Source organism: Bufo gargarizans, chromosome 1 (assembly GCF_014858855.1).
Source record: "Bufo gargarizans isolate SCDJY-AF-19 chromosome 1, ASM1485885v1, whole genome shotgun sequence".
Taxonomy (NCBI): Eukaryota; Metazoa; Chordata; class Amphibia; order Anura; family Bufonidae; genus Bufo; species Bufo gargarizans.
Genome location: NC_058080.1, coordinates 604,192,006 through 604,415,378, shown reverse-complemented (window position 1 = coordinate 604,415,378; position 223,373 = coordinate 604,192,006). Strand labels below are relative to the sequence as shown.

General features: G+C 44.7%; 2 protein-coding genes across 2 annotated transcripts; one reads left to right on the top strand and one right to left on the bottom strand.

Annotated features, from left to right (window-relative positions):
• Positions 1 to 18,578: 18,578 nt before the first annotated feature.
• SNX24 (sorting nexin 24) lies at positions 18,579 to 125,894 on the top strand. The gene is made up of 7 exons (XM_044275885.1): positions 18,579 to 18,781; positions 82,618 to 82,701; positions 84,929 to 85,033; positions 114,433 to 114,527; positions 119,273 to 119,305; positions 121,487 to 121,551; positions 122,717 to 125,894. The coding sequence occupies exons 1-7, from the start codon at positions 18,722 to 18,724 to the stop codon at positions 122,785 to 122,787; spliced, it is 513 nt and encodes a 170-aa protein (XP_044131820.1). The 5' UTR covers positions 18,579 to 18,721; the 3' UTR covers positions 122,788 to 125,894.
• Positions 125,895 to 132,345: 6,451 nt separating this feature from the next.
• PPIC (peptidylprolyl isomerase C) lies at positions 132,346 to 156,364 on the bottom strand. Its single transcript, XM_044275884.1, has 5 exons — positions 156,107 to 156,364; positions 148,619 to 148,732; positions 139,744 to 139,837; positions 134,718 to 134,902; positions 132,346 to 132,561 (listed from the first exon to the last, which is right to left on the bottom strand). The coding sequence occupies exons 1-5, from the start codon at positions 156,221 to 156,223 to the stop codon at positions 132,427 to 132,429; spliced, it is 645 nt and encodes a 214-aa protein (XP_044131819.1). The 5' UTR covers positions 156,224 to 156,364; the 3' UTR covers positions 132,346 to 132,426.
• Positions 156,365 to 223,373: the final 67,009 nt, after the last annotated feature.

Here is a 223,373-nt window from a genome sequence, read left to right as displayed (position 1 = left end):
CGGACTAACATTCATTGCAGTGCGATCTATAAATACATGGAGACCATCAACTGACTGTATGTAATATTAGCTCTGGATATCTTTATACAGCTAAATGGCATTTCTAGATCACAGTATTTAAAAGGACGCTAAAATAAAATAACAAACCAATTTTATTGTGTTATTTACTGAAAAAGGCGAAAACTTGCACACGGATAATTCAGATCCAATACTATACCATGGAGCTATCACAGTGCAATCACCCTGTTAAGCTGAATACATGTGTCTGTGCAGAGACACCTGCACTCCTATAGCTGTTGCTGGGCGTAACCCCCAACAACAGCTCAGACCGCACTATGTATCAGCAATGTGTACTCCAGTATAGTATCACTGAGGATCAATGGTAGCAGGGTAGGGTATACCTACCGGTATTTAGTACATAATCCAGCAGGTCCCTAATACACCAGCTCCCCTGCTCTCTTGCACCACTGACCTCATTACTAACTAGTATTAAAAACTGACTGACGCTGTCTATTGTAGCTCTATTATGTCTATTGGCACGGGCTGTAGCTCCCCACTGGCTCGACGTGTTTCTAGTGTCCTAACCTCCTCAGGAGCCTCATTTACTACTGATGCCAGTATTATTAGAACGGACAAACAGACATATAATGAGCGTGCCACCTCTCACATGTGGCAGCGCTCCCAGCACTAGTCCAGCATTTCTCCCAGAAAATCATAAGGTTCTTGACTTATCCTCTTCGGACAAGTTGTTTAATAATCCCCTCTCTCTCTAAACACTATTGATTATGCAGCTTTATCCAGAGACAGATATATTTATAGTAAAAAAATAAATAAATCATAATCATTGTTTGAATTCATAAATTCAGCGAGACCCTGAGGGGCTGGTACTAAGGATGAGAGAGGCAGTGGCCCCATGAGATGCTGTGTCACGGTGTACACTCTCAGGCTGTCGCTCCCTGGGGTCGGTGCAGTCAAGGAAGGGGCACACTATGTACCCCTAGGGCACTCCCTATAATTGTGGGCTTCCTGCCTGATGGTTGTTTGGATGTGCCATTGATGTTAAATGTCTGTCTGGGTGCAAGGCAGGGCTTGAAAATTATGCAAGGGCCAGGGTGAGGTGGCAGGAAAGTTGGTAACCAGGCTAGATTAACTTTACCAGAGTCTCTATTTACTGTGCACCAAATAACAGTTGGAGTACATCAAGCAATTATCTGTACACAGTGCAAAATCCACTCAGCAATCCAAGCATGAGATAAGCAAGTAGAAACAATAGCCCTCAGATTACTGTCTCTTGCTGCAGTCTGTAGTACTGTGACTTCTGAATAAGAACTGCAATTTGTCACAATTTCCACAATTCACATGGCACTGTGCAGTTCCTATAATCCTATAATGCGACTGGCCAAAATAGTATCTGAAGTGTATAGGGCGTTTGAACTTGTTATCCCTCCACCGCAGCCAGGTCTAAGAAAGCTGTACACTGATCACCTGTTGCCCTTGAGTCCATGAATCTGAGGTGCATCAGGTGTCTTAACTTGATTCCCTGTTGCAACAGCAAAAAATCCAGTGAGGGCTGGGCCACAATAGTTAACTCTGGCCATACCTGACTTATCCTGGAACATACTGTGTAATATTACATAACAGCATATAACATAACATTAAATGCAGAACATTGCCAAACAATTGCAGATACCCTATCTGGGGTACTGCATAAACAACTTGTGAGAAGAATTTCCCTAAATATTGGGCCAGATCCTTGGTGGTCATGATGCTAACAGGAAGTGGTCACTTAGCTGCTGCTATTAAAAGATGTATAGGTATTAATTAACCACTTCCTGATTGGGCTCTTTGAAAGCAGTACATTTTCTTTCCATTTTGGTTATGTAAATAATTTTTGCACATATTTTTGGTGGCACATGGGGCTTTATTTTTAGGTCATTTTTATTTTATTTTTTTATAAAAAGGAAAATGCAAAAAGGGGGGGATACTGCATATTTTTGTCCAACTAAAACATTTTTTCCTTTTTTTTCCTTTTCAAACCAGTCTTTTAAATACAGTATATGGGATGGATTATGAGATATGGTCATTGGAGGCGGGGCTAGAATCTGCATTGCGTTGTAGTGTCCTTTTATTATTTTTTAATTTTTTTAATTTACACTTTGTGTCCCCCCCCCCCCCAAAAAAAAAAAAGTCATACAAAACCTTTGGGTGACATTTAACTTTACATTTCTTTTTCAATAGCTGATTTCTCCTGTATAACCAAGCCAGCTCCGCAGACTCTGGGCAGTCACATGACCGCTGGAACCGGAGAAGGAAGCAGCTCTCTATACACAGCAGTTGTTCAGCACTATTTATAGGGCGGTGGGGAAGACAGGGATGGTGAAAAACAAACAATTTCTCTCTTCTCTAAGACCCCTTGCAGACGAGCGAACTCCCAGGGTCACATAACATTATATTGATTTATAATGCTATGTAACCCTTAGGCCCCTTTCACTCGAGCGAGTGCAATGTGTGATGCGAACGCATTGCGCCCACACTAAATCCGGACCCATTCATTTGGGGCTGTGTACATGTGCGTTGGTTTTCACGCATCACTTGTGCGTTGCATGAAAATCGCAGCAAGCTCTTTATTCAGCGATTTTCACACAACGCTGGCCCCATAGAAGTGAGTGGAGCTGTAAGGGTTATATAGCATCATAAATCAATATAATGCTATGTGACCCTGGGAGTTCAGGCCGGGTGCCTCGCTGCAAGCCCGCAGCGAGACACTCGCTCGTCTGCAAGGCACCTAAGGCTTTATTCACACATCAGTAGATCAGTGACTGTAAGCCGAAATTGGGAAGATTTGCATCTCTTCTGTGTTTAGACCCGCACCTGGTTTTGACTCTCAATAAGGTCTCATGCACATGACCACACCCTGTTTTGCAGATCATGAAATCTGAAGATTAGCAAAACATTGCAATGTAGGGCTCAGTGTCAGAAAACTGGATTTGTGTCCGAGGTCATGGGTCTTCCAGCAGGAAAATGACCCCAAAAATACTTCAAGAACCACCTAGAAATGGATGGGAGCAAAGCGCTGGAGAGTTCTTAAGTGGCCAGCAATAAGGCTGGGTCTAAATCCCATTGAACACCTGTGGAGAGATCTTAAAATTTCTGTTGGGAGAAGGCACCCTTCAAATATGAGACCCGGAGTAGTCTGCAAAGAGTGGTCCAAAATTCCAGTTGAGAGGTGTAAGAGGCTTGTTGATGGTTATAGGAAGCGACTGATTTCAGTTATTTCTTCCAAGGGGTGTGCAACCAAATATTAAGTTGAGGTTGCCAGTAAATTTGCCTGGCCCATTTTTGGAGTTTTGTGTGAAATTATTTCCTTTTCTCTCATTTTCTCTGTTGTTCCAATACACACAAAGGAAATAAACATATGTAATTGCAATAATTTTCTGGGAGAGATATATGTAATTTTCTGGAAAAATTTCAGGGGTGCTAACACTTACAGCCATGACTGTACATCATGTTTCGTCTGAGAAAGAGGTCCTACCAAACATACAAGGTGCATAGTAACTGAGCTGGGTTTGTGCCTGTTGGGCACTCCTTCATGTATTATCAGATGTGAATCACCCTTCTATGTTCTATAAGCTGCCAAGTGTTGTTCAGTCACCTAATATTACTGTCAGGATACAGCGTGGGTTGGTAAGACATGAGGAGCTGTATAAGAAGAGTTGACGTCTCATCCGACTCCCTATTTCTTTAATGAATAATCCAGGTAAGATAAAGCTACATCCTGCAAGAAGTCTGACTGGAAACAGAACATTTTTTAATTTTAAGACTTTATTTTATAATTACTCGAGAAGAACATTTGTCTGCCCTCAAACTTTCGAGTATGTTTTTTCATCTGTCTTCACCAGGGATGCAGGCTGAACTGATGGAGAGTAATTTTCTCAGCATCAATAGGGGGAATGGACATTTATCCACAGGCTATGTCTGATTACTGGAGGCCTCACGATCCACAGCCCCACTTCTGCTCACTGTGGCCATGCTAACTGCAGAGCTAGAATTATGTAGCAGTAGGGCAGGTGCCTCCCATGATCTCAAGCCCCCGCCCCATTTCTGCTCTTCGCTCAGTCTCGACAATGTAACAGTCGAGCATGCACCTTGCTTCTGTATTGAATGGTGGTCCTTTACTAACGTCCTTACGCCAGTTTTTGTATTAAAGTTGCAATAACACTTTTTGTGTCTGTCCGACAATATTTTGGTCTGGAGGCTACCAAGAGGCCTACAGCAACATTAAAGGAGCTGCAGGAATATCTGGCAAGTACTGACTGTGTGGTACATGTGACAACAATCTCCCATATTCTTCATATGTCTGGGCTATGGGGTAGAGTGGCAAGACAAAAGCCTTTTCTGACGAAGAAAAACATCCAAGCCAGGCTACATTTTGCAAAAACACATATGAAGTCTCTCAAAAGCATGTGAGAAAAGGTGTTATAGTCTGATGAAACCAAGGTTGAACTTTTTGGCCATAATTCCAAAAATATGTTTGCCGCAAAAACAACACTGCACATCAACAAAAGAACACCATACCCACAGTGAAGCATGGTGGTGGCAGAATCATGAGGTTTTTTTTCAGCTGGAACTGGGGCCTTAGTTAAGCTAGAGGGAATATGAACAGTTCCAAATACCAGTCAATATTGGCACAAAACCTTCAGGCTTCTGCTAGAATGCTGAACATAGAATGTGTCGGCAGATAAGAACCATTTGGCCCATCTAGTCTGCCCAATATACTGAATACTATGACTAGCCCTTGGCCCTAGCCCTGAGGTACCCCACTGGTAACAAGACCATGGTCTGAATATACTCCATTGACTACAACCCTCTGTTGTCTGTCCCTCAGCCAGTGCCTAATCCATTCAACAATATGGGAGTCCACGCACAAAGACTGCAATTTATTGATAAGCCTTCTATGTGGGACAGTATCAAAATCCTTACTAAGGTCCAGATAAGCTATGTCTACTGCACCTCCGCCATCTATTAATTTAGTCACCCAATCAAAAAAATCAATAAGATTAGTTTGACATGATCTCCCTGAAGTAAACCCATGCTGTTTTTCATCTTTCAATCTATGGGATTTAAGATGTTCCACAATCTTCTCCTTAAGTATGGTTTCCATTAATTTCCCCACTATTGATGCCAGGCTTACTGGCCTATAGTTGCCCGATTCCTCCCTACTACCTTTCTTGTGAATGGGCACAACATTTGCAATCTGTTAATGGTTTTGCTAGCATTAAGAGGAACTTCATCTTTCAGCATGACAACGACCCAAACCATACATCCAAGCCAGAGCCCAGACCTGAATCTGTTTGAAAATATGTGGGGTGATCTGAAGAGGGCTGTGCACATGAAATGCCCTCGCAATCTGACAGATTTGGAGTTTTTTTGCAAAGAAGAGTGGGCAAATCTTGGCAAGTCAAAATGTACCATGCTGATAGACTCTTACCCAAAAAGACTGAGTGCTGTAATAAAATCAAAAGGTGCGTCAACAAAGTATTAGTTTAAGGGTGTGCACACTTATGCAATCATATTATTTTATTTTTATAATTTTTCTTCCCTTTACCTAAAAGATTTCAGTTTGTTTTTCAATTGAGTTGTACAGTTTTTAGGGCACATTAAAGGTGGAAACAGTTCTGAAATGATTTATATTTGTCTCATTTTTTTACAGCACAGAAACATGACATTTTAACAGGGGTGTGTAGACTTTTTATATCCACTGTATATTAAACTTCATATATATAACTACGAAAACTTATAGTATTACATGATAAGTTTTCTTCTTGCATATATATACTTTTGTTTTGGGTTGGGATATATAAACAGTGCTGTCATGGAGGTTTCGTAAAAAGAGAATTACCGGTAAGACTAATTCAGTTTTTCCCCTCACCTCCATGATGGCACTTTACAATGAGAACTACCAGATAATAACTTAGGGTGGGACAACCGCCTGAAGAACCTTTCTCCCATATGAGAGGTCCATCTTAGCATCAATATCCACTCTGTAGTGTTTGACAAAAGTATGGGGATTAGACCAGGTTGCAGCTTTACATATTTGATCTAGTGAGGCGGAAACCTTTTCCGCCCAGGATGTCGATACTGCCCTGGTAGAATGTGCTTTTAAACCAGGGGGAGATTCCTTTCCCATTACTCTGTAGGCTTCACAAATGGTTGATTTTAACAAACGCTCAATGCTTGCTTTAGAAGCTTTTAGATTTTTCCTACCCCCTAGTTTCAGAATAAAGAGGTTATTGGATTTTTTCCTAGTTTTAGTCTCAGATAAATATTTCAAGACACATCTTTTTACGTCCAAAGTGTGGAAAGTTCTTTCCATTTAAGACTTTCACAAAATGAAGGAAGGATAACTTCCTGCCTCCTGTGAAAGTCAGAGACTACTTTGGGTAAAAAGGAGTTATCAAGTCGCAAGATAATTCTGTCATCTCTAATAGTTAAGAAGGGTTCTTTAACAGAAAAAGCTTTTATTTCATTAACCCTGCGAGCTGAGGTAATTGCGACAAGAAATACTGTCTTGAGGGTCAAGTGCTTAATGTTCACCATCTCCAAGGGTTCAAATGGGGGATTAGTGAGCCCTGAAAGAACTAGGTTCAAATCCCAAGGGATGACTAAAGGTCTTATTCTGGGTCTAAGTCTGTCAGCACCTTTCATGAATCGTATGATCCATGGGATAGAGGCTAGCCTTTCCTCTAAAGCAGCACTCAAGGCCGAAATTTGCACTCTGGAGGTACTGGGTTTTAATCCCTTGTTAAATCCTTCTTGTAAAAAAATCTAGAATTGATGGAATGTTGCCCACTGTGACGGAAGGATTTTGAGAACACCAAGAAATGTATTTTTTCCAGATTTTTTGGTATATCCTATTCACTCTTTTCTTAAAGGCTAGCATGGTATTGACTACAGTGTCAGATAGGCCCTTGGATTTTAAAATTAACCTTTCAGGATCCAGGCTGACAGGTGTAAACTTACTGCTTTGGGATGGAATATCGGGCCTTGTGTTAGAAGATCCTCGGAAGTTTGGAGGGACGCCAAATTGAGACAATACCAGGATTGGGCTGACACCATACCTCTATGGGATAACCCATTATTCCCCCACTTACAAGGCATAGAGGGAACACATGTTTGGGCAGCATCCGGGATTGTTACGCTGCGAGATTTATATAATGAAGGTATCTTACGATCCTTCTCTCAAATCCAGAAGCAATTTGGGATAGCACGCCCTTCAGGAACAATTTCGGGACGGAAATAAGGCCATCTCCTCTTATCCCCTCATTGGAGTCATTAAATCACAGGGACCTAGAGGCATAGTATCTGTACTTTGCACTCACCTTCTGGAGAATCACATGTCAGCGCAACCTATACTAGCTGAGGTCAGGTGGAGAGGGAACATACCAAATCTCTAAGTGGAGGACTGGACAGAAGCGTTGGAAGCAGTCACTAATGTATCTCCCTCGATTAATAACAGGTTAATCCAGCTGTTTATGTTACACCGCAGCTATCTAACCCCCACTAGATTACACAGGATGGGGAGGATTCCCCAACCCATCTGTCTAAGATGTTCTCAAGATAATGCAGATTTTTGGCATATGATGTGGGACTGTACACACATTAAATCATATTGGCAGGCGATACTCGGGATACTTTCATGACTGGGCCTAGGTCCTATTCCATTATGACCTAAGATATGTGTATTAGGCATCCTGGATAATGATGGATGGTCCCACTATAACAACATATTTCTAAGCGAAGCTTTATTTCTAGCCCGCAAGGTAATCGCTCTTAAGTGGATAGCGGAAGATCTGCCAACATTGGGGATCTGGAAAAGGCTGGTTAACCAGGTAATTCCCTTTGAAAATGGTGATCTATGCGAATAGAAAATGTCCTGATAAATTTCAGAAAGTGTGGGGTTTATGGTGCGATTCTCATTTGACGACTTCAGTGGGATCAGCAGTTTCTATTGGATCTTAATAGTGCTGGAACATCTAAAGTCTCATGCAATGCTTTCTTTTACAACTCAGTTTATTGTACTTCCACTGTATATGCAATGAAAATGATGTGCCCTCTCTGTACCGAATTACTTGAGTATGTATGTTATTCTTATTCTGCATGATCTGCTCTGTCGTATAACATCGTATCATGTTTACATGACTGTACCACAAAAATGCCTTGTTACTCTTTTTCAATAAAACGAGTAAAAAAAAAAAAAAGAAGATCCTCGGACCACGGTAGAACCCAGGGTTCCTCCTTGGTCATTCTTGACAGAAGTGGATACCATGATTTCCTCTGCCAGTTTGGTACTATCAGGATTACTTTCGCTCTGTCCTCTCTTATTTTCTGGAAGTGTGCCAAACTAGGGGGACTGGTGGGTAGTGGTACCATGCCAGTCTTTCCTGTTCTTGGATAAACCCTTTTTAGTGCCAATAGTGGTAGGTCAGTGTCAAGCTACTCAGGTATATAGTAGGTCTTACATCAACATAACATTTGTAAAAGAGTATAATAAAAGATGTGTGGATATATATAGAGATGAAAATAATAATTATAATATATAGGATAAAAATTATATATATATAAAAGATTTCTATAAAAGATTATACACACAGATAGGAACACTACATAACGTCTCAAGTGCCTAAGAGACTGTATTTTGCAGTGTCATACACGATATAGTGTGGCATAGTGGGGGCGAATTGGTTATATCTAATAGGTAAAATCAGTTTAAAAGGATATGAGTACATATAATAAAATAACGTGGTATCGTATGTTCATTTACTCACTTCACGAGGGGGGCGGTTTACCAGGATAAGCATAAAAAAAAACCTGTAAACCAAACACCCCCCCCCCCCCCCCCCCCGGCCTGGATCGCTGCTAGAATTTTAACGGATGAAGGCAGCCAGGCAGCCAATCACACGGGTGCTTCTCTTCAAAGGTCTGTATTGCATTACATGTAAAAATACGGCTCAACATCAATATTGCTCCTGATAAAGGGACGTGCCTGTCCCGAAACGCGTTGAGCCGGATTTTTAGAGGCAGTGGTGGGAAGCAATAAGCTAAATGAAAGCTCCACCGGATCACAAGAGCATCTGTTCCCGCACTCTTTTTATCCGTTGGATCCAGCGAGAAGTAAACTGGCAACTTTGCGTTGTTTTTGTTTGCCAGTAAATCTATTTGTGGAGTACCCCATCTTTTGACAAGAGAGTCGAATATCTCCTTTTTTAGACTCCACTCCCCTAGATCCAATTTTTTTAAACTTAGATAATCCGCCCTGGCATTTTGTGTCCCTTTTAGAAAGACTGCTGATAGAGAGATGACATTCTTTTCCGCCCAGAAATAAAATCCTGCTGGTTAGGGAGTGTAAGATTTTGCTTTTTGTTCCCCCCTGATGGTTTAAGTATGCCACTACTGTTTTGTTGTCTGATCTGATCTGTAGGTTGTAACCCTTCAACTTCGCCGAGAAATACGATAGAGCTTCCCAAACTGCTCGTAGCTCCCGGTAGTTTGAATACTGTCTCCTGTGGACTTGAGACCATTTCCTTTGGGCCGACATACTTTTCAGATGAGCCCCCCAAACCCAGAAGCTGGCATCCGTAGTGAGAATTAGCTGATTCCTCACAACCCAAGGAACTTCTATTTTTAAGTTGTGCTTTTTTCCCACCATTTTAGAGATAAGATATCCTCTGGGATAAGAATCAACTTGTTGAATGATTCTTGAGTTCGATCCCAATTTTGTAACATGTATCTGAAGAGGTCGGGAATGGAATTGGGCCCATTTCACTGCAGGTATGCATGATGTTAGGGAACCGATGAGGTTCATAGTTTGACGGATAGTATGGGATTTTTCCCCCCCTGAAAACTCTTATTTGTGATTGAATCTTTTGCATTTTGTCCTCCGGCAAAAAACACATCTGATTGACTTAATCCAACAGTATGCCCAGGGACACTATCTTTTGCGTGGGAAGAATCTGGGATTTCTCCCAATTTATGATCCATCCCAGGTCCTTGAATCGGTCTCTGGTTTTCAAAAGATTGTTTTCTAGGTCTATTTTGGTATCGCCCACTAGTAAAAGATTGTCTAAATATGGTATTATTAAGACGTTTTCTTTTCTCAGAGGTGTTAATGTTTTAATTTTTGTGAAAAGTCTGGACGCTGTCGTTATACCGAAGGGAAGAGCCTGAAATTGGAAGTGTTTTATCAGGCCCTGAATCCACACTGATATTCTTAAGTATTGTTGGGAATCTTGGTGAATGGGTATAGGGAAATATGCATATTTTAGATCTATTGACGCTAAAAATACACCTTCCTGTAGAACACTGATTGTAGATTTGATCAATTCCATTTTGAACCTTTTGTATTCTAATGACTTGTTTAATTTTTAGAGATTTATGATTAAACACATTTTCCAGCTGGGTTTGGGTACCATGAATACTGTGGAGTAGTAACCCATACCGACTTGATTTGTCGGTACTGGTACCAGAACTTCCATCTGGACTAAGTCAAGAATCCCCTGCTCCAGACAAAGTTGAAGAGATCCTGAGCTTTGGACTGGAGTGCTCACAAATATTGTGGGGGGAACGTTGAGAAAGGGACTCCTGTAACCCTGCAAAGAATCTCTATCAACCAAGGGTTTGGAGAAAATGTTTTCCAGGATTCTACAAACTTTCTCAACCTTCCTCCCACTGGCTCTCTGGCATCATTTCTTGGATGAGTCGTTATCACAAGAGTTAAATAAAAATCCCTTTCCTTTATTTTGTTTGGTAGATTTCCAACTGTCTATTTTCCACATTTTTATTTTGAAACCTGTTTTTTTTAAACAAAAAAAATGGACATTTTCTTTTCTTTTTATCTTCTGGGAAACTTTTCTTTGAATCAGAAGCCTCCTCTGGAATTTTTTCTAAATCTTTCCCAAAAAAGAAACTCTCTGTAGAAGGGAATATTACATAATCTGGCTTTGGAGCTAATATCCCCCGACCATGATTTTACCAAACACTCTCCTAGAGCTATTGGCCAGAGCCGTTGTCCTTGCAGTATGCCTGACCGAGTCCGCCGTTGTGTCAGATAAGAAATCCACTGCCTTTAACAGTAGTGGAAAGGAATCTGCAAACTGTTCATATAGTGTATTTTTAATAAGTCTTCTAATTGGACCAATCAGCTTTTCAAGGATCTAGCTACCGAAGTGGCCGCAATATTAGGTTTGAAAAGTGATGCAGCCGCATACAAAGTTTTTTTGAGGTTTGCATCCACTTTTTTATCCATGGGATCGCGTAGAGATCCTCTATCCTTAAATGGTAATGATGTACCTTTTGCCAATTTCGAAAGGGAAACATCAATTTTGGGACAGGTTAAGATTGTACTTAAATCCTCATCGTCAAAGGGCAGTCTTTTTTTAATGGTTCTAGGTAAGAAGCCCTTCCTATCCGGGTTTTTCCATTCTCTTAAAATTAAAGAATGAAGGTTTTTTTATGTACCGGGAATACCCTCTTTTTCTTTTCCTCTAAACCTGAAAACATTTTGTCCAGAGCAGACCTCTGAACTTTTTCTTCTTTAATTTCCATTGTGACTCTGACAGCTTTTAACAATTCATTAATGTCTTTAGAGGAAAATAGATACTTTAAAATCGCAATCGCTATCAGAATCACTAGTTTCTTCTTTATCCTTATCCAGAAAATCTTCAGATGATGAGGCTGAAAAAGAAGGTGATCTTTTCCTAGACCTATGCTTAGAGGTAGATGGGTGACTGTAAGCTGGTATAAAAATAAGCCAAGGCAGAACTTAGTTCCTGCTTTATCATGCCCTTCATTTCATCTCTTAAAGTACTTCCTCTCTAACTATGTCATCAGTACATTTTTTACATAGCTTTTTGGAGTATTTATCGGGAAGCCTGGCTGCACACACACCACATCTAAGAGACTTAGATTTTTGTTTTATTTTGGCTTTCACAGACATATCCTTGTCACTCTTATCATACCAGGGAAAGAGAGAAAAGGCATATTAAAGAAAAACTGTGCAGTCTAATACTCACGACCTCTACCATTCTGAAGACTCACTGTCAAACTGAGTCAAACAGGTTGCTCAGCACACTCCTCCTGTAAGGAGTCGATGGCTCAGAGGACTACAGTAGATTCTGCTGGTCAGGGGATCACATTCATCTTGACCAGCGCGCCAGATTTTAAAGCCTATCGCAGGAAGTACAGCCCCATTAGGACCCCGGATGACGTCACCCGCCGGAGCCGAGAGTCTCGGGCAGCGGGTGGCCAATAGAATCCGGAGGAACTCCTCTTGGGTGTCCGGAAGCTGCGGCTGCGTCCCCTTACTGGCGCACAAGCAGGGAATAATGACAGCGGCAGGCACACAGAGATAAAGCTTACTTGTCCAAGGTAAGCTCCCAGCACCCACAAATGCGGCCGCAGTTTTATGCTTCGTTCCTTCTTCTTATCACCCCTGAACTGAGGCACAAGGACTCCTCCTGCTCAATGACCTGAACAGAGCTGGGACCACAGTCTCAAAGATTACAGTTAGTAATACACTACACAGTCATGGATTAAAGTCCTGTAGGGAACGCAAGGTCCCCCTGCTCACGCCAGCACATGTCCAGGCTTGTTTGAAGTTTGCCAATGACCATCTGGCTGATCCAGAGGAAGCATGGGAGAAGGTCATGTGGTCAGATGAGACCAAAACTTTTTGGCATCTACTCCACTCGCCTTGTTTGGAGAAAGAAGGATGAGTACAACCCCAAGAACACCATACCAACTGTAAAGCATGGGGTAGAAACATCATACTTTGGGGGAAGGGGGTTATTTTCTGCAAAGGGGATAAGATGACTGCACCGTATTGAAGGGAGGATGGATGGAGACATGTATCGTGAGATTTAGGCCCAAAACCTCCTTCCCTCAGTAACAGCATTGAAGATGGGTTGTGGCTGGGTCTTCCAGCATGACAATGACCCGAGGCACACAGCCAGGGAAACCAAGGAGTGGCTCCGTGAAAAGCATTTCAAGGTCCTGGAGTGGCCTAGCCAGTCGCCAGACCTGAACCCAATCTAAAATCTTTGAAGGGAGCAGAAACTTAATGTAGCCCAGCGACAGCCCCGAAACCTGAAAGATATGTATGTAGGAGTGGGCTAAAATCCCTGCTGTAGTATGTGCAAACTTGGTCAACAACTACAGGAAACGTTTGACCTCTGTAATTACAAACAAAAGCTTCTGTACCAAATATTAAGTTCTGTTTTTCTATTGTATCAAATACTTATTTCATGCAATAAAATAGTAATTATTTAAAAATCATACAATGTGATTTTCTGGATTTTTTTTAGATTCTGTCTCATAGTTGAGGTGTAACTACGATACTACAAATGACCTCTCCATTCTTTGTAGGGGGGAAAACTTGCAAAATCGCCAGTGTATCAAATACTTATTTTCCCCATCGTATGTGCCAAACTTGGTGTCCAATGGTTCAGGCGTTTGGATGCCTATAGCGAAGGCGAAAATGAAAGCCAAACAGTCCTAGCGATATAAAATGGAGGCGCTGCCGGACAGTCCTAGCGGTATAAACCGAAGGCACTGCAGGACAGTCTTACTAATACAGAGCGTTACAAGACAGTCTCAGTGGTATAAATTGAGGGAGCAGCAGGACAGTCCTAGTGCCACGGCCTTTGCTGTGTGCGCCGTGACACTTGTGTCATGCTTGCGGTTGCCAGTGGCAACGTGTTGCTGTTATGGCATGTGGTGGCAGTGTCTTGGCTTTGGCTGTGTGCGCCGTGACATGGTTGCCACGCATGCTGTTGCCGGTGGCAACTGGTGTGTGCACTTCCCCTTTAAGTTGTAGCCTTCCCCTGTCTGGTGCTGTAACGGTTAACCCCCTGATTGGGTGTGATCACTAGGTGCTTCTTATACCTGTGGCCTTTGGCCAGGAGTCAGTTGTACTCCGGCCTTCGTGTGTGCTGGAATTATGCTCCTTGTCTGGATGTTCCATCTTGAAGTGTGAGGGCCACCTAGTGGGACATCGATGTCTTCCTTTGTCTTCTCCATTTTCTCCACCTTACCTGTGGTTGTTTGGTGTCTCGTCTTGTTGTTGTTACATGTCTGGTCAGTTGGTGTTTTATGTCCGGCATGTATGCAAGTCGTACCCTGTTTGTTGTGCCTCCGGAATGGGGCTCCATGGTTTCCCGGAGGGGTGAACCAGAAGCCAAGTCTGTGAGCTGTTGCTGGAGTGCTGGTTCCTGTGTGTCAGTACGTACTGCATCCGCTTGGTGTTTGGATTGCAGTACATTTGTATGGATTCCAGTTTTCCTTGGTGTGGTGTTCTGTTGTGCTGTCCAGCAGCTGCGACAGGTAAGTTACCATGCTGTTCTTGGTTCAGTGGTTATCCCTGCCACTGGATATTTACCTGCCATTCCACTTGGCTTCCTTTCCTTGCTGTTAGGCCGGCAGAGACTCCTGCTCTTACGTGTCTTAGAAGAACGGGTTGTCTCTCCCCTGCTCCTATGTGAGGGATTATCAGGGCGACTCAGGGTCCTAGGTATCCTGGGTATGAGCTGTCTTACCATCCAGGTCCGCTCATACGGTGAGGAGTTAGGGCAAGGATCAGGGACGCTTTAGGAGGTGACCTGCTCCCTGATTCCGGTATCCTGGCCTAGCTGCTTTCCCTTTATATCTCTGACATTGTACGGTGGGGGGTTTCCCCCACTCCCCACTGTGACACCTAGAGGCATAAACTGAGGGCGCAGCAGGACAGTCCTAGAGGCATAAACTGAGGGCGCAGCAGGACAGCCCTAAAGGTATAAACTGAGGGCGCAGCAGGACAAAAAGTCATGTGAAATATGTGCATTCATTACAAAATGGCCTGAAAAGTGTCACGTCTAACAGAACAAGAATCTGTCTACTCATCAACTACTACAGACCAATGGAGACGGATAGGTGTAACAGACAGAAGCAGGTTTCTTACCCTGACTCTGCTCTCCCTGCCCCAGCCTCCCTATACAGGATGTACTGTATATTAGATGTTATTAAAATACTATTTTACCAAATTCCTTTCCTCTTTGTCATGCTATCAGCACTGTCCTCTATCTGCCTGGCACACCCCTGCTTAGTGAGCACTGGGCAGATTGAGGAGAGCAGCGCCACAGTGACAACATAACAGATAATCAGGGGACTTCGTCATATTAGGTTTGTAGTAACTTTTCAATATACAATACATGTGAGGAGGCAGAGGCAGGCTGTTAGTTGTCGTCAAAGGGTTGGTAGGAGAACACTTTACAGGCAGTTTTCTAATAAAAGCACACTTATTCCCCTAAGGCCTCATGCACACAACCGGGAGACCTTATCGCCAGCATTAAAATACAAATGACGGGCACAAAAAGTGTGATTACATTTTTTTTATTATGAATTCAGGCCAGTGATCTCACACTGCAAACATACAGAAGGCATCAGATACAGTTGAGTTCAACCTGGCCCGAACAGGTTCTGGGCATAAAAACTTGCATCAAAGTGGGCAGACAGACACTAACTGGTGTTTTTAAAGAGGGTTTTCCCATCTCAGACATTGGGGGCAAATTGCTAGGATATGCCTCCAATGTCTGATAGGTGTGAGACCCACCTCCAGGAACCGCACCTATACTTAGAACAGAGTCTGAAAATGTATGCTGTGCCCTCCGGGACTTTACGGGCTCCATTCTAAGTATAGTTTTGGGTCCCAGTGGCATATCCTAGCAATACTCCCCCAATGTTTGAGATGAGAATACCCATTTAAATGATCTCACACTGCCAACATACGGAGATCACTGGCTCAAATTCATTTAATCTATTAAAAACACCAGTTACTTTTTCAAATCAGTGAAAAGTGCACATTTGCCCACTTTGACGCCAGTTTTCATGCCAAGAACCCGTCTGGGTCAGGCTGAACTCCGCTGTGTCTAAAGCCAGACATCGCCCTCTGTATGTTTGCTGTGAGATCAACGGCCCAATTTACCATATTTTTCGCCCCATAAGACGCATCCCCCCCCCCAAGTGGGGAAAAAATGTCTCAGCTGTGACCTCACTCTGTGCGCCGTGGTTGCAATGCACCATACATTCGAGACATTTTAAATAGTTCCTTTTCCAGCGGCCAGGTGTCGGCTATTCTGAAGCAGGCAGTGGTAACACCTCTGCCTAAGAAACCGGCGCTATTTGTGACCGATCTGAGTAACCTTAGACCGATTTCGGGACTGGCGTTCGTTGCAAAGATAGGCGAGAGGGAGGTTGTTGCACAACTGCAGGGATATCTGGAGGCCAAATCACATTCTTGACGACTTCCAGTCAGGATTCCGATCCGGAAGGGGTACTGAGACCGCTCTGGTCAATGTCCAGGATGATCTACTGATGGCATTAGACCAGAACGACTCCAGGTTCTTGTCCTTCTGGACCCATCATCCGCTTTTGACACTATTGACCATCAAGTGTTATTGAACCGGATGAAAGTGGTACCTGGATTAGATGGAAAGACCTTGGCATGGATGGTCTCATTTCTCCAGGACAGGGTACAACGAGTGAAGCTGGGGGTATTTCACTCAACCGATCTCTCACTGTCCTGTGATGCCCAGTCTTGTTCAACATCTATCTAAGACCATTGGCTGACATCATCAGGAGCCACAATCTTCAGTGTCATGTTTATGCGGATGATACACAACTGTACTTTAGGCTTGCCAAAGGAACAGTTGATCAAGTCGATCTGGCCGGATGTCTCTTGGAGTTCGATCACTGGATGAGTGCCAATTATATAAAGCTTAATGGCACCAAAACTGAATGTATTACATTCAGTGACCAGAAAATTACACCCTCAGCACCCCAGTGGCCATTGTCTTTTGGACCTGTCCCTGAGACAGCCACCCAGGTCAGGGACTTGGGAGTGGTCTTGGACTCTAGATTAACCCTGGCCCCTCAGATAAATCAGGTGGTTAGTACCTGCCACTATCAGCTGAAACTTCTGGGGAGGATTTTAAAATACATTGAATCCCCGCTCAGGAAAGCCTTGGTCGGAGCAGCGATCAGCAGTCGGTTGGACTATTGTAATGCCTTGTACATGGGACTCCCTAAGAAGAACTTGCATAGACTTCAACTTGTGCAGAATGCCGCAGCAAGGCTCCTAACAGGTGTTGCCCGCTGAGAGCATATCACTTCCTCTCTTAATGCCTTGCACTGGCTCCCTGTCCAACAACGGGTGATGTTCAAGATTGGATGCTTCATGCATAGGGTACGTGCACATACAGATGGCACTCGGATGACCTTTTTTTTGCAGACCCATAGAAATGAATGGATCCATGCGCGATCACAAAAAAAAAAAATGCTTCCAAGATGGATATAAAATCCGATTGTGTGCATGAGCCTTTCTGTCCTCGCACACTAACCTAAAAAAGCGAAAGGCCAGTACCACCTTAAATCTCTAGATTAAGGCTACTTTCACACTTGTGGCAGAGTGATCCGACAAGCAGTTCCGTCGCTGTAACTGCCTGCCGGATCAGGCAATCTGCAAACAGATGGCATTTGTAGACGGATCCGTTTCTCTGGAGAAACTGATCGGTTATATATATTTTTTTCACATTTTTACCGGTCTGTGCAAGAAGGACGGATCCGGCATTGCAGTATTTTTAATGCCGAATCCGGCACTAGTACATTTCAATATAAATTAGATCCGGAATTTTGGATGGAGATAATACCGTTATTTCCTCTGTCCAAAATAACGTTCAGTGACTGGACTGAAGACATCCTGATTACTCTCCATTCACAATGCTTTAGGGTAAAACTGATCAGTTATTTTCCGGTATTGAGCCCCGAGGACAGAACTCAATGCAGGAAAAGAATAACGCTAGTGTGAAAGTACCCTTATTATTCCTCTTGGAATTATATCAATACATTGAAAACTAGTTGTTCCCAGTGTCAGACACTCTATTGATAAGGGGAATAGGAGCACCCAGTTTATTCCTACATTTCTAGGAGGAATAACAAACTGCAGATCTCTAAGAAAAGCTTCTCCAGTATCGCCATATTCCATATATATATATATATATATATATATACACATACACACACACATTTACTGGAGCAGAGCCAGGTCCGGTCACACAGGGCTCCTCATGGTACAGTAGCCTGTCAGCAGTCCTGAGGAGCAGAGCCAGGTCCGGTCACACAGGGCTCCTCATGGTACAGTAGCCTGTCAGCAGTCCTGAGGAGCGGAGCCAGGTCCGGTCACACAGGGCTCCTCACGCACCACACGGCACAGTAGTCTGTCAGCAGTCCTGAGGAGCAGAGCCAGGTCCGGTCACACAGGGCTCCTCATGGTACAGTAGCCTGTCAGCAGTCCTGAGGAGCGGAGCCAGGTCCGGTCACACAGGGCTCCTCACGCACCACACGGCACAGTAGTCTGTCAGCCGTCCTGAGGATTTCCCGCGCCACTCAGCGCACTTTCTCCTACATTCTCCCCACAGCTGACAGCTCCACTCTCTGGAGCAAGCCCCGCCCCTTCCTGTCTTGTCACGTGCTCTCGGCGCTAGCATCTTCCTTCCATAGACCTGCATTAGGAATACCCTGCTCGGTCATGTGATCTCCCTTAACCCTCTCTGCTCCAGAATCTATGGAGTCAGCTCCCCGGTGACGTCACGAACAGACATTCCATTGGCCGCCCCCGGGTTCGGAGCTGGGCGCGATGGAGGTTTACATTCCGTCGTTTCGCTATGAGGAGAGCGACCTGGAGAGGGGATACACGGTAGGGAGGCCGCCGGGCTGTGGAGGGAGGTGACGGCTCCTCCTGGAGATAATGAGGGAATAAAACGCTGTGAGGTCAAGTATGAATAATGTCCGATAGAGTCCAGTCACCGGCAGCCCTGTGTAGCCTGTATGCACACAGCAGTGTCCCTGTACTCCCTTCTGTGGTGCAGAGCCTCACACACAGTACCTCTGCTTGCTGTCTCCAGTGCAAGGGCTTATGCACATGAACGTATTTTCTTTCCGTGTCCATTCCTTTTTTTTTTTGCGGACTGTATGCGTAACTATTCATTTCAACGGGTCCGCAAAAAACCTGAAGTTACTCCGTGTGTATTCTGTTTCTGTATGTCCGTTCCACAAAAAAAAAATAGAACGTGTCCTATTATTGTCCGCGTTACGGACAAGGATAGGCTGTTCTAGTAAGGGCCAGCTGTCCCGGTCCGTAAAACATAGAATGCACACGGATGTCATTCGTATGGGGATCCGTTTTTTTGCAGACCGCAAGCTACATACGTTTGTGGGCATGAGCCCAAAGTCGTTTATGCAGATTTGTTGATTTTTTTTTTTGGTGCATTTTGCCCCAGATCTGATCTTTTGCATTGTAATCTGCCCTGACAATCCGCACAGACCGCTCCGCTTTCTTCTACTCTTTGCTGGTCCTGAAATATGCAGCATTTCCTACGCTGTAATCCACGTAGAAAACTATACGTAATCTCGCTCTTTACAGTGCAATCAGCATCTCATGTGCACCAGGCAGAGGGGATGTTGAGATCTGCAGCCTGTCAGCTGTTTCTGTGGATTTTTCTGTGGAAAAACGTACCTCCCCTTCCCCTCCAGGCTGTGATATATTGCTATCCGCGACCCCTCGCACACCGCTATAGCCAGTCACTAGTGAACGATCCATGCAGAGAGAATCCCATAATGTTCTCTCCTTGTTTACGTCAAATTAATGTTAAAAACGGACTGCGCACGGACTTTATCTGTATTGGGTCTGTTTAAAAACCCGTCCGTGTTTCCAGCTGGACGCAGACAATTGGCCATCAAGAGGCCTAAGTGTAACGACCTATAAAGACAGCAAGCAGAGATCTTGGAAATGCTGAAAAATTGAAACACAAAGTATATGGACAGGTGTGGTCCTGGTGGATCAGCCCCTTTATAAAGGGGCGCCACCTCCTCTTCAAACCTCCCTGGCTGTGATGCTCTGCGCTGCGATTGGACAGCGCTACAGCCAGGGGAGAAGGAGACGCCCACAGAGAAAGACTGCGCCTCCTCCCCCTTGCTCCGATGCTCAGTATAAGGCCTCTTTCACACTACCGTTTTTTTTTTCCGTTTTGCGGTCCGTTTTTTGCGTTCCGTATACGGTCCGTATACGGAACCATTCATTTCAATGGTTCCGCAAAAAAACGGAATGTGTTCCGTATGCATTCCGTTTCCGTATTTCCGTTTTTCCGTTCCGTTGAAAAGATAGAACATGTCCTATATTTGGCCGCAAATCACAGTCCGTGGCTCCATTCAAGTCAATGGGTCCGCAAAAAAAACGGAACACATACGGAAATGCATCCGTATGTCTTCCGTATCCGTTCCGTTTTTTGCGGAACCATCAATTGAAAATGTTATGCCCAGCCCAATTTTTTCTATGTAATTACTGTATACTGTATATGCCATACGGAAAAACGGAACGGAACAACGGAACGGAAACGGAACCACAACGGAAGCAAAAAACGGAACAACGGATCCGTGAAAAACGGAACGCAAAACACTGAATTCAACATACTGTAGTGTGAAAGAGGCCTTAGGGTCCATTCACACGTCTGTAGAATGGGTCTGCATTGGGTGCGGACCCATTCATTCTCTATAGGGCAGGAATGGATGTGGACAGCACACAGTGTGCAGTCCGCATCCGCATTTCTGGAGCGTGCCCCGATCTTCCTGTCCGCGGCTCCGTAAAAAATAGAACATGTCCTATTCTTGTCTGCAATTGCATACAAGAATAGGCAGTTCTATGGGGGTGCCGGCTGGGTGTATTATGGATCCGCAATACACTACAGACGTGTGAATGGACCCTTAGAATACTGAGCGCGAAAATTGCGGGGGGCCATAACGGGGCGCAGGAGTGCTATTCAAAAAAACAGGCAGGGTGGCAGCACCAGCGGGGGTACCCCGCAGCTACAGATATTTATCTAATTTACTACAAACCCATGAAAGGTCCTCTTTAAAAAAGAGAGAGGGACAGCAAAGAGGACATTAGCCCATGGTCAGTTTGACCTGAGCAGGAAGCAGCAGGACAGCCGGCTACGTGAAGGAGTTTAGTAGACTCTACAACAGCAAAATTGTCTACTATTTAGAAAGTTGCTTAATTTAACATTTTGGGCAAAAAAACTCAAGTGCCAAGGTGTCTATAGCGTTTAAGGCTATAGACTATTCTAGGATACTCTTACTGCTGCTGTGATTGCAGTACCATATGTAAGGAGTGCGTTCTACCAGCAGTTTTCAGGGTAAATTAATGACTGGTCTGTTTTAACCACTTCAGCCCCGCTAGGTGAAACCCCCTTCATGACCAGGCCACTTTTTACACTTCGGCACTACACTCCTTTCACCGTTTATCGCTCGGTCATGCAACTTACCACCCAAATGAATTTTACCTCCTTTTCTTCTCACTAATGGAGCTTTCATTTGGTGGTATTTTATTGCTGCTGACATTTTTACTTTTTTTGTTATTAATCAAAATATAACGATTTTTTTGCAAAAAAATGACATTTTTCACTTTCAGCTGTGAAATTTTGCAAAAAAAACGACATCCATATATAAATTTTTCGCTAAATTTATAGTTCTACATGTCTTTGATAAAAAAAAAATGTTTGGGCAAAAAAAAAATGGTTTGGGTAAAAGTTATAGCATTTACAAACTATGGTACAAAAATGTGAATTTCCGCTTTTTGAAACGGCTCTGATTTTCTGAGCACCTGTCATGTTTCCTGAGGTTCTACAATGCCCAGACAGTAGAAAACCCCCACAAATGACCCCATTTCGGAAAGTAGACACCCTAAGGTATTCGCTGATGGGCATAGTGAGTTCATAGAACTTTTTATTTTTTGTCACAAGTTAGCGGAAAATGATGATGATTTTTTTATTTTTTCTTTTTTCTTACAAAGTCTCATTTTCCACTAACTTGCGACAAAAAATAAAAAATTCTAGGAACTCGCCATGCCCCTCACAGAATACCTTGGGGTGTCTTCTTTCCAAAATGGGGTCACTTGTGGGGTAGTTATACTGCCCTGGCAATTTAGGGGCCCAAATGTGTGAGAAGAACTTTGCAATCAAAATGTGTAAAAAATGACCGGTGAAATCCGAAAGGTGCACTTTGGAATATGCGCCCCTTTGCCCACCTTGGCAGCAAAAAAGTGTCACACATGTGGTATCGCCGTACTCAGGAGAAGTTGGGCAATGTGTTTTGGGGTGTCATTTTACATATACCCATGCTGGGTGAGAGAAATATCTTGGCAAAAGACAACTTTTCCCATTTTTTTATACAAAGTTGGCATTTGACCAAGATATTTTTCTCACCCAGCATGGGTATATGTAAAATGACACCCCAAAACACATTCCCCAACTTCTCCTGAGTACGGCGATACCAGATGTGTCACACTTTTTTGCTGCCAAGGTGGGCAAAGGGGCACATATTCCAAAGTGCACCTTTCGGATTTTGCAGGGCATTTTTTACACATTTTGATTGCAAGGTACTTCTCATACATTTGGGCCCCTAAATTGCCAGGGCAGTATAACTACGCCACAAGTGACCCCATTTTGGAAAGAAGACACCCCAAGGTATTCCGTGAGGGGCACGGCGAGTTCCTAGAATTTTTTATTTTTTGTCACAAGTTAGCGGAAAATGATGATTTTTTTTTTTTCTCTTTTTTCCTTACAAAGTCTCATATTCCACTAACTTGCGACAAAAAATAAAAAATTCTAGGAACTCGCCATGCCCCTCACGGAATACTTTGGGGTGTCTTCTTTCCAAAATGGGGTCACTTGTGGCGTAGTTATACTGCCCTGGCAATTTAGGGGCCCATATGTGTGAGAAGTACTTTGCAATCAAAATCTGTAAAAAATGACCGGTGAAATACGAAAGGTGCACTTTGGAATATGCGCCCCTTTGCCCACCTTGGCATCAAAAAAGTGTCACACATCTGGTATCGCCGTACTCAGGAGAAGTTGGGGAATGTGTTTTGGGGTGTCATTTTACATATACCCATGCTGGGTGAGAGAAATATCTTGGCAAACGACAACTTTTCCCATTTTTTTATACAAAGTTGGCATTTGACCAAGATATTTTTCTCACCCAGCATGGGTATATGTAAAATGACACCCCAAAACACATTCCCCAACTTCTCCTGAGTACGGCGATACCAGATGTGTCACACTTTTTTGCTGCCAAGGTGGGCAAAGGGGCACATATTCCAAAGTGCACCTTTCGGATTTTGCAGGGCATTTTTTACACATTTTGATTGCAAGGTACTTCTCACACATTTGGGCCCCTAAATTGCCAGGGCAGTATAACTACGCCACAAGTGACCCCATTTTGGAAAGAAGACACCCCAAGGTATTCCGTGAGGGGCATGGCGAGTTCCTAGAATTTTTTATTTTTTGCCGCAAGTTAGTGGAATATGAGACTTTGTAATGAAAAAAGAGAAAAAAAAAAAAATCATCATTTTCCGCTAACTTGTGACAAAAAATAAAAAATTCTAGGAACTCGCCGTGCCCCTCACGGAATACCTTGGGGTGTCTTCTTTCCAAAATGGGGTCACTTGTGGCGTAGTTATACTGCCCTGGCAATTTAGGGGCCCAAATGTGTGAGAAGTACCTTGCAATCAAAATGTGTAAAAAATGCCCTGCAAAATCCGAAAGGTGCACTTTGGAATATGTGCCCCTTTGCCCACCTTGGCAGCAAAAAAGTGTGACACATCTGGTATCGCCGTACTCAGGAGAAGTTGGGGAATGTGTTTTGGGGTGTCATTTTACATATACCCATGCTGGGTGAGAAAAATATCTTGGTCAAATGCCAACTTTGTATAAAAAAATGGGAAAAGTTTGCCAAGATATTTCTCTCACCCAGCATGGGTATATGTAAAATGACACCCCAAAACACATTCCCCAACTTCTCCTGAGTACGGCGATACCAGATGTGTCACACTTTTTTGCAGCCTAGATGCGCAAAGGGGCCCAAATTCCTTTTAGGAGGGCATTTTTAGACATTTGGATCCCAGACTTCTTCTCACGCTTTAGGGCCCCTAAAAAGCCAGGGCAGTATAAATACCCCACATGTGACCCCACTTTGGAAAGAAGACACCCCAAGGTATCCAATGAGGGGCCTGGCAAGTTCCTAGAATTTTTTTTTTTTCGCATAAGTTAGCGGAAATTGATTTTTTTTTGTTTTTTCTCACAAAGTCTCACTTTCCGCTAACTTAGGACAAAAATTTCAATCTTTCATGGACTCAATATGCCCCTCAGCAAATACCTTGGGGTGTCTTCTTTCCAAAATGGGGTCAGTTGTGGGGTGTTTGTACTGCCCTGGCATTTGAGGGTCTCCGCAATCATTACATGTATGGCCAGCATTAGGAGTTTCTGCTATTCTCCTTATATTGAGCATACAGGTAATGAGATTTTTTTTTCCGTTCAGCTTCTGGGCTGAAAGAAAAAAAATGAACGGCACAGATTTCTTCATTCGCATCGATCAATGTGGATGAAAAAATCTCTGCCAAAAAAAAAAAATGGAGGGGAAAGGCGTCTGCCAGGACATAGGAGCTCCGCCCTACATCCATACCCACTTAGCTCGTATGCCCTGGCAAACCAGATTTCTCCATTCGCATCAATCGATGTGGATGAATAAATCATTGCCGGGATTTTTTTTTTTATATATATATATATATATACAAAATGCTTGCCAAAGCATAGGAACGCCGCCTCCTCCTCAGCTCGTATGCTTCGGCAAACGTATCTGTCACTGCAGAGGAGAAAATCCCGTCTTGCAGCGCCGCATACACCGACTTGCGTGTAATCTGACAGCAGCGCAATGCTTCTGTCAGAATGCACATCGGTGCTGCAGCTAGTTCATCGGTTGGTCCACCTGGAAGGTAAAAAGACAAAAAAAAAAAAAAAGAAAAAACCAGGCCACAACGCAATAATTTTATTAACTTTGGAACAGAACATGTAACTTTAACTTTTGGAACTAAACATTAACCTGTTTGCTTACCTGTTTTTTTTTTTTTTTTTTTTTTATTTTGTTTTTTTACCTTTATAGAACAAACCTCTCCTCCCCCATGGGTCAATGTGCAAAGCGCAAATCGCCCAAAGATGTGGCGAAGTGCGTTATGCACTTTGTCCCATGTGAAAGGAGACGTTTGCAGCAGCTGTGTGAGTGAATGGGCCCTAATAGCCCTGTGTGCCTATCCTGGTGAGATGTGATCCCTATGCTAGGTGTACCTGTGTGTGGTACTTTCGGAAACAATCCCCTAAGCATAGGGCAGGGTGGTCAGGACAGTCAGGACAGAAATACCGGGTGTCACGCCTTATTCCACTCCTGCTACAGACACGACATCTTTTTCGGGGTGACGGTTGGGTTGAGGTACCAGCAACGACATTGGGGAAATGTCGCTCGTGTAGACGGCTAACTACACTGGTGGATGGGGCCACGGAACCTTCTGGATACAGGAGGTTCTCAATGATCTCTTCCTGAAATTTGAGGAAGGATCCAGTTCTCCCAGCCTTACTGTAGAGAACAAAACTATTATACAGCGCCAATTGAATCAAATATACAGACACCTTCTTATACCAGCGTCTGGTTCTGCGGGAAACTAAATACGGAGACAACATCTGGTCATTGAAGTCGACCCCTCCCATGTGGAGGTTATAGTCGTGGACTGAGAGGGGCTTTTCAATGACACGGGTTGCTCGCTCAATTTGTATTGTCGTGTCTGCGTGAATGGAGGAGAGCATGTAAACGTCACGCTTGTCTCTCCATTTCACCGCGAGCAGTTCTTCGTTACACAGTGCGGCCCTCTGCCCCCTTGCAAGACGGGTGCTAACGAGCCGTTGGGGGAAGCCCGCGCGACTAGTTCGCGCGGTACCACAGGCGCCAATCCGTTCTAGAAACAAATGCCTAAAGAGGGCCACACTTGTGTAAAAATTGTCCACATAAAGATGGTACCCCTTGCCGAATAAGGGTGACACCAAGTCCCAAACTATCTTCCCACTGCTCCCCAGGTAGTCAGGGCAACCGACCGGCTCCAGGGTCTGATCTTTTCCCTCATAGACACGAAATTTGTGGGTATAGCCTGTGGCCCTTTCACAGAGCTTATACAATTTGACCCCATACCGGGTGCGCTTGCTTGGGATGTATTGCTTGAAGCCAAGGCGCCCGGTAAAATGTATTAGGGACTCGTCTACGCAGATGTTTTGCTCAGGGGTATACAAATCTGCAAATTTCTGGTTGAAATGGTCTATGAGGGGCCGAATTTTGTGGAGCCGGTCAAAAGCAGGGTGGCCTCTGGGACGGGAGGCGGTGTTGTCACTAAAGTGCAAGAAACGCAGGATGGTCTCAAATCGTGTCCTGGACATTGCACCAGAGAACATGGGCATGTGATGAATTGGGTTCGTGGACCAATATGACCGCAATTCATGTTTTTTTGTCAGGCCCATGTTGAGGAGGAGGCCCAGAAAAGTTTTAAATTCGGAAACTTGGACTGGTTTCCACCGGAAAGGCTGGGCATAAAAGCTTCCCGGGTTAGCGGTTATAAATTGTGTGGCATACCGGTTTGTCTCTGCCACGACTATGTCTAAGAGCTCCGCAGTCAAGAACAGCTCAAAAAATCCCAGGGCCGAACCGATCTGAGCCGTCTCAACCCGAACTCCAGACTGGGCGGTGAAAGGGGGAACTACAGGTGCGGCTGAAGTTGGGGGCTGCCAATCAGGGTTTGCCAGCACCTCTGGGATTCTAGGGGCTCTACGGGCACGTCTTTGCGGTGGCTGCGACGGGGTCACTACTGCTCGTGCCACCGTACCAGCTTCAACTGCCCTTCTGGTGCTCGCTACTTCACCAGGTTGTACGGCAGTGCTGGTACTAGGTCCAGGATGGGCTGGTCTGCTGGTGTATGCCTCACCACGTAATCCGGCAGCACCAGCCCCACTCTGATGCTCTTGAAGCGGATCCTGCGCAACCTGCGGTCTAGCAACACGGGGCCGGATACGCCTGGTTCTATCAGGGACCTCAGCCTCCTCGTCCGAACTTTGGGTCAGAGAGCCGCTGCTTTCTACAGGTTCGTATTCTGACCCGCTGGATTCATCAGATGAGGGTTCCCACTCCTCATCCGACTGGGTCAGAAGCCTGTAGGCCTCTTCAGAGGAATACCCCCTGTTTGACATGTGGGCAACTAAATTTAGGGGTATTCCCTGAGACTACCCAGGTAAAAAAAGCAAGCCTGTCTTACAAAGGGGAGGCTAGCGAAGTACCGGAGGCCGCTGCGGTTGATAAAAAATATCAAAAGTGATTTTTTTATCGCCGCAGTGCGTGTAAAGTGGATGTGCAGCGATCAAAAAAAAATTTTTTTTTGTCACTGCGGTGGGGCGGGTGTGGGCGAACGCACGTGTGGGCGACCGATCAGGCCTGATCGGGCAAACACTGCGTTTTGGGTGGAGGGCGAACTAAAGTGACACTAATACCATTATAGATCTGACCGTGATCAGTTTTGATCACTTCCAGATACTATAAAAGTACAAATGCTGATTAGCGATACGCTAATCAGCGAATAACGGACTGCGGTGCGGTGGGCTGGGCGCTAACTGATCCCTAACTACCTAACCAAGGGACCTAAACTATACCTAAAACCTAACGGTCAATAACAGTGAAAAAAAAAAGTGACAGTTTGCACTGATCACTTTTTTTCCTTTCACTAGTGATTGACAGGGGCTAGAAGGGGTGATCAAAGGGTTAATAGGGGTTCAGGGGGGTGATCTGGGGCTAAGTATGTACTGTTGGTGTACTCACTGTGAAGCCTGCTCCTCTGCTGGATCCAACCGACGAAAAGAACCAGCAGAGGAGCAGGCAGCCATATAACAGATCATATTTACAAATATGATCTGCTATACGGCTCTGTGATTGGCTTTTTTGAAAATCAGCAACCTGCCAGCCAATGATCGCTGGCTGGCAGGTCCTGACGAAATACTCCTCTATGAAATGCCGGCCCGCGATGCGCATGTGCGGGCCGGCTGCGGCGAAATCTCGCGTCTCGCGAGATGACGCGCCGATGCGTCCAGGAGGAGAAAAGCAACCACCTTCCGGACGCATCGGCGCGTTAGGCGGTCCGGAGGTGGTTAAAAAGGAATGTAAAAGTGAAACCTTAACATTGTGGTATAATACGGGTACGGATGCATGAAGAAAACAGAAGTATTGAGCAGCTCTCACCTGCCAGGGATTCCACTGGTATAGCACGGAACAGCGCCTTCACCCGAATCAGGAGAAATACGGAAGTATAGAGGAAAAGAGATTTTGTCCAGCTTGTACTTGTGGTAATCCAAGGCTTCTTTATTGAAAATTCAGTATAAAATCCAGGTACAGAAAGCAGAGTCTACATGTTTCGGGCACAATGCAATCTTAGCCCTTACTCATGACTCGGATGCATGTTTCTAACACATCTATAGAACGGGTCCTGGAATATAAAACATACGGGCGATGTTTCTGGTAGGTATAGCTGAATGTCCCAGCTTCTGGTTGTGTAGGGCAGATTCACACCAGTGTATCCAGTCTAGGAGCCCATATAACGGTCAAAAACCTCGATTTCAGTCTGACCAATGAATAGACCCCTCCCATTTACAATGGGGTCCAGCGCTCTGTACCTAGTGCACGGGCAGCTGTCAGATGGAAACATATACGCCAAGGGTCCTCTCACAAGGTGGATTTCAGCGTGTAATGATCTAATGGCCACATGAATGACTGTTCACTAGTTCTGATCGTTCTGCTGCCATACCGTTCCATTATTGTCGCAGGCACACCTCCTGTTGGAGCAATATGCTGCAGGCAGACGAGATGGGATCTTCCGACATACGAGGCTGGCTAAGCACTTGATAGAGAGGGAAAGGCATCATCTTGGTGCTCTTGCCTGGCCCTGTAATCTCACATCTGCATATTGATTCTATAATCAGCACATGCGCAGTAAGCATCTTGGCAGCGGAGAAGCCTGAACAAGGCATTGGGTGGCTGTGGTTATGTTATCCGATGGCCTTACCCTCGACCAGTGGCTCACATGCTGGAGTAGTAGTTCGGTCAGGGGTTGCTGCTCTTGAGTATTTTCATATTTTGTACAGTTCCGGGAATCCTATGAAATAGAAAATGAACTTTTGCTTATGATGAGTTGTTCTTGATGAAGCACCGCACTTCTGCTTTTAGTGTTCGGAGAGCTTCTGTAGGAACCTACCGCATACTGTGTATTACATGGAGGGCCTTCTCTAGCTGCAGTTCAGGTCATTGGTAGATGCTTAGCAAATCGAAGCTCACAGGTCCTTCAGTTATATCCTTCCATACATACGGTCACATGATCCTTATTAGCCAATAGAAGCTCACACGTCCTTCAATCTTGATATACACACAGTTTTACATCATAAGGGGTTGGGGCACTATGGACTTCAGTTAATTGGCGGGTCGCTATAGACAGTTAAGGGGGTAGGTTGCCTTGGAGGTCACTGTTAAGAGGACGGGGTACTGTGGAGGTCACTGTTAAAAGGCTGTGGTGCTGTGGAGGTCATATTTTAAGGGTGCAGGGCAATGACTGCTGTGGAAGTTACAGTTAATGGGGCAGGCTGCTGTGGAGGTCACTGTTATTTGGGGGGCACTGTGCAGGTCACTTTTAAGGGGTCGGGGCACTGTAGAGGTCACAGTTAATGGGGCAGGCTGCTGTGGAGGTCACTGTTAAGTGAGTTGGGCCTCTGTGGAAGTCACTGTTAAGTCAGAGCTGTTTCAAAAAGCGGAAATTCACATTTTTGTACCATAGTTTGTAAATGCTATAACTTTTACCCAAACCATTTTTTTTTTTTTGCCCAAACATTTTTTTTTTATCAAAGACATGTAGAACAATAAATTTGGTCGTTTTTTTTGCAAAATTTTACAGCTGAAAGTGAAAAATGTCATTTTTTTGCAAAAAAATCGTTACATTTTGATTAATAACAAAAAAAGTAAAAATGTCAGCAGCAATAAAATACCACCAAATGAAAGCTCCATTAGTGAGAAGAAAAGGAGGTAAAATTCATTTGGGTGGTAAGTTGCATGACCGAGCGATAAACGGTGAAAGGAGGGTAGTGCCGAAGTGTAAAAAGTGCTCTGGTCATGAAGGGGGTTTCACCTAGCGGGGCTGAAGTGGTTAAAGCAGTGGCCCCGGAGCAGCTATTACTCCTGACGTGTGTGATGGTACACATTAGACTTTTAGGGAGTAAAATGGCCCGAACTGGCGCCTGACACTTGCACAGGCATTTTTGCGTTCTCTGCTCTGTCCTTGTGCTGATGTGCATTATTTATTTCCCAGATCATTATATAGCAGTGATGGAGAACCATTTACAGATAGAGTGCCCAAACTGTGACGCAAAACCCACTTATTCACAAAGTGCTAACATGGAAATTTAACCTGAATACTACAGTCCATCTTCCATGTACTTTATTATTTAGCTATAATAGCCTGCCCCTACATTCATTGCGCTCATGAATAGCAGGAAAAGTCTAAGGCCTCATGCACACGACAGTGTTTTTTCACTGTCAGTGATTTGGCTTCAGTGGTCCGTGTCCTTTTTTTTTTTTATCTGACAGGCGAAAAAAAAGGAAGGTTAATGAAAAGTGTAATTTTTTTGCACCAAGGTTGTGCATCCGTTTTTTTTTTGGAGGAACCCATTGATTTGAATGGGTCCGTCTTCCGTTTTTGACGGCCTGGAATCACGGATCATGGACGCGGAGAAAAAACGGAGGACTATGATTTTTTTTTCACAGCTTCATAGAAATGAATAGGACCTCCGCTAAACTGTGAAAAATGACGGAATGGACGCGGATGCACACAACGGTCGTTTGCATGAGGCCTAAGGCATATTGTTACACCATAGACTTGTCCAGGGTGCAGGGGCCCACAGGGAGGGCTCTGAGTGCCACCTCTGGCACCCGTGCCATAGGTTTGCCATCACTGTTATATAGTCTCGTCATACTCCTCCGACTAGAAGGGGACTCTAGTAGATTATCAGGACTGCAGCTTACTTTGGGCCATTTAGATACTTTATTTCTCTAGTAGATCCCCCCCCCCCCCCCTTTCAATTGGATTTGAAGACCATTTATGTATAGATATAAAAAGCTAAGTAGCTCTGTAAATATCGAAGAGAAGATTTATCTATGGATTGGTGCCAACTGGCATATTTATGAAGCTTCTGCACCTTTTTTCCGACACGTACAAAAGTGTCTGAAAAAATCGCACTGTTTTTGTTTTAAAAGGGGTTGTCCCGTGAAAATATTCTATACTCTTGAAAGCAGTACTCGAATCTGGATTCTTTTTTAGTTGCATATGATTAAACACTTGGGTATTCAGTGAAGTGTATCTGTATAGCGCCACCTGCTGTTTGTTCTTTTCCTTTTCTCTCTGTCCATCTTGCTGAGGTGGACGCATGTGCTCAGTTCATCCCATCAAATGCCACCAGCTGTTAGAAACTGTGACAGGTAAAGGGACACATGCAGCAGAAAAGATACACCCCCTGAAATGTGATAGGAAGAGAGCTACAGCAGAAAGGACACATCCCCCTGAACTGTGATAGGAAGAGAGCTACAGCAGAAAGGACACATCCCCCTGAACTGTGATAGGAAGAGAGCTACAGCAGAAAGGACACATCCCCCTGAACTGTGATAGGAAGAGAGCTACAGCAGAAAGGACACATCCCCCTGAACTGTGATAGGAAGAGAGCTATAGCAGAAAGGACACATCCCTCTAAACTGTGATAGGAGGAGAGCTACAGCAGAAAGGACACATCCCCCTGAACTGTGATAGGAGGAGAGCTACAGCAGAAAGGACACACACCCCTGAACTGTGATAGGAAGAGAGCTACAGCAGAAAGGACACATCCCTCTAAACTGTGATAGGAGGAGAGCTACAGCAGAAAGGACACACACCCCTGAACTGTGATAGGAAGAGAGCTACAGCAGAAAGGACACATCCCTCTAAACTGTGATAGGAGGAGAGCTACAGCAGAAAGGACACACACCCCTGAACTGTGATAGGAGGAGAGCTACAGCAGAAAGGACACATCGCCCCTGAACTGTGATAGGAGGAGAGCTACAGCAGAAATGACACATCCCCCCTGAACTGTGATAGGAGGAGAGCTACAGCAGAAAGGACCCCCCCCCCCCCCTGAACTGTGATAGGAGGAGAGCTACAGCAGAAAGGACACATCCCCTGCACTGCCAGCCTGAAATAAATAAAGCAGAACAATGGGGAGATCTCTGGATCCATGTGAGGTACAGGGCTGGTTGCCATGTACTATGTCATGTTTGATTTTCAGTTTTGCGTTAACCACTTCAACCCCGCTAGCTAAAACCCCCTTAATGACCAGAGCACTTTTTACACTTCGGCACTACACTACTTTCACCGTTTATTGCTCGGTCATGCAACTTACCACCCAAATGAATTTTACCTCCTTTTCTTCTCACTAATAGAGCTTTCATTTGGTGGTATTTCATTGCTGCTGACATTTTTACCTTTTTTGTTATTAATCAAAATTTTATGATTTTTTTGCAAAAAATGACATTTTTCACTTTCAGCTGTAAAATTTTGCAAAAAAAACGACATCCATATATAAATTTTTCGCTAAATTTATTGTTCTACATGTCTTTGATAAAAAAAAAAAAATGGTTTGGGTAAAAGTTATAGCGTTTACAAACTATGGTACAAAAATGTGAATTTCCGCATTTTGAAGCAGCTCTGACTTTCTGAGCACTTGTCATGTTTCCTGAGGTTCTACAATGCCCAGACAGTAGAAACACCACACAAATGACCCCATTTCGGAAAGTAGACACCCTAAGGTATTCGCTGATGGGCATAGTGAGTTCATAGAACTTTTTATTTTTTGTCACAAGTTAGCGGAAAATGATGATTTTTTTTTTTTTTTCTCTTACAAAGTCTCATATTCCACTAACTTGTGACAAAAAATAAAAACTTCCATGAACTCACTATGCCCATCACAAAATACCTTGGGGTGTCTTCTTTCCAAAATGGGGTCACTTGTGGCGTAGTTATACTGCCCTGGCAATTTAGGGGCCCATATGTGTGAGAAGTAGTTTGCAATCAAAATCTGTAAAAAATGACCGGTGAAATATGAAAGGTGCACTTTGGAATATGTGCACCTTTGCCCACCTAGGCTGCAAAAAAAGTGTCACACATCTGGTATCGCCGTACTCAGGAGAAGTTGGGGAATGTGTTTTGGGGTGCCATTTTACATATAACCATGCTGGGTGAGAGAAATATCTTGGCAAAAGACAACTTTTCCAATTTTTTTATACAAAGTTGGCATTTGACCAAGATATTTATCTCACCCAGCATGGGTATATGTAAAATGACACCCCAAAACACATTCCCCAACTTCTCCTGAGTACGGCGATACCACATGTGTGACACTTTTTTGCAGCCTAGATGCGCAAAGGTGCCCAAATTCCTTTTAGGAGGGCATTTTTAGACATTTGGATCCCAGACTTCTTCTCACGCTTTAGGGCCCCTAAAAAGCCAGGGCAGTATGAATACCCCACATGTGACCCCACTTTGGAAAGAAGACACCCCAAGGTTTTTTTTGGCATAAGTTACCGTATTTTTCGCCCTATAAGATGCACCGGCCCATAAGACGCACCTAGGTTTTTGGGGAGGAAAATAAGAAAAAAATATTTTTTAACCAAAAGGTGTGCTGTGTGTTTGGTGGGTTTGGAACGAATGGTGTTCTCTGGATGGCACTATTACTGGGGATCTGTGGATAACTGACACTGTTATGTGGGGGATCTGTGGATGACGGACACTGTTATGGGGGATCTGTGGATGACGGACACTGTTATGGGGGATCTGTGGATGACGGACACTGTTATGGGGGATCTGTGGATGACTGACACTGTTATGGGGGATCTGTGGATGACTGACACTGTTATGGGGGATCTGTGGATGACGGACACTGTTATGGGGGATCTGTGGATGACGGACACTGTTATGGGGGATCTGTGGATGACGGACACTGTTATGGGGGATCTGTGGATGACGGACACTGTTATGGGGGATCTGTGGATGACGGACACTGTTATGGGGGATCTGGATGACGGACACTATTATGGGGGGATCTGTGGATGACTGACACTGTTATGTGGGGGATCTGTGGATGACTGACACTGTTATGGGGGGGATCTGTGGATGACTGACACTGTTATGGGGGGATCTGTGGATGGCGGACACTGTTATGGGGGGCATCTGTGGCTTGCACTATTACAGGGGGATCTGTGGGTGGCATTGTTACAGGGGGGGGGGAAATCTGTGGATGGCACTGTTATATATGTGCCATCCACAGACCCCCCCCCCAGCCCATAACAGTGCCATCCACAGACCCCCCCCCCCAGCCCATAACTGTGCCATCCACAGACCTCCCCCCAGCCCATAACTGTGCCATCCACAGATCGCCCCCGCCGCTAGTATACTAAAATAAGATGTTATATTCAATTTATACTTATTAAACATGCCCCCTCAGTCCTATTTCTACCTTACATCCGAATCGCTGCTGTAGAATGCAGGCAGGACGGGCGGCCGGCGCGTCTCTTACTGGCGTCACTTGCCTGCGCCGCCTGCTTCATTCATAAAGTAGGCGGCGCAGGCACGTGACAAGAGTTACGCTGCCGCCTGCCCGCCCGCCCGGCCTGAATTCTACTGCCGCGATTAGGATGTAAGTTAGTAATAGGACTAAGGGGGCAAGTTTAATAACTATTATTTGAAAATTACATCTAAGGGTGCTTTCACACTAGCGTTTTTCTTTTCCGGCATAGAGTTCCGTCACAGGGGCTCTATACCGGAAAAGAACTGATCAGTTTTATCCCCATGCATTCTGAATGGAGAGTAAGGGCCCTTTCACACTTGCGTTGGCCGGTTCCGGCATAGAGTTCCGTCGTCGGGGCTCTATGCTGGAACAATCCTGATCAGGATTATCCTAATGCATTCTGAATGGAGAGAAATCCGTTCAGGATGCATCAGGATGTCTTCCGTTCCGGAACGGAACTTTTTTGGCCGGAGAAAATACCGTAGCATGCAGTACTTTTTGCTCCGGCCAAAAATCCTGAAGACTTGCCGCAAGGCCGGATCCGGAATGAATGCCCATTGAAAGGCATTGATCCGGATCCGGCCTTAAGCTAAACGTCGTTTCGGCGCATTGCCGGATCCGACGTTTAGCTTTTTCTGAATGGTTACCATGGCTGCCGGGACGCTAAAGTCCTGGCAGCCATGGTAAAGTGTAGCGGGGGAGCAGCATACTTACCGTCCGTGCGGCTCCCGGGGCGCTCCAGAGTGACGTCAGGGCGCCCCAGGCGCATGGATGACGTGATCGCATGTACACGTCATCCATGCGCCTGGGGCGCTCTGACGTCATTCTGGAGCGCCCCGGGAGACGCACGGACTGTAAGTATGCCGCTCCCCGCTCCTACTATGGCAACCAGGACTTTAATAGCGTCCTGGCTGCCATAGTAACACTGAAAGCATTTTGAAGACGGATCCGTCTTCAAATGCTTTCCGTACACTTGCATTTTTCCGGATCCGGCGTGTACCTCCGGCAAGTGGAGGACACGCCGGATCCGGACAACGCAAGTGTGAAAGGGCCCTAATCCGTTCAGTTTGCATCAGGATGTCTTCAGTTCAGTCATTTTGACTGATCAGGCAAAAGAGAAAACCGTAGCATGCTACGGTTTTCTCTCCGGCGAAAAAAACTGAAGACATGCCTGAACGCCGGATCCGGCATTCAGAATACCGGAATGCCGGATCCGTCGTTCCGGCGTGCGCATGCGCAGATCGGTAAAAATGAGAAAAATGTACAAGACGGATCCGTCGGTCCGCATGACAAGCGGAGAGACGGATCCGTCCTTGCAATGCATTTGTGAGACGGATCCGCATCTGCATCCGTCTCACAAATGCTTTCAGTCAGCAGCAGATCGGTGGATCCGGCGAACTGCCCGCCGGATCACACTGCCGCAAGTGTGAAAGTAGCCTTATATTAGTATACTGGAGCGGCGGGGCGGTGCTATACTACACTGACTGCACCGCCCCGCCGCTATTGCCAGCCCCCAGTCCCTCCCCGAGTCCCCGCTCACTGATACATCGCTGCCAGCGATGTAAAACTGCACGCATTCGCCCCATAAGACGCAGGGGCATTTCTCCCCCATTTTGGGGGAAGAAAAAGTGCGTCTTATGGGGCGAAAAATACGGTAGCGGAAATTGATTTTTTTTTGGTTTTTTTTTTCTCACAAAGTCTCACTTTCCGCTAACTTGGGACAAAAATTTAAATCTTTCATGGACTCAATATGCCCCTCAGCGAATACCTTGGGGTGTCTTCTTTCCAAAATGGGGTCAGTTGTGGGGTGTTTGTACTGCCCTGGCATTTGAGGGTCTCCGCAATCATTACATGTATGGCCAGCATTAGGAGTTTCTGCTAGTCTCCTTATATTGAGCATACAGGTAATGAGATTTTTTTTTTCCGTTCAGCCTCTGGGCTGAAAGAAAAAAAATGAACGGCACAGATTTCTTCATTCGCATCGATCAATGTGGATGAAAAAATCTCTGCCCAAAAAAAAAAAAGGAGGGGGAATGGCGTCTGCCAGGACATAGGAGCTCCGCCCAACATCCATACCCACTTAGCTCGTATGCCCTGGCAAACCAGATTTCTCCATTCACATCAATCGATGTGGATGAATAAATCATTGCCGGGATATTTTTTTTTTTTTTTTTTTATATATACAAAGTGTTTGCCAAAGCATAGGAACGCCGCCTCCTCCTCAGCTCGTATGCCTTGGCAAACGTATCTTTTACTGCAGAGGAGAAAACTCATCTTGCAGCGCCGCATACACCGACTTGCATGTAATCTGACAGCAGCCCAATGCTTCTGTCAGAATGCACATCAGTGCTGCAGCTAGTCGATCGGTTGGTCCACCTGGAAGGTAAAAAAAAAAGAAGAAAAAACCAGGCCACAACGCAATAATTTTATTAACTTTGGAACAGAACATATAAACTTTAACTTTTTGAACTGAACATTAACCTTTTTGCTTACTGGTGTTTTTTTTTTTTTTTTTTTTTTTTTTTTTTACCTTTTGTAGAACAAACCTCTCCTTCCCCATGGGTCAATGTGCAAAGCGCAAATCGCCCAAAGATGTGGCGAAGTGCGTTATGCACTTTGTCCCAGGTGAAAGGAGACTCTTGCAGCAGCTGTGAGTGAATGGGCCCTAATAGCCCTGTGTGCCTGTCCTGGTGAGATGTGATCCCTATGCTAAGTGTACCTGTGTGTGGTACTTCTGGAAACACTACCCTAAGCATAGGGCAGGGTGGTCAGGACAGTCAGGACAGAAATAGCCTTATTCCACTCCTGCTACAGACACGACTTCTTTTTCGGGGTGACGGTTGGGTTGAGGTACCGGCAACGACATTGGGGAAATGTCGCTCGTGTAGATGGCTAACTATACTGGTGGATGGGGCCACGGAACCTCCTGGGTACAGGAGGTTCTCGTTGATCTCTTCCTGAAATTTGAGGAAGGATCGTGTTCTCCCAGCCTTACTGTAGAGAACAAAACTATTATACAGAGCCAATTGAATCAAATATACAGACACCTTCTTATACCAGCGTCTGGTTCTGCGGGACACTAAATACGAACATCTGGTCATTGAAGTCCACCCCTCCCATGTGAAGGTTATAGTCATGGACTGAGAGGGGCTTTTCAATGACACGGGTTGTTCGCTCAATTTGGATTGTCGTGTCTGCGTGAATGGAGGAGAGCATGTAAACGTCACGCTTGTCTCTCCATTTCACCGCGAGCAGTTCTTCGTTACACAAGGAAGCCCTCTCCCCCCCTTGCAAGACGGGTGGTAACGAGCCGTTGGGGGAAGCCCGCGCGACTAGTTGCCACAGGCGCCAATCTGTTCTAGAAACAAATGCCTAAAGAGGGCCTCACTTGTGTAGAAATTGTCCACATAAAGATGGTACCCCTTGCCGAGAAAGGGTGACACCAAGTCCCAAACTGTCTTCCCACTGCTCCCCAGGTAGTCAGGGCAACCGACCGTCTCCAGGGTCTGATCTTTTCCCTCATAGACACGAAATTTGTGGGTATAGCCTGTGGCCCTTTCACAGAGCTTATACAATTTGACCCCATACCGGGCGCGCTTGCTTGGGATGTATTGTTTGAAGCCAAGGCGCCCGGTAAAATGTATTAGGGACCCGTCTATGCAGATGTTTTGCTCTGGAGTATACAAATCTGCAAATTTCTGGTTGAAATGGTCTATGAGGGGCCGAATTTTGTGGAGCCGGTCAAAAGCTGGGTGGCCTCTGGGACGGGAGGTGGTGTTATCGCTAAAGTGCAGGAAACGCAGGATGGTCTCAAATCGTGTCCTGGACATAGCAGCAGAGAACATGGGCATGTGATGAATTGGGTTTGTGGACCAATATGACCGCAATTCATGCTTTTTAGTTAGACCCATGTTGAGGAGAAGGCCCAGAAAAAAAATTATTTCGGAAACTTGGACTGGTTTCCACCGGAAAGGCTGGGCATAAAAGCTTCCCGAGTTGGCGGTTATAAATTGTGTGGCATACCGATTTGTTTCTGCCACAACTAATTCTAAGAGCTCCGCAGTCAAGAACAGCTCAAAAAATCCCAGGGCCGAACCGATCTGAGCTGTCTCAACCCGAACTCCAGACTGGGCGGTGAAAGGGGGAACTACAGGTGCGGCTGAAGTTGGGGACTGCCAATCAGGGTTTGCCAGCTCCTCAGGGATTCTAGGGGCTCTACGGGCCCGTCTTTGCGGTGGCTGCGACGGGGTAACTACTGCACGTGCCACCGTACCAGCTTCAACTGCCCTTCTGGTGCTCGCTACTTCACCATGTTGTACGGCAGTGCTGGTACTAGGTCCAGGAAGGGCTGCGCTGCTGGTGTATGCCTCACCACGTAATCCGACAGCGCCAGCCCCACTCTGCTGCTCTTGAAGCGGATCCTGCGCAACCTGTGGTCGAGCGACACGGGGCCGGGTACGCCTGGTGCTATCAGGGACCTCAGCCTCCTCGTCCGAACTTTGGGTCAGAGAGCCACTGCTTTCTACAGGTTCATATTCTGACCCGCTAGATTCATCAGATGAGGGTTCCCATTCCTCATCCGACTGGGTCAGAAGCATGTAGGCCTCTTCAGAAGAATACCCCCTGTTTGACATTTGGGCAACTAAATTTAGGGGTATTCCCTGAGACTACCCAAGAAAAAAAAGCAAGCCTGTCTTACAAATGGGAGGCTAGCGAAGTACCGGAGGCCGCTGCGGTTGATAAAAAATATCAAAACTGATTTTTTTTTATCGCCGCACGCGTGTAAAGGGAATGTGCAGTGATCCCCCCCCCCCCAAAAAAAAATTTTGTCACTGCGGTGGGGCGGGCGTGGGTGAACGCACGTGTGGGCGACCGATCAGGCCTGATCGGGCAAACACTGCGTTTTGGGTGGAGGGCGAACTAAAGTGACACTAATACTATTATAGATCTGACTGTGATCAGTTTTGATCACTTACAGGTACTATAAAAGTACAAATGCTGATTAACGATACGCTAATCAGCGAATAAGTTACTGCGGTGCGGTGGGCTGGGCGCTAACTGATCCCTAAACTACCTAACCAAGGGGCCTAAACTATCCCTAAAACCTAACAGTCAATACCAGTGAAAAAAAAAAGTGACAGTTTACACTGATCACTTTTTTCCTTTCACTAGTGATTGACAGGGGCGATCAAAGGGGTGATCAAAGGGTTAATTGGGGTGCAGGGGGTGATCTGGGGCTAAAGTGTAGTGTTGATGCTACTCACTGTGTAGCCTGCTCCTCTGCTGGACCCAACCGACGAAAAGGACCAGCAGAGGAGCAGGGCAGCCATATAACAGATCATATTTACTAATATGATCTGTTATCTGGCTTCTGATTCGATTTTTTAAAAATCAGCAACCTGCCAGCGACTATCATTGGCTGGCAGGTTGCTGACAAAATACTCCTTTAACTTTTGCCGGCCAGCGATGCGCATGCGCGGGCCGGCTCTGACCGAAATCTCGCGTCTCGCGAGATGACGCACGGATGCGTCCAGGAGGAATGAATCAACCACCTTCCGGACGCATCCGTGCGTTAGGCGGTCCGGAGGTGGTTAATCATGGTATACCCCCTTTAAGACAGCGGCAGATGTGCCCATGTTCCTCTTACTCTGTCAGACTGAGAAGAATGCACTGTTTATATTGTTTGTTGGTGTTGCCACATGTCCCCCATTTCTTTACTATGTCGTACTGTCATCCACCGCTGCATTCATGCTTCTTCCGGCATTGGTCTGGTTAAACCTTGTTCTGGTGAGAAGCACGCTTTACATTCGGTAATGCATAGTAATCTTGTTCTTCAAATACTTGAAGATCAATGCAAGATAAGAAGGGTGAAGTATTTGCAAGGTTACTGACTGAAATGGTGCTCAGAGGTGAGCATGCCTCATACTATGGAGGTTTGTTGACCAAGGCTGGGACATCAGGGCTCTGTTAGATTCTTGCATTTTTAACCCCTTAAGGACTCGGGACGTACTGGTACGTCCTAACTTTAAAAGTACATTGCGCCGCGGCGGGGGGTTAATAGGGACAGGATGCCCGCTGATATCATTCAGCGGGCATCCTGTCACAACGCCCGCTGATTGCGGCAACGCCCTGCTGTTTGCGGCTTTTACCTGCGGTTGCGGCGGGCAATGCCATCGGGTCCCCATGCGGCTGTAGAGGGGACCCGATGGCATGGAGGGCAGCGCAATGTCTAAGAAAGAGCCCCCTGGATCTCACAGGCCGGAAGCTGTATGAGTAATACACACAGTATTTATTACTCATACAGCCAATGCATTCAAATACAGAAGTATTGGAATGCATTGTAAAGGATTAGACCCCCTAAAGTTCAAGTCCCAAAGTGGGACAAAAATAAAGTCTCCCCCCCCCCCCCCCCAAAAAAAAATAAGTTTCAAGTAAAAATAAACAAAAACGTCATTTTCCCCAAATAAAGTAAAAAAAAAAATTTGTAAAAAAAATTGACATATTAGGTATCGCTGCGATAGCCGGGCCCCTGCTGCATGCGCCGGCATCGGTGAAATCACCGTTGCTGGCACACTAACCCTTCATGTACCGCACTTAGTGCTGACCGCGGCACGTGCGATGTTGGGCGGGGATCAGTGCTGCCATCGGGTCCCCGTGCAGCTGTGACGGGGACCCAATGGCATGGAAGGCAGCTCGATGCCTTCCTTAGGCATCGGGGCTGCTTTCCGGTGGAGAGCCTGTGAGATCCAGCCCCCTGGATCTCACAGGCAGGAAGCTGTATGAGTATTGGAATGCATTGTAAAGGGGATCAGACCCCCAGTTGAAGTCCCAAAGTGGGAAAAAAATAAAAAAAAATAAAAAAAGTTTTAAAAATTAAGTTTCCCCCAAAAAATAAAAATTTTCAAGTAAAAAAAATATACGGAATTTTCCCCCAAATAAAGTAAAACTTTTTTTTTTTTAAGTAGACATATTAGGTATTGCCGGCGTCCGTATCGAACCTAACCCCTCAGATGAACACCGTAAAAAATAAAAACTGTGCTAAATAAACCAATTTTTTTGTCACCTTACATCACAAAAAGTGTAATGGCAAGCGATCAAAAAGTCACACGCACCCCAAAATAGTGCCAATAAAATCGTAATTTCATCCCGCAAAAATCATACCCTACCCAAGGTAATTGCCCAAAAACAGAAATTATGGCTCTCAGACTATGGAAACACTAAAACATGATTTTTTATTTTTTTGCTTCAAAAAAGAAATTGTGTAAAACTTGCATAAATAAAAAAAAGTATACATATTAGGTATCGCCGTAACCTGTCAGATGAATGTTGTAAATAACAAAAAAAAAACGGTGCCAAAACAGGTATTTCTTGTTATCTTGCCTCACAAAAAGTGTAATATAGAGCAACCAAAAATCATATGTACCCTAAACTAGTACCAACAATACTGCCACCCTATCCCGTAGTTTCTAAAATGGGGCCACTTTTTTGTGAGTTTCTACACTAGGGGTGCATCAGGGGGGCTTCAAATGGACATGGTGTAAAAAAAAAAACAGTCCAACAAAATCTGCCTTCCAAAAACCGTATGGCATTCCAACTACAGAATCAGGGCCATAAATATTGAGTTTTGTTTGGCTGTTAACCCTTGCTTTGTTACTGGGAAAAAATTATTAAAATGGAAAATCTGCCAAAAAAGTGAAATTTTGAAATTGCATCTCTGTTTTCCATTAATTCTTGTGGAACACCTAAAGCGTTAACAAAGTTTTTAAAAATCTGTTTTGAATACCTTGAGGGGTGTAGGGGTGTAGTTTCTAGAATGGGGTCATTTTTGGGTGGTTTCTATTATGTAAGCCTCGCAAAGTGACTTCAGACCTGAACTGGTCCCTAAACATTGGGTTTTTGAAAATTTCTGAAAAATGTCAAGATTTGCTTCTAAACAATCTAAGCCTTGTAACATCCCCAAAAAATAAAATATCATTCCCAAAATGATCCAAACATGAAGTAGACATATGGGGAATGTAAAGTAATAACTATTTTTGGAGGTATTACTATGTATTATAGAAGTAGAGAAATTGAAACTTGGAAATTTGCAATTTTTTCTTTACTAGTTTTTGGTAAATTTGGTATTTTTTTATAAATAAAAATTATTTATTTTTACTTCATTTTACCAGTGTCATGAAGTACAATATGTGATGAAAAAACAATCTCAGAATGGCCTGGATAAGTCAAAGCGTTTTAAAGTTATCAGCACTTAAACTGACACTGGTCAGTTTTGCAAAAAATGGCCAAGTCCTTAAGGTGAAATAGGGCTGAGTCCCTAAGGGGTTAAGCTGATTTATACTTTGGATATTATCGGCAAGTAATGGTTTTACGTAACAGTAAAGCAGATCTGAAAGTGTCTGTTCAGTTGGAGGAGCTTTGTTCTCAGAGGGCCCAGCCTGCTCCAAGGAACTGAATGTGAAGCTGTTAATTCATTGACCAGACAGGTGGAAAACCAGTTACATTTGTCCTTGGGGCAAGTGTAATGTCTTGAAAATAATTCAACAATGTATAAGACATCAGTTTGTTCACTTGGAAGACTGGCACGCTCATCATAGTATTTGTAATTTTTTACAGCTGTTTATAGCAAGAAAAAGTTATTTCTGCGGCAAAGCGTGACGTCTGTGCTAGTTTACTGGTCTAATTAAAGGGCTTGTCCAGGATAAGAAAAGTATGCTTTCTCCTTAGTATTGCAGTTCAGCTCCGTTGGAGTCCATCATACAGAGCTGAAATACTGCACACAACCTGTGGACAGGGGCGGACTGGAAACTAAAAATGGCTCTGAAAAAAAACCCATAAAAGTGGCCCAATGTAGCAGATGGGTCCAGATTGACAGAAGAGAACATAATTAGGCAGGGACAATAGAAGTAGGAAGGGCTGGTAGCACCATAGGGTCGATCAATATACCCCCCCCAACTGATCCAAATACCTGGTTTTCAACTGTATTGCTGTCCTGAGGACATTAATACAGTTGAATTCAGGAGGGCAGCTGCTGGCCAGATGCGTAGGAGAAAATCAGATTATGTACCCGGCTGGTCGCCCTCCTAGGCATCGGCCCACCAGAAAATTCCCCTGTAGGGTCTATGGCCCCTCCGCCCCTTCCTGTGGACAGGGGTGGTGCTGTTTTTGAAAGAAGTGTACCGAGAATTATGAAGAAAGTGTGAAGAATAAGTTATTATAGTTGCACACTGATCTGTCTCCTAGGCTTCTATATCCAGTAGGGTAGCAAAAGTCATTGTGTTGGAAGCAGGAAAAATGTAAGGATCTGAGAGACCTTCATAAAGGCCAGATTGTGATGGCTAGACAACAGGGGGGAACACCATCTCCAAAATGGCAGGTAGGCTATTCCTGGTGTGCAGAGTTAAGTACCTAATTAACATGGTCTATAGAAGGACACATGCTGAACTGACGACAGGGTAATGTATACTGAAGACTCACTGATGTAATTGGGGAGCAAAGCCTGTCCGACTCGGGTCCAAACCAACTAAAGAGCTGCTATAGTATACATTTCTGAAAAGGTTATTGTTTTCTGACACCTATGCATCATAGAACACACAGTGCATCACAGTTGGCTGCATAGCCGCAGACTGGTCAGAGCCCCAATGTTTGAGCCTTGTCCAGAAATGAAATTGACCACAATTGGCAAATGAGGATCAGAACCGAACCATAGAGGTGCTCTGATATGATGAGTAACGTTTTCTCTTATGCCTTTTGGATGACTGGGTACATGTGCAATGCTTCCCTGGAGAAGAGATTGTACCAGGATGCTCTATGGGGAGAAGGCAAGCTGGTGGAGGTATTGCGACGCTCGGGGCAATGTTCTGCTACAAATATACCATCTACCTAAACATTGTTTCAGACCAAGGTCACCCTTTATGGCAATGGCATTTCCTAATGGCAGTGGCAAACATTGTTCTTGAATGTTTTGAGGAACTTGACAAAAAAATTCAAGGTGTTGACTTGGCCTGTAAATTCCCCAGGTCTCATTCCGATTGAACATCTGAGGGATGTGCTGCAAAAACAAGTCCTATCCATTCAGGGCCTGTGCAAGGATTTTTGCAACACAAGCGAAGCTACATTTTGGGATCTGCAAATAACGTCTTGGTGTCAGATACTTCAGGACACCATTACCCTGGGTTCACACCTGAGCGTTCCTCACGTTTTTGTCGCGCGTTATTATGCGCGTTTTTTGTAATAGTAAACGCGCGTTTGACGCGCGTTTGTGTCATTGACTGCAGTGTCCTATGGCCACAAACGTGCGTCAAAACGCCCCAAAGAAGCTCAAGTACTTGTTTGAGCGTCGGGCGTTTTACAGCGCGTTCGTACGCGCTGTAAAACGCCCAGGTGTGAACCCTTCCCATAGGGAAGCATTGGTTTTCATGTCTTAAGCGTTTTACAGCGCGTTTGAACGCGCTGTAAAACGCTCAGGTGTGAACCCAGGGTTAGAGGTCTTCTGGAGTCCATGCTGTGATGGGTCAGAGCTGTTTTGGCAAAACACTTTACAATGTTAGGATTTAATGTTATGGCTGTGATGTCTGGTATATTCTACAAATTATAGCATGAAATGAATTATTAAAATAGTTTAACACACAGTAAGGCCTCATGCACACGGATGTTTTTTTTTGCGGTCCGCAAAAACGTTTTTCGTTGTTCCGTGATCGGTTTCCGTTTTTTCTTCCGTGGGTCTTCCTTGATTTTTGGAGGATCCACAGACATGAAAAATGAAAAAAAAATCTAAGTCAAGTTTGCCTTTGAAATGATAGGAAAAAACGGACACAGATCACAGACGCGGATGACAATCTTGTGTGCATCCGTGATTTTTCACTGACCCATTGACTTGAATGGGTCTGTGAACCGTTGGCCGTGAAAAAAATAGGACAGGTCCTATTTTTTTTCACGGACTGGAAACACGGATCATGGACGCGGATGCCAAATGGTGCATTTTCCGTTTTTTTTTTTTTTTTTTTTTTTTTTTTTTTTTTTCCACGGACCCATTGAAAGTCATTGGGTCCGCGGAAAAAAACGGAACAACGGCCGTGGATGCACACAACGGTCGTGTGCATGAGGCCTTCTAATGTAGAATTAAAATATTACTAAAAAGTTGGGAGTTAGGGTTGTTAAAAATGTGGCCAGAGGCAGTAAGGGTGCCTTCACAGGCAGCAGATTTTGTGGCAGAGGCTCGGGGACGCAGGCAGGGTGTGTACGCAGGCGCGATCTAACCACGGCGGGGCGCAGGCGCAGAAGATTACACACGAACGATGCCAGGAGGATTCGATTGCCCATGCGCAGGATCGAGACCTGGAGAGTTGTAGCCGCCGCCCAGCCACGTGAATATTGATTAGCTGGGCGGGGCTTCAGAACGGCAGTTGGGAGCGGCTGGCTGGGCGGATTTTCAGATGAAACGCCGCCCCTTGGGCAGATTGGAGAGGAGACAAGCAGGTTATAAAACTTTATATTTCCGTATTTATAAGGTGGGCAGGGGGGATACTTACATGATTCTAATACACTTTATATGACCTGTACTGTGATATATATAACTCAATATGCTAATTGGGCCTGTCAGTGTCCCTTTAAGGCAGTCCGCTAGCCCTTTATTCTCTTCTACATACCTTCCGTTCTTTGTTTTTAATTTAGTTATTCCTTGTTTTAATTTCCTTTTTTCATTTATACATCTGAAGAATGTCTTTTCCCCTTTTTTCATAGACTGAGCTAGTTTTTCTTCTGCCTGAGCTTTAGAAGTTCTTATAACTTGCTTGGCCTCTTTCTGCCTAATCTTGTAGATTTCCTTATCTTAATTGCTCTGTTTTTTTTTTATAATTACAAAATGCTAGCTTTTTATTTTTAATGATTTGGGCCACTTCTGCTGAGTACCACAGTGGTCTCTTCCTTTTTTTGCTTTTACTGACAAGTCTAATGCAATTTTCTGTTGCCTTCAATAATGCACCTTTTAAGTAGTCCCATTTCTCCTGGACTCCATGTAATCCGTTCCAGTCTGATGAGGACTCATTTATGACTAATTTCATTTTTGAAAAGTCTGTTTTTCTAAAATCTAAAACTTTTGTTTTTGTGTGGTGGGACTCTTTCACAGTTCTTATATTAAACCACACTGACTGGTGATCACTAGATCCCAAGGTTTCGCCTACAATGACATCATATACCGAATCCCCATTTGTGAATACCAAATCCAAAATGGCCTCCCTCCGGGTTGGCTCCTCTACCATTTGTTGTAGGGATAAATTTTCAGTCGCAAAATTTTCTGCCACGTGTGAACGCACCCTAAATGGCATAAAAATAATAGAACCAATGCTCTCTTAAATCCCTGCTGCTCTGGTGGGCCAAACTGGCCTTTTTTCTTCACTCTGCTGTAGCAATAACATCCCCAACTAGCCATGTGAGCTCTGCAGTCAAACACTGGCTTCAGTGGTCACTTGCTCTACACTGAGGGCAGTAATTGGCTGCAGTAGTCACGTGGGTATATGGACATGAACATGCTGGTACAAAGTAATTTAAAGGGGTTATCCAAGCCCTGTAATCCGCCCCCCCTTCCCCAAATGCTCGGGCCCCACATACAGATTGATCAAAACATACAGGGGGGGGGGGGGGGGTAGCCAATAGCAGGCCGCGATGGGAACAAGCCTCCCTAGCATGGCGGATAACACTAGAGAGGCTCATCCCGTCGCAGCCTGCTATTGGCTGATTAATCCTCCTAGTGGAATTTAACATGCGATTGCCTGATCGCTTCTCCCACAGACTGCAATGATTTAACATTGCATCCTATGAGAGATTCATTATGCTCCTGTGGAGCCCTGCCACAGGGACAGCCACAGCCTATGGAAACATTGCCTATGTTCCTATGGAGCCCTGCTATAGGAACTTCGCTCTGGCAGGCTTCAGGGCCTTCAGAATGTCCAAAGCTGCCATAACAATGAAACGGCTCCCTCACTCTCAGCGTGGGGTATGCCATTTGCTGCCTAGAGCCCAGCTCCCTGGATAATCACTTCTCAGATGCCAAGGTCACTATTGACCACAGCATCTGAGGTTAAAAGTCAGTGATCAGCATTTTTGCCGATCTTGGACGCTGCCGCCGGATGATAGCTGTGTAAAACAGCAGGCACCTGGCAGTTTCTGGGCAGGCATTATTTTTAAAGTTCTGATGGTAGAAGTCAGGAAGGAGCTAAATGGTGCCATTAGAGACGAGCCTTCATGTGGCCACGTCAAAATAAAAAAGTTACGGCTTCTAGAAGGCTGAGAGTAAAAAAAAGAAAATGTAAATTTCCTGCTTCGGGTGGGGATAATAACTGTATCGAGGTTTGTACAATATCATTTAATGGTGTGGTTTGCCTTATTGGAGAAAGTCCACAAAAGATTTATTTTTTATTTGCATCTGGGAATAATGTTTATATGTAGTTTGTGAATGACATTTCTTCTAGTCTCTTTCACACTAGCTGTGCCAGAAAATCAGTCTAAAGACTGCGGTGAAACTGTAGGTGTGAACTTGACTTTAAACCTCCTTCTTCATACATGTACAAGTCAGTCAGTATCATAGAGTCGGCGGTGAAAGTGGGAAAGGTTTCTACCAGGAGCAGTAAACCTATAGCCTGACCCCTTTTGAACATTCCCAAAATGCAAACAATCTGAGGCACTGCTTCTTGGTCCATCACATTGTGCATAGACTTTCTGTCATTGATCACACACAGGTTAGAATGATGATTCCTGACCTATCTGATCTGTCCACTTACCTCATACAATCAGCAGTTGTCCAGCCTACGCTAATAATTGCAACAGTTGCCCATGGTTGACCTTTTAATATGAGCCGTCCTTGCAATTGACCATTGGGAGCAATTCCACTTCAGAGTGACCCCAGTGAGCGCTGGTCATCACGTCGATGGCAGAATTATAAATCCCTCCCTGATTTCTGCTGTTGATGGAGTCCCGAATAAATTATTTCTCATTTGATTTCTATTGACCCATTTGTCATCCATTGGTTTTAGGGGTCAAGGCGACATACATTTAACATATAAAGGTCATTTGTGACATATAATGTTCCATTAGCAATTCTAATTATGTTCAGCATGTCTGACTATTAAGTATCGGGACGTTCTGTTATTTTTATGTGTTTCCTATAATGTCCAATTTAAAATATTATCACAAATTTTATTGCAAGCTGGTACTTTTCTGTGCCATAAAACTGGCGTAGAGCCATGACCACTATGACAGAATGCATATGCTCCATCCTAGCACCCCGTTATTTTGGTAGCACTGTATTAGGCAGCTGTTAGTTAATTCAAAGCTTCACTTAAAATGGCTATCCTATAGTGAATGTAGAAAATGAAAATCAGACATCATGTAGTACAGCCCTGTACCTCACATGGATCCAGAGATCTCCCCATACATTGCTCTGCTGGATTTATATCAAGCTGGCAGCTCAAGGGGAGTGTCTTCTCTGCTGCAGCTAAGGGGGCGTGTCCATGCGCTCCCTATCACAGGTCAGGGGCGTGTCTTCTCTGCTGCAGCTAAGGGGCTGTGTCCATGCTCTCCCTATCACAGCTCAGGGGGCAGTTGTAGAATAAAACTGAGCATGTGCGGCCATCTCCGGGAGCAGGACAAGGAAATGATAAAAAAAAGAACAAACAGCAGGTGGCGGTATACAGATATATTTTCTTGAATAACTCAGGGGCTATGCTATGCTATGCAAAATTTTAAATTATATGCAACTACAAAAGAATTCAGATCAAGGTTCTGGTTTGAAAACTAGAGTATATTTTTTCATGGGACAACCCCTTTAATGTCATAAAATAATTAGTCTATGCTCATCTGCGTCTTCCTTGCCGGTTCCAGCACCACAGCTCCAGTCCATCTGCCAATGTTTGTTTGCAACGTCGCAGCAGTGACAGAGGTAAAGGCATGTGACTGCTTCAGCAAATCGCTTGCCTCAGTGGTCTCCACCGTATTTCACTGGGGTCTGTCACCTCTGAAACGCCGCCTGAACAACAGCGATCAGTAAAAAGCTTAAAAGACGTTTACTCCAAATTTTTTTTTTAAATCTTTCTACTCGCTTGCATTCCAGTGCTGTGTACCCACAAAGGGGCCACGCCCTGTACACGGAAATACGGCACCAGAACTACTGCAGAACAGCTTGATCGGCGGGATGTCTGGCCCCCACCAATCGGATAATGATGGCCTATCCTAAGCAGGGTGGATTTGATTTAAATCACTAGTCAGTAAGGCTTGATTGAAATCATAGTTTTCTACATAAAGACTAATTCTTGCTGGTATAACTTATAATATGTAGATGAAGATTTTTAGATGAACAACTTTTCATATTAGATTGATTCTGTATTCATAGGTTGTAGAAGTTAGGATTAAGGTCTTTTTCTCAACTCTGTTCATGTTATAACATTTGTGCTGTAAAGAGGCATGTGATCTCTGCTGAGTCAAATTTAGTTTTGAGAACTGCAAAAGTAAACCAAGCATCTGTGATAATATCTTGTAGGCAGAGAAACTGCCCAATAATCTTCCAAAAACCTCTGGAAGAGCCTGACATTGTGAATGGATTAATGGAATTTATTTATCAAAACAATTAAACATATACAATGGTCCCTCAAGTTACAATATTAATTGGTTCCAGGATGACCATTGTATGTTGAAACCATTGTAAGTTGAGTAATCAGTTCCACAGCCCCAAAATGTCATCCAAGATAAGAGAAAATGAAGATTTAAGAAAAATAAGCAGATAACTAAGACAGATTAAAACAAGTCTTTACATATAACTGTTTGGAATAGCTGCTAACTAGCAACTAATACAGCCATTTTACCAGAGAAGTGGACAAGATTAGTTGGGTCTTAGTCTGAGACATTGTACTGTATGTTGAGTCTGATTTCAACTTAAGATGGGTCAGAAAAGACCATTGTGTGTTGACAATATTGTATCCTGAGGCCATTGTATCTTGAGGGATCACTGTACAGCCTTATTCTACATAATTAAAAAACAAATCTTTATTTCATGATGGAATAACCTTTGGATGGTAATATATTTGACTCAAAAAGCATTTTATATAAAAAATTTTTTTTTTTAATCAAAGACTTTTAGCCACCCTGATCCTAGGACATGCGTCCCGTTGGTCTGCCTTCTGCTTTGTAATTCCCTTCATTGCTACGTAAACGCAGGTACATTTGCAATCACCGTGTGATTCTCATCTTATACAATGAGCTATTTTAAAGTCAGCTTGATGAGCAGAAGACGTGCTGGAAAGTAAAACAAATTGCTGCCAAGAGGAAGTAAAAATACCTCTAAGGAAGCCAAAAAAACTAATGGAAGATTAAAGCAAGCATTGTAAATGTTCAGAATTGCTGATCTCTAATGTGGCTTGTGCCTGTTCTCATTAACTGCCATTGAAGAGGTGTCCGTCTAGAGCTTTAGCAAAAGCAAGGTCAGCCATGGAGCCGTGGAAGATCACAATGTGTCAATATCTGTCCCAAGTCCACTTGCTTAATCACCAACATTAACATGTCTTCTTGTTAGTTTGAATTAAAGGGGATATTGACCCCTGACCCGCTTGTCTCAACAGAAAAGATTTCATTTTGCAAATAACATTGGTCATCTGTTTAGCTTGCATTTATTTTCTAATGAGCAATCCAAGGGTATTCAGCCTGCGCTCCGTCATGGATCTGCGTACAGGAGGAGAATGTCTGGGAGGAATAACATTTCTGAAAGGAGAGGGAAAACGTTATCTTCCCGCCTTCCCCCAAGGTAAAAAATGCTGTTTGTTCCTCTTTACCCGATTCCGGAAGCAGCCAAACCGCAACAAGTCACATATCAAGGGACATTTATCAAACTTTTTACACCATTATAGTGGCAGATGATGGTGCATGCCATATTTTGCAACTTTTTGAGCTAATTGCCACTTTTCTAAGGCTACTTTCACACTAGTGGCAGGACGGATCCGACAGGCTGTTCACCCTGTCGGATCCATCCTGCCGCTATTTCGCCGGACCGCCGCTCCGTCCCCATTGACTATTATGGGGACGGGGGGAGCTCCGGCGCAGCACGGCGATGGGCCGCCGGACTAAAAGTACTGCATGTCCAACTTTTTAGTCCGGCGGCCTCTCACCGCGAACTGCCGTGCTGCGCCGGAGCTCCGCCCCCCGTCCCCATTATAGTCAATGGGGACGGATCCGACAGGGTAAACAGCCTGTCGGATCCGTCCTGCCACTAATGTGAAAGTAGCCTTAAGTAGCAGAAGGCAGGCATGGCTCAGATGGAGGGTGCGGGGCCTGGTGCAGGATTTACTATAATGCGCTAGAAAATGCCATCCGTTACAGCTCAAGTCTAAGGCTACTTTCATACTTGCGTTCGGGGCTCCGCTTGTGAGTTCCGTTCAAAGGCTCTCACAAGCGGCCCCGAACGCTTCCGTCCAGTCCTAATGCATTCTGAGTGGATGCGGGTCCGCTCAGAAAGCATCAGTCTGGAAGCGTTCAGCCTCCGCTCCGCTCAGCAGGCGCACACCTAAACGCTGCTTGCAGCATTCGGGTGTCCGCCTGGCCGTGCGGAGGCAAACGGATCCGTCCAGACTTACAATGTAAGGCTACTTTCACACTTGCGTTCAGATCCGCTCATATAATGCAGACGGTGGATCCGCTCAGAACGGATCCGTCTGCATTATATTGTAAAATAAATTCTAAGTGTGAAAGTAGCCGCAGATCCGCTCTGAACGCAAGTGTGAAAGTAGCCTAAATCGAAATTCTTTTTTTTTTGGTGTGTTGCTACTAGGGCTGCAGCTAACGATTATTTGAATAATCGATTAGTTGCCGATTAATTTCTACGATTAATCGATTAATCGGGAAAAACGACAAAATTACAAAACAGAGGTTTATATGATCTTACTTGAAAAATTATGTTCAAAGGCCATATTAAAACAAATTGTGGACGACACTTATGGGGGATCTGTGGACGACACTTATGGGGGATCTGTGGACGACACTTATGGGGGATCTGTGGACGACACTTATGGGGGATCTGTGGACGACACTTATGGGGGATCTGTGGACGACACTTATGGGGGATCTGTGGACGACACTTATGGGGGATCTGTGGACGACACTTATGGGGGATCTGTGGACGACACTTATGGGGGATCTGTGGACGACACTTATGGGGGATCTGTGGACGACACTATTATGGGGGATCTGTGGACGACACTTATGGGGGATCTGTGGACGACACTTATGGGGGATCTGTGGACGACACTTATGGGGGATCTGTGGACGACATTATGGGGGGATCTGTGGACGACATTTATGGGGGGATCTGTGGACGACATTTATGGGGGGATCTGTGGACGACACTTATGGGGGGATCTGTGGACGACACTTATGGGGGGATCTGTGGACGACACTTATGGGGGGGGATCTGTGGACGACACTTATGGGGGGGATCTGTGGACGACACTTATGGGGGGATCTGTGGACGACACTTATGGGGGGATCTGTGGACGACACTTATGGGGGGATCTGTGGACGACACTTATGGGGGATCTGTGGACGACACTTATGGGGATCTGTGGACGACACTTATGGGGGATCTGTGGACGACACTTATGGGGGATCTGTGGACGACACTTATGGGGGGATCTGTGGACGACACTTATGGGGGATCTGTGGACGACACTTATGGGGGGATCTGTGGACGACCTTTATGGGGGATCTGTGGACGGCGTTTATGGGGGATCTGTGGACGACACTTATGGGGGATCTGTGGACGGCGTTTATGGGGGATCTGTGGACGGCGTTTATGGGGGATCTGTGGACGGCGTTTATGGGGGATCTGTGGACGGCGTTTATGGGGGATCTGTGGACGGCGTTTATGGGGGATCTGTGGACGACACTTATGGGGGATCTGTGGACGACACTATTATGGGGGATCTGTGGACGGCGTAGTTATGGAGAGGGGGATATGTGCACTGTTATGGGCATAACAGTGCACAGATCCCTTTCCTCATAACAGTGCACAGACCCCCCTTCCCATAGCAGTGCCATACACAGACCCCCCCTCCTCCCCATAGCAGTGCTATACACAGATCCTCCCCCCTCCCCATAGCAGTGCTATACACAGACCCCCCTTCCCCCTAACAGCCCCGGCGCTTGCATCTTTATTTTACCTTTTTACAATGACGCTCCCGCTCCTGTAACAGCCAGGCAGAGCGGACGGCGGCGTAACGTCACTCAATCACGTGACGCGCCTGCTCCGCCCACTTCATGAATGAAGGAGGCGGAGCAGGCGCGTCACGTGATTGAGTGATGCTACATCCAAATATCCATCGATGGAACTATACGAGGGTCTGTGTTTTGTGGGACAGTTGATAGTTTTATTTGGTGCCATTTTGGAGTACATACTGCTTTTAGATTTTTTTTGTTGTTGTTTTTTGGGGAGCTGGAATAACCAAAAACTGCAGTGTTGGCATTTTTTAAAAATGTTTTACGCTGTTCAGTGTACAGGATAAAACATATTATTGATTGGGTTATTACGGATGCAGCAATATATAGTTTTTTTTATTGGTTTATATTTTCACGTAGCTAAATACTGTTGAAAAAAGCATTTATTTATTTTTCTTAAAGGGACACTGACAGGCCCAATAACCATAATTAGCTGTACATATCCATGCACAGGTCTTCTAATGTGCATTTAAAACATATAAGTATCCCCCCTGTCCACATTATGAATACTGCAAACTCGTGTTTTATAACCTGAACTAATCCCTGTTCTTTCTGCCCAAGGGGCGGGGTTTCAGCTTCTCTGGGCACAAGAGAAGCTGATACCCCGCCCCTTGGGCAGAAAGAACAGGGATTACTTCAGGTTATAAAACACGAGTTTGCAGTATTCATAATGTGGACAGGGGGGATACTTATATGTTTTAAATGCACATTAGAAGACCTGTGCATGGATATGTACAGCTAATTATGGTTATTGGGCCTGTCAGTGTCCCTTTAATTTTGTTTTATATATTTTATTTTTATTTTTTCCAAAACTCTTTTAACATTTTCCCCCCACTGTATCTCTCACGATCGGACTTGAATACGCAGTCTTCTTCGGGAGCTTGTGATTGCATTGTGGCTTGGTTGAAAGAGTGAGCCCCCTCACTGTCTCTAACCACTTACATGCCACATTCAGCACTGACCATGGTATCTAAGGGGTGGAAGGTAGTCTGTCTGGAAATTGACCATTAAACGGGCACAATGCCTTGTGGGCTAGGTCAGATGACTGTAATAATACATTTCACTTAGTGATCTGTTGCTTCATTTTGGAGGAAAACTATTTGAAATCAATATGCAAATGAGCAGTTAAGTGCACCGAGGGTGGGCCCAAGCCACTCCGCATCCTTACTTGTCCTGCTCTTTCTGCCAGCCCCTCCCTTTCCTTGATTGACAGGGCCAGGTTCCTGCAGCCCAATGGTAGTTTCGCCTTCAGCAGCTGCAGGTAACAGCTGATTGGTGGGGATGTTGGGTGTAGGACCCTCACCAATCTGATACTGATGACTTGGGGTACTTTCACACTAGTATTTTTCTTTTTCAGCATAGAGTTCCGTCATAGGGGCTCAATATCGGAAAATAACTGATCTCTTTTATCCTAATGCATTCTGAATGGAGAGTAATCCGGATGCATCAGGATGTCTTCAGTTCAGTCTTTTTGACTGATCAGGAAAGAGAATACCGCAGCATGCTACGGTTTTATCTCCGGCCCAAAAAATGGAAGACTTGCCTGAATGCCGGATCCAGCATTTTTTTTTACATAGGAATGTATTGGTGCTGGATCCAGCATTCAAAATGCCGTAATGACAAACTGACAGACGGATCCGTTCTTTCAATGCATTTGTAAGACAGATCAGGATCCGGATCAGTCTTAAGCTGCAATCAGTTGGCATACGTTTTGCCTGCCGGATTCCTCTGCTGCAAGTGTGAAAGTAGCCTATCATGAGGTTCGGAGTGGAATAGAAGCTGGAGACACATGGCATTTAAAAGATGAGTAAAGTTTTTGGGTTATTTTAAACAGCCCCCATCCCTGTTTAATTTGTGAGAACATCTTGGAAAACTCCTTTAAGTTGGCCATACACATTAGATCTATGTCTGCCAAATACATCTGAAGGGTTTAATCATCTAATGTGTGCCGTATGTTTAATGTGTGTGGGGCTCTCCCCAGAAGTAGATGTTGGAGAAGAGAAGGGTTGGGCCTGTTGGATTTCAACATGTCCAATCCTTTTGTTCTTGGAAGGACAAGCCACCACCAGACCTGCATGTCTATGGGTGGGATAGGAAGAGATGGCTGTCACACCGTTAACTAATGCGTGTGTTCGGCGTTAACCCCTGACATTGTCCAGCAGATGTTTCATATGTTTGCAGTGAATATTTCAGATGATTGCAAGAACTAGAAAAGTTTTGAGCACCATTTTTCAAATGAGTTTTTGCAGTAATTCCAGGGCTTTACTGTAGGACTAGGAGAGACCATGAACTCGCCCTTTTAATTTTTTCATCATGAAAATCCACAGGGTTCAATGTTTAGATCTCGCTTCCCGCTCTCTTGTTCATACAGAGTGAACTCCTGTACTCCAGATAAAATAATTCTGTCTGCGGGGCCTCCTTTTATTTATGATATCAGGAGAAGAGCGATGTTTTGTTGCTGCTGTGGTCAGAACAGAAGAGACCCTGCTTGTTCACAAGTGCCCAAAGCCTACAGATAAGAGGTGCAAAATAATGGAGTACAATAGAAAGAGTGTGCAGTAATTATTTGTGGCTTGTCAAATGCAGACCTTTCAAGCCCCCAGTGATTCAAATCTTGGGAGTCTGCACAATCCGGAACATTTACCCAAGCTACCATCAGAGGAATCTAACCAGGTTCCTTCGACATCGCTGAAATTGCTTCAGTTTGTCATGCACTGGGCATGCCAGGTCCACCACAATATCATTTACTTGCAAATGGGCCTGGCTCCTGAGCCCTCTGGTATCTGACTCCTGGCCTGCAATTTGTCATGCCGGTGGCATTATCAGTGGACGGTTATTTTAATACACCCTGATTGTTTGGGGAAACAAAGGATGTCTGACACGCGGAGATTGAGCAAAATAGACTTGAAAGGACCACGCCATGACCAGTCATGAATAAGGCAGCAGGTAAGCACCACAGAGGCATGAGGAGGGGTACAAGCTGCGTGGTAGGGGGTTCTCGCCTGAATATTCAGTTATTTTTATTCTATTTTGATTACATTTAATACTCTTCATAATCAACACATATAAGAAAGCCAGCAAAGTCCATGTAAAGGTATATTCTAGACCAATGATGAGCCGTCCACATCATATTTTATAATCTGTTCATATCATTACGTCCCACAATGCCTTTGGGACAGGATTATGCTATTTTAATGCATCATTTAGGGGATTTGAATATTCAATTTTTTTGTCCCAGTACTTAAATATTGATGACCAGTCCACAAGATAGGACATCAGTATCTAATCAGTGCCGAATCCTGTCATCCCCGCCAATCAGCTGTTTGAAAGGGCCACAGTGCTCGGGTGAGAGGTGCAGCCTCTTCCTCAGCCAGTGACCATTGGTCGCATGGCCTTTGTGCATCTCGGTCCTGTTCAAGCAGAGGCGGACTGGCCATACACCCTATAGGGAAATTGCCTGGTGGGCTGATACCCAGGGGGCTGCCGGAGCCCTCCTTACGGCCGCCAGCTGGGTACATACCAGTCTGCATTAATTAATGCAAGGAGCATCATGTACTTATGCACTTGAATACTGTGACAATGGTGGCAGTATTTTGTGCTGCAGGGGTGATATATTGTGCTGCACTTCCCTACTTCTGTTATCCCCACCTTCTTGTGTTGACCTGCCTTCAGTCAATTGGAACCCATCTACAACATGGGGCTATTTTTCCAGGGCCACTTTAAGTTCCCAATCTGTACCTGTGTTGAAGTGACTGGTATTCAACTGCAATGCCAAGCTGCTTTACAGTGTATGGTGCCGCTTTTATACTGTGAAGCTGCCAGAGCGCACGTTCAAGGACTGCAGCCCCTTCAAACACCTGGTCAACGGGGGTGCTGAGAGCTGGACCCCAACTGATTAGATATTGATAATTTATCTTGGGCATAGATCACATCATTATTTGAATTCTGGAAAAACCCCTAAAGGTGATCCCCACCCTGGATCCAATATGTCGGGCTCCTGGGCCAGCTCCCACGTGCGCCGAGGACAACATCCATCGACTACTTGTGATGCAGGAGGAGCAGGTCACTGCTGCAGCCTGTGGTTGGCTGCAGCGGTCACGTATGCCCCCGTAGACAGATGTCTTTGGCGCATTTGGGGGCAGAACTGCAGGCCCAAGAGCCCAACAGACTGGATCCAGCAGCGGAGATCAGGTGGGCATCGCTCCCACCCTGGGTCGGGCTGGTGAGGGCCACTCTTTAAATATCGGATAACCCCCTTAATCCAGATAAACCACCTTTAATATCAGAGCTCTTAAAATTTTACAGTTGACAAAACCTGATCTGTGTAATTTTTTTCCCCCCTCCCAAAATCTAGAATTGATTGCTGGTATGAAGTAGCTAAGTGTCTAGTACAGCTTCCAGGATCCTGCTGACATCAATCGATCAGTGCGGAGGTGTTAATGTTAGTGATTTCATCCAGAGAACATTTAAAATGTCAGTAATCTGTTGCTAAAATCTGTCAGATCATGGGTTCTTGTTATATTGTACATGCTGTCTCTGATTAACAAGCTATTCTCAGTGGATTTAGTGCAAACCTTTTCACGCTTGCAGTCATGTGAAGGATGAGGAGTAGCTTGCCGTCAGCGCCCTGTGCAGTAATGTGGAAGAAATGGGGAGCTTTTAATATTTTATTTTTGTTTTTCTGTTTGTCCAGCCCCTGTGGAATTTTCCTAGTCCCGCCACACCAAAGATTTAACTCCCCCTGATGTCACCGTGTACCATAAAGATGGCAGCTAAGTGACCAGAAGGTCCCCTGAAGCTAGCTAAATAATTTTCATGTCAATGTCATTCTCTTTTTTTTTTTTTTTTTTTTTTTTTTTCCATAGGAGCTCTCAGGAATTGTATTTTGCCAAATAAAAATATATATTTTACAGCATCCTAATTATCTTCCAGGAGATTGCTTACCGTATATCCTTACACCTCTATTAAATGGGTTGTGCCGCAAATAATACTTATCGTCTTTCCACAGGCTAGAGGATAAGTGTTTGATCGCTATGGGTGGAACCCTCAGCAATCAGGAGTGGAGCTCTGCAGGCTGCCCCATGAGAATGGAGTTGTGGTGCACATGCGTGTCACCCGCTCCATGCACTTCTGTGAGACTGCTGAGTACAGTGCCTTCAGCAGTGGACATGCATGTGCACCACCGCTCCATTCTAGTGATAGTGCTAGGTTACCCTGCGTTCAGACCACCAGATGATAAACACTTATCCTCTATCCTGTGGATGGGGAATACGTGTTATTAGCGGCACAACCGTTTTAATACTTATGGAATCTGTAACCCTGATTCTGGACTATTATCTGCAGTAATACAGTAGATGAGTATAACTTCAGATAAAAAAAAATGCCGATCTGGACTCCTTAATTTATTTTCCTACTGCCTGTTTCCCCGCTGTTAGCTCTCAAAGCTGCGCTGAAATACACAGTCTGGACTAATATAATGAGAGGACTCCTATGTACATGCACAATGTATTTCAGTGTAGCTTTAAATGCTGGCAGTAGGAAAATAAAAAGTAGTGATCTAGACTACTCCTCATTTAAAAGTATTTCTGACAGTTCTGGCTGTGATGCTAACAATTATATGCTGAAAGAATATAAATCTGTGCTGTTAGAGTGGTTCCCCTTTAAATTTGTAGATGAAAACTGCAGTTTTGGTGTTTTAAATTCAAAAAAGCAAGCAGTGATCACCGTATGGAGAGAAGCCGGACCCAACACAGATATGGGTCTCCACCAGACGGCTTGTGACCCATTTATTTTATGAAAACGTTATACAAGAAGTAGCCAATCATCGTTATACACATAATTTGCCAGTCATTATAAAACCGTTATTTGTACATGTACATATTTTAGCTATGTGTAAATATTTTAACTACGTGGGAAAGCTGGAAGGTACTCCCTAGTATGGCGTATTTTCTGGACTATTTTGTTTCTGTGTCCGTTCTGTTTATTTTATTTTTGCGGATAGGATGTGGACCCAATGTCTGTTCCGTGGCCCCGCAGAAATATATGTCCTATTCTAGTCCATTTTACAGAGAAGGATAGGCATTGTTATAATGGGTCAGCAAAAAAAAACTGATGCAGCACAGATGCCACAAAGAAGAAGAGAATCTACACAACACCTTGGGTACCAAACATGCCGATACTTCTCATGCGCGTGCAAAACACATTAAAATCTTTTGCACGCGCGCTGAAAAATTGCGCATTTTCTTGCCACGCACCCGCATCTTATCCGGCCCAAATCCATGACGCCCGTGTGAAAGAGGCCTAAGATAATCATTAAAGTGGCTGTCAGGGGTTACTTCAGTGGACCCGGGTTGCAGTACCAAACTCAACCCATTAACAGGTGTTGCACTGTTTCTGAAAGAAAGCGGCCATGTTTTCTTAGATCAACCCCTTTAAAAGATACCTATCATTTTAATAAAGTTTTAAGCACTTCTGCCTTTTTTGTTTTAGTGAGCAGTGGAGTTCCCAGAATCCGATGTCTCACCGATCAGTACAATGTGACAAGTTACTCTGAAATATATCAGTATGTGATTATTGTCATTACTGGCATATCATTATAATAGGGTATAAAGGTGTAATCTTCGAGAGCCCGACCTACGTTATGAAACTCTTAGAAAGAAGGGGCTGTGGTGATTGATCAGGTGGGGATGGGTTCCAATGCCAAACAATGTGCCCGCAGCGGCCATCACACCCCCATAATTGACCTCTATAAATCTGTATTTGGCATATGTTATGTAATGTAATCCAGGTTAATGCCATGTTATTAGCATGCAGAATTAATGTGCTTGCAAGAACAGTGGACTTTGACAGAAATGACATAGTGTTAATATAGAAATGGCCAGAATAAAACTTGTGGTAGGGAGGCAGTCTTCAGTGATGTAGTCATAGTGCTACAGGCATGCTTGGAGCTAGCGCGCAGGCTTCCCCCCGGTCCCTGGGTCCCTGTCACTTCCATTCTGTCTCCAGTGATGTGGGCTTTACATATGGCAAATCAGATTTGATCTTTTTAGAGAAAATCTGATTAGAAAGAAATGTTTGAAAAATAAGTTATAGGTTACTAAGATATTAAAAACCCAGCAGCATAGCTGTAAAAACTTGGGAGCATTTTTACTTTGAAGGGGCCAGGCTTTACATTAGAATATTTCGGACAGGTCTTCCACTGGAGCTAGACGTATTGCAGATTAATTCACTGCTGTGTGACTGGACAGGGAAGGGTCATGGGAAACTCCTCATCATAAAGGGTCTCGTTTCAAGGAGCCACGACTGACTTGGAAACCAAAATGCTGCATGTTTAAAGGGGTTTTCTGAGTGTCCTCAGGATAGGTCATCGGTATCTGAACAGTGGGTGTCTGACCCCCTGCCGATCAAGAGGACAGTGACATCAGGTTCATTAGTCACATAGCCTAGGCACAATTCAGTCCTATTCAAGTGAATGGGGCTGAGCTTCAATACCAGGCAATGGACTGCGCTGTGCTTGATGAGCTGCGAGGAAGACTTTGGCGCACTGCTAATCCAGGCATGTCCAACCTGCGGCTCTCCGGCTGTTGTAAAACTACAACTCCCACCATGCCCTGCTGTAGGCTGATAGCTGTACACTGTCCGGGCATGATCGGAGTTGTAGTTTTGCAACAGCTGGAGGGCCGCAGATTGGCTAATCATTGGGGTGCCAGGTGTGAACCTCCACTGATCAGATATTGATGCAGTACCAGTCACAAGCAAATATTTTTCTGATCTCAACCAACCTCATGAAAGTGGTGTTCTCATCTGGGACGTTAATGGCATATCATATCCATATATAGGATACATGAGTGTCCTGCCTCTAGGACCACTATATATATATATATATATATATATATATATATATATATATATATATATATATATATATATATATATAGTAACATGGTACATAAGGCCGAAAAAAGATATTTGTCCATCCAGTTCGGCCTGTCATCCTGCAAGTTGATCCATGTACTCCTATGAGAGTCACGAAAACAACTGCATGCTTAGCTAACTCCTATAGAAATGAATGGAGAGAGCGGCACAAATGCAGCACCTCTTCTCCACTCACTTTCCTCTGCATCACCAGATAGGAAGGGAGCCAGCAGACCAACTTTGGGGCATAAGTATGGGTCCCAGAGGTGTATGAAACCTTCAGTTAACATCTGGAACTAGCGTTTTCACTGCTAAAAACTCAAAAGTGCAGAAAAACACCACTAAAAACCTACATGATAGCAACCAAGAGAAGTGATCTAATCAGTGCTCTACATCTGATTAACTTGTTGACCCCTGACTGAGGCACCCACAGCCTCTTTCATACAGTCAGTGTTTGATCAGTGGTTTCCATCAGTGACTGTGAACCAAAAGCAGGAGTGGGCCCTACCCCGAGATAAGATACAATGGAAAGTGTCCTAAGTGGTTTTTGTAGAAATATTCACTTTTCTCCCATATACAATGTTTTATAATTGGCAAAATAACGATATTAAAAGACGCACCCGTTGCAACCCGCACTATAAAGGTAATTATACAATATTTATTAGTGATGGCAAACTTAGTTTTTATCGTGCAAGTAGCAAAAACATAACAGAAAGTAACTAAATAAATTTGGTATTACAGGATCTTAATCGTACTGACCCTCAGAATGAAGTTATGTTATTCATGCCAAACTGTGAATGCTGTAAAAAATAAATTCCAGAAAACAATGTTGAAACTGATGTTTTTGTTTTCCCCCAAAAATGATAAAATGTATTTGTACCGAAATATTTTTATCAAAAAAGTAATCACTGCTGGAACACAGCAGGAGAAACCATGTTATTTGGTCCTTAAAGGGGTTGTCTAACACTGACACGTTAACATGCCACCCCCACCACATCAGACCTGTGAATGCAAGCATACTCCCTGCCACTAGGTTTTGGCTCAGTGGGACCACCACTGTCTTCAATCCGGCATGGACAGGGTCGCATCTTGTCACTGAATGAACTTTTGAACATTTATCTTCAGTGGCACAGCAGCCTGTGTTCAGGACATGCTAGTAAAGTCTAAGCAGGCCATGCATTTCCAATTTGCTGTCCTTTTACAGACGCTATTAGAGTGAGCTGGTGAGATTAAGTTCTCAGAGCCTTTTGGTAAATTTTTCTCGACAAGTCGCCAACTAGTTTGCAAGAATCCTTGATATAATCACATTGATAATTAATCTCTGTGCAGATCATGTGTCTTCATTGTCCTACTGATCTAGAGGGATTTGTGATATGTTAAGTGGTTTTGGCATGACCTAATGAGGTTGTGTGGCATCTAACGTGAGTGTGAAGGAGCACAAAATGTCTTCACCTTATAGCACCTGCAGTCCTCGAAGCAGTCTCATCTATTCGTCAAATTGTTTTGTACTGATCAATAAGCAGTTTTGGGTAGCCTTTCTCTACTGTCAGATGTCATCGAGTGATGTAAGTACACGTCAGAAGCAAGAAGCTTGATAGCTCGCCGGGGCTGTCATTGGAAGCTAAAAGAGCTGACTGGCAGCTGATCCCATCCAGAACACTTTGAAACACACATGTGGGTCTGGGTCGCATATACTGTGCCTCGAAAGTAGCAAGTATGTGCGAAGTGAAAAGAAAATGATGCATGGTTTCAGCATTTTAATAAATAAAAATTTGAACAGTGTGGCCTGCATTTGTATCTAGCCGCCCTGAGTCAGTACTTTGTAGGACCACCTTTCCCTATAGATACAGCTGTGCGTCTTTTGGGGTATGTCTCTACTAGCTTTGCACATTTTAAAGGCTGAAATGTTTTCCCATTCTTCATTGCAAAATAGCTCAAGCTCAGTCAGATTGGATGGAGAGTGTCTGTGAATAGCAATTTTCAAGTCTTGCCATAGATTCTCAACAGGATTTAGGTCTGAACTATGACTGGGCCATTCTAATGCATGAATATACTTTGATCTAAACTATTCCATTGGCTGTATGTTTAGGGTCATTGTCCTGAAAGGTGAACTCCCCCCTTCCCCAGTCTCTAGTCTTTTGCAGCCTCTACCAGGTTTTCCTACTGAATTGTCCTGCATTTAGCTCCATCCATCTTCCCATCAACTCTGACTAGCTTCCCTGTTGCTGCTAAAGAAAAACATCCCCACAGCATGCTACCATCACCATGTTCCATAATGGGGATGTGTGTTCAGGGTGATGTGCAGCGTTAGTTTTCCACCACACATAGCGTTTTGCATTTAGACCAAAAAGTTTAACTTTGGTCTCATCTAAGAGGAGCAGCTTCTTCCACATATTTCCTTTTGTCCCCTTCATGACTCGTGCCAAATTGCAATCTGGACTTTTAGGGCTCGCTTCCAAAAATAGCTTTCTTCTTGCCAATCTTTCTTAAAGGCCAGATTTGTGGAGTACACATCTAATAGTTGTGCCGTGGACAGATTCTCCCACCTGAACTGTGGATCTCCTCAACTACTCCAGAGTGACAATCAGCCTCTTGGCTGCTTCTCTAATTAGTGCTCTCGCCTGTCAGTTTAGGTGGATGGCCATGTCTTGGTAGGTTTGCAATTGTGCCATTCTCCTTTCATTTTCGGATGATGAATTGAACAGTGCTCTTTAGATGTTCAGAGCTTGGGATATTTATCCTTCATTTTAACCTAACCCTTCTTTACACTTCTCCATAACTTTATTCCTGACCTGGATGGTGTGTTCCTTGGTTTTCATGATGCTATTTGATCACGTAAACAAAACTAACAAAACTCTCAGTCCTTCACAGAACAGCTGTAGGTATACTGAGAATAAATTACACACAGGTGGACTTTCTACTAATTAGGTCACTTAAAAAAAAAATTTTTTTATAGGGTTAGCAGTATACAGAGGGCTAAATACAAATGCACACCACACTTTAAGATTTTTTATTTAGTGTTTGGGGCTCTGTTTTTCTGTCTCCTACATAGTTATAGAATTAAATGATAATATTCTGCCAACATTGAACTAAACAATACAGCACCACACAGTTTGCTCCGTCCTAAGCTCTTCCTACTGGTGGCAATTGTTTTTTTTTATTTCATTAGTTTCTCCAACTGTTGATAAATGTGTGAAGCTGCTAAGAGCACTGTTCAAAAAATGAAAACATTCCTGTACCAGTGTTGCATGGTTCTCCACCTCTTTCTATGCCTGTAGGTCCCGTGATATTTTCCAAACACAGGGGTATGTAACTGCTGCAGCCATTAGACAATGGTGGCCTATTCTTCACATGAATGGGGTTGAGTTGCAGATACAGCCATGTGACTGTACATACAGTTGTGCTTGAAGGCTAGTGGCATAACCAACTAAGGACCTTAGTGTCTTTTCCAGGAAAACTCTGTGACGTAAATATGCTTACTGACTTATTGGTGTTAACACAGGCAAATTGCTTTCTGTTGACAGCTTTAGTTCAGTTTTGGGGGGGTCTGGATACAGCTCTGGTTATTTGCAGTGATTATGGACTTGGAGTACCCCTGTGTAATGGCAGTTTCCTTGTGGATGTGCTGATATGGGGGTGGCAATGTGGTTATTGTCTAGCGGAGTTCTGGTTGTAAAATCTGTGTGCAGCTTTAAAACTTTTGATGAGCATTTCTGAAGGTTGACACGTAAGGTTAGCCTCAGACGTTCAGGTTTTGTGGCTGTTGATGTTGGATCACAACAGCCAGTGAGAACTTTGGGACTACTAGTCTTGTCTTTCCCCCTTTCTACCCATTGCTGTGAGTTCATTTCTGTTTATCTGCTGGTCACTGATATCAAATCCATTATGACACCACAGACTTTCCTCTATCTAAGGTATTTCCTTGTGCTGCAGGTTCCAATTAGTTCAACTTTTTCACGCTGACCAAGGTAGGAGAAATGGACAAGTTATGTGACCACACGTCTGCTTAATTTACCCTCTGTAGTCTCTTCACTGAAATGCAAGTCCCATATCTATACTATCTGTACAGCATTAGGCTACATGCACATGACCGTATGTGTTTTGGCATCCGTATGCCATCTGTTGTGTTTTTTTTTTTTTTTTTGCGGATCCATTGTAACAATGCCTAAAACGAACAAGAATAGGACATGTTCTAATTTTCTTGCGGGGCTATGAAATGGACATACTGATACGATGCGGTCATCACACGGTGTGCTGTCCGCGTTTTTTGCAGACACATTGAAATTAATGGGTCCGCATCCTATCTGCAAAAAAAACGGAACGGACATGGAAACAAACAACGTTTGTGTGCATGTAGCCTTACATTTTTAGCCTACTAAAGGCAGGACCATTTTCTTCCCTTCATGAGTTCTTCACGATGTAATACATTGTTTTTCGTTTTTTTTTCGGTTAGTTTTTTAGTACATGCGGATTCAGAACTTTCTTTGTTGATTGTTTGGTCATTTAAATAATTTAGCTTTTTTTTTCTGTGATACACGGGTCGTTTGTCATTTTCATTTTAGTACATTTCATTTTATTTGTTGTATGCCAGGAAATATAAAATAAAGGGAAAAATGGTCATTTTATTTAATTTTAAAAAAAAATTCTAAATAGTACAAAGTGCAACTACCTCGCAACATCTTCAGGGAGGCGTTTTAACATTACATTATTTTTGATCGTTGATTTCTCCTATAACTGGCCCTGGTATTAACCCCAGTTACCGGGAATATGCCGCCTCCTGCCTCACTACAGAGCTAATCTGGGTTTGTTAAAGGGGTTGTCCCGCTACTGATCCCCGGTATAGGGAATACATTTCTGCTTTGTGACAGCGGGGCCCATTTGTTCTCCTGTTTGAATGGAGCGGTGGTCACACATGCACACTGTTATTCCATTCCACTCTATAGGACTGCCAGTACAGTACAAGTACACAGTTCTCCAACAATCCCTTAGGCTAATTTCACACAATCCTACTCGGCCCGGAAACCCATTCCGTTTCCTCATTTCTCTGACCAAACACTGCTCCTCTGACTCAAACAGCATCATAATAACTTATGATGCTGTGAGTTCTTGCCTGACCGCGGGTCCCCTCTAAAGTGTTGAAGGCATTATGAGTAAAGTACAGTAGATCTACGGTTAGGAAGAAACTCTCAGTATCATAATGACTTAAGGTCATGTTGGGTCAGAAGAGCAGTGTTCATTTCGAAAAATGTGTCCGTCACACGGAGCATGTGAATGGGTCCGCATCCGTGATGCGGAATGCACACAGCCGGTGTCCCATGTATTGCAGATCCGCCGTATGAGTGCCACAATACAGCCACAGGGGACACATTGTCATGTGCAAGAGGCCTAAGGCCCAGTCCTAGTTTCACTTGAGTGGGAGCTGAAACTCAGAAAATCCCTTTTAATGTGAACCTGCTGGACGTTGGAACTGGTTAAATTAATTTTCTCACTTTTTCCCTATGGCCCTGTTCAGGGTATCGAGGTGGACATCCCATTTCACCATACAGAATTTGTCTATCTCCTCCTGTGGACACATTTAAACTCCTCTCTATGTATTAAGACTTTGAAGATACAAACTAGTGGCTCAGTAATTGCTTTCTTGAATCTGCCCTTAATAATCACATTTCGTAAGGCCGTATTGAAAATTAGAAAGGCAGAGACTAATAGAAAACTAGATTTTTCACTGAATTAGAAAGCAAGACAATCCATATATTGACAAGACTTCAGGTTGAGAGGGATCAAGAAAACTGTTTTGGACTGTCTGTGCGCAGTCAGGTGCCGTCCTGATGCACAGTGGCATCTGCATTTTATCAAGGTAAAGATGTCTGGATGTGATCCCATGTAAATAGGTGTCAGGGCTGGAGCCCCGCTGATGTCGGGAGAAGTCCTGCTGTAATTCTGTGCAGATTGAGGAAGAAATCTCTTCTTGTTGCTTGTTAATTTCTTGTAGGAACCTGCATTTTTCTAATGAGTGCGGAAAAACTATTTTAGATGATGCTCTAAATGGAAATACTTTTTCATGGATATTGAATTCTTCATTTCAGTGTTCTTTGGTATTCATAGCGATTGGGAAGTTGTTAAAGGGGTTCTTCACTTTGTCCTCCCAAGTTTAATGTTCTCCACTGATGAGGTGATTTTGGGTGGGAAGAAGGTGGTCATCTGTTGGAACCCTGCAATCGGATCTTATTATGAATGGAAATGGCTACTTTCATCTGTAGTGTTTCTACGTAGGAAGTTTTACGCAGTGCCTATTCATATCTGTGGCATGCACCGCGCAGAGCTGCTCTTTGTAGTGCCTCCCCAGAATTTGTGGGTCTCTTTATTACCTCTGTAGGCTCTGATATGGCATTGGGAAAAGTGTTGTGTCAACTAGAAAGCCCTTAAGGGTGCGAATGATGAATGGGTGAATAATTTGGTGTGAATTATGGTACGAATTCTGTTGCAGATTTTATCGCAGCGTTTTCCATTGCAGAATCAAGTTCCCATTGAATTGAATGGAGAGATTCTTATACATAAAATCTGCAACACAAGGTTATTTACGCCGCAGAATTTAGATTTCGCAGTGGAACACAACTCGGGGTAGACAATTGTCAGCCCCATAGCATAACATAGGGAAGTCTTGATATTGCAGGTTTTCCGCCTTGAGTGGTGAAGGCACCGTAAAGGCACCAAGCAATCTGTCCTACAATGTGAGCAGGATTGGTTGCCTCCACCTGCAGAGCTGTCGAGGGGTGAGGAGCGGGGCCACACTACACTGCTCTACAATAGATAATTATGATGTGATCCTGTGTACAATATGCTATCATGGCTGAGCAGCCTGACAGGAACACTCACCAGTGTGTAGTAGGGTTGTCACTAGGGATGAGCGAATCGACTTAGGATGTTTTATCCGAAGTCTATTTGCATAAAACTTTGTTCCGATACTGTACGGTACCTTGGTGTTACCTTGGAACTGAACCAGAGTTCGGGAACAGTTTTTCTTACAGTACAAATTTAATTTATGAAGTTATTATGCGAAGTCTTGCGAGACTTCGCAAAGCAATAACTTCGGCTCATCTAAATCAATACATTCTAATACTGTACGGAGCTCCTCCTCTGTACAGTATTGGAACAAAGTTTTCCAATACTGTTTTCCAATACCAAAATTTTTATTCGATTTCAACACCATAAAAAAGTATTGAGATACTCTATACCATTCGATACCAAAAAAGCTGTGTGCAATCCATATTTTATGTAACGTCCAGCCCATAATACAGTAGAACAGTCCTAACCTATTTTTGGGGGGAGACGAGGTGACAAAAAAAATTGAAATCATGCATTTGCTTTTTTTTTTTTTTTCTCTCTGTTACGCCGTTCATCTCATAGGAGATATTTTTTAATAGTTCTGACTTTTTTGGATAAGGCGATACCCAATATGATTATATTTTTATTCTTTATATATTTTTATATGTAAAATTGGAAAGGTGCGTGAATAATTTTTTTTATATTTTGGTGGTATTTAAAAAACCTGGGATCTTTTAATCCCTTGTCCTATTCACCCTAATAGGGTGAATAGGACTTTACACTGTCCCTGCCGCCCTGGCTTTGTGCACATGGCAGCAGGGAGCTTACCATGGCAGCCATGGAAGGCTTCAGTAGCATCCTGGGTGCCCTGCTGCACCTGAAGGGCTAATTGACGGGGATCGCCGTGCCCTGTCAGAGGCCGGGTGCTGGATATGTGATACTGCCGCCACCTACAGCCTACATCTGTATTTAAGGGTTAATCATATGCATCGGTGACACAGTGGCCTCCCCCTCAGTATTATAATCATGGTAATTATCTTCATTGGTGGCATTGGCAGCTTCACAGCCCCTCTCTTTTCATGGGTGGCAGAGGCAGCCGCGTCACAGTGGGGAGGGACTTCCTCCTTCTGCACTGTGCCAGCTGAGGAGAACATCCCCCCTCAGGCAGCTCTTCAAGTGGTGGCAACCAGTCCCCATTCTCAGACAGGATGCTGGCAGCCATTTGAAATAATTCTCACAGAACTCCTTTAAATTAATTTCCTCCAATATTATATATATATATAGTTAGCAATCAGAATATTACTATTTTCTTACTCTGTCTTTCACTCTCCTCCCCCTTGACTCTCTCCTTTTTCTTGCTGTCACTCCTTCCTCTTTTCTCTCTCTCGCTCTGTCTCTTCTCTCTTTGACCTCTCTTGTTGTCCTTTGAAATGCGGAGGCACAGTGAGAAGAGTCCGCTGTGTGACTTCTCCATATAAAGGCAGTATGTTACATGATTTGCCGGCAGGAGGAGCTGCGCAGATTTATAGATCGTTTTGTGGAAAAGGATTCAGAACAACTTGTAAAGTATCCAATGAAATTTCTGCTCATTCTGGGTTTAGAAGTTTGTCTTATCAGTGACTGACAAATGTCCTTACGCAGACTAAGCGCAGACTGAGCTGGGATTTTACCGAATAAAATGCGAGTTAGGCCTCAGGCACACGACCGTTGCGTGTTTTGAGGTTCGCAGATTGCTGATCCGCGAAACATGGATGGCATCTGTGTGCATTCTGCAATTTGTAAAACAGCACGGACAACCATTAATATAACTGTCTATTCTTATCCTCAAAACGGACAAGAACAGGACAGGTTAGATTTTTTTTGCGGGCGACGGAACGGAGCAACGGATGCGGACAGCACACGGAGTGCTGTCCGCATCTTTTGCATCCCTATTGAAGTGAATTGGTCCGCATCCGAGCCACAAATACTGTAGATTGCACTGCATTTCCAAGTTAGACGGTGACTTTAAGAAATGTGTGATCTGATTGCAGCGTCCCAACAGATGACCGCCTTCCTCCCACCTAAAATCACCTCATCAGTGGTGAAAGAGAACATTAAAGTTGGGATGACAAAGTGAAGAACCCCTTTAATAACTTCCTAATCGCTATGAAATACCAAAGCACACTGAAATGAAGAATTAAATATCCATGAAAAGTATTTCAATTTAGAGCATCATCTAAAATTGCACAGGGCTTCCAGCCTGGGCAAGAACAGGTGACGCTAGCCTGTAAGAGTCATGATACACTGGTATGGGCAGATGTGTGAATGGTTTTCAAGGTGCTGTCAGTAGGCCTTCACCTGATGTATATCCTGAAGTACAGCTATGGCCAGACGACCTTCCTTGTACTGGTTAATGTCCGTTACTTTGCCTGTATGAGAATCAAAGCGGACTGCTTTTAGTTTGAATGTTAGACGGATCTCCCTGGTGCCATGAGGTCATCTAACCCAGGAGACAGCGATCCCCTGTGCTAATTCTCCAAAAGTCAACCAAAAACAGGGTGCTGTTTTTTTCGTAGACTTTTATACTTAACCACTTCAGCCCCGCTAGCTAAAACCCCCTTCATGACCAGGCCACTTTTTACACTTCTGCACTACACTACTTTCACCGTTTATCGCTCGGTCATGCAACTTACCACCCAAATGAATTTTACCTCCTTTTCTTCTCACTAATAGAGCTTTCATTTGGTGGTATTTCATTGCTGCTGACATTTTTACTTTTTTTGTTATTAATCAAAATGTAACGATTTTTTTGCAAAAAAATGACATTTTTCACTTTCAGCTGTAAAGTTTTGCAAAAAAAACTACATCCATATATAAATTTTTTGCTAAATTTATTGTTCTACATGTCTTTGATAAAAAAAAATGTTTGGGCAAAAAAAAAAAAAATGGTTTTGGTAAAAGTTATAGCTTTTACAAACTATGGTACAAAAATGTGAATTTCCGCTTTTTGAAGCAGCTCTGACTTTCTGAGCACCTGTCATGTTTCCTGAGGTTCTACAATGCCCAGACAGTAGAAAAACCCCACAAATGACCCCATTTCGAAAAGTAGACACCCTAAGGTATTCGCTGATGGGCATAGTGAGTTCATAGAACTATTTATTTTTTGTCACAAGTTAGCGGAAAATGATGATTTTATTTTAATATTTTCTTTTCTTACAAAGTCTCATATTCCACTAACTTGCGACAAAAAATAAAAATTCTAGGAACTCGCCGTGCCCCTCACGGAATACCTTGGGGTGTCTTCTTTCCAAAATGGGGTCACTTGTAGCGTAGTTATACTGCCCTGGCAATTTAGGGGCCCAAATGTGTGAGAAGAACTTTGCAATCAAAATGTGTAAAAAATGGCCTGCGAAATCCGAAAGGTGCACTTTGGAATGTGTGCCCCTTTGCCCACCTAGGCTGCAAAAAAGTGTCACACATCTGGTATCGCCGTACTCAGGAGAAGTTGGGGAATGTGTTTTGGGGTGTCATTTTACATATACCCATGCTGGGTGAGAGAAATATCTTGGCAAAAGACAACTTTTCCCATTTTTTTTATACAAAGTTGGCATTTGACCAAGATATTTTTCTCACCCAGCATGGGAATATGTAAAATGACACCCCAAAACACATTCCCCAACTTCTCCTGAGTACGGCGATACCAGATGTGTAACACTTTTTTGCAGCCTAGATGCGCAAAGGTGCCCAAATTCCTTTTAGGAGGGTATTTTTAGACATTTGGATCCCAGACTTCTTCTCACACTTTCGGGCCCCTAAAAAGCCAGGGCAGTATAAATACCCCACATGTGACCCCACTTTGGAAAGAAGACACCCCAAGGTATTCAATGAGGGGCCTGGCGAGTTCATAGAATTATATTTTTTTGCATAAGCTGGCGGAAATTGATTTTTATTTTAATTTTTTCTCACAAAGTCTCACTTTCCGCTAACCTAGGACAAAAATTTCAATCTTTCATGGACTCAATATGCCCCTCACGGAATACCTTGGGGTGTCTTCTTTCCGAAATGGGGTCACATGCGGGGTATTTATACTGCCCTGGCTTTTTAGGGGCCCTAAAGCGTGAGAAGAAGTCTGGAATATAAATGTCTAAAAATGTTTACGCATTTGGATTCCGTGAGGGGTATGGTGAGTTCATGTGAGATTTTATTTTTTGACACAAGTTAGTGGAATATGAGACTTTGTAAGAAAAAACAAACAAAAAAATATATATATTTCCGCTAACTTGGGCCAAAAAAATGTCTGAATGGAGCCTTACAGGGGGTGATCAATGACAGGGGGGTGATCACCCATATACACTCCCTGATCACCCCCCTGTCATTGATCACCCCCCCTGTAAGGCTCCATTCAGACGTCCGTATGATTTTTACGGATCCATGGATCGGATCGGCAAAACACATGCGGACGTCTGAATGGAGCCTTACAGGGGGGTGATCAATGACAGGGGGTGATCAGGGAGTGTATATGGGTGATCACCCCCCTGTAAGGCTCCATTCAGACGTCTGTAGGATTTTTACGGATCCATGGATACATGGATCGGATCCGCAAAACACATGCGGACGTCTGAATGGAGCCTTACAGGGGGGTGATCAATGACAGGGGGTGATCAGGGAGTGTATATGGGTGATCACCCCTCTGTCATTGATCACCCCCCTGTAAGGCTCCATTCAGACGTCCGAATGATTTTTACGGATACATGGATACATGGATCGGATCCGCAAAACACATGTGGACGTCTGAATGGAGCCTTACAGGGGGGTGATCAATGACAGGGGGTGATCAGGGAGTGTATATGGGTGATCACCCCCCTATCATTGATCACCCCCCTGTAAGGCTCCATTCAGACGTCCGTATGATTTTTACGGATCCGTGGATACATGGATCGGATCCACAAAACACATGCGGATGTCTGAATGGAGCCTTACAGGGGGGTGATCAATGACAGGGGGTGATCAGGGAGTGTATATGGGTGATCACCCCTCTGTCATTGATCACCCCCCTGTAAGGCTCCATTCAGACGTCCGAATGATTTTTACGGATCCATGGATACATGGATCGGATCCGCAAAACACATGCGGACGTCTGAATGGAGCCTTACAGGGGGGTGATCAATGACAGTGGGGTGATCAATGACAGGGGGTGATCAGGGAGTGTATATGGGTGATCACCCGCCTGTCATTGATCACCCCCCTGTAAGGCTCCATTCAGACGTCCGCATGTGTTTTGCGGATCCGATCCATGTATCCATGGATCCGTAAAAATCAAACGGACGTCTGAATGGAGCCTTACAGGGGGGTGATCAATGACAGAGGGGTGATCACCCATATACACTCCCTGATCACCCCCTGTCATTGATCACCCCCCTGTAAGGCTCCATTCAGACATCCGCATGTGTTTTGTGGATCCGATCCATGTTTCCATGGATCCGTAAAAATCATACGGACGTCTGAATGGAGCCTTACAGGGGGGTGATCAATGACAGGGGGTGATCAGGGAATTTATATGGGTGATCACCCGCCTGTCATTGATCACCCCCCTGTAAGGCTCCATTCAGACGTCCGCATGTGTTTTGCGGATCCGATCCATGTATCCATGGATCCGTAAAAATCATACGGACGTCTGAATGGAGCCTTACAGGGGGGTGATCAATGACAGGGGGTGATCAGGGAATCTATATGGGTGATCACCCGCCTGTCATTGATCACCCCCCTGTAAGGCTCCATTCAGACGTCCGTATGCGTTTTGCGGATCCGATCCATGTATCCGTGGATCCGTAAAAATCATACGGACGTCTGAACGGAGCCTGACAGGGGGGTGATCAATGACAGGGGGGTGATCAGGGAGTTTATATGGGGTGATCATGGTTAATAAGTGACGGCGGGAGGTGTGTAGTGTAGTGTGGTGTTTGGTGCGACTTTACTGAGCTACCTGTGTCCTCTGGTGGTCGATCCAAGCAAAAGGGACCACCAGAGGACCAGGTAGCAGGTATATTAGACGCTGTTATCAAAACAGCGTCTAATATACCTGTTAGGGGTTAAAAAAAAATCACATCTCCAGCCTGCCAGCGAGCGATCGCCGCTGGCAGGCTGGAGATCCACTCGCTTACCTTCCGTTCCTGTGAGCGCGCGCGCGCGTTCACAGGAAATCTCGGGTATCGCGAGATGACGCGCCGATGCGTCCAGGAGGAGTAAATCAACCACCTCCCGGACGCATCGGTGCGTTAGGCGGTCGGGAGGTGGTTAATTGACCTAATTTCCTAATATGTTTTTTTTTTTTTTATCTGTGCCTACGTTGGATTCTCTGCAGGGCAAAATGTTAAAGGGGTATTCCCATCTCAGACAATGAGGGCATATCGCTAGGATATGCCCCCATTGTCTGATAGGTGCGGGTTCCACCGATGGGTCCTGCACCTACAACGAGAACGAATCACGGAGAGCTGTGGCTGGAGGACCCCGGATTTCCAGGGGTCCGTCCACCACCAAGCTCTGTTCCCATAGAAGTGAATTGGAGCACACTGCGCATGCGCGGCCCATGCTCCCATTCATATTTATGGGGCAGACGGCAATAGCCGAACCAGCGCTCGGCTATTTTTGGTGGCCCCATAGAGATGAATGAAGGGCGGCTGCACATGCGCAGTGCACCCTCCGTTCTTTTCCCGACTCCGTTCTCATTGTTGGTGTGGGTCCAACAGCTATCAGACAATGGGGGCATATCCTAGCGATATGCCACCATTGTCTGACATGGGAAAACCCCTTTAAGACCCCTATACAAATTTGTGTATTGCCGTCTGGACCAGAACACAGTGGTGGGTTTGGCTGACGTGTACGAATAGATGATATTGGACTAAATTTATATTTTCTCCTGATCCTTTTGTTCTCCCAGGAGACAAGCTGCCACCAGGAGGGTCTGGCAGCGTCTTTCTCCCCTCTCCCCATTAAATACATATACATGTTCTGAATGTGTATGAAGGAGTTGTGAGGGAGTCGGGAGAGATGGCTGTCGACCAACAGCCATTGAATGTGTATGGCCTTTAAAATCCAAAATGTTACTCTTGCATACAGTTGCAGAAAAAAGTAAGTGAACCCTTTAGAAGAACCTTGATTTTTTTTTTTTTTACACTGATTACTAAGAAAATATGCAAGGATAAAAGGAAAAAGCCAGCTCCCCAACGTCTCTTAAGGGTGCCACGCTCAGAATCCTCTGTCTGCTCATATACTTGTAACAGGAGTGATAGAAATGATCCAGCGTCAATTAAAAATTCATATGATGTGAGGTCTGATGAAGATTGGGGGGTCTGATGTGAGGTCTGATGAAGATTGGGGGGTCTGATGTGAGGTCTGATGAAGATTGGGGGTCTGATGTGAGGTCTGATGAAGATTGGGGGGTCTGATGTGAGGTCTGATGAAGATTGGGGGGTCTGATGTGAGGTCTGATGAAAAAAATATACTTTTTTCTTATTTTCCTCCTCTAAAACCTAGGTGCCTCACATGATCCGATGTGCCTTATGGTCAGGTGTGTCTTATAAAACGAAAGATATGGAATTCTCCCTAGTATTGCCATACATGTTTTATTATTAGACGTAGGCAGAGGGAACATGAGTTAACACACAACCCAATGGCTGCTGTAGGCTTTACTTTGTGAAGATAGCTGATATTGCAGTATGGTAGCAATGACTCCACTCAGATGGATATGATAATATGGAATCTGTGAGTGAAGCAGGAGGCGCAAGAATTCTAGCAAATGGTGATCAGCGCCATTGTTTATCTGCTCTCACCGATATCACACCAAATTGCTAAAAGCTGCATGTGCCTTTTCTGTTGAAGAAAATATACAGTATCATGTTAAATGATAAGCCTCTCATTTGGGTTTATCCTTCTGCAAATATATTCTCCCAGAATACATTTTTAGTTTTTTCAGCGGTTACATGTGACTGGAAGGAACAGCTGGTAGCACACACAAAATATGTCGACTTGCAAAAGCAGTCATTGAGTCATTGTTCCAAAAGTAAAGCCAAGGTACAAATTGTCTGATTATGATAGATCATGTAACGAGTAATGGTCTTTGTTTGGGGGTGAAAAATCAATGCCAAATCTCCTGGAACTGGTTCTCTTCTTTATCACACACAATGAATTGAGCACTGGAAAGAATTATGCTGATTCCAGATGTTGGCTGACAGAGATACATAGGAAAGAGCATGCTCAGATTAGTTTTCCTTTGGTGTATTTTATCATTTTTGTTTTGTTTATTGTATTTTTCAGCGTTTTCTATATAAATGTCATTTAGGTATTGTTCCGTTTTTTACATCAATATTCTTTAGTTTTGTTGTTGGTGGCACAGGCCTAGAGCTTCAGAACCTCCATGATCTGCTATTTGCAATCTGTTGATATAATTTTTTTTTTTTAGCATACCTGAGTTTTCAAAAAAGTTTGCATAATGGCTTTGTACAATCATAACTGTGAAGGAAAATATATTTTTCGGGCTCGCTCTTTGAACCATATTATTCCCTGTTTCAGCTGCACAGCTAGATGCATTTTACTCAGAAGCAGAGGGCAGATCCCTTCTGTGGAATGTGCCAACACTGTACTGCTGTTCTATCCCTCACTACCCACTGTTTGTTTTCAGCTCTGGAGCTCACAGAACAGATAAGGAGGGGGAGATAGGACTTAAAGATGCACAGGAGGCTCCTGTAATCTTCAGAAGTAGTTCATTTATCAGGCTCATTATCTCAGCTAACTCTGACATGTGCCATCTTCTGTGTCTCTTTTACTAGGGGCGGATCTTACCGGACAACAGGCAGTGGACTGCAAATTAGGTGGAAGTGAGACCCCTAGTGGTCATCACTTTACAGCTTCTTTTCAGGTGGAAGCAGGCATATATTTTGAATGAAGTGATTTAGAAATTTACTAGCCACAGCATTCTGTATTAAATTAAATTGTGCGAAAGTACCGTGACTCTTTAAAGTTATACCAATTTGGGAAGGAAGTTCATAGGTAGACGATGATCATTGAGGTGCTACCTAATGTCAGTGCAAGAACTAAGTTTCTTATAAAGACGTCAGATTAAAACTGGTGAGAGAACTAATCTGGTTGTCTCCCATGGGGTAAGTTTGTGTACGGTGACATCCGTTTTCAGTTGACATCATTTGTGTCTGGCCCCAGCTGCTATATGTGAATGAACCCTAAGATCTCACCCTGTAGGAGATCTTGCTAGTTATGTGGTTGCACATTCTGAAGACTGATGTTACAGCAGAAGTCTTATCTTCACATGTATTGGAAGCTGCATTAGGAGCTTCTGTTCCAGGTTCTGTCATTTTTGAATGCAGCCCTATTTTTTTTTTAATTTGTCGTCAAAACGAAGGACACCCGGCGGCAGAACTCAAGGGAACCCCATCAGGCTCTGCTGCTTTCTGTCATGCAAAGAATCATGCAGAGCAAATGGAAGACACAACACAGATGTGGACAGAACCTAACGACGGTACATGTTTGTCCATGTGACACTTGCACATTATCTGGCAGTCGGTTCTTAATGCCCACTGGTATATTCTTAATGATTTAGCAGGAGATAGAATTGTTACAACGCAGTGCCGTTTCCTCATTCCAGTGTTTGCTTTTCAGCGTGAAATTTCGCATTCTTTACTTTGGCTCTTTACTTTTTGTGAACCAATTTCCTCACATTGTTAAGCAGACATCGTCTGCACTTCTTCAGCTTTAATAGATTAAAATCCATCTATGATCCTGAAAGAATGAATGGAAATGCATCTCATACAGTATAAAAGAAAAATGTTATCCCTGGGAGACTTTAGCCATTTAAAGAGAAAATTGTAATACACCTTGTGAATACCGGTCCTTCTCAACCTGCGGTATACATACTGTAAGGGGTACGTGCATGTTTCATTGCTGGCGGGTAGGCCCTCCCGATGGCAGTATAGTTGAATGCTGCGGCTGGGTACGGGAGCTGATGTCTACAGGCCATAATGATCGCATGCCCAGAGGCTGTAGCAGCCAGAAATGAAACATTGGAAGAGGCCTGTGTCTTGCACCGCATTGCTGACAGCGGCATGGAGATGAGTGTTTTGGTTTATTTTCATTTGTCACACTGGGGCAGCACTATTGGTGTCATTAGTAAAACTGGGGCAGCACTTTTGGGGCTGTTAGGAGGGGTTAACAAGAGATGACTGTGGTGCACTCCTGGGAGATGCAGGTGCTTGTCTCATGGGTGGAGCTGCTGTCCACCCATAAAAAGGAAGTCAGGTCTTCCATATGTGCGTAAAACATAGGATAGAGATTGATATAGTTAAAATAACAGTGTGCATCACTCCAGATATATATTTTTTTTAACTCGTGGGATAACCCCTTAAAGTTAACAAAATAAGAATTTGTCATTGATTTTCCTAGGTAGCGTAATGCTACAGCCACATGGTGCAGTTGTGGATACTGATCTGACTCAGTGGACGTTCTCCTTTAATAGGGAAATTTAGGCTAGCTCCCTGTGGATAAGGTCACAGACAGCTGGCAGGAAATTCTTTGAAGAATGCTATATTAGTTGTCATTTCAGATGGGGTTATAACGCGTGCTTCCAATTTTCTTGTGTCCCTTTCCATTTTTTAGGAGACCCCATCTGTGTAGCTTGTCACCTGTTCTGCACTGTGACCCTGTGACCCGAGTGTCACCAGCATGTCATATTGCTGGCTACTAATTAGCGAGTCTGGAGATCCCACTTTCCTCGCCCTGTAACCTTCCATTAGTTGCCTATATCAGCAAGTTCTGTCATGGATGTCACATGCCGAAAACGTGTGTTCGCATTGTTTTTGGACATTATAAATGCTATGAGGGGGGAGAGGACTATGTAGTTCACAGAGAAATTAACCTGTCATGTCATGGGCGCATGCATTCTTTTGATGCTAATGGCTGTTTTGTTTTTTGTTTTTTTGGGTGAGCATTTGCTTATAGGATAGGGAATTGTATCATTAGTAATTTCCTATTATTCCTCTATCATGTGGTGTGCTGCCTTTACGAGCTGGTTGGGTTGCAGGGTAGCGCAGTTGTGGAAAACCAATATATGTGCAGCTCCAATGGCCGCTAACACACCAGTGACCATGCCCCATCCATTGGTTGAATTCTGGTGCCATAAACAGTGAAACTGATCCTAATCTCTGTTAAAGGCAGTAATTCAGAAAATGAAAATATATTACCGGTAGTTATTTTGTGCCCTTGCTAACCTTAAAGGGATTGACCACCTAATGTAAACAGCACTGTTAAGGCCCTCATACACATTAGTCTTTTGCCGGCCAAACCCACTGAAAACCCTAATGTGTGTGGGGAGCTCCCGACTCTCCACCAACAGATTCATTTTGCCCGATCCTTTTGTTCTCCCTGGAGATAAGCCACCGCCAGAAGTGTCTAGCAATGGCTGTCTTCTCTCTGCCCGTACTTTTTCGGACGAATCAAAAGTGTATGTGTATGGGAGGCCAGGAGAGAGTTAGGAGAGATAGCTATTGAATGTATATGGGCAGCTGCATATACCTAAATATTTCTTTATTATAAATACATTCCCAAATAGAATATATTATTTATAATGGCTTGTTTTCTCGAAGGGGCAATCATCAAGGGAAAAAAAATGGCCGCTGCCCTATAAACACACACAAAACCAGCCCTAAGGGCTCATGCACACGGACATATTTTCTTTCCGCTTCTGTTCTGTTTTTTTGGCGGACCGTATGCGGAACCACTCACTTCAATGGGTCCGCAAAAACAACGGAAGGTACTCCATGTGCATTCCGTTTCCGTATTTCTGTTCCGCCAAAAACGACTGCATGTCCTATTATTGTCCGCAAATCACGGTCCGAGGCCCCATTCAAGTCAACGGGTCCGTAAAAAATACGTAACGCGCACGAAACACATCCGTAATTTGCGGATCCATACTGTAAAAATGCTATGCCCAGCCCATATCGTTCATGTGTTTGGTGATTAATAAGTTACTGTTTCCGATCCGCAAAAAACGGATCACATACGGAAACCATACGGATATGTTTTGTGGAGTAACAGAACGGAAGTGGAATTAAATCTGAGAAATAAAAACCTCAGATACAGAACAACGGATCTGTTAAAAACGGACCGCAAAACAACAACGGTCATGTGCATGAGCCCTAACTCACAGCTGGACAGGTTAATACAAATGAGGGAGCTCAAGAGCTGTCAGCTCTCCTCTGTGCTCTGGCGGTCATGAATTATGAAGTGAGCACAGAGAGGACGGACTGGTGCACTCTGCTGTATCACCAGAGTGCACCAGCAGCTTGTGACCAGATCTGTCCATCAGCCACCTCCGTTAATGGCACGTCACTGCTAATTTATTAAGCTCATTGCTGGTGGACAACACTTTTGCTCAATAGGGGCCGCTTATCAAAACTGTTGCAAAGGAAAACTGGCTTAGATACCCATAGCAACCAATCAGATTGATCCTTTAATTCTCCAAAGTAGCTCTGAAAATTGAAAAGTGGAATCTGACTGGTTGCTATGGGCAATTAAGCCACTTTTCCTTTGCACCAATTTTGATAAATCTCCCCCACTATTTTTGAAGAGAACCACAAAATCCAGTGTAATCTGCAGGCAGCATGTTATATAGCAGAAGGAAATAAGCAGATTGATATATTGTTTTGTGGGAAAAGATTCAGTAAAACTTGTAATTTATATATTTATATCTCTTTTTATGATCTCAGTTGTACACAGGGGAGGTGTGATCAGGGATTTATACCATTGTGTGTGTAAGTGTGGATATGGAGATAGCTGTCAGTCCCTTATAATTGTGCACGGTTGTGGTCTCAAAGGGAACCGGTCACCATGAAAATGCTAATTACTTTGCAGGTAGGATGTTCTAGAGCAGGACGAGCTGAGCAGATTGATGTATAGTTTTGTGGGAAATTATTCAGTAAAACTTGTATTTTATTGATTTATATTCCTTCTCATTCTGGGGTTTGAAGTCCAGGAGACGGTCTCATCAGTGATGACAGCTATCTGTGTATACATAGTCATAGAGGGAAGGCTGTCAGTCACTGACAGGACCATCTCCTGGACTTGAAAGCTTAGAATGAAAAAGCAGGGATATAAATGGAAAGTTTTACTGAATCTTTTCCCACAAATCTATTTGACAATCTGCTCAGCTCGTCCTGCTCTATAACATGCAGCCTGCAGCTCAAACACCATGGTCATTGTGACAGGTTCCCTTTTAAGTATGAAAAGAGCAGAGATCTAAATGTCTAAATTACACATTTTACTGAATCTTTTCCCACAAAATTACAGTATATATCAATCTGCTCTGCTCCTCCTTCTCTATTACATGCTGCTTGTTGATTGCACTGCATTTTGTGGGGAGAGGTTCTCTTTAAGACAACCTGGTCCTTCTAGACTACAACTATCTGTGGTGGAAAATCTAATAAATTAGGCTACTTTCACATTAGCGTTCGATCGGATCCGTTCTGAACGGATCCGATCATATTAATGCAGACGGAGGCTCCATTCAGAACGGATCCGTCTGCATTATTTTGGCATATAAAAGCTAAGTGTGAAAATAGCCTCGGACGGATCCGTCCAGACTTTCAATGTAAAGTCAATGGGGGACGGATCCGCTTGAAGATTGAGCCATATTGTGGCATCTTCAAACGGATCCGTCCCCATTGACTTACATTGTAAGTCTGGACGGATCCGCACGCCTCCGCACGGCCAGGCGGACACCCGAACGCTGCAAGCAGCGTTCAGCTGTCCGCCTGTCCGTGCGGAGGCGAGCGGAGCGGAGGCTGAACGCCGCCAGACTGATGCAGTCTGAGCGGATCCGCATTCGGGTCCGCTCGTGAGCCCCTTCAAACGGAGCTCACGAGCGGACCGACGAATGCTAGTGTGAAAGTAGACTTAGGGGGAATATACATCTTCCTATACATAATCATATCAAAATGGTAAATTGTTTTATTTTTATTTTTTTCAGGTTTTTAGGATAGAAGTATTGGTAAATGGAAGAAAGCATTTTGTTGAGAAGAGATATAGTGAATTCCATGCACTCCATAAAAAGGTAAGTGGTATGGGATGCCTGAAGACGTACTGAATGTATACAGTGTGTGTGTGTGTATATGTATGTGTGTATGTATGTATGTATATATATATATATATATATATCTTACAAGACAACATATTCATTTGTAAGCAAGAACCATCAGGGCAATGGCTGGAACTTTCCTCCCAGTGCTGTCTTATAATGGAGTAAGAGTACAGAACGGCATCCGAGCCGCACTATTGTCCAGGCTGTACATAAAACTGGTCCTTGTTACCTTTGTGATAAATTTACTGAACCCATTAAAATGATGTTAAAATGTGACACAGAAAGAGTTGAGTGTTGGTGCAATTGTAATGTCGCATCTGTAAATCACTAATAAATCATCCGTACAGTAAATCTCCGTCCCGTCATCCTGCAGGACATCTGTATTGTTTCACGTTTGTCGTTCTTCATCCAGTCTAATTCATCACTCACCCACTTGGTCTGTCATGGACTCCAACAGCTGTGATGATGGCCGCCTGAAAGCTTGACACATTCATAAAGTGAAGGAAAAGGATTGAGAGTTTTTTGCCTTGACACTGATAAGTAATGATAAAGGCTGTAAATTCCATAGAGGCAAGAAGCTGACGTGTGAAGTCAGGCCGAAATGGAGATTTCTAAATGATTGTTATAAAGGTGGAGCCCTAAACATTTCCTTCATTTATATTTAGAGCTGAGCAGCGCAAATACAGTGAGATATGGAGTAGAAAGGATCAGACAGAAGCTGTAGGTGCCTATATAAACATGGCATACAATGTAAAAGACATAGCAAAGGCCCATTTAGTCTTCCAAAACTCCAGCAATTGCTCTCCTCACTTCCCAGACTACCAGAAGAGGGGATGCTCCACAATGGTGGACATGGCCCTTTCCAAATTATTTTGAGATGTAATTTCAATCACGGCTAGTGATTCAATAAAAAAATTATATAATAGGGAATTGCCATTTTTTACATAAATACCTTAAAGTTATTAACTGGATATAATGATTTTTAAGCGAGTGTCCGCAGCAGGTCTGCTGAAACAGAAGATTCATTCTTACCTGCTCCACAATCCTCCGCTGTCGCTATCTTCTGCTCCCCGCACTGTTTACATCCAGTGGTGCATGGCCAACCAATGACTGGCTTCATTGGTAACATGCAGCTTGTGTCCACATCACCGCTAAAGTCAATTATTGGCTGGAACGGTGCATGTGACCATGCCCATGTGCCACCGGTTGTAAACAGTGCAGGGATCGGAAGAAGGAGGCATCTTGGAGGACCACAGCAGCATGGAGCAGGTAAGTATGAATCTTCTGTTTCAACGCAGACCCCCTGCTTAAAAATCTTTGTAACCGGAAAACCCCTTTAAAATATTATGTAAAGTGTAACTATTCTTTCAAAAACCTTTTGATATGTCATTGTGACAAGTGCTGCGGCCCTCACCGATTTGCTAGAACAAGTGCTCACCGCTGAAGACAGACTGGAGATGGCCCTCATAGACATTCCAGTGAGCCCGTCTTCAGTATGAGAAGAGGCAGCGATCTGTCTAAGCACTTCCATCTCCTCATTTTACCAATCATCAGGGGACTTAGCACTCGGACCATTTGATATGTTAAAATGACATATCAGAGGTTTTTTGAAAGCACATGTATACTTTAAAGGGGTTATGCAGGCCAAACATATTGACGACTTATTGTCAGGATAGGTCATCAATATCTGACTGGTTGGGGTCCGACACCCAGCACCCCTGCCGATTAGCTGTTTGAAGTGGAGGCAGCACCCCATGCAATCGCTGCTTCCTATGCCTGTCATCTTAGAAGTTTAATGTAATGACGAGTACTTGCTCCACTCACTTGAAGTACTTGTAATTACCCTACGTCACCGATCCAGAGGAGACGATGCATAGTGTAATGAATAGGAGGCAGCACTCGCATGGAGCGCCACCTCATCTTTAAGCAGCTGATCGACGGGGGTGCCAGGTGTCAGACCCCCTAATTTAGGTGTATTTCTATTTAATAAATGACCCCCTAAGTCAGGCATGTCCAAAGTGCGGCCCTCCAGCTGTTGCAAAACTACAACTCCCAGCATGCCTGGATAGCTTACAGCTATTAGGGCATGCTGGGAGTTGTAGTTTTGCAACAGCTGGAGGGCCGCACTTTGGACATGCCAGCCCTAAGTTCTAGGGGGTATAGATGACTGACTTATTAACTTGTTTAATCCTTTCTACAGCTAAAGAAAAATATTAAAACTCCAGAGATGCCCTCAAAGCATGTAAGGAACTGGATCCCTAAGGTACTGGAGCAAAGGCGGCAAGGACTTGAGTCATACTTGCAGGTAGGAAGAGTTTTTTTTCTGTGCAGAGAATATATCTTGTGCAAAGTGTCACAAACCTCTCTAAAATATGTTCTTACTTCTTTACTTTATTAACTTTTTTTTTTCTGTCTATTAAAACGGATCTCGGACGGAGATGGCTCAAACGGATGCCAAATGTGCATAACTGATGCACAGGATCCTTTTTTTTTTTTTTTTTTTTTAAGGACCTTTTTTTTCTGTTCTTCTAATGTAGTAGAAAAACCAAAAAATAACGGTGATGTGAACTCTCCCTACCTTGAATGTGCTGCTCCATACTACTTTATGAGAGTTACAGGAAAACGGCCCTGTGATAACTTAAAACTATTTCGGAAACGTCCATAGAGTTGACTGAGTGGCAGGGCACATGCTTGCCTGTTGCCCAATACAAGTTCCTCATCTCAATCACGCTGGAGAGGCGATAGCGGGACCTCAGGACCGGTGGCTGTGGGCTTCCTGACTCGGTTCTAACACTCTTCAGCTGTCTACTATGAACATACATTTCCATGGCATGAGACCCATCAAATGCTAGTCACCATGTGAGGCTTCAGAGAGAAAAGATCACTTCTGGTTGGCATTGACGGGGTTAGTAGAGCATCCCAGGTTACATATAATATCTGAAAATAATTAGTTCAGCCTCCGCGGTAAATGTATTGCAGAGGTGGGTGTTGCTCACAGCCTTGATTACAAAAATTCCATAGTCCTTTCAGTTCTTTTCTGTGATAAATCTGAAAAATTGCCCGATACACTTTTTCTTGCAATTATCTGCATTGATTTCCTTTGTAACGCTGTTTAAATAGAAAAATAGAAGACAACATTGGAATGGGTTCTCCCGGCGGAGCAACCTTTTGTTTTTCTGTGATAATGGAGGCTAAAAGCACATCTCATTGAAGAGGAAACATCGGAGCTGAAATGTTTCTATACTGTGGTATCTGATCGGGCAGAAAATACTAGCTTCTCCTTGACTCTTATTAAAAACTTTGGACGTTGTGTTAAATAATATTAATGGCCCTGGTTGTAAGTACTTAACAGTCCTTTTCCCGTACAAGTGAATGTATTGATTGATTTGGGCTCAGCGCGGCGGTTCAGATTATACGGCTGATTCTATCGGAACCTTAACTGCTCTTGTTAAGTGCATGGCCTATCTTTAAATGAATCAAGATGATGATGTAGATTAGTAGGAGCAGACGACCATCCATCTCTTCGTGATTAGTTAATAACTGGAATCCATCATCGCGTATATCAGCCAGATAGAGTTCATAGGATGAATTCATGTCTTCAGGAGCTGCGAAAAAACCCACCTCCCGAGTTCAGATGAGATAGGGTCTAATAAAAACACGCGCTGTATCTCACAGGTGCCATATTGTTACTGTCTGCCCGAGAGCGGCTTGAAATTTGGATGGCACATTGTAGGGCGGCATGTGTGCCACTTTTCAGGTTTTGTCTTTATTGAGCTTTGAAATCTTTGAACACAACTAATAAAAATAAAAAAATCCTTTATTAGAAGTATGATGTGCAGTTTGGAGGCTATTTGGTCATTTATCAAACTGGTGTAAAGTAGAACTGGCTTAGTTTCCCATCGCAACCAATCAGATTCCACCTTTTATTCTTGACAGCTCCTTTGGAAAATGAAAGGTGGAATCTGATTGGTTGCTATGGGCAACTAAGCCAGTTCTACTTTACACCAGTTTGATAAAGGACCCCATACATTTACACCTATATTACATTTCCATCAGGTATATAGGGTTCTTAGGGCCAATACCTTTACTACTATGGCACAGCATTGATTTTGGGAGAAAAGTAGATGCTGCATATGGTACGGACTAATACAGACCCATGGGGACTCCAGATGCTTTTATTCTTAAAGGGGTTGTCCGCTTTTTACTATTGATGAGCTATCCTCAGGACAGGTCATCAATATCAGATCAGCGAAGATCTGACACCCGACACCCCTTCCGATCAGCTGTTTGAAGAGAATGCAGCACTCGTATGAGCACTGCCCCCTCTGCTCTGTTTGCCAGCTCGCCGCAGCAATTGCAGGGGTTAGTAAGTGCATTTACAAGTATGGCGTCCCCTTTTACTTATATGGGACAGCTCTGTAGTATTCACTTGAACAGACAGCGCTGTGAGATTTCAAGCTGGATTGAAATAAAGTACATGTAATGGCTGCTTTCTTCCAAAAACAGCACCACGCCTATCCTTGGGAATGCACTTGTTTTTACCACAATGCTCCCAGACAAAACCTATGAGCAGGGTTTGTGCAGTTTTTCTATTCCTGGGCAACCCTTTTAGCAAGTGTCATATAATGCGCGAACTTAAAGGGGTATTCCAGTTATTACAAGTTATCCTATATCCACAGGAGCAGCTATCTCCAGGCGCTCCAGCCATTTCAGGGGGCGCTCCACAGGGTACATGGTTCCCGTTTTCTTGTTCATTGGGTGAGTTATCCGCTATCCTGTGGATAGGGAATAACTTGTTTAACCGGAATACCCCATTAAGGGCACATTTCCATTTCAGGTTCCAATTTTATTTTCACCACTTTTTTTTTTTAGCTAAAATAGATTTTTTGCCATCAAACTGACAAAGGCTTCTTTCACACTCGCGTTTGGTGCGGATCTGTCATGGATCTGCACAGACGGATCCGTTCAGATAATACAACCGTCTGCATCCGTTCAAAACGGATCCGTTTGTATTATCTTTAACATAGCCAAGACGGATCCGTCTTGATCACCATTGAAAGTCAATAGAGGACGGATCCGTTTTCTATTGTGCCAGATTGTGTCATAGAAAACGGATCCGTCCCACATTGTGTGTCAGAACAGATCCTTTTGGCTGTTTCGTCAGAAGGACACCAAAACGCTGCAGGCAGCGTTTTGGTGTCTGCCTCCAGAGCGGAATGGAGACGGAATGGAGGCAAACTGATGCAACTGATCGGATCCTTATCCATTCAGAATGCGTTAGGGCAAAACTGATCCATTTTGGACCGCTTGTGAGAGCCCTGAATGGAACTCACAAACGGAAAGCCAAAACGCCAGTGTGAAAGTAGACAAAGCTTGCCTAAACCTTGACTTTCAGAACAGTCCACTTGCAGTTATGATTTAGGTTTTAAACTGAAGCCATCATGTTAAGGGGCAGACTGGCCATAGACTCTACCAGGATGATTCCTGGTTGACCGATGCTCAGTGGGCTGCCCATGCCTCCCTCATGGCCACTGGCCAGGTACACAACTATCGGACACCCCTAGTGTTAATTAATGCTGGGAGAGCCAAGAACTCATGTACTTGGCCAGTGGCCATAGGTGCCCTCCTGAATTCAACTGTATCTCTCTCCTTAGGATGGTGACACAGCTGAATGCTGCATCGGGATTACAGGAGCAGATGGAGCCTAATGCAGACATTTAGTGTTTCTAGAGGTTTTGGCTACTGGCAGAAATGCAGTGGCTAATGCAGTACCTCAGATGAGGGTTACTGCAAAGGGTTAACTGATTTAATATTTATTGATGAGTGAAGCAAGCTTCGGATGTTACATCCGAAATCGCGTTGTTCAAAACTTTGGATTAATACTGTACGGAGATCCGTCTCTGTACAGTATTAGAATGTATGGGCTCCGATGAGCGGAAGTTATGTATCGCAGAGTTGCTCGTAACTTCGTTGAATAACTTCAGTAGTTGATTTTTAAAGTGGAAAACCACTTGAAACCGAACTCTGTTTCAGTTCCGAGGTACCAGTCAGAACCGAAGCAGAGTTCGGTTTCAAGGTTTTGCTTTGCTTCGCTTATCTCTAGTATTATTATATTGCTAAGTAAAATGTGGTGATTAGTTATATTTGTTTAGTTAATAGCATTGTATGGACATTTAAGGGTTAACATCTTGGCTCATCCTGTTAGGTTGCCAGGAGATAGACCTGGGTCCACCCCATGTTAGTCAGTCAAAGTCTAGTTCTGCCTCAGGAACTTGTGCAAGCTCCTCTGAACTAGACCCGAGCTCAGAGAACCATCATTTCTGAGACATCTGTAGCCAAGGAAGCTACCTTATGATCAAAAGTGCCCCAGAGAGAAGGAAAAATCTGGTCAAAATCTAGAATTTACAAGGCTGTGTATTGGAGTCAGTCAGCAAGGTATTGTGCACGTTTATGGCAGAAAGACCATACTGCTGTTAGAGGAAACATTGGTAACGCACCTTTCCACATTTGGAGATGGTTTGGCCAGCTGTATCTCAAATCAGCACCTCTCAGCAAGGGAACTCCAGAAACAGTTAGTAACTAGAGATGAGCGAACTTCTGTTTTAAGTTCGGCGTCTAAAGTTCGGGGGCGGGTTAGCGGAGAATCCCGATCTGGAACCGGATATGGATTCCGACTTCCGTTGTGGTCCGTGGTAGCGGAATCAATAATCGGCCATTATTGATTCCGCTACCACGGACCACAACGGAAGTCGGAATCCATATCCGGTTCCAGATCGGGATTCTCCGCTAACCCGCCCCCGAACTTTAGACGCCGAACTTAAAACAGAAGTTCGCTCATCTCTATTAGTAACCTCTCTGTATGTCTAAGGTTCTGAGAGACTTTAGAGACACAGAGAGAAGGAGTGCTACAACCTACATCATTCTTCTGTCCATACATTGCTTACTGGGGACGGATTGCACTGTGTTATATGCCTTAGAACTGTGCCTTGTTAATTGTCAGATGTACTACTACTCTGCCCTTTAATAAAGAGAGACTTATTAATTGATACCAGCTGGTCTGGTTACTGACCTCACCATTCGCCAACTATTGCACCTGACCTCCTGCCTTGCACCCAGAACAACACCTAACATCAGGGGCCCCCCAACTACCTCCAAGCTGGAGCCCCAATAACAGGATGCGCTCCAAGGGAAGAAAAGGTGCACCCTTCAGTCACTGCATGGCCCCAGGGAGGGATTAACTATGAGTACTACTACTATCTTCAGGGTCACAACAGGCACTCTCATTCTCTTCACTTAGGGTACTTTCACACTAGCGGTTTTCTTTTCCGGTATTGAGTTCCGTCACAGCGGCTGTATACCGGAAAAGAACTTATCAGTTTTATCCTAATGCATTCTAAATGGAGAGCATTCCGTTCAGGCTGCATCAGTTCAGTTCAGTTCCTCTTACAGTATTTGGCCGGAGAAAATACCGCAGCATGCAGCAGTTTTCTCTCTGGCCAAAAATCCTCAATCCTTGCCAGATCCGGCATTCATTTCTATTGAAATGTATTAATGCTGGATCCGGTACTAAGTGTTCTGGAAAGCCCGATCCGGTTTCCCGATCTGCGCATGCGCAGACTTTTAAAAATGAGAAAAAATATATGCTGGATCAGTTTTTCTGGATGACAACCGGAAAGACGGATCCGGTATTGCAATGCATTTGTCAGACGGATGTGCATTCGGATCCGTCTCACAAATGCGTCCGGATTGCCTGCCGGAATCCTCTGCCGCAAGTGTGAAAGTACCCTTAGAAGGTAAATTATAGAATAATTTTTATTTGTGTAAGCTCGTCTGTGTACCTTCTGTCTTTTTCTTATAATGTATATTTGGACACCACCATCCTACAGGTGAAAAGTTTTCTAGAGTGAAACTCAAGACTAAGCAAAACCACAGCTCGTTTTCATTAATGTAACTAGTAAAGATTAATGTATATTTCTCTTGCTAATTCTTTCCAATTACTTAGCTGATATTAATTCCCCAGCTTTGTTAATTATTCCAAAGCATGGTGGGTAATTTTTAGCTATATTTCCACAGCAGGGGATTTGAACTATATAACCTTGGCCTCTGGAAAGAACTCTCTGCAGACCAGGCGCTCTGACTTAAGTGCATTCATTTCCAGATCAAGCCTAATTGCAGCAGACTGGCTGCCACAGGTACATTGGCTATCCTGCGTACACAGCATGTACGTCCTTCTCCAAGCAAATAAGAAAAGATTAATTGTTCGTTTTCTTTCCATCCCTGGAGAAATGCAGCTGCCTAATCGAGAAAAATATATATTTTGCAGTTGCTTTTCTTATAACAAGTAGCAATCCAAGGCAGATGGACTTACTCACTGAGAAATATTTCTACTTTTCTATAACTGCAGAGAAATAAATGTATAGCGGCAGCAGGATTAATTGGTGGCGTTCACATTCCTCACAGTAAGTAATTTAGCAAGTGGGGATTTTTATTCAGAGTAATACTCTTGGATTGTATCCCCATTTGTATAGTCTGTATCTAGAGAAATCCAATCAAGCAGACAATAGTGATGAATAAAAAAAATAAAAAAACACGGCGCGCACATAGTTTTTGCAAATTGCCCTTAATTGCTTAAGCACAACATGGTTTCCAATTATAGGACTTGCTGTAAGCAAGCACCATTAATTCTGTCTTCCCCAACCTGATAAATAAGCTATCAAAGTGGAACCGAATCATTGGAAGTAATTAGTTCCATACATTGCTTTACAACTAGGACACTGCGCTGGCTAATGTACATAACTCATGTGAAAAAAAACTTGAGTTGTCTGAAAAAAAAAAAAGACCCGTCGCCTCCCCTGACATGTCTGTTGTAGTATTTCCCCATTAAATAACTATTATATGGGAGCATTTTCTTAATAACTCAAGATTGTTCTATTCCTCTGTTATTCCTCCTATTAAAGGGATAGTATAGTTATATAAAGTCATCCCCTAGCCACAGATTAGGAGATAACAATTAACTTGGTGGTTGTCCTTCTTGGACCCCCAGCCCATCACGAGAACAGGGACATTGTGTCCTGTGGAGCCCTCCGAAATGAATGGAATATTCTCAGGATAGGTCATCAATATCAGATCTGCGAGGTCCGACAACCGGCATCCCCACAGATCAGTGTAAGAAGGGAAGGTGCACACAGTGCATGCACGCCGTCTCCCTTCTCTCTTCCTGATGATTTGCCATAGACATAGCAGCAGCAAGCAGGAAGGGAGACGGCACGTGCACACGCCTTCCCTTCATACAGCCGGGTGTCGGACCCCCGCCGATCTGATATTGATGATCTATCCTGAGGATAGGTCATCAATATTAAAAGCCCCAAGAACCCCTTTAAGGTGTAACATACAGATATATTTCTGCTGATAGCTTTTATAAATCAATAAAAATCTACAGTATTATATATTTGGTTAATACGGATGACAAATTCAGAGATTTTTTAGTATCCTCAGGCAATATTGGGGAATACTTTTGTCTGACCCCGATTTTAAATGATCTCATCCCCCCACAGCCGCTTGTGACTTACAGAAGAGGTAGATCAATTAGGGACAGACTGGTACATAGCCACTACAGTACACCACAAAAAAAAAGACACCTGGCTGGATCGTAAACCACCTGGGACCTTTAAATGTGGCAATGACTGTATCTGCTGTCCTCTGATTCTCAAATCAACCACCTTTTAGAAGTGTATCGACAAATAGGACCTATCAAACGCGTGACTTCGCGAATTGCAAGACCCAGGGAGTGATCTATCTCTGTACCTGTGAATGCCCTCTGAATTATGTTGGAAAGACTAAGGCCCCTTTCACATGGGCGAGTATTCCACGCGGATGCGATGCGTGAGGTGAACGCATTGCACCCGCACTGAATCCCGACCCATTTATTTCTATGGGGCTGTTCACATGAGCGGTGATTTTCACGCATCACTTGTGCGTTGCGTGAAAATCGCAGCATGCTCTATTTTCTGCGTTTTTCACGTAACGCAGGCCCCATAGAAGTGAATAGGGTTGCGTGAAAATGGCAAGCATCTGCAAGCAAGTGCGGATGCAGTGCGATTTTCACGCACGGTTGCTAGGAGATGATCGGGATGGAGACCCGATCATTATTATTTTCCCTTATAACATGGTTATAAGGGAAAATAATAGCATTCTGAATACAGAATGCATAGTAAAATAACGCTGGAGGGGTTAAATTTTTTTTTTTTTTATAATTTAACTCGCCTTAATCCACTTGCTCGCCTAGCCGGCATCTCCTTCTGTCTTCATCTTAGCTTTGTGTACCAACAAGGACCTTTGGTGATGTCACAGTCATCACATGATCTTTTACCATGGAGATGGATCATGTGATGACCAGAGTGAAGTCACCACAGGTCCTATTGCTACACAAAGCTAAGATGAAGACAGAAGGAGATGCCGGCTACGCGATCAAGTGGATTAAGGTGAGTTAAAAATTATTATTTTTTTTAACCCCTCCAGCGCTATTATACTCTGCATTCTGTATTCAGAATGCTATTATTTTCCCTTATAACCATGTTATGTCATGTGTAATACAATCTACAGAACACCGATCCCAGACCCGAACTTCTGTGAAGAAGTTCAGGTTTGGGTACCAAACATACGCGATTTTTCTCACGCGCGTGCAAAACGCATGACAATGTTTTGCACTCGCGCAGAAAAATTGCGGGTGTTCCCGCAACGCACCCGCACATGTTTCCGCAATGGCCGTCTGAAAGAGGCCTAAGCGAAAGCTGAGGCAGAGGGTGAGAGATCATATTGGGGATATCAACCACCAGCATGACAAACCCATCTCACGCCGTGTCTTGGAACATCATGATGGAGACTATAAGACCTTGAAATTTCACGTAATTGAAGTAATTCCTAAGTCTTCTAGAGGTGGTGATCGGGATAAAAGGATTCTCTGTAAGGAGGCGCAGTGGATTCACCGTCTTAAAACGGTGGGTCCACTGAGCCTCAATGAACACATTTTTTTTCTGTCATTTGTGTTAATTGTATGTCCTTTCACTCCATTTAAGTACATTTGATAACCTGTCACCTGATAACCTGAGACCATATCTCCAGAAGGATATTGATACTTTGGAGAGAGTTCAGAGAAGAGCTACTAAACTGGTACATGGATTGCAGGATAAAACTTACCAGGAAAGATTAAAGGACCTTAACATGTATAGCGTGGAAGAAAGACGAGACAGAGGGGATATGATAGAAACTTTTAAATACATAAAGAGAATCAACAAGGTAAAAGAGGAGAGAATATTTAAGAAGAAAAACTGCTACAAGAGGACACAGTTTTAAACCTTTGCCCCTCTAATTTAAAACTAATATCAGGAAGTATTACTTTCCTGAGAGAGTAGTGGATGCATGGAATAGCCTTCCTGCAGAAGTGGTAGCGGCAAATACAGTGAAGGAGTTTAAGCATGCATGGGATAGGCATAAGGCTATCCTTCATAAAAGATAGGGCCAGGGGCTATCCATAGTACTTAGTATATTGGGCAGACTAGATGGGCCAAATGGTTCTTATCTGCCGACACATTCTATGTTTCTATGTCACTCTATCGGACCATAATTGGTCATCTATGTACAACTCAACTGTACAAACAGGAACCAAGAGTAATTGTATTATTTTCCTTACCTTACAGGCACTTAGTATCTCTTCCCCCCTGTCCCCATTCATATCTGAGCAAGATCCGGCAATCACATGTGGAACACAAGTAATATAATATCTATTTTTAGCTTGTGTTTCACCGACCAGATATGCGCTTCACCTGGTAGTGTTATCCCCGGCAGCAGTGCTTCATTCAATGCGCTGAAAGAGACAGCCCATACCTTCTCTTCCATTATATTTTTAGCGGTAATCGTGAGGCATCATTTGGGTATCTAGTTATACCACTTTGTATCAATTTTAACTTATGTACACTAGGATATTATGTGTACCTATGGAACGCATATGCATTCTATTAAACCGGAAGTGAGGTGGCGTTACAAGCCCCGCCCAGTAGAACACGCCCCCATGAGCGGGAGCACCATTTCAGGTATAAATGGGGCCAGAGCTGGACGTGTTGTTGCGCCTACTTCATCTTGGTTGCCATCATCCTTACTCTATCTGCTGTAATTTGTCCCCTGATGAACCGATGACTATCTTCAATGGGGAAACGCGTCAGGACCAATGATTTCAAGTTCTTTAGGGCATTTACAGGGTCACTGAGGGTTTAGGCACCGATAAGTGGGGTCACCCCTTTTCGAGGCAGGTGCTTTGCTTTTAGGCAGGGTTAGCTTAAAAGGGACACCTAGGGACAGTTCATCTCCCGACATTAACAACTATTGCGGTGACTTTCACCAGTGGGCTAATTGATTATCCCTTTCCTAGACACGCTTTCTGTGAGTATAATACAGATGTAGCAGAGCTGATTTTGTTGTACAACTGTTTACTTATTCTCCTTTGGAAAGTCCCAAAGAACTCTTTATGATCTCAAGTTTAGTTACACTCATCTTGGCTGCACTGTCACACTCTGTGTACTGATAAGGATATATTATATATTAGGCTTTGTTAGCATTTGCTTTGAAGGCTCCATGCAACTTTTTTTTTTTTCTAGTTAAAATTATAGAAACCATGACTGAACTCTGACAGATCCCATTATAACTGAGCGTATAGCCCCAGTGGAGTCCATTGTACAAGGGATCCAACACAGCGACCTGCCATCTGTTATGAGCAAAAGCAAATGTGAACAGAGCCTTATACTTTCTTGTGCTGTTTTGCAAGCATCAACTTACTGAGCAAGGCTCATCTGTCGGGTTTCTACATACCATAGTCTACCTGTCTTCCTTCACAGTTATACATTGATCTCTGCACATCTGCCAGTGACAAATATCCATGCCACCATCACTCAAAAGTAGTTATTTAGTTTCATTTTTATAATCTTGCTTAGCTCTGTATAGCACCTTTGTTTAAATGATACTAGGGATTTCTGCTGGTTGGATTACCAGTGTAAAGGACTAGAGTTATGATGATTCTTCTCTGTATTTACAGCTGCTTGCATGATACTTTATGACAATTTGTATAGTAGTATAATTACTCCATGGCTGCTCTGCTGTTTGGTTGCTCCCTGTATCTGCAATATTTTCTGCCCAGCATGTGAAACATTATCCCTTCAGAGGCGAAGGGCGAGGGGGGGGGGGGGGGCAAGGAGCAGTAGAGAAAAGGGGCATGTGATTCCCTATACTACACAGTGGAGGAGAGGGTAGATTCAGTGCCCATGTATTCACTGTACGAGAGATGGGGAGAAACACCATTGGACTGCATGTGATACTAGCTTACAGAGACATCTTAACCGTTGGCCCCTGCCTCTTATCTCCATGTAATAGGATTGGTTTTCTTTGGAATTGCACGGCTGTATGTTTTTATTTTGCCCTCCCAATCCCCGAAGAGCTGTGCAAGGAACAAATGTCAAAAAGTAAAAAATGAAGAATCCTTCTGACAAAGCCTTGGTTACATTTACCAAGTTCATTTTGAGAAAATGTGTCAAGTTTGTCCGCCAAAATAAATGCCTTGAATGTGTAAAACAGGGAGAGTTGTGACCCCTGAAGAGGAAAATCAATGGTGATTCATATTTCATATGTCTGTAATTGCTTGTGAGAGCACTGGAGATGCTTAGAAGAGGGACACTCTTGAAAGCATTATTTTCAGCAATCACCTCTTCCAGTCTATCATAGTCTCCACAAAAGAAAATAAAGCTGCAGTCACTTCATCCCCATACCGTTACTGGAGTTGACCAAAAGCTATATGTGATGCCACCAGCAACTAAGAGTGTGTTCTGCAATCGCAATTCTCCACAGTGATTGACATTTCTTTTCCATTGCAAAAGGTCCCCATATGTGCGGTGATGGGGACCCAATGGCTGGGAAGGCAGCCTGATGCCTTCTATGTAATCCTGTGAGACCCAGTCCCCTGGGTTTCACAGGCAAGCAGGCTGAAAGTATATTACACTGTGTTATACACTTACAGCCAATGCATTACAATACATTTACAAAATGATGCCAAAATCAAATGTAAAGTAGCAACTATTTTGTGAGGTATCGCTATCTGCCATAATAGCAAAGAAAGTAATATTCAGAAAATAGTGAATTTTTCCAACTGTCTTCAAATTTTAGAATTTTGTAATAAAGGTAAGGCATATTGACTCAAATTACTAACATATGAAGTACAATGTGTCACGAGAAAACAATCTCAGAATGGCTTGGATAAGAAAAAACGTTCCAAAGTTACACGTCAGATTTGCAAAAAGTGGCTTGCTACTGAAGGGGTTAAAGTTAAGGGGCAGGCATTCAGGTACTGTCCGGCAATGCCGGATCCAGATAGCTCTGGCAGGATATTTCCTTCTGGAACACTCTGCCGCATCTCTTACCGCTAGTGTGAAACTAGTTTTAAAGGGGTTATTCAAGTTATGGAAACAAAAAAATAAAAAACTTATAAAACTCATCAGGACTTACATATACATTAGTTAAGCTTGATTTCTTAAGAGAAAACCCCTACCTTTGCCAAGGGGATGAGTGACGGTCATTGAGGGTGGGTGTTAGCTGTATTAATCAGCCACCACCCAGAGTGTATGGCTCGGGTTCACGAGGTATGTCTAAAAACTGAAGCTCATGTGATTATCAAATGAAAGTTATATCACAAGTTATTGGTACAAGAGTGATGAGGAAACCTCAGGAAATTCCCATTTTGGAGTTCTTAAAGGAGTATGCCAAAATTTTTATATTGATGTCCTAGCCTCAGGATAGGCTGTCGATATCAGACCCCCAGGTCAGCTGTTTCTGAGTAGCGTCGTTGCCTGGACTATCGAAGTGCAGGGCCAATTAAACCTCAAGGTGCAGAGAGTTCTGACAAGTGTTACGGCGCCTTTGTGGTTTCAGCAAATGTTTAGGTCTCCTTTTAAATGGTGCTATTAACGTAAACAACTTGGTCCACGACCAACAAGCCCACGTATGTCTCTGTAAATGGAAAAAACTGTTATAGTTTATGGCTCTTAGATGGCAGGGAAGATAAAATTATAGCAAAAAAGAAAAAATTGGCCTGGTCCTGAAGAGATTGATATGGAAACCAATGGCTGGGTGCCGGGTATGGGATATGTCAGTCACCCGCAGCCTGCGTTTGTATTAAAGAGGACCTTTCATTACAATAAAAAAAATCTAAACTCAGTATGCTGACATAGAGAGCGGCGCCCAGGGATCTCCCTGCACTTACTATTATCCCTGGGCGCCGCTCCGTTCTCCTGTTTATAGGCTCCGTTATCTTCAGATTTTCGGTTCAACTGGGAGGAGCCTGCTCTTGTTCTCCTGGGCGTCTATTTCTCAGGCTATGAGCTGAGCGCTGCGATTGGCCAGCGCTACAGCCTGGGAGAAGGAGACGCCCAGGAGAACAAGAGCAGGCTCCTCCCAGTTGAGCCGAAAATTTGAAGATACCGGAGCCTATACCGGGAGAACAGAGTGGCGCCCAGGGATAATAGTAAGTGCAGGGAGATCCCTGGGCGCCGCTCTCCATGTCAGCATACTTAGTTTAGATTTTTTATTGTAATGAAAGGTCCTCATTGGTGGCACAGTGGCCATAGCCCCTCCATCTCCCTGCTATCAGCCCACTGGTGGCAGCGCCAGCAGCAGTACAGGGGGGAGGGACTGCCTCCTTCTCCCCTGTGCTGTTGAGAAGAACATGGCACGCGTCAGTAATGTGAAAGCGGCAGAGCAGCGGCGGGTCTTGGCGCAAATGGCGACAAGACTACAAAGTCTTGTCTCCATTTTGCAATTCTAGGTCGCCATCTGGAGCCCTGACAGCCCCTGTACAATGTACGGCGCTGTGCTTGGTAAGAAAACGAGAGAAAAAATAAAATAAAAAATGCAGCACATCAGAAGTGGATCCTTCACTGGTGATGCCCGTGGTGTCAGGCGCCAGTCCGTAGCACCCCTTTCTTGGTAAATGCAAAAAGAGTAAACCGCGGCACTCTCATGTCTTCATTATTCCAACGTTTAATCACCAAATCACAGCGACGTTTCGACCAGTGTGGTCTTTCTCAAGCAGACTGCGCTTTACTCTTTTTGTATGCACCTCCACAAGAAGCATTGCACAATTTTTTATTGTAATCAGGGAGTCATCCAGAACGACTGGTCAGGTTAGCCACTCTTAAAGGGGGTGTCTGACCGATCATTTTTTTTAAAGCCTTGGAATGGCATAAGTAAAACAAAAGAATTTCTACTCAATCAAATCATAAATGGATTCACCTCCTCCCATACTGACACTTTCCGGGTCCCTGACGGTCTCTGATTCCTGGTGCCTCTCAGCGCACAGGAAGTATCTGCTCAGCCGAAATGATTGACCAGGCAACTCCTTTTATTCTTTATTGGGGTATTTCAATATTTTTTGATGCCTGACCTACTAACAGTATCCCCAGTGCAGAAAATCCACCCTTGTATTCGGGGCTCTCAGCACAAGTTCATGTCTTGTGTATGGAATAAAAGCCTGTGCCGTTACCTTGTTGAAGGCTGAGTCCAGATTTGGGAAAAACTGTGAAGACATTTAAATCACTAAGAATAATGTAAGTGCAACTTAATAAGCGAGATAATTGCAGTAAAGTAAATGTAAGTTCAATAACCGAATCTTTATTTGCTGATGCCATTTATCACTGTACGCTCAGCACACAGTCCGGAAAGAAGGGAACAGCTGCCACATGCAGAACATCTAGTAAAACCTGCAGGAAAATCCAGTGCCAATTCCCAGCGGCATAGCATTCAATATATAACTAGATCTATTATGCCCCTGCATTATAATACCTTGAATACCTGGATTAGAGTTGAATCGGGCAAGTTTTTTTTGTTTAATAAAGTGTTATCTGTAAATAGACCCTGATCGGAGATCCTTAGATGCAGTAACCCCACGATTTGCCCTACTGAACAAGCCTGCTATTGATTACCTTTCACCCTGGCATCACAACTACTCTTAGGATTCAATTTTTTTTGTTGTTTTGCATATTTTATTGATCAGAAGTGGTAAATGAGCATCAAGCGTGCAAGGAGACGATGAATTGTTTACTTGCATAAAAATAACCTTTCAATAAAGGAAGATGCATGGGTTCCACTTTTGGTGTTGTTTTGCTGGCCAAAGCAGATGGCATTCAGCTGCTATTGATCCGTCCCCCTCTCCCCGAACAGCATGCAATATGCCGGCTCATCCTGTCTGGAAGCACCTAAGTTTAGAGAGCCGAGCTGTGACTGTATCGAATCTCGGTATAAAAAAAAAAAGATGTTGCAAGACAAAGCCTGTTCCTTTACCTTGGCATTTGTAGTATTTTTGACTTCTTGTGGTCGTGATTCAAAATAATTTGTCTTTATGTCCATTTAGATTAGTTATCGGAATACATGCAGTGTGTGCCTCTGTAAGACTGATTGAGGTTGGCCATAGGCATTAAGATTTGGCATTTACATGACTGGAATGTGAAAAGTTCATTTAATATAGTTGCTGGAGATATCGCACATCTCAGGTAGTCAGTGGCCTAGAAATGTATTCCTCGAGTCATTTTTCTTTCTTTTTTGTATTGAGCTCTATGAAGGTTTTTACTTTTTGACTGTAGATGTGTTCAGTATTTTGTGTAGTACTGAACGAAGTGAGCTGGGTCTCATATCTAATGGAATTTGATTAGGGAGGAATTTTTGTTGCATATATGGTATACTACAATTTCACAAATATCACGTGTGGACTGTGAAAGAACAGTCTCTAGGCCACAGACGACTATACTGGTTATACCGTTTTGTTTGTTTTCAATACAATCCGTGACAAAAATTATGCACCAAGAAGGAGTTGTTGGAATCAAATCTTGTTCACCAAACCACTGCAAACAAAAGCAATGATGGGTAACTATCAATGGCAGGACACATAATAGATGTGACGCCAAATTCCCTTCTGCTAAGCTCCTGGAAACAGTCTGGGCAGAGACAGCAGCGTGTAATGAAGGTGCCACCTGGTGGGCAACAAACCTGTGGAAGCTGCTCATGCGTGTCTGGGCCGTCCATAACCTGTTCAGTGTGTGCGTGCCATCACATAACCACTGCTCCTTCCTAACAGCTCGGTTAGAACAGACTAAATGGCGGGCAATTTGTTGAATCAACCATCTTCCTTTTCTCAATCCGATGACGCGCTCTCTGTCAAAGTCTGCCAGCTGGGCAAAATGCCTTAACGTGTGCCGTAGAGGCATATACAACAGTCTGCTATCTCTAACCAAGAGGTACGCTACCCAAAAGTAGCCCCTGAGAGTCTCCTTATCGGGTAGCTCAGGAAGCACTTTTACTCCCTCTTGTGCCAAGATCCAGTGTCTAATCCGACCACAACTGTAATAATTTACATATCTACCTGAGACATAACGGCATGCCGAATTTTTCAGCAATCCGACATTTCTGTGTCCGTAATTTTATTTATTTGTCAGTGAGTGTACATTCCCTGGTTTCATCCAATTAAACATCCTGGGACTTGCACAGTATTATCACCACAAGTATTTGTGCCTCTGTTGCAATACTTGCGTAACTCACAGTGCCAAAGCATTTATAGCAATGCCATGTCACATGGCAGTATCATCCAGTTTCTTCCTTGTGACAGGCACAGCCTGCTACCATTTGAGTGGCACTGCCATACTGCAGCTGTACATGTTGCGGAATTGCGGCAGAGTTTATCCACAGCAATTCTGTAAAAATCCACAGGGTGAGGTCTGAGGAACAAATTGAATATTCACCTTCTGCCGTGGTTCCCTGGCACGCTTGTATGCTCCCATGCCAGCCACTGTACTAACCAGCTACTAGGTGGTATGATGTCATCTCAGGAGGCATGTTTGTAGAGCATAGCACGGGGCATGCAAGGGAGATCGCAGGTACAAAGAGGCAGAGTATTCCTCCTAATAAATTAGGCACATGTCTGTCATGCCATACACCAGATACTGTAAACTTCATTATAGTAAATTTGGTGCACCGCCCCTCCCACTGTACCCCACCCCTATTTCTTGGCTCTGATAAACGTAAAAAGTTAGCAAATTTTGAGGCTTTTTTTTGCACCACAATAATGGCGTAAAGACATTGGTAAATGTGTGCAGGTAACCTAATAATCACACCAGAGTGCTGGGACGGGGGAAAGTTTTGACAGACCACTTCACACTTCGCACCACCAGTATTTGGTTAGGTGTTTTTTTTTTTTCACAGTATTTGTAAGCCAAACCCAGAAGAGGCACAAGTCTTGCAAATACTGACCATGTAAAAGTGGCCTAACTATGAGGGTACGTGGAGCTGATGAGGCATAGTTCTGGTGCTTTGCTGATCTGACACAGTTTCCAGCACGACAGCATTTCTTTTTTCTTTTAGTATTTTTGTAGTTTTTTGTTTTCTAGTTTAATATATCTGACTATTACTCTGCAGGTCCATTTAAATTTTACCCCAAAATTTCCACCGTTTAGGCTCACTTGTAAGATAGGCCCACAAATTATAAAAAAAAAAATAATGAAATTTAGTACCTGGTTTCATGCGGAAGCAATGAGAAAAACCACCATGAAGACATGGAGCAAAGTGTTGTGTGTTTGCTCTGTTGACCCTTCTTGATGTCCTTCGAGCCCAGCAGTGACATCTCAGGGTAGTAGAAGCTAATGAACAAGGAGAGTGACATACTAATGTGGCGTGTTAAAAATTAGTCCTAGATGGGCCGCAGTTCTCTTTCCTGTATGGAACATGACCTGGAACTGAAAACAATTGGCAAACTATGGAAGTTAATGTTGATTTTATACCTCGTACAAGAACTGAATGACAATTGGCTGTGTTTTATTTTTACTTTTATTAGTGTAACATGGATTTTAATACTTTGCTTATATAACAATGTATTAGATTGCTATGCACACCACAATAAACCCTTGCATGGCCTCTTAATGTTGGATAATGTTGGATCACATATGCGTTTATACTCTGCTCCATTAACGGGGTCGACCACACTGCTTTTTTGCCTCATTGTGCAGTGAACAGCTGCTTTGTCCTGTTATTGGGATGTTTAAATGATCCCGGCGGTGCTTGAAAGACGGATGCTGAAAGAAGCAGCAATTCATACCAGTTAGCCTTTATCAGAGACTAGCCCTGTTAACAGCATTCAGGGGGACTCTAAAGAAAGAGATCCATCATACTGAGGACAGTGTGCCATGCTCATTTAGAGTGAAAAGTGCATTTTGGAGAGCTATCCATTTAACATAGAGAGAGCATGTTATAATGGTGACAAATTACTACAATTGTAAAGGGCAGACGCTGATGTAAATATCTAGGGGTGCCCATTGTTATGCTGCACTACGGTATAAACCTTGACTACATATTTCATGAGGTTTGCTGCATTGTCCGAGGTAGGCTGTGGTCTTTTAGATCTACTTGTGTGTTTGAGGAACGAGCACTTGTATCTGGAGATAATTTTTCCTAGCTGCTGAAGTTCGGTCACTAGTGGAATTGTGAATACTAATGGTGAAAGAGACTTTCACTTTGTGTTTACGAAGAGCCTAAGGACAAGAACACAAGGTACCGGTTAAAGGGGTTGACCTGGATTTAAAAAAATTGCCCAATTTCTTCCAAAAACAGTGCCATACCTGTCTCCAAGTTGTGTCTGGTATTGAAGCTCTGCTCTTTTCACTTCAGCGGGCCTATTTGCAGTTTGACGCACAGCCCGTGGACATGTGTGGCACTGTTTCCAGAAGAAAGCAGTTATGTTTTCTATGGATGACCACACAGCTACTGTACAAACAGTGTCCATCTGCATTGACAAAGATCCATGAAGGTTGCCCTGCATGGTTAGGTCGCTCAAAGCAAATGGCAACGATGACAGTCTCTTATGTCTTGATAGGACATGTTATCATTCATTTTATGATTCCGAAAATGATAAAGCACTGGTGAATGTGATTGGGTGGTTCACATTAAGGCATGCTACCTATTAGCATTTATTACAAAAAAAAAATTCTGGTGTTTATTGAAAGTCCGGACCCATTCACTTCTATAGGACAGCTTGTTCTTATACACTTGAATAGGAAGGAGCCGTCCCATTGAAGTGGATGAGACGGCTTCTTGTAATTACACCTGCTCACCTCTGCTATGTCGATGGCGAGCTGATAAACAATGAAGGGAAGGCTGCGCTCACTCAAAGCATAGCCTTCTCTTCAAACAGCTGACACCAGGCACCCCCTCCGATCTGATATTGATGACCTATCCTGAGGATAGGTCATCAATATTATAATGCTGGAAAACCCCTTTAACATTTTCTGCCTCCTATTCTCGGACCCCAAAAAACGATTAGATGCAAGGTACATTTATGTATGAATGTGTATCACTAAGCCTTATAAACACAATGGAACTTCCATAACTAAAGGTAATACTCGTAACATAGCTGTTGACCGAGTGACAGCTATCCACCCCACTCCTTTACAAGCTTGTCTCCTGTGAGAATATGCACAGTCCCAGTTTCCCCTGACACCTTCCATTTAGTAAAATTGGTAGATCCATATTTGGCACCCACATTAGAATGTCGTCTGGTCCCATCAAAATCAGTGGGTTGACAGCTAAGGAATATGAACATTTAAAATGTTTCACTTTTTGTTGATCAGCTCCTTGTTCCCGTGGTACAAATTATTAATGATAAAATAGTGTTTGAGTAGAAAAATGTATAACATGCATCATTATGAATATGAACCAATGGCTCCCAATCAAAAATTCTATTATACGGTACTAAAAAACAATAATTATTATGGTGTACATGTGATTATGTACAATGCAATTACATCTTCATCTAAGCTCTGCTGAAATCTTTATAGAGGCAGTAAAAACAAAAAGGTTCAACTAATTGCTGGTAGTAACTTTTAATTTCCACCATATTACCAGAACTGCAGCCACTTTGTGCTGGTGCATATTTCCAGAATAAGCCCTGTGCCTATGTCTGCTTGGTTCTACACATGGTTGCATACATAGCACCAACACTCTCCAAAGTGATGTTCAGTTAAAGGGAACCTGTCACCAGAATTTTATGTATAGAGCTGAGGACATGGGTTGCTAGATGGCCGCTAGCACATCCGCAATACCCAGTCCCCATAGCTCTGTGTACTTTTATTGTGGAAAAAAAATATTTGATCCATATGCAAATTACCCTGAGATGTGTCCTGTACGTGAGAGGAGTCCAGCGTGAAGGAGTGCAGCACCGCCCCGCATCTTTAGAATCTCCTCCTTGCTCCCCGACGTCAGACAGCCAGAGCGCCGTAATCCCGCGATGCGCGAGATAGCTCATGTGCAGTGTCCTTATAGTGTTCCTTCCCTGCGCTGGCATCAGCCTCAGGGAAGGAACAGCACATGCGCTAGATCGCGCATCGCGAGATTACGGCGCTCTTGCTGTCTGACGTCAGGGGAGCAAGGAGGGGATTCTGAGGATGCGAGGCGGTGCTGGGCTCCTTCATACTGGACTCATCTCAGGGACAGGACACATCTCTGGGTAATTTGCATATGGATTAAATTGTTTTTTTTTCCACAATAAAAGCACACAGAGCTATGGGGACTGGGTATTGCGGATGTGCTAGCGGACCATCTAGCAACCCATGTCCTCAGCTCTATACATCAAATCCCAGTGACCGGTTTCCTTTAAAGGGGTATTCCCATCTGATACAGTGGGGGCATATCGCTAGGATATGCCTCCATTTTCTGATAGGTGCGGGTCCCACATATAGTCCGTCCACCACCAAGCGCTGCTCCCACAGAAGTGAATGGGAGCGCACCGTGCGCGCGCGCGGCCCCTGCTCCCACTCATTTCTATGGGGCAGATGGAAATAGTCGAGCCAGCGCGCCGCCATTTTCAGCCGCCCCACAGAAATTTATTTTCTGCGGCTGTGCATGCGCAGTGCGCCCTTTGTTCATTTCCCTGCTCCGTTCTCATTTCCCACCTGTGGGACCCGCACCTATCAGACAATGGGGGCATATCCTAGCGATATGCCCCCATTGTCTCAGATGGCAAAACCCCTTAAAGCAAAGTCCCAATTCAAAGTAGGTCTCGATCTAATTTACATTTATTGAACACACTAGAGACAATTTAAAGTGTTTTAAAATGTGTTTTTAAATGTAGGAGGAAACCTCTGAGCACCAGGGAGAACTTACTTACAATATTCTGTAATGCATGTACCCCCAGAGATTCCTATTCCATTGGCGTTTCATAGTCTCACATACCTATCTTTATCTTCTTATCAAAAATAGCCATTCGGAAAGTCTTCAGACCCTTTCACTTTTTTCACATTTCGTTATGTTGCAGCCTTGTGCTAAAGTAAAAAACATTTATGTTTTTCCTCATTATTCTGCACTCAGTACCCCATAATGACAGAGTGAAAACTTGAATGTTTGGAATCTTTGATAATTTATTGAAAATGAAAAGCTAAAATCTTGCAGTGACATAAATCTTCAGACCCTTTACTCAGCACTTAGTTGAAGCACCTTTGGCAGCAATTACAGCCTCTAGTCTTCTTGGGTATGATGCATTGGGGTAACTACCATAGCGGCAGACCATGCGACTGCTATGGGGCCCAGGGCAAGAGGGGGCCCAGTTGGGATCATCTCTTCTACTAGAAGTGAAAACTTGGTCAGGACTCTACCCCCTAAATAAACAACTTTTAGCAAATGAAGTAGTGGAAAAAATGGACAAGGGTCATTGAAAGGGGGCCTTGCTATGGGTTTGATCCTTGCTATGGGGCCCTTACTTCTCTATGTATGCCACTGGTATGATGCCACAAGGTTTGGACACCTGGATTTGGGGATATTCTGCTATTCTTCTCTGCAGATCCTCTCAAACTCTGTAAGGTTTGACGGGGACAGCCATTTTCAGGTCTCACCAAGGATGTTCGATTGGGTTCAAGTCATGGCTCTGGCTGGGCCACTCAGACATTCACAGAATTGTCTCTAAGCCACTCCGGTGTTGTCTTGGCTGTGTGGTTAGGGTCATTGTCTTGCTTTCCCTTAACCCTGACCAGTCTGTCCCATCTGCTGAAAAACACCCCCACAATATGATGCTGCCGTTCTGGAAGTTTCTTCCATCTGAATACTGGATGTTTGGAGCTCAGCCAGTGACCATTGGGGTCTTGGTCACCTCTCTTACACAGGCATTGTTCGCTGTGGAATCTTGTATAGCTAGCTAGGGTTGTGTCTCTCCAAGTCATGTCCAATCAACTGAATTTACCACAAGTGTACTCCAATGAAGGTGATCAAGAGAAATAGGAGGCCCCAGAGCTAAATTACAAGGGGGCTGAATACTTATATCCATAGGAAATTTTAGTTGTTTCTTTTTAATAAATTAGCAAACATTTCTGAAAAGGTCTGAAGACTTTCCAGCTGCATTGTAAATCCATCCATGTGTTGTCTCCACAGTATTGCAGTCTCCTTCTGGATTTAATAGTCACATGTATTTCTTTCTAACAATATAGTACCACAGATGGCATATAGACCTGAGTCTTTGCCCCCTGTGGTAACGTACACTACACTTATAAGATTATACTTCAAGAATGACTTTAAAAAGACTAAGTGGAAGGAAATGTGTTATCTTGATCAGCTGTTACTCTGTGCTCTGCAGGAACCTTGCTCAGAAATCTCAAAAGGTTAGCAAAGTGGTCTTGTTGAAGTTTTCAGCAGGATGCTCCGTTGCAGATATAATTGGCTGATGAGTAGGCTTGGCCCCTAACTAGAATGCCATTGTTCGATTTCCCAGCATTCCCTCTGAAGACTTGTCACAGTTTCTACTGGCTCCGTTGACGATTTTCTAAAAAGCAAACTCAGGGGAAATCATTACGCTCTTTACACGTCTTCTTCTGCAGTACAGAGTGATCCTGTGATATTTTAACGCTGTTTTCCACTGCGTGATGGCAGCTAGCTAAGGTTAAAGCAGAACAAGTCCCTCTGTTACTTTGTGACTGTATTTCAGCCACTGAAGAAGAATAAGAGATAACTGACAATTAAATGCCTGGGTTGTCAAAGCTGAAACATATGCAGCCAATCAATTGTGTCTATTGGGAGCACAGTTTTGTGAGAATGATACGGCAGATAAAAAAAAAGCGGGCACGGAGGAATTTGTGTGGTACGAGTAGAATGGATATCTTCTTTGAAGAAATGATGCCCGGAATACAAAATTATGATTTTGTTTCCTGTTTTTTTTCATGTGCAAAGAAGAAAATGTTGAAGAGAATTGAATGAAATGATGTTCCACATGTGCATCCCATTTATTTAATCCGCCATTAACAGCACCTTGGGAGCATTATCAAACATTGTTGGGGCAGAGGAGGTCCCCCTGCAGCCACCTTCACACGAGCCGGTAACGCAGAGGCTTCTGGCAATGCCTGATCTCACAACGCTAGTGTGAAACTAGCCTATCTTTGTAGTAATCGAGTACTGTACTCTAAGGGTACAGCCACACATTCCGTTTTTTTTATGCCGTTTTTGAAGCCAGAATCGGGAGCAGATCATGAAAGGAGAGTGAGAATAAAGGATAGATACTACCATTTCTCTATTTTTTTTAATTTTTTTATTTTCATTCACTTGGCTTCATATACTGCATTAAAAAAACTGACCATGTGGCAGTACAATCAGAAGTGTCTTCTAATTTGTTGTCTCTACGGAATTATCTTCTATCAATATTAAGGTGATCTTCCATTACATAAGACATATCTGATGGAAATGGCTCACAAGTAACTGGACTTGGCATATTGAAGACGTTGTTTCATCTCGTCTTTTGTCTTCTTTAGCTCTAGTGAGTGACTGGAGACAAGACTTCTCTTTCCTTAACAGCTGTGAATCTGTGGAATAGTCTACCAATTGATGGTTTAAAAAATATTAGATAAATTCTTAGACATAAATAGCATTAATACTTATGAAAATGGGTAAAATTCTGGTTTCTTACTCCCCTCCGCTTTCCATCCCCTGGTTGAACTTCATAGACCTGTCTTTTTTTTCAGCCATACGAAAGGTGCATTCACCCGACCGTAGTTTTGGTCCACATCCAATTTTGCGTTTCAGATGCTGACCCATTCATTAAAAAAATATAGAACTTGTCCTATTCTTGTCCATTTTGTGGACAAGAATAGGCATTTCTAAGAGAGGACAGGACGCACATGGCCGGTGTCCATGTTTTGTGGATGCGTGCTTTGCAGACAGTAAAAAGGATACAGTCCTGTGAATGCCCCCTTGCTATGTAAATATTTATGTAGCTTTATAACCGAATACAACAGATTCTGTCCCAAGGCTGTGGAGTCGTTTTCAGGCGGCAGATAGTGGTATCTAATAACTATCTTCCTCCGGCAAACCTCTATACAGCATAGGTACAAGCGATGGCATAACGATCGCTCCTCCCCATGCTGCGGAGATTGCTGCATGTAAGAGGAGAATGCCTACCTCCTGACAATCATCTTCCACATTGGGCTATGTAATACAGCCTTAGAGGCTATGTCCACCTTTGGAGGCAATTTTTGTTTGATTACATTTTACTCGTTTTTGGCTAAAAATTATATTTCCAGTTGTTTTTTTCTAACTGTGTGAATGGTACATTCACTTTGTGCCAGTCATCTAATAACCTTTATCTCTAAACTACTGAGAGGTCATAAACACTTATTTAAGCCACATTCTTATCAGTAAGATAAGAACTGAGCAATAATGAGTATTTATAAGGTCCAAGAGCAGAGATAAGGAGCCTGTCAGCTCCCCAAAAAAGAAATTCCATAATTTTAATAAAGACCATTTGAAAAAAAAAAATGATTTACCGTAGCTCAAAATAAGTACAATGCAATAATTAAAAATATTGCCCCCAAAGGTGTACATAGCCTTTAACTCTGCACATGTATAACAATTAGTAATAACCAAAATACTGTAGAGCATATTACAGATTTTAGATAAATAGGGGCCTTAGACTGATAAAACATGACTCCAGAGACATACTGATAGGGAACTTAGATTGTGAACTCTTTTAACGGTACACTCTCAGATTGGGTCATTGTCACTAGTGGGGTACCTCAGGGGTCAGTACTGGGCCCTATATCTTCAATATATTAATGATCTTGTAGAAGGCTTGCACAGTAAAATATCCATCTTTGCAGATGACACTAAACTGTGGCTTGGGCAGAGAAGTAGCAGATGAGGTTTAACACTGACAAATGTTAGGTTATGCACATGGGAAGTAATAATGCAAGTCGCCCGTACATACTAAATGGTAAAACACTGGGTAACACTGACATGGAAAAGGACCTAGGAATTTTAGTGAACAGCAAACTAAGCTGCAAAAACCAGTGTCAGGCAGCTGCTGCCAAGGCCAATAAGATAATGGGTTGCATCAAAGGGGGCATAGATGCCTGTGATGACAACATAGTCCTAACCACTTTACAAATCACTAGTCAGACCACACATGGAGTACTGTGTACAGTTCTGGGCTCCTGTGAACAAGGCAGACATAGCAGAGCTGGAGAGGGTTCAGAGGAGGGCAACTAAAGTAATAACTGGAATGGGGCAACTACAGTACCCTGAAAGATTATCAAAATTAGGGTTATTCATTTTAGAAAAAAGACGACTGAGAGGAGATCTAATTACTATGTATAAATATATCAGGGGTCAGTACAGAGATCTATCCCATCATCTATTTATCCCCAGCACTGTGACTGTGACGAGGGGACATCCTCTGTGTCTGGAGCAGGGGTGCCCAACCTTTTCTGGTTGGGGGCCACATGTTCAGCCTGAACCAATTCCAAGGGCCAAAAATAAAACTTAAAATATTACCAACTGAAATACTGTATTTATGGCATATTGAACATACCATTAATGTCTATTTACACTTCTAGTACTCCTATATAATGGGAGAATGCATGAAAGATACATATGAGCATTCACAAGACATAGACATACATGTTTTTTACCAGATGGTTGAGGGCCGCACAGAATGGTATCGAGGGCCGCATCTGGCCCCCGGGCCGCAGGTTGTGCACCCCTGGTCTGGAGGATAGAAGGTTTGTACACAAACATAGAAAAGGATTCTTTACGGTAAGAGCGGTGAGACTATGGAACTCTCTGCCTGAGGAGGTGGTGATGGTGAATTCACTAAAAGAGTTCATGCCTGGATGTATTTCTGGAGCGTAATAATATTACAGGTTATAGTTTTTATGGCAAGCACTTATCGACTGCTTGCTTTCTACTTCCTGTGTCCTGAGAGCGTGGATTATGTGACACTATCAGGATTGTGGTATGAACATCTCAACAAGTTTGGCACTGTGGGGCCTGCTGTGAGGTTTGCACTATGTGGAATACTTTGATAGCATAATTTCTGGACAGGTATGAGAATGGAACTATGGGCACGGCCTTCATGGGAACCTGTCACCATAAAAATACAAAGTAATTTGCAGGCAACATGTTACAGAGCAGGAGGAGCTGAGCAGATTGATATATAGTTTTATGGGAAAGGATTCAGTAAAACCTGTAATTTAATCATTTATATTTCTGCTTACTCTGGGCTTTGAAGTTCGGGAGGCGGTCCTATCAGTGATGGACGGCTAACTCTGTATACACAGTCATAGAGGGAAGGCAATAACAGGGCACCTCCTTGACCTTAAAGGTCATAATGAGCAGGAATTTAAAAAAATAAATTAAAAATTTTATGGAATCTTTCTCAGCAAAACTATATTCTAATCTGCTCAGCTCCTCCTGCACTATAACACGGTGCCTGCAGCTCTGACACCATGTTCACTGTGACAGGTTCCCTTTAGGCTACTTTCACACTAGCGTTTTTGCTGCATCCGGCAGTGTTCAGCAAAAATGCTTTCGTTACTGATAATACAACCATCTGCATCCGCTATGAACCGATCCAGTTGTATTATCTTTAACATACCCAAGATGGATCCGTCACGAACACCATTGAAAGTCAATGGGGAACGGATCAGTTTTCTATTGTGTCAGTGTTAGGATCCATTCACACGTCCGTAGAATGTGTCCGCACCCCTTCCGCAATTATCCGGAACAGGTGCGGACCCATTCATTCTCTATGGGGCAGGAATGGATGCGGACAGCACATAGTGTGCTGTTCGCATTTCTGAAGCGGGGCCCCGAACAACCGGTCCGCGGCTCCGGAAAAAAAATAGAACCTGTCCTATTCTTGTCCGCAATTGCAAACAAAAATAGGCAGTTCTATGGGTGTGCCGGCCGGGTGTATTGGGGATCCGCAATACACTACGGACGTATGAATGGACCCTTAAACGGATGCGTCCCCATTGACTTGCATTGTGGGTCATGACGGATCTGTCTTGCTCCGCATCCCATGACTGAAAAAAAAACGCAGCTTGCTGCGGTTTGCTCTCCGTCATGGGAACGCAACCAAACGGAACAGAATGCATTTTGGAGCATTCAGTTCTGTTCAGTTACGTTTTGTCCCCATTGACAATGAATAGAGACAAAACGGAGGCTATTTTCAATGCCGGAAAATAGAAACGCTTGTGGGAAAGTAGCCTTAAGGCCCACACGGGCGAGTATTCCGCGCGGATGCGTTGCGTGAGTTGAACGCATTGCACCCACACTGAATCTCGACCCATTCATTTCTATGGGGCTGTTCACATGAGCGGTTATTTTCACGCATCACTTGTGCGTTTTTCACGTAACGCAGGCCGCCTAGAAATGAATGGGGTTTGGTGAAAATCGCAAGCAAGTGCGGATGCGGTGCGATTTTCACGCACGGTTGTTAGGAGACGATCGGGATGGAGACCCGATCATTATTATTTTCTCTTATAACATGGTTATAAGGGAAAATAATAGCATTCTGAATACAAAATGCATAGTACAATAGCGATGGAGGGGGTTAAATTTAAAAAAAAAAATAATTTAACTCTCCTTAATCCACTTGATCGTGCACCCCGGCCTCTTATCTGTCTGTCTTCTGTGCTGTGTGGAGGAACAGGACCTGTGGTGACGTCACTCCGGTCATCACATGATCCATCACCATGGTAAAAGATCATGTGATGACCGGAGTGACGTCAGCACAGGTTCTGTTCCTCCACACAGCTAAGATGAAGACAGAAGGAGATGCTGGCTTCGCGATCAAGTGGACTAAGGTGAGTTAAATTTTTTTATATTTTTTTAACCCCTCCAGCGCTATTTTACTATGCATTCTCTATTCAGAATGCTATTATTTTCCCTTATAACCATGTTATAAGGGAAAATAATACAATCTACAGAACACCGATCCCAAGCCCGAACTTCTGTGAAGAAGTTCGGATTTGGGTACCAAACATGCGCGATTTTTCTCACGCGAGTGCAAAATGCATTACAACATTTTGCACTTGCACAGAAAAATCGCGTGTGTTCCCGCAACGCACCCGCACATTTTCCCGCAACGCCCGTGTGAAAGAGGCCTTAAATACTCTTGTCTTGAGATCCTAACAAGTTGTGGTTTAGAATAGGCCTATGTATTTAAAAGACTTAGATCACTGTGTGCCCCTTGTGTACTCATCCCTCATGCCATGGAAGGGTTTTCTGTGTGTACATATGTATGACCTTGGCTCTATGAAATAAAATGTAAATGGTGTCTGCTGTCTGTGTTTGATCCATAAGATTCTCACAGTCAGACATGAGTGCGAGATAAAGATTTCATTTCACATTTTATAAGACGCTTTAATTGCTTGTCTTGAAGATTGCTGCTATTTATCTATTGAATATTCTTGAGCTTTATTGTTATATTGTCTTCCCTAAGTTCAGGGCCACATTCATACTGTCAAACCGTATCGCACCAAATGCCTTCATGTTACTGTAGAGAAATATCGGCGCTTAGCTGCGCAAGCCATGACAATGAGCTTGGTGGCCTGTCCTTTGTCATTCTCAGATATACTATAGATGTGGCCAGTGCATCGTAAGCTGATCTGTCAAACTAAACAAACAACTCACATTGTTAACATTTCCTAAATCTTGCATTAATAAAACCAGAGTAAGTCTCTGAAACCACAGGAGATTTCCTCTTTCTCACAGCAATGATGGATTGGATTCCTTCAGGGCTGAGTAATGAAATCGCCTCAACTATTGAAACGCCACATTTTGTTTTCCTTCTGCTTTCCCCTCAGTAGTAACATAAGTTAACCTTTACAATGACACCGAAAATAACATTTACGTGACCTTTTTTTTATCCTTTATGTTAACAATTAATAAATAATATTTTTTTTATAATTATTCCTTTTACTTAATTTTGGGTGTTGCTAATGTTGAAGTGTATGATCACTTTGATTTGGGGTTAAGGGTTTTTTCAAAGAGTAAAACATTAATAGACTATCCTTTAGGACCCATTCACACGAATGTAAGGTATCCGTGCCCGTATTGGGTCCGCGGCGCAATACGGGATTCACACGGCCAATGACCACGCACTGTGGCCTGCTATTTGCAGTCTGCAGCAGGGGGGTGGTGACCATACCTATGAGCCCTTAGTATAAGCCATCAATTTTTGATTGGTGAGGAACCAATCCCAGCATCCATATGCTGCTCGTCCTTATGTAAGGATGTTACCGCTTTAAATGTTTGAAGTGATTATCATAACTTTATGGAATTACCATTTAATATATTTACATATACTTTTTTTTATAGACTATTATATATGAAAATGAAGAGCTCCCTAAAATATTTCTGGATTTTCTGAATGTTCGCCATCTGCCATCGTTGCCAAAAGCGGAGAGTTGCTGGTACAGTATTCTGTTTTATACGTGCTCACATTGACAGGATGGGTGACCTTTATTAGAATATAGGAGATGGCCACAGCAACCAGTCCTATTCCAGATGAAATTTTACATGGGCCATTTAAAAATTAAAGCAGCTACCTTACTGCTTTTGTTTTACGTTCTGTTTTGGTTCATATGGCCAAAAGCTGCAAGTGGGAAAAAAAATTCCATTGTAACCTACTGGTTTATATAAAGTCTAGTGAAAAGTCATAGAAAACATATGTGGATATTTTTGTTCAAACACTATATAAGATAACCTATTGATGTAAAAATAAATGTATTTGATCCCTTTCCTTCTGTAGCACTAATTACCTGGTATTGCACTTTTTGGCAGGAACAACCTTCTGTAGACATTTCTTGTTAGAGGTATAACCATCCAAGACATTGATGGCGTATCACTAGGATATGCCAACAATCAGGGGCGGACACAGACAGCAGACGGCCCCTGTGCAAAGGATTTGCCTAGGCCCCCACCCCAAGCCAAATTCGCAACCTAACCTATTCCGTCCTAACATTACTTATAGCAATACAAAACATACAGGGTAAGGCTACTTTCAGACCTGCGGTACTATGCTCTGGCCACCTGATCTGGCAGAAAATGCAAGGAATCGGCCGGACACAAACCACAGCATGCAGCGGTTTTTGTCCCACTGATTCTCTGCATTTTTGCCACATTGTGGCCGGATCTCTGCTGTACCCTATTAAGGGGGCGGCAGGGCATCCTGTCTGCATCCAGCAGTGCTGAATCCAGTGAATTCCAGCAGGCTTTTCTCTGCCAGAATCACTAACGCAGATGTGAAAGTAGTCTAATGTAGTGCCACATACCTCTTCCATCCAGTGACGTCTCCTTTGATCTAGATGTTCTCTGTCCTCATCTTCTCCTTTCAGACCAAACCGCCATGATGATTTATTTCAGCCATCCAATACTGTGCCCGCTATGCTCCCTATACAAGTTACACACAGATAGTTCCCCTTCAATAATTATTGGCACACAGTGTCCTAAAAAAAAAACTGTGCCCAGGAAACAGTGTCACTGACACTAATAGTGTAAACATAATGTTCCCCAAAAATAATTGTGCTAAGCTGATACCGTGCCAGGGTGCCCCCCACAGTAATATTTCTCCCCAAAGTCCCACCAATAGAAATAATTATCTACCAGACAACACGCAGTAGTAATAGTGCCCCTACAGTAATAATTTCCCACTGTGTCCCAGAAGTAATAATGCTCCCATAGTGCTCATACTACTATTCATGTTCCTCATAGTCCCTCAACTGTAATAAAGCCCACCATAATGCCCGCGGTAGTAATAATTATCTGTGTAATGTGTTACAGTAAAAATAATAAAATGTCCTGTTGTGTGGCAGTATACAAAATACCTCCTCTTAGTGCCCCCTGTAGAGCCAATGTCCCCATAGTGCTCTTATAATGTGTGCCAATGCCCCCTACTGTGTGCTCAAAAAACCCTCTTAGTCCCCCCAGTTGAGACAAGGTCCTTATAGTGCCCTATAATTTGCGCCAGTATAAAATACTCCTATATCATGCCCCAATAGTGCACCTTATCCCCATGGTGCCTGACAATGTGCCAGTATAAAATGCCCCCATAATGTGTGCCAGTATAATTCTCCTATATAATGACCCCAATAGTGCTCCCCATATGTGCCAGTATATAAGATGGGGTCCCCAGTAGATGCCCCCTATGTGTGCTAGTATATAAGATAGGGCCCGCAAAGTGCTCCTCCCCTCCATAGTGCCCCCCATGTCTGCCAGTATATAAGATGGGGCCCCAGAAGATGCCCAAATAGTGCTCCTTCCCCCTTCTCCATAGTGCCCCCATGTGTGCCAGTATAGAAGATAGGGTTCCCATCGTGCTCCTCCCTCTCCATAGTGCCCCCCATGTGTGCCAGTACACAAGATAGGGCCCACCATAGTGCTTCCTATGTCTGCCAGTATATAAAATAGGCAGGCCCCCCATATGTCACTTATTCAGAACCCCAAGTGTCACGAGACCCCCCCCCCCCCCAATATCAGTCGTTAATTATTTATTCAGACACCCCCATATGCTCATTCAGGCCCCCCATATCGACCCTCATCAGATTTCAGATCAGACAAAAAATAAATGATTAAAACTTACCTCTCCTGCTAATGTGAGTGCCTGCCCTGCTGGTCTCCAACAGCCCACGCTGCACAGTCACGTGACCTGACTGCGTACAGCGTCAGGTCATAGTGTGCGCTGTACGCAGTCAAGCTGGAGGAGACCAGGGAGGAAGCGGAGCCGGAGGGGTAAGTAAGCGCTTCTCTCCACCGCCTCTCTCTTGCATACTAGAGGGGGCCCATTCATACTAGTGAGCGCTTCCAGAAGAGCTCACTAGTATGAATGGGCCCCCTCACACGCCGGGCCCCTGTGCAGCTGAACCGGCTGCACAGGCGATATCTCTGACCCTGCCATCAATGTTAGAAAAGTGCGGGTCCCACCTCTGAGTCTGACTGCCATCTCCAGAGAAGGCCCCCCAAAGCAAAGGTGAGAACACCTCACAAGCCCGGCTACTAGGGATCGACCGATATTGATTTTTTGGGGCCGATACCGATGCCGATAATTTGTGAACTTTCAGGCCGATAGCCGATAATTTATACCGATATTCTGGGAATTTTCATTTTTGAAAAAAAAATTAAAATTCCCACAAATCTGCTGAAAATTAATGTTTATTGTTAATGTGTATTTTTATTTTTTTTGTAAATCTTTCTTTTTCATTTATATTTAATATTTTGGTGTTTTTATTTTTATTACTTTTTTTTTTTTTAAACTAACTTTTAGCCCCCTTAGGGACTAGAACCCTTGTCCTATTCACCCTAATAGAGATCTATCAGGGTGAATAGGAGCTCTCACTGTCCCTGCTGCTGTGTGCTTTGTGCACACAGCAGCATGGAGCTTACCATGACAACCAGGGCTTCAATAGCGTCCTGGCTGCCATGGTAACCGATCGGAGCCCCAGCATTACACTGCTGGGGCTCCGATCGGAGGAGCAGGGGAGAGGGAATCCTGTGGGGGGCGCACTGCGACTGGGGTGGGGGGGAGGGGGGGCGCACCACTGTTTAATACTGGGGGGAGGGGGGGCGCACTGCGCCACCAATGCTTAATACGGGGGGGCTTGGGGGGAGGCGCACTGCGCCACCAATGCCTAATATTGGGGGGGGAGGGGGGGCGCACTGCGCCACCAATGTCTGATACTGGGGGGCTTGGGGGGGCGCACTGCGCCACCAATGAAGCTTAATCTCTAATTTATTCATATACAGGAGGCGGGAGCTGCAGGATCACATAGCCAGCTCCCGACCTCTATGAGCTGTAGCTGCGATCCGCGGCACCTGAGGAGTTAACTACCGCAGATCGCAGCAACAGCTCATAGAGGTCGGGAGCCGGCTATGTGATCCTGCAGCTCCCGCCTCCTGTATATGAATTAATGTGAGATTAAGCTTCATTGGTGGCGCAGTGGCCATAGCTCCTCCCCTCCTCTTGTCCCCTGTCCTCCCATTGGCTGGAGCGGCAGCAGCAGCACAGGGGGAGGAGACACTGCTCCTTCTCCCCTGTGCTGCTGCTGAGGGAACACGGAGAGCGCTGTCAGCAGCGCGATCTGTGTTCCCAGGACGTTATCAAAATAAATACCGATAACGTTCAAAATCCTGAATATCGGCCGATAATATCGGTAAATCCGATAATCGGTCGATCCCTACCGGCTACCTTTTCATTCCAAAAATATTTCCAAAAATTGCCGAGCGCTGGCTATTTCGCGCAGTCTCATAGTGGTAAATAGAATGGTTGCCATTTCACTGCTATAGGACTTCTGAAAATACCGCTAGCTCTTCATAAAGCTACCGTAATTAATGGGTGTGCCAGGAGTCAGACCCCAACCGGTCTGATATTGACCTATCCTGAGGATAGGTCTTCAGTATTAATCCACTGTACAACCCCTTTAAGACAGTAGTAAACATACATCTTAACTCCTAAAATATTGTAGCAGATTTATTAAGTGCTAACTTTAATCATGCCCTGAGTAGATTTATGAATATCTAATCAATTACACCTTCTATTTGACTGGAAATCAAAAACTGATCTGTCCACATATGTGAACAGTTGCCATAATATATAAAAAAAAATGTATTAATTGAAAGGGAACCTGTCACCGGGATTTTGGGTATAGAGCTGAGGACATGGGTTGCTAGATGGCCGCTAGCACATCCGCAATACCCAGTCCCCATAGCTCTGTGTGCTTTTATTGTGTAAAAAAACTGATTTGATACATATGCAAATTAACATAAAAGAGTCATATCTTGTTGTGTGACCAGAGAAGAGTCATATTTTTAAGCTCTGACTCAGGTTAATTAGCATATGTATCAAATCGGTTTTTATACACAATAAAAGTACACCGAGCTATGGGGACTGGGTATTGCGGATGTGCTAGCGGCCATCTAGCAACCCATGTCCTCAGCTCTATACACAAAATCCCGGTGACAGGTTCCCTTTAAAGATGATGTAAACTGTGATCCAGGTCTGTTTTACAAGAGTCATGGGAGTTTACCCCCCACCTTGTACAACTACAACTGTAGGTTGATAGCTGTAGGGTGTCTGGGCATGCTGGGAGTTGTAGTTTTGCAACAGCTGGAGGGCCGCAGGTTGGGCATCCCTGTCTTAAGTAATAACTTTTCTGTCTTTCAGCTCCATTGAGGAAATTGATTCAGAAGAAACTAGGTAGGACACGGTTTCCTGTATGTGATATAGACCAGTAAATGTTACAGTACCAATAACATAGGTAGGCCATTTGCATACATACCATAATATAGGCTGGTAGGATGAACTATTAATAAAAGCCACAGTTTGGGCAAGAAGTTTCTGACTGCTAACATATTCCAGGCAGGGGAGAAGAAACGCTTCTCAGCACCTTGTGAATAACGCTTTGGTGTCCTGCCGAGCCGGTGGCTGGGAGCATCTCTGTGCAGGGAGAACATGTGTACATGAGGAGTAACACTATAAGGCTACTTTCACACCTGCGTTCGATCGGATCCGTTCTGAACGGATCCGCTCATATTTATGCAGACGGTGGCTCCGTTCAGAACGGATCCGTCTGCATTAGAACTTAGAAAAATTTTCTAACTGTGAAAGTAGCCTGAGCGGATCCGTTCAGACTTTACATTGAAAGTCAATGGGGGACGGATCCGCTTGAAGATTGAGCCATATGGTGTCATCTTCAAGCGGATCCGTCCCCATTGACTTACATTGTAAGCCGGAATGGATCCGCTCTCCTCCGCACGGCCAAGCGGACACCCGAACGCTGCTTGCAGCGTTCAGGTGTCCGCTCACTGAGCGGAGCGGAGGCTGAGCGCTGGCAGGCGGATGCATTCTCAATGGATCCGCCTCCACTGAGAATGCATTAGGGCCAGACGGCTGCGTTCAGGGCCGCTTGTGAGCCCCTTCAAACGGAGCTCACGAGCGGACACCTGAACGCAGGTGTGAAAGGAGCCTAACATGACTTGCATCCTGCAGTTACCCCTGTCTAATTCTCAGATTTCCCTGAGCTAGTGGGGGGGGACCCTCGCCGTTATGAGTCTCCCATAGAATACACATGGAGATTTTGCTCCTCTATCTTCCTGTTACACCACCTCAGAAGTAGCAGCATGAATGGAGGACATCTTACAGCAGTACTGAGCAGCTTAGATGTGTCTCTAGCAGTGAAATGAGTTGCTAAATCAGCAGCCGTCTCTGTGCCTTTCTCTGCCTTTTGCTAGCAGCCGCTTTCTTCTCCTTCCCCTCTCCTTAGACTTCTATGGGCTGCAAATGTGATCTGATCCTTCAGATAGCTGCTAACATGTCTTCACTGAAGAAGGATTTGAGCAGTGAATTGAGAGTCAGGCCTCTTGCACACGTACGTTGTGCATCCATTCCGTGCATTGGGGACGTAATTCCGTGCGGCGGCCGGGACGGATCGAGACCCATTTAACTTGAATGTTCTATTTTTTTGCGGTGCAGAGGCATGGGCAGAAACACCACGGAAGCATTCCGTAGTGCTTCCATGGGGGTTCCGATCCGTGCTTCTGTTCCGCATCTCCGTGATTTGCGGACCCATTCAAGTGAATGGGTCCGCGTCCGTGATGCAGAGTGGACACAGCCCGGTGCCCGTGTATTGCGGACCTGCAGTAGGTGGGCCACAATACGGCCACGGAAACACAGCGTTTGTGTGTAAGAGGCCTTAGTGAAGTACGACTGTATTACTGTTGTACAGCGGCGGCATGAAGTGCACGGCGTCATAGCAACCAGTGACGCCGTGCGCTCCTGCTCGCAGCCGGAATCCAGGCCGCATTACCACAGACCGCTCATGGCCGTGTGCGTTCGGCCTAAAGGTATAAAATAAGAAAGTAATATACTTACAATATTTCTACAGTGCCTTCTAGTATTAGGCCCCATTCAGACGGCCGTATGCTGTTCGCAAAAATGCGGATCCGTTTTTATGCTGACAGTTCAGCATGTCCGCAAAAAGACGGATTGCATTCCATTTTTTTGCTGATCAATAGCCTTCAATAGGGCCATGTCCTGGTTTTAACTGACAAGTATAGGGCATGTTTCATTTTTTTGCTGAGTCGTGAAATAGAAAAAAAGGCCCCATAGAAGTGAATGGGCCAGCATCTAATCCGCAAAAAAACGGATCTGCATTTTTGCGGACAGCATACAGTCGTCTTAATGAGCCCTAAGAAGTACAAATACAGCATATAATATACTGTAGACTATTCTCACATCAAGGTCTCTGCAGGTTCTTGCTTTCGTACTGTTCATGTATCACCGCACTGCAGTCTCCCCTCATCATCCTATTGAAACTAGTTTGTTGTATTCTCTGCTTACCATTTGTGATGCTGATGCTTGTGTTTTTGACCTTTCCAGCAAACTGTCCCACCAGCCTGTGCTGCTATTCCTGAGGGATCCATATGTCTTGCCTAAAGCCAACGGTAATCAAACCTGTCATGTGTTAACTGCTGTTTACTGATCTCTCCCAGCACCACAAATTATTGCTAAAACTACAGGGCCTTTGTCACATTTCATATGGCTACCTATGTGACATGGTTATGATGCCAACATACAGTTTTTGTACAAAAATATTTAGTGATAGTTTTATAAATATATCATTTTAAATGTATTTTATTTTTTACATGCTAATGGTAATCTCCAGTTGACATTTGTCAGATTAGTATAAATTAGCACTGTGTGTGTGTATATATATATATATATATATATATATATTAGTATAAACAGCACAACCTGAGATGAGCACTCCTACATGGGGGCTGCATTTCTCGCCCTGCAGAATTGGTCTGTCACATGTCAGCTATTGCATGTCTGCTCTCTTACTTTAAAAAAATAAAAAAGTTCTTCAGCAGCTGTAGTGTGTATTATACAGTTCTGTCTCCCAGCTTTTGAGAAATCATTCAGTGGTAGAACGGAAACTCCCCCTCTTAGTTTTCCAAGGAGGTTCTGCAGCAGCTGATGTCTGTATCTAAGGAATCATGTACCCCATCATATCAATTCAAAGAACAGTATAAGTCACCATGATTTGTGACCTGTATGAATGCACACAGCCCACAGACTGACGCTTTTGCATGGTCAGAAAACTCACTGGTGACTTATAATAATCTTAGAATTGATGGTAGTGGTACGTAATGAGTTGATAAATATGACACCTTTTGGCGGATGTTACACTTAAAGGGGTTGTCCGAGTTAATAAAATAATAAAAAAAAAATTATACTCACTGTCTAAAAATCTGTCCTCCCTGCTGGGCTGTGTTCTTGGCTGCAGCAGTGACTTGCCCATATACCATACATGCCTGATGCAGCCAATTGTGGCCATAGATTGGCGGCAGCAGTCATTTGCCTTATACGGGAATCTCATTGCTGCAGCTGTGAATAGGAGTGGATCTGCTGGGGCGCTGAGCATAAGGGTTTTCTTTATTATTCTAATTGTATTCCTGCCTTTAAAAAAAATAAAAACTTTAAAATGAAATTATAATAAAAATGGCAACCTTTTTAATAGTGCTAGTTCAGCTACTGTGAGACGAGAAGCGCCCTGGAGTACTGTATGTCATACTGATCTGTTTGACAACATTTTTCCCATCTCAGATCTTGCAGCCAATGTGGTGATTGAAGGAGTTCTTCATGGTATATTTTACCCACATCTTCAGACCAGCTAGAACTGCGATATCGTCTACAATATCCATCCTGAAACCAGCAGAGCTGTCGGGAGAGTAATCCGTTTTCTTGAAAGCCTGACTGCAGTGGCGGCGATGAGGCCACTTAACTGAGTACTAGTTTACTTATTGTTTACTAAGGAATCTAATAATGGATGCAAAGGAGCAAGAAGAACCCATCATGAGGAGAGTCTTCTGCCAGTGTACATGCCAAACAGGTTTAGAACGTGCCAGAAGATGCCATTCTATTGGCCCTCCGTTACAGTAATTCCTATATTGAAGATACTACAGTACGCCAGTCCACAACAGGTTTCCATCACTGGAATTTTCACTGACAGAAATCACAGAGTACTTTCATTTAGGACACGTAGGGGCAATTATCTAAAACCGTATGAAGTGGTTATGCGTATATGTGATATTAAAGGGAGCCTGTCATCCACTTTATGCTGCCCATACTAATGCCAGTATAAAGTAGAGACAGATGAGTTGATTTCAGCGGTCTGTCATAAGTGGTATACTTGGTAATGAGCAACTGTATATAAACTGATTGTAAATATCTTTCTGGAACATTAGCAATTAACCTGCTGCTCAACTGCTTAAAATAAAGGGAAGCATTAGACCTGTTGAGGACAGCTGTGGTGGTCCAGGAGCCTCTACCGGTGAGTCGTCATAATCTTCCAAAATGTATCATAAAATGAAGTTTAAATGGGTTTTCTGAGACGTTAACTAGATAGGTCATCAGTATCTGAATGGTGAGTGTCTGACATCTGGAACCCCCGCCAACCAGCTGTTTAAAAAGGCATTGGAACTTGTGTAAGAGCCGCGGCCTCCTGGCAGCTTTCCCTAGGCCACGTCACATTCATCAGTCACGTGGCCTAGATGCAGCTCAGCCCCATTGAAGTGAAAGGGGCTGAGCTGCGACACCAAGTACAGCTGCTATACAATGTACAGCGCTGGGCTTAATATCACAATGCTTACAGGAGCGCCGGTGCCTTCCCAAACAGATGATCGGCAGAGGTCCCGAGTTAGGACCCCCACCAATCAGACACTGATGACCGAGAGGATAGATCGTCAGTTAAAAAGTCTCGGAAAACTTCTTTAATGATCGATTAGACTAGGTTCCAACAGTCGCCTCCCTCACAGATTCTGGCAAAAAAAATAAAAGATAAAATACTGCAACTGTATTTTGTCTGGTTGACTTCTGGAATTTATACTGGAAACGCTATGGACCTCATTAAAGTTGATGGGATCCGTCAGACACCAGTGGTGTCCTACATAGGCTTGATGCAGGGATTTCTGCACAGATGTGAAGACTTCTTTTGTACTTTAGTAACTAGCTTTACTCATGATGCAGCTCCTCTGTGCTGCTGTGCTCTGGCTTGTGCTAAGTATTGTCACAGGGACATTAGGTGGCTTCATTTTGCCATACACCTCCAAGTCCACAGCCTAGCTGACTTTAATAGAGGCTGCTAATCACCATCTGGCAGGGACTGAACTGATAAAGCACAAGGGGGCACTGGAACTGTAGGATTCGTGTAACGTCCATCACCGACAGCATGGCAAAGAAGTACGTTACTAAAATACTTTAGATTTGTTCTGTACACCAAAGGGGACTTAATGTAAAGCTTACTGAAAGGACTTGGGCAGGTTGGCTTCACTAAATCTAAAGAAGTTTTTCCATCATGGTCAGTTATGGCATATTGTTGGGATATTGATAGATAGGGTTCTGACACTGGGACCCCTGAAATCACTAGAATGGAAGCGCCACTGCACAAATGAATGGAGCCGAGTTGTTGTATCTGCACTTTTCCAGGAGAAAATGGAGACCATTTTCTTTGCTAGGAATTTGGGCCTTCTAGTGATTGCAGGGGGTTCAGTAGTCAAGACACCTAGCAATCAGTGAAATGGGATATATAGTGGGAAAACTCCTTTAAAGGGGTTCTCCGGGAACTAAGAAAAACACTGAGCTAAATTGCTGCCTCATCTTCCTCCCTGCTCTGCTTGTCAGGGAGTATGATCCTGAATACAGTTTAATATGGTCATCAGCTGAATCTCTGTAGGAATGGAGCAGATGTGGCTAATGAGCAGCAGCTCTTGTATGCAGTCTCCATTACCACAGTCTGTCCTGTCCGTCCTCTCTGTACTTCCGGTCTCCTCATGATCTCCATCCCTACAAGATTCAGCTGAAAATCTTATCATCTGTATTCAGGATCATAATCCCTGACAAGAAGGGGAGGCGGATGGGGCAGCTCTTTACCTCAGTGTTGTGAAGTAAGTTCTCCTCCTGTGTGATTAGGACAGGCGTTGCGTGCATTAATAGGACAGCAGACATTTTGTTTCTCCTAATCATTGCTCGATAGACAAAACTACCCATTATAACTAATGAAAGGTATTTGGGAATATATTTATAATGAAGTAATATTTATGTATTTTCATTTTCTTAAATCCCGGAGAACCCCTTTAATGTATGTTTATATATGGTTATATTTAGAATTGCTGTGTTTCTGCACTGTGAGAATATATCCGTCCTGACAATGCTGCAGATATACTTGACTCTCACACATTAAAGGGGTTATGCCGAGTTTGTAAGGCTATCCCCTATCCACAGGATAAGGTTATAACTAAGTGTTCGATAGGGGTCCGACCACAAGGGACTAATCCCATCAGAAAGGGGGAATGTGCCCAGCGCTCTCTGGACCCGTGGGGATCCCAGCTTTTGGACCATTGATCAGTTAGCCATCTCCTATCCTGTAAACTTGGCACTAACCCTTTAACAGCAGCAAGCGTGGATCTGGCCCCAGGGACCATGTGGCAGTTCTAAAAGTAAATGAAGCAACTTATCATATTTAATTACATGTCATTGATTGAAACTTGCCTTCACCTGGATAATGCCTTTAAGAAGAAACCTGTGCCTGTAAGGTTCCCTAGGATTATATGACGAGCCAGAACTCACTCGCCCTGCCACAGTCACACTAGAAGCAGTCCCATTTCTAAGGCTACTTTCACACCTGCGTTAGGTGCGATCGGTCTGATATCTGCACAGACTGATCCGCACCTATAATGCAAACGATTGTATCCGTTCAGAACGGATCTGTTTGCATTACCATGAACAAAAAAAAAAAATTATAACGCAAATGGATCCGTTTTGACTTACACTGAAAGTCAATGGGAGGCGGATCTGTTTTCAATTGCACCATATTGTGTCAGTGAAAACTGATCCGTCCCTATTGACTTACATTGTAAGTCAGGACGGATCCATTTGGCTCCGCATCGTCAGGCAGACATCAAAACGCTGCAAGCAGCGTTTTGGTGTCCGCCTCCAGAGCGGAATGGAGGCTGAACGGAGCCAAACTGATGAATTATGAGCGGATCCTTTTCCATTCAGAATGCATTGGGGCTGAACTGATCCCTTATTGGGCCGCTTGTGAGAGCCCTGAAACGGATCTCACAAGCGGACCCAGAAACGCCAGTGTGAAAGTAGCCTAAGCTGGGAAGTATCATTCAAATCCTTTCTGCTTTCAGGTCGTTCTAGGTGGGGGTGGGGGGGGGGGGGGGGGGGCGGCACCATTTATGTTCAAAAGCATACATGATGAGCTATTTCCCCATGTTCAGTACCGTACGCACAGAGACAAAAACAGTGCTGCTGACTGCAGGCGTCTGTTCCATAGTCTTTGGATCCTGTTCATAAATTTAAGTGACCTGCAAAAAAATAAATAAATGATGCATTCATCTGATTTGTATTTATATGGAACCTGTCATCAGGTTCATGCTGCCCTATGAAATCTTGGCAGGGTCCCTCATGACAGACATGTTCCTCTACAAGGTGGGCGTATGGAAAAAGAGACCAGGCATGGAGAGAAGAGTGCGCTGTGCACTTCTCCTTGTCCTTATTATTTTACAGGGAGAAACCTGTCAAGAAGCCGAGCAGGTCAGGGTGAAGACCCCAGAGGTCTCATCTCCCTGTCTGGTCCCGCAAGCCCTATTCTACAGTTCTACATGAATAGTACTGCTGCTGCCTACTCCCCCGCTAACAGTCCCTGGAATGGACTCAGAGGACTACCAAATGCACATATATAATGCAGAGGACTGCAGGAGAAGTCCTTTCTGTATGCCAGGGCCAGTTTGCGGATGCACATTGGGAGCATGGAGGTGAGTATAGTCATTCACAATAGTGATCCGAGGCTAGTGGAAGCAGTACTGTTCATGTAGTTCTGTGTATATAGTCATCTTACCTACACACTGCCAGAAAGGGAATCTGTCATCCTGATTTCGGTCTATTATCTACAATAATACATTTGGTATGGTAAGGAGTCCAGATTACTATTTTTAATTTTCCTACTGTCCCCGAAGTCAAAGCTACACTGAAATACACAGTCCGGACTGCTATGCTGCGCTAACATAATGGAGAGGACTTGTGCGCGCATACATGGCAGTCCTGACTATGCATTTCAATGCCCCTCTGAGCACTGACAGTAGGAAAATAAAAAAATAATGATGTGGACTACTACTCATGTATTATTGTAAATAATGTCAGACAGATTCCCTTTAAGTACAAAACTAGGCTGCGTCCTTAAGGGGTTAAACTATGTTTTCTCTGAAACGCTGCAGCCTTTCATTGTGACATAGCTCCCTATATTGAGAGACCTTTCAGGATTTCATAGAGCAGCATGAACCTGATGGCAGGTTCCCTTCAAATAGAAGGAAACTATAGAAATTTCATAGAATTATGTTTTTCAAATGTTTTAAAGGGATTTTCCATGACTTAGTTACTGACTTACCCTATCCTGCAGTGCAGCTGATCGGAGGAAGTGCCCAATGTCGGATCCTCGCCGTTCTGGTATTGATGACCTATCCTAAGGATAACTCATCAATATGTAAGTCATGGAAAACCCCTTTAACTAAGACGGATACAAACTAACTGCTGATTGGTTAGATTGTTTGCTTGAAATGTACTCATTTGAGCTCAATAATCCCGTCTTTAGTGTGTGTCTGTATAAGAAATGATAAGGGATTCTCTGAAACTGGTACTACATGTATATATGATATAGAGCTTTTGAACACTTACCTATAATTGTACCATGACTGTATAGAAACGTGTGTAACACTACTGACGCTGCATGCCGTTTTTAGCCTTTGTCAGCAGTGTTTTGTACGTGATGTATTAGACCGGGCATGCTATTATACATGTGGAATTATGTCAGTCTCATGCCATTAATGATGTGGATTGTACTATTAATGACTGGAATAAATAATATTGACTGCCGGAGTTGTTTGTGGAGTTTTTCACTAAAGAAGATGTAGAAATGATTTAAGGTGGGGCTCCACTCTCAAGATAGTTCTTTAAATGGGGATCTATCACCAGTTTTATGCTCTTTTCCTAGCTTACGGTTTTGCTAACATTTGTACTGAACAGCTCCCAGCGCATATTGTGGATTTTAAATCTGCACCGTATGTCAATTTACGAGGGGATATTTTTTCTGCATTGTGTGGATGGGATTTCTTAATCTCATCTGCTTTACTGCTACTGTAATACCCAGCGGATCTTTCACCTGCAAAACCAAATGAAAAATATGTAGCTTTTCCGCTATACACTGGCTGCCAAGATATATTAGGTGACAGGTTGTATTGTACCGCTATATATCTGAAATCCCTTTCATGGACAAGATGCTAGGTCATGATTTGTATATGTAGGACCACCTATACACAAATATCGGCTGAACCCGGTGGAACGGCCGATCATGACGTGTATGCGGAGTCCGACTCTCCCCTTACTGGAAATTTCAATGAACATAAGGTTTGGGAATCTTTCAGTTCAACATGTCTGATCCTTTGTTTTCAAGGGAGATTTTTGACAGAGGCTTATTCCACCCTCCCTTAAAGGGAACCTGTCACCTCCAAAACGCATATAAAACCGACATCATTACCTTACAGTAGCCCTCAGTGTGTTCACAATGATGTTTTTCATTTTTCCATTGGTTGCTGCATACCGTAAAAAAAAAAACACAGTTTTAATCACCCTTCTCACGATCTTCAGAGTCAGCTTGAAGTCAAGGAGGCAACGGCTTCCTTGCGTCAAGTAAAAATAAGCCTGCCCCTTACCCGTCCTCTTCACTTTGATTGACATCCTGTCTAGAGGCTGGGATTGCGCAAGTCTCTCGCATGCCTGGTGCGCTCCATGTTACTGCGCGATCCCGGCTCCCGCAGTCAGCTGGCAGCTTTGTTCTCACTGCGCATGCGCTGGCCATTTTAAGTGTGCTTGTGCGCCCGGCGTTTCTTGTCGTCAGCGTGTTCTCTGGCTTGCGTTTTCCTGCTCCTGAAGCCAGTGATCACACTGACGCTGTGGACAAGAAACACTTGAAATGGCCGGCGCATGCGCAGTGAGAACAAAGCTGCCGGCTGACTGCCTCTAGGCAGGATGTCAATCAAAGTGAAGAGGACGGGTCAGGCTTATTTTTACTTGAAGCAAGGAGGCTGTTTAACCACTTCAACCCCGCTAGCTGAAACCCCGTTAATTACCAGGCCACTTTTTACACTTCTGCACTACACTACTTTCACCGTTTATCGCTCGGTCATGCAACTTACCACCCAAATGAATTTTACCTCCTTTTCTTCTCACTAATAGAGCTTTCATTTGGTGGTATTTCATTGCTGCTGACATTTTTACTTTTTTTGTTATTAATCAAAATTTAATGATTTTTTTTTGCAAAAAAAATGACATTTTTTACTTTCAGTTGTAAAATTTTGCAAAAGAAACGACATCCATATATAAATTTTTCGCTAAACTTATTGTTCTACATGTGTTTGATTTAAAAAATGTTTGGGCGGAAAAAATATATGGTTTGGGTAAAAGTTATAGCGTTTACAAACTATGGTACAAAAATGTGAATTTCCGCTTTTTGAAGCAGCTCTGACTTTCTGAGCACCTGTCATGTTTCCTGAGGTTCTACAATGCCCAGACAGTAGAAAAACCCCACAAATGACCCCATTTCGGAAAGTAGACACCCTAAGGTATTCGCTGATGGGCATAGTGAGTTCATAGAACTTTTTATTTCAGTTAGCTGAAAATGATGATTTTTTTTTTTTCTTACAAAGTCTCATATTCCACTAACTTGTGACAAAAAATAAAAACTTCCATGAACTCACTATGCCCATCACAAAATACCTTGGGGTGTCTTCTTTCCAAAATGGAGTCACTTATGGCGTAGTTATACTGCCCTGGCAATTTAGGGGCCCATATGTGTGAGAAGTAGTTTGCAATCAAAATCTGTAAAAAAATGACCGGTGAAATCCGAAAGGTGCACTTTGGAATATGTGCCCCTTTGCCCACCTAGGCTGCAAAAAAGTGTGACACATCTGGTATCGCCGTACTCAGGAGAAGTTGGGGAATGTGTTTTGGGATGTCATTTTACATATACCCATGCTGGGGGAGAGAAATATCTTGGCAAAAGACAACTTTTCCAATTTTTTTATACAAAGTTGGCATTTGACCAAGATATTATCTCACCCAGCATGGGTATATGTAAAATGACACCCCAAAACACATTGCCCAACTTCTCCTGAGTACGGCGATACCAGATGTGTGACACTTTTTTGCAGCCTAGATGCGCAAAGCGGCCCAAATTCCTTTTAGGAGGGCATTTTTAGACATTTGGATCCCAGACTTCTTCTCACGCTTTCGGGCCCCTAAAAAGCCAGGGCAGTATAAATACCCCACATGTGACCCCATTTTGGAAAGAAGACACCCCAAGGTATTCTGTGAGAGGCATGGCGAGTTCATAGAATTTTTTTTTTTGGGCACAAGTTAGTGGAAATTGATTTTTTTTTTGTATTTTCTCACAGTCTCCCTTTCCGCTAACTTGGGACAAAAATTTCAATCTTTCATGGACTCAATATGCCCCTCACGGAATACCTTGGGGTGTCTTCTTTCCGAAATGGGGTCACATGTGGGGTATTTATACTGCCCTGGCATTTTAGGGGCCCTAAAGCGTGAGAAGAAGTCTGGAATATAAATGTCTAAAAAAATTTACGCATTTGGATTCCGTGAGGGGTATGGTGAGTTCATGTGAGATTTTATTTTTTGACACAAGTTAGTGGAATATGAGACTTTGTAAGAAAAAACAAAAACAAAAAAAAAAATATTTACGCTAACTTGGGCCAAAAAAAATGTCTGAATGGAGCCTTACAGGGGGTGATCAATGACAGGGGGGTGATCAGGGAGTCTATATGGGGTGATCAATGACAGGGGGTGATTAGGGAGTCTATATGGGGTGATCACCCCCCTGTCATTGATCACCCCCCTGTAAGGCTCCATTCAGACGTCTGTATGATTTTTACGGATACATGGATCGGATCCGCAAAACGCATACGGACGTCTGAATGGAGCCTTACAGGGGGGTGATCAATGACAGGGGGTGATCAGGGAGTGTATATGGGTGATCACCCCCCTGTAAGGCTCCATTCAGACGTCCGTATGTGTTTTGCGGATCCGATCCATGTATCCGTGGATCCGTAAAAATCATACGGACATCTGAATGGAGCCTTACAGGGGGGTGATCAATGACAGGGGGGTGATCAGGGAGTCTATATGGGGTGATCAGGGGTTCATAAGGGGTTAATAAGTGACGGGGGGGGGGGGGGTGTGTAGTGTAGTGTTCTGTTTTGTGGTACTTTACACAGCTACCTGTGTCCTCTGGTGGTCGATCCAAACAAAAGGGACCACCAGAGGACCAGGTAGCAGGTATATTAGACGCTGTTATCAAAACAGCGTCTAATATACCTGTTAGGGGTTAAAAAAATCACATCTCCAGCCTGCCAGCGAGAGATCGCCGCTGGCAGGCTGGAGATCCACTCGCTTACCTTCAGTTCCTGTGAACGCGCGCGCCTGTGTGCGCGCGTTCACAGGAAATCTCGGCTCTCGCGAGATGACGCGTATATGCGTCACTCTGCGCAGAGCTGCCGCCTCCGGACCGCAGATCTGCGTTAGGCGGTTAAAACTGTGTTTTTTTTTTTACAGTATGCAGCAACCGATAAAAGAATGAAAAACATCATTGGGAACACACTGGGGGCTACTGTAAGGTAATGATGTTGGTTTTAGAGGTAACAGGTTCCCTTTAAGAAACATGTAAATGCTCGTCTCAACCAAGTATACATGTATTAGACTCCAGGCAAGCACTCTAGGCACTCAGAGACAGGGGCGTAGCTATAGGGGGTGCAGAAGTAGCAGTCGCTGCCGGTCCCAGGAGCCTGAGGGGGCCCAAATACCCTTGTGCTGCATAAGAAGACAGACAAAGCACTGAGGGAAGGGGGGCCCAAGTCTAACTCTTGCACCAGGGCCCATGAGCCTTTAGCTACGCCCCTGCTCAGAAACTACTAGTATCTGTACCAGCCACAAAGTCAGAACATGCAGTGAAGCTCCCTTCCTGCAGGTTTAGGTATATGAGAAGTAACATGTACCCGGTGTGAAGAAACTGCTAAGAACAGTGGCTAGTGCTAGAGGACTATTCCTAGCTGCGTCCAGCACCTCTGGGTGGGTTTATAATAGTGAAGGACACTTTACTAGACCTGAGAAACATATTTACATTTATTGGTCATCCTATACAAAAAATTATGTATGAAAAGCTTCTCCTATTATTTTCTATACTCCTAATCTTTCCAGTCATCCACTTCCACCACAAATGGCTCCTTCACTATGATTTCTCCGCTGTTCACAATGACGCAGTCCTGTAAAGGGCGATCTCTTTCATCTGTCGGCTGGAGCTCTACGCCATGTACCACAGCCTGAAAAAGAAAAGAAGACATACGGTATATTATCAGGGTGACCGATACAACCAAATCACTAGAAGCACATATTCCTTCAGATGCAGAGTTTATCCGGAGTTTCCACTTAACACATCTATATATTAAATTGACATGGAGCTTTAAGGATGTTTTCGCACGAATGATGCGGATAGTGTGAGAGTCTCTTCAGGGAAAACCTGATGGTTTTGCATGCAAGTTCACGCAGTTTTTTCTGCGATTGCGTTCAGTGTTTTTTCCATCCTGATTGCATGCTTTTTTCATTTGCGTGAAGAATAACAATCTACATCTAATGGCAACCATCAGTGAACATCCCATTGCATCCGGATGCCTTCTGTTTTTCATGCAAATCCCATTCACCTCAATGGCGCCAGGGTGCATGTAAAATGCACAATATACCGCATGCTGCGCCCACCCAGTGATATGAATGGGCCAGGATTCTACGTTCGCTACTTGGATCACATCGAGACAGAAAACTCGCTTCTGTGAAATTAGCCTAAAGGGGTTGTGCCCAATATGAAAGTTATCCCATATCCACAGCATGTCACTGGATCCCAATTCTCGGGCTCCCACCAGTTATTCCCTATCTTATGGCTAGGAGATGCTTTCATACTTGGCACAACCCCTTAAAATGTGCAGTATGTGATACACGAGTAGCATCACTAAATCTCTATATACAGATACAGTATGTCTGCCTACTTTTAGTCTCATCGCCCTTCAGGGGCGTATCTATCACGAGGCAAACAAGGCATTTGCCTAGGGCGTCACTTGCCAATGGGGCGGCAAAATCCCTTGTTTGCCCCTTGTCCCATCAGTCTCATCTGCCTCCGGTATATTCAGAAGATCCGATGGTATATTCTAACCCCCAGGCGTTCCCATGGTGACGGGGACGCTTGCCTGGGGGTTAGAATATACCATCTGATCTGAGTTTTCACGCTCTCAGTGAGAGCGTGAAAACACAAATCCGATGGTATATTCTAACCCCCAGGCGTTCCCATGGTGACAGGGACGCTTGCCTGGGGGTTAGAATATACAGGGCCCCGCCGCTCACAGGAAAACATTTAAAAACGAATCAGTAACCTAAACTTTATTCATTAGTGATGTCTTACTGTATACCTTACTCTGTCTTTCAGCTCCGGTAACAGCAGGCAGTGCGGGCGGGCGGCGCTCACTCACTGACGTCACGCTCCTGCGCCGCCTAGTGGGAGGAGCAGGCGCGTGACGTCAGTGAGTGAGCGCCGCCTGCCCGCACTGCCTGCTGTTACCGAAGCTGAAAGACAGAGTAAGGTATACAGTAAGACATCACTAATGAATAAAGTTTAGGCTACTGATTTGTTTTTAAATGTTTTCCTGTGAGCGTCAGGGGGAGGAGGAATCTGTGAATGGCACCGTTTAGGGGAGGGGGGGAATCTGTGGATGGCACTGTTTAGGGGAGGGGGGGGGAATCTGTGGATGGCACTGTTTAGGGGAGGGGGGGGAATCTGTGCATGGCACCGTTTAGGGGAGGGGAGGGGAGGAGGAATCTGTGGATGGCACCGTTTAGGGGAGGGGGAATCTGTGGATGGCACCGTTTAGGGGAGGGGGGGAATCTGTGGATGGCACTGTTTAGGGGAGGGGGGGGGGAAATCTGTGGATGGCACCGTTTAGGGGAGGGGGGGAATCTGTGGATGGCACCGTTTAGGGGAGGGGGGGAATCTGTGGATGGCACCGTTTAGGGGAGGGGGGGAGTCTGTGGATGGCACCGTTTAGGGGAGGGGGGGGAGTCTGTGGATGGCACCGTTTAGGGGAGGGGGGGGAATCTGTGGATGGCACCGTTTAGGGGAGGGGGGGGAATCTGTGGATGGCACCGTTTAGGGGAGGGGGATCCGTGGATGGCACTATTTAGGGGAGGGGGATCCGTGGATGGCACTCTTTAGGGGGGATCTGTGGATGGCACATAGGAAGGGGTGGGGTTTAGAGAGAAAGGGGTTTGGCCTTGACAGGAAGGGGTGGGTCAAATTTATATTAGGGGGGTGCCCGAGTTTAGTCTCGCCTAGGGCAGCACAAAACCAAGATACACCACTGTCGCCCTTGTCTAAGTTCTATGAAGCTGTGGTAATGGGTTTTACAAGACAGAAAGCCGCATAATTCTTCCTTACCATGCCATCTATGACTTTGCCAAACACAACATGCTTTCCATTCAGCCATAAGGGTCGAGTTGTGGAAATAAAGAACTGTGACCCATTGGTATCTGGCCCAGCATTTGCCATGCTCACCCAACCGATACCATAATGCTTCAGCTTAAAGTTCTCATCTGGAAACTCGTCTCCGTAGATGCTTTTTCCTGCAACACATGATCAATTGGCAATTTATCACTTGCTTTGCATATGTTTTGCAGCAATATCTTGCTCCTATCCGTACAATAATACTTATACCTACATAGTTTATTATGTAGACCCCAATAGCAGCAGAATGAATGGGGTAATATGTGTAAAGTGGAAGCTGTCTATAGAAACAAGCAATTGCATGAACAAAATAAAGTAAAATAAATGCAATCACTGCATTTTCTATACTTTTCCGGGTTTAAGGGTTTTCTGAGACTTTACTACTAGGTTATCGGTATCTGATCGGTGGGGGTTCGACTCCCGGGACCCCCGCTCATCCACTTCCTGTTTGAGAAGGCACTAGCTCACCAAGCACACCGCCGTACATTTGATAGCGGCTGTGCTTCATATGGCAGCTCATCCCCCATTCATCATGGGGCTGAGGTGCGCCTAGGCCAATGTGACTGATGAACATAACACCATATGGCCTAGCCCTAGACTAAGCTGAGAGAATGCTGTGGCGCTACTGCAAGCGCTGGTGCCTTCTCAAATAGCAACATCAGTGTGTGTCCCAGGTGTCGGACCCCCACCGATCAGATACTGATAACCTGTTATAAAATCTTGGGAAACCCCTTTTAAACATTTGTTCAAATGAAATGAATAATTATAAGTACAGTAGCTAGTTGGCTGCAATCAAGTCAGGCTGCGTCCAGTCTTATAGGAGCTCCATGTGCCACTGTAAGGCGACGTTATTATGGAAATAGTCTCCCCAGGAAGCAGTGCTTCTAAAGAATACTTCCATAATACCGCCATCTGATGGTGCATGGCACTATTTTTATGCAGAGTCTGAGGCATACTGAAGTAGGGTGCTGTGGACTTAGGCTACTTTTACACTAGCGTTAATATTTTACGGTATTCAGATCCGTCATAGGGTCTCAATACCGGAGAAAAACGCTTCCGATTTGTCCCCATTCATTGTCAATAGGGAAAAAATCTAACTGAATAGAATGGAATGCTCCAAAATGCAGTCCGTTCCGTTCTCATACCAGAGAGCAAACCACAGCATGCTGTGGTTTGCTTTCCGTCCTGGGATGCGGAGCAAGAGACAATGCAAGTCAATGGGGATGACACTTTTGACCCATTGACTTTCAGTGGAGTTCATGACTGATCCGTCTTGGCGATGTTAAAGATAATGCAACTGGATCGGTTCATAGAGGATGTAGATGGTTGTATTATCAGTAACGGAAGCGTTTTTGCTGAACCCTGCTGGATCCAGCAAAAGCGCTAGTGTGAAAGTAGCCTTATATAGGCGCTCTATTTTGGAACTGTAAGGGGTTGTAATAGGGTGTATAAAGTACACCCGTAATATATCATTAAACAGTTGCTTCCAGAATGTGCTGCCATTAGCAAAGGAAATTCCAGGAACATTTATTGTTTATTGAACTGCTGGTTTAGGAAGAATGTCAAAGCCTAAAGAGATTGCCCCTGTGTCTGTAGTCTGATGTCAAGACTGACAGCCCCCCTCAAATCCCCCCCCCCCCCCCCCCCCCAAAAAAAACCAAATCACATAGGGCAATGGTTGGGAACAAACATCTGTAGGAACATCATTTGCCCAATCACTGCCGAGTACGATGCTAAAAATGCTCATTAGTTAGCAGCATAGTGCTATGTAAACAGGGGAAGGGCTGCTGACAATAATGCAAATGAACATGTAAGCAGTGAACGAACGGTCATGCAGCAGTCAGTTCAAGCAAATATCTGCCCTTGTAAGGTCTTAAAAGGGTTGTCCCATGAAGGCAAGTTATCCACAGGATATATGATAAGTGCCTGATCAGAGGTGGTCTGACTGTTGTGCCCCCACCAATTACGAGAACGGGTGGCTCGCTATTTGTAAGGAGTGACAGACATACATCCATGTCCACCGCTCTGCCGGGATAGCAGAGTACAAGCGCTCTTCCATCTCCAGCAGCTCCATACAGCGGAAAGTAGTGGCAGTGTGCATGTGTGCCGGCTGCACCATCCAGAGAACGGGACCCCAGTGGTCGGACTCCTGCTGATGGGACACTTATCCTCTATCCTGTGGATACGTTGTCTTCATGGCACAACCCCTTTAAACGAGCACTGAGCTGCTTTTTGTACTGTCGATCGGTGCTTGTTTTGGGGAAAAAATTGGCCATGTTAAAGGACTCAAATACAAACCAGAACGTCTGCGAAGGAACAAAATCAAAGTTGTGGATTGTCACACATACTGTATTTGATTTCATTTTCATCAATAAGAGGTAAATCCATAGAAGAGAAATGATGATGTGTTTGTTACTTATGACTACCTGGAGGCAACTATGTTGGAAACCTACCCTTCCTGTGTTGCCTATGTGTGGTGTGTGTGCTGAAATAAATCTGAAGGGAATGATACACCCCCTTCAATGAGGGTCTTGTCTGTGTACATAATGTATCCTATTGCCTTATTTAGGCCACTTTCAGGACAATAGAGTTGGCAGTAAACCACTAGCAGCCAGTGTGAAAACTGAAATATATGGTATAGAGGACCTGTCACCTCTCCTGACATGTCTGTTTTAATAGCTTCATGTATTCCCCATGTAATAATTCTGGAGCATCTATTCTTATGTCTGTATGTTGTGCCGTTCCTTTATTATTTCTACTAGAAGTTATGAATGAATTGCTAGCAGTCTGCAGTAAGGGTACAGTCTGCTAGCAGTCTGCATTTTCAGACTGTGCAGGTACACCCCCCAACTTGTTACCACCCCTCTGTACCCTTACTGCAGACTGCTAGCAATTCATTCATAACTTCTAGTAGAAATAATAAAGGAACGGCACAACATACAGACATAAGAATAGATGCTCCAGAATTATTACATGGGGAATACATGAAGCTATTAAAACAGGCATGTCAGGAGGGGTGACAGGTCCTCTTTAACGACTTCACATCCGGGCCATTTGCCCCCTTCCTGATCAGGCTTAATCTGACATATGTCACTTTATCTGGTAATAGCTTTGGAACGCTTTTACTTATCCAAGCCATTCAGAGATTTTTCTCGTGACACATTGTACTTCATGATAGTCATAAATTTGAGTCAATATATTTCACCTTTACGACATGTGGTCGTAAACGATGTAAGGGCACACGGCAGGGCGCAGAGGAAAAGGAGCGCCACATGGTTTTTGGAAGGCAGATTTTGCTGAACTGGTTTTTGAATGCCATCTCCCATTTGAAGCCCCCCTGATGCACCCTTACAGTAGAAACTTGCAAAAAGTGACCCCATTTTGGAAACTTGGGGATAAGGTGCCAGTTTTATTGGTACTATTTTGGGGTACATATGATTTTTTGATTATTCATTATAACACTTTATGGGGCAAGGTGACCAAAAAATTGGTTGTTTTAGCAGTTTTTATTTATTTATTTTTACAGCGTTCACCTGAGGGGTTAGGTCATGTGACATTTTTTATAGAGGAGATCATTACGGAAGTGGCGATACCTAATATGTATACTTTTTCTTATTTATTTAAGTTTTACACAATAATAGCATTTTTGAAACATACAAATGATGTTTTATTGTGTCCATGTTGTGAGAGCTATGTTTTTTAATTTTTTAAATGATTTTCTTATGTAGGGGCTAATTTTTTGTGGGATGAGGTGACTGTTTTATTAGTACCATTTTGTGGGACATACGCCTTTTTGATCACTTGGTGTTGCACTTTTTGTGATGTAAGGTGACAAAAATGGCTTTTTTTGACAGTTTCTATTTTTTTTATGGTGTTTATCGGACTGAGTGGATCATGTGATATATTTATAGAGCCGACCGTCATGAAAGCGGCAATACCAAATATGTCTTTTTTTTTTTTTTTTTTTCTATTTTTAACTTTTTTAATTTTTTTTATTCCTTACTAATATGAAACCTTTTTTTTTTTTTTTTTTTCACTATTGATTTCTCCTGTAACTAGGGCTGACATAATAGCCCCAGTTACAGGGGAAATACACCCCCCAGAGAGGCTGTACAGCAGAATACAGCACTGTGTACAGCCTCAGTGCAGGGCTGATCGAGGTTTGTGAAAGACCCGACAGCTCCTGCACTCCCCAGCGCGCTCCCATAGCGCTTCCTGATCTGTATACACAGCGCTCTGCGAGCGCTGTGTATACAGCTATCTAGAAGGCAGGGACACGTGGGAACTGTCCCTGCCTTCTTTAAGGGTTGCCCTGCTGTCACTGACAGCGGGCAACCCGCTCTGCAGCTGCACGATTAGCGTGCAGCTGCGATCTCTGAATCGACGTTCAGAAACGTCCATTCAGAGATAGAGAACACCTCCCGGACATTTATAGTCAACGGGCGGATGGGAGGTGGTTAAGGGTCTGTAGGAAGTGATGTATAGCCCCTACCAGGGACCAGGAAATGACTGGGGACATGCACACAGAGCCTTACCTGTGTCTTATCTTGGCTTCTAGAAGAGCTGTTAGTAACTCACCCCCACACGCTGGGGCCATTTAGTAAAAACGACTCTCGAAGGATGAGATGATTCTATTCAGCAAAGCCAAAAAGTGAGCCACAGAAATCAGAAATTGTCAACCTAGTAGTAGTAGCCTTAGTGAGTCAGGCTGCACAGCTCCCAGACATCTTTTTTTGAGATGTGGTAAAGGTGTCAGAAAAAAACTAAAAAGTTGCAAATTTTGTCAAAAAGCACACTTGCAACAAAACGTGCGACTTTTCTACACAAAAAAAAAGAACGTTAGCACATTACCCCCTATATCTGTACTCTATGTGAACACATCTTACTAAATTCTCCTTAGAAGCTCATTTTATTCATGAGAAACAAAAAGATGTTGGTGCTGAAATATGTAAAACTGTACCTCCGGTGCCATCACCAGTTGTGAAATCTCCACCCTGAATCATAAAGTCTTTGATAACTCTGTGGAACTTGCTGCCTTTATAGCCATAACCTTTCTAAAATGAAGAAACAGATTAAACACATTAATTGTAATGCACTTAATATAATGCAGAGCAAGAAGTTCTTCTGAGGAAATCAGTGGGTGCCTGTTCATTGGACTTAGAGGGGCATTCCCTTTTCAACATTTATCAGTAGAACATGTCATAAATGTGCAGTCCATTAGGGTGGGGAAGGAGTAGGGGGCCTGCAAGGAGATGACTAAGGAAGCAACTGTGGAGATTGTACGAGTTGACGGTGACCAGTTGTGTGGGGTACTAGCTGACCTGTTTAATTTGAGCCTGGAGACTATGACGGTACCAACCCTGTGGAAGACATCATGCATCGTACCCATTCCGAGGGTAGCTAGACAATTCCATAGGATTACCTTCAAGTGGCACTGACATCATAGATCACGAAAGTGCTTGAAAGGCTCCTTCTGAGAACAACCTGAATCAGTCCAGGTTTGGCCCTCCTCCAATTTGCCTAAAAACCATAGGTTGGAGTAGAGCAGACATCCTCAAACTGTGGCCCTCCAGCTGTTGTAAAACTACAACTCCCACAATGCCCTGCTGTAGGCTGTTCGGGCATGCTGGGAGTTGTATTTTTGCAACAGCTGGAGGGCCGCAGTTTGAGGATGCCTGGAGTAGAGGATGCAGTCATATATGTGCTACACAAGGTACTGTCTTATGTGACGGAGAGAGGGAATTAAGTAAGGATCACCTTCGAAACTTATGAAACCGGGGATCACAGATCACTTAAGGACATGGGTCATGGACTACCTGACCAATAGACCACAATATGTACGCTGGGGTAAGTTTAAATTTGAGACCCAGTGGTGCAGTATAGGCCGCTGTATAAGGCTGATTTTTAATACAACAGTGAGCTCTGCCACTTACAGAAGTACTCAGATGATTCAGTGATAGTTGGCTGCATAAAGGAGGGATGTGAATAGGAGTATAGAAGGGTGGTAGACGGGTTCGTAGAATGGTGTGCATCTAATGGCTAGGTCATCAATGTCACAAAAACCAAGCAGCTGAGAATAAAATTTGGTCGGGATAAGGTCAACTGTGCACCACTAACAACTGATGGCCAGGAGATCCGTGGAGACCTACAAATATCTGGGCCTGCCGGTCGATAATAAGTTGAACTTGAAGTTGCACGTTGACGGTGTTTATAAGAAGGGACTAAGCAGGCTGTACTTCCTTAGGAGGCTGAGGTCCTTTAATGTGTGTAGCAAGATGCTAGAGATGTTCTACCAAGCACTCATGGCTAGTGTACTTTTCTTTGTGGTGGCGACTTGGGTAACCTGAATAGGTGTATGCGACAAGAGAAAGCAAATTAAGTTAATCAGGAAGGCGGTGAGTGTGATCGGCCACCGTTTAGAGAGCTTTGACAGTGTAGTGGAGAAAAGGATGCTGAAAAAGCTTGGTAGAATAGCTGAAAACGCTAAGCACCCTCTGCACAGACTGGTAATGGGACAATGTAGCTTGTTTAGTGATCAATATGTACGTCTCCGATGCAACCTACAGGTACAGGAAATCATTCCTACCCATGGCAATTTCCATTTATGACAAGGCGTTATCTAGTAAGGTTAACTGGACGGGAAGGGAGGTCCAACCTACAGTAAACATATCGTGAATAAATGTGTGCAACGGCTTGCAACTGCATATCTTGTGTACACTGTATCTGTTGGAATCCGTGAGCTGCTGTATTTCGCAATGCAATTTCCCCTGAGGATCAATAAACTGGTATTGTATCATATGTAAGGAAAGTGTGTGTCTCACCTCTGGGATCCGCTCCTTTTTCCAGAATGGGGCCCTTGAAGTGAAGAGAGAAGCTGAGCATGTGTGTCCACCGTCCATTCACAGCAATGGGAGTTCTGAAAATAGCTGGCTCTGCTATCTCTGGCAGTCCCATAGCGCTGAACGGAGAGGCGGCCATGCTTGCTCTCCATTCACTGCTATGGCACTTCTGAAAATAGTATGCTTGCTCGGCTATTTTTGGAAGTCCAATAGCAGTGAATAGAGAGGACTCTGTGCATGTGCAGTGTGCTCTCTTTCACTTGGGGGGCCCCTTTCGGGATACAGAAGCGAATCCCAGAGGTAGGACCTGCACCTATCTGACATTTGTAGCATATCCTAGCATGATGCCATAAATGTTGAGATACGACAACTCCTTTAAGCCTTTTACATGGGTCAATAATTATCCAAACCTAGTGCTCATAAGAACGCTCGTTCCTGATCATTGGCCCTTGTAAACAGGGCAATTATTAAGTGGTGCGAGACTTCATGTAATAACTTTGGGAATTAATTATTACTATAAAAAACCTTGGTACCAAACTCGGGTTTGGTTCCAAGGTACCACTGGGGACCTAATCTGAGTTCGGCACCAAGGTTTTTTACAGTAATATTTCATTCCCAAAGTTATTACACAAAGTCTCATGCGACTTTGTGAATTAATAACTTCGGCTCATCAGAGCCAATACATTGTAATACTGTACGTAGTGGGAACTCCATACAGTATTAGAACAAAGTTTTTAGCGAATCAACTTCGGCTGTACCAAAGTCAATTCACTCATCCCTAGTAATAATGTGCAATCTGTATGGAGACCGAACGATTGTACTAATGCTCATTCCACATACAGTATGCATCGTCCTGGGTGAAAGGTGCTTTAAACTATCACAGATCACCTTATTTTATAGTCTATCAGCGCTCATTCCGGGCTGAAATACGCAGGTTATGGGGCACAAATGTGGATGGAAAAAAGAAAATCAGCCTCTAGTTTCACTAATATCCAAGTGTAATTATAAGCGCCTTGCATTAAAGGGATTCTGTCACCAGTTTTTGACCCCCGCATTCAAAAATATGGTTATGTGCATGGAGCTCTTGTGATTCCTAATGTGGTCTTATAAGCTAAATCTGTAGGTTCATTTAGTGTAAAAAACGTTTTATCTAACCTGTCATTCATCTCACTAAGGTGCCCAGGGGGACGCTCATGTCTTCCAGATGCCGCCTGCACCCGCCGCCATTCGTGCCCAGCTCCTCCTTTGCTGTCATCAGCGCCGCCTCAGAATCCTTTGCTACTCCTCCGGCTCTCCCTCACTCCCCCCTCCTTCTTCTCTAACATCCCGCGTGTGCGCACAGGCCTGTGCCTGATGCGCCCGTGCGGACTTCTCCGTTCGGCTTCATTGAGCGAAGTGCGCATGCGCCGGCACTTCGCTCAACCTCCCGATGACCTGAAGGCTGGCGCCAGTGTTCAGGTCATCGGGAGGTTGAGCGAAGTGCCGGCGCATGCGCACTTCGCTCAATGAAGCCGAACGAAGAAGTCCGCACGGGCGCATCAGGCACAGGCCTGTGCGCACGCGCGGGATGTTAGAGAAGAAGGAGGGGGGAGTGAAGGAGAGCCGGAGGAGTAGCAAAGGATTCTGAGGCGGCGCTGATGACAGCAAAGGAGGAGCTGGGCACGAACGGCGGCGGGTGCGGGCGGCATCTGGAAGACATGAGCATCCCCCTGGGCACCTTAGTGAGATGAATGACAGGTTAGATAAAACGTTTTTTTACACTAAATGAGCCTACAGATTTAGCTTATAAGACCACATTAGGAATCACAAGAGCTCCATGCACATAACCATATTTTTGAATGTGGGGGTCAAAAACTGGTGACAGAATCCCTTTAAATAAAAACAGAAGCGATGGATGGGGAGCCAGATGGTCTTGATATTATCCTTCTATTACACAGGCGCTTCTCTGTCAGCATGTTTCATGGACTTCAGCCATTTTTCCACATCATATTCTATAATCTATTTAAAGAGAATAAAACTTCTAAACTAACTATACAGACATGGAGAGCGGCGCCCAGGGACCCCCCTGCACTTACTGTTATACCTGGGCGCCGCTCTGTTCTCCCGGTATAGCCTCCGGTATCTTCATAGTTAGGCTCCACCCAGGGGAACCTGCCGTCGGCTCATTCTCCCATGCTGTAGCGCTGGCCAATCCTAGCGCTCAACTCATAGCCTGAGAGAGAAAAAAGCCTCTCAGGCTATGAGCTGAGCGCTGTGATTGGCCAGCGCTACAGCATGGGAGAAGGAGACGCCGGCTGGTTCCCCTGGGTGGAGCCTAACTATGAAGATACCGGAGGCTATACCGGGAGAACGGAGCGGCACCCAGGTATAACAGTAAGTGCAGGGGGGTCCCTGGGCGCCACTCTCCATGTCTGTATAGTTTAGAAGTTTTATTCTGGTGAAAGGTCCTCTTTAACATTCGGACACTTTCTCTGTAGACAGCGATGAGTGCACCGACTGCCCTGACATATACAGATATCTGTCCAATTTCTACCCAATTGGTGTGTGGCTGATCTGACATGCGTAAAATTCTGTCTGTCAATCACCTCGAATGAAGCATTTAATCAGCATCTGAAAGACAACTACATTATGGGGAATGGAAAGTTTTTTTTTCAGGAAGATGAGAAATTAATGGTTCTAACCCAACAAAATATCTCTGGGTGTAAATGGCCAACTCAGACCCATATAATTTGTAAAGGTCCTGCCTCGATTACAGTATCGTCAGCAGCACATCAAGCTATTACATGATGGCATATGGCCTATATTCAGCCAGTGTAAAAGTAAGCCCTTAAAGGGAACCTGTCACCGGGATTTTGTGTATAGAGCTGAGGACATGGGTTGCAAGATGGCCATTAGCAAATCCGCAATACCCAGTCCCCATAGCTCTGTGTGCTTCTATTGTGTAAAAAAAAATATTTGAAACATATGCAAATTAACCTGAGATGAGTTCTGTCCCTGACTCATCTCACGTACAGGACTCATCTCAGGTTAATTTGCATATGTATCAAATATTTTTTTGTTTTTACACCATAAAAGCACACAGAGCTATGGGGACTGGGTATCTAGCAACCCATGTCCTCAGCTCTATACCCAAAATCCCGGTGACAGGCTCCCTTTAAAATAGTTGTCTAGGACTTAATTATTGATTACCTATCCTTAACCCCTTCAGGATCCTGCCATTTTTCACCTTTAGGACCAGGCTATTTGTTTTGCAAATCTGACATGTCACTTTATGTGGTGATAACTTTAAAACGCTTTTACTTATCCAAGCCATTCTGAGACTGCTTTCTTGTCACATATTGTACTTCATGACAGTGGTAAATTTGAGTCAAAATATTAAATTTTTATTTATAAAAAAATACATTTACCAAAAATTTATTTTATTTTTTTCAAACTTTCAATTTTCTCTGCTTTTAAAACAGATAGTAATACCTCCTAAAGTTATTATTAAATAGTTATTACTTTACATTTCCCATATGTCTACTTCATGTTTGGAACATTTTGTAAATGACATTTTATTTTTTTGGAACGTTAGAAGGCTTAGAAGTTTAGAAGAATATCTTAACATTTTTAAGAAAATTTACAAAGCCCAATTTTTAAGGATCAGTTCAGGTCTGAAGTCACTTTGTGAGGCTTACATAATATAAACCACCCATAAATGGCCCCATTTTAGAAACGACACCCCTCAAGGTATTCAAAACTGATTTTACAAACTTTGTTAACCCTTTAGGTGGTCCACAAGAATTAAAGGAAAATGTAGATGAAATTTCATTATTTCACTTTTTGGGCAGATTTTCCATTTTAATACATTTTTTCCAGTAACAAAGCAAAGGTCAACAGCCAAACAAAACTTAATATTTATTACCCTGATTCTCTAGTTTACAGAAACTGCTGTACGGGCACACGGTAGGGTGCAGAAGGGCAGATTTCACTGGGATAATTTTAAATTGCCATGTCACATTGGAAGACCTCCTGATGCACCCCTAGAGTAGAACCTCCCAAAAAAATGACCCCATTTTGGAAACTACGGGATAAGGTGGCAGTTTTGTTGGTACTATTTTAGGGTACATATGATTTTTGGTTGCTCTATATTACACTTTTTGTGAGGCAAGGTAGCAAAAAATAGCTGTTTTGGCACAGTTTTTTTTTTTTTTTTTTACAATGTTCATCTGACAGGTTAGATCAGTGATAGGCAAACTGCGGCTGTCCAGCTGTTGCAAAACTACAACTCCCACCATGCCCTGCTGTAGGCTGAAAGCTGTAGACAGTCTTTGCATGCTGGGAGTTGTAGTTCTGCAACAGCTGGAGAGCCGCAGTTTGCCTATGACTGGGTTAGATCATGTGCTATTTTTATAGAGCAGGTTGTTACGGACCCGACAATACTAAATATGACTACTTTTTTTGTTTGTTTGTTTCAGTTTTACATAATAAAGCATTTATTCCATATTCTGAAAGCCATAGTTTTTTTTTTTTTGGGTGACTGTCTTATGTAGGGGCTAATTTTTTTGGTATGAGATGGCGGTTTAATTGGTACTATTTTAGGGTGCATATGATTTTTTGATCGCTTGGTACTTTTTGTGATGTAAGATGACAAAAAATAGCTTTTTTGACACCGTTTATTTATTTTATTTTTTACATTCACCTGAGGGGTTAGGTCATATGATATTTTTATACAGCAGGTTGTTCTGGACGCGGCAATCCCTAATATGTATACTTTTTTTTATTTATTTAAGTTCTGCACAATAAATGCTTTTTTGAAACAAAAAAAATAATGTTTTAGTGTCTCCATATTCTCAGAGCCATAGTTTTTTTATTTTTTTGGGAGATTGTCTTAAGAAGGGTCTCATTTTTTGCGGGAAGAGATGACTGTTTGATTGGTACCATTTTGGGGTGTGTATGACTTTTAGATCGCTTGCTATTACACTTTTTGTGATGGTGACCAAAAATTGCATTTTTGGCACAGTTGTTATTTATTAATTTTTTAGGGGTTAGGTCATGTGATAGTTTTATAGAGCAGATGATTACGGATGTGGTGATACCTAATATGTCTTTTTTTACATTTATTTCAGTTTTACACAATAAAAGCATTCTTAAAGAAAAATAAATCATGTTTTAGTGTCTCCATTTTCTGAAAGCCATATTTTTTTTTTTATCTTTTGTGCGATTGTCTTAGGTAGGGTGTCATTTTTTGTAGGAAGAGATGACGGTTTGATTGGTACTATTTTGGGGTACATATGTCTTTTTGATCGCTTGGAATTACACTTTTTGTGATATAAGGTGAAAAAAATTTTGGGCATTTATATTTGTTCCACTGTAGGACTTCACCTTTTCAGGGTTTGATCCCTGTTTTAATTCAGTACAATATGTATCCGAAAATGTTACCATTTAATATTACAGCTTGTCCCTCAAAAAAACAAGCCCGCACACAGCTCAGTCAACAAAATTTTTTAAAAGTCATGGCTCTTACAAACCTTTTCAACAAATTCTATGTTACAAAAACCAGATGGCGCACCTTCACTTGTGAGTAGGGCTGTATCCCTAAACAGTAGTTTACAGCCACATTTGGGGTATTTCTGTACTCAAGAGAAATTGTATAACAGATTTTATGCTTTTTCTCCTTTAACCCTTGCAAAAAAGAAAAATTTGGGCTGAAGCAATGTACTATTGGAAAAAATAGAATTTTTCATTTATCACCTATGTTCCAAAAAATGGATTAAAATTGAAAATTTTACCTCCATTTTGCATTAACTTTTGTGAAACACCTAAAGGGTTAACACACTTCCTAAATGCCATTTTGAATATTGTAAGGAGTGCAGTTTTTAAAATGGAGTGATTTATGGGATTTTCTTATATATAGACGTCTCAAAGCCATTTCAGAACTAAACCAGTTCCTAAAAAATTTGGATTTGGAATTTATGATCAGTGATTGTAAGCCAAAACCAGGAGGGGAGCCTACACAGAGATAAGGTACACGGCAAGGGCTACACTGCGACACCTGTCACGGCCCGGATTGATGAGTAGTGGTGATCCCATAGAAATCAATGGGATCACCGCGGCAGTCGCAAAAAATACAACATGGCTGGATTCATTGAGACTGCCGCGGCAATCCCTATTGCAGTATAGCCCTTGCCTAAGGGCTCATGCACACGACCGTTGTTGTTTTGAGGTCCGTTTTTCACGGATATGTTGTTCCGTATCTGAGGTTTTTTTTTCTGTGATTTAAGTCCTCTTCCGTTCCGTTATTCCACAAAACATATCCGTATGGTTTCTGTATGCGATCCGTTTTTTGCGGATTGGAAACGGAAACAGTAACTTATTAATCACCAAACACATGAGCAATATGGGCTGGGCATAGCATTTCTACAGTATGGATCCGCAAAATACAGATGAAATACGGATGACATACAGATGTGTTCCGTGTGCGTTCCGTATATTTTGCGGACCCATTGACTTGAATGGGGCCTCGGATCGTGATTTGCAGACAATAATAGGACTTGCACAACTTTCTTGCGGAACGGAAACAAAATGCACACATAGTACCTTCCGTTGTTTTTGCGGACCCATTGAAGTAAATGGTTCCGCATACGGTCTGCTCAAAAAACGGAACGGAAGCGGAAAGAAAATACGTTCCTGTGCATGAGCCCTAAGGGAAAGATTTGCACCTGTTCTGTGTTTTTGACCTGCACCTGGTTTTGGCTCACATACACTGATCAAACACAACCGTATGTATTTTGCAGTCCACTAAATGGGGATCCGAAACAAAATATGAAAGACGTCCATGTTGCATCTGGTTTTCTGCGGATCCATTGTAACAATGACTATTCTTGTCTGCAAAACGGACATGAATAGGAACTGTTCTATCTTTTGTGGACCTATTCAAATAAATAGGGCCTAAAGCAGGGCCTAATGTCAGGAGAGTGGACAGGTCCTCTAATCTGCAGAAAATGTAGTACTTACCTCTCCGGTTGCTAAGGTAACAAAGTTCTTCACTGTTTTTGGGACCACCTTTCCAAATAAACCAATGACAATGCGTCCGGCATTTCTGTCACCTATTGTTATGTCGAAAAAAACCTAAAAATAAAGAGACCGAGATGACAGGAGATCAAGAAGGGGCATTTCATACAAACAAGGAGCCAGCAATGTCTCATTTATGGGCAGTAGGTGGAAGATCTCCACTGTGAGGAATGTGATGGAGCGGTGTGATCGTGTGCCTGCCTTGTACTGAATGTGACACCCCACCGGTAACCAGCAGAGGTCTAGCTGAACGCTCAGGGTCACATTGTTCACAATGTCCGCAGTTTGCCCTGAAGATCAATGTGGACATTCCAGGAATAGAGAGCTCCTCAGTGTCTATCCAGGAGAGCGAGGTAAACCTCAGAAACCACATCTCCACGTGTACGAAGTAACATCTCTACCACCGTGGGGGAGATTTATCAAACTGCAGTGAAGGAAAACTGGCTTCGTTGTTTATAGCGACCAATCAGATTCCACCTTTCATTTTCCAAAGGGGCTCTGAAAAATGAAAGGTGGAATCTGATTGGTTGCTATGGGCAACTCAGCCAGTTTTCCTTTACTGCAGTTTGATAAATCTACCCCCATTTTAATCTGTTGCCTAGGGTTATAACCCTAGACTTGTGGAATCGTGGCCGCACTGCAGGCTGTCACTCTCAGGCAAGAGGGGACGGTTAGAGGGCGTGGTTACCGTGACTTGAAGCAATGAGGCCGCTGCCCCCTTGACTTCAAGCTGGCTGGCGCTATAGCGCTGATGGAGAATGAAACAGCGTTTTTTTTAACTTACGCAGCATCGGACAACAGGATGAAATATATGATTATTAACAGGCTGCGGGCTACTACGAGGTACTGCTGGCGGTTGTAGATGCATTTTTTTAGGTGACAGGTTCCCTTTAAGGCCACGTGCACACTATGCAGATTACACACGTTTTTTTCCATGTTGATTTCTGTGCAGAGTACTAACAGTACCAGCAGAGCGAATGAGATTTACACTTTGCTTTTTTTCTGTGCAGAAATTGACCCGTCATGCTGATTTTTTAAATCTGCAGCATGTAAATTGTTTATACGGATTTTTAGTGCACAGGGTGAGATTGGGGCAAAAAAGGATCAAAAACAGGAAGTAATGCACGGATTATGGTGCGGATTTAGTGAGGAAACAGAGTAATCCGTGTGAAAATTATTTCCCCCTTCTGCAGATAGCCGAAAGTCCAGTGGAAAATTCCGCTGCGGATTTAGCCGCATTTCTGCACCGACGCTGCATGTATTGTATGTGGTTTTTACCCTCTCCATCGCAGAAGGTGAAATCCGCTGCATAAATTGGCACGCTGTGGATTTCACGTCCGCACAGCTGGACCTTTTCAGCTGCTTTTTTTATACACAGCGTGTGAATGGGAATTCTGAAATTCTGCTGGTGCTGTATGGCGCACACATATCTGCTACGGCGATTCCACAGATAATCGGCCATGGGAGACCCCGGTCTAAAGGGGTGGTCCAACCCTGTGATGGCCTATTCTTCTATCTGTCTGACACCTCGCACCCCTGCCGATAAGCTGTTCTGCAGTAGCTCCACCCACTGCGTGGTGGACAGAGCTGGTATCCGCTGCGCTGCTCCGATTGTGACAAGATACCCACAGGACAGGGGATAACTATTAGATTGGTGCAGGTCCTACTGCTGGGACTCCCTCAAATCACGAGAACAGGGACCCTGTACCCCTCGAGGCCCACCAAATGAAGACAGCAACAGTAAATATATAAAAAGAAAGGATTGGTCACTCTTACATGGAAATATAGGGTATTTGTTTTATTAATATTACTAATATAAGTTAAAATGCAAAAACAATAATATAAAATGCATAAGATAGAACAATCTCCTATATCTATTCTCTATTTGTAATGTATATAACAAAGACGATAATAATTTCAATGCTGGACAGAAAACAGTGTCACAGTGTCTCCACCTGGATTTGATAGTCTTATGTGGAAGACAAATTGATACAAATATTCGCCCAGTGATTTGGATACAGTTTCAGTTGAATAAATAAATCAGCTGTATAATGGTAGAGAATGAGTCTCTAATATTTGTGTCAAAGTCCATATATATGAACGAAATCCCACTCGTTGTTTCTGCTCCTTTTCTTGGTGTTATAGTATATGGCACTAATAGTCCATGCAAAATGCTTTGAAACACAGTGAGTATAGACGAATTGGCCGCTATAGGCCGATGTTGCACCGTATGCGTCTGCTGACTGATGTACTATATTTGTAAGAATTATCGCTGTATGTACAATTTCAGTCTTCACAGGCAATGTATTTGATCGGTGTTAACTGGATGTTATACCCACTGGGATAGTGGGCTTACCTTAGTTGAGGCCGTCGGATAGAGGTAAGGGCTTGAATGCGAGACCCTGCTTAGCTGGATCAGCCGGCGTCCCGGCTGTAGGGCTGCTCGCGTCCCACGTGTTCTCCGCGGGAAATTTGAACCGGATATGCAAAGTCCTTCTCTCTCAGCGCTGGTAAATGACGTATTGCGATGATTTCAACAATGGATCCAAGAATTTCTTTTTCTTTATAGTGCACTTGGTAGAAGATGGGGTATTCGTCCAAAGGTGTGACGCTAAGCGTCACACCTAATTTCCCGCGGAGAACACGTGGGACGCGAGCAGCCCTACAGCCGGGACGCCGGCTGATCCAGCTAAGCAGGGTCTCGCATTCAAGCCCTTACCTCTATCCGACGGCCTCAACTAAGGTAAGCCCACTATCCCAGTGGGTATAACATCCAGTTAACACCGATCAAATACATTGCCTGTGAAGACTGAAATTGTACATACAGCGATAATTCTTACAAATATAGTACATCAGTCAGCAGACGCATACGGTGCAACATCGGCCTATAGCGGCCAATTCGTCTATACTCACTGTGTTTCAAAGCATTTTGCATGGACTATTAGTGCCATATACTATAACACCAAGAAAAGGAGCAGAAACAACGAGTGGGATTTCGTTCATATATATGGACTTTGACACAAATATTAGAGACTCATTCTCTACCATTATACAGCTGATTTATTTATTCAACTGAAACTGTATCCAAATCACTGGGCGAATATTTGTATCAATTTGTCTTCCACATAAGACTATCAAATCCAGGTGGAGACACTGTGACACTGTTTTCTGTCCAGCATTGAAATTATTATCGTCTTTGTTATATACATTACAAATAGAGAATAGATATAGGAGATTGTTCTATCTTATGCATTTTATATTATTGTTTTTGCATTTTAACTTATATTAGTAATATTAATAAAACAAATACCCTATATTTCCATGTAAGAGTGACCAATCCTTTCTTTTTATATATTTACTTACCATTTTGAGGGGTGACTCATTTTTGGATTGGAGCACCTGTCCTGAGGGAAACAGAAGTGAGCGGATCCCCTTGTTTTTTTAAGACAGCAACAGGTCGGTCACATTCATCTCTAGTTCCGGAAATAGCCACTGCACTCGGTCTCTGGGGCTCCTGTAAGGCTACCTGTACATGGGCACCGGCTTAACTTTCATGAGGATTTCTGTGTGTTTCCGCACCAAATTCAAATGTGTTACTTGAGGTTTTTATTACAGATTTGGAGCAGATCTCACCTTTGCATTGAAAAGCGTGAAATCTGCACCCAAAAAAAAAATGTACACAAATGACATGCGGCGAGTTTCAAAATTCACACCGCAGGTCAATTTCTGCATAGAAAAAAAAACAATGGTGGTACAAGGCGAGTGAATGAGATGAGACAAGTGTCATGTACACTTTGAGGGTCATTTATCAAATTGGTGTAAAGTAGAACTGGCTTAGTTGCCCAAAGCAACCAATCAGATTCCACCTTTCATTTTTCACAGCTCCTTTGGAAAATTAAAGGAGGAATCTGATTGGTTGCTATGGGCAACTAAGCCAGTTCTACTTTACACTAGTTTGATAAATGACCCTCAAATTGTACATGACACTTGTCTCATATCATTCACTTGCCTTATAGTGTATTACACTGCGGTTCTTTCGCATGAAAAAACATGCGTGATCTGCACCGTGTACAGATATTGTAAAGAAGAGGGGAGCGGCTGCGCACACGCCTGACCTACCGCTCTGTCCATTTCAGGGTCCCCAAGGGGTATGGGTCTCCATTCTTATAATTGGAAGGGGTCCCAGTGGTAGGACCCCCACCAATCTAAGGATCCATTCACACGTCCGCAAAATGGGTCCGCATCCGCTCCGCAATTTTGCGGAACAGGTGCGGATTTTAACCCCTTAGGGACACAGCATTATTTCACCTTAAGGACCAGGCCATTTTTTGCAAATCTGACCAGTGTCAACTTTAAGTGGTGATGCGTTAAAACGCTTTGACTTATCTAGGCCATTCTGAGATAGTTTTTTCGTCACATCATGACACTGGTAAAATGAAGTTAAAAAAATGAATTTTTATTTATAAAAAAATACCAAATTTACCCAAAATTTGTAAAAAACTGCAAATTTCCAAGTTTCAATTTCTCTACTTCTATAATACATAGTAATACCTCCAAAAATAGTTATTACTTTACATTCCCCATATGTCTACTTCATGTTTGGATCATTTTGGGAATTATATTTTATTTTTTGGGATGTTACAAGGCTTAGAAGTTTAGAAGCAAATCATGACATTTTTCAGAAATTTTCAAAAAAACTATTTTTAGGGACCAATTCAGCTCTGAAGTCACTTTGCGAGGCTTACATAATAGAAACCACCCAAAAATGACCCCATTCTATAAACTACACCCCTCAAGGTATTCAAAACTGATTTTACAAACTGTGTTAACCCTTTAGGTGTTCCACAAGAATTAATGGAAAATAGAGATACAATTTCAGAATTTCACTTTTTTGCCAGATTTTCCATTTTAATTTTTTTTTTTTCAGTTACAAAGCAAGGGTTAAGTCTAAGAGCCATAATTTTTTCAGTTTTTGGGCGATTACCTTTGGTAGGGTATGATTTTTGCGGGATGAGATGACTGTTTTATTGGCACTATTTTGGGGTGCGTGTGACTTTTTGATCGCTTGCTATTACACTTTTTGTGATGTAAGGTGACAAAAAATGGTTTATTTAGCACAGTTTTTATTTTAAAATTTTTACAGTGCATCTGAGGGGTTAGGTCATGTGATATTTTTATAGAGCCGGTCGATACGGACACGGCGATACCTAATATGTATACCCCCCCCCCCCTATTTTTTACCAATTTTTTTTAACTTTATTTGGGGAAAATGACATTTTTGTTTATTTTTGCTTGAAACTTTTAATTTTTGGGGGGAAAACTTTATTTTTTCAACTTTTTTTTCACTATTTTTTGTCCCACTTTGGGACCTGAACTTTTGGGGGTCTAATCCTTTACAATGCATTCCAATACTTCTGTATTGGAATGCATTGGCTGTATGAGTAATACAGTGAGTATTACTCATACAGCTTCCGGCCTGTGAGATCCAGGGGGCTGGATCTCACAGACTCGTCACCTTCCTTAGGCATCGCGCTGCCTTCCATGCCATCGGGTCCCCCCTACAGCCGCATGGGGACCCGATGGCACCACCACACGCCGGAGCAAACCGCAGGTAAAGCCACGAAACGCAGGTCTGAATTGACCCCGCGCATTTAGCCAAGGTGCCTGCTTAATGATTTGAGCAGGCACCGGGTTCCGATCCGGCGGTGACCGGAAATACACATGACGTACCGGTACGTCATGGGTCCTTAAGGACTCGGGAAACATGCCGTACCGGTACGTCATAAGTCCTTAAGAGGTTAATGGGGCCGTAATGTGCTGTCCGGATCCGCACTTCTGTTACGCAAAAAAATAGAACATGTCCTATTCTTGTCCGCAATTGCGGACAAGAAAAGGCATTTTCTATGAGAGTGCCGGCGACAGAGGGTTACAGGGCCTGTGCTTGTCTTAGCAGTTGGGGCTCCACCAATCAGACACTAAAAAACTTGGCACAACCCTTTAAATTCAATTTAAAATGTTAAAGGGATTATCTAGGATTAGAAAATAAAGAGAGTGTTTTTCTTCCTTCTAAAAACAGCACCCCACCTGTCAGCAGGCTGGGTCTGGTATGGCAGCTTCGCCATATTATGTACACAGGACCGCTGCAGTACAAGTTTTCCTTCTTATATACCGTGCGGTCAGGCTCGGACTGGCCCACAGGGGTACAGGGGAATCCCCCGGTGGGCCCCTGAGCAAGGTGGGCCCCTAGCCTCCACCTCCTGCACAAGTAGAACATAACACATTAGATTTACTGCACTACATACATATATTCAATGTACAGCACCTCAACCTGCCTATGTTCATATAAAAAACTTGTTAAATTATTTATTATATTTGAATGTATCCGTATGGTGGGCCCCAAATTAAATTTTACTGGTGGGCCCTAGGTACCCCAGTCCGACACTGCGTGCGGTGATTATCAGACCTCTCCGGATGTACATGGAGGGGTTCCTGTAATAACCTGCACTGAAGAATAGCTCATGGCATACCTCCCAAATTTTTGGACGGTCAAAGAGGGACACTTTAGGGCTGTTTCACACGAGCGGATGCCGTGCGTGACATCTGCTCCGTGAATGACAGCCAAGACCCGCTGCGGACAGCAGAAGCACAGAGCATTAACATGATTGATAAATCTCTGTGCCTCTCTGTGATCTCTTTACTACAAAATCACAGTGAGATAAAGTTGTCACTGTGATTTCGTAGTAAAGCGATCACAGAGAGGCACGGAGCAATATCAGTCATGTTAATGCCCCGTGCCTCTACTGTCCGCATCAGGTCTTGGCTGTCATTCACGCAGCGGATGTCACGCACGGCATCCGCTCATGTGAAACAGCCCTTATGGTTCATTGTGTGAAAGATGCATTTTCCTGCACAGCTGTACACTTCAAAAGGTTTTCTCTTACGAAATGGCGCAAAAGTAATCTGAATATAAAAAGTTCTAAAATCCCAACTGCATCAAATAATGAAATAATATACAAGACGGGCTCAAATATACAGAGAGGAACCAGAGTCACTTTCTGGGTCAATATTGTGAATGGAATAATAGAAATGTATACATCAGATCAAAAAGAGGGAGAGATGGACTGTCCCTCCAAAAGAGGGACACTTGGGAGGTCTGTCAGAGTGCAGTCCCTAATACCACAGACTTGCTGCCCGTGATGTCCAGTGTGAGGAGGCCTGGAGAAAGTTACTACCATGTCAGGAAATGGCTGTGTACATGGACAGAAGAGCCCCCGGCATGTCTCCACTGAGCCCCGCCACAGGCTGAAGCCACTTATAGTCCCCGGCCGTGCAGTACCTTGTGGGTTGCGGCCGGTCCGCGCTTCTTGTAGCACTCCGCCCCCGGTACCGTGCACAGGCTGAAGCCACCTATAGTCCCCGGCTGTGCATTACCTTGTGGGTGACGGCCGGTCCGCGCTTCTTGTAGCACTCCGCCCCCGGTACCGTGCACAGGGTGAAGCACAGCAGGAGCAGCCCCCGGTACATCGTCCGCGCGTCCGGCGGCAACATCTGGGAAACGTCAGCGCCCCGTCCTCTCCTCACAGCCGGCAACGTCAGCAGGAGAAGGGGGGTCTCCTTCCTCCTGTGCAGTGACTGCCCACCACCCGCCCAGTGCTGTATGAGGTGGTCTCTCCTCACACCTGTCCCCCGAATAAGCGGGACCAGAGCCTCAGAAGTTCTCATCCCACCATGGCTGCTGATAGGAAGCGTCCGCACCATTGAAGTCACCCACTTTGTCAGCTCTTCCTGGAGTCTCCGCTTTTTCTGGGAGACTGCAGGAGAATTGGCAAGTCTGCACCACCAGTGCTCAGGGACCCCCTGACTTATTATGGGGTCACTGGCTTCTGTCATCCATCATGGTAGGAGCAGAGCTTTTCCTTCTGGTTACAGATGTGAGGAAGCCTAATGGACCCTCATGAGGTTCTGGGAACACTAGCACTGTGGATTCTGAAGGAAATCACATTGTACAGCTGATAGCACTGACACCAATGGACTATAATGAGGTGTAGTCCATGGACAGAAGTACTGGGCAACACCGCTTAAGGAATTCACCTTCATTTAGTCCCATTGCCACAGGTGTATAAAATCCAGCCACTAGCCATGCATTCTGCCTGTGCAAACATTTGTGGTAGAATGGGTCATTCATGAGAGCCCACTGTCCTCAAGCGTGGTACTGTAATTAGGGGTGTAGCGTGGGGGATTCCGTTGCCCCGGGCGCCAAATTGCAGGGGGCGCCAGGCTCCCGTCCCCTTCGTTATGCCTCATAGGCTTTAGGCCACTAGGTCTGTGACCTCCTGCGTCGGATCTCGCAAGATGACGCGGCGTGGGAAGGCACAGTGAGGCGTATGTGACCGCCTGCACCGGGACGCCACAAGCTGTGATGGAGACCGGTAAGTATTTTTTTTTAATGTACCCTAACCTAATTGCAGGGGCACTATGGGGGTGGGGGAGTACTGGGGCAGAAAGAGGAGGAGTACTGAATGGCATAGTAATAAGAGTGGAGAGGCGGCCATTATATTAATAACAAAGAGGGGGACAATATATTAAAAATAAAGAGGGGGCCATCATAATACTGAGATTCACAGTAGAATATACAGCTTCCGATGCGGCAAAGTCTGTTATTCACGAAGTTGCGCAAATAACTTTAGTAATTAATTATTAGAGTGAAAAACCTTGGAACCAAACTCGACTTCAGTTCGAAGGTACCACTCGGAACCCGAAGCAGAGTTCGGTTCTAAAGTTTTTCACTGTAATATTCAATTACTGAAGTTATTCAACGAAGTCTAGAACGACTTCATGAATGAACAAAAGGGTAAGCCCTGTAACAGCCCTAGCTCTCTCCCTTACTGCTCAGCCTAAGCAAAAATCTCAATGGTAGAAAATTGCATACCCTCGTTCCTTGACTGTATGACACCTGAACACCCTATAATAGTGAGGGGACACGACCACCGGCTCCCTACACTTAATACGGAGGGAGTCAGGGTCACCTAGGATCAAGCCCACAGGAAAACAGAAATAAAGAAACAGACTTATCTTGTGGATGCTGCAGTAACAGCTTCTAGCATCAGCACACTCCAGGAAGTTGTATAAACCGCAAGGTAAGGCAGTATGGGGAGGAGATATATAGGGAGGCAATCACTGCTAATAGATGACAGTTGGGAGAGGGAGGAGAGATGGCAAAACGAAAGCAAAACAAAAGAAGATCATGCAGAAGGTACTGAAGAACGTCTAACAGAACTTCTCAAAGATCTGGTGGTGACATATGGATGTTGGAGGCAGATTTTGCTAGAATGGTTTTTGGGCCCCATTTTGTATTTGAAGAGATCCTGACATACCCCTACAGTGGAAACCCTCAAAAAGTGACCCCATTTTGGAAACTTCACCTCTTAAAGAATATATTAAGGGGTACTGAGCACTTTGACCCCCTAAGCGTTTTAAGGAATTTGGAAACACTTTGCTGTGAAAAAGAAGTTTAATTTCTTCCAATTAAATGTTGCTTTAGTCCCAAATTATTCATTTTCACAAGGGGTAACAGGAGAAAAAGCACCCCATAATTTGTTACTCTTCTCTTCCCATCACTCTGGTACAAGTTGATCTTGGTCTCATCTGTCCATAGGATGTTGTTCCAGAACTGTGAAGGCTTTTTTAGATGTCGTTTGGCAAACTCTAATCTGGCCTTCCTGTTTTTGAGGCTCACCAATGGTTTACATCTTGTGGTGAACCCTCTGTATTCACTCTGGTGAAATCTTCTCTTGATTGTTGACTTTGACACGCATACACCTACCTCTTTGAGAGTGTTCTTGATCTGGCCAACTGCTGTGAAGGGTGTTTTCTTTACCAGGGAAAGAATTCTTCGGTCATCCACCACAGTTGTTTTCCGTGGTCTTCCTGGTCTTTTGGTGTTGCTGAGCTCACCGGTGCGTACCTTCTTTTTAAGAATGTTCCGAACAGTTGTTTTGGCCACGCCTAATATTTTTTGCTATCTCTCTGGTGGGTTTGTTTTGTTTTTTCAGCCTAATGATGGCTTGTTTCACTGATAGTGACAACTTTTTGGATCTCATCTTGAGAGTTGACAGCAACAGATTCCAAATGCAAATAGCACACTTGAAATTAACTCTGGACCTTTTATCTGCTCATTGTAATTGGGTAATGAGGGAATAACACACACCTGGCCATGGAACAGCTGAGAAGCTAATTGTCCCATTACTTTTGGTCCCTTAACAAGTGGGAGGCACATATGCAAACTGTCGTAATTCCTACACCGTTCACCTGATTTGGATGTAAATACCTTCAAATTAAAGCTGACAGTCTGCAGTTATAGAACATCTTGCTCATTTCAGTTCAAATCCATTGTGGTGGTGTATAGAGCCAAAAATGTTAGAATTGTGTCGATGCCCCAAAATTTATGGACCTGACTGTAACTTATGAGAATAAAAGGTTAAGGAACAAAAAGAAACCAATGTGGATAAATAGAAATGTAAATAATGCAATAAATGACAAAAAGAAAGCATTTAAATCACTAAAACAGGAGGGCAGCGAGGAAGCACTGAAAAACTATAAGCCAAACTAGAGACCGAGATATTAATTGCCAAAGAGAGCAAAACTAACCCAAAAATGTTCTTTAATTTTATAAATGGTAAAAAATATTAATCTGAAGGTGTCGACCCTTTAAAGAGTAATGAGAAGGGAGTTGCAGAGAGCGATGAGGAGAAAGCAAAGCTATTAAATATTTTTTTCTCCACTGTATTCACTGAAGAAAATAAACTGTCAGATGGCATGCAGAATGTAAAAGTAAATTCCCCATTAAAAGTGTCCTGTCTGACCCAGGAAGAAGTACAGCGGCGTCTTAAAAAGATTAAAATAGACAAATCGCGATGACCGGATGGCACACACCCCCTTATCCTAAGAGAATTAAGTAATGTCATAGCCAGACCCTTTTTCTAATATTTAACCACTTAGCGCTACGCTAACGCCGAAAGGCGTCATCTCTGCGGCGCTCCCAGGCTACGCTAACGCCAATAGGCGTCATCTCGCGTGAGCCGAGATTTCCTGTGAACGCGCGCACGCAGGCGCGCGCGCTCACAGGCACTGCAGGTAAGCGAGTGGATCTCCAGCCTGCCAGCGGCGATCGCTCGCTGGCAGGCTGGAGATGTGATTTTTTTAACCCCTAACAGGTATATTAGACGCTGTTTTGATAACAGCGTCTAATATACCTGCTACCTGGTCCTCTGGTGGTCCCTTTTGTTAGGATCGACCACCAGAGGACACAGGCAGCTCAGTAAAGTAGCACCAAACACCACTACACTACACTACACCCCCCCCTCTGTCACTTATTAACCCTTTATAAACCACTGATCAGCCCATATAGACTCCCTGATCACCCCCCTGTCATTGATCACCCCCCTGTCATTGATCACCCCCCTGTAAGGCTCCATTCAGAGGTCCGTATGATTTTTACGGATCCACGGATACATGGATCGGATCCGCAAAACGCATACGGACGTCTGAATGGAGCCTTACAGGGGGGTGATCAATGACAAGGGGGTGATCACGCATATAGACTTCCTGATCACTTCCCTGTCATTGATCACCCCCCTGTCATTGATCACCCCCTGTAAGGCTCCATTCAGACGTCCGTATGATTTTTACGGATCCACTGATACATGGATCGGATCCGCAAAACACATGCGGACGTCTGAATGGAGCCTTACAGGGGGGTGATCAATGACAGAGGAGTGATCACCCATATAGACTCCCTGATCACCTCCGTCATTGATCACCCCCCTGTAAGGCTCCATTCAGACGTCCGTATGATTTTTACGGATCCACGGATACATGGATCGGATCCGCAAAACACACACGGACGTCTGAATGGAGCCTTACAGGGGGGTGATCAGTGACAGGGGGGTGATCACCCCATATAGACTTCCTGATCACCCCCCTGTCATTGATCACCCCCCTGTAAGGCTCCATTCAGACGCCCGTATGTGTTTTACGGATCCACGCATCCATGGATCGGATCCGTAAAACGCATACGGACGTCTGAATGGAGCCTTACAGGGGGGTGATCAGGGAGTCTATATGGGATGATCACCCCCCTGTAAGGCTCCATTCAGACGTCTGCATGTGTTTTACGGATTCACGCATCCATGGATCGGATCCGCAAAACGCATACGGACGTCTGAATGGAGCCTTACAGGGGGGTGATCAGTGACAGGGGGGTGATCACCTCATATACACTCCCTGATCACCCCCTGTCATTGATCACCCCCCTGTCATTGATCACCCCCCTGTCATTGATCACCCCCCTGTCATTGATCACCCCCCTGTCATTGATCACCCCCCTGTAAGGCTCCATTCAGACGTCTGCATGTGTTTTACGGATCCACGCATCCATGGATCGGATCCGCAAAACGCATACGGACGTCTGAATGGAGCCTTACAGGGGGGTGATCAGTGACAGGGGGGTGATCACCTCATATACACTCCCTGATCACCCCCTGTCATTGATCACCCCCCTGTCATTGATCACCCCCCTGTAAGGCTCCATTCAGACGTCTGCATGTGTTTTACGGATCCACGCATCCATGGATCGGATCCGCAAAACGCATACGGACGACTGAATGGAGCCTTACAGGGGGGTGATCAGTGACAGGGGGGTGATCACCTCATATACACTCCCTGATCACCCCCTGTCATTGATCACCCCCCTGTCATTGATCACCCCCCTGTAAGGCTCCATTCAGACGTCTGCATGTGTTTTACGGATCCACGCATCCATGGATCGGATCCGCAAAACGCATACGGACGTCTGAATGGAGCCTTACAGGGGGGTGATCAGTGACAGGGGGGTGATCACCTCATATACACTCCCTGATCACCCCCTGTCATTGATCACCCCCCTGTCATTGATCACCCCCCTGTAAGGCTCCATTCAGACGTCTGCATGTGTTTTACGGATCCACGCATCCATGGATCGGATCCGCAAAACGCATACGGACGTCTGAATGGAGCCTTACAGGGGGGTGATCAATGACAGGGGGGTGATCACCCCATATACACTCCCTGATCACCCCCCTGTCATTGATTACCACCATGTAAGGCTCCATTCAGACGTCCGTATGTGTTTTGCGGTTCCGATCTATGTATCCGTGGATCCGTAAAAAACATATGGACGTCTGAATGGAGCCTTTCAGAGGGGTGATCAATGACAGAGGGGTGATCAGTGACAGGGGGTGATCAGGGAATGTATATGAGGTGATCACCCCCCTGTCACTGATCACCCCCCTGTAAGGCTCCATTCAGACGTCCGTATGCGTTTTGCGGATCCGATCCATGGATGCGTGGATCTGTAAAACACATGCAGACGTCTGAATGGAGCCTTACAGGGGGGTGATCAGGGAGTCTATATGGGATGATCACCCCCCTGTAAGGCTCCATTCAGACGTCTGCATGTGTTTTACGGATTCACGCATCCATGGATCGGATCCGCAAAACGCATACGGACGTCTGAATAGTGATCAATGACGGGGTGATCAGGGAGTGTATATGAGGTGATCACCCCCCTGTCACTGATCACCCCCCTGTAAGGCTCCATTCAGTCGTCCGTATGCGTTTTGCGGATGCCCCTCACTGAATACCTTGGGGTGTCTTCTTTCCAAAATGGGGTCACTTGTGGGGTAGTTATACTGCCCTGGCAATTTAGGGGCCCTAATGTGTGCGAAGTAGTTTGAAATCAAAATCTGTAAAAAATGGCCGGTGAAATCCTAAAGGTGCTCTTTGGAATGTGGGCCCCTTTGCCCACCTAGGCTGCAAAAAAAGTGTCACACATCTAGTATCGCCGTACTCAGGAGAAGTTGGGCAATGTGTTTTGGGGTGTCATTTTACATATACCCATGCTGGGTGAGATAAATATCTTGGTCAAATGCCACCATGGGTATATGTAAAATGACACCCCAAAACACATTCCCAAACTTCTCCTGAGTACGGCGATACCAGATGTGTGTCACTTTTTTGCCGCCTAGGTGGGCAAAGGGGCACACATTCCAAAGAGCACCTTTCGGATTTCACAGGTAATTTTTTACACATTTTGATTTCAAACTACTTACCACACATTAGGGCTCCTAGAATGCCAGGGCAGTATAACTTCCCCACAAGTGACCCCATTTTGGAAAGAAGACACCCCAAGGTATTTCGTGATGGGCATAGTGAGTTCATGGAAGTTTTTATTTTTTGTCACAAGTTAGTGGAATATGAGACTTTGTAAGAAAAAAAATAAAAATAAAAATAAATCATCATTTTCCGCTAACTTGTGACAAAAAATAAAAAGTTCTATGAACTCACTATGCCCATCAGCGAATACCTTAGGGTGTCTACTTTCCGAAATGGGGTCATTTGTGGGGGGTTTCTACTGTCTGGGCATTGTAGAACCTCAGGAAACATGACAGGTGCTCAGAAAGTCAGAGCTGCTTCAAAAAGCGGAAATTCACATGTTTGTACCATAGTTTGTAAACGCTATAACTTTTACCCAAACCATTTTTTTTTTTTACCCAAACATTTTTTTTTTATCAAAGACATGTAGAACAATAAATTTAGCGAAAAATTTATATATGGATGTCGTTTTTTTTGCAAAATTTTACAACTGAAAGTGAAAAATGTCATTTTTTTGCAAAAAAATCGTTAAATTTCGATTAATAACAAAAAAAGTAAAAATGTCAGCAGCAATGAAATACCACCAAATGAAAGCTCTATTAGTGAGAAGAAAAGGAGGTAAAATTAATTTGGGTGGTAAGTTGCATGACCGAGCAATAAACCGCTAAAGTTGTGGAGTGCCGATTTGTAAAAAAGGGCCTGGTCACTAGGGGGGTATAAACCTGTGGTCCTTAAGTGGTTAAAGGGAACCTGTCATCAGGATTTTGTGTATAGAGCTGAGGACATAGGTTGCTAGATGGCCACTAGCACATCCGCAATACCCAGTCCCCATAGCTCTGTGTGCTTTTATTGTTGAAAAAAACAATTTGATACATATGCAAATTACCCTGAGATGAGTCCTGTACATGAGATGAGTCACGTACAGGACTCATCTCAGGTTAATTTGCATATGTATCAAATCGGTTTTTTTACACAGTAAAAGCACACAGAGCTATGGGGACTGGGTATTGCGGATGTGCTAGTGGCCATCTAGCACCCCATGTCTTCAGCTCTATACCCCAAATCCTTGTGACAGGTTCCCTTTAAGGACTCTATACTGACAGGGAATGTCCCACAGGATTGGCGCATAGCGAATGTGGTGCCAATATTCAAAAAGGGTCCAAAAACAGAGCCTGGAAACTATAGGCCGGTAAGTTTAACATCTGTTGTGGGTAAACAGTTTGAAGGTTTTCTAAGAGAAGCTATATTGGAGTACCTCAATGAAAATAAGAAAATAATGCCATATCAGCATGAGGGATTGGTCATGTCACTAATATAATCAGTTTCTATGAGGAGGTAAGTTCTAGACTTGACCGCGGCAAATCAATGGATGTCGTATATCTGGACTTCTCCAAAGCATTTGACACTGTACCACATAAAAGGTTAGTATATAAAATGAGAATGCTCAGACTGGGAGAAAATGTCTGTATGTGGGTAAGTAACTGGCTCAGTGATAGAAAACAAGGGTGGTTATTAATGGTGGTTATTGAGGGTGGTTATTAATGGTACACACTTAGATTATTAATGATCTTGTAGAAGGCTTGCACAGTAAAATATCAATTTTTGCAGATGACACAAAACTGTGTAAAGTAATTGACATGGAAGAGGACAGTATACTACTACAGAGGGATCTGGATAGATTGGAGGCTTGGGCATAGAAGTGGCAGATGAGGTTTAACACTGACAAATGCAAGGTTATGCACATGGGAAGGAATAATGCAAGTCACCCGTACATACTAAATGGTAAAACACTCGGTAACACTGACATGGAAAAGGACAGAATTTTAGTGAACAGAAACTAAGCTGTAGAAACCAGTGTCAGGCAGCTGCTGCCAAGGCCAATAAGATAATGGCTTGCATCAAAACGGGCATAGATGCCCGTGATGAGAACATAGTCCTTCCACTTTACAAATCACTAGTCAGACCACACATGGAGCACTGTGTACAGTTCTGGGCTCCTTTGAACAAACAGACATAGCAGAGCTGGAGAGGGTTCAGAGGAGGGCAACTAAAGTAATAACTGGAATGGGTGGACTACAGTACCCAGAAAGATTATCAAAATTAGCGTTATTCACTTTAGAAAAAAGACAACTGATGGGAGATCTAATAACTATGTATAAATATATCAGGGGTCAGTACAGAGATCTCTCCCATCATCTATTTATCCCCAGGACTGTGACAAGGGGACATCCTCTGCGCCTGGAGGAAAGAACATAGAAGAGGATTCTTTACAGTAAGAGCAGTGAGACGATGGAACTCTCTGCCTGAGGAGGTGGTGATAGTGAGTTCAAGAGGGGCCTGGATGTATTTCTGCAGGGTAATAATATTCCAGGTTATAGTTACTAGAGATGGGTAGTTGATCCAGGGAGTTAGGGCTCATGCACACAACCGTATGCCCTCCGAGGCATATGGTCCGTGAGCGGGCCATATGTCCCGGAGCGGCATACATCGTGCGAATGGGAGCACACAGCATCATAGGTTAATATGATACTGTGCGCATCGGGCTCCTGTGGGACTATTGTCCTGAACTTACACGATCATATGAGTGCAGGACAGTAGTCCTGCAGGCGGCCCGATGCACACAGTATCATAGTAACCTATGATGCTGTGCGCACGATGTATGCTGCTTAGGGACATATGGACCGTATGTCTCGGAGGGCATACGGTCGTGTGCATGAGCCCTTAGCCTGATTAGAATCGGGAAGGAATTTTTTCCCCTGAAGTGGGGAAAATTGACTTCTACCTTACAGGTTTTCTTTTTGCCTTCCTCTGGATCAACTTGCAGGATACCAGGCCGAACTGTATGGACAGAAGTCTTTTTTCAGCCTTATACCTGTAAACTATGTTACTATGTTAAAATCTTGTTTTTGTGTTGCCATTTTCTGAGAGCCCTATTTTTTTATTTTCTGGACCATTGTCTTAGCTAGAGTCTAATTTTTTGCGGGATGAGATGATGGTTTGATTGGTACCATTTTGGGGTACATAAGACTTTTTTATTGCTTGGTGTTATACTTTTAGTGAGGCAAGGTGACACAAAAAATGGCTGTTTTGGCATAGTTAAAAAAAAATATATTTTTAAAGCATTCCTCTAAGGGGGCATATCATGTGATATTTTCATACTGATTTTTTACTGACACAGCGATTCCCAATTTGTCTATTTTTATTTTTGTTAAGTTTTACACAGTAAAAGCATTTTTGAACAGAATAAAATCTTGTTTTTGTGTTACCATTTTCTGAGAGCCATATTTTTTTTAGTTTTTGGGCGATTGTCTTAGGTAGGCGCTAATTTTTTGCAGGATGCGATGACAGTTTGATTGGTACCATTTTGGGCCAAATACACCTTTTTGATTGCTAGGTATTACACTTTTTGTTAGATAAGGTGACCAGAAAATGGCTGTTTTGGCACTGATTTTATTTTTTTATTTTTTTGCGGCGTTCACTTGATGGGGTGGATCATGTAATATTTTTATAGAGCCGGTCGATATGGACGTGGCCATACCTAATATGTTCTTTTCCTTTTTTCCCTATTTTTTACAAAAATGTTTAACTTTATTTTGGGAAAAGGACGCTTTTTTTGAAACTTTTAATTTTTTATTAATAAAACCTTTTTTTTTTACTTTTTTTTTGTCCCACTCTGGCACTTTAACCTTTAGGGGTCTGATCCCCTGTACAATGCATTACAATACATCTGTATTGTAATGCATTGGCTGTAAGCATATTACTGAATGTAATACACTTACAGCCTGCTTCCTGTGAGATCCAGGGGGCTGGATCTCACAGGCTCTCCCAGAAGGCAGCCATGATGCCTAAGGAAAATATCGGGCTGCCTTCCCAGCCCTCGGGTCCCCGTCACAGCAGCGCGGGTACCCGATGGACACCCGTGAGGATACCGCCCATGCCGCGGTCAGCAATAAGGGTTAATGCCAGCACATACAGCAGGGGTCCGGTTATCAGTGACTGCCGGACCCCTGCAGCTGAACTGGCGGGTGCAGCTCGTAGCTGTACAGTGCTGGGATCCTACGGGTTAAGTTCCCAGTCCGCACCTGGTGGTATTATTGCAAAGTGAAAGCATTTAGGAACCTCAGCCACAATGTGGACGACCACGTGCAGTCACAGCACAAGGTCGCTGAGATCATGGGCAGATTCAGAACTTAAAGTGGCCCTAGAAAAAATTCTACAAGTGCTGCCATATTGTAGGCAGTTGAATCCAGCAGGGCACTTTCCGCCAGCGGCCAGGTGCATAAGTACCTGATGCTCATAACATTAATTAAAGGGGTTGTCCGGGTTCAGAGCTGAACCCAGACATACCCTTATTTTCACCCCGGCAGCATCCCTGAGGCTAGCATCGGAGCATCTCATGCTCCGATGCGCTCCTGTACCCTGCGCTAAATCGCGCAGGGCACAGGCTCTTTTGTTTTCAATAACACACTGCCGGGCGGTAACTTCCGCCCGGCAGTGTGTTCGGTGACGTCACCGGCTCTGAGGGGCGGGCTTTAGCTCTGCCCTAGCCGTTTTACTGGCTAGGGTAGAGCTAAATCCCGCCCACCTGGGGTTCCTGTCAGCCCCATGGAGAGCCCTGGTACGTCACTGGAACTCCTAAAAATGCCTTTGCCCTGTGAAATTTAGCGCAGGGCAAAGGAGAGCATCGGAGCATGAACTGCTCCGATGCTCATGTCAGGGGGGCTGCCAGGGTGAAAATAGAGGGATGTCCGGGTTCAGGTCTGAACCCAGACAACCCCTTTAATGCTGAGAGCATCAGATTGTTATGTACTTGGAGGAGGGCTTGGGCGGACCCCTGGGCATCTGACCACCAGGAAATTTCCCTGTAGGGTATGTAGTGTCCCACTAGGTAAATGTGGGCACTACACAAGGGTCAATTGGGCCACGTTGTCCTCCTACTCCTAAGGGACAGTGGCAGTGTATTTAACAGTCCATTTTTTTTACATATATTGTTATGTTATTTTATGTGTATTCTTCCCTGTGATGTGTGTAGCAGGCCTATTAGGGTGTAGTTCAGCATCCTAGACACTAGAGGGAGATAGGGAGCCCCTAGTATATATATTTAGGCCCAGACAGGGAGGGGTCAGTCTGTGTAGTCAGGAGTCTGTGGAGACAGAAGTAAGAGTGCACCTTAGCCTAGCCAGAGAGAAGCTGAGGGCACCCTCCTGACATGTAGCTAGACAGCCCAGGCTTCTAGTTGCCACCAGGAGGCTAGTGAATGCAATCCAACCTGCCTGATGTTCTTGAGCCAGAGTTAGCTCAGAAGATTGTCACCAAGAGAAGAATTTGCCTCTTGAGAAACCTGCAGTTCCCACAAAGCAAAGTGCAGAGCAGAGCCAGTATTCCAGCCAGACAAGTAAGCTGATGGGCAGAAGGATTATTTACTCAAAGCAAGGATAAATACCTGAGGAAGTTTGCCTCCAAGGATAAAGCCAGCATAGGGCATACGGGCCTTGGGATAGAGACAGCCAGGATTTCTGAGGAATAGTGCACAGGATTTCTGAGGAAAAGGTGCAGCCTGGTCTGTAAGTATTGTTTTACCCTCTGAGTATCTTGCAAAAGAACATTGTACCTGCCATTATTGTAAAAAGCCTGCTATTGATTGCTGCTGACATGTGGAACTGAACCCAGACTGTATAAAGTTAACTGTTTCAGTAAAAGAAAGTTTGGTTCACCACAACATCGTGTTCCTCACTTATTACTACTATAAATCGGTGTGCCACCGTTACAGGCACTGGCCTCACGAACCTTAAAGGGACCTTGCCCTAGGCGCATTAAACATCTGCAACATCCAGGGCACCTCATCCAACATCAGGCCTGGTCCCTACATACAGAGAGTGCCCCAGAGGACTTCTGTGCCAGCCTCTCCATCACTGCTGTACGCCTGCCCAGGGTCCCCCTACAAACTGTGAGTAACCCAGAGCAACCCCGGTATGCCTATTAACCGTGACCTCACAATCGCAATACCCTGCAAGGCGGCGTACTGCAGGTCTATGGCCAGTCCACCCCTGGCAGAGGCGCATAGTGCAAAAAAGTCACCAATGCTTTGCTGACTCAATAACTGCAGAGTTCAAACCTTCTCTGACATTAACATCAGCACAAAACTGTGTGCCAGGAGCTTCATGGCATGGGTTTCTATGGTCAAGACACTGTGGTGTCTAGCATTTCCACATGTGGATCCTGCTGCATGCTTCCCGATTTTCCTATCAAACCTGATGGAGCCTCCATTGCACATTTTAACAGCCTAACAGCTCATTTACATGAGCTAATCCACAGGGCAATGATCAGGAAGGATCAGCAAGTGCATTTATGCCCCCTATATAGAGATGAACGATCGGTACTGCGATAATTCATCCCCATACAGATTCATTGTTTGTCAGTAGCACGTTCCTGTTGATGTGCTGCATAAAAGATGCAATCATCTTATGAATGACTGTTTGCTCGTTCTTCGGGTAATTGGTGGAGCCTTTACATGGGACAGTTATTAGGGACAAGTGATCATATAAAGTTTAAATCCTGATGATCCTCATCCCATTTAAAATGGCCCAAATATATGGAGAATGTGACAGCTGGGAAATGCCAAACTGCAGTCACTGGACCCCCCATTCTCTCAATAGATGAGGTCCCAGAGCTATGCTGTAGATATGCTATACATGCTGAAGATAGGCATATACTCTCTAATGCGTCCAGAGGTTAAAGATTAATTCACACTTGTCTGCCAGTAAGCATATTTTAAAGGGGTTCTCTGAGAATAAGGGCATTTTAGCAAGTGCCCACTGCCTGCCTTTCTAAGCTGAAAATGTATACTTACCTGCGTCACGTAACCGCTGAAGCCAGTCACTGGCCACCGCAGGTTATGTGAACATGCCTGTGCTGCATGTAAACACTCTGGGGGCCGCAACATTGACACACCGGAGCCAGTACAGAGGTCCGGAGCAGGTAAGTATGAATCTTCAGCTTAGTGAGGCAGGCTGCCGGTACTCGCTAAAATGTCTTTTTTCCCGGAGGACACCTTTTTGTGTGACAGAAATCTGGGTTTCATCACACAAATGGCTTTTTTATGCATCATTTTCTATTCAACATACTGCAATGTCTGTTGTATGAAGCAGAAAACTCTGAATGCCACAGAGAAGTGTGAACTTAAAGGGGTTGTCCAGGTTCAGAGCCGAACCTGGACATATCCCCTTCTTCCCCCCACTCAGCCCCTCTGACTGAGCAGAAAGGGCTTTTTCTGGAGATCTGTTGACATACCGGTCTCTCCATGGGTAAGCTAGGTGGGGACCTCCACCTAGCTAGCAGTTAGCCCGCTGATGGCACGGGCAGCACTAAAGCCCACCCATTAGTGCCAGTGAAGTCACTGGGAACACTGCTAGGTGGAAGCCTCCGCCTAGCAGTGTAAAAATATAAACAAAAAAGCCCTTGCCCTGCGCAATACAGAGCAGGGCGAGGGAGAGCATCGGAGCATGAAATCCTCCGATACTCATTTCAGAGGGGCTGATTGGGGGGGAAGGGTTATATCCAGGTTCAGCTCTGTTTACACTTCTATCAGCTTTCGCTGCCCCTGTAATCTCTATTACAAAGCAAATTCATCATGTCTGTCATAGAGCCTTTAGCCCCTAACGACGCATGTTTTTACAGCGGTCACTAAGAGGCCTTAGGCTAGGCTGCCTAAGTGTTGCGCAGGAATCCCGTACCAGCAGGAGCAGGGGCCTGGCTGTCTTATGCCTCCTGATCTAACAGCGAGGATCAGAGAAAGCTGCAGAAAAACAAGCCCGAACACAGATCCATGGACAGAGAAAGAAAAATGCCATGGGAACTGGAATGTGAGAAAAAGGAATTCAGGGACATTTATCAAATGTTTTACACAACTACTGTGGCATTAAAAAGTCACTATGGTGCATGCCATATGTGTGCCAAAGTTTACTTTTCACATCTGTCGCTGCTTTTTAAAAGGCGCAAGAAAAGTAAACATGCTTAGCAGCAGGAGCGTGGCATCCCATGGCTCAACAGATTTAGGGCTTACACACAGCCGTAGTTTCACTCCGCATCCGATCAATTCATCTCAATGGAGCTGCAAAACATGCATACAGCACGCCTGTGTGCTTTCCACATCCACATGTTCGTTCCGTGGCCCCGCAAAAAAATAGAACATTCCTATTCTTGTCCATTTTGTGGACAAGGATAAGACATTTGTACAGAAGTGAAAAAAAAAATTGTGCCTTTCACTCGGCCAGGATCTGTGCTTTGCAGATCTGCGATTTGCGGACCACAAAGTACTTATGGCTGTGTGCATGAGCCCTTGCTCTGACCTGTTGAATGTACCCTTGGCAGCTGAAGGCATCTGTGTTGTTCCCATGTTCATCGCTTTGCTCAGACAAATAAGGTTTTAATATATACAAATTAGTCACTAGGAGCAAAGGGGGCGTTGCCGTAACACCTAGTGGCTCTGCTCTCTCCGCAACTGCCGCTCCCTCTCCACTTTGATTGACAGGGCCAGGCAGTCTAAACATCATCACACCTGACCCTGTCAATCAAAGTGTAGAGTGTGCGGCTCTAGGTGTAATGGCAACACCCCCGGTGCTTCTAGTGACTTATTTGCATACATTAAAACATTTTTCTCAGCAATGCGGGCACATATGAACATAACAGATGCCTTCAGGTGCCAAGCGCACATGGAACAGGTCTGCCAGTTTCATAGATACAAATCTGTTGCATTCTGTGCCAATAGACTTTATACTAAGACTGGCGTTTGGAACACCACTTTTAGTATATCTGCTCCATTATTTTGTGTTGTGCAGGCTGTTCCGGCAGGGGAACAGTCTTCAGGATCTGTACTAAGGCTTGCACAAGTGTGCTACCGGAAGTCCAGCCTGGCCAATTCACTATAATGGGGACGGGGAGGAGATGCGGCCGCAGCACGGCAAACATGCAGAGAGGCAGCCGGACAAAAAATGCAATCAAAAACACGTTTATGATTGCATTTGACTCATTTTCAGCTAAAAATCATATTTGCAATATAAAATATTGAGCCTTTCTGTCACAAAGGGTTAATTGTTTTTCTAACTGTATGACTGGTACTTTCACTTTCACTTTGTGCTGTCATCTAATAACCCTTATCCCTCAATTACTGAGATGTTATAAACACCTATTTAAGCCCCATTCTTATCAGTAAGATAATAATTGAGCTTTGATGAGTGTTTATTATGTCAGAGAGAAGAGATAAGGAGCCCTCAACTCCCCAACTGACAGAAAAGAGATAAAATCCAGAGGCTGCTACCAGAGCATCTCAGCTATGTACAGAAAAAGGACTCCATATTTTTAATAAAGACCAATAAAAAAAATGATTTTTAACTTAAAATGAGTACAATGCAATAATAAAAAAAATTGCCCCCAAAGGTGTACATAGCCTTTAAATGGCCTAAATTATCAGTTAGTGTGACGAACCAAGTGGTATTTGCATTGCAGATGTGCAGCTCACTATCTCCACATACCCCACTGTAAGGTAAGGCTACTTTCACATTAGCGTTTTTTACGGATCCGTCATGGATCTGCAAAAACGCTTCTGTTACAATAATACAACCGCATGCATCCGTCATGACCGGATCCGGTTGTATTATGTCTTCTATAGCCATGACAGATCCGTCATGGACACCATTGAAAGTCAATGGGGGACTGATTTGTTTCGTCATTGTGTCAGAGAAAACGCATCCGTGCCCATTGACTTGCATTGTATGTCAGGATGGATCCGTCTTGCTCCACACCACATTGCGAACAGAAAAACGCTGCTTGCACCGTTATTCTGTCCGCGATGGGGACGCAACCAAATGGAACGGAATGCATTCCGTATTTCGTTCAGTTCAGTTTTTTCCCTATTGACAATGAATTGAAAACGCTAGTGTGAAAGTAGCCTAAGTTTATTACAACACGTTGTGAATGGTGCTCTCAGTACAGAACAGTTACAGGTTTTATCTGGCACCACTATTATTCTTTAAAAATGCTAATAAAGTCAATAAATCAGCCACATAGAGCATAAATGGAAATTTCCTGATTAGAAGAAAACGCCCATAGACTGGAGTAAATGCATGGATAAATCTCGCCGAGCGCTGTCTAAAATGGTCCTACTTTATTATGTTTGACACTTTTGTGCGTTATAATATGTTTCTGACAACTCAACATGGAAAGCAGTACCAACAAATAATCTTACTTTAAATCTTGTACAACCCTTTCTTCTCCATGGTGCCTTTTACCACTGGTGATAAATGTCTTGAAGTTACATTTCATGATCTTATGATATAGTCAAAAAAGGGCGCGACCACAGCACAGTTTACTGAACGGTGCCTGAATCAATCTATCATAAGACTGGCCTCGGTTTCATTCTTTATCGAGTAGAAAGCACATTTCTTCCCGGAGTCCATTGCAGTTGCCCTCGTATTAAAAACGCTTTCAGTATACATTCATAACTCACAGCTATTTTTTGTTGCTGGTGGAAAAACTTTTTATATGACCTCCAACTTTATACTTCTCCAAAAAGTACTTTGCATTGTAAAGCACATAAATCTTTAGGATGAGCCAGAGGAAAGTGTTTGGGTTTTGGATAGTAACCTAGTAATCTATGTTTAAGATTGTGCTTATTATAGTTAAAATATGCAGGGCGGCTGCAGTGAAAATAAATATAAGCTCCTGAGACAACTGCTGGCACATGACTACACTTTTACAGATATACTTTTTCACGTTTTATTGTGCTGATGGACTCTGAAGGATGTGTTCATCCATTAAACCAAGTGTAATCAGGCGTAAATCACTTGTGCAGTTACAGGAAGGACTAAACACTCATAAATTATTGATCCATTTTGAGCCAGGGTCATGGCTATTGGAGAAAACACATTTGTAGCGCCGCTATAATCCTAACAAAGTCTTGCTTAATTAAAAAAAAAGGACTGCCATGTTTCTACAGGTCTTCAGATTTCTGCTGGAGTTTATGAAATAAAGACACCTTCACACTTTAGTTTTCTTACACCAATAATTAGCAATAGCTGACACCTGATATTATAACCCAAAGCGCCTGCAACATACAAGGGTATCCATTTTTTTTAAAATATAGAAATTATGGCTTATCCTCAGTATTAGATAGGTGGGGGTCTGGCTCTGAGAACTCCTGACAGTCAGCTGTTTGAAGAGGCCGTGGTGCGCTAGTTAGGATATCAAGAGGCTGGCCTCTCCATAGCATTTCAGTCCTACGTGTCATTGATTACCTGTAAGCCGGCCTATGGTAAGGGTGGTGTACTATGTACTACTATAGGGCTGTATGCATAGTGCTCCATATATCCGTTTAAGGCTGCATACATAATTATGGTACTCCATACCATCCTATAGAGCTCTATATATAGTTACGGTTCTGTCCTCCCTATAGGACTATAGTAGTAATGACTGGGCTCCACATATCACTATAAGGCTCCATAGAGCTCTGTCATATATTTTATTGGGAGTATTCTATTGTATCTTGCACTGGCTTCACCGACCACCACTGTGGTTATTATGACTAAGAGTTTGCTGATCCTACCTGCTTCCAATTTAGACACATCTGCAATATGCATCCACTTTTAGATATTTTCCAGGGCGAGCTTAAGTTACCATTTCACCCCTGGATTGAAGCATACTGCCTGACGTAGACCCATGGCGGGAGACTTATCAAAACTGGTGTAAAAGTAGAACTGGCTTAGTTGCCCTTTGCAAACATCAGATTCCACCTTTCATTTTTCAGAGCTCCTTTAGAAAATGAAAGGTGGAATGTGATTGGCTGCCATGGGCAACTAAGGCAGTTTTCCTTTACACTAGTTTTGATAAATCTCTCCCATGGTATAAGTGATGAAATACAGTGCGTCATTACTAAAAGTTGCACAGAAGCATCCATCCACATCGAGCACCTGCCACAGATCTCCACAGCCAAGGTTCTTATTTTTTACATTTCTTTCTATTTGTATTTTCTTCCCACTATCTTCCTTCTCTGCCCTTATCTTGCCATGTAGCTAGGTAAGGTTCTGGTGGAGGAGGGTTTGCTTTTTCATCCAAAAACTTTTAAAGCATCCAGGGACCCCTGTAGATATGTTATATGGTACCATGTGGTGTATTGGGCGGACCATGTCTTCTATTTAACTGTTGGTTTACTGTGTATTTGATGCTTGTATGAAATATTGACATGCATCCACCCAAAAAAATTAATAATTTACTGTGGTGTAAGGCAGTACACATACCCCCAAACTAAACTGTCACCCTAAAGTAAAATACAAAAGAAACAAAACAATTCTGGCCATACACTGTATCAATATGGTACACATATATACAACACACACGTTAACCATTTTCTGCTCAAAACACTTCATTAATCAATTTTTGTAAATGTGTCCTACATCCTCAGGGTATGTCCCGATGGGGCTGCATGCTGCATCGGCCAAGCCAGCCAATAGCTGCACGACTGGCTGCCACGTGTGAGTGTGGCTTGGTTGCATGCAGCCAGCCGCCCCGTTGGGCCGTGGCCTTATTCTTCCAAATTATGACATTCGTATTAGTTTTACATCTTTGTTCTTAAAATAAATATTTTAATATTTCATAAATATTTTAGAGCAGTAAATGACTGTGGCAGATGGTTACACTCAAGCAGAAAGTTTCATCGCAAGTTCTGGCACTATTTGTTACTTGTATAATGAATCTGAAGTTTTCTGTGTTGTTCACAGGGGTTTTATATGCTAAAGTCTTTACTAATGTGCAGCGTGAAAGTACTTTTGTAGTTTTCATTCTGAGACATGTCAAATCTTAAGCAGCAGAAAGATTTCTGTTTGGCAAAAAAAGGAAGGCTGGTAGCATTTCATCCCTCATTAAACCATCAGCCTGACACAGTCCATGTACTCTTTATGTCCAAGAGTTTGTTAAACACCGGGATTCCTATCATTTTATTGGCCTGGCACAAAAATGGCTTTTAACTTGCTTAATATCTCCATAGCATTTTCCACAACTGGAAAATACATTGACTATACTAGGGAGAAGGAAGATTTGAAAGATGATAGTTTAATACGTATACAGAAGGGATTACACCCATACTGCAACTTTAAACTTGTGTCCACGTTATTGTCCCAAAGCTATTAAACCACATATAAACATATTTGATTCATACATGAACATCGCATTTTTTTTTCAGGGTTTGAGCATTGTGAATGTACTCTTTTAAAGTTTTTTTATTTATTTGTGGTCATGGCAACCAAGAGAATGCACCCCGTCCCACCTGAGACTACCTTGTCTCTAAGCGGTTAGAGTTATGCCGCAATCGCGCCGTAGTAGGGACACCTGAAAGAGGGCATCCCCTTTAAGAGTAGTGGATAGTAAGGGTGGGTGGGGAAACGATGTAACGACATACAGAGTGAGAGGGACGCTGGCTGTTGAAGTAGGCAGCCATGCCCCTCCCACAAATACAGGCCAATGAATCGGCCTTACACTTGTGGTCGTGGCAACCAAGAGAATGCACCCCGTCCCACCTGAGACTACCTTGCCCCTAAGCGGTTAGAGTTATGCCGCAACCGTGCCGTAGTAGGGACACCTGAAAGAGGGCAAAAGACATACTGAGTAGCAGGAGTAATTATTACAGCATAGATCACAAAACCAGACTTTGGAAAGCCATTGACATCTTAGTTTTGGGGTAAGGTATATAAACACGAGGAGCGCCAACGACCCAACTTCTGGATGGCATGCGCTGGTACCTGATTCTTGTAGGCTGTGGATGCTGCACCTATACGAATAGATGTCCTGAGATCGTAGCTGGGTCGCCGCCAAAACTGGCAACTAAGGAGCGTATGTGAGACATGAACTGGTGAGAAGCGAGCAGTACCACCCCGAATGGCAATAGTGGACTATCTGGCCTGAACCCAGCTAAGGCTATCTGCAGCTGATGAAGAACTCTGACAGGGCACCATGGATGAGACATAGGGAACTAGGACGTTGGGACTGGGGGACCTGTCTGCGAGGTCTTGGATGTCCTCAGCAGCAGCATGTAACCCTCGGGACCCTGGACCAACTGGCTGACTGTGAGAAACTTGCTACTATAGGGGAACAAGTAAACTCCCCAGGCCTCAAGAAACCATAGAAAGCTAAATAAACAGCGGATTTAAGCACCAGGCTGGGCAAAACCCCGAAAGAGTTCCTATCCAGGATGTCAGATAGGTTACGAAAAGCAGTCCAGTAACAGCTTGTCTGCGTACTTGGCCTCCTGGTCCACATCTGCTCAAACCCCTCAACGTAGCTTTGACAGCATGCACAGAGAACGCCGATGCCCGTTCAGGATGACTGACAGAGAGGAAATGCTGCACCCCCGACAAGTACAACTTCACCGTGTTGTGGGACAGCTTGAGCTCTGAGTGGCAGTAGCCAATGAAGGCAAGGATGTATTCAACAAAACTGGACTCCCTTTGAGGGCATATTCCCTAAAACCTGCAAATGCCCTCCACCCAGTGCGATACGCCCTAGTTGTATACGGCGAAAGGGGCTTGGCTAGTAAGGAGTGGGCCATCTCTAGGTGACCATTTAAACCAGTATTAGTGACTCGTGAAGGGGGACGGTAGCGCCCACAACGTCCGCCTATGGCATGACCTGCGAAAAGGGAGAAATTAGCCTTCGATAAAGCATCAGCTGCCACATTTTGAGAACCTGGCACATGCGTACTACTAACACAAAAATGATGTCGCAAGGAGAGTTGAACTAGACGTCTCAAGAGACATATGACATAAGACGACTTAGACAACCCATTGGTTAAGATATCTAACACCGCAGCGTTGTCGGTTACAAACAAAACAGTGCGATTTACCCAGCTGCTGCCCCAAACACGGGTGGCCACCACAATGGGGTACAGCTCGAAAAGTGCTGAGGTTTGCAGGAAACCTGGGATTTGTCTCACCTCAGCAGGCCACTCGCCTGTGACCAAGTGGGTGCCAAAATAGCAGCAAAACCTGAGTTAGCAGGTCTCTTGGGGGAGACCGGGACACCTAACTGGGAAAACAGCTCAACAATCTCCCCAGCCCTAAGGGGGCTGACCCTGGCCTCTAGATCAGCAGGAAGTCATCTAAATAATGAATAACAAATTCAGAGCGTACCTTATATTCTAAAACCCAATGGAGGCCTGAGCCAACTGATCAAAGAGCCACGGGCTACTCCTAGAACAGAAAGTGAGTTTGGTGGAAAAGTAGTATCGGACCTTCCACTTATCAATAGAAGAATACCTCATGCCCACTTCCTCTGAAGGAATGAGGGAGTTAAGACTAGGGACGTGGGAACCATGTGGGGCTGACAGGTCGATGATAAGTCTCTCCTTCTTGCTAAACTTACCTGTGACCACCCCATCGGGACTAACTCTCCATCGCTGAAAGGGGGGCACTTCAAAAGGACCGATCAAAACCCTTCTCCAACTCGGTTTCAAGAACAGACACCCAGAAAGTAACACCCAGAGGGTGACCATGCACTTACCTGCTCAGAATACCTACGGACTGACAACCGCAGAACGGTAGTAACACAGCACGACCTGGACGTGTACCCCTACTACCTTGCCGATAAGCCAAATTTCAAGATGTAACTTGAGAAAAAGTTTGGACCTAGAAACAAAACAATTAAGGCATCAACACTGGATTGTGCACATGTCGTGAGGAAACCCTGCAAATGTGTGAAACGTGAATGATGGAACAAGAGCAGCTTTTTTCTTTTTTTTTTACAAATTTGCCCTTTACAAATTAAAATGTACTTAGCCTGGAAACCTAGGGAGGGTAAAATACCGCGGCAAGCCGCATCTACTAAGCCCCCGTACTGGCTTAACACTGACACCAGCGAACCTAGGCCCCTGGGATTGCTCACAGCGGACCAGGCCTGTAGACCGTGCGGTACTCTGTAACCCGCTCTTCCCCGGAGACCTTGCTTCGCCAACTATGAATTCGCCAACTATGAATTTTTTTATTTTTTTTTATAAACCCGTCCCTACTAAACCAGACCCAACACACCCGTCTAAGATCCCTGGTAATCACCTGCATGGATTCAATAACACCCTTTACCTAAATAACCCCCTGGGAAACCTTATGTACGGGCAGCAGAAGGAAGCCAGCAACCGCCCCTGACCGAGCCTAGTTCTCCCAGCCACGATCCCTGCCTAACTAATGGCACGGCGGGCCGTGCCAGACTTTGTTGAAGACAAGAAGCGGGGACATGCTGTCCCCTGTACTTTTACGCAATTGCCGTGCGGGGAGCTCGCGCTGCTCCATGGCAGAGTGCAAGACGTGCGGGCAGCATTATTATTATTTTTTTTTTTATGAAATCAACCCTTTGCAAATTAAAATAAATCACTTGCATGGACTCATAACACCCTGTATCTAAATAACCCCCTGGGAAACCTTATGCACGGCTGGCAGAAGGAAGGCAGCCACCATCTATAACGTGCTCACCCTAACTAAGCTTTGTTCTCCCACCCCTGAAACCTGCCTAACTTACGGCATGGCTGCCCGTGCCAGACTTTATTGAAAACCAAGCTTGTGACTTCTCCCCCCCCCCCCCCCCCCCCGACATCTACCCCTAGTACCTTGCTGATAAGCCACAAATCAGGGTGTAGCCGAGACAAGTTAGGACCGTGCAGTACTCTGTAACCCACCCCTCCCTGGAGACCTAGTACTCACCTGTATGGACTAATTAATCCCCCGTGCCTAAATGACCCTCTTGGCGACCTAGTGTGCAGCCGGCAGAAGAAAGCTAGCCACCGGCTATGACCTGCTCCCCCTGAACGGCCTGGTTCTCTCATCCTGATCCCTGCCTCACTAACGGCACGGCGGCCCGTGCCAGACTTTAACAAAGATAAGGAGCGGGGCCACGGTGTCCCCTGCGTCCCTACACGATAACCGCGTGGGGAGCCGCGCAGCTCCCTGGCAGAGTGCATCAGTGCGGGGGAACCCCCATCAGCCAGGGCCTGACCCACCACCGGCTGGACACTCCTGCCGCGTGGGGAGCAGTGAAACTCCCTGGCACCATGAACCGGGCCAGGGGGAGCCCTTCATACACCGTGGCCCCCGCCCCCCATCAGCAAAATTCATGTGCCGCGTGGGGAGCTCATGCTGCTCCCTGGCAGAGTGCACCAGTGCGGGGGTGCCCCCCATCAGCCAGGGGCCGACCCACCGCCGGCTGGTCACTCCTGCCGCGTGGGGAGCAGTGCAGCTCCCTGGCATTATGAACCCTGGCATTTTGAAGTTGATGCCGCGTGGGGAGCCACGAAGCTCCCTGGCAGAGTGCACCAGTGCGGGGGAGCCCCCCATCAGTCAGGGGCCGACCCACCGCCGGCTGGACACCCGTACCGCGTGGGGAGCAGTGCAGCTCCCTGGCATATGAACCGGGGCAAGGGGAGCCCTACTTCCATTAGGGGCTCAGCCCCCCACCGGTTTTGAAGTCGATGCTGCATGGGGAGCCACAAAGCTCCCTGGCAGAGTGCACCAGTGCGGGGGTGCCCCCCATCAGCCAGGGGCCGACCCACCGCCGGCTGGTCACTCCTGCCGCGTGGGGAGCATTGCAGCTCCCTGGCATTATGAACCCTGGCATTTTGAAGTCGATGCCGTGTGGGGAGCCACGAAGCCAGTGGCGTACACACAATCCATGGGGCCCCGGTGCGAAACTGATGTATGGGGCCCCCTCCCCGTCGCCCCCCAACCTGCCTCCAAGCCCCCCCCCCCCCCACTACCTCCCCTACTAGTGTTGTAACTATAGTGTAATGGGCCACAGTGCAAACAGTTTTACAAAGTTTTACAAAGAACCGGTAGATTTTCTTACTAAGGGCTCTTTCCGTGCGGGTAATCCGCTGCGTGACTGAGTGCCAAGCCCCATTCTGGACAGCAGAGACACGGAGCAGTAACATGATTGACTGTGATCTTTTTACTACAAAATCACAGTGACAACTTTATGTCTCTGTGATTTTGTAGTAAAGAGATCACAGAGAGGCACAGAGCATAATCAGTCATGTTAATGCTCAGTGTCTCTGCTGTCCGGAACGGGGCTTGGCTCTCATTTATGCAGCGGATTCCTCGCACGGGATCCGCTTGTGTTAAAGAGCCCTAAGCCCAATGCATGGCTACACTCACCCAGTCCTAATAAAATCTGGTCCTACCTCATCCAGGGCGTCGCTGGCGTCGGCGTGATGTCCGCTGGATCCAGAACAAGGTCCCTGTGGTGAGAAAAAATGAATAATCACATAAGGAAGGGATGCCCCTGTGAAATCACCAGCAGGGGGCGCTGTGCTGGCCTGTAAGACTGAGCCATGCCAATGTGTAGCAGGGTAATCTAGGACATTTCCCCTAAGTGCAACCACACGGTACTAATGCCCACCTTGTGGCCCCTCACAGTAGTTATGCCCACCTTTGTTCCCGTCACAGTAATTATGCCCAGATATGTGCCCCCTCATAGTAGTTATGCCAAATATGTGTCCCCTTACAGTAGTAATGCCAGATTATGTGCCCCCTCACAGTATTAATGCCAGACTATGTGCCCCTCACCTAGTAACGCCAGATTATATGCCCCTTACAGTAGTAATGCCAGATTATGTGCCCCTCACAGTATTTATGCCCAGTTATGTGCCCCCTCAAAGTAAATATGCCCACATATGTGCCCCCTCAGAGTGGTTATGCCAGATTACGTGTCCTCTCACAGTAATAATGCCAGATTATGTGCCCCTTCACAGTATTTATGCCCGGTTATGTGCCCCCTCAAAGTAAATTTGCCCAGATATGTGTCCCCTCAGAGTGGTTATGCCAGATTATGTGCCCCTCACATTAGATATGCTCACATATGTGCCCCTCACATTGGTTATGCCAGATTAGGCTCCTTTCACACTAGCGTTCGTCGGTCCGCTCGTGAGCTCTGTTTGAAGGAGCTCACGAGCGGACCCGAACGCCTCCGTCCAGCCCTGATGCAGTCTGAATGGAGCGGATCCGCTCAGACTGCATCAGTCTGGCGGCGTTCAGCCTCCGCTCCGCTCGCCTCCGCACGGACAGGCGGACAGCTGAACGCTGCTTGCAGCGTTCAGCTGTCCGCCTGGCCGTGCGGAGGCGAGCGGATCCGTTCAGACTTACAATGTAAGTCAATGGGAACGGATCCGCTTGAAGATGAGCCCATATGGCTCAATCTTCAAGCGGATCCGTCCCCCATTGACTTTACATTGAAAGTCTGAACGGATCCGCTCAGGCTACTTTCACACTTAGAATTTTTTCTAAGTTATTAATGCAGACGGATCCGTACTGAACGGAGCCTCCGTCTGCATTAATATGATCGGATCCGTTCAGAACGGATCCGATCGAACGCTAGTGTGAAAGTAGCCTTACATGCCCCGTCACAGTAGTTATGCCTTCATATGTGCCCCCTCATAGTTATGCCTTTATATGTGCCCCCTCACAGTAGTTATGCCACATTAGGTGCCCCCTCAAATTAGTTATGGCAGATTAGGTGCCCCTCAGTAGAGATGCCAACTTTTGTGCCCCCTCACTCTAGTTGTTCCCATCAATCCCCCCCCCCCTCTGCCCCCTGCCCCCTGCCCCTCTGCCCCTCTGCCCCTCTGCCTCTCTGCCCCTCTGCCCCCCTGCCCCCAGTCTGCAGCATTAGAAAAAAAAATTCTTACATACTTACCTTCTTCCCTGATGAGAGTAGGCAGCTTGCCGGGTTTTTAGGTCTCCTCCCACAGGCAGCAGCGCGATCTGGGGCCAGCAGGGGGAGCTCCTGAGCTCTGAAGATCAGTGAAGCAGGGAGCAGAGAGGTTTCCCTGCTTCACTATAGAAACGGAACTGCCGGCCCTGTGTGTGTGAGTGCGTGCCCCCCCCCCCCTCCCCTCCCTTACTTGACCCTCCGGCCCCCCCCACCCCCCATATTATACATGTAATGGTGGCATGGAGCGCTCTGATGGGGCCCGAAATTCTCACTGTACTTCATGCCGGGCCCCACCAGAGCGCTCCATTACATCTGAGTACAGCGGGAGCCCTGCCAGCGGCCTGGGGGGGTCCACAGGCGGCCGGGCCCCCTGGAGTGCCGGGCCCGGTCGCAACTGCGACCCCTGCGACCCTGGTATGTACGCCACTGCACGAAGCTCCCTGGCAGAGTGCACCAGTGCGGGGGAGCCCCCCATCAGTCAGGGGCCGACCCACCGCCGGTTGGACACCTGTACCGCGTGGGGAGCCGCGCAACTCCCTGGCATTATGCTCCGGTGCGGGGGGGGCCCCCCTCACCTAGGGGGACGAGCCCCCCGCCGGCCGGACCCTAACACTGTGCGCTGCAGAGAAGCAGCTTCTCACCCTCACCGACGTCAGGATATCCAGGTATGCTGCACTCCTCTCACTGGGAAGCCAGGTGTGGCTCATCAAACGCTGTAACGACGTACAGAGTGAGGCCTAGTTCACACGAACGTTTTTTTTGCGGGTGTACGGGCCGTTTTTTTGTGTTCCGTATACGGTCCGTATACGGAACCATTCATTTCAATGGTTCCGCAAAAAAAACTGAATGTGTTCCGTATGCCTTCCGTTTCCGTTTTTCCGTTCCGTTGAAAGATAGAGCTTGTCCTATATTTGGCCGTAAATCACGGGTCGTGGCTCCATTCAAGTCAATGGATCCGCAAAAAAAACGGAACACATACGGAAATGCATCCGTATGTCTTCCGTTTCCGTTCCGTTTTTTCTGAACCATCTATTGAAAATGTTATGGCCAGCCCAATTTTTCCTATGTAATTACTGTAAACTGTACATGGCATACGGAAAAACGGAACGGAACAACGGAACGGAAACGGAAACACAACGGAACTCAAAAACGGAACAACGGATCCGTGAAAAACGGACCGCAAAAAACAATAAAAGCCATACGGTCGTGTGAACTAGGCCTGAGAGGGACGCTGGCTGTTGAAGTAGGCAGCCATGCCCCTCCCACAAATACAGGCCAATGAATCGGCCTTACACTTGTCAGTTTAGATAAATATAATATACCCTGTATAAAATATTTTAGATTTTCACTAAGGCCTCCTGCACACGACCGTAGGTGTCCCGTTGCGGTATTGCGGACTGCATTTGCGGATCCGCAATACACGGGTACCGCTCCGTGTGCATTCCACATCACGGATGCGGACCCATTCACTTCAATGGGTCCACAAATCCGGAGATGTGGAACGGAAGCACGGAATGGAACCCTACGGAGTGCTTCCGTAAGGTTTCGTCCTGTACTTCCGTTCTGCAAAAAGATAGAACATGATCTTCTATTCACTATAAGAAACCTCTATAGATTCTACTTACTAGAGTGCTGCTTGCCTTTCTGCAATACTTTATATTTTCAATCATAAAACTAAGTACATCTATGCTTAGTTAGTAGGGGCATATTTTTGAACGGAGATCCATTTTGCACCCTTTTTACTTTACATCCCAACCACCGCGCCCTCATTACAGATACTAGGTAATTATATGTATTTTTTTTCCAGGTGCTAAAGTTCATCCACAAAAAAGCCAGTTACTGTACCCTCATAAAAGTGTCAGCCATAATGAAGCCATAAAAGTATCATCCATTGCCTCCACACATAAATGGTGACCACAGTGCAGAAGTTGTTGGCATACAATGACTTTGGTTCTTAAGGGAGCTCAAATGCCCTCGGCCGCATAAGAAGACACCAATATTATATATGGCACATCTACAACTGGGCTGTGCTGCATTTGGGGAAATAACACATGCTCCCTGCATGGCGCACATGATACATTTAGTGGTGCAACGCTTTTTTAAAATAATATTGTGGCTTGCAGAAGGTGCTGGTCATCTCCAGGAGAGTCTCTGACCATTTCAGCTATTCTTTTGTGGCAAGGAACTCTCTCCTGGACTTGCAGCAACACAATGGTCTGCCTCTGAACCACTTTGTCTGCAACTTTACAACTCATAGTAATTCCATCTTGTATATGCTGTATATGTATGAGCAGTGTAAAGCAGTCAATGATTACGTCATGCACGAGACCACCACAGCAGAGAGCACCTGATTGGTGTTTGTGTGGGCTATATCTCTGTTAACAACAAAAAAGACTGTTTGTATATAGGATATTTTCCGTTCCGTTTTTCCGTATGCCATTTACAGTATACAGTAATTACATAGAAAAAATTGGGCTGGGCATAACATTTTCAATAGATGGTTCTGCAAAAACGGAACGGATACGGAAGACATACGGATGCATTTTCGTATGTGTTCCGTTTTTTTTGTGGACCCATTGACTTGAATGGAGCCAAGCACCGTGATTTGCGGACAAGAATAGGACATGTTCTATCTTTTCACGGTACAGAAATACTGAAACAGAATGCACACGGAGACACTTCAGTTTTTTTTTTGCTGAACGATTGAAATGAATGGTTCAGTATATGTACCGCAAATTGAACTAAAAAAACGACCAGTATACTGAACGCAAAATACTGTCTTGTGCATGAGCCCTATTACTGACAGTCATTGCATTACAATACACAATGTATTGTAATGCATTGTAGAGGGGATCAAACCCCCAAAAGTAGAAGTCCCATAATGGAACAAAAATAAAAAGTGAAAAAAGTGTTTTACAAAATAAAAAAATATAAAAGTAAAGAAGAATAAAAGCTCTCTTTCACATAAATCAGGGCACTTAAAATTGTAAAAAATAGAAAAAAAATGAGAAATAGACATAATAGGTATAACTGCATTCGTAATGACCGGCTCTATAAAAATCTCATATGATCTACCCCGTCAGGTGAATGCCGTAAAGAAAAATTAAAAACTGTGCCAAAACAGCAATTTTTTTTCAAACTTTGTCTCACAACAAGTGTAATACAAGAGATCAAAAAGTTGCATGTACCCCAAAATGGTACCAATGAAAACATCACTTTGTCCTGCAAAAAAGTAGCCCCTACACAAGACCAAGCCAGAAAAATTCAAAATATATAATAATCTAAGAAATTAATGACACAAAAAAAGTTTTTACCAGTATTTTGTCAAGAGTGAACAAAAATAGAAAAAAAAAATAATAATAGATACCCGCGCTGCCAAAAAAGGGAAGGGGAATGGTAAAGACTCTGTGTAAATATGCCGCTGCTGGTTCAGAAAGGGTTAATTGCCGTAACACCCTCCAATATAAAGGATAAAGATCTGAAACCGTGCTGACCACAAAAGAGAAGACACCAATAATTACCCCTGTATAATTGAAGGGTACAGCTTGAGTGATACAACTGAGCGGGTAGATGGATAAAGCTCTACACAGACAGGATCCTGTCCATGAAATAGGAGACCGTGCTCAATGTCAGATGTGCACCAAAATGGCCTTTATATTTTAGGAAAATATGCGGCTGTGCTGGTTATAACTTGATTGTAAGTAACGGTCTATCATGGACCTCCTGGATAATGTATAAGTCCCAGTACCTAAATAACAGTTTGTGTCCAAATACTCTGATGCATCAAGGATCATATAGATGTGTAACTTACTTTTAATATTCCACGCCGAGAGTCTTTTGCACGGAGCAGTAAGTGGAGCCCATAGGGGGAATCCCAGTAGTTCAGTAAGTAGGAGAAATCTTCTGTTTCCTCTGCCAGCGTGCGCGGTCCCGGCCGGTGACACTTGCGCACGAGGAAAACTACGCTGGTAACGTTGGAAACCAAATGTTCCGTGTGACGTCACACCTTGGAAGGATGCCTGCTTGGGTCACAATACCTCCGATGCATTTCGGAATTCACAAATTTCTTCCCTGCATTTTAGTGCACATCTGACATTGAGCACGGTCTCCTATTTCATGGACAGGATCCTGTCTGTGTAGAGCTTTATCCATCTACCCGCTCAGTTGTATCATTCAAGCTGTACCCTTCAATTATACAGGGGTAATTATAGGTGTCTTCTCTTTTGTGGCCAGCGTGGTTTCAGATCTTTATACTGCAAAAATAGAAAAATATTACACATGATCTACCCTGTCAGATGAAAGCCGTAAAAAAAAACAGCAACTTTTTATTATCTGGCCTACAAAAAGTGTAATATTGAGCGATCAAAAAAGTCATATGTACCCCAAAATGGTAACAATGAAAACAACACCTTATCCCGCAAAAAATGAGCCCCCACACATAGCTTGAAAAAGAAAAATTATGGCTTTCAGAATATGGAGACACAAAAACATTTTTTCTTTTTAAAAAACGCAACAAAAAATAGACATATTAGGTATCGCTGCATCTCTGTTGGGCCAAAATTCTCACTATACCCATTGGTAAATTCTGTGAGGGGTGCGATTTCTAAAATAGGGTCATTTCTTGGGGGTTTCTTTTTTATTTAGTCTCAGAGCCTCTGTAGTTGTTGGCGATTGCTGTATAAATCACCAAACTAGGCATCAAATGCACAAGCTCTTTCCCTTCTGAGCCCTGCGGGGTGCCCATACAGCAGTTTACGACCACATAAGGGGTGTTATCCTAATCAGGAGAAAATGGGTAACAAATTGTGGGGTCATTTTCTCCTGTTACTAATTGTAAAAATGAAAAACATGAAAAAATGTAATTTTCCATTTTTATAGCCAAGGTTTTCTAAATTCAGTGAAATGCCTGTTGGGTCAAGGTGCTCAGGAGACACCTTTAAAAATTCCTTGGTGGGTGTAGTCATATTTGGGGGTTTCCAGTATAGAGGTACATCAGAGTCTCTACAAATGCAGCATAGTGCCTGAAAATTATTCCAGTGAAATCTGCACTCTAAAAATATGGTGTTCTTTCCCTCCTGAGCCCTGCTGTGTGCTAGAAAAGCAGTTTATTACCACATATATTGCCCTATTCAGGAGAAAATGAGTAACACATTTTGGGGTGCTTTTTCTCCTATTACACCTTGCAAAAATGAAAAAAATTTGACCTTTTTATTTTCACAGCCAAGTGTTTCTAAATTCTATGGGGAAAAATTCCATGGGGGTGTGGTTTCCAAAATGGGCTTACTTTTTGGGGGTTTCTACCATAGGGGTGCATCAGGAGGTCTTCAAATGCAACATGGTGCCTGAACATTATTCCGGTGAAATCTGCTCTCAAAAGAACCATATGGTGCTCCTTCCATTCTGAGCTCTGCTGTGCGCCCATACAGTAGTTTATGAATACATATAGTATATTGCCATATTCAGAAGAAACTGGGTAACAAATTATGTGTGCTTTTTTTCATGCTACTCCTTGTAAAGATGAAAAAATCTGAAACTCCATAAACATTTTTGTTGAAAAAATTAAATTTTTTATTTTTCTAAATTCTATGAAATGCCTGTGGGATCAAAACACTGAATACACCCCTCAAATAAATTACATGAGGGGAGGGGTGTAGTTTCCAAAATAGTCACAGTTTGGAGTTTTCTACTGTAAGGGTACCTCAGTGTCTCTTAAAATGTGACATGGCTCTCAAATACCATTCCAACAAAATCAACCCTCTAAAAACCATATGGTATGTCTTCAGTTCTGAGCCCTGCCATGTGCTCATACAACAGTTTATGAACACATATGGGGTGTTTCTGTAAATTACAGAATCAGGGCAATAAATATTGAGGTTTGTTTGGCTGTTATCCCTTTCTGCATTGCAGGATAAATTGATTAAAATGAAAAATCTGCAAAAAAATAGTTACATTTTGAAATTTTCCTTTCATTTTCCTTTAATTCTTGTGGAATACCTAAAAGGTTAACACATTTTGTAAAATCAGTTTTAAATAATTTGAGGGGTGTATTTTGCAAAATGGGGTCATTTATGGGTGGTTTCTATTATGTAAGTGATTTCATAACTGAATTCGTCTTTTAAAAAGTGGGTTTTTAAATGTCCTTGAAAATTGTAAAAATTGCTTCTAAAATTGTAAGCCTTCTAAGGTCCTAAAAAAAAAAAAATGACAGTTAAAAGATAATGTCAACATAAAGTAGACTTATGGGGAATGTTAAATAATAACCATTTTATGGGTTATTATTATCTGTCTTTTAGGGCTCTTTCACACTTGCGTTGTCCGTATCCGTTGTGTACTCCATTTGCCGGAAGTGCCCGCCGGATCCATAACACCGCAAGTGAACTGAAAGCATTTGAAGACTGATCCGTCTTCAAAATGCGTTCAGTGTTAGGGCTCTTTCACACTTGCGTGTTCTGTTCCGGCATAGAGTTCCGTCGTCGGGGCTCTATGCTGGAAGAATCCTGATCGAGATTATCCCCATGCATTCTGAATGGAGAGAAATCCTTAAGCTAAACGTTGTTTCGGCGCATTACCGGATCCGACGTTTAGCTTTTTCTGAATGGTTACCATGGCTGCCAGGACGCTAAAGTCCTGTTTGCCATGGTAAAGTGTAGTGGGGAGCGGGGGAGCAGTATACTTACCAGTCGTGCGGCTCCCGGGGCGCTTCAGAGTGACATCAGGGCACCCCACGCGCATGGATGATGTGATTGCATGGACACGTCATCCATGCGCATGGGGCGCTCTGACGTCATTCTGGAGCGCCCCGGGAGCCGCACGGACGATAAGTGTACTGCTCCCCCCCGCTCCCCACTACTACTATGGCAACCAGGACTTTAATAGTGTCCTGGCTGCCATAGTAACACTGAACGCATTTTGAAGACTGATCCGTCTTCAAATGCTTTCAGTTCACTTGCGTTTATCTGGCGTGCAATTCCGGCAAATGGAGTACACAATGGATCCGGACAACGCAAGTGTGAAAGAGCCCTTACTATAGCAGCCAGGACGCTATTAAAGTAGTAGTACTATACTCCATGCGATTACGTCATCCATGCGCGTGGGGCGCCCTGACGTCACTCTGAAGCGCCCCGGGAGCCGCACGGACGGTAAGTATACTGCTACCCCGCTCCCCACTACACTTTACCATGGCAAACAGGACTTTAGCGTCCTGGCAGCCATGGTAACCATTCAGAAAAAGCTAAACGTCAGATCCGGTAATGCGCCGAAATGACGTTTAGCTTAAGGCCGGATCCGGATTAATGCCTTTCAATGGGCATTAATTCCGGATCCGGCCTTGCGGCAAGTGTTCAGGATTTTTGGCCGGAGCAAAAAGCGCAGCATGCTGCGGTATTTTCTCCGGCCAAAAAACGTTCCGGTCCTGAACTGAAGACATCCTGATGCATCCTGAATGGATTTCACTCCATTCAGAATGCATGGGGATAATCCTGATCAGGATTCTTCCGGCATATAGCCCCGACGATGGAACTCTTGCGTTGTTCTTTTCCGGCATAATGTGAAAGAGCCCTAAAAAGCTGAGAAATTAAAATTTTGAACATTACTAATTTTTCCAAATTATCCTTACATTTTGGATTTTGTTTAATAAATAAATAAATAAACGTGAAACATATTGACTAAAATTTATCACTAACTTAAAGTACAATGTGTCATGAGAAAACAATCTCAGAATGGCTTGGATAAGTAAACGTTGTTCTGTCCAGCAGGGTTAGAAAATCATTCTAGTTCATTCTGCCAGAGCCAGTTTATTCTGCCAGAGCCTTGGTAATTCTGAAGTGTTTTATATGTTTATAGCACCATCTAGCGGTGTTAAGTTGTATTACACTTTGTTTTTCCTGTTACAAACACTACTGCATTGTGGGTGGTGCACTGCATTTTGGGAGTGTAAAACATCCTGGGAAAGAGTAGCCTCCAGTCTCCAGGACAGATCTGCAGAGCTGTTCTTTTGCATATCTCCTTCTCAAACTCCACCATCCTTGTAAAAGCATATCTGGTAAGATATCTACCTTTGTTTCAGGGACATATGTTATGCAGAGCTGTTCAGTTACAGTTGCAAGAAAAAGTATGTGAACCCTTATATGGATTTCTGCACAAATTGGTCATAAAATGTGATCTAATCTTCATCTAAGTCACAACAATAGACAATCACAGTCTGCTTAAACTAATAACACACAAAGAATTAAATGTTACCATGTTTTTTATTGAATACACCATGTAAACATTCACAGTGCAGGTGGAAAAAGTATGTGAACCCCTAGACTAATGACATCTCCAAGAGCTAATTGGAGTGAGGTGTCAGTCAACTGGAGTCCAATCAATTAGATGAGATTGGAGGTGTTGGTTACAGCTGCCCTGCCCTATAAAAAACACACACCAGTTCTGGGTTTGCTTTTCACAAGAAGCATTGCCTGATGTGAATGATGCAACGCACAAAAGAGCTCTCAGAAGACCTACGATTAAGAATTGTTGACTTGCATAAAGCTGAAAAAGGGTTATAAAAGTATCTCCAAAAGCCTTGCTGTTCATCAGTCCACAGTAAGGGCCCTTTCACACTTGCGTTGTCCGGATCCGGCATAGAGTTACGTCGTCGGGGCTCTATGCCGGAAGAATCCTGATCAGGATTATCCTAATGCATTCTGAATGGAGAGAAATCCGTTCAGGATGCATCAGGATGTCTTCAGTTCCGGAACGGAACGTTTTTTGGCCGGAGAAAATACCGCAGCATGCTGCGCTTTTTGCTCCGGCCAAAAATCCTGAACACTTGCCGCAAGGCCGGATCCGGAATTAATGCCCATTGGAAGGCATTGATCCAGATCCGGCCTTAAGCTAAACGTCGTTTCGGCGCATTGCCGGACCCGACATTTAGCTTTTTCTGAATGGTTACCATGGCTGCAAGGACGCTAAAGTCCTGGCAGCCATGGTAAAGTGTAGCGGGGAGCAGCATACTTACCATCCGTGCGGCTCCCGGGGCGCTCCAGAGTGACGTCAGGGCACCCCAAGCGCATGGATCACGTGATCACATGGAACACGTCATCCATGCGCACGGGGCGCTCTGATGTCATTCTGGAGCGCCCCGGGAGCCACACGGACTGTAAGTATACAGCTCCCCGCTCCTACTATGGCAACCAGGACTTTAATAGCGTCCTGGGTGCCATAGTAACACTGAATGCATTTTGAAGACGGATCCGTCTTCAAATGCTTTCAGTTCACTTGCGTTTTTCCGGATCTGGCGTGTAATTCCGGCAAGTGGAGTACACGCCGGATCCGGACAACGCAAGTGTGAAAGGGCCATAAGACAAATTGTCTATAAATGGAGAAAGTTCAGCATTGCTGCTACTCTCCATAGGAGTGGCTGTCCTGTAAAGATGACTGCAAAAGCACAGCGCAGACTGCTCAATGAGGTGAAGAAGAATCGTAGAGTGTCAGCTAAAGACTTACAAAAGTCTCTGGCATATGCTAACATCCTTGTTAGCGAATCTATGATACTTAAAACACTAAACAAGAATAGATTTCATGGGAGGATACCACAAAGGAAACCACCGCTGTCCAAAAAAAACATTGCTGCACGTTTACAGTTTGCACAAGAGCACCTGGATGTTCCACAGCTAAATTTTCTGTGGACAGATGAAACCAAAGTTGAGTTGTTTGAAAGAAACACACAACACTATGTGTGGAGAAAAAGAGGACCAGCACACCTACATCAAAACCTCATCCCAACTGTGAAGTATGGTGGTGGGGGCATCATGGTTTGGGGCTGCTTTGCTGCATCAGGGCCTGGACGGATTGCTATCATCGAAGGAAAAATGAATTCCCAAGTTTATCAAGACATTTTGCAGGAGAACTTAAGGCCATCTGTCCACCAGCTGAAGCTCAACAAAAGATGGGTGTTGCAACAGGACAACAACCCAAAGCATAGACGTAAACAACAGAATGGCTTAAACAGAAGAAAATACGCCTTCTGGAGTGGCCCAGCCAGAGTCCTGACCTCAACCCGATTGAGATGCTGTGGCATGACCTCAAGAAAGCGATTCACACCAGACATCCCAAGAATATTGCTGAACTGAAACAGTTCTGTAAAGAGGAACAGTCAAGAATTACTCCTGACCGTTGTGCACGTCTGATCTGCAACTACAGGAAACGTTTGGTTGAAGTTATTGCTGCCAAAGGAGGTTCAACCAGTTATTAAATCCAAGGGTTCACATACTTTTTCCACCTGCACTGTGAATGTTTACATGGTGCGTTCAATAAAAACATGGTAACATTTAATTCTTTGTGTGTTATTAGTTTAAGCAGACTGTGATTGTCTATTGTTGTGACTTAGATGAAGATCAGATCACATTTCATGACCAATTTGTGCAGAAATCCATATCATTCCAAAGGGTTCACATACTTTTTCTTGCAACTGTAGTTGTAATTGTTACTCAGGGAGTTGTTACTACTGTTAGCTAGTGTTGATCGAGCACCAAAGTGCGCGGGTGTTCGGATGCCCGAGTAGAACACCTCAGAATGCTCGGGTGCTCACAATGCATAGTCAATGGGAGAACTCGAGCATTACACCAGGCACCCCCTGCTCTGAAGAGGGGAGAGTGTCTGGATCACATGAAAAGGTCAGAAATTGATGGAAACACCACTGAAATGGTTCGGGAACAGCATAGGGAGGATGTCTGGGTTGCTGCTGGGAACGATGTTGTCCAAGTAGTACGCCAATTTTACAGACTGACAAAAATACACACAAAACTAAAGATAAAATCAATTTTAGAGGAAACATTATTAGGAAACATTCTTTCCTGTATATTTACTTGTATATAAAGTGCAAGTGCTGCCAAAAATTACAAGGAAGAGGCCCTCCGATACAACCTGTATATCACATAAAGGAGGGCCTCATTCACATTGTGGTACAATTGTTCAGGTAGTGGGACTCCTACACTCATAAAGCCTATGCACTAAGTGAAAGGGCTGTCAAAAATTCCAAGGAACAAGCACTCTAATACACCCTTTATTACACATAAAGGGGGGCATCATACACACCCATGAAAAATTATGATTGCTGTCCTGCTGGTGACCCTCAAAAACATTAGGAGCAAGGGCCTGCTGGTGACCCTCTAAAACATTAGGGGCGAGGGCCTGCTGCTGATCTGACCATTTAAAACCTTAGGGGTGAGGGTCTGCTGCTGAACTGACCATCTAAAACATTTGGGGTGAGGGCCTGCTGCTGAGCTGGCCATTGAAAAAATTATGGTTGAGGGCCTACTGCTGAGCTGACCATCGAAAAAATTATGGTTGAGGGCCTGCTGCTGAGCTGACCCTTTAAAACATTAGGAGTGAGGGCAGCCTAATAAGCATGTTGATATGATGGAGGAGGAGGGAAAACAAATATTGAACCATATACCCTTTTTTGTGGTGGAAGGGGTGCATGGGAATACAGTGTATTCAATACACCATACAAGCCACATTTAAAGTGCCTTTATGTTCAGCCGCTTTCCTCTGGTGGAGTAGAGAAGTCAGGGGCAATCCAGGCCTTGTTCATTTTGATAAGAGTCAACCTGTCAGCATCTTCAGTTGACAGTCAGATTCACCTATCAGTTATTATGCCCCCAGCAGCACTAAATACCCGCTATGACAAAACGCTGGCGGCAGGGCAAGCCAGCGCGTCCAAGGCGTAGAGCGCCAGTTCGTGCCACATGTCCAGCTTGGACACCCAATAGTTGTAAGGCACAGAGGGATCATTAAGGATGCTGACACGGTCTGCTACGTACTCCTTCACCATCTTCCAAAACTTTTCTCTCCTTGTGACACTACGCCACGCATCACGGTGAGGTTGCTGGCGGGGTGTCATGAAACTGTACCAGGCCTTGGAGAGTGTTGCCTTGCCTCTGTTGGAACTGCTGTGTGTTCCCCTCGTCTCCCCTCCTTGGTTGCCCAAGGAACTAAGTACTCTGCCGCCAGCATTGTCAGCTGGAAATTTTTGGAGCAATTTTTCCACAAGGACCTTCTGGTATTGCACCATTTTGCTAGTTCTCTTCACCGCAGGAGTGAGAGATGAGAAGTTCTCTTTGTAGGAGGGGTCGGTGAACAACCAGTAATCGGTGTTGGCCAAAATGCGTATAACGCGAGGGTCATGGGAAAGGCAGCATAACATAAAGTCCGCCATGTGTGCCAGAGTCTCAACAGACAAGACTTCGCTGTCCTCATCAGAAGGATGACTCTCAATCTCCTCATCCTCCTCTTCGGCCCATCCATGCTGAACAGATGGAATAAACCTGCTGTGGGTACTACCCTCTGTAGCGGAGACAAACGTCTCCTGCTCCTCCTCATCATCCAATTCACGCTGAGAAGACGAACGGAGGGTGGTCTGGCTATCACCCTGTGTACTGTCTTTCCACCTCTACCACATGGAAAGCGTCCTCCTTCATTGTGAGCAGCGAACGTTTCAGTAGACACAGAAGTGGGATGGTTACGCTGATAATAGCATTGCCGCTCACCATCTGTGTTGATTCCGAAAAAGTTGCATAAAACCTCACAGAGGTCAGACATCTATGCCCACTCGTCGCTTGTGAAGAGCGGAAGCTGACTGGAAAGGCGACGACCATGTTGCAGCTCGTATTCCACTACTGCCCCATAAGTGGTATGGCCTGTAAGTGGGTGGCTGGGTACTTGCACTTTAGTTCTATGGCCTGGTGTATGGACATCTGTACGCTGCACTGGGACACAGAAGTGGATGTGCTAGCTGATGGTGCTTGCGAAGGTCCTGGTGCAGGGCAGGAGGCATCTGGGCCTGCGTCTTGGATAGGGGATTGACCAGAACATAACAGGGTAAGAGGAGGCATTGGTGTGACCCGCAGAGACTGCTTGTGGACCCAGGCGTTCGGCCCACCTATTAGGGTGCTTTGATGCCATATGGTGAATAATGCTGGTGGTGGTGAGGTTGCTAGTGTTCACGCCCCTGCTCATTTTGGTACGGCACAGGTTGCAAATGACAATTCTTTTATCGCCCGCACTTTCCTCAAAAAAGCGCCAGACTGAGGAACACTTGCACCTTGGCAAGGGAGATTGCCGCAATGGGGTGCTCCGGGGAACAGTTGCAGGCCTGTTTGGTGTGGCCCGCCTTCTCCCTTTTGCCACCCCACTGCCTCTTCCAGCCTGTTGCGGTGCTGCAGATCCCTCCTCCTCTGTACTGCTGTTCTCGCTTGGCTTGCCATCTTCCCAGGTTGGGCCAGTGATTTCATCGTCCACCACCTCCTCTTCCACTTCCTCACTCTGGTCATCCTCCTGACTTGTTGACCTAACAACAACAACAACCTCACTTATTGACAACTGTGTCTCATCCTCATCATCAACCACTTGAGACACTAATTGCCATTGACTTATAGGCAACTGTGTCTCATCATCATCATCATCCACCACCTCATAAAACACTAATTGCTGTTCCCCCGTATTGTCTTCTTGTGACTGTGGATGCTCAAGAGTTTGGGCATCAGTGCACACAATCTCATGTCTCAATTCAAGCGGGCTTGGCGAGAGGCCCAAATCAAGGAATGGCGATGAAAAGAGCTCCTCGGAATATCCAAGTGTCGGATCACTTGTTTGGCAAAACTCTACATGGTGGGAGGAAGGAGGATCAGGGTGATGATTCTGTTGACCAGACTCTTGGCTAATGAGACTGGACTTTGTGGAAGACAGGGTGGTGCTTAACCGACTGGAAGAATTATTTGCTGTAATCCAACCGACCACATGGTCACATTGGTCTGAATTCGAGAGTGGTGTCCTGCACCGCCCTGTAAACTGGGAGATCAAGCTAGGTATCGTGGATGAGTGTGTTTCTTGTGCTCTGGCAGCAGGCATAGTTTCACCGCACCCAAGGCCATGGCCTCTGCGTGCACCATCAGCAGCACGGCAACTTCCCCATCCCTTATTGCTCGCCTTCTGCATAATAAATGGTATATATGCTTGCAAGTATGTCACACTTACACTAGCGCAGGTTTTGTAAGTGTATGCGCATATAAATTGAACTGAATGTCGCTGATAATTAGGATGTGAAAACGTTATACAGGCGATGTAGCGCATGTAATAATGCTGCCACCAGCAGCGAAAAAATTCATCTGAATGTCACTGATATTTATGATGCGCAAACGTTATACAGGAGATATAGCGCAGGTAATGTCGCTGCTGTCACCTGCGGCTAATAAAAAATTACAGGGAATGTCACTGATATTTGGGATGTGCACACGTTATACAGGAGATGTAACACAGATAATGTCGCTGTCTGCAGCTGCCAAACAATTGCAAGCTCTTTTGCGCAGGTTGCGCTAAAATATACAGTCAGGTCCATAAATATTGGGACATTGACACAATTCAAAAAATTTTGGCTCTAAACACCACCACCAGTTCAGCTCGAGCATCGCGATACAGTATATTGCTGCCAGATACAACAATAGTCCTTAAAGGACTTTTGGGTCTCTAACACGAACCCTGCCTAACAAAAAAATAAAATTCAATTCTCTACACTATCTGTCCCTTCTACAGCACAGCTTTCCCTGACTAAGACTGGCTGAACCACGTGTCATCGGGTGCTTTATAGCCAATCACTGTAATGTCAGTAACCAACATGGCTACGGCATTACAGTGAGTGGCAGTACTTACCTGCACGTTTATTGGCAGCCAACAAACGTGCGGGGAGGAGACACGAGCATCGCTCTCGAGCACACGCGATGTGCCTAGCATCGCGATGCTCGAGCTGAACTGGTGTTCAGCCGAGCATGCTCGATCAACACTACTGTTAGACATGTAATTTTATGTACAGGCAGCCCCATTTTATCATATGCTTCAGTGTTAATTCAAATGTTATAGTACACGCTATATATACTTATACTTGCTATTTGTATTCTTGTAGTTTTACCAAACAATCCTATTTTGCCAACGACAATCTGTTTTACCAATCAATCACACTTGTACAATCTCTCACTTATGCACACCGCACAGAGAGTACAACCTGTTGACCAATAAACAAGTTTAGACTACAAAGACCTCTTATTTGGAAGACAGGAATGGTATGGTTTATGCTGAATGTCTGACTGCACTCTGTGTGAACGTGTATGAAGACAGAACAAACGTACTCCAAAGTTATTACTACATAGAGTGACATGTCGGATTTCCTAAAAATGATGGCCAGATGTAGAAACAATCAGTGAAGCTCAATTTATATTGTACTTTTTATTGTATGTTATATTTGCATTTTAATCTTTTTATAAATAGTTCTATAAAATATCATTCACCATTGGTGTATCTGATATTTTATGTGAATACTGGTGTCTTAAGCGCAGACTGATTATTGTCTGTATTAATAATCCAATCTTCCTGATATTTCTTTTAGAACACACTCATGCGGATGCAACAAGGGATGTGGAAAAATAACTTTCACATCTTGCTCACCGCCCCCGAAGTAGTTGCTGGGAACCCACACAGATTAAATACCATGTCAGAGGAAGTAGAGGAAGATGAGGAGCTACCGTTGGAGGAGGAGCAGGAAGAGTTGGTGGTGCAGGAGGATGAAACTGAAGATGATGCCCAACCATGAGTGGATGTGGAACCTGAAAGAACTGGGTCTTTGGGCACGCTGGAGAGTATGGCAAGGTGCCTGCTGACAACTGGATAGCCACGCTTTTAGACCCAGTCTAACAAAGCAAAATGGAGGAATGTTTTCCTGATGCTGAAAGGGGGGCAAAACTAGGATACACTCTGTACACAGCTTGCTGCAACTTTTACTGAGCAGACACCTGCTGCCCACGTATCTGACCAGGAGGTCCCTCTCTGCCCCCCGCTGAGTCACCATCCTCCTACTGTCTCTACTATGACAAGTAGCAGAAGCTTCAGCAGAATCAGTAGCAGCAAATTCAGCCTGATGAATATAACAGAGCAGTTTTTAAAGTGCCATGCCAATCTGATGCACAACAGCAAATAGATATTTACCACCTGAACAACCAGATTTAATCCTACCTGGCCTGTGCCCTTTCTCTGACACATACTATATTCCCTGACCCCATGGGCTTCTGGGCAGGCAGATTGGAACATTGGCCGCAACTGGCTCAGTTTGCTATTGGTGTCTTGTCCAGGCTCCAGTATACTGTCAGAGAGATTATTTAATGTGGCAGCTAGTATCGTCACAACCAAGCAGACATAATTGTGACATGGATCTGTGAGGATTTTTCACACCTCTGGCTGAGGCCAATGAATAGATCTGCCATTGCTGACAGTGGCTATTATTTATCGCGGGCCCAATTATGCCACAGATGCTGTATGTCCATCATGTTCCATTCTGTATTGCTGCTGCCACTGCAGTTGCTCCTCCCCCTACTGCCACCACTAATGCCCCTACACAGTCATATTTCTCTTGTCTGTCAGATTCCATACTGTACTGCTGCTGCCACCATGGCTATTAATGGCGCTACTACCACCCAAGCACAGCCACGTATCTCCTGCCTTATCTGTCAGGTACCATACTGCGCTATCACTGCTACCACTACTTTTACCCCTACACAACTGCACATCTTCTGCTTTATCCCGAAGTTCCACATTCACACTCTACTGCTGCTACTTCCAACAAAAAGGAGAATTTTTAGATGCTTCTTCAGAACAAGCCACAAATTTTGTGTGTGTGTGTATAAACATAGGCAGGCATCTGGGGGGCGTGGCCTAGCAGCACATGGAGAAGGACGCTTGAGCGCCGAGCTCTGCCACCAAGCCGCAACATTAGGGGCCTTGAGTCCTCAGCACAGACCCCCCATGGGCAAGAAGCTGCCCAAGAAGCCCCCACAAGGGATCATACCTCCTCCAGACCCCCCGCACCGAGGCACGCTTCGGGACTTCATCCTGCGCTCAGGACAGAGCACGCCGCCATCTTTCCCGCTCGACCTGGCTGCCCCTGCATTAGCGCTCCCTCAGCGCTGCAGGGAAGGATGGGACCGCGAGACACCAGGTACTCCGGCTGCACAGGAGCCCCCAGCACTGGCTAACGTGGCCACAGAGACCTGCCAGCCTCCAGCTTCTCCACCGCCGCCCTGGACGTGGACCCAGCAGGAAGCACTCGATCCCAATATGGCGTCTGCATTTTCCAAACTACAGACAGCGAGGGAGCCTCCCTCTCAGGTTAGTGCCCAGTGGCATTCCTCTGACCCCCTCAGCCATCCTTCCCCCCAGCTCTCTCTCCCTGCAGAAGGGAACCCCCAGATGTTCCCAATGTTGTGGCAGTGTCCTCTGCCCCCATCTTCTCTCTGGAACATAAGGATGACATAGGGGCTACCCTCTCCATGCAGCGGTATGCTGCCCCCACCCCTGCACACTCCCCATACTCTGACCACGGCACCTATACTGGCCCCCCCCATGGACTGGGCTTCTATGCTCTCCCAGCTGCCTACTGAAGGTGACTTCCAGGCTCTGGCTACAGAGGTCACCGCAACATGCCGCTCTGAAATCTCTGCGGTTCGACCTACACTCTATTGCCACCCGAGTGGAGACCCTAGAGAAAGATCACGAAGTTACACAGTCCTGTGCCACTCAACTCCATACCTCAGTGTCCTCACAAGTCACAGGGCTCCAGGAGTTTCAGCATCATATAGAGGACAGACAATCGTGGGAGCAGGAATAATATCAGAATCCATAGTCTCCCAGAGCCCCCAGGGGAGGACATTCAGGGAATCCTGGATGCACTCTTCAACAAAATTATGGGGGACCCCCCGTCTCATACCACTAAGCTTGACAGGGCCCACAGAGCCCTCCAACCCAAAGGATCCACCCCCCTACCTAGGGACATTATTTTCTGCGTTCACAACTTTGCCCGTTTTGTGGACTTTTGGCGGGCAAAGGTCCAGCTTTTCCAGGACTTGTCATAGATCACGCTGCAGAATTGTCGCCACCTTCGCCCTCTGCTTGACACCTTGAGGGACCATTGGTTCTCGTACCGTTGGGGGTTCCCCTTCTTCTTGAACGCCTGGATAAATGGCCGCACTGTGGCCTTACGCTCATACGCTGACCTCGGCCCATTCTGTGCCGCGCTGGACTTGCCAGTACCTGACTTCTCTGACTGGGAGATTGTCACGACAATCCTGCCCACCCCTCTTGCTTGTCAGACTCCCTTCACCCAAGTGAGGTTTGCTGATCCTGGGGGAGCATCCTCTTCACCGAGATTGGCGTCCCTTGACTGTTTTTTGCCCACTCAAGGCCTAGGAAGCTATGATGGTGGCGTAGTCGCCACCTGTTTTTTACAATTGTTTTTCTTTTTTCTGTTTCTAACCTATTGGTTTTGGTCAGGTTCTCTCCCCCCCTCTCGGGACGTGACTGGTCCGCCTTGCTGGCTATTGGTCCGGCGGGGTCGGTCCCAACTTTTTTTTTTCTAGTCTGTTTATTCTACAGATTTAGTTTACTGTTTGTTTTTTGTAAAGTCTTGTGGTGCTCGTGTCTTCCCCCGCTCCCTATCGTCCCACATCCTCCCCCTCCCATACCCCCTTCTCCATGTCTATCATTTGCTCACGCTCTTTCTACCCCACAGAGAGCAGCCTGGAGGAGGCCCCCCTCCCTGGAGTCGACACCTCCTGCACTTTTCCTACTACCTTCATAGATTGTAAGACTCTTTGCTACTCACTCCTCCTCAATGGTTAGGTGTGTCACCTTGAACGTTAAGGGTCTGGGCTCCAATGCCAAGAGTCGTTTGGTGATCCGGGAGCTCCGCAACCTACGGGCAGATGTGGCCTTCGTTCAGGAGACCCACTTTGACCAGACAGGATCCTTTGGCTTCACCAAGCACTACTACCCACACGCCTTCTCAGCCCATCATAGTCGTTGAATGGAAGGTGTTGCCATATTGTTGTCAGCCTTCTGTCCCCTTTCAGTATCCTCCTCCCATATAGACCCCCCGGGTCACTATCTCATTCTGGAAGGGATTTACCAGGGTCGCCCCATCGTACTCTGTAATGTGTATGCCCCCAACACTTCCCAACCACCGTTTGTGCGTTGGGTCCAACTCAATTTCAAGGTCTGCCTCCGGATGTGCGGATCCTGGGTGGGGATTTTAATATGCTTTTCTCCGAGAATTGCGGAGCGGTTGTCCCTTCACTCCACCCCCCTGCTCTCGTCCCAGTGCCGCCTGGCTAGGAACTTTTGTAGCGTGACCAGGCGTTTTTCTCTCTATGACCCATTGAGGGTGGATAACCCTTCGGGTAGAATGTTTACTTTCTATCCCCCCCCCCCCCCCCTATGAATTGCACACCCAGATAGATATCTTTTTTGGCAATGCTCTGACTCTGAAGATGATACGCGATGTTACCATTGGACTTATCTCATGGTCAGACCACCCCCCCGATACCCTCACCCTCTCTTCTCAACCTGTACCACAACGCACTTGTCATTGGCGCCTAAACGATTCCCCACTGAAATCACTGCTCACCCGTGCAGACGTTGGGGGATATATCCGCACGTTCTTAATCGAAAACACTGGCTCGGCTGTGCTCTGGGAAGCCCATAAGGTGGTAGTTCAGGGCCAATGTATTGCACTAGCCTCGCGACTTCAAAAGACAGAACACTCTGGGTTCGGGAACTTACGGCACAAATTACTTCACTACAAACCCAACTAAGCCATAGGCAGTGTCTTTCCCTTCTCCGGGAGCTTGTGGAGGCCCGAGCTAAACTAAAAGATGCCTCCATGCATACTGTGGAACACATGCTGCTTTACTCCAAGCCGTGATATTACGAAAAAGGAAATAAAGCCCATACTATCTTGGCCCGTCAATTATGGGATGCTGCCTCCAAACATGCTCCCAAGGCGTTAAAAGACACAGTTGGCTATCCCCAATACCACCCTGACGCGATTTTCTGATGCTTTCGTGATTATTACTCTAAATTGTATAACACTCGCACCCACCCACCCTACCCCGCATACGGAATTACTTATCCTCTTGCAAATTGCCCAAGCTTTCTCCGAAGGCCCCATATCAGCCAAGGAAATCAGTGTGGTGATTAAAACTCTCCCCCTAGACAAAACTCTGGGACCTGGCAGGTTCACAGACCTGTACTACAAAACGTTTGAATCAGAACTCTCTCTCCATCTCCTGGCCTTACTTAACTCATTTCTACTGGGTTCTCCAATCCTGCCGTCTATGCTGTCATCCCATATTGTAGTCATCCACAAGACGGATAAAGACCCTCAGGACTGCACTAACTATAGACCGATTGCCCTTCTTAACGCAGACCTGAAAATTTTCTCACCGTATTCGCCTAAATGTGTGGCTCCCCAGCCTGGTCCACAAGGACCAAGTGGGGTTTATTCCCTATCGACAAGGCAGAGATAACACTCACCGGGTTGTTGACCTGAATGATGTGGCGATGCGTACCTCGATCCCCACAGTTATTTTGAGCCTTGACGCAGAAAAGGCCTTCGACCGACTCGATTGGTCCTTCTTATTCGAAACCCTCCGAACCTTCGGTATCGCAGGATCCTTTCTGCAAGCCATCCTGTCTCTACTCTGCCCCTTTGGCGCTGGTCAAGTTGCCCTTCAGCTCCTCTATTCTGTTCAATATTTCTAATGGTAAACGTCAGGGCTGTCCGCTCTCACCACTTATTTTTGCATTGTGTATAGAACACCTTGCAGCACACATACCACTGAACCCCGACATTCAGGGACTTAAAGTACGGGACAGGGAATTTAAGATCTACCTTTATGCGGACGATGTCGTCCTCACCCTGACCAATACCCACATTACACTACCAAACCTACAAAAAGCCTTAACTCACTACGGCGACCTTTCGGGATACAAGGTCAATGCTTCTAAGTCAGAAGCCCTACCTATCCTTATACCTGCCCGTGATCTAACATTGCTCCAAGGCAATTTCTTTTATCAATGGTTGGACACCACGCTGAAGTACCTAGGGCAGGGCTGGCCAACCTGTGGCTCTCCAGCTGTTGTAAAACTACAACTCCCACCATGCCGTGCTGTAGACTGATAGCTGTAGGCAGACTGGGCATGCTGGGAGTTGTAGTTTTGCAACAGCTGGAGAGCCTCAGGTTGGCCAGCCCTGACCTAGGGGTTCATATTACTCCTACGTATGTCTCATTGTACTGCAGTAACTACCCTCCCCCTTCCGGGAACTTAAGTCCCTCCTCACAAAATAGAAACCCCTATACATATCATTGCTAGGCCACATAGCAGCAGTGAAGATGTCCCTCCTCCCAAAATTGCTTTATTACTTTAAGACGCTCCCAGTATGAATTCCTTTCAGAACTAGGCCTCCTCCAACAGGCCATTCTCGACTTTATATGGCAAGGTAAACATCTCCACATCCCCCGTAAGGTTATGTTCGTGGCCACAGATAAAGGCGGCCTATCGGTCCCTAATATCATGCACTATTACTGGGCTTCTCATTTGCGTGTCGTTCCTTTTTGGGCATCCCAACAGGCATACACCAAATGGGTAAAAATCAAAAAACTCTGGATTGCCCCGGTTCATCGGAACACCCTGCTATGGCAGCGGGCCCCCGTAGCTCCCCACACTCCCCTCCTGGGGCCTTTGGCCTTTACTGAACACATATGGGACACCTGCCACCGACTGTTTGCCTTAGCTTCTCAGCACTCATCTATGATCTACTTTCTCTACAACCTAGCTACTCCCTCTAGCTTGACCACCCCCATGGTCTGGGTCTGGTCGTCGTTGGGTGTCTTTCATCTGGCGGACATTGTAGACGCCTCTACTCTGACATTGAGGTCCTTTGCGCAACTTAAGGACCAATCGAAATTACCGGCGACGGAGGGACTCCACTACTTCCAGGTTCGTCACTATGTGAGCACCACTTTTGGTTCGCTTAAGGTGTCACTCCCTACCTCATTTGAGCGCTTGTGCCGACTTGGCACAGGGACAAGAGGTATGATCTCTCTTATCTACCGCCTTCTGGCCACAATTGCGGAGGACGAGACCCAACATCATGCTTACATGGAAAAATAGGCTACAACCCTCTTTCTCGCAGTGCCTGGCAGACTGTATGGAATAAGGCAGCCCAGTCATCTATTTGCACCATGTATAAGGAGACGCAGTACAAGCTGCTAATGCACTGGTACCATACCCCTGCATTTCTACATAGACCCCACTGTTCCATCTGTCTGACGTGGGTTCTTTGTATCATATTTTTTGGACGTGCCCCAGTATCATCCCATTTTGGCGGGAGGTGAGGGATGTGGCTCATTCCCTTTTAGGATCCCCGGTACCGCTAGACCCAAAGTTCTACTTACTTATCCCGCCACCTCCGGGCTTGAACAAGCACTCCTTCAGGCTGTTTCTCTCACTATGTACTGCAGCCAAATCCTTGATCACTAAATCCTAGAAGCAGTCTACCCCTCCCACTTAGTCCAGCCAGGGTCCGTGACTTCAGGTCCATGGAATGTCTCACGGTGTCCATTAACAACACCGTGGAACAAATCCAAACAATATGACTACCCTGGGATACATACCTGGCATCCCCCTAATGGTTTCCCCTCCCACCATACCATCCCCACTCCTACTCCCCCCTTATCTGTTCCTTTCCTTTTGTGTCTTGTCAGTTGTCTTATCCCTAGTCCTGATTAGGGCTGAAACGATTCATCGATTTAATCGATGTAATCGAGCTAAAAAAAAATCCTCGATGCAGTTTCCCTGCACATGACCACGGAGCGTGAGTGAAGAGAAGCCTCTCACTCACCACTCCATGGCCTCCCGACTCGGCACCGCAATGAACAGCGGGTCCTATAACTACCAGTACTTCAGAGGCCACTGCGGTAAACCAAAAAGGCCGCAGACCGTGGGCGGAGCCAGCGCGTCTCCTGACCCTTACAAGTTGCCATGGAGCCGACTCATACACTTCCGGCAGTTCCTATAGCAACCAGTAAGTCTTTTTCTGGTTTCCGGTCCAGTGTATTTCATGGCTGGTAGCTGGGTGGAGAGGTGAGTGATGGTTTCATCCTGCGGGACTGGCGCTCAGCATGGTCGCTGTGTGCTAGGCACCACATGTACTTCTGTCCCAGCATTCTCTGCTGCCTCTCTGTCCTTTCACATACTGTATGGGCTCCATATGGTGGTCTGACCTAATACCCCACCCATGTCTCTGATATAGGTATCAGAGCTCTCCACTCTAATGGGGTCTCCCTCTCTGTGACACCCATGTCTTATTATGGACAGAGGATGATCTGAGAGATGGACCCCTCTAATAGGGTATTCTGGTAAGAAATGATTCCCTATCTACAGGACAGGGCATTAATATGAGATCAGAGTGGGTCTGAGTGCTGGGGACCCCACTGATCACAAGAATGGGGGCCGTCATACCCTGGAATGAATGGAGGGATGGTCAAGCATGCACACCGTCGCGCCATTCATTTTCTATGGGACTTTCAGAGATTGCTGAGTACCACACCTGGCTATATCCAACAGTCCCATAAAGATGAATGGAGCTGCAGTGTGCATGCTTGACCAGCACTATATTCATTTTGGGGGTATGGACCCCCCATTCTTGTGATCAGAGGAGCTGAAGGGGCTGAAACACTTATTCATGCCGCACCTGTCACAGTGTTTCCCTGCATAGTGGTGCCCCAGCCATCCACCATGCAGGGAACTGCAGCACATCTCCATTCAAGTGAACGGGGCAGGCTGCAATACGTGGCAGTGCTGCTGGGCAGGGAAACACTGTGAGGGTATGTCCACACTGGATTCATACTTACCTACAGTTTTACGCGCTGCCCCCGCTGTCTCCATTTTCCGGTCCCTGCACTGTACATCGGGCTGTGCATGGACATGGTCACAGTCACATGCAGTGACTGGCTTCAGTGGTCATGTGGTCACAAGCAGCACATCAGCACTGAAGCTACTCATTGGCAGGAGCGGCTCATGTGACCAGCCCCACGCACAGCCGGATTTAAAGCAGGTAAGTATGACTCTTCTGTTTCAGTAGGTGGACTGCAAGCACTTCCTAAAACAAAATTGTAAACAATGGTGCAGCAGGGAACCATTGGTAGTTGAGCACAGGTAGGTGAGATACAATGACGTAATCACGCCTGCTTTGTTGAGCCCAGACTGGAGCAGACGTGCTCCGCTCTGTTCATTGGGGGAACTTGGGTGGGTGAGTATTCAAGTTGGAGGCAGTAAGGGGCATCACCATTACAGTCAACATGCATCTAGCTATAACTGATGCAGCCAGTGAACTCCGGCAGTCTGCCACTCCACCGGAACAGACTGAGGAGTTCACAACATAACCTTAGATACACATTCTGGCAGAAGAACAGCCTGCAGGAGTATACCGTATTAGGTATAGCTGGATACAACCAGCTATATGCTGACAGAATGTATATTGCTGCTGCAGCTGCGAAAGAAGCCTTATGTGTGCAATTATTTGCTATACCACTGTAATAAATTAAAATATTATTTTTACAAAGCAATACATTATTTTAAGAAGGTTTTTCTTATTAGATTGCTCGATTAATTGTAAAAAAATAATCGATAGAATACTCGATGACTAAAATAATCGTTTACTGCAGACCTAGTCCTGAGTTTTACGTGCTACATCTTTGGATATAATTATAGGACCTGTACTACTACACGCGATGTTCATTGTGTAGATTCCCATTTTGATGGTCTGCCAAATGACTCTGCGTGAGCTATGTTGTACCATTTCATGTTTTTCGCTTTTCTTCTTTTCTGTATTATTGAAAATTTGCACGCTATGTGCTAATAAAAATCCACAGTATATATAAAAAAAAATAACATAGGCAGGCATCTACCCTCTGTGGGGGATTAGCTCTTCTTCGGGGGTCATTCTCACAGGTTACTTCACCAGACACGGATATGATGTCCAAACAGTGCATTTATTGTGCAACACCAGCAACAACAAAATGACAAAATAATAAACACTCGCCCGTCCAGGCTCTAACTAAACAAATAGATCCCTGACTCACCTAAGTCCCTGTTCACACCCTGTGAACACGTGCGGCTTTCTGAGCCAATGTCCCACAGCCTCCTGGCTTGGACCACACTGACAGAGCCTCCAGGCCTCTGTCCACAGGTAACACACTCCCCCCCTTGCTGACACGCTGGGAGGTGCTTTGTGCCAGCCTGATTACTTCCAGCTGGTCTCGCCTGTGGTGGAATAGGGGTGTGGACCGAACTATCCACCCCTTCCTTGCCTCTACCCTGCTTGAGACCTGTCACTGTCTCACACCTCGTTAAGGTAGAATTTTTTAACCACTTTTTCAGAACAATCACTGCTTCTTCTGTGTGTGTATGAACATGAGCAGGCATCTTACCCAAATAAGGGAAATTTTTGGAATGTTTTTTTCATTTTAAAAAGCTTAACAAATCAGATGGCGCAGTGTATTTTTAACAATAAATATGGTGACTCTAATATAGTGTCAGCACCAAGTAATTCCATCTGTTGCTGCAGCTTTCCTCAAAAAGCTCAACAAAAGTCTATTCAGGAAAAGACGTCACAGAAACGCCTCATTTAATAGCAAAAAAAACTTTATATCAAAAATTGCACAATGCCATTGCATGGCATTTCAGTAATTAGCACAGCATCAAGAAAAAACTTTTAAAATATTTAGCTTCAGTCCAGCTTCAATACATTACGTGTACTTGGGGGCATTACAAGTCTAAAAGGTGAGTTACAGAGGGGATACAGCACGTGGTGCGTCTACAGTAGACATGAAGCTTGAGTTTTAATGGCACCAAGTACACGCAGTGTGTTTTCAACTATGTTTTGTTTATACCATGCGTTTACCCATAGCTACAGTATATGTCAGTGTCACTCTGTCATTACTTAGTATTGCTGTCTGTGTTAAAGAACTTGAAAGGAGGGAGGAGAAAAAGAGAGGGAAAAATACTTCTGTTCAGTTTTTACAAAGGAAAATGAAGGAGAAGGACCTCAGGAAAGAAGACTAATGAATCTTTTGACGCATGTGTCTTTACAGAGGAAGAGGTTCTAAGTCAACTGTCTAAAATTAATACAAATAAGTCACAGGGGCCTGATGGGATACACCCAAAGCTATTAAAAGAGCTCAGCGGTGAACTAGCAAAACCATTAACAGATTTATTTAACCAATCACTGGCAACAGGAGTCATCCCAGAAGATTGGAAATTAGCAAATGTTGTGCCCATTCACAAGAAAGGTAGTAAGGAGGAATCGGGCAACTATAGGCCAGTAAGCCTGACATCAATAGTGGGGAAATTAATGGAAACCATACTTAAGGAGAGGATTGTGGACCATCTAAAATCCCATGGATTGAAAGATGAAAAACAGCATGGGTTTACTTCAGGGAGATCATGTCAAACTAATCTTATTGATTTTTTTGATTGGGTGACTAAAATAATAGATGGAGGAGGTGCAGTAGACATCGCTTATCTAGACTTTAGTAAGGCTTTTGATACTGTCCCACATAGAAGGCTTATCAATAAAGTGCAGTCATTGAGCTTGGACTCCCATATTGTTGAATGGATTAGGCAGTGGCTGAGGGACAGACAACAGAGGGTTGTAGTCAATGGAGTATATTCAGACCAAGGTCTTGTTACCGGTGGGGTACCTCAGGGATCTGTTCTGGGAAGCATATTGTTTAATATCTTTATCAGCGAAATTGCAGAAGGCCTCAATGGTAAGGTGTGTCTTTTTGCTGATGATACAAAGATTTGTGACAGGGTTGATGTTCCTGGAGGGATACACCAAATGAAAAAGGACTTAGGAAAACTAGAGGAATGGTCAAAAATCTGGCAACTAAAATTTAATGTTGATAAGTGCAAGATAATGCACCTGGGACGTAAAAACCCAAGAGCAGAATATAAAATCAGTGATACGGTCCTAACCTCAGTATCTGAGGAAAGGGATTTAGGGATCATTATTTCAGAAGACTTAAAGGTAGGCAGACAATGTCACAGAGCAGCAGGAAATGCTAGCAGAATGCTTGGGTGTATAGGGAGAGGCATTACTAGTAGAAAGAGGGAGGTGCTCATGCCGCTCTACAGAGCACTAGTGAGACCTCATTTGGAGTATTGTGCTCAGTACTGGAGACCATATCTCCAGAAGGATATTGATACTTTGGAGAGAGTTCAGAGAAGAGCTACTAAACTAGTACATGGATTGCAGGATAAAACTTACCAGGAAAGATTAAAGGAACTTAACATGTATAGCTTGGAAGAAAGACGAGACAGAGGGGATATGATAGAAACTTTTAAATACATAAAGGGAATCAACAAGATAAAAGAGGAAAGAATATTTAAAGAAGAAAAACTGCTCCAAGAGGACATAGTTTTAAATTAGAGGGGCAAAGGTTTAAAAGTAATATCAGGAAGTATTACTTTACTGAGAGAGTAGTGGATGCATGGAATAGCCTTCCTGCAGAAGTGGTATCTGCAAATACAGTGGAGGAGTTTAAGCATGCATGGGATAGGCATAAGGCCATCCTTCATATAAGATAGGGCCAGGGGCTATCCATAGTATTTAGTATATTGGGCAGACTAGATGGGCCAAATGGTTCTTATCTGCCGACACATTCTATGTTTCTACATTTTTTAAAAAAAGGACACCACTTTTCAGGTTAAATTGGAGAAATTTCAGTTCGGGTTTGTCATGGAACCATGAACCAGACGTACAACAAGAGATAAGTGGAAATAAGAAGGCTTTATTGAAATCAAGCTGTAAGCAAAAGTCCAAACGGGTGGCTAAACCGAAGCAGGGTCTTGCGTAGCCAGAGGTCAGGAACCAGAAGGGTAGTCAGACGAAGCCTGGATCAGGAACCAGCAGGGTAGTCAGACGAAGCCAGGATCAGGAACCAGCGGGGTAGTCAGACGAAGCCAGGATCAGGAACCAGCGGGGTAGTCAGACGAGGCCAGGATCAGGAACCAGAAGCAGCAGCAGTCTTAGAAGCATGTGAACACAGGAGGACCAAGCAAGGAACTGAAGCCACAGACCTCCTATATATATGAGCTAGGCATCTAGCTCCTCCCAGTGGGAAGGAGAAGCCGCAGGGTGGGAGGCTACAAGAAACCCAGAAACCAAGATGGCCGCCAGCACATGTCAAACGAAGGAGGACGGCAAGAAGGTAAGACCATGACAGTACCTCCCCCTCAAGGGCCCCTCCTCCGCGGAGTAAGGAACGGTTTCTGAGGGAAGCGTGCGTGGAAGGCTCGGAGCAAAGCAGGAGCATGGACATCTGCGGAGGGAACCCAGGAACGCTCCTCTGGACCATAACCACGCCAATGGACCAAAAACTGCAACCGACCGCGGACCAGGCGTGAGTCCAGGATATTGCTCACCTCATACTCCTCACGATTGCCCACTTGGACCGGACGAGGCCGAGGAACCGAGGAAGTGAAACGATTACACACCAATGGCTTCAACAGGGAGACATGAAACACGTTGGAGATCCGCATGCCAGGAGGAAGCGCAAGGGCATAGGCTACCGGGTTTACCCTGCGAAGCACTCGGAAGGGACCAACAAAGCAAGGCGCCAACTTGGGAGTGGGCACTCGAAGGTTGAGGTTGCGGGTGGACAACCATACACGGTCTCCGACCTGGTAGGAAGGAGCGGGCGCTCGTCTGCGATCAGCCTGGAGTCTCTGGCGCTGCGCAGAGACCTCAAGGGACCTCTGGATCTGTACCCAAGAAGCACGTAGGACGGAAAGGTGATCCTCCACAGCCGGAATATCCTGGGGAGAGAATACCTCCGGTAACACGGCAGGTTGGAACCCATAATTGGCCATGAAGGGAGACGTCCCAGAGGAAGAGTTCACCGCCGTGTTCCTGGCAAACTCAGCCCAAGGCAGGAGGTCAACCCAATTGTCTTGGTGATCGGAGACATAGCAACGAAGGAATTGCTCCAAGGCCTGATTGGATCGTTCTGTGGCCCCATTGGACTGAGGGTGGTAGGCCGAGGAGAAAGAGAGATGAATCCCCAACTGGGAACAAAAGGCGCGCCAGAACCTGGACACAAACTGACTCCCCCGATCCGACACAATCTCCTTGGGCAAACCGTGCAACCGGAAGACCTCCCTGGCGAAAATCGTGGCCAACTCTTGTGCAGAGGGTAACTTCTTGAGAGGAACACAGTGGCACATTTTGGAAAACCGATCCACAATCATGAGAATGACCGTATGGCCTCGGGATGCAGGGAGGTCCACAATGAAATCCATCCCCAGGTGTGACCATGGGCGCTCCCCGGTGGCTATGGGTTGCAAAAGGCCCAACGGAAGGTGCCGAGGGGACTTACTCTGGGCACAAACGGAGCATGCCGCTACATATGCGGCGATGTCGGAACGTAGAGAAGGCCACCAGAACAGACGTGAAACAGCCCAGGACAGCTGATTCTTTCCAGGATGCCCCGCGGCCTTGGAGTTATGGTAGGTTCGCAACAACCGAGTGCGCAACTCCTCAGGCACAAAACATCTGCCGTTGGGTCTCCCAGAGGGAGCACCAGATTGAGCCGCCAAAATCTGCTCACCCAGGGGAGAGGTCAGGCTGGTGCGAATGGCGGCCAGGATCTGATTCGGAGGTATGACCGAAGTCGGAATCGACTCCTCCCCGGACAGCTCGGAGTACTGCCGTGATAAGGCATCCGCTCTGATGTTCTTGGAACCGGGTAGGTAGGAGACCACGTAATTAAAACGTGACAAGAACAGAGCCCATCTGGCCTGACGTGGTGTCAATCTCTTGGCCTCAGAAAGGTAGGTCAGATTCTTGTGGTCCGTCAGGATGAGAACCGGAACCACCGAACCCTCGAGCAAGTGCCTCCATTCTTTAAGGGCCTGCACGATGGCCAATAACTCCCTGTCACCAATCTGATAGTTGCACTCCGCGGAAGACAGTTTCCGGGAGTAAAACCCACAAGGAAGCAGAGGACCCTCTGGTGTTCTACGCTGAGACAGAAGAGCGCCTACTCCCGTCTCAGACGCGTCCACCTCGAGGACAAAGGGCAACCCAGGGTTGGGATGCGACAGAATCGGAGCCGACACAAAGGCGGACTTTAGAGCCTCAAAAGCTCGGATGGCCTCGAGCGGCCAGACCTGGAAATTACTGCCCTTCCTGGTCAGATCCGTGAGAGGCTTGGCTAGCATAGAAAAGTCCCTGATGAACTTCCGATAATAATTGGCGAAGCCCAAAAAGCGCTGCAGGGCACAGAGACCACTGGGCTGGGGCCACTGTAAGACAGCCGAAACCTTCTCAGGATCCATGGAGAACCCCTCAGCGGAAATGATGTAACCTAAGAAGGTTACCTGGGATCAGTGAAATTCGCATTTCTCAAGCTTACCGAACAGCCTGTTCTCTCGTAACCGTGGCAACACTCGTCTGACATCCATAATGTGGGCCTCCATGGATTCAGAATATACCAAGATGTCATCCAAATAGACCACCACACACTGCTGCAACAGGTCACGGAAAACATCGTTGATGAATTCCTGGAAGACTGCGGGCGCATTGCACAACCCAAAGGGCATAACCAAGGATTCATAATGACCGGTCCTGGTGTTAAACGCGGTCTTCCACTCATCGCCCGCCTTGATCCTTACCAGGTTATATGCCGCCCTCAGGTCGAGTTTGGTAAAGACCGTGGCCCCTTTGAGGCGATCGAACAGCTCGGAAATCAAGGGTATCGGGTAAGCGTTCTTGATCGTGATGCGATTGAGACCCCTGTAATCGATGCAAGGCCTCAACTCACCGCCCTTCTTTTTCACAAAGAAAAATCCAGCCCCTGCCGGGGACGAGGATTTGCGAATGTGTCCGCGTGAAAGCGCCTCCCTCACGTACTCCTCCATGGCCTCATTCTCCGCTACCGACAGTGGATAAACTTTGCCACGAGGAGGAACGGCACCAGATTGTAACTCTATGGCACAATCGTATGGGCGGTGCGGAGGTAGGGCAACCGCGCGCACCTTATCGAATACATCCCGGTACTCTTCGTATTCAGGAGGCAACAGAGAGTCCGAGGAAGTACACAGCAACTTGACAGGCCCATGGATGCAACTAGCCCCACACTGCGGTGACCACGAGAGGATCTCGGCCGATCTCCAATCGAAAGTCGGATTATGCTTCTGGAGCCAGGGGTACCCCAAGACCACAGAGTAGTGTGGAGACGAAATAACCTGGAGACAGACCGACTCTCTGTGAACGGCACCAATGGCTATCCCCACTGGAAGGGTCTCATGAGTCACGTGTGGCGGCAGAAGGGGTCTGCCGTCTATCGCCTCAAGAGCCAGTGGGGAACCTCGAGGCTGCAGAGGAATGGAATTGGCGGCAGAGAACACACTATCAATGAACAAACCACCAGCACCAGAGTCCACCAACGCCTGGGTCGTCACCGAGCCCCCGACCCAGGAGAGGACAACAGTGATCAGTGGTTTGTCAACACGGGAAACCGGGGACGAGGAGATTCCACCCAGGATCTGCCCCCGACAGGATCTCAGGTGCGAGCGTTTCCCGGACGGTTCGGACATGCCAACCGAAAATGCCCACCGAGACCACAGTACATGCATCGGCCCTCGCGTCTCCGGAGTACCCTCTCCCCCTCGGACAGGCGAGCAAACCCCAGCTGCATGGGTTCACCCCCAGACAAGTCATCCCCAGGAGGCGTGGGAGGAGAGGGAGGCACGGGTGGGACAGCAAACGTAGGCGCCAATCTGTTAGAAGACCTCCGCAGGCTCTCCTTAAAGGAAGGTCTCTCCCTGAGTCTGGTGTCAATCAAAATCAGGAAAGAAATAAGAGACTCGAGCTCCACTGGTAGGTCCTTAGCTGCAACCTCATCCTTCAAGGCATCCGAGAGACCATGAGAGAAAGCAGCGACCAGAGCCTCATTATTTCAGCCCACCTCTGCTGCCAGGGTACGAAACTCAATGGCGTATTCAGCTACGGATCGTGAACCCTGTCTGATGGACATAAGGAGCTTCGCAGCAGAGGCAGCACGAGCCGGCACATCGAATACCTTCTGAAGAGAAGCAACAAAACCGGAAAACTCGGCAACCACCGGATTGTTGTTCTCCCATAAAGGGCTGGCCCAGGCCAAGGCCTTGTCCGAGAGCAGCGAGATCAAGAAGCCCACCTTTGATCTCTCAGTAGGAAAGGCATGTGGCAGCAACTCGAAATAAATGCCCACCTGGTTAAGGAAACCTCAGCACTGAGTTGGCTCTCCCCCAAAGCGCTGTGGAAGGGGGGCAGAACCGGTCATACCCCGAGACACCGCAGGCGCAGCAACAGGTGTCAGGGTAGACTCTGGGGCAACAACCGGAGCGGCAGTAGGAGCGGGCCCAGGAGCGACAACCGACCCATCGGCAACGGAAGCGAAATGAGCCGTGCGTTCAAGCAGGATTTGCAACGCCACAGCGAACCGACCCAACAGGTGATCCTGCTGATCAAGTCTGGCAACCAGCGTAGGTAGCGAGGATGGCCCTGTACCGTCAGAATTCATGGCTTGGTCCTAATGTCATGGAACCTTGAACCAGACGTACAACAAGAGATAAGTGGAAATAAGAAGGCTTTATTGAAATCAAGCTGTAAGCAAAAGTCCAAACGGATGGCTAAACCGAAGCAGGGTCTTGCGTAGCCAGAGGTCAGGAACCAGAAGGGTAGTCAGACGAAGCCTGGATCAGGAACCAGCAGGGTAGTCAGACGAAGCCAGGATCAGGAACCAGCGGGGTAGTCAGACGAAGCCAGGATCAGGAACCAGCGGGGTAGTCAGACGAGGCCAGGATCAGGAACCAGAAGCAGCAGCAGTCTTAGAAGCATGTGAACACAGGAGGACCAAGCAAGGAACTGAAGCCACAGACCTCCTATATATATGAGCTAGGCATCCAGCTCCTCCCAGTGGGAAGGAGAAGCCGCAGGGTGGGAGGCTACAAGAAACCCAGAAACCAAGATGGCCGCCAGCACATGTCAAACGAAGGAGGACGGCAAGAAGGTAAGACCATGACAGGGTTCAATTGATTTGGACCTGAATAGAAATTTCTGACCGACTCACAAGAAATTCACTCATCTTTAGCGCAATGCTTCTATTATAATGCCAGACCCAGTGCCTTACTCACAGTGTCAGCCACAGTGCCTTTAGAATTTTTTCACCAATGGTGCCCTCATAGTTTTATGTTCCTATTACAGTGCCAGGCAGTTTTTCTATGAATATATTTTAGTTATGGCATTTGTATTTTTTTTTTTTTTTTTACTATATTTGGACATAAATGATGTCGATGAGGATATTGTATACTGACCTTCCACAGGTATGTGATGCACATATACCCAGTCATCCACATTATGACACGGAAATCAGACAGGGTCACGTTCTACCATTGCTCCAATGTCCACTTATGTTCAATGGTCCAAGTGTATAGACACTTTTAGCAGTGTAGACAGAGACCAGCATAGACACTCTGACCGGTTTGTGGCTACGCAGTCTCTTGTTGCTTGGTGCAGTATGTTTACTGACACCTTTCTGATATAGCCAACATTAACCTTTTCAGCATTTTGTGATATGGTAGCTTAATAGCTGTTCTGTGGAATTGGACCAGAAAGGCTAGCCTTTGCTCCCCATGCCCATCAATGAACCTAGGGCACCCATGAACCTGTTTCCAATTTTCATGTTGTCCTTCATTGCACCACTTTTTGTAGGTACTAACCACTGATATGGATGCACAGAACAAGACCTGCCATTTGCCTTGTACTTAGTCATCTAACCATCATCATTTGATCCTTTTCAAAGTCAATTTGATCCTAATATTTTCACATTTTTCCTGCTTCCAACTCATCAATTTCCAAAACTTACTGTTCACTTGCTGCATCATACATGACAGGTGCAAGAAAGACGGGAACCTAACACTAAATACTACCTGTTATAGTGCCATACTGGCCACCATGGCAGAGTGGACCCAGCATGCACGTGGAACCTGCATTCCCCTGTATATTATGGTGGCCAGTATGGCACATAGCAGGTAGTATTTAGTGTTAGGTTTCCGTCTTATAGAGACTGCCTTGTCGCCGACATACGTAGGGATGGGATGTGCTGACTGACCCCCTTTTTCTTGCAGTTGTACTGGAGCTGGAGGTGTGGCTGACTCCAGTTGGTCTTGCACTCCTGACTAGCCTGTCTGCCCCTTAATTAGTGTAAGTATAAGGCTACATGCACACGAACGTTGTTTGTTTCCGTGTCCGTTCAGTTTTTTTTTGCGGATAGGATGCGGACCCATTCATTTCAATAGATCCGCAAAAAACGCGGACAGTACACCGTGTGCTGTCCGCATCAGTATGTCCATTCCGTTGCCCCGCAAAAAAATTGTGCCTGTCCTACCAGGCGTCAAGGTGGCTTCCGCAGATGGAAGCCACCTTGACGCCTGGTAGATGGGCCCACACGTTTGATCAAATATGTGCGCTAAGAGCCATATTTGATCAAACGCAAGCCACTCTGTGGAGAAGCTGCGCATGCGCACAGGATATGAGCCTAGCGTCTAATATGCTATTCAGCGCTCATCTCTGTGCCAGCTTGAGTATGACTGATAGGTTGCCAGATATTTCCTTTTACTAGTTACAAGAATATGGATTGGCTCCTAATTTGGACCAAGTTCTGTATGCATTAGTTTATTAATTCATTTGAATACCTGAAAGATGGATTCTATACAGTATGATTGGTACTATATATACTGACTGCTATCAGACATATTATTATGTTGAGAAAAAATTTGTTTATTTATTTACTTTTTATTGTGAACCAATATTCTACTTATACCATTTACTTATCTGTACTATCATAGGCCGTGATCAAGGTCCCGGGCGGACCGAAACGTTGGCCCTGACTTCATGTGATGACTGATCTATAAAGTTGGTGTTGGCAAACAATGATAAAATAAAATATATACTATCGTGCAAAATATACGAGTGTGCCGTGGATAAAAAAAATTCTGATGCTGTCTATAGACACCAGACCTGTGCACTAAAATGTACATACAGTATAAAAAAACTTGGCTGACACAACTGATGCATATGCACCCATTCTAGAGACTAAATCCAGCCCCATTTGTAGGGGAAGTGGAATGCGGCATACCCTATTGTAGGGTGTTCTTATAAAAGATATTTTTTTACTCTAAGTAACATTGATTCCACTGAAGAATTGGTGTTTGATCAGTGAAAAATGACCAAAAGATGTAGCTGGCTGACCAAAACAAGAAAAATATCAAGCAGAGTCAGTGACCTGTATCGTGCAGACTTCTTGCCTTTCTGCTCAGTTGTTAACTTTTGTCTCATTAACCCGGTGTAGACATTGTATAAACTGTGTTTGTGTACTTGTTTTGTCTGCCAAACATCACAGAGCGCATGGCTAGTTAGTTAGGAGGTATTGGCAAATTAATGAGTACCTTCCGTTATTTCCCAGGCAGCTGTAGAAGATGCCACATCTCTGAAATTACCTGCAGAGCTGAAAGCGAAAGAAAAGAACATTTCAGAGTTGAGCGAAGGGCATGCCCCGCTAGAATAAGTCTCTTTGAACCACACGATACAAATAAATCAATATTTTGTATTCTAGTTAAAGTGGTCCTCTGGGAAATAATTATGAAAAAATCGGATATGAGTGCATTGTGTAAGTTCAGACATTTCATGGTAGGGTGACTTGTTCATCATGCACAAGATTTGTATACAATGAAAATCTAGAAAATCTCTAGAACATCCTCATCATTGTATTAATGAATGGTCAAAGAGAGAACGATTTGGGTGAATAGCATACATTTGCATGAAAAAAGGAGAGAAAAAATGCAAGTCTTAGTTTTACACTTCTGGTCAATCAGTTGAAACTCAAGTAGTGTTCATACTTCTGCCCTATATCTTCTATATATGCTAACCACAGTGCCTGATAACCAAGCACATCATCATTACAAGCCTCAAAACTATTGGCAGACTGGCAGACTTAGAGGGACCCTGGAAAAAAAAAATCTAATAGAATCTGTGTTGAAACTGCCTCCTACTGTTTTCAATGGGAAGTCGCACCGCAGTTTACGTGGCCGAGGATTTTTGCAGCGCTGTGTTCAAGACTGTGCCAAGAAAGTACAGGTCCATTCTTGGTGCGGTTAGCAGGTGGACCCCTTGAAAAAAACTAAAAGTGGCTCCAGGTTGTAGGTGGGTCCAAATTGACAGAAGGTGGGACAACACAAGTAGGCACAGCCAACACAAGTAGGAAGGGACAACAAAAGTAGGTGGGGTCTGCAATACTATAGTTTAGCACAAAATACTGCCCCAGCAGAACCAAATAGCACAGTGCAGCAATAAATACTTCCGCCTTCACCACAGTATTCAACTGTATCACCATCCTGAAGACGGTGATACAGTTGAGTTCAAGAGGCACATGTCTCCTCATAAATAAGGCACATCCTATTCTAGTGCACAGAGATCAAGACTGGCATAAGAGAATGCCAGTGTTGATAAATGTTTCAAATCCCAGTTTGATTAATCAATATATAGAGCAATGGAGTACATTTACTAATCCTGGTCCAACTGGGAAGGTAGAGACCTCAAGTTCCAATGGGTTGGTGAAGGACAAATGCCTGTGTTGTGGAATGGCTGTGCACTACTTCAGCTGAATGGGTCTCTTCAATGAGTGCTCGACCCCAGAGAGGAGACTGACCTGAGTAATGCTATTGGTTATCGACCACTTCTGGCCTAGAGACTGTAATGTAGTAGGGCTAAGCCTTATACTCTGGAGGGAGTAGTGCCCAGAGATTGTGAATTTGCCAGTCCACTATGCTCTGCAACCACGCACTGAGAGAAGTGTGCCCTGAGATGCACTGGCCTGTGGCTAGTGCCAATCCTGTAATAAGTACTGTACATTGTGACTGTGGAAAGTGTCTGGTACAAGTACCCTGTGTGTGGAACATGGAGCAAGCCCTGCTGAGGAGCAAATGCCTGTTAGATTGTCTTCATCTATTTTTATCACTGATGAGGATTTGAATAAATCTCAGGTACATTTTTACAGAAACGAGAAGATTCCTAGCACTGCTGTAAAATCAAGAACATAGCGCTAGGAGGGGGGCAGATATACTGTAGCAGTCGCGCCTGGCCTCTGGAGCCGAGAGGCCCTAAGACTCCTCTGCCACATAAGAACACACCATGAATATAAATGGCGTATGCTTGGTGGGGTTCCTTTTACTAATTTACATTGGGCCTGGGTGCTTCGAGTTTTGTTTCTGTGTAAAACATTCAATAAAGAAATCTTGTATGAGTAGCTGAATATAACATTCTGATCTTGGACACTGATTGTGATTATTTAAGGGAATAGGGAGACGAGTTAGGAGGAAACTCATCCTTACGCTTCTTTTTGGCATATAAAATTCACAAATCCACCTGACTTTTCTAATTGCAATCTGTACTTTACGCTGCCCTCGCCAAGTCTATGAAAAGGGGGCATGGCGAGGGCAGAGTAGGGCTTTACAAGGGCAGTGCCATCGACCCAAGCTAATTCATCATTATTTGCACCAGAAACTAACATAAATAATGACAAACTCCAAGCTGCCTTAGATTTCATTCCTTTCATACCTCCTCCAGCAGTGCAGGTCTTATCAAGGCCGGTGTACCACATGCCAGCCTTCATAAATCAGGACCTTTATCTCTTGTAAGATATTCTAGTCAACATTTACAAAAGTATTGGGACACTTCTCTTAATCAGTGAATTCAGGTAATTTATTCAGTACCATTGCCACAGGTGTATAAAATCCAGCATTCAGCCATGCAGTCTGCCTTTACCAACATTTGTGACAGAATGGATCATTCTAAAGAGCTCACTGAATTCCAGCATGGTACTGTAATAGGATGCCACTGTTGCAACAAGTCAATTTGTGAAATTTCTTCCCTCCTAGATATTATATGATCCACTGTGAGTTATATTACTGTTGCAAAGCTAAAGCGTTTAGGGATCACAGCAACTCATCTACGACGTGGCAGACTCTTATGGTAGTGCTCCAAATCTGCTGACATGCCATGTTCCAGGATCTCTTACAATGCTGCTACTGCCTCACGTGGTCTGGAGGCACCGGGCCCCTGGTCCTCCTCTGCACACCTGCAGTGGGACTGGCCACCTGAGTCCAGTGGATACTCTTGTGCTGCAGGCTGCTCTACTCTTCTTGGTGTCCTGTGTCTGTCTATAGGGCACTTGTGTGCTCCCCAACTCATAATGGGCATGGGCTCATGAACCCTAATGTCCCCCAGCCCATGGCACTTCAGAGTACTTAAGGCAACTTCCCCAAGGGAAAGTGCCTGAGCAATAGGCATTTTAGCTTACTAGTCCTAGTGACGGTGTGCTTATTCTGTCTGCCAGCCACTGTACTAACTTCTTCCTGTTTACTGACTCTGGCCCTCCACTGTCTGTCCTAACTTCTACATGTTTACCGTTGCCAAGGCACACTGCGCCAGACACCACCTTTCGCCACTCGCTCCTTGGCTAAGCCTATGTTTGCTTCCCTGCGGGTTGATATAGAAGGCTGTCTCCAGAGCTGTCTCCAGGCTATACAAAGCCAAACACGGTCCCCTATCCTATGGGACCCCACCATTATATGCTGGGACTCCTGTCTATGCTAGGACTATCCCACGTGGTGTGGGCGGGGAAGGGCCGATAGGCAGTTTCATTTAACATTTTCTACAACTGCTTTAGCCGTAGAAAATAGTCTAAATTTAATCTAGCAAGAAAGCTAGCTTACATTTAGACTGGTGGTAGATGCGCCAAAGTTATGTAGAGGCCAGCGCCTCTTCATAACTTCGGCGGATCCACTGCCAGCACAGGGGTTATTAAGACTGGTGTCTAAAATACGGGTCTTAATAAATGACCCTAGTGTTTTTGTAAAACAGTTCTTCCCTACCTTGGCTACATAATATCCGAATAAGGCATACAGATGGTTCCAGAGAAACTGTATGCTGTACTTTTCTCTCTCTCTCACATATGGGTGCAATATTTCTCTTGCAGCTTTCTGCACTAACACACTTTTCTCTGTGAAACCATGGGGCGTACCCATATATGACAGACTAAGTTCTGTTCCTTTCTCAGGTTGCGGAATTTCTCAATCTGTGGCACTACAATGCCCAGCTAGCTTAACAAGTAGTTCTGCTGAACCCACTGCAGAGACAGTTTATAACAGGTGATCAGGCTGTTTCAGCACTATGCCTAAGTGCTTCTCCCAGACAAATATGCTATGGGCAGAGTTCTTATACAACAATCATGTCAGTGAATCCTCCCACAAGTCTCCATTCTTCATTGCCTATGGTCAACCAATAAGTGTTCCACTCCCTGTAACCTATCTTCTCAGAAAAACCAGTAGTAGACCTTTTTTGACGTGAGACTAAGACTTCCTTACTTCAAGACTATTCTAGTATAACGAGAGTTGCTGACCGTAAATGCAGAATGACACCTCTTTGGGAGGTAGGGTCTGGCTCTCCTTGAAGAATTTTAGGCTTAAAGTACCCTTAAGAGCTGACACTTCATTTCATCAGGCCTTTTAAGATTTTGAAACAATTGAACCCGGTCTGTTATGAACTATGTGTTCCAGACTCTTTAAGGATATCTAATGTATATCATGTATCTCTCCTCAAGCCACTCATTCTTAACTCCAAATGTCCTGCTGCTGTCACCTCTCCAATCAGTTATGAGGGTCTTATGAAGTGAAGAGCAGTCTGGTTATGCAGAAGGTTAGAGGCAAGAATTTCTTCTTAATTGATTGAAAGGGTTTTGGTCCTAAGTAGAAACTCTGGAAGAACATTCATGCCCATGCGCTCCCAAAGAAGTTTCTGAAAAGTTCTGGTCCAAAGAAGAGCGTAAGAGGGGGGTACTGTTCTGGCAGTGCTCTTTGCCAGCTGTCATACTACTATGTGGGATGGACACAGGCACCATATCTCCTACCATATTGCTGCTGCCTCTCGGGATCCAGCCACCCAGACACACTGTGCATCTTCTGAACTGCAGTGGGCCCAGCCACTGGAGTCCAGTGGATCCTCGTGTGCTTGAGGTGACATCCTGCTCTCTTCTTGGTCTCCTGTGTCTGTCTGTAGGGTACACACTCCCCAACTCTTAGAGTGCCAGTGCATACGCACCATAATCCTTACTAGCCTATGGATCTACGCCTCAGGGTAACTAAAGGGGCTCTTTAAGTACCCTGATAGGACATGTCCTAACTCTTGCCTTGCCATTCATGTCAATGGGTCCGCTCCACAATACGGGATTCACACAGCCAGTGCACATGAATTACGGACCGCAATTTGCTGTCTGCAGCACGGGCATAGATGGTCTACAGTCGAGTCCTTATGTTGCACTCTTTCCTCATATACCTGATTAGAGTAATACAAACTGACTACCTGCTCTGTTTGATGGAACAAGTCTTTATTCTTGCACATATAATCTAGTTATATAACAGTAATAATAGGTCTTCTTGAACATGAGTGCGACATTAACACTGACAACATGATATTTGAGCTTTATCATAATGTGACCATTAAACAAAGCAAACCCATTAGCCACAATTGCTTCCCTCAGCTTGCAAATGGCAAATAACAATACGTTTCAATGAATTAAAATCAATGAAGTATTGAAGTTTGAGTTTTGCCATATGTCACCCAAAGATGTGAACCTAACTGCTGGATAAAATATGCCGGTTAATTGGTACTCTGGAGATTAAACTGAAGACATTAACAAATGATTACAAACATTTGTCCTTGGATTTGATAAATGACATGGAGTTTTGC

What these genes read in the sequence shown, in the direction of transcription:
- SNX24 (XM_044275885.1), top strand. Translation starts at nt 18,722, where the DNA reads ATGGAGGTTTACATTCCGTCGTTTCGCTATGAGGAGAGCGACCTGGAG. An exon ending in ATTGATTCAGAAGAAACTAG is followed by an intron (nt 119,306 to 121,486) that starts GTAGGACACGGT and finishes TGACCTTTCCAG; the next exon opens with CAAACTGTCCCACCAGCCTG. An exon ending in TGTCTTGCCTAAAGCCAACG is followed by an intron (nt 121,552 to 122,716) that starts GTAATCAAACCT and finishes TTCCCATCTCAG; the next exon opens with ATCTTGCAGCCAATGTGGTG.
- PPIC (XM_044275884.1), bottom strand. Translation starts at nt 156,223, where the DNA reads ATGTTGCCGCCGGACGCGCGGACGATGTACCGGGGGCTGCTCCTGCTG. An exon ending in TTACCTTAGCAACCGGAGAG is followed by an intron (nt 139,838 to 148,618) that starts GTAAGTACTACA and finishes TCTTCATTTTAG; the next exon opens with AAAGGTTATGGCTATAAAGG. An exon ending in GCAAAGTCATAGATGGCATG is followed by an intron (nt 132,562 to 134,717) that starts GTAAGGAAGAAT and finishes TTTCTTTTTCAG; the next exon opens with GCTGTGGTACATGGCGTAGA.